Below are 279,911 nucleotides of genomic sequence, written 5' to 3'. Positions count from 1 at the left end.
GATTCAATGCCTGGGTCCAGAAGATTCCCTGGAGGAGGGCATGGCAACCCAGTCCAGTGTTCTTGCCTGGAGAATCTTATGGAAAGAGACACCTGGCGGGATACAGTCCATAGGGTGGCAAAGAGCTGGACTCGACTAAAGCCACTTAGCACACACGCACGAGTGTGTGCTCAGTCATGTCCAACTCTGTCATAACTCGACCCCATGGACTGTAGCCTGCCAGGCTCCTGTATCCATGGGATTCTCCAGGCAAGAATACTGGGATGGGTTGCCATTTCCTTCTCCAGGGGATCTTCCTGACCCAGGCATTGAATCCTCATCTCTTGCATTGGCAGGTGGATTCCTTACTGGGGTAGAGCTGATGTACTGTGTTGGTAATTCTGTGTTAGTTGCAGGTGTACAGCCAAGGGAATCAATTATACATATACATACATCCGCTCTTGCATAGATTCTTTTCCCATCTAGGCCATTAGAGTATTGAGTAGAGTTCCCTGTGCTCCACAGTGGGAAGGAACTTATTGGTTCTTATTAGTTATACAAACTTACATCTTCACCCTCCAAGTCTCTGAGTAAAGAGAAGTTTCAGTAAAAGTCTCAGTGTCGGGCTCTCCTGTACAAAGTCACGAACCTCCATCCATAGTTCATCAGTCACTCTGTCTATCAGATCTAGTCCCTTAAATCTATTTCTCACTTCCACTGTGTAATCATAAGGGATTTGATTTAGGTCATACCTGAATGGTCTAGTGGTTTTCCCTACTTTCTTCAATTTAAATCTGAATTTGGCAATAAGGAGTTCATGATCTGAGCCACAGTCAGCTCCCAGTCTTGTTTTTGCTGACTGTATAGAGCTTCTCCACCTTTAGCTGCAAAGACTATAATCAAAGAATATAAGAAGTGAAGCGAAAAGCAAAGGAGAAAAGGAAAGATATACCCATCTGAATGCAAAGTTCCAAAGAATAGCAAGGAGAGATAAGAAAGCCTTCCTCAGTGATCAGTGAAAAGAAAGAGGAAAACAATAGAATGGGAAAGACTACAGATCTCTTCAAGCAATTAAGAGATACCAAGGGAACATTTCATGCAAAGATGGGCTCGATAAAGGACAGAAATGGTATGGACCTGACAGAAGCAGAAGATATTAAGGACAGGTGGCAAGAATACACAGAAGAACCGTACAAAAAAAATCTTCACGACCCAGACAATCGCGATAGTGTGATCATACACCTAGAGCCAGACATCCTGGAATGTGAAGTCAAGTGGGCCTTAAGAAGCATCACTATGAACAAAGCCAGTGGAGGTGATGGAATTCCAGTTGAGCTATTTCAAATCCTAAAAGATGATGCTGTGAAAGAGCTTTACTCAATAGGCCAGCAACTTTGGAAAAGTCAGCAGTGGCCACAGAACTGGAAGTGGTCAATTTTCATTCCAATCCCAAAGAAAGGCAATGCCAAAGAATGCTCAAACTACTGCACAATTGCACTCATCTCACATGCTAGTAAAGTAATGCTCAAAATTCTCCAAGCCAGGCTTCAGCAATACATGAACCGTGAACTTCCAGATGTTCAGGCTGCTTTTAGAAAAGGCAGAGGAACCAGAGATCAAATTGCCAACATCCACTGGATCTTTGAAAAAGCAAGAGTTCCAGAAAAACATCGAATTCTGCTTTATTGACTATGCCAAAGACTGACTGTGTGGATCACCATAAACTGTGGAAAATTCTTCAAGAGATGGGAATACCAGACCATCTGACCTGCCTCTTGAGAAATCTGTATGCAGGTCAGGAAGCAACAGTTAGAACTGGACATGGAACAACAGACTGGTTCCAAATCAGGAAAGGAGTACGTCAAGGCTGTATATTGTCACCCTGCTTATTTAACTTACATGCAGAGTACATCATGCAAAATGCTGGGCTGGATGAAGCACAAGCTGGAATCAAGATTGCCGGGTGAAATATCAATAACCTCAGATAATCTCAGATATCTGAGGTATCTCAGATAACCTCAATAACCTCAGAAATATCAATAACCTCAGCCAAAGGTGGAGAAGCTCTTTACAGATGACAGATGACACCACCCTTATGGCAGAAAGTGAAGAGGAACTAAAAACCCTCGTGATGAAAGTGAAAGAGGAGAGTGAAAAAGTTGGCTTAAAGCTCAACATTCATAAAACTAAGATCATGGCATCCAGTCCCATCACTTCATGGTAAATAGATGGGGAAACAGTGGAAACAGTGACAGACTTTATTTTTGGGGCTCCAAAATTACTGCAGATGGTGACTGCAGCCATGAAATTAAAAGATGCTTACTCCTTGGAAGAAAAGTTATGACCAACCTAGACAGCATACTAAAAAGCAGAGACATTACTTTGCCAACAAAAGTCCATCTAGTTAAGGCTATGGTTTTTCCTGTGGTCATGTATGGATGTGAGAGTTGAACTGTGAAGAAGGCTGAGTGCTGAAGAATTGATGCTTTTGAACTGTGGTGTTGGAGAAGACTCTTGAGAGTCCCTTGGACTGCAAGGAGATTCAACCAGTCCATCCTAAAGGAGATCAGCCCTGGGTGTTCATTGGAAGCACTGATGCTGAAGGTGAAACTCCAATACTTTGGCCACCTGATGTGAAGAACTGACTCATTTGAAAAAATCGTTATTCTGAGAAAGATTGAGGGCAGGAGGAGAAGGGGACTACAGAGGATGAGATGGCTGGATGGCATCACCGACTCAATGGGCATGAGTTTGAGTGAACTCCAGGAGTTGGTGATGGACAGGGAGGCCTGGCGTGCTACAGTCCATGGGGCTGCAAAGAGTCGGACTTGACTGAACGACTGAACTGAACTGTAGGGCTCTCTGAAGTAGATTCTAATGCTCCCAGTTCCTCACTCGTCCCCATTTCGAGGTTATTTGTCAAGTAACTTCACTGTTCCTCCCCCAGATAGTATGTACTTCCTTTCCCCATGAATCTGACTTTGGCCATGGGACCTGCAAGGAGATCACACAAGTCAATTCTAAAGGAAATCAACCCTGACTATTCATTAGAAGGAGTGATGCTGAAGCTGAAGCTCCAATACTTTGGCCACCTGATGCAAAGAACTGACTCACTGGAGAAGACCCTGATGCTGGGAAATACTGAAGGCAGGGGGAGAAGAGGCTGACAGAGGACGAGATGATTGGATGGCATCATCAACTCGCTGGACACGAATCTGAGCAAATCCTGGGAGACAGTGGAGGACAGAGGAGCCTGGCATGCTACGGTCCATGACATCACAAAGAGTAGGACACAACTTAGCAACTGCACAACAATGTGACCTTACCAAAGCTTTGAAATTCCATCCCCCAGTTGGGACCTTCTCACTCAGCTACTGAAATGAGCAAGCTCGTGCTTGAGCTAGTCCTCTGGTCCGAGAATATGGATGGAAAGTGTAAAGCAGAGTGTCTCTAACAAGCCACACCATGTCAATCAGCACTCATTCGTTCGCACAAGCAAGCCTAACCAAGACCAGAAGAACCATTCAAATGACCCCACAAGACATTAGCTAACCCCCCAGCTGACTGAAGACACTTGAGGACAAATGACTGGTTTAAGACACTACATTTTTAGGGTGGTTTGTTACACAGCAGTTTTGTGCCAGTCACTGACTGATACACTCTAGTTGACCCAAGTTAGTTTCATTTGCCCACCACTACCAAATATCGTGAGCACTCGGTCATGTTCCTTTTCTTGGACTGAAAGGTGAAATCAGCACCGTTATGACTTTGAGGAAAAGTCACACTCCCCCCCACCAAAAAAAAATTAGTGTGCATCACATATCTGTACACAGATCGTCAGCAAAGTCAGAAATCGACAATTCCTGACTCTGAAATGTGGTCCTGAAAAGGTCATTCCTGGAATCCAGACCCCTGGTAAGGACAGCACACTCGCCCCAGGGCAGCCTTCACCTCCTTGTTCCGAAGGCTGTAGATGAGGAAATGAGGTCACCAGGGTGGAGGAACGGGACACCACTTGCTTGCTCTCTGGGGAGCAGCTGGCCCTGGGTCGTGGGTGGATGACCCCTGTTGTGCCATAAAACAGAACTACTGCAACGAGGTGGGAGGCACATGTGGACAGGGCCGCTGGCCTCGGAGCACAGTGGCCAGAATCTTGGTGTAGGACGTGTCAGAAAGAGGGGAACTGTGATGACCAGAACTGTGGCCACCAGTGCATCATCCTGGAAGACTCTGGTGTCTGCACACACGGGGCTCAGCAGACGGGCAGCGTGGCAGCAGTAGTGCACATGGGGCCACTGAAGGGGAAGCGACAGCCAGATGGGGAGGACCAGCGATGTGGGGACTCCGGCCAGCCAGCAGGCAGAGCCATGGGCTGGCGATGGCCCAGAGTGCAAGTGCCTGCAGACAGCCGCGCAGCACCCACAGGCCACGGTCAGGGGTCAGGAGGTCCTCGCCAAGACAGGACAGCACTGGAGCGGCTGCAGGGCACCGCCATAGGGGACACTCCGCCCCGGGCTGCAGCAGGGCCGGCAGCAGCTGGGGAGTCACGTCCAGCAGAGGCAGGTCTCCAGCAGGGCCAGCTGGTGCAGCAAGAAGGACCAGGGTGCCCGCAGGGCGGGGAGCACAGGTGCCCAGCGGTGTGAGCAGGGATGCAGGTGGGGAGAGCGCAGTGAGCAGCAGGGCCAGTGTGGGCACACAAACAGAGCCCGGCAGGGTGATGTCGCTGGCACAGCCCTGGTTGGCACGGTGTTCGTGGGGTGGGGGTGGGGAGGGGGAGCCCAGGCCGCCGGCACGGACCCAGGGTAATGAAGGGGCCTGGGGAGAGCAGAAGAGGTGAGGAAAACTGTAGTCCCTTCAGTTGTGTCCAACTCTCTGCGACCCAGTGGACTGGAGCCCGCCAGACTCCTCTGTCTATGGGATTCTCCAGGCAAGAATACTGCAGTGGGTTGCCATTTCCACCTCCAGGGGATCTTCCCCACCCAGGGATCAAACCTGCATCTCTTAGAGAGGGTCTTACTAAAGGGGAAATCTAATTAGACAGGTTAGTAGACAAAACAGGGTTGGTTTTTTGTTGTTATTGTTTGAGATTTAATCCTTTTGTTTTAATAACAAGATTCCTACCTCTTTTATATTAGCTTTTTAAAGATAATATAATGGATCAAACTTCTAAACTTTTGGTACATTTGAACCAAATTGAAATTTTTATTTAAGGTGACAGTAAATTTTATTATTCTCTATGAGCTGACATTTTGGTTGTTGTTAGAATTTCAAAGCATTCTGCGACTTCAAAGAGGTCAGATTGGTAAATTGAATGCTTGCACTCCCACAGGCAGGACCCACCTTGCGGGCTCAGGAATGTGGGGTGAGACCTAAGGGCCTTACCGAGGCCGGGCGGCCCTGGCTGGCCTGGGTCCACACCTCTCGGACTCTGCAGCCATGAGCTCCGCCCTCAGTGCCTGGCCGGGCTTCAGGGCCTTTGCACTGCTGTCCTGACAATGAGACACCTTCTCTTGGTGTGTGCACTGTGCGTGCATGCTAAGTCCTTTCAGTCGTGTCCAACTCTGCGACCCCATGGGCTGTAGCCCGCAGGCTCCTCTGTCCATGGGCGTCTCCAGGCAAGAATACTAGAGTGGGTTGCCATGCCCTCTCCCACCCAGGGACAGAACCCGCCGCCTCTCTCCTCTCCTGCATTGGCAGAGGGGTTCTTTACCGCGAGCACCCCCTGGTGTTTGCACCACTGCCTCCCTTTTACAGGGTCCTTGTGGACCGGTTCATGGCCACCTCTCCAGCACCACCTCCCTCTGGTCTTGCTCTCTAAGGCCAGCTTCAGCGTCTTCATGACCCAGGAACTTGCCTTTCCTGCTCACCTCAGGGCCTTTGCACTTGCTCTTCCCTCCGTTTGAGGCAGTGCTCCCCTTTTTTGTTATTTGTTTTTACTTTGTTTTGTTTTCCGTGCTGCACAGCCAGGCAAGATCTTAGTTCCCCAACCAGGGATCGAACCTGTGCAGAAGCTGGGAGTCCTAACCACTGGATGGCCGTGGAAGTCCCTGGGTCAGTCTTTTATCCTGTGGATCAGTGAACTGTGGCCCTTTGCCCATTGTCTACAGTCCTCAAGCCAAAAAAAAAGATCTTCACATTATTAAGTGATTGGAAACAAAATTAGAAGAGTAATAGTTTGTGAACGGTGAGCATTTATATAAAATTTATATAAAATTCAAATTTCAACATCGGCAATGGCACCCCACTCCAGTACTCTTGCCTGGAAAATCCAATGGACAGAGGGGCCTGGTAGGCTGCAGTCCATGGGGTTGCAAAGAGTCGGACACGACTGAGCAACTTCACTTTGACTTTTCACTTTCATGCATTGGAGGAGGAAATGGCAACCCACTCCAGTGTTCTTGCCTGGAGAATCCCATGGACAGAGAAGCCTGGTGGGCTGCCGTCTATGGGGTCGCACAGAGTCGGACACGACTGAAGCGACTTAGCAGCAGCAGCAGCGAAGAGCTTTTAAGGGGGCAACAGAAGATGAGATGGTTGGATGGCATCACTGACTCGATGGACATGAGTTTGAGCGAACTCTGGGAGATGGTGAGGAACACGGAAGCCTGGTGCTGCAGTCCATGGGGTCGCAAAGAGTCGGACGACCTAGCGACTGAATAACAGCAGAAAGTTTTTGGCGAACACAGTCCTACTCATCCGTGGATCGTCTGTGGCTTCCAGGCAGTGATGGCAGAGTTGAGCAGTAGCAACAGAGAACAGATAGCTGGCAAGGCTGAAAATATTTCCTCTCTGGCCCTCTATAGAAATGTTGGTCGGCCTCTGACCTGTGCCCAGCGGGGTCCCTCGAGGCTGAACGCACCAAAATGCGCAGAGATTAGGAGGGACGGAGTGGGGGCGCGCAAGATCACAGAGCCTCGCGTCGGAGCCAGCAGGGGCTCCCGGCTCAGTGTCCGCGTGTCCCCGGGGTCAGCCCCGCGCAGTGCTTGACCCCCGGAGCCCGGCCAGGGCAGAGCGGGCCGCCGCGTGGACCTCGCGGCTCCGAAGGCTGTCGATGAGCTGGTTCAGGACGGGCGTCACGACGAGACAGAGAACAGCCACCCGCTCGGGGCGCTCGGCGGGGCGCGCGGGAGCCCTGGGGCGCGAGGCCAGGGCGGTCCCCGCGCGCGACCAGGTGGGAACCGCAGGGGGACAACGCCTCGAGGCGGCTCTGGACGGAGGGCAGGCGGCCCACGGCCGCCGGGATCGAGGCGTAGGAGGCGAGGACGGAGGCCCAAGGGCCCGCGAGGACGGGCGCGCGCAGGCCGGAGACCAGCGTGCGGTCGTCCGCGGTGTCGGCGCCTGCGGTCCTCGGCGCGGCGGGCAGCTGGCAGAAGAAGCGGCCAACCGGGGGCCGCCCGGGGCAGAAGCGCCATCCCGGCCGAGGAGGGCCTCGCAGCGGCCCGGGGAGAGGCCCACGCGGAGCTGCGGCCCGCGGCGCGCGGGGACAGGGCGGCCCGGCCGGCCCGCACGTGCGCCGGAGCCGGCGGGAGCGGGGCGCTCACCCAGGCCGCCGCCGGCGGCGCCAGGTGGGCGGGCGGGCGGTACACGGGCCGGTGCGGCCGCTGGTCCGGGGCGATGAGCCCCAGCAGGGCGCCGTCGCTCAGCGCCGCGGCCAAACAGGCCGCCAGGAGTGCCGTCCGCAGCAAGCGCCGCGGCGGGAAGTCCGAGCCCCCGCCTGGTTCCCAGCAGCCGGGCGCGTCCCGGGGGAGACCCGGACCGTGAGGCTCCCCCGCGGCCCCCGGAGGGGCTGAGGGGCTGGGCGCCGGGCCTTTCCCTGGGCCTCTCTGCTCCGCACTCCTCTCCCGCCCCGTCCGCTCCCCTGCTCTTTCTGGTGCCGTCTCCCCACCGCATCTCCCGCTGCGGATCCTCTCCCGAATCGCTGACTTCCCCTCTGGCTCTCTCCTCTTCCTTCCCGCCTTGATTTCTCTCGTTTCTCTCCCCTCCCTTGTCTTCCGGTTCCCTGGCTTTAGTCATCTCTCTGCCTCTCTCCTTCTGCGCAAGCCGTGTAAGAACGAGGGTTGATGCGCACGTTTAAGAAGGCGATACACGCGTGTCGCCCCTCCTGCCCCCCTCTCTCTCCCGCACTCACAGTCGCCGCACTTCTCGACTTCCTTCTCTCCTTGTGGGCCTCTCCTCTCCTGGGCTCTTCCTGCACCCTGTCATCCCTTCCCCTCCGTCTTCCTGGGTTTCTCTCCTCTTCCTCGCTCTTCATCCTTCCAGACTTTTCCTCTGGCTCCGCCCTCCTCTGTAGGAGCAGCTGAGGTGCCGCCATGGTGGGGACAACCAAGCCCGGGACTCTGTTCCTCCTCCCCCAGCACCAGGGTAGGGAATGGTCGAGCAGATAGTGAGCAGAGGAGACACCTGGCCCGTCTCTCCTGCAGGACGTCTGCAACTCTCACGCCCTGCAGAGGAGGCGGATCCTTGTCCTAACTATCTGGGGACTGAGCGTTGGAGGCAGAGAACACAGCAAGTGCCAAGCTCCCGAGGCAGGAATGCACTTGGTGGGCTGCTTGGTGGGCGGAACAGACAGGATACCAGTGGCTGAGTGTTGTCAGTAGAGGGAAGGGCGCCGTGAACCCAGATGGAAGGTGGACCCGGTAAGGATGAGCAGACCATGCACAGAGGCGACCAGAGCGCACAAGACCAATCTGCAAGACCTAAGGCAGCTGGAGAAGAGTTGTGGGTTCTAGTCTTGTAGTGAGTAGGGGTCTTATGCATGCACTACATACGTGCTCAGCTGTGCTTACAGCTGGGCCACTGTAATGAACCTGAAATTAAGAATGCTTGTCCTCCAGATGTTTGGACACAGTGGGGGAAGGAGAGGGTGGCACAAACTGAAAGAGTAGCATTGACATATGTGCAGTGTGTGTGTGTGTGTGTGTGTGTGTGTGTGTGCGTGCGCGTGCTCAGTCATGTGTGGTCTTTGCAACCCCGTGGACTGCAGCCCGCCAGGCTCCTCTGTCTGTGGGATTCTCCAGGCAAGAATACTGGAGTGGGTTGCCATTCCCTTCTCCAGGGGATCTTCCCCGCCCAGGGACAGAACCTGGGTCTCCTGCATTGCAGGCAGATTACCAACTGAGCCACCAGGGAGGTCCGATATATGCACTGTTGCTGCTGCTGCTGCTGCTGCTAAGTCACTTCAGTCGTGTCCGACTCTGTGCGACCCCATAGACGGCAGTCCACCAGGCTCTGCCATCTCTGGGATTCTCCAGGCAAGAACGCCGGAGTGGGTTGTCATTCCCTTCTCCAATGCGTGCAAGTGAAAAGTGAAAGTGAAGTTGCTCAGTCGTGTCCGACTCTTGGCGACCCCATGGACTGCAGCCTACCAGGCTCCTCTGTCCATGGGATTTCCCAGGCAAGAGTACGGAGTGGGCTGCCATCGACTACCATGTGTCAAATAGACAGCTAGTGGGATGTTGCTGTACAGCACAGGGGGCTCAGCTCGGTGCTCTGTGATGACTTAGAGGCGTGGGAGGAGGTTCAAGGGGGAGGGGACATATGTATACCTATGGCTGCTTTGAAACTAATGCAGCATTGTAAAGCAATTATGTGTGCTTAGTTGCTCAGTCCTGTCTGACTCTGCAACCTCATGGACTGCAGCCCGCCAGGCTCCTCTGTCTGTGGGATTCTCCAGGCAAGAAGACTGAGTGGGTTGCCATTTCCTCCTCCAGGGGATCTTTACCATCTGAGCCACCAGGGAAGCCCAAAGCCATTATGCTCCAATTCAAAAAAAAGAAAAACGAACCCTGTTCTCCAAGCAGTCCCAAATTTTGGAAGGGAACTTGATATTTTAGACTTACTGTGTTTTTAGGGGTCTTGGAGTCAAAAAAAAAAAAAGAGTGTCTCAAACAGACAGTTGTATACCTGATTCTGGAGTTTGGGAAAGTTATTAGTGGAGACGGAGGTTCGAGATGATCAGACGCCCTCACATCTGAAGACCTGCTGAAGCCGTGGGTGCGGTGAGTCCTGGCAGGAGAGGTGCGAGCCGGCACGTGTGCCTTCGGTGTCATGAAAGTCTTCAAAGAGGGGACACTGTGCCCACCAACGCTGCCCTCCTGCACACACTCACACAGATTTGTGTATCGGGGTCTCTGGAGCACAAAACCCCATGCTGCCTACCTGTGAGTCCCCCCAAATTCCACAGCCTCCCACACACCACCTCCTTCCTCCTGAGGCAGCATCGAAGCTGCAAGTCCCCACCGCAGGGCAGGCCTCTGGTTCCCAGGACCAAGGATGGCCCGTGTGTCTGGGTTCCTGGTGCCCGAGCTCAGACGCTGAGGAAGGTGGCCAGACATCCAGACCGGACTCCTCGTGGGAAGAATTAAAGCGTGCTGTCTGGCTCCTCGGGAAACCTGGTCGCCTGGGATGGGGGAAGCACAGACTCGCCTCGCCCAGCCGCCAGTCAGGGCTCGCCCTTGACCCCCACAGGCCCCCTCGGTTCTGGGCCCTCGCTCCCAACGCTTCCGGGGGAGACCTTGGCACAGGAGCACCGGCTCCCCTGTGCCCTGCGGGGACCCTGCCTGCCCTCCCTGGAGGTGAGAACGGAAGGCAAACGGGGGTGCGGAGGAGCTGTGCTGATTTCTTTGTCTTTTGTAATCCTGCCCCCTCGCTCAGCTCTCTAAGTATCTCTCAGGCCATTTCTGCGGACGTCCCCTCCCCCCTACCCCTGGAACCGGTCAGTTCAGTTTCTCACCCTCCTCTGTGTCTGTATCTGTGCCTTTTTCACTGCATCTTTCTTGCCGTCTCTGCAAAGTCTCTACCGGTCTCCCCGCCACTTCCTTCCTGTCTTTAGCTCCCTTTCATCTCTTGTCGTCTCTCTGACGCAGGTGGTCAATACCTGCATCCCAGTGGGTGTCTTCTACCCCCCGGCTCTCTCCAGCATCCTCCGTGTGCCTGTCCCTTTCTCTCCTAGAATCTCCTTCCTTCTGGACGTGCTGGCCTTCCGTTCTTTGACCTCCTCTCCCACCGTATCTTCTCTTTCTCCCGTGTCATCCTCTTTTTTCCTTTTCCCAGCCTTCAAAATAATATGATATTTTCTCAGGGTTGCCAAAGCCAACTTTGTAGGCATGCTTTGCATCCAGGAGCTGTTCTAAATTGGGGAGACAAGCACGTGAATGCTGTAAAAAGTCACCGACGTACCCACAGACACACCCTAAACACACCATAACACATTGTGAATTCAGGAATCATAGATGTTGGGTTTGGAGAGGAAACGAGGAATTGTAGCTGCATTATCTCTGCTCTGTTGCTCCAGAACCAGCTCGGGTCCTGTCACGTGGCCTGTGCTTAGTGACTGTTGAGGCTGGAATAAGGCCATAAGTGGACTTCACGAGTGGCTAAAGTCACAGCATGTCCCCAGTTGGGCCGTTTTCTCTTCTTTATAAAAACAATGGGTCCTGACTTCACTTTATTCCATAAATATGTTTCAAGGTCACTTTGGCACAAGTTGGTTCACATTGCCCGCCTCCCTTAGCTGTCATAGAATCCACAATCTCAATGTCGTTTCCGCACCAGGGATGGATTTTACTCAATGGCGCGGCTGGGCAGATAACGGGAAGAGATTTGACCAGAGAAATATTTGCCTGTGTTACGGGTGTGATGTATTAATGTTTACTACAGAGTTTATAACTTACAGATAAAGAAACAAACCAGAGTAACTTGGAGACTTAGAGACACAACAGTAGTTAACTATGCCAGCTATGATTATGAACTTCACAGTCCTTTACAAAATGGGGGAAATGATGCCTCCGGCCTAGGAGACGAGTCAGCCAGGTCAGGATGGAAGGAGACCACAGCCAGTGGACGACTGGCCGCCCCGCCTTTTCCTTGCATTGCGCAGCCGTGCTGTGGCTGCAGGGGGTCACATCAGGGGTGCTGCTCTCCATCTTGCTGGTACCCAGTACTTGGTGCTGGTCTCAGGTCTTGGGTCTCGGGGCTAGTCGCTGTCAAATTTCCACTTTTACTAAATGGGGCCATAAGAGCGAGGACGAGAGAGGAAGGGGGCCATTCAGTAGACTAGTTTGTAAGTAGGTAAAATCCAAATCTTTCACACTTCCTTTTTTAAAAAAAAAATTTATTGGCATATAGTTGATTTAAAATGTGATAGTTTCAGGTGTACAGCAAAGTGACTCAGTCTTTCATACACATATTTCCATTCGTTTTCAGGCTCTTTTCTCATATAGGTTATCACAGAATGTTGGCAGAGGGCCCTGTGCTCTGTGGTGGGTCCTTGCTGGCCATCTGTCTCATATATAGTGGTGTGTGTATGTGAACCCCACGTTCCTGATTGATCCCTGCCCTTCCCACACTGTTCTTGACAGAGACAGTGTCCAGGCTGTACAAGCGGGCAGGGACCACGAGGGTGGCAACCCCAGTGCCTCTGAAATACACACGTCACTTTCAGCTTCTGGAGGGAGGCGCTGAGGCGGCTGATGGGGCTGGGGTCAGTCTTGATGGAGGCGGGCTGCTGGGCCCTGAAACCAGCCGTGGGGGTAGGTCAGCACCAGACGAGACCACCCGTTCACCCCTCCTCCCTCCAGCCGCTCAGAATTTCTGGGACAGTCCCTTTCTCATCCACACCACACACACACACACACACACACACACACTCGCACACACGGAACCTAGGCTCTAGCCTTTGTACTGCTTAACTGGGTCTTGAGTTCCCTGGTAACTCAGTGGGAAACAATCTGCCTGCCAGTGCAGGAGGCTTGGGTTCTACCCATGGGTGGGTGGGTCGGGAAGATCCCCTGGAGAAGGGCTTGGCAACCCACTCCAGTGTTCCTGCCTGGAGAATCCCACAGACAGAGGAGCCTGGCGGGCTGCAGTCCATGGGGTCGCAGAGTCGGGCATGACTTAAGGATTAAACAGTTGCCTCCTGCTTCACTTCCTCAGAGGAGATAGTATGTGATTGCTTTTTAAAAATAAGTTTGGTGTGTTTGAGTTTGTGTGTATGTCTGTGTGTGTAACACATCATCCATAGAATTATTGCAAGACAGAGTGCACAGCCTAGATTAAGCAATCCACAGCCAGAGAGGCGACCCAGCCTTGTGAACAAACACGGTCCAGTTGTGCAGTAGTTACCCCCAGACCCTCAGTTTTGTACAAAAGCAGAGCAGTGGCGCCCCACTCCAGTGCTCTTGCCTGGAAAATCCCATGGACGGAGGACCCTGGAAGGCTGCAGTCCATGGGGTCTCGAAGAGTTGGACATGACCGAGCGACCTCACTTTCACTTTTCACTTTTATGCATTGGAGAAGGCAATGGCACCCCACTCCAGTGCTCTTGCCTGGAAAATCCCATGGACGGAGGACCCTGGAAGGCTGCAGTCCATGGGGTCGCGAAGAGTTGGACACGACTGAGCGACTTCACTTTCACTTTTCATTTTTATGCATTGGAGAAGGAAATGGCAACCCACTCCAGTGTTCTTGCCTGGAGAATCCCAGGGACGGGGGAGCCTGGTGGGCTGCTGTCTATGGGGTCGCACACAGTTGGACATGACTGAAGCGACTTAGCAGCAGTATTAATTTATTTCTTCTCCCTTCGACGCTGCATCTCAGAGGTCAGGCCTTTCCCCCAGACTGTCCTGAAGGCCCCTTCACGTCCTTGTTTCACAGGCTGCAGATGACAGGCCTCACCGTGGGGATGAGGATGCCATGGGCCACGGAGATGACCTGGTCTCAGTCGTGGATTGTCTTGGCTTGGGGCATCACGTCCATGGAGATGGCCATGCCAGGGAGCAGAGCCACCACCGTGAGGTGTGATCCACCCGTGGGGAACACCTTGCCTCGGGCCTCCGTGGACCGCGTCTGCAGCACAGCCATGGGGATCGTCCCAGAGGAGGCCATGACAGGCAGAAGGAGCCCGCAGGGTCAGGCACTGGCGCCCGGCACAGGGGACTCGTTGGTCAGAGCAGGCAGGCTTGGGCAGGGCCAGAAGCTCACATGAGAAGCCACGCGATGACTCCAAGGGCGGGGTCATCATGGGGACCACAGTCCACAGGAAGGCTGCGGTCCACAAGGTCCCGGCCAACAGGGTGACACCTACGGCCACAGCGCAGTCACCGACCATGGCAGCCAGCAGGAGACACGCCACAAGCCCCAGGCACAACCCCGCAGCCACCTGGCCAAGCGCTGTCCTGGAGAGGTGATGGGGATGGCCACCCAGCGCCTGGCCAGACCCGGGGCACTCTGGACGTGGAGGCACACGTGTCCAGGAAGGACAGGTTGCTGAGGAAGAAGCACACGGGCGTGTGGATAAGAATGGTAGCCAACCAGCATAGGACGAGGCTGTCCCCGAGGAGGGTGACCACGCAGGTCCAGAGGAGCGGGTGGTGGGAGACGGTCTGCATCCGTGGGCACCGGGACAGCCCAAGCAGGCCGAAGAGGACCTCGTCCGTGCTGTTCTGGATGTCCGTGCTCCTTCTGAAACCCCGGGTGGGTGGGAAAGTGTGGGTCATCTTGGTGAGTCATTCAGACACTGACAGCTTCCTGTGAATATGCTTTGACTCTTTCAAGGCACCAGCTCTAGGGCTTCCTTGGCACCGCTGCTCAGATGACTATTCCTATACCCCTGCGTTGCTAAATGTTGCTTAATATAATAGATGAGGGGAAATGGAAACAGAGACGACTTTATTTTTTGGGCTCCAAAATCACTGCAGGTGGTGATTGCAGCCACAAAATTAAAAGACATTTACTCCTTGAAAGGAAAGCTATGACCACCCTAGACAGCATGTTAAAAAGTAGAGACGTCACTAGACAAAGACCTGTCTAGTCAAAGCTATGATTTTTCCAGTAGTCATGTTTGGATGTGGGAGTTGGACCATAAAGAAGGCTGAGTGCTGAAAAATTGATTCTTATGAATTGTGGTCTTGAAGACTCTTGAGAGTCCCCGGGACTGCAAGGAGATCCAACCAGTCCATCCTAAAGGAAATCAGTCCTGAATAGTCATTGGAAGGGCAGATGCTGAAACTGAAACTTCAATACTTTGGCCACCTGATGCAAAGAGCTGACTCATTTGAAAAGACCCCAGTGCTGGGAAAGATTGAAGGTGGGAGGAAAAGGGGACGACAGAGGATGAGATGGTTGGATGGCATCCTTTACCCAATGGACATGAGTTTGAGCAAGGTCCAGGAGTTGGTGATGGACAGGGAGGCCTGGCGTGCTGCAGTCCATGGGGTCCCAAAGAGTCGGACACGACCGAACGACTGGAAAACAACAAGGTTTGTCATAGCTTTTCTTCCAAGGAGCAAGCGTCTGTTAATTTCACGGCTGCAGTCATATTCGTCTATACTTTGTGCCATCCCAGTGAAAATCCCAAGAGGGTGTGCGTGTGTGTGCAACTAGACAAGCCAAATCTAAAAGTTATGTCGGAAGATAAAGGACCTGCTTATCTCGAAGCTATAGAAATTAAATTAAAATTAAAGTGTCAATTAAACATTTTTAATTTCAATTAAATTAAAACTTAAAATTAAACTGTTAATTAAATGAAAACTTCAATTAAAATTAAAATGTCAATTAAACTAAAATTAAGGAAATCTGGCCGACGAGCTAGCAGAGATAGCAAAGAACTGAGCCAACACACAAATGTTTATTTAATTTATAGGAAAAAACAGCATCGCAGGGAAGTGAAGAAAGTACAGGCATTTCAATAAATGGCCTTAGGCTGATTCTCCACTATTAGGAGAGAAAGTGAAATTTTCTCAAGCCCAAATACTTCTTAAAATTATGTTCCCTCTGTATATAAACAAAATCTAAACTAACACAACATAGTAAATCAACTATACGCCAAGAAAATTTAAAAGGTAAAAGACAAAAAGAAGGAAAAGTAAATTCAAAATCAATAAAACTCATAGAAGATAGTAGGAGACACACTGCTTTGAGATCTGTTTAGACTGTTAAACCAGAGCAATTGTTTTGACTACATTAAAACTAAGCACTCTGTTAATCAAGCACACACACAGTGAGAGGAATGAAAAATCAAGCTATAATGTGGGAAATTACCTACAACACCTATCTTTGAACACATGTTCGTGTCTTAAACATGGAAATAACTTCTACAAAGCTGAAAGAAGAGGAAAAAACTTCAGAAGAAAACATTGGGGAAGAAACTTAAACTAGCCTATCAGAAAGAAGAATATTGATGAAAAAGAGTCCACCAACTGGTTAGCAATCAGGAAAATGCAAAAGAGAAACATAGTGAGCTAGGACTGCGAACCCTCATACACGGCCGGCAGCAGACAGAGCTCACTGCCAAGCTTTACCATGGAAGACACACGGGAACACTCATCCACTGTTGCCGAGGCCCTCACAATAAACCGGGCAAAATCTACTGAAGTTGCACACACACAAATTTATGACAAAGCAGCCCCACTCTTGCATGCGTATTTGATGGTGACGCATTGAGCACCCAGACATGTATAAGACTCTGGCAGTGTCAGACCAGAAACCACACGAATGCCCATTAACATCAAAATATAGGGAAAACTGAAGCCCCGCAAAAAAAAAAGTGAAAAAAGAAAAATATAACATTCTGGAGATAAAATTTCACTGTAAACAAAACGGACCTAAATTACAAAAAAAAAAAAAACTATTAAAATGACCAAATGAGAACTTCCCTGGTGATCCAGTGGCTAAGACTGAGCTCCCAATGCAGGGGGGCGCCGGTTCGATCCCCAGTCAGGGACCTAGATCCCACATGCCACAACTTAAGGTCCTGCGTGTCACCACAACACTCCTGTGCAGCCAAATAAGTAAATAAATACTTTGTAAAATGACACCTACATGCAACAACATAGTTCAGGCTCACAAATGTGTTCATCAAGATGCATGCGTGTGTGCTAAATCCCTTCAGTCGCATCTGCCTCTTTGGGACCCCATGGACTGTAGCCCACCAGGCTCGTCCGTCCATGGGATTCTCCAGGCAAGAGCACTGGAGCGGGTTACTGTGGCCTCCTCCAGGGGATCTTCCTGACCCGGGGGTGGAACCCATGTCTCTTACGTCTCCGTATTGGCAGGTGGGTTCTTTACCACTGGGAAGCACCACACGGGAAGTCCCTTTGAACGTGATTTCCAGGACCATTATAGCACATGAATTAACGTATGTAAAATCCAACCACAGCCAAAAGAAAATGATACTGTCAGACACCAGTACTGTATCAACACGCCTGTCTGGAGGCAGGCCAGAGGGTAGTGAGGAAAGGAAACAAGAAAAAAAATCATCGGGAATAAGAAAAGTTACGGTTTTACTAAGAAAGGGGTATGGTTATCTGTGATTACTGTTGAATTTTACGGCATTGTAAAATCTTGGCCTATGTACTGTTCTACATGCATTATGTTTCACAATAGGGGGAAAAAATTGTTTTTCCTGAAAAAAGACCTAACTTTTTCACGATACAAGGGCACCATCTAGTGGTCACAGAGGTACTTTATGAACTCAGTGAGTGGGTTGCTCAGTCATGTCCGCCTCTTTGGGACCCCACGGACTGCAGCCAGGCTCCTCTGTCCATGGAATTCTCCAGGCCAGGATACTGGAGTGGGCTGCCATTTCCTCCTCCAGGGGATCTTCCCAACCCAGGGGTTTCACCCGGGTCTCCTGCATGCAGGCAGATTCTTTACTGTCTGAGCCACCGTCCCAGCCTTCATGAACTCAGAGGCATTCCCTTAAGTCGAAACAGAAAATAAGTGAGATACTTTTGTTCCTGAGTATTGTCCAGTTAAAAAAAAATGCACAACATGAAAGTCTCAAATTAATTTTTATTTGGGTTAAAATGAGGACTGCAACCCAGGAGACAGCACCTCAGGTAGCCCTGAGAAACTGCTCAGAGGTGGGGGTAAGGTCAGTATAGATGTGGTTTTGGTGAAAGGGGAATACATGCAATCAAGCAGACATTTTCCCAGAAGGCTTCTGCTAGTCTGATGAGGCTTTCTGCTAGTTACGAGAAGCAGGCATCACCATGAAGGAGTTTAGTGCTTCTCTAGATATGAGGAGATACAAGAATTGGACTCATAAACTCAGCCCCTGAGTGTATCTAACTATCTGAAGGCCTGTCCGGCCAGTTTTTCCCAGGGCGCAGAGTGCCTCGTTTCTGCTCCTCACCCTGCACTCCTTTCAGGAGGTGCTGAAGGTCGGCAGCTCAGCAGCACCCGATTCAATCCTTGCGGAGGTGGGTGGCAAGCGCCCATGGCAAGTGCTGATCTGTATTGACAGCTGACAGTGGAAAACCACAAGACGCCTGTGCGTGGAGATTACGTCTAACATAAATAAAGAGAGCTTGTTCTGTGCAGGCTCGGGCAGCAGTGGCCACCCCAGGAATCAGTGTGGAGGGGGCCCTGGGGAGATGCCTGTAGGGAATTTCACCTCGAAACTCACCCCAGCTACAGAGGAGGGTTAGGAATCCCTGACCTGAGGGCTTCCCAGGTGGTGCTCATGGTAAAGAACCTGCCTGGCAATGCAGGAGACGCAAGAGATGCAGGTTCGATCCCTTGGTCGGGAAGATCCCCTGGAGAAGGACATGGAAACCCTCTCCAGTATTCTTGTCTGGAGAATCCCATGGACAGAGGAGCCTGGTGGGCTACAGTCCGTAAGGTCGCAGAGAGTTGGACACGCCTGAAGCGACATAGCATGACGTGAGCTCCAGGAGAGGGGACTGATCTAACTACGCCCCCCCGCCCCCGCCATGACCACCACCAAAAAATAAATCACTGTGTACATCCTTTCTCTTGATTTCTGAATTCTTTTCTCTGATTGAGTGGCACTTCCTGCTGCAGGTTACTATGGCAACCAGGACATTCCATCCTCTTAAACATGTCTCTGATCCACTTGTCTGATAGCCTGGGCAAGGCAAAATTATAGAGACGGCAACCAGATTGGTTGTTGACAGGGGCTGGGGGACGAGGCAGGAGGTGATTATAAAAGCGGGAAACAGAGGAGGGTTTGAGGGTAGTGGAAACATTCTGCATCTTGATTGTGGTGGTGATGGTGGTATTGAATGAACCTATGTGGGTGTTAAATACAGTAACAGCAAACAAAGTCAACATTTTTAGAACGTGCTGGCCCCAAAACTGGCAGCCATTTAAATACATTGCAGGAAAAAAAAAAGTCTTAATGACAAGAAAAAATAGTTCTTGCTATGTGTTGTTAAAGGATAAAAAGCACGATTACCAAGTCTTATACACCATATAATAATCTCTTTGCATGCGTGCTAAGTCACTTCATTTGTGTCCGACTCTTCACAACACCACGGACTGTACCCGCCAGGCTGCTCTGTCCATGGGATTTCCCAGGCAAGAATACTGGAGTGGGTTGCCATTCCCTTCTCCATATAATCTCTTTACCTGCCAAGAACACACGTTTGGAGGGGAATATACCAACGGTTCCCAAACTGTGCACCGAGGCACCTGGCTTTTTCATTTTATTTTGTAATTAATTTTTATTGGAATATAGTTGCTTTATGGTGTTGTGGTCATTTCTGCGATACAACAAAGTGAACCAGCCATACACAGACACAGAGGCACCTCCTCTCCCTTTAGGACTTCCTTCCCATTTAGATCACCACAGCGCATTAAGCCGAGGGCTGGACAGTAGGTCCTCATTAGTTACTGGTTTTATACACATGGTGCATGTACGTCAATTCCAATCTCCCAGTTCATCCCACCCCGCCTTCCCCCCTTGGTATCCATTCTCTATGCCTGTGTCTCTACTTCTGCTTTGCCAAAAGGATTATCTTTATCATTTTTCATCTGGATATTTTAAATCCGAGAGACATACAGCAATATTCAACATCTGTCTGACACCCCAGGAGCTACCAGTTCCAGCGGATCACATTTTCAACATTAGCTCTCTCTACATTCCCTTCTCTGACAGAAGATCTTTGTGAAGCTGTGTTGTCAGTAATTGCTGTAAAGAAGCAAGTGGCCTGTAAAAATCACCTTGGAGTAGGAAATTCGGGAGGTGGGGAGACGGTTCAGTCTGACTCCCAGGTCTGAGAACTTGTGCAGTGCCCAACATGCACACACAGCCCATTACTAAGTAACTGTCATGGTTGCAGGATGAAGGAAATCTCCTTGACCTTTGCAGGGTCTGATCTCCCCACAGCGATCTCGTCCTGCAAAGGACCTCAGCTGCTTGTGCTCAGGTCACCTCCTAGACCTTGACGAGCCCCTGTCGCCACAACTTGAGCCCCCAGACCTTTGCCCCCACCTGCGCCCCAGCTGCATTGGTCCTTCCACTGTTTAAAAGAGTTTTATTGAAGTACAGTTGCTTTACAATGCTGGGTTAATTTCTGCAGTACAACAGCATGTTCACCTGAAACGATCACAGCACAGTTTGTTAAGCAACTATACCCTGATACAAAACAAAAAGTTTTAAAATAAAAAGCCTAGGAAAGGTTTGGGATGAAGAAAAACCCCAGTTTCTGTTCTGTATTTTTTTATAATTAGTGTTTATAATGTGATATGAATATATATGGGCTTCCCAAGGGGCACAGTGGTAGAGAATATGCCTGCCAATGTGTGAGATGCAAGAGCGGCAGGTTCGACCCCTGGGTCGGGAAGATCCCCCGGAGGAGGAAGTGGCACCCCACCCCAGCGTTCTTGCCTAGAGAATCCCATGGACAGAGGAACCTGGCGGGCTACAGCTCACGTATGGGTCACAAAGAGTCAGACTTCGGGACTAAACAACAATAACCTGGTAAATTAAGATTGTCACTTCTCTGTTACACTAATATCTTAGGAGGAGTAAGTACTTAAGACATCCAGCCTTTTCTCCCCAAGTCAGAAATTTAATTCATTTGCTCCTTTCCACAAGCTAATTTGCCCATTCCACACACGAGGCACAGTTCAGCTCAGTTCAGTGGCTCAGTCGTGCCCGACTCCTTGCGACCCCAGGGACTGCAGCACGCCAGGCCTCCTTGTCCATCACCAACTCCCAGAGCTTGCTCAAACTCACGTCCTTCGAGTCGCTGATGCCATCCAGCCATCTCATCCTCTGTCGTCCCCTTCTCCTGCCTTCAGTCTCTCACAGCATCAGGTCCAATGAGCCAGTTCTTAGTTTCAGGTGGCCAAAGTATTGAAGTTTCAGCTTCAGCATCAGCCCTTCCAATGAATAGTCAGGACTGATTTCTTTTAGGATGGACTAGTTGATCTCCTTGCAGTCCAAGGGATGCTCAAGAGTCTTCTCTAACACCACAGTTCAAAAGCATCCATTCTTCAGCACTCAGCTTTCTTTATAGTCCAACTCTCACATCCATACATGACCACTGGAAAAACCATAACTTTGACTAGACGGACCTTTGTTGGCAAAGTAATGTCTATACTTTTTAATATGCTGTCTAGGTTGGTCATAGCTTTCCTTCCAAGGAGCAAGCGTCTTTTAATTTCATGGCTGCAGTCACCCTGTGTGATCCTAGGCACAAGGAGGTTAAATAACCTGCCCCAGGACGTTCAGCTAGGAGACAGTGGAATCAGGATTTGAACCCGGGTCCCACCCAAGGCAAGTGCGTGGATTCCTAACCACCAGGCGCCGCGGCAGCTTCACCATCACCTAGTCAGCCCTGCGCTGCGAGGGTTAGAGACAACATCGCGTCAGTACCCGTCCCACCGTCGTCATGACAACCTTTATCTCCTCTCCCACCCCATGCGCTTGGACCCAGGCCCTGGGGAGGAGGGGGGACAGCAACGTGGTGATTTTTGAAGATCGTATCCCTTTTCTTACAAGTTTGAGTTCGGGAAAACGTGCCCATTTCCAGTGTATTCCTTGCTCTTCCAGGAGCCCCCTTTGCAAGGATTATTCCTTTGCAAAGGGAATGTGCCTAGTATTCCCGGGGAGAGGGGGTTGCTAACATCGCATTTCTTGGCCTAAAGGGGCAGAGGACACCAATCCAGCTTAAAGTGACTTCTTTGCCTCTCCTCCCCTAGCCCTTGACCTCAGAGCCTTCCACGGAAATCTCTTTTTATCCTTCGTAATTCTGGGGAAAAAAGAAAACAGTTTAGCTTGAGCGGATTTAGTTTTCTTTCTGTGGAGCCACAGCGCCCTCAAGTGTTCACTAAGGCTCGGCGCCACCTCGTTTGAGAAACGCATGTGGGTGTGTCTCAGTAGTGTCTGCAGGGCCTGGAGAACAAACTGTATTTACCCTGGCTTCAGTTCAGTTCAGTCGCTCAGTTGTGTCCTACTCTTTGCGACCCCATGAATCGCAGCATGCCAGGCCTCCCTGTCCATCACCAACTCCCGGAGTTCACTGAGACTCACGTCCATCGAGTCAGTGATGCCATCCAGCCATCTCATCCTCTGTCGTCCCCTTCTCCTCCTGCCCCCAATCCCTCCCAGCATCAGAGTCTTTTCCAATGAGTCAACTCTTCGCATGAGGTGGCCAAAGTACTGGAGTTTCAGCTTCAGCATCATTCCCTCCAAAGAAATCCCAGGGCTGATCTCCTTCAGAATGGACTGGTTGGATCTCCTTGCAGTCCAAGGGACTCTCAAGAGTCTTCTCCAACACCACAGTTCAAAAGCATCAATTCTTTGGCACTCAGCCTTCTTCACAGTCCAACTCTCACATCCATACATGACCACAGGAAAAACCATAGCCTTGACTAGACGGACCTTTGTTGGTAAAGTAATGTCTCTGCTTTTGAATATGCTATCTAGGTTGGTCATAACTTTCCTTCCAAGGAGTAAGCGTCTTTTAATTTCATGGCTGCAGTCACCATCTACAGTGATTTTGGAGCCCAGAAAAATAAAGTCTGACACTGTTTCCACTGTTTCCCCATCTATTTCCCATGAAGTGATGGGACTGGATGCCATGATCTTCGTTTTCTGAATGTTGAGCTTTAAGCCAACTTTTTCACTCTCCTCTTTCACTTTCATCAAGAGGCTTTTTAGTTCCTCTTCACTTTCTGCCATAAGGGTGGTGTCATCTGCATATCTGAGGTTATTGATATTTCTCCCTAGCTTACGTTTGGCTAATTTCTTTCTTTCTTTTTTTTAAGGCTTATTGGTGACTTTTCTAACTATCCTGAGGGCTGACTTTGATCTCATCTCTCTTTCTCCGTCAGTTCTCTGCACACTCTCTCCCTACCCGCTTTCCCCAGGAGGATTCCTGTGATGGTTAGTTTCACGTGTCACCTTGGCCAGGCTCTGGTACCCAGCGACTGGATCAGACTCAGATGTTTCTGTGAAGTTATTCTGTAGATGTGGTCAACAGCTAACGTCAGTTTTTTCCCCCGCCATCCTACACAACTTGTGGGATCTTAGTTCCACCACCAGGGCTCGAATCTGTGCCCCCTTGCAGTGGAAGTGCTGAGCCTTAACCACTGGCCCTCCAGGGAAGCCCCTCAGGGAAAGCTCTTCAGGCCAGCAGCACCCTGAATTACCTGGCCTACCCCTTCGGCCTCGTCTCTGGGCCCTGCCTCTGTCTCGGTCAGCTTATTGCCAATAAACTGCTGTGTATAATAACGAGTCACTCCTCCACTGAGGGACTTTGTTGTTGTTCAATCACTCAGTCATGTCTGCCCCTTTGTGACCCCATGAACTGCAGCACGCCAGGTTTCTCTGCCCTTCACCATCTCCCAGATTTGCTCAGACTCATGTCCATCGAGTCAGTGATGCCATCCAACCATCTCATCCTCTGTCGTCCCCCTCTCCTCCTGCCTTCAGTCTTTCCCAGCATCAGGGTCTTTTCCAGTGAGTCAGTTCTTCACATCAGTGGCTTGCTCCTGGTTTATTCAATTCCTATTGAAGCCCTAAAGCACACCATATAAGAAACGCTACTGTTCTGGGTCCAGCATGCTGTGAGGAGGCCCAAGCGGGCCACATGGAGGTGTCAGACCAGTCCCAACAGTCACTACGTGGAGAAGAGCCAGGCTCCAGACGTCTGGGCCAACCGAGTCAGCCCCAGCCGCCCAGCCCTTCACACGTGCCCCCTCCATGCATCCACGGGGTCGGAGAGGCTGCCCTCCCTTCGTGGCCTGCCCCACTCTCTACTCGTAGGCTGATTTCTCTGACAAGCACGGAATAATGAGCATAAGAAAATGTTTTTTTCATGATACTTCCACACCATAGAATAGAAAGGTCTTTTCTTGTATTGGATTAATTCCCACTTTTTTTTTTTTAACAGGGAGTGGGGGGGAAGCTTTTTGGCAATTAGAAAAAAAAATGCTTGTCTTCTGAGCTCCCTCCCATAAATCTGTATGGTTTATGGAATGTATAAGAGGTGTTTTTTAAATCTTCAAATGTAAAATTAAACCAGAAAAAAAAAAAAGACTTGGTGGCTTAAGAGAACAATCCTTTAATCTCATGCTCCTGGGTCTGTAGGCTGGAGGGAGGTTCTGCTCCTTGAGGCCCAGGCTGGGAGGGGCACTGGGCATATTCTTACCATACAGAGCTAGAAGCTTCCAGAAGGACAGGGGAAACCCACAATGCCTGTGGAGGTCTACATACGAAATAAAAAATTGAAGGGTAAAGAGAGCATGTCCAGCAGAGACAGGGACGGTGGAAGGCATAAAATAGGAGTATGGGCTTAAGAAACACAAATTACTGTGTATAAAACAAGCTACAAGCACATATTGTGCGAAATACAAAATATAGCTAATTTTTATATTAACTACAAATGGAGTGTAGCCTTTAACAATCGTAAACCGCTATGCTGTACACCTGAAACATATAATATTGTACAGCGACTATGCTGCTGCTGCTGCTGCTAAGTCGCTTCAGTCGTGTCCAACTCTGTGAGACCCCATAGACGGCAGCCCAACAGGCTCCCCCGTCCCTGGGATTCTCCAGGCAAGAACACTGGAGTGGGTTGCCATTTCCTTCTCCAATGCATGAAAGTGAAAAGTGAAAGGGAAGTCGCTCAGTCGTGTCCGACTCCCTGCGACCCCATGGACTGCAGCCTACGAGGCTCCTCCGTCCATGGGATTTTCCAGGCAAGAGTACTGGAGTGGGGTGCCATTGCCTTCTCCGACATACTTCACCTTAATAATAAAAGCAGGTGTTACGGTTTAATGGGCAGCCTTGGGAGAACATAAAGTAATATGGTGTCTCACAGGGCTTTGTGATTCTGGTGACATACATTTATCACGTCATACATGATTGTACATTCACACTGCCTTCCCAACTATCTAAAAATGAGCTTGTGCTCATTTCTCTAATAGCCAAGTGAATAACTTACGAAGGCTCACCCTATGAAGAGAATAATTTAGGAAGTCTAACTCTATGGAGAAGCACTTTACAGTAATGGCAGGCCAATAATTACTCCTATTTCAAGTTCTCTGCTATAATCATTTGCCAACGTCAATGAGTTTTTCACTTTCTCTGCTCTCAGGTGGAACTACAGCAATCGTCTGAGACAAATGACTTCCATTGCTTAATGGTGAACTGTGGCATGCAAACCTCAGTGCTGTGTGACCTGGGGTGACTAACTTAGCCTCTCTGATCCTCAGTCTTTTGAGGCTCTGCGGACTCCGCCCCCTCCTTGAGGACGCGGAGTCCCGCCCCCATTTGCCCGCCCCGCCCTCCTAGGGCTCTTGGAAAGGCTGAGAGTCTTCTTTCCACAGCGTGCCGACGCAGGGCCTTCTGGGAGTTGTAGTTTCGGTGACGCCGGCACGGCGGCGGGGGGGGGGCCTCAGTCGCTGTATGGGCGCAGCGCGGCGCCTTCTGGGAGTTGTAGTTCTTGGGAGCCCCAAACGGGCCGCAGCTCTCCCGGCGCGCGTGCACACAGCGGGTCGGCCCGGCGCTTGGACCCGACTGTGGAGGCTGCTGCCTTGCTTCGTGAGGCCTGCATGTCCGCGCCACCGCGGGACGAGGGGCCTCAGGGGGTCCGCGTGGACCAGGTAGGGCCAGAAACTGTGGAGAAACTGACTCGAACCCGCCACGCTTGGCGGGAGCCGCCCGAGGCCTTCGAAACTGGTCCCGAGGCGAGGGCGCCGGGTTGTGGTGTGCGCATGCGCGGGTGGTGTGCGCGGGTCCCTGTGTGTGTCCGTGTGTCCCCGGTACGCCCTCACCCGCCCCGCGTGCCACTCCAGAAGTTTTTCCTGGTGCAGACGTGTATCTGCATGTGTCACCGTGCGTGTGAGCCCGCCTGTCACACCAGAACTTTGTGCCCGTGCACCTGTGCGTGTGACTTCGTGAGTCTGTCCCCAAGGGTCACCATCGGTTGGCACGTGCCTGACCGTCGCGGCCTTTGCCCGAAAATTCGAGCACTTGGGGACGTCTGTCTTTGTGTGACTTGGAGCATGTGTGGAATGTGCTCTCCTGGCTAGGTGTGAGGTATATAATTCCACAGTTCCTGGGTGTGCACCTGCGTGGGGAGGCTCCGCAGGTGTGTCTGCCAGCCTGGAGCCCGATGGTCTGTGTGTGCCTGAGCGTGGCGGGCCGTGCCTGCGGTGTTTATGAGAGACCTCAGGAGCGTGGAGTTGTGTGTGTGTGTGTGTGCGCGCGCGTGGGGGAGACGCTGCACACCTGTGACTCTGGGCCTGTGTGGAGCTCTGCCCACCGCGTAACTGCATGTGACGGGTGTGCCACTGCGGGTGGTGTGCCTGTTGGGTGGCCACCACGTGTGACTTACCGTGTGTGTAGCCGCGTGTGTGCGTGGGCAAGCGTGACCGCAGGTGCACTTGGAGTTGTGCACATGTGTGAGATGGCTGGCCTCCTCGTCACCCACAGCACATGGGAGTGTAAGGGCATCCGAGTGCCAAGGGAGGGATGCTGTTAACCGCCTCCCTCCCCCAGTTAGGTCGCGTGCCACCCCAGTGTGTGTCTGGGTGATGTGACTGCCTCTGGGCATGTCTGTGTCTCCCCTTTGGTTGCCTGTTTGTGTACCTGTCCGGCCCAGGTCCACCCCGCCCTGACTCCACCTACCGTCCCCACACGCACACGGAGGGGACACCCGGTGTGCGGCGTCTGCCCAGGCATCTGCCTTCACATCCCTGCTGCTTTCTTGCACAGACGTCAGCTGGACCCACGCAGGAGGCACGTGCAGCCGGGACAGGCGCCACAGCCCGAGAGAGGTGGATGGGACCCGGTGCTCCCAAACCTACGAGGTGGGTACCACTGCCTGCTCTGGGGACCCAGCCAGGCCCTGCTCAAGCCTGGGGGCTGCCGGAGGGGTGACCCCACACTGGGACCGGCCCAGCCTGGGTCCTGCCGGCAGAGCGCTCGCCCTGCACAAAGACCCCGCACCACCTGCCCTCACCGCATGGTCCGGGTCTCCCTGCGCTCTGCCGGGTCACACTTCTCCAGCCCTCGCCCCGCGCCCAGCCCCTTTACTTGTCCTCTGACACCCTGGTTGTGGTCCCACCTTAGGCCCTTTGCACTTGGCGGTGCTCACAGGCCAGAATGCTGTCGCCATCACTTCCTCAGTGAGGCCTGCACTGGGGGACGAGCCTTCCAGGCAGCTGGAACGGCCGATGCAAAGGCCCTATGGCAGGAGCATGCCCGGAGTCATTTGTGGAACAGGGAGGAGGCCTTTGGCTGGAGAAGAGCAAGCTCAGAGCAGGCTGAAGTTGGGCGGCTGCTGTGCGGGCCATGGAGAGGAGTGAGGCTTTCATGGAGCCATTGGTGACTTTCAGTGGAGGGGAGAGAGGAAGGAGGAAAAGCTCCGGAGCCCTGGCATCGCAGCTTCCAGGAGCCTCACTGTGGAATAAAGAGCTAATACGTGGCAACGGCTTAAAGCAGCAGGCCCCAGCCGTTTTGGCACCAGGGACCAGTTTCATGGAAGACAGTTTCCAGGGAGGCTCAGGCCCAGGGGGCAGACACACGACCGTCTGGATCCACGGTCTTTCAGGGAAGGGTGTGCTCAGGGGGTTATGCCATCACCCCCAGGATGGCCCCCGACTCGTCCGCCCACCCCAGGGGTCTGCCCCCAGTGGCGGATACTGACCGCGGTACACACCAGGAGTGAGGGCTTCAGTATACATTTTGCGTGGACACAGTTGAATCCCTAGCAGCAGGGTTGAGAGACACTTGGTTGCTGCACCTGGCGGGTATTGGGGTGCTCTGAGTCCCAGGATCCTGTTCAACGTCCTGTTGAACACAACGCACAGGGTGGCCCCAGGACACCAGTCTGACCCAGGCAGCCGGTAGACAGGCCCCTCGCTGACCCTTTCCCAGCCTGAGACCGGTGACAGACCAGTTTGGTTCTCCATTGTTTTCTTTCTTTCCTTCCTTCTTTCTCTCTCCCGCTTCTCCTCCCCTACTTTTCCCATAACAAAGATGTGAAATCGAGGCAGCAGCTCGGAAAGCCGGGATGGAAGCACTCCTGGAGGGCGCCGCTCCCCAGAGCTCCAAGTTGGGAGAAACCCCCAAACCCGAGGGTGGGTTCAAGGACGGGCCAGAGAAGGCGGAAACCTGTTTGAAGCAGGAGGCCCGCAAGGAAAACCCCACCAGGGACGGGGTGCCCAAGCAGGATGAGCTCGCCGCCGGAACCCCCGAGACCAACTGCAGCCCCCTGACTCCCCAGGCCGACCACCGGCCCCAGAAGCGCGGCGCTCCAAGAAAGCGCAGGACCCTGAAGAAGGCAGCCGCCAGCGCGGAGCCGGAGCCAGAGGAGGTGGCGGAGCGAGGGGGCGGTGGCCCCAGCAAGCCGTGGAAGTGTGGGGACTGCGGCAAGGCCTTCAGCTACTGCTCGGCCTTCACGCTGCACCAGAGGACGCACACCGGGGAGAAGCCGTTCCCCTGCGCGGACTGTGGCCGCGCCTTCAGCCAGAGCGCACACCTGGCGCAGCACCGGCGCGTGCACACGGGCGAGCGGCCCTACGCCTGCGCCGAGTGCGGCAAGGCCTTCAGCCAGGGCTCCTATCTGGCGGCGCATGGGCGCGTGCACACGGGCGAGCGGCCCCACCACTGCACCGACTGCGGCAAGGCCTTCGCGCGCCCCACGCACCTGGCGCAGCACCGGCGCGTGCACACGGGCGAGCGGCCCTTCGCCTGCGGCCAGTGCGCCAAAGCCTTCCGCAGCCGCTCGTCGCTGCGGGAGCACCAGCGCATCCACACGGGCGAGAAGCCCTTCGCCTGTGCGCGCTGCGACAAGGCCTTCCGCTTCTCCTCGGCGCTGCTCCGCCACCAGCGCACGCACACGGCCCAACGGCCCTACACGTGCGGCCAGTGCGCCAAGGCCTTCACGCAGGCCGCGCACCTGGCGCAACACCGCGGCGTGCACACGGGTGAGAAGCCCTTCGCCTGCACTGAGTGCGGCGCACGCTTCAGCCAGAGCGCCTCGCTCACCGAGCACCGGCGCATCCACACGGGCGAGAAGCCCTTCGCCTGCGCGCAGTGCGGCAAGGCCTTCACGCAGGTGTCGCACCTGAGCCGCCACCGGCGCACGCACACCGGCGAGCGGCCCTACGCGTGCGGGGCCTGCGGCCGCGCCTTCAGCAACCGCTCGCACCTGGTGCAGCACCACCTGGCTCACACGGGCGCGCGGCCCTACAAGTGCCCGGAGTGCGGCGCCGCCTTCGGCCACGTGTCCTCCCTGCTCGAACACCAGAAGGTGCACACGGGCGAGAAGCCCTTCCGCTGCGGCGACTGCGGCCGCGCCTTCAGCCACGGCTCGTCGCTGACGCTGCACCGGCGGACGCACACGGGCGAGCGGCCCTACGCCTGCCCCGAGTGCGGCAAGGCCTTCAGCAACCGCGCCTACCTGGTCCAGCACCACATCGTGCACACCGGCGAGAAGCCCTACGAGTGCGGCGGCTGCGGCAAGGCCTTCAGCTTCTCCTCCGCGCTCATCCGGCACCGGAAGACCCACGCCGCGGGCAAGAAGGCGGGGGCTCCGCTCGGCCCCGCAGCCGCCTCCGCCGCACCCACACCCGCGCTCCCGGCGGGAGGAGGAGCCTGCTGACGTGACAGCGGGGAGCCTGCAGAAACCTCGGTGCTGGTGGTGGCTGCTGTTCAGCCTTTCAGTCGCGTCCAACTCTTGGCGACCCCATGGACTGCAGCACGCCAGGCTTCCCTGTCCTTCAGTATCTCCCGGAGGTCGCAGACTCATGTCCATTGAGTCGGTGATGCTGTCTAACCATGTGATCCTCATCCTCTGTACATGGTACAACACATAACCTTGGTGGACCAGCCCAAGCATGAAGCCTGAGATCTACGGGGACCTCCTATAGGTGGGGGCTCACTGAACCTTCGCTACCTCGTGCTCAGGCTCTCGGTGCTGGCCAGGAGATACACCACCATCCCAGTGATGCCCCTGGGGAAACCGAGGCTCTGAGAGGCTCCGTGAGGTTCCCTCCTCACTCGAGGCTGATGTCACAGTGCCAGGATCAAGCCCACATCTGCCAGTCTCCCTGGTTCAAAATCATAAAGAGAGAAGTGTGTGTGTGTTGTGTGGTCACTCAGTTGTGTCCGACTCTTTGCGACCCCACGGACAGTGGCGCCTGCGAGGCTCCAGCGTCCATGGGAGTCTTCAGGCAGGAATACTGGAGTGGGTTGCCATTTCCTCCTCCAGGGGATCTTCCCGACGACCCAGGGATCAAACTCCCGACTCCTGCAGTGCGGGCGGATGCTTTACAACTGAGCCACCAGGGAAGCCCATAAAAAGGTCAGCTAACTCAGATAACGATGAATGTTATGGACAGGATTTTAAAATATATGGGGAAGTGATTCTGCCTTATACGTGAGTTAATTTTAATTTTATGCTAACTAAAATCCTCCAATACTTTGGCCACCTGATGTGAAGAACTGATTCATTGGAAAAGACCCTGATGCTGGGAAAGATTGAAGGCTGGAGGAGAAGGGGATGACAGAGGATGAGATGGATGGCATCATGACTCAATGGACATGAGTTTGAGCAAGCTCTGGGAGTTGGTGTTGGACAGGGAAGTCTGGCCTGGTGAATGGGTTCGCAAAGAGTGACACGACTGAGCGACTGAACTGAACTAAAATAGCTTGTTTGTGGCCTATCAAACACAAGTCTGCTGTAATTAGAAAAGAAAAGGGCATCTGGGCCAGAAGTAGAGCACGTGCTGCCTCCCTTCCTGGGACGCCAGTGCTGACACTCCATCAGTAATACTTCATTCCCAGGTGCCAAGGCCAACTGCCGAGGCATTGTGAATGCATGGCGGTCCGTTTGTTTTGAAAACTTGAAGAAACATATCTCTGACGTGTTTAACGTTTTGTTCTGACAACACGTAAAACTGTTGAAAACCATGCTTCTCTGGAGCAATTTTTCAGAATGATTTGGGAGGCTGTCTTCTGGGCTGTAGTCCTCAGTTTGACTCAAATAAAACTCTTTTCTATTTTTATTGTACAGTATTCATCGATTATTTTCATTGACAGGGAATTGGTGGTATTTATGAGGCTGGGCAGATCACTCCCAGGGGATGACAAGCGAATGAAAGAAAGGAGCCAACCCAGAGACAAGTTTGGGGAAAGACTGCTTGGACCCGCCGGTCGCTGAGGTCTGGCATCTGGAGCGTAGGGCTGACAGATGAGGGAGGCTCCTTGTATCAGGAGAGGGGACCCGCCTGAGGTCAAGGGGGAATGCAGACCGGACACCGAAGGCACGCTGCTCCTCAGACACCCCATCACAATCACGTCTCGACCCTGCCCAGGCCCAGTATTGCCCGTCTGTTTGCGCGTCCCCCAATTCTGATGGGTGACACCCTGCGAGAACCACGCTACCTGCCCCCCCATCATATCATTTTCCGATCCCCACGGCCCCGCCCCTCGCCGCAGGCTCCGCCCCCTCTGCAACTGCGCCTGCGCGCTCCAAGGCCGGCACGACTCCCAGAAGCCCTCGGGGTATGCTTCTGTCTCGTGAGGCAGCCTGTACGCCCAGCCAGACCCGCTGCTTGTGGGGGCAGCCGCGGGCCGGAAGGGCCGGGAGCGGCTGACCTGGGGCGGGGCTGACGGGCCCTGGCCTCGCCGCTGCCTGAGCTACCCTTGGCGCCTCCGCGACGCCGGCCGGGACTCCGTTTCCCAGAGGGCGCCGCGGCGGTGGACACGCCCCCTTCCGGCGGCGGCGCGCGGCCCGGCTCCCTGCGGGCCCGGCGGGGTGGTGGGCTCGGCTGCCGGGCGCGCGCGGGCCGGGGTGGGGCGGGCCGGCGGCGGGGCGCGCTCGGCGCAGACATGCGGGGGGCGGTGAGCGCGGGCCCCCGCGGGCTGGGGTCGCAGCCGCGGCGAGGCGCCCCCCGCGCCAAGCCCAGGGCGGGCCGAGGTCGGAGCGCGGGGACCCCGGTCGCCTTCGCCCGTCCGGCCCGGGGAAGGCCGCGCTCAAGGAGTGGCCCCACGTCTAAGGGCCGGCGAGGAGCGGCGACCACGGGACCGGAGGACAGAGGTGGGGGTGGCGAGCGGACGGGACGAACCCATCCTGTCAGGGTGAGGGGAGCGTGGTGTCTGGGGCAGAAGGCTTCCCGGGGCCCAGGTGCTGGTGAATGGCGTCCCTGGGCTGTGGGGGGTGGGGGGGCGGGAATCCAAAGCTTGGAAACTCAGCCTGAGAGTGTCGGTCAGGGTCACCCTCACCGGACACCCCTCTGTTTCAGTGCTCCCAGAAACCCGCCTCCGCACCGTGGTTGCCCCTCGTAGGCTAGTGACCTTATTCCGGCTGCCCCTTCAAAATTGGTCCCCGGCCGCTCATGCTGGAGCATTTGATTCTCCACCTGTTGAATCCGTTTCGTATTTGTAGCCGTCTTTTAAGACGCAGCAGGAAGGGACAGGTGGAGACCTGGCCTCTAGCTGCTTCTTTCTCTTCCCCCAGCTCTGCCTTCCAGGGACACGGCCGCCCTCCGGGAGAGGGGGCCCAAGCAGGAGGCGGCCGGGACAGGAGTTGAACGGCAAGCCACGTCCCAGGTGAGGGGGCGTTCCCTCTTCTCCTCTCTGAAAGGCAAGCTTGCTTTTCAGGGCTTAATGACGTTTATTTTCTTTTAGAAGTTTTCAGTGTAAGAGACCTGTCGGGGGAGCTGGTTCCCATTTGCCCACATTCTGGTGAGTGGTGGGCTACAGGGGCAGCCCAGGGCCTCCCTCCCTGCTTCCTCTCCATGTCTTTCTCTGTTTGTCGGTCACTGAAGGACTGAGTCAGCCCCTCCCTAGAGTAAGGTGCTCCTCAGCACAGACAGGACAGCCCCTTTGTTGAACCTGGTTTGTCTGATGTTCTCTTTGAGCTAGGCCCTGGAGAGACAGATGGCTGAGCCCTGGCCCCTGCTCCCTGGGAGCTGTTAGTGGAAAGTCGTGGAAGCATACAGGGTTCTGAATGTGAGTTCTAGCATGGTGATAGTGGGCTGGAGGAACTCTCGGCGTCTCGGCACCTGTCGGGGAAGGGGAGGGAGGTGATCTCTGAGCCCCATGTTTCCTTTTTCAGTATTTTTCTTTGGCTGTGCTTGGGTCTTCATTGCAGCGTACGGACTTCGTGTAGTTACACTGCCAGGGCTTCTCGTGGTGGCACGCGGGCTCTCTAGTTGCTTAGCTGCCCTGCGGCATGTGGGATCTTTGTTCCCCGACCAGGGATCGAACCTGCGTCTGCTGCATTGCTAGGCGGATTCTTAAGCACTGGATCACCAGGGAAGTCCCAGGCCTCATGTTTTGCAGGAAGAGAAAAGGTTTGGCAGACAGAAGAGGGAAGGGCAGCCCTGGTGTGGTGTGTAAGGCTATCTTTTCCCGCTTGGTTGTGTTGCTTCTTAGAATGTTGATAAACTGTCTCCGTCCGCTGTGTCTCCTACGTGTCATCGCCAGCTCCTCCATGTATGAGCCAGGTTCAGTCGCCCAGTGAGCTCCATCCACATTACCAAAGGCAGCGCTCAGGTCTTGGTCTTTCTTGACTGTTGCTGGCATCTGAGGTCGTTCAGGGTTGCCAGGCTGACACTGTGAAGGGCCAGGTAGTAAATATTTGGGGCTGCAAGGCTGTGAGGTCTCTGTTGCAGCTGCTCCCCTCTGCCTTCTAGAAGCAACCACAGAGCATACATAAGTGATTGGGCGGGGCTGTGTTCCAGTGAAACTTGATTGACAGAAACGGGTAACGGTCACCCCTGAAAGAGCTCACCGGGCGGCCACCCTTCCTGACTTCTCCGCTGCCGCAGCTCTTCATCATCCTGAGCTGCAGGTGTCGCTGGGCCTCCGGGCCCTGTACTTCTCTCTGTTCTTGTCTGCCCGCCTTCCCCTGTTCTCGCCTGTACAGACTAGCCACGCGCCGGCTTCTCCCGGTCCACCTTTCCAGCCCAGTCCTCTCTCTGAGCTCCAGGCCTCCGTGTCCAGCCGTGTGTCCAGTAGGGAGCTCACAGCGGACACATCCAGCCCCAGGCTCCTGGGTTCCTCCCATAAACCAGCCCCTGCCGCAGCTTGCCTCTGCCGGTCTGCGGCAGCTTCATACCCCAGTTCGTCAGGCCAGAGCTGGCGTCACTCCTGTCTCCTCTGCTGGCCTCACCTCCCGTGTTCGGTCCGTCGGCAGATCCCGTCAGCGCTGTTTTCGCTTTGTGCCCACACTCTGACAGCCGTCACCGCCCCTGCACCCCCGCCGCGGTCCTCCTTATCTTACCGTCCGCCGCTTCAGCTCATGCCCCCCGTGATCCCCGCCCAGCGCCGCAGCCAGAGAAGTTTGTGCTGTCGAGGTCTGCTCAGACCATCCTGTGGCTTCCCCTGCTCGGGGCTGAGGGGCCCCCTGCCACCTGGTGCCGCCTCTGACCCGGACTGCACGCCCCCATCACTCACTTTGCCTTCTAGAAGTTGCCTTCTCCTTTTCCTGATTGCGCTGTCTAAAGCTTCAGAGCCTCCCACCCAGATTCCTCACATCCCTCTTCCCTGCTTTACTTGTGAAAGACTCTTAGCACTTTCCAGCATTCCATATGCTTAATTTACGTGCTTTTCTGTTGTCTGATTCTCTTACCACAAAGTACGTTTGACACAGGCAGGAGTTTTCAGTAGTTTTGCCCCAGTGCCGGATGCAGCAAATACGCGGTGGATGAATGTGTGAACATAGTCTTTTAAAGTGCTCTTGGAAACCAATGTTTCACTATTTAGTATAGTGTCACAATAATAACTTTTATGCTTAGAATGTGCATTGTCTCTGATTATTTCATGTGAGTATATTCCCAGAAGTTTTTCTTACCTTGTGGATTAAAGTTCACCAAACTTATAATGAAAGCAAAATTCTTTAAAAATTATATGTGGGTGGAATAGCAGTATGGCCTCAAAAACTAGAATTCTAGTTTTTACTTTTTTACTAAAAAAAGTAAATGTCACCAAAATAATTTATTACAAACTTTTCATTTGTGCACTTGAAAAATTACCTGAATTGAATTGAACAACAACAAAAACCCTCTTTAATATATTTTTTTCTATAAGATATTAATTTCTATTCATCTTTTCCTGTAAAAGCACAGTATTTTTCTGTGAGGATAAGCTTGCTCTGTAGTTTTTATTTCTTTGTTTTTGAAGTCCGTCTCATCTTTATTATGACAGTACTAAGGCACCGGATCACATTCTTGTATGAGGTACAGATTCTATAGCTGTGGCTTTTCTCAGGGTGTAGTGTGACTCTGTGAAACCCATTTGAAAATCTCCGCACCTATATGATGGCAAGAGGAATGAGAACAGGACCTGCACATTCTCGCTGTGTGCTCACGTGGAGGAGGGGGCTGGGGAGCCTCTTCTCTAAGGACACTCATCCCATTCATGGGCAGCGGGTGGGCGGTTTCCCACAGTCCCTGTCTCCAAATAATACCTTCACACGGGGTGTTGGGATCTCAGCATGTGACGGGTAGGGGGACAGAAACATTCAGACAGAACTAACCAAAGTCATTAGTTCTGTGCACGAGGAGCCATCTGTAGAAACTGGGAAAACAGCTTCAGAGGATGTGTACTCACTCTGACATGGGGCCCCTCTGGAATATGGGGTTAGAGAGGTGGGGAAGGGACGTTTCTTATCAAGGAAAAAAACGCAGCCAGAAAACCCAGTTGCCGAGTACAAGAAAATATTTGAACTTGCATTCTTCTCCTTACGGGCCGCACAAGTTCCAGTTTTACCAAAGACAAAGTAGTGACAGATGCTAGAAAAACAGGCAACATTTCCTCTGGCTCCAGCTTAAAAAGCTACTGTAAAGATGCTGTAGTATATGCATCTGTAGTGTATACGGCATATGCTATATACAGATACAGTAATTTGTATACAATTGATATGCTACGTACACTGTATATGTTTTGCTTCATTTAGTAAGGAATATCTGAAAGCTGTTTGAATATTGGGGAAAAAAAAAAGCATAAGGGTTGCCAGCCAAGGAGCAGGAAGACTTAGAATGGAAGATTGGAATCTGCAAAAACCCGTCTTTTAGAACTGGGTCAGAAAAAGTAGCCCCATCTGAGCACCTGTGCCTTTGAACGCAGTTGAAAATATCTGCCAAAAAATATCTGCAGTGAAATGTTTTATTTGTTTCTAAACCACTTTATTGAGGCAAGATTGACACATAGCTGCACATTTTTAATATGTACAACTCAATGAATATGAGGATAAACATACACCCACAGAACCCTTGTGACCCGTCTTTACAGTTCGGTTAAAGATGTCTTCAAAGTTTGTGTGAGTTAAGGAACATGTGATTGTACATTGTTCAACAGATACCGAACCTCCAAGGGGTTTTTTGTTTCCAGTACAACGATATCAGTCTTTAAGTGGAAAGGTGGGGCCTTGGTCAGCATCGACACATTGTTTATGAAACACCACATTCTGAGTGCCACGCTCTTGACGTGGGTCACATGGGTTTATTTCCCCATTCCTTTTTCTCTCTTTTTTTTTTTTTCCTCGGAGAGGAAGAAGGACTCGTTATTACCTGCAGGAAGTCAGGAACACTGGGGATTTTTCCCAGAGCGTGTCTCTCTGTCCCCATTCTTGTGCTGATCCAGACCACTTGCCTGTCCTCGCGGCAGAAAAGGCTCTGGTACGGGTTGTGCATGGGACAGCTCAGCCTCCCTTGTTTGTTGTTTGAATCGACGTGCTCCTGTATTTTACTTGTGTGCCCCCGCCACCTGCACAGAATTGCCACTTCTCCAGGGGTAGGGGCACTCTCTCTCTCTCTGAAGTTTATGACTGAATGAGGCCCAATCATTGACTGGATTTCCACATTATCAGACAGTACTCTGTACACATAAAATCTCCTACCTAAAATGGAGAGGAAGTAATTCTTAGCCCCTGTGTTAGTCTGTGAGGGCTGCCATGACAGAACTCCACAGGGTGGGCAGCTTCAGCGACACAGTGATTTTTCACAGTTCTCGGGGCCAGAAGTCCGAGACCGAGGGGTCAGCAGAGGTGCTTTTCCGCAAGGTCTCCCTCCGCTCCCACCACCTGTGGTTTCTTCCTCTTACGAGACACGGGTCCGTGCGACTCCACGCAGCTCTCGATCACCTCTCTGAAGTCCAGCCACATTCGGGGTACAGGGGCTGGGGGGGCGTGTTCTGCGTGTGCACCGGGGGTGTGAGCTCTGGTCCAGCGCGCACGCGGTCGTGTCGCCCCAGAGCCCGCTGACGTTCGGTGACGTGGCAGTGGAGTTCTCCGGGGAGGAGTGGGCCTGGCTGGACTCGGCCCAGAGGAGCCTGCACCGGAGCGTGATGCTGGAGAACTACAGGAACCTGGCCTCGCTGGGTAAGGGCCGGCTGCTGCCCCCGCCCCGCCCGCCGCAAGGACCGACCTGTGCGTGACCGCCTGCCCTGTCTTCTTACGCATTTAGGGCTTTGCCTGTCTAAGCCCGAGATGATCTCGTCGTTGGAGCAGAGGAAGGAACCCTGGGCTGTGAAGAGGAAGTCGACCAGAGGCATGCACCCAGGTGAGCATGGTGGGGGCGGGGACCCAGGGCACTGCGCCCTCGGCCGCCTGGGACCACCACCAGACTGCTGAACCGCCCCGCCCCCGAGGGAAAATCGAGGAATCGAGGCCTGGGCTTTGCACGTTTCCTCTTCCCTGCCTCTCCACCTGCATTCCCCCCGCCCCGCCCCCCCCGCCCCCCCCCGCCACACCAGCCTGGTCCGCTCTCTGCACCTCCTCTGTCTGCAGCTCCTCTGACCTTCCATCACTCAGACTTACGCAGTCACCTCTGCTCCTCACAAGGCTGATGCTGCTGTGGTTCTGTCTCATTTCCCTTTGATGAAATGACTTGCACTCAGGGTCTTCCTCTGACTGATTTCCACTGTGTCAGCTTTGAGTGAGGCCGCAGGTGCTGGCTGGGAGGTCGAGGGCGAGCCCTTGGAGAAGTCCCAGGGGCGAGACGACATGTCTCTGTGCACAGAAGTGCAACAGAAAGGGCTGTCTCACGTGTGACAAGTGTAAATAGGGACTCGAGGAAGAAAAGGTTTCATCCTCAGTTTCACGCCAGGGGAACAAGGCAGGAGCATAGAGCCTCGAGGAGAAAGGCGAGATGGAGGGGACAGGTCAGTAGGTCTGCAGGCGATCTGGGCTGGGCCATGATCGGTCTAGGATCCGGGGGAATGTGTGTGCAGACCGGCTGCACAGGCAGGCGACTGGCTCTCAGGAGAGGGCTCTGATCCTGATCCAACGGGACGTTCTTGCAGATGTTATGCTGGTGTTTAAACCACGGGGAGTATAGAGATTTCAGTCACAGCATTATTTCTGGGACATCAGGTTAATCACAAGGACTCAGAAGTACAGATTCCTCATGGTGGGTCCTGTAATAGGAAATGACTACCGTCCCTAAAGAGTGGAGAATCTCGTAAGACCCCTTTGTTCAAACCATACTTCGGAGGAAAGTTTATATCCATAGAACAGTTATCAACTGCATCAACTCCCATGGGTCATCATACTCCCAGGGTCATTGTACACCCAGGAGAACTGGAACGGTGTTTCAGGGGAAAGTTTTCCTCTTATCGTCAAACTCGGTGGCTTTCTCTGAGCTGGTTTCCTGAGACAGAACTGGTTTTTTCCCCTTCTGTTGATGCTTTCTTTCTCTCTTTCTCAGTTAGAATCTCTAGCTCAGATTCTACTTGATGTTGAAGACTTGGCACATACAGCCAGGATCTGAACATTGGTTAGTTAGCATCGTAATAATTTTTTTTAAAGTTTACATTATAAATGTAATGTAAACAAGAGGAGCAAGCGAAGAAACCTTTGCTAAATAAAACGGAGAAAGATTCAGAGAGACTTAGTAAGCGTTTCCTCCTGTGGCCTCTGCCCGCTCTTTGTTCCGGCCGTGTTTCATCTTAGATTTAAATCTCTGAATTCTCTCATCTCCTGCACTTGGATCTCTTTCTCTGCTGCTAAGTCGCTTCAGTCATCTCCGACTCTGTGCAACCCCATGGATGGCAGCCCACCAGGCTCCCCCGTCCCTGGGATTCTCCAGGCAAGAACACTGGAGTGGGTTGCCATTTCCTTCTCCAGTGCATGAAAGTGAAAAGTGAAAGTGAAGTCGCTCAGTCGTGTCCGACTCTAGGGACCCCATGGACTGCAGCCTACCAGGCTCCTCCGTCCATGGGATTTTCCAGGCAAAAGTACTGGAGTGGGGTGCCATTGCCTTCTCCTCTCTTTCTCTAGTCTCCTGCCAAAAGTATAACATGCATCACCCGCTCAACATCTAGGTGTGAAAACTCACATTGTGTGTGGTAGTATTAAAGCCACACACGTTTGGGATCAGAAGGCCAGCGGATTGTGTAGAAAGCTTTCAAACGATATGTATTTTCTGAGAATCTTTTTCCATCTGGTTCCATTTGGGAAAATGTCTTCATACTAACATGTAGTAAAAGAGATACCTTCTTAAAACTATCCTTCAGACTCGCAGACTCTGCTGAAGACCCAGGAGTTGCCTTCAGAGAACAACTTCAGTGAAGAGGCGTTGTCCCAGGAGGTGCGCACGGAGAGACCCCCGGAGCACTCCGTCCTCGGGGAAGGCTGGGCTTACGCCGCTGTGTGTGAGGGGCAGCCGGTGAGTCGGGCACAAGCAGAAAACTGGCAGGAGGCAGAGTTTGCGGGGTTCCAGAGGCTTCCCTGCTTCAGCAGGACAGGGCAGGTGGGAGACACAGTCTCCTTCACAAAGAAAGGCAGCTTTGGAGAGCGATCTCGTCTACAGCAAGTGTGGGCGGATTTCCATTTGAATCCAGGACTTCTTACACAGTGTTCCCCCGCGAGAGAGAGCAGCTGCAGTCAGACACACACGAGGGGGACACTGGGTCCCAGTGAGTCGTAGAGAAGTGTGTAAATCAGGATCGTTCCACATGTCGTGGGTGTGAGGGAGCTTTGAGCAGGATCTCAACCCTTCCTTGTCATCAGAGATGTCATACCAGAGGAAAACCCTCTACAGGATTAAGTGAACCCCGTGTGTCAGGTGTGAGGAAGCCTCCGGTGAGCTCTAGAAAGTCCACACGCTGTGGACATTCACTCTCCTCCACCATGTTGCAAGTTCTCCATGGAAGAAACAGTTTCCCCGATTTTTCAATCCTCCCCCCGCCACCTCCCTGCAAACTTAAACGACATAACCAGCTCCGTCGTTACATGACGGGGATCACTCAGAACTAGTGAGAATTCCTGGTACCCAGTGCCTCTCATGGCGTGTGGACATGGACACCCCAGAGCCAGGTCACGAACACGGCTCGATGGAAACGCATGTCTGCCATTGCAGGGCTTGGTGGCCGTCACGGACGTGGCCACAGACGTCTCGCAGCGGCCAGACCCTGCTGGGCAGAGTTTCTGTAGGAGCGTGGTGTGGGCGGACCGCCATCCGGGGACAGGAGGTAAGGCCCTTCCTCTCCCAGACCTGACTCTTCAGGAGCCCCCGTGCTTGTTCCTCGGTTGTGAATTGTGTGTGTTGGGGGGGCCGAGCAGGGGGAGCTGCCTTCTAAAGTGTGGGCTGAATTCTTACTCCTGCTTCGTAAGAGTGTGACGTTTGCAGAGTTGAAAGTTAAAAGTTTGTAGACAAGAAAGTAGGACAACTTTCTTTGTCATAGATACTCTTCACTTTTCTTCCTGGACCTTGCTGTAGTAAAACACTCTTCCATCCAAGCCAGGGAGCTGGTTGTCCGTCCGAGAACGCCCAGGGTGTGACAGACCTCGTGTCTTTTCCTGTGTGCAGGACGCTGTGCGTCTGAGCCAGACCTGGTCTCTTTGCTGGAGCGCAGGAAGGCACCCTGGACGGTGGATGGAGAGCTGGTCAGAGCCCCTTTCTCAGGTGAGCCAGGCGGCCGGGCGGAGACGCCCCTGCAGGGCAGGCGGCCCGTGCTTCTGTGGCTTGTTTGATAGCCCTTGTTTTCCATCCATGAACGCTGTTAAGTCTTCTATCCAAGAACACAGGATGTTTTTCCATTTATCTAGGTCTTCTTCATCTTACTCATCAACGTTGGTAGTTTTCACTTTACAGTCTAGCAGCTTTTTAGGTAATTTTATTCCTAAATAATTTATTCTTTCAGTGCTATATTTCATGGAATTATTTTCATAGTTCCTTTTCAGACTGTTCATTCCTAGTGTATGGAAATAGCTGATTTTTGTGTGTTGATCCTGTATTCTGCAGTTTTGGTGACTTGATACATTAGCCCTCATGCTCTTCTTATGGATCGTGTAGGGTTTTCTATACATGAGATCATATCGTCTGCGAATACAGTTTGCAGTCTTCCTTTCTAACTTGGATGCCTTTTATTTCTGTGTCTTCTCGCTCTGGCTGGAACTTCCCAGGCATCCTTGTCTTGTCACTGACCTAAGAAGGAAAGTCCTCAGTGTTTATGTGGCATTTTTTTTTTTTTTATATGTGGCATTTTTAAGAAGAGCTTTTATTTTCCCTTTTTTAAGATCATCTTTTCCCAGAAAGCTGACTCTCCGCATCATCTCTCTCCCCAACGCAACTTTTATCTCCGTGTATTTATTGCAATATAACTGCTTGCACAATTTTTGGTTTTTGCTAAGTGGTTTAGCAAAAGGATTTCAGGTATATTCACTCCTTCCTGCAAGTTTATAGTCTGAGATAAGATCTGTACTTGTTCTGAGGTATGTTAGAGGTAATTAGATATAGTGTCAGCACTCACTGTTTTTATAAAAGCAGTATCTCCAGAATGACAAATTACATCGCAAGGCCCTCTCTGTTAGTAAAGGGCCAGAGAGGAATGGAGGGTTCTGTCTGGCTGGTGGCAGCAGACAGGTCGATGTAAAGTGGTTTCTACCTGAGTGCCGGGCTCCCGCCATCAGCAGACTCCGCTGCAGTTAATCAAATGAGACACAGTTGACGGAAACACCATTTCTGGTTGTGCAGGGGCTGCCAGGGTTTCAGGCCTCTAATGAATACTCAGTGGTAAAGAATCCGCCTGCAGTGCAGGAGACAGGCTTTGATTCCTGGGTTGGGAAGATCCCCTGGAGTAGGGAATGGCAGCCCACTCCAGTAATCGTGCCTGGAGAATCCCATGGAGAGAGGAGCCTGGCGAGCCCCAGTCCATGGGGTCGCAAAGAGTCTGACACAACTGGGTGACTGTAGCACAGCAACGAATGTTACAGAAAAGGCTGACCGTCTGTGCTTGGCCTGCTCCTGGACCAGCGTCTGTGACGCGATGACTGCCCTGGCGTAGATGCTGCATGGCCAGGGGTGAGGGAACGAGCGTCACAGCCTGCGTTTTAGGTGGTGTGACTGCAGAACAGTTTTCCAGCTCCTCATGCTTCTGACATGTAACTGGTTCCACAGATGCTGAATTTATTTAAACTTTTTCTCTTCACTTCTCCTGGGTTCCTGTATGAATCTGGTCTGGAGTCATCTTGCATATTCGAGACTGCACTTCCCGTGTGTCAGAGGTGCATGGCTTAATGGTTCCTTTACAGTTTTTTTCACCTGTGGGTGTCCTTTCCGTGTTCCAGAGGTACACCGTTTAGTACTTTCCTTAGGGTTTCATTCAGCAGTGAGTTCACTTTCCCATGTTTCAGAGGTGCATGGTTTACTGGTTTCTTTAGGGTTTCATCATCAGGGAATTCACTTTTCCATGTTTCAGAGGTGCGTGGTTTTGCGGCCTCATCATGGTTTCATTCACCAGTGAGTATACTTTCCTGTCTTTCAGAGGTGCACCGTTTTCTGGTTTCCTCATGGTTTCATCTCCAGTGAGTACGCTTTCCCATGTGTCAGAGGTGCATGGTTTAGTGGTTTCATCAGGGTTTCCTTCAGCAGTGAGTTCACTTCCCCGTGTTTCAGAGGTGCATGGTTCACTGGTTTCGTTAGGGTCTCATTCACCAGGGAATTCGCTATTCTGTGTGTCAGAGATGCGTGCTTTGGCGGCTTCACTTCATCATGGTTTCATTCACCTGTGAGTGTACTTTCCCGTGTTCCAGACGTACACAGTTTAGTGATTGCATCAGGGTTTCATTCAGCAGTGAGTTCACTTTCCCGTGTGTCACAGGTACATGGCTTAATGGTTTCTTTAGTTTCTGTCACCAGTAAGATCACTTGGACGTGTTTCAGAGGTGCAGATTTTAGTGGTTTCATGAGGGTTTCATTCAGCAGTGAGTTTACTTTCCCGTGTTTCAGAGGTGCATGGTTTACTCGTTTCTTTAGGGTGTCCTTCATCTGTGAGTTCACTTTCCTATCTGTCAGAGGTGGATGGTTTACTGGTTTCTTTAGGGTTTTATTCACCACTAAGGTCACTTTTCCCTGTATCAGAGGTGCACGGTTTAGTGGTTTCCTCAGGGTTCATCTCCAGTGAGTACACTTTTCCATGTGTGGGAGGTACACATGTTAGTAATTTCTTTAGGGTTTCATTCACCAGTGAGTTCGCTTTCCCGTCTGTCACAGGTGTGTGGTTTACTGGTGTCTTCAGGGTTTCATTCACCAGTGAGTGTACCTTCCCGTGTTTCAGAGGTGCATCGTTCACTGCTTTCTTTAGAGTTTCATTTACCAGTGAGTTCACTTTCCTGTGTGGAAGATGTGCACGGTTTAGTGGTTTTTCATGGTTTCATTCACCAGTGGTTTCTCTAGGGTTTCATTCATCAGTGAGTTCCCGTATCGTGTGACAGAGGGGTACGGTTTAGTGGTTTCTTTAGGGTTTCCTTCACCAGTGAGTTCACTTTCCCATGTTCCAGATGTCCTTGGTTTACTGATTTCTCTAGGGTTTCATTCACCAGGGATTTCACTTTGTGTGTGTCAGAGGTGCATGGTTTAGTGGTTTCATTCAGCAGTGAGTTCACTCTCCTGTGAGTTAGAGGTGCATTATTTAGTGGATTCATTAGGGTTTCATTCAGCAGTGAGTTCACTTTCCTGTGTGTCAGAGTTGCATGGCTTAATGGTTCCTTTATAGTTTTTTTCACCAGTGGGTGTCCTTTCCGTGTTCCAGAGGTACACTGTTTAGTACTTTCCTTAGGGTTTCATTCAGCAGTGAGTTCACTTTCCCGTGTTTCAGAGGCGCATGGTTTACTGGTTTCTTTAGGGTTTCATTCTCCAGGGAATTCACTTTTCCATGTTTCAGAGGTGCGTGGTTTTGCGGCCTCATCATGGTTTCATTCACCAGTGAGTATACTTTCCTGTCTTTCAGAGGTGCACCGTTTTCTGGTTTCCTCATGGTTTCATCTCCAGTGAGTAGGCTTTCCCATGTGTCAGAGGTGCATGGTTTAGTGGTTTCATCAGGGTTTCATTCACCACTGAGTTCACTTTCTCATGTTTCAGAAGTGCACAGTTTACTGGTTTCATCAGGGTTTCATTCACCAGTGAGTTTACTTCCCCGTGTTTCAGAGGTACATGGTTCACTGGTTTCTTTAGGGTCTCATTCACCAGGGAATTCGCTATTCTGTGTGTCAGAGATGCGTGCTTTGGCGGCTTCACTTCATCATGGTTTCATTCACCTGTGAGTGTACTTTCCCGTGTTCCAGACATACACAGTTTAGTGATTTCATCAGGGTTTCATTCACCAGTGAGTTCACTTTCCCGTGTGTCAGAGTTGCATGGCTTAATGGTTCCTTTACAGTTTTTTTCACCAGTGAGTGTCTTTTCCATGTTCCAGAGGTGCACCGTTTAGTGCTTTCCTTAGGGTTTCATACAGCAGTGAGTTCACTTTACCATGTTTCAGAGGTACACGGTTTACTGTTTCCATCAGGGTTTCATTCACCAGGGAATTCACTCTTCCCGTGTTTCAGAGGTGCGTGGTTTTGCGGCCCTTCATGGTTTCATTCACCAGTGAGTGTACTTTCCCGTCTTTCAGAAGTGCGTGGTTTACAGCTTTCTTAGGGTTTCATGCACCCGAGAGTTCACTTTCCCGTCTGTCAGAGGTTCATGGTTTACTGGTTTCTTTAGGGTTTACTTCACCCGTGAAGTCACTTTCCCGTGTTCCACATGTACACAGTTTAGTGGTTTCATCAGGGTTTCATTCACCAGTGAGTGTACTTCCCCGTCTTTCAGAGGTCCACCATTTACTGCTTTCCTCTGGGTTTCATCTCCAGTGAGTACACTTTCCCACGTGTCAGAGGTACACGTTTTAGTAATTTCTTTAGGGTTTCATTCACCTGTGAGTTCACTTTCATGATTCAGAGGTGCACGGTGTATACTTTTCATCAGGGTTTCCTTCAGCAGTGAGTTCACTTCCCGTGTGTCAGAGGTGCATGGCTTAATGGTTCCTTTACAGTTTTTTTCACCTGTAGGTGTCCTTTCCGTGTTCCAGAGGTACACCGTTTAGTGCTTTCTTTAGGGTTTCATTCAGCAGTGAGTTCACTTTCCCGTGTTTCAGAGGTGCACGGTTTAGTGGTTTTATCAGGGTTTCATTCAGCAGTGAGTGCACTTTCCCGTATGCCAGAGGTGCATGGTTTAATGGTTTCTTTAGGGTTTCATTCACGAGGGAATTCACTTTTCCACGTGTCAGAGATGCTTGGTTTTTGCGGCCTCATCGTGGTCTCATTCACCAGTGAGTGTCCTTTCCCGTCTTTCAGAGGTGCATGGTTTACAGCTTTCTTTAAGATTTCCTTCACCCGTGAGTTCACTTTCCCGTGTTCCAGACGTACACAATTTAGTGGTTTCATCAGGGTTTCATTGACCAGTGAGTGTGCTTTCCTGTCTTTCAGAGGTGCACCATTCACTGCTTTCCTCAGGGTTTCATCTCCAGTGAGTACACTTTCCCATGTGTCAGAGGTACACAATTTAGTAATTTCTTTAGGGTTTCATTCACCTGTGAGTGTACTTTCCCGTGTTCCAGACATACACAGTTCAGTGATTTCATCAGGGTTTCATTCACCAGTGAGTTTACTTCCCCGTGTTTCAGAGGTGCATGGTTCACTGGTTTCTTTAGGGTCTCATTCACCAGGGAATTCGCTATTCTGTGTGTCAGAGATGCGTGCTTTTGCAGCTTCATCATGGTTTCATTCACCTGTGAGTGTACTTTCCCGTGTTCCAGACGTACACAGTTCAGTGATTTCATCAGGGTTTCATTCAGCAGTGAGTTCACTTTCCCGTGTGTCAGAGTTGCATGGCTTAATGGTTCCCTTACAGTTTTTTTCACCAGTGAGTGTCTTTTCCATGTTCCAGAGGTGCACCGTTTAGTGCTTTCCTTAGGGTTTCATACAGCAGTGAGTTCACTTTACCATGTTTCAGAGGTACACGGTTTACTGTTTCCATCAGGGTTTCATTCACCAGGGAATTCACTCTTCCCGTGTTTCAGAGGTGCGTGGTTTTGCGGCCCTTCATGGTTTCATTCACCAGTGAGTGTACTTTCCCGTCTTTCAGAAGTGCATGGTTTATGGTTTTCTTTAGGGTTTCATGCACCCGAGAGTTCACTTTCCCGTCTGTCAGAGGTTCATGGTTTACTGGTTTCTTTAGGGTTTACTTCACCCGTGAAGTCACTTTCCCGTGTTCCACATGTACACAGTTTAGTGGTTTCATCAGGGTTTCATTCACCAGTGAGTGTACTTCCCCGTCTTTCAGAGGTCCACCATTTACTGCTTTCCTCTGGGTTTCATCTCCAGTGAGTACACTTTCCCACGTGTCAGAGGTACACGTTTTAGTAATTTCTTTAGGGTTTCATTCACCTGTGAGTTCATTTTCATGATTCAGAGGTGCACGGTGTATACTTTTCATCAGGGTTTCCTTCAGCAGTGAGTTCACTTTCCCCTATGTCAGAGGTGCGTGGTTTAGTAGTTTCCTCAGGGTTTCATTCACCAGTGAGTGTGCTTTCCTGTCTTTCAGAGGTGCACCATTCACTGCTTTCCTCAGGGTTTCATCTACAGTGAGTGCACTTTCCCATGTGTCAGAGGTACACGATTTAGTAATGTCTTTAGCGTTTCATTCACCAGTGAGTTCACTTCCCGTGTGTCAGAGGTGCATGGCTTAATGGTTCCTTTACAGTTTTTTTCACCTGTGGGTGTCCTTTCCGTGTTCCAGAGGTACACCGTTTAGTACTTTCCTTAGGGTTTCATTCAGCAGTGAGTTCACTTTCCCGTGTTTCAGAGGCGCATGGTTTACTGGTTTCTTTAGGGTTTCATCATCAGGGAATTCACTTTTCCATGTTTCAGAGGTGCGTGGTTTTGCGGCCTCATCATGGTTTCATTCACCAGTGAGTATACTTTCCTGTCTTTCAGAGGTGCACCGTTTTCTGGTTTCCTCATGGTTTCATCTCCAGTGAGTACGCTTTCCCATGTGTCAGAGGTGCATGGTTCACTGGTTTCGTTAGGGTCTCATTCACCAGGGAATTCGCTATTCTGTGTGTCAGAGATGCGTGCTTTGGCGGCTTCACTTCATCATGGTTTCATTCACCTGTGAGTGTACTTTCCCGTGTTCCAGACGTACACAGTTTAGTGATTTCATCAGGGTTTCATTCAGCAGTGAGTTCACTTTCCCGTGTGTCACAGGTACATGGCTTAATGGTTTCTTTAGTTTCTGTCACCAGTAAGATCACTTGGACGTGTTTCAGAGGTGCAGATTTTAGTGGTTTCATGAGGGTTTCATTCAGCAGTGAGTTTACTTTCCCGTGTTTCAGAGGTGCATGGTTTACTCGTTTCTTTAGGGTGTCCTTCATCTGTGAGTTCACTTTCCTATCTGTCAGAGGTGGATGGTTTACTGGTTTCTTTAGGGTTTCATTCACCACTAAGGTCACTTTTCCCTGTGTCAGAGGTGCACGGCTTAGTGGTTTCCTCAGGGTTCATCTCCAGTGAGTACACTTTTCCATGTGTGGGAGGTACACGTGTTAGTAATTTCTTTAGGGTTTCATTCACCAGTGATTTCACTTTCCCGTCTGTCACAGGTGTGTGGTTTACTGGTGTCTTCAGGGTTTCATTCACCCGTGAGTTCACTTTCCCGTGTTCCAGACGTACATAATTTAGTGGTTTCATCAGGGTTTCATTCACCAGTGAGTGTGCTTTCCTGTCTTTCAGAGGTTCACCATTTACTGCTTTCCTCAGGGTTTCATCTCCAGTGAGTACACTTTTCCAAGTGTGGGAGGTACACATGTTAGTAATTTCTTTAGGGTTTCATTCACCAGTGAGTTCACTTTCCCGTCTGTCACAGGTATGTGGTTTACTGGTGTCTTCAGGGTTTCATTCACCAGTGAGTGTACCTTCCCGTGTTTCAGAGGTGCATTGTTCACTGCTTTCTTTAGAGTTTCATTTACCAGTGAGTTCACTTTCCTGTGTGGAAGATGTGCACGGTTTAGTGGTTTTTCATGGTTTCATTCACCAGTGGTTTCTCTAGGGTTTCATTCATCAGTGAGTTCCCGTATCGTGTGACAGAGGGGTATGGTTTAGTGGTTTCTTTAGGGTTTCCTTCACCAGTGAGTTCACTTTCCCGTGTTCCAGAGGTGCTTGGTTTACTGATTTTCTAGGGTTTCATTCACCAGAGATTTCACTTTGTGTGTGTCAGAGGTGCATGGTTTAGTGGTTTCATTACGGTTTCATTCAGCAGTGAGTTCACTCTCCCGTGAGTTAGAGGTGCATTATTTAGTGGTTTCATTAGGGTTTCATTCAGCAGTGAGTTCACTTTCCCATGTGTCAGAGTTGCATGGCTTAATGGTTCCTTTACAGTTTTTTTCACCAGTGAGTTCACTTTCACGTGTTTCAGACGTGCAGAGTTTACTGGTTTCATGAGGGTTTCCTTCACCAGTGAGTTCCCTTTCCCGTGTGTCAGAGGTGCATGGCTTAATGGTCTCTTTACACTTTCTTTCACCAGGGAGTTCACTTTCCTGTGTTTCAGAGGAGCACAATATACTGGTTTCAGGAGGATTTCATTCACCAGTCATTTCACTTCCCCGTGTTTCAGAAGTGCATGGTTTACTGATTTCATCAGAGTTTCATTCAGCAGTGAGTTCACGTTCCCATCTGTCAGAGGTGGATGGTTTACTGGTTTCTTTAGGGTTTCATTCACCAGTGAGTTCACTTTCGTGTGTTTCAGAGGTGCACCGTTTACTGGTTTCCTCAGGGTTTCATCTCCAGTGAGTACACTTTCCCATGTGTTGGAGGTACACGTTTTAGTAATTTCTTTAGGGTTTCATTCACCGGTGAGTGTACTTTCCCGTCTTTCAGAGGTGCATGGTTTACAGCTTTCTTTAGGTTTTCATTCACCCGTGAGTGCAGTTTCCCATCTGTCAGAGGTGCACGGTGTAGTGGTTTCTTCAGGGTTTCCTTCACCCGTGAGTTCACTCACGTGTTCCAGACGTACACAATTTAGTGGTTTCATCAGGGTTTCATTCACCAGTGAGTGTGCTTTCCTGTCTTTCAGAGGTGCATCATTCACTGCTTTCCTCAGGGTTTCATCTCCAGTGAGTACACTTTCCCACGTGTCAGAGGTACACGATTTAGTAATTTCTTTAGGGTTTCATTCACCTGTGAGTGTACTTTCCCGTGTTCTTGACGTACACAGTTCAGTGATTTCATCAGGGTTTCATTCACCAGTGAGTTCACTTTCCCGTGTGTCAGAGGTGCATGGTTCACTGATTTCTTTAGGGTTTCATTCACGAGGGAATTCACTTTTCCACGTGTCAGAGATGCTTGATTTTGCGGCCTCATCGTGGTTTCATTCACCTGTGAGTGTACTTTCCTGTCTTTCAGAGGTGCATGGTTTACTGGTTTCCTAAGTGTTTCATCTCCAGTGAGTACACTTTCATATGTGTAAGAGGTACACATATTCGTAATTTCTTTAGGGTTTCATTCACCTGTGAGTTCAGTTTCCCCTGTGTCAGAGGTGCACGGTTTAGTGGTTTCTTTAGGGTCTCATTCACCATTCAGTTCACTTTTCGTGTGTTTCTGGGGTGCTCCATACTGGTGTCCTCACGGTTCATCTCTAGTGAGTACACTTGCCCATGTGTCAGAGGTACACATTTTCGTGATTTTTTTAAGGGTTTCATTCACCAGTGAGTTCATTTCCCCGTGTTTCAGAGGCGCATGTCTTTCTGGTTTCATCAGGGTTTCATTCACCAGGGAATTCACTTTTCCGTGTGTCAGAGGTGTGTGGTTCACTGATTTAATCAGGTTAGTGGTTTCATCAGGGTTTCATTCACCAGTGAGTGTACTTTCTCGTCTGTCAGAGGTGCGTGGTTTACTGGTTTCTTTAGGGTTTCATTCACCAGGGAATCACTTTTCCATGTTTCAGAGGTGCGTGGTTTTGTGGCCTCCTCATGGTTTCATTCACCATTGAGTGTCCTTTTTCCTCTTTCAGAGGTGCATGGTTTACAGCTTTCTTTAAGGTTTCATTCACCAGTGAGTTCAGTTTCCTGTCTGTCAGAGGTGCATGGTTTACTGGTTTCTTTAGAGTTTCCTTCACCCGTGAGTTCACTTTCCCGTGTTCCAGACGTACACAATTTAGTGGTTTCATCACGGTTTCATTCACCAGTGAGCGTACTTTCCCGTGTTTCAGAAGTGCATCGTTTACTGGTTTCTACGGGTTTCATTCACCAGGAATTAACTTTTTCGTGTGTCAGACGTGCGTGGTTCACTGATGTAATCAGGTTAGTGGTTTCATTGGGGTTTCATTCAGCAGTGACTGTACTTTCCCGTGTTTCACAGGTGTGTGGTTCACTGGTTTCTTTCGGGTTTCATTCACCAGGGAATTCAGTTTTCCGTGTGTCAGAGGTGCGTAGTTTTGCGGCTTCACCGTGGTTTCATTCTCCTGTGAGTGTACTTTCCTGTCTTTCAGAGGTGCACTGTTTACTGGTTTCCTTGGGGTTTGATCTCCAGTGAGTACATTTTCCCATGTGTCACAGGTACACGTTTTAGTAATTTCTTTAGGGTTTCATTCAGCAGTGAGTTCACTTTGGTGTGTCATAGGTGCATGGCTTAATGGTTACTTTACAGTTTTTTTCAACCGTGAGTGCACTTTCACGTTTCAGAGGTGCACAATTTACTGGTTTCATCAGGGTTTCATTCACCAGGGAATTCCTTTTCCGTGTGTCAGATGTGTATAGTTCACTGATTTAATCAGGTTAGTGGTTTCCTCAGGGTTTCATTCACCAGTGAGTGTACGTTCACATGTTTCACAGGTGCATGGTTCACTGGTTTCTTTAGGGTTTCATTCACCAGGGAATTTGCTATTCCGTGTGTCAGAGGTACATGCTTTTGCGGCTTCATCATGGTTTCTTTCACCTGTGAGTGTACTTTCCTGTCTTTTAGAGGTGCCTGGTTTACTAGTTTCCTCAGGGTTTCATGTCCATTGAGTACACTTTCCTATGTGTCAGAGGTACACGTTTTAGTAATTTCTTCAGCGTTTCATTCAGCAGTGAGTTCACTTTCATGTTTCAGAGGTGCACGGTTTATACTTTTCATCAGGTTTCCTTCACCAGTGAGTTTACTTTCCCGTGTGTCAGAGGTGCATGGTTTAGTAGTTTCATCAGGGTTTCATTCACCAGTGAGTGTACTTTCCCTTCTGTCAGAGGTGCATAGTTTGCTGCTTTCTTTAGGGTTTCATTCACCAGGGAATTCACTTTTCCGTGTTTCAGAGATGCACATTTTAGTGGTTTCATAAGGGTTTCATTCACCAGTGAGTTCAGTTTCCCGTGTGTCAGAGGTACATGGCTTTGGTTTCATCAGGGTTTGATTCACCAGGAATTCACTCTTCCATGTGTCAGATGTGACTGGTTCAATGATTTAATCACGTTAGTGGTTTCATCAGGGTTTCATTCACCAGTGAGTGTACTTTCCCATGTTTCACAGGTGCATGGATCACTCATTTCTTTAGAATTTCATTTACCAGGGAATTCGCTATTCCGTGTGTCAGAGGTGCGTGCTTTTGCAGCTTCATCACGGTTTCATTCTCCTGTGAGTGTACTTTCCTGTCTTTCAGAGGTGCATGGTTTACTGGTTCCTCAGGGTTTCATCTCCAGTGAGTACAGTTTCCCATGTGTCAGAGGTACACGTTTTAGTAATTTCTTTAGGGTTTCATTCAGCAGTGAGTTCACTTTCCTGTGTTTCAGAGGTGCACGGTTTACTGGTTTCTTTAGGGTTTCCTTCACCGATGAGTTCACTTTCTTATCTGTTAGAGGTGAATGGTTTACTGGTTTCTTTATGGTTTCATTCACCACTCAGGTCACTTTTCCTGTGTCAGAGGTGCACGGTTTAGTGGTTTCCTCAGGGTTTATCTCCAGTGAGTACACGTTCCCATGTGTCGGAAGTACACGTGTTGGTAATTTCTTTAGGTTTTCATTCACCAGTGAGTTCAGTTTCCCGTCTGTCAGAGGTGCATGGTTTACTGGTTTCTTTAGGGTTTCCTTCACCCGTGAGTTCACTTCCCCGTGTTCCAGACGTACACAATTTAGTGGTTTAATCAGGGTTTCATTCACCAGTGAGTGTGCTTTCCTGTCTTTCAGAGGTGCACTATTTACTACTTTCCTCAGGGTTTCATCTCCAGTGAGTGCACTTTCCCATGTGTCAGAGATAAACGATTTAGTAATTTCTTTAGGGTTTCCTTCAGCAGTGAGTTCACTTTCCCATGTGTCAGAGGTGCATGGCTTAATGGTCTCTTTACACTTTCTTTCACCAGTGAGTTCACTTTCCTGTGTGGAAGATGTGCACGGTTTAGTGGTTTTTCATGGTTTCATTCACCAGCGGTTTCTCTAGGGTTTCATTCATCAGTGAGTTCCCATATCGTGTGACAGAGGGGTACAGTTTAGTGGTTTCTTTAGGGTTTTCTTCACCAGTGAGTTCACTTTCCCGTGTTCCAGATGTCCTTGGTTTACTGATTTTCTAGGGTTTCATTCGCCAGGGATTTCACTTTGCGTGTGTCAGAGGTGCATGGTTTAGTGGTTTCATTAGGGTTTCATTCAGCAGTGAGTTCACTCTCCCGTGAGTTAGAGGTGCATTATTTAGCGGTTTCATTAGGGTTTCATTCAGCAGTGAGTTCACTTTCCTGTGTGTCAGAGTTGCATGGCTTAATGGTTCCTTTACAGTTTTTTTCACCAGTGAGTTCACTTTCACTTGTTTCAGACGTGCACAGTTTACTGGTTTCATGAGGGTTTTCTTCACCAGTGAGTTCCCTTTCCCGTGTGTCAGAGGTGCATGGCTTAATGGTCTCTTTACACTTTCTTTCACCAGGGAGTTCACTTTCCTGTGTTTCAGAGGAGCACAATATACTGGTTTCAGGAGGATTTCATTCACCAGTCATTTCACTTCCCCGTGTTTCAGAAGTGCATGGTTTACTGATTTCATCAGAGTTTCATTCAGCAGTGAGTTCACTTTCCCATCTGTCAGAGGTGGATGGTTTACTGGTTTCTTTAGGGTTTCATTCACCAGTGAGTTCACTTTCGTGTGTTTCAGAGGTGCACCGTTTACTGGTTTCCTCAGGGTTTCATCTCCAGTGAGTACACTTTCCCATGTGCTGGAGGTACACGTTTTAGTAATTTCTTTAGGGTTTTATTCACCGGTGAGTGTACTTTCCCGTCTTTCAGAGGTGCATGGTTTACAGGTTTCTTTAGGGTTTCATTCACCAGGGAATTCCTTTTCTGTGTTTCAGAGATTCACATTTTAGTGGTTTCCTCAGGGTTTCATCCACCAGTGAGTGTACCTTCACATGTTTCACAGGTGCATGGTTCACTGGTCTATTTAGGGTTTCATTAACCAGGGAATTCGCTATTCCGTGTGTCAGAGGTGCGTGCTTTTGCGGCTTCATCACGGTTTCATTCACCTGTGAGTTTACTTTCCTGTCTTTCAGAGGACATGCATGGTTTACTGGTTCCTCAGGGTTTCATCTCCAGTGAATGTACTTTCCCATGTGTCAGAGGTACACGATTTAGTCATTTCTTTAGGGTTCATTAACAGTGAGTTCACTTTACTGTATTTTAGAGATGCATGGTTTACTGGTTTCTTTAGGGTTTCATTCACCAGGGAATGCACTTTTACACGTGTCAGAGGTGCGTGGTTTTGCGGCCTCATCGTGGTTTCATTCACCAGTGAGTGTCCTTTCCTGTCTTTCAGAGCTGCATGGTTTACAGCTTTCTTTAGGGTTTCATACACCAGAGAGTTCACTTTCTTGTATTTCAGAGGTTCATGGTTTACTGGTTTCATTAGGGTTTCATTCACCGTTGAGTTCACATTCCCATGTTTCAGAGGTACATGGTTTAGTGGGTTTCATCAGGGTTTCACTCATCAGTGAGTTCACTTTCCCGTGTGTCAGAGGTGCACTGTTTAGTGGTTTCTTTAGGGTTTCAATCACCAGTGAGTTCACTTTCCCGTGTTTTAAAGTTGCACAGTTTACTGGTTTCGTCAGGGTTTCATCTCCAGTGAGTTCACTTTTCCCTTTGTCTGAGGTGCGGCGTTTAGTAATTTCATTCAGGTTCATTCCCCAGTGAGTTTCTCCACAGTCTCGGTTTTGGCAGATCCCTCTTTCTCCAGTGTAGGGTAACGGGATCAGGTTCATTCCCCAGTGCGTTTCTCCACAGTCTCGGTTTTGGCAGATTCCTCTTTCTCCAGTGTAGGGTAACGGGATCAGGGTTCATTCCCCAGTGAGTTTCCCCACAGTCTCGGTTTTGGCAGATCCTCTTTCTCCAGTGTAGGATAACGGGATCAGGGTTCATTCCCCAGTGCGTTTCTCCACAGTCTCGGTTTTGGCAGATCCTCTTTCTCCAGTGTAGGGTAACGGGATCAGGGTTCCTTCCCCAGTGCGTTTCTCCACAGTCTCGGTTTTGGCAGATCCTCTTTCTCCAGTGTAGGGTAACGGGATCAGGGTTCCTTCCCCAGTGCGTTTCTCCACAGTCTCGGTTTTGGCAGATCCTCTTTCTCCAGTGTAGGGTAAAGGAGTGTTTGTTTCTTGTTTTCTCCCTTGTATCTCTCAGGCCAGCAGTGTACAGAGGAAACCCAGGAGTTCCTTTCAAAGCAGAGTTCCTTTGCTGAAGTGGTGACAGACAGAACTTCAGAGACTAATGTAGGTCGTTCCTCGCTCAGAGAAAGCTGGGACGCTGAACGTCTGTTTGAAAGGGAGCTGGCAAGTCAGGAGACACGACTGGGGCAGGAGGCAGTCGCTCACCACAACACCCTCTCTGAAGAGAGAGTGTGTCCATATAACAGACCAGGTAGGTGGTTCCACCTGGACGTCTCAGAAGAGGGAGTCCACCGCCCTGACTCGGTTAAGAAAGCTTTGCCCCCAAACTCAGTGCTGATAAAACATGCGGGAATCTACACAGGGAAAAAACTCTTCAGATGTCACGAATGCAAGAAAACCTTCACCCAGAGCTCGTCCCTCACCGTCCACCAGAGGATCCACACGGGCGAGAAGCCCTACAAGTGTAAGGAGTGCGGCAAGGCCTTCAGCGACGGCTCTTCCTTCGCCCGCCACCAGCGGTGCCACACGGGCAAGAAGCCGTACGAGTGCCTGGACTGCGGGAAGGCCTTCATCCAGAATACATCGCTCGTCCGCCACTGGAGGTACTACCACACAGGGGAGAAGCCCTTCGACTGCCTGGACTGCGGGAAAGCCTTCAGCGACCACATCGGGCTGAACCAGCACCGGCGGATCCACACCGGGGAGAAGCCCTACAAGTGCGAGGCGTGCGGCAAGTCCTTCCGCTACGGCTCGTCGCTGACCGTGCACCAGCGCATCCACACCGGGGAGAAGCCCTACGCGTGCGAGGTGTGTCGCAAGGCCTTCAGCCACCACGCCTCCCTCACCCAGCACCAGCGCGTGCACTCGGGGGAGAAGCCCTTCCAGTGCAAGGAGTGCGGGAAGGCCTTCCGGCAGAACATCCACCTGGCCAGCCACCTGCGGATCCACACCGGGGAGAAGCCCTTCGAGTGCGCGGACTGCGGCAAGGCCTTCAGCATCAGCTCGCAGCTGGCCACGCACCAGCGGATCCACACCGGGGAGAAGCCCTACGCCTGCAAGGTGTGCAGCAAGGCCTTCACGCAGAAGGCCCACCTGGCCCAGCATCAGAAGACGCACACTGGGGAGAAGCCCTACGAGTGCAAGGAGTGCGGGAAGGCCTTCAGCCAGACCACGCACCTGGTGCAGCACCAGCGCGTGCACACAGGGGAGAAGCCCTACAAGTGCCTGCAGTGTGGGAAGGCCTTCGGCGACAACTCGTCCTGCACCCAGCACCAGAGGCTGCACACGGGCCAGCGGCCCTACGGCTGCGCAGAGTGCGGGAAGGCCTTCAAGACCAAGTCGTCCCTCATCTGCCACCGCAGGAGCCACACCGGCGAGAAGCCGTACGAGTGCGGCGCCTGCGGCAAGGCCTTCAGCCACCGGCAGTCCCTGAGCGTCCACCAGAGGATCCACTCCGGGAAGAAGCCCTACGAGTGCAAGGAGTGCCGGAAGGCCTTCATCCAGATCGGCCACCTCAACCAGCACAAGAGGGTGCACTCGGGGGAGCGGCCGCACGGCCCCGGGAGGAGCCGCAGAGCCTTCCGGCAGGGCTCGCACTTCGCACACGCGCGGACGCACGCGGGAGACGCGCCCGCGCACGCGGCGCCCGTGGCGCGCCCCGCGGACCTCTTGCCCGCGTTCCTCTGGAGCCCGCCCTCGCTGCCATCCCTGCCGTCCTGAGACGCCGTTCTGCAGGCCGCCGATGGCCGCGCTTCAAACCCCGTCTCCCTCTTCCTTGAGGACTGTCCCGTTCTTGTCCTGTTTCCTCTTCAGATTGCCAGTTAAACCGAACGCGGAATTTCTTTTACTGCTCACGTAAAAATCGGTGATGCGATCCTTCAGATAGGTGAATGTGTAAGATGTATGTAGCAGGACCAGTGGTCCATACTAAGGGATGAGTGGTGTTAGCTCTTTATAGAACATTCGTTTTGGACACGGAAAAGTTACCATTGGCAACTGACCAAAAATGATGCACAGAAAGAAGCTAAGGATTTTAGATCAGGGATGGGCCATTCAAGATAGTCAGTGAGGCTTTTCCGGTTTTGGTTTAAAACTCAATTCCATAATACTGAGTTAGTATTGGGGCTTTTCATTTATCTGCCTGTGTGAGGTGCTGTCACCTTGTTGGTAAATTACTTAACATTCAGCAAGACTTGATCATTTAAAGTCACCAGGGCTTATGAGTAAATTCCATTAAACTTAAGGAACCACTAACCTTCAGACAAATTGATCTGGACTGTGTGACTCACGGCCCAAGTTTCACTGACTGTGTTCAAACAGCCCATGGCCTAATTTTTAAAAATGATTTTAATGGAGAAACAAGTGAGAAGAATAATAGTTTATGACAACATGACAATTACATGAAATTTAAATTTCAGAGTCCATAAGTAAAGCCTGATTGGCTCACAGACATGGCTCACAGTATGGTTACATGCTGCCTGGGGCAGCTGTCAGGCCACGACAGCAGAGCTGAGAAGCTGCAGCAGAGATACCGTCATCCGCAAAACCTCAAGCATTTACTTACTAGCTTGCCAACTTGCAGTCCCCTGCAGAGAGAAACAAAATATACAAAAGGTTCTAATTATTTGTCTGAGAATAATACAACTCTCCCATCAAAAATAAGAAAAACTAAAGCAATTTTTGAATAGAGGTGAAAGGATATTACTAAAGCATCAAACAATAGGAAATACGAGGAAATAATGTCCACAAAAGGAGAAATAACGGTATTTTTCTAGATGAAGTACTACCGTTAAAATGTTTATAAATTGCCGTTCACAACAGGGTCCCAGTAGGATATGTTTGCTCTGACAGTTTTAGTGGAAAACACGGAAGGATGATTTGTCAAACATAGCAGGACATTTAAAAAATGTTTTGGTTTATAATCAGATTGGCTTCCTTGGGTGTAAAGAATCCACCTGCCAGTGCAGGAGATTCAGGTTCAAACCCTGAGTGGGAAAGATCCCCAGGAGAAGGAAATGGCAACCCACTCCAGTATTCTTGCCTGGAGAATCCCACTGACAGAGGAGCTTGGCTGCTACAGTCCACGGGGTCACAAAGAGTCGGACACAACTTAGCGACTAAACCACCACCACCAAACACAGAAAGGAGAAAGGCTTTACTGAGTAGGGGGCATTGAGCCCTGGAAGACATGAAGACAGTAAGCCAGCCCATACAAAGATTTAAATCAACTTTGGCATGGCAGAAGGTGCCAAAAAGATGTAATAGAAAACTGGCAGAAGATAACAGTCCATATGAATCAATGTGTCATTTACGAACAGAGTGCTGTGACACATACAAAGCAGGGAAGTAGGTGGTGCACGCCAACAGATGCGTCGTGCTCGAAGAACTCAAAGAAAGAACACGTGTTAGGTTCTTAAGCCCATTGGTCAGAAAGTTACAAACTTAGTACAAATCTTGACTCTCAGATGGGTTAAAATCTAACCTGGTTAATATGCTGTACCTGTATCAGTGTGGGAGACAGGAGGCTGGTCATCGTTACCCTTGTCAATGTGCCTGCTCTGGTTTGGGGTGGCAACATGGCGTGACCTGTCCGCTTTATAAACATGCATTCCTTTTGAAACAGTAACTCTAGATCTAGGAGTTTCATCCCACTGGAATAAATATATAAGTGTAAATAATGTTGATTGCAAAGTTTTAATCACAACACAAATTGATGACATTGTGATTATTCAATACAGTATTGTCCAGTTAGTATAAAGATGAAATTCTATGTTTGCTCCTATGGAGTATTGTTGTACACAATATATTAAATATGTGATTTGCAGAACCTTATGTGTAAAATGATCTTGTGGTCTTATAGAGTCAAAATATTTAATATATGTGTGTGTGTGCATGTGTGTCTGTATATGAGTTGGCTAAAAAGTTGATTCAGGTTTTCTGTGTTAAAACCCAAATTAAGTTTTTGACCAACCCAATATGTGTGTTTTTTCAATATATATATATTGAAGTCTGTTTTTGTCTTTAGCACACATTCGCTCTTTGTTGGCTCTCTGTCTTTCTTCATTTTTTATTGTTCTGTTGGACAGTACAACAAGCCAGTAAGATTTTTCATTCTTTGTTTTTTGATTGGAAACTCAGGGCCAACATTAGGCTTCATATATGGGTTTCCTTATGGCTCAACTGGTAAAGAATCCGCCTGCAATGCAGGAGACTTGGGTTCAATCCCTGGGTTGGGAAGATCCCCTGGAGAAGGGAACAGCTGGCCACTCCAGTATTCTGGCCTGGAGAATTCCACGGACTGTATAGTCCATGGGGTCGCCAAGAGTCTGGACATGACTGAGCGACTTTCACAGGCCATAAGGGATGTTTGCTTTTAGTTCACTCTTCATTCTGGTTGGCTCTGCCCCCCCTTGTACTAGCTGTTAAGGATGTGGAATGTCACTCCTGGACTGCAAATAGGTGGAACTGAGTCAGCCTTTGGAAGCAACCTAAATACTTCTGCATCTCTACCTATCTGATGCATTAAAATGATTCCTGCTTCCCCACATCCTAGTTTTGTTAAGTTCTCTAAATCTTCAGGGCCCCTGGTATCCTTCCAATACTGTAACTTCGAAGTTAAAGTCATCTTTTATTCTCATGTAGAAATTGGTCATTCTACAGGGTGATTCTCAGAACTACAGAGAAGCTGCGTATTAAGGACTCATTGAAAGAGATCAAAAGAGAAACGAAATCCCATGTTTTATTAGTAAGGAATTCTCATGATACAGCAGGATCACAAGCCCACTGCGCACAGGGGCTGGAGTTCAGTTCAGTTCAGTTCAGTCGCTCAGTCATGTCTGACTCTGCGACCGCAAAAACTAACGGCGATGAGAAATGCTGGCTTCGAGGGTAAATGTGATGCTCTTTTACAAGTGAATTAGATAATTAAAGTGAAACGTCAGTTCTTTGACCTGTGCGGGCTAAGTCGCTTCCATCGTGTCCGAATCTATGCGACCCTATGGACTGTGGCCTGCCAGGCTCCGTTCTTTGAATTCTCCAGGCAAGAATACTGGAGTGGGTTGCCCCAGGGTATCTTCCCATTCCAAGGATCCAACCGGTGTCTCTTAAGTCTCCTGCATTGGTAGGCGGGTTCTTTACCACTAGCGCCCCTTGGGAAGCCCTCTTCAATCTGCAGACTTTTGGAAATTACCTGCCTCCCCTTGCCCCCGATCCCAGCCACCACATACGTACACACAGTCATAAAGCATCAGGAGAAATCTGAAATCTCCAACCTCCGTCTATCCTGGAGGCTCCGCCCACTTCCTAGACCATCCTCGGGCTCCATGCGCCTGCGCGCTCCACGCACCCTGTGACCCCGCCCACTATCGGCCACAGCTACCCAGGGCTCAGCTCGCTGAGCCTGACAGCTGCGCCCGCGCACTGCGAGCCCGGAGACGGCTCCCAGAAGCCCCCGGGAGGTAGCCAGTACTTCTAGGACCCGGAGTCGGAGCTGTAAGGCTTCTAGACCGCCCCGTTCCCGGAAGACGAGGCACCAAGACGTTACAGAGGGCAGCGGTCACCAGGCAGGGGGGAGGACCCCGGCCTTAGCAGCCTAGTCGCCGGACTTCAAAAAGCCGGCGTCCCTGTTGGGACTAAGTTGCCCAGGGGCCCTTGCGCTGTGAGGACTCGCCCACTTCTGACAAGGACTTGAAGCCCGGACCGAGGTCTGGCCGGTTCTGAGGGGAGAGTCCGGTCCGGGTGGCGACCGCTGCTGAGCCGGGCCCAGGGGGGCGCCATAGGGTCGGCGATTCGGTCTGCGCGCGGGAGGGCGGGAGTCGTGGTCGTGCGCGCGTGACTTGGCGACCGTGACCGACAGTGCGTGCAGGGTGTGACCGGGAAGAGGAGGCGGGTACGTGTGTGAATGGAGGGTGTGTATGTGCAGGTGTGACATGTGACTAGCGGGCCGCGGAGGGAGGCTGGTGTGTGACTGGGGCTCGTGTTTCTGCGCGTGTCTCTTGTGCACTTTGCCCGTCCCAGCTGCGTGTATTGGAACGAATGAAGGATTTTACGTGGCTGAGAGCTGGGAACACCCCCGGAGGAGACCACCTCACTCCAGTCGAGCACCCCGACTTCCCCACCGAAAGTTCGATGTGGCCCAAAGCCTTGGAATCTTGGGAAGGTGCCCGGTCGGGGTGGGGCGGCTGAAGCCTTTCTTGCCTGCCCGCCTGGAGGATGTGGAAGTCGGGACACCATACATGTCCACGGGCCTGAGTATGGCGGTAAGAGTGGAAATTGGGGTTGAGGGTACTGCTCGTGGGCCCAGGGACTGGAGGATGATGGCCCTGGCCTCAGACTCTGGTGGACACAGAAGTTCAAAGATTTAAACGGTCACCTAGGACCAGAGTATGGAGCTGAATTCAGGGACGGGACTTGACTTGCCGTCCCCTTACAGGTCTGTATGGGTGTCTCCAAGGACCCAGGGGAGAGAGCATTCAGGATTAGAACATTACCTCTGAGTGCTCTGCTGCTCTTCAAGGAAGACCTCAGTATTTAATTTTTTTTTAAATCTGTTAGTGTTAGAATATTCAGTTCAGTGGCTCAGTCGTGTCAGACTCTCTGCGACCCCATGAACTGCAGCATGCCAGAATTTACCCAAACTAATGTCCGTCTCGTCAGTGATGCCATCCAACCATCTCATCCTCTGTGGTCCCCCTCTCCTCCCACCTTCCATCTTTCCCAGCATCAGGGTCTTTTCCAATGAGTCAGTTCTTTGCATCAGGTGGCCAAAGTATTAGAGGTTCAGCTTCAGCATCAGTCCTTCCAATGAATATTCAGGGTTGATTTCCTTTAGGTTGATTTCCTTTCCTAGGATCCAACCTAGGACTGGTTGGATCTCCTTGCAGTCCAAGGGACTCTCAAGAGTCTTCTCCAACACCACAGTTCAAAAGCATCAATTCTTTCTCAATCAGCTTTCTTCATAGTCCAACTCTCACATCCATATGTGACTACTGGAAAAACCATAGCTTTGACTAGATGGACCTTTGTTGGTAAAGTAATGTCTCTGCTTTTTAATATGCTCTCTAGGTTGGTCATAGGTTTTCTTCCAAGGAGTAAGTGTCTTTTAATTTCATGGCTGCAATCACCATCTGCAGTGATTTTGGAGCCCCCCAAATTTCATTGTTTCCATTTTTTTCCCCATATATTTGCCATGAAGTGATGAGACCGGATGCCATGATCTTAGTTTTCTGAATGTTGAGTTTTAAGCCAGCTTTTTCACTCTCCTCTTTCACTTTCATCAAGAGGCTCATTAGTTCTTCTTCACTTTCTGCCATAAGGGTGGTGTCATCTGCATATCTGAGGTTATTGATATTTCTCCCAGCAATCTTGATTCCAGCTTGTGCTTTATCCAGTCCAGCATTTCTCATGATGTACTCTGCATATAAGTTAAATAAGCAGGGTGACAATATGCAGCCTTGACGTACTCCTTTGCCGATTTGAAACCAGTCTGTTGTTCCATGTCCAGTTCTAACTGTTGCTTCTTGACCTGCATACAGATTTCTCAGGAGGCAGGGCAGGTGGTCTGATATTCCCATCTCTTGAAGAATTATCCACAGTTTGTTGTGATCCACACGTCAAAGACTTTGGCACAGTCAATAAAGCAGAATTCGATGTTTTTCTGGAACTCTCTTGCTTTTTCGATGATCCAACAGATGTTGGCAATTTGATCTCTGGTTCCTCTACCTTTTCTAAATCCAGCTTCAACATCTGAAAGTTCACGGTTCACGTATTGTTGAAGCTTGGCTTGGAGAATTTTGAGCATTACTTTGCTAGTGTGAGATGAGCCCAGTTGTACAGAAGTTTGAGCATTCTTTGGCATTGCCTTTCTTTGAAATTGGGATGAAAACTGACCTTTTCCAGTCCTGTGGCCACTGCTGAGTTTTCCAGATTTGCTGGTATATTGAGTGCAGCACTTTGACAGCATCATCTTTTAGGATTTGAAATAGCTCAACTGGAATTCCATCCCCTCCACTAGCTTTGTTCATAGTGATGCTTCCTATGGCCCACTTGACTTCGCGTTTCAGGATGTCTGGCTCTAGGCAAGTGATCACATCATTGTGGTTATCTGGGTCATGAAGATCTTTTTTGTATAGTTCTGTGTATTCTTGCCACCTCTTCTTAATATCTTTTGTTTCTGTTAGGTCCATACCATTTCTGTCCTTTATTGTGCTCATCTTTGCATGAAATATTTCCTTGGTATCTCTAGTTTTCTTGAAGAGATCTCTAGTCTTTCCCATTTTATTGTTTTCCTCTATTTCTTTGCATTGATCGCTGAGGAAGGCTTTCCTGTCTCTCCTTGCTTTTCTTTGGAACTCTGCATTCAGATGGGAATATCTTTCCATTTCTCCTTTGCTTTTCGCTTCTCTTCTTTTCACAGCTATTTGTAAGGCCTTCTCAGACAGCCATTTTGCTTTTTTGCATTTCTTTTTCTTGGGGATGGTCTTGATCATTGCCTCCTGTACAAAGTCACAAACCTCCATCCATAGTTCTTCAGGCCCTCTGTCCATCAGATCCAATCCCCTGAATCTGCGTGTCACTTTCACTGCGTAATCGTAAGGGATTTGGTACTCAGCCATAAAAAAGAACAGAGAGGGAATGGCAACCCACTCCAATGTTCTTGCCTGCAGAATCCCAGGGACAGAGGAGCCTGGTGGGCTGCCGTCTATGGAGTCACACAGATTCGGACACAACTGAAGCTACTTAGCAGCAGCAGCATAAAAAGGAACTCATTTGAGTCAGTTCTAATGAGGTGGATGAACCTGGGCCCTGTTATACAGAGTGAAGTGAGTCAGAAAGAAAAACAAATCTCGTATATTAACACATACATATGGAATCTAGAAAAGTGATACTGATGATCCTGTTTGCCTGGTAGCAGTAGAGATGCAGACCTAGAGGATAGATTTGTGGACACGGCTGGGGAAGGAGAGGCTGGGGAATTGAGAGAGTACCATGGAAACATATATATTGCCATGTGTAAAACAGATATCCAGTGGGAATTTGCTGTATGATGCAGGGTGCTCAAACCTGGCGCTCTAATGACCTATAGAGGGGTAGAAGGGAGGTTCAAGATAGAGGGGACTTGTGTATACCTATGGCTGATTCATGTTGATATGTTAGAAATCAAGATAGAGGGGACATGTGTATACCTATGGCCGATTCATGTTGATATGTTAGAAATCAATACAACATTGTAAAGCAATAATCCTCCAATTAAAAATTAACGAATTTAAAAATCTGTTAGAGTCCTGTCCCATTTATCACTGGGATGAGATGTGTGAGGAAGGTGAGATTCACAGCTTCATTTGGAAGTGCTGAGGGATTCCAGCCTTTCCATGGCTTAGTCACCTTTTAGTAGGTGAACAGAAATACTCCCCCATTCCTACCTCACACTTCTCTGTCTCCAGCCACACCCCTCCACAACCAGAGTGAGTAAAGAGAGGGGGGAGAAACACTGCTCATAGCTTTATTCTTCACTTGTTTTTCTGCATGCAGTAATGGTAGCTAATATTTACTGAGTGCTTTCTCTAGGCCAGACACGGTTCTAAGACCTTTGGGGGATATTAACACCAAACAGTATGAACTGGAAGCTATCTTATCTCCTTTTTACAGATGAGGATACTGAGGTATAGAACGGAGAAGGCAATGGCACCCACTCCAGTACTCTTGCCTGGAAATCCATGGATGGAGGAGACTGGTAGGCTATAGTCCATGGGGTCACTAAGAGTTGGACATGACTGAGCGAGTTCACTTTCACTTTTTACTTTCATGCATTGGAGAAGGAAATGGCAAGCCACTCCAGTATTCTTGCCTGGAGAATCCCAGGGATGGGGAAGCCTGGTGGGCTGCCGTCTGTGGGGTTGCACAGAGTCGGACACGACTGAAGCAACTTAGCAGCAGCAGCAGAGCCATAGAAAGGACAAGTAATCACTAGTAAGTAAAGGAGCCAGGATTCACATCCAAGACAGGCTGAGTCTAGAGTGCCCCTCATACTGGGTCTCATGTAAGCCCTTCAACATCTGCTTGGGGTGATGTTCTTACCCACCTTTGACAGTTGAGAAACTGACCCTGAGAGGGTTAAGTAACTTCAAGAGTTCAGATCCCAAGACCTCCACTGCAGGAGTTTTTTTCTTTAAACTTTCAGACCCAGCTTTTGTTATGTAAAATGAGGATGATATTATATACATCATAAGACTGTTATAAGCATTAAGTGAGCTCATACCTGTGAAGTACATGGTGTAGTGCCTACTGCATAATAACCAGTGCTTAATAAGTGTTCATTCTTTTAATCATCATTATAATGCTTTGAAAAAGCACTGGAGTTTAGAAGAAAGAAACCAGAATCAAGTCAGTTTATCCTCTTCCTGATTGAAGAACCTTGGCTCAAGGGACAGGGGACTTCTTCAGAACTACATAGTTTGTCACAAAGCATAATGGGAACCTGAGTCTCCTGACAGGTTTTTGGTCCAGCTATCTGCAAGCCACGTGGACTCTGTTGTGACCAAGGTGATAATGCTTCTTTCTTGGGAAGATGGCTTTTTTCAAGTCTCATAGACTCTTTGCAAATCCTTAGTAGTTAGTTGCACATGGGGGATTTTTTCCTGTTACCTTCTGGTGTCTGCTTGAGTAAATAACTTGAGTGGAAGAGTCAGGCAAATCTACGTTGGTGACTAGGCTCCACTGTTTACAAGCTTGTGACTTGTGCAAAAGACTTTACTTCCCAGAGCTTTCATATGTGAAACTGTGACAAGATTCCCCATTTTTGTTGAAGATTCTGAAGGTCAAATCAGAGTTTTAATATATGCAGCATGCCTCATACATCTCTATTGTTAATGAAAGGCTGGATTTGGGCGAGAGAGAGATTGTGCTCAGCCTGAAAATCCAGAGCAGAGCAGAACCCCCGCTGTAAACTAAAGGTTTCCCAGCGACTTCCTGGACTGTGAGAGGAGGGTGCAGTAGGAATAGGAGCGTGGCGTAGACGAGACGGAGCTGAAGGGATGTGTTTCTGGGCTGTGACTATCAGAGCTACTCAGTTTCGCATTGTTCCTTTCTCCTCCTCCCAGCTCTGCCCTCTCGGGGTAAAGCCCTTCTCCACATGAGGAGCCAGGAAGAAGAGGTGATGGGAATTGAACTTCTTAAAGCCATGTCCCTGGTTAGTATTCCCTTTTTTCTCCTAAAGTACTAGCTTGCTTTCAGGATTTTGGCAAGTTTGTTTCCTTCTGAAAATTGGAACGTTGGGATTTAAGGAAGTGCAGCGGAAATGGTAGATCAGTTCAGTTCAGTTGCTCAGTCATGTCCGACTCTTTGCAACCCCATGGACTGCAGCACGCCAGGCTTCCTTGTCCATCACCAACTCCCCGAGCTTGCTCAGACTCAACGTCCATCTAGTCAGTGATATTTCTATGTAATTCAATCGACTATTCTTTTGAATTTAAAATATCTTAAGTGGTTGAAAACAAAACTAATAGCTTAGGTTTGCTGAGCAGAACAGGACTTGAACATAGGTGTTCCGGCTTCAGAGACCATGTGTGGGAGAATGTACTTTCTAGTCTTCATATAAGCTCTGCTATCTTGTAGCTGTGCTCTTTCTCGTGTAAGCTTTCTCATGCCCATAAGACAGATATTTTGGCTAACGTATCAGCCCACAGCAGATATTGTTCTGTACACAGAACAACTCCTTAGGAATCCCATGTGATCCTTCGCTGACCTCAAAGAAGTAGTGTACACGCTCATTCCATTTCCCTCGTATGTTTGCCTTTGTGCTTGATTTCTGGTTTTTGTCATACTCCTCTGAGCTCTGTCAGATAAGCTTCTAATAAATATGCTCTCAGCAGTGTCCTCAGGGAGTTGCTCTTCCACGAGCTCTCCCTGTGCTGTCTCTCATAATCCTGTGTGTTTATGAGAATTATTTCTGTGTCACACCACCACAGCCATGTTCTTAACTACCATAACATACTGAAATTAGTAAAATATAAGTAAAGCTTTTATTGAAATATTAAACCAAATGTTTCCCCTCTTTCTGGGCTGCTCTTCTTTTATTCCCATCTTTCCTTCATCATTATCATAGATAACAATTCTTGAGCACTCAGCCTGTTCTGCGCCTGTTACTTCATTTAATTCTCACAGTGCTGCTCTAAGGCAGGTACTGAAATTATTCTCATTTTTTTTAGGAGGGAAATCCTGAAGCACAAAGGAGTTATTCCACTTGGCAAAGACCACCCAGCTAGCCAGTGCTAGAGTCTGAACTCTTTGGAATACTCTGACCTTTGTCTCTGGTCTTACTCAAGACTGCTGTGTATTCAAAACTCATTCTTAGATATTTATGGAAATGATTCTTAGATATTCATATAAATGAAATCACAGAAAGAGGAACGGAAAATCTCCCATCACCCGTACAACCAGCCTCACTTCATGGTTGGTTATAAATTCAGTTCATGTAGCAAGACACAGGTTGCTTGTCATGCACTTATCTCGTATGATCTCTCCTGATGCTTCTCAGCAGATTATCAAAAACCAGTTTGCCAAGTGAGTTCTCTCCTGATCCAAATATATTTGTATTTCAAAAGAGAATAGTACTGCTAGGCAGTTTTTCTTTCATTTTTTAGGCATACCTCAGTATCTCAAGAACACTAAGATTTCTTAGAATATATTGTGGAGCTTGAAGTCATACTCATCAGGTCAGCCTCATTCCTTGAAACTTGCTATTGCAGTCCCAGAGCTCTTTAGTTCCCCATGTAGAAAAGTGAGCTAACTCCTAACATATAAAATAACTTACTGCTTCGTAATATCCTAGGGGTTTTGTTTGTTTGTTTTGTTGTGTTGTGCTTTTGGCTGCACTGCAAGGCATGCAGGATCTTAGGGATTGAACCCATGTCCTCTGCAGTGGGAGGGAGCATGGAGTCTTAACAACTGGACTGCCAGGGAAATTCCCATGATTGTTGTTGTTGTTTTTCACTCACTAAGTGGTGCCCTGCTCTTTGTGACCCCATGGACGGCAGCATACCAGGCTTCCTTGTCCTTCACTATCTCCCGGAGTTTGCTCAAATTCATGTGAATTGAGTCGGTGATGCTTTCTAACCATCTCATCCTCTGCCGCCCCCTTCTCCTTCTGCCGTCAATCTTTCCCAGCATTAAAGTCTTTTCCAATGAATTGGCTTTTTGCATCAGGTAGCCAAAATTCTGATGACACTCTGTTTTGAATGCAGTCAACATTTTTTCATGTGAGAATATCTCCTCACACCATAAAATGCTTTAAGAGCAGAGAGCATCTCTGTATTTTTCTTTTTCCTAATATGTAAAGTGTAGCTAGACAGAAAAGTTGTTCAGTTCAACTAACTACTTAATCTCTATCATTTAGACACCCCACTGCAATTACTCACCCAATTTTTTTTTTCCTAACTTATAACCCTAGAGCCAGCTAAGTCGGGATGAACACTAATTGTGCAAGAGGACATTTGTGTCATTTCAGGATGCAGTGACTTTCACGGATGTAGCCGTCAACTTCTCCCAAGATGAGTGGGAATGGCTGACTCTTGCTCAGAGGACTTTGTACAAGAAAGTGATGTTAGAGAACTACAGCAGCCTGGCTTCACTGGGTGAGAGCATGTGCCGCCTTCTGTCTCCCCTTAGGGGTCTTTCCCCTCCGGAGTCTGTCCTGTCTTTATCAACACTTTCCTACAGTGTTTCTCTTTCTCAGTACCATTTGGCTCTGGAATATCCACAGCATAGGTAATTTTCTTGTTTTCTTTTACATACAGGTCTTTGCATTTCTAAACCAGATGTGATCTCTTTACTGGAGCAAGATAAAGAGCCCTGGATGATGAAAGGAGAGTTGACAAGAGGCCTGTGCCCAGGTAAATGCAGGACGGCTACAGCTAGGAAAACAGTTCTAAAGGTGTTTCTTCCCTCTGATACTTGTTGGAAAATACCTCTCAAAGTCCTTCCCAAATTGAAACCTTTTGTTCTACAACTATTTTTTTTTTGTACCATTTTAGATTTTATGGACAGAGGAGCCTGTTGGGCTACAGCTGAGCAACTAAGCACACACATATACACACCCTTTTCTTCCTTTATTTTGGCTGTCCTGGTTCTTCGTTGCTGCGCCACAGACTTTCTCTAGTTGCGGTGAGCAGGGGCTCCCCTTCACTGCGGTGCGTGGGCCTCTCCCTGGGGTGGCTTCTCCTGTTGCAGAGCACGGGCTCTAGGTGAGCAGGCTTCAGTGGTCACGGGCGTAGTAGTTGTGGTGTACAGGCTCAGTTGCCCTGCGGCATGTGGGACTTCCCAGACCAGGGACCAACCCACGTCCCCTGCATTGGCAGGCCAGCTGTAAGCCACTGGACTACCAGGGGAACCCTCTACCAGTATTTTTCAAGCGGGTCTCTTCTTCTCTTCCTCACTGGTACAACATACCGCCTTTACTGACTTTCTACCAATACCAGTCTATTTCTGAACTCTGTTGTGTTGCATTGATGTTTACCTATGTTACTATATTGTTATAATTATTCCTGATTTTGAGCCATTTTTTAATTCTTTAGGCAGGTTTGTGTCTCATTTTTCAAACTTGTTGAAATGTTTCCTTTCTTTAAAATGTGACTTATCAAGTTAACCAGTATATAGCTATGTTTTTCTCTCTGCTTTTAATCATTTTTCTCTTTGTTGTTTCTTTTTTATTGTTGTTATTTCTTTTTGTTTTGTTGTCTATGCTGTTTATTTAATCCCCCTTCACACCATCCCACACCTTGAATTGAAAAAGTTTACTTCTAAAAGTTGTTAACTTTATGACTTCATGTATTTTTTAATTTGCATTTTAAAACTCATCCACTTGAGATTCAAAATAACATCTTTTGATACTCATATGAAAGATGAAGAAATTAACTCACTAATGTTACCTATTTCCTTCTTCTTTGTCTGTCTTCTCCCTTTTATTGTAATTACTTTGATTTTTTGGCTTAGGTTACTTTCTTCAGTTTATTAGTTTTTTTACCCTGTCCTGCTTAAAAGCTTTTTTTCTGGTTTAGAGCAATAGATGAGAGCCTGTGGACATATACTGCAGGGAAATCAGCTTCAGGTGAGGAGGTTAGTTTATTCTGAGGCTTGTTGTGTGGCCTTTTCTTGCTTTCAGTTCTCAAAAGTTTCAAGAAGTGGATGTTGGTAGGTCACTAAAACTGTATGTTAATAAACAATAAATAATTTTTAAGTGAATTAAGCATTCAATTCAAGATTTTAGAAAAACCAATGAATCTCAGGAAAACTGAAATAAGTTACACACCAGATCAGATCAGATCAGTCACTCAGTCGTGTCCGACTCTTTGCGACCCCGTGAATCGCAGCACGCCAGGCCTCCCTGTCCATCACCAACTCCTGGAGTTCACTGAGACTCACGTCCATCGAGTCAGTGATGCTATCCAGCCATCTCATCCTCTATCGTCCCCTTCTCCTCCTGCCCCCAATCCCTCCCAGCCTCAGAGTCTTTTCCAATGAGTCAGCTCTTCGCATGAGGTGGCCAAAGTACTGGAGTTTCAGCTTTAGCATCATTCCTTCCAAAGAAATCCCAGGGCTGATCTCCTTCAGAATGGACTGGTTGGATCTCCTTGCAGTCCAAGGGACTCGCAAGAGTCTTCTCCAACACCACAGTTCAAAAGCATCAATTCTTCGGCGCTCAGCCTTCTTCACAGTCCAACTCTCACATCCATACATGACCAAAGGAAAAACCATAGCCTTGACTAGACGGACCTTTGTTGGCAAAGTAATGTCTCTGCTTTTGAATATGCTATCTAGGTTAGTCATAACTTTCCATCCAAGGAGTAAGCATCTTTTAATTTCATGGCTGCAGTCACCATCTGCAGTGATTTTGGAGCCCCCAAAAATAAAGTCTGACACTGTTTCCACTGTTTCCCCATCTATTTCCCATGAAGTGATGGGACCTGATGCCATGATCTTCGTTTTCTGAATGTTGAGCTTTAAGCCAACTTTTTCACTCTCCACTTTCACTTTCATCAAGAGGCTTTTTAGTTCCTCTTCACTTTCTGCCATAAGGATGGTGTCATCTGCATATCTGAGGTTATTGATATTTCACCCAGCAATCTTGATTCCAGCTTGTGCTTCTTCCAGTCCAGCATTTCTCATGATGTACTCTGCATATAAGTTAAATAAGCAGGGTGACAATACACAGCCTTGACGAACTCCTTTTCCTATTTGGAACCAGTCTGTTGTTCCATGTCCAGTTCTAACTGTTGCTTCCTGACCTGCATACAGATTTCTCAAGAGGCAGATCAGGTGGTCTGATATTCCCATCTCTTTCAGAATTTTCCAGTTTATTGTGATCCACACTGTCAAAGGCTTTGGCATAGTCAATAAAGCAGAAATAGATGTTTTTCTGGAACTCTCTTGCTTTTTCCATGATCCAGCAGATGTTGGCAATTTGATCTCTGGTTCCTCTGCCTTTTCTAAAACCAGCTTGAACATCAGGAAGTTCACGGTTCACATATTGCTGAAGCTTGGCTTGGAGAATTTTGAGCATTACTTTACTAGCGTGTGAGATGAGTGCGATTGTGCGGTAGTTTGAGCATTCTTTGGCATTGCCTTTCTTTGGGATTGGAATGAAAACTGACCTTTTCCAGTCCTGTGGCCACTGCTGAGTTTTCCAGATTTGCTGGCATATTGAGTGCAGCACTTTTACAGCATCATCTTTCAGGATTTGGAATAGCTCAACTGGAGTTCTATCACCTCCACTAGCTTTGTTCGTAGTTATGCTTTCTAAGGCCCACTTGACTTCACACTCCAGGATGTCTGGCTCTAGGTCAGTGATCACACCATCGTGATTATCTTGGTCGTGAAGATCTTTTTTGTACAGTTCTTCTGTGTATTCTTGCCATCTCTTCTTAATATCTTCTGCTTCTGTTAGGTGCATACCATTTCTGTCCTTTATTGAGCCCATCTTTGCATGAAATGTTCCCTTGGTATCTCTAATTTTCTTGAAGAGATCTCTAGTCTTTCCCATTCTGTTGTTTTCCTCTATTTCTTTGCATTGATCAGAGAAGAAGGCTTTCTTATCTCTTCTTGCTATTCTTTGGAACTCTGCATTCAGATGTTTATATCTTTCCTTTTCTCCTTTGCTTTTTGGTTCTCTTCTTTTCACAGCTATTTGTAAGGCATCCCCAGACATTTTGCTTTTTTGCATTTTTTTTCCCATGGGGATGGTCTTGATCCCTGTCTCCTATACAATGTCACGAACCTTATTCCATAGTTCATCAGGCACAGTGATTTATATTGCTAGAGATAAAAGTATATAAACTGTCGGGACAAATGAGAGAAGACACAAGGAAAGAAATAATGGTAAATGATGCCTAAGTACTTAAAAAAAATTATATGAATCCATTTTTGAAAGTCAACTATTTGTAAACAATTTGAAAATCTTAATGAAATGGATGATACTTTATGAGACTATAATTACCAGAACTGACACCAGAGAGAGAAAATTTGAACAGACCAGGTACCACTGAAAATATGTAGGAAGTCATTTAAGAACTACTTCCTCCCAAAAAAGAAGCAATTAACCCCAAATAGTTTCACACAGTAATTATATAAAGCTTGTAAAGAAAAAAATCATTGTTTGAAGTTTTCCTTGACAGAGAATAAAAAGAACTATTTTAAAATGTTATTGTGAAGATAGTATAACATTTGATACCAAAATAGCATCCCAAAAAAGGGAATTATTAATGCAATAATAAATATTGGTACAATATCTTAAATAAAAAGTCATGTTGAAATAATATACCATAGCCAAGGAGAGTTTATTCTAGAAATGCAAAGATGGTCACATCACCTAACTTGAAGAACTATCAAAAACATGTCCCTTTATAGGCTTCAGCAACTGTTGTGATTCACATGGTTTTATTTTGTAAGTGTCTGTTCTTCTAGCATTAAATAAAGGAGACATTTGCTTTCTTAATATCTTTCAGACTTGGAGTATGTGTGGATGAAAAAGGAATTATCTCTAAACCAGGACATCTATGAGGAAAAATTATCTCAGGCAATGAAAATGGAAAGACTTACAAGCTATGGCCTTGAATGTTCCACATTAGGGGAAAACTGGAAGTCTGAAGACCTGTTTGAGAGGGAGCTGGTAAGTCCAAAGACACATTTTAGGCAAGAGACAGTCAGTCACATAGATACCCTTATTGAGAAAGGCGACCACTTTAACAAATCTGGGACAATTTTTCATCTGAATACATTATGGTATATAAAACAGGTATTTCCCATCAAAGAGAGAATATATAATTTTGACACAGATAAGAAAAGCTTAAAGACACATTCCTTTGTGAAAAAAGACAAGCAGGCCTATGGAGAAAAGAATCTTTTGAAATGTAATGACTGTGAGAAAACTTTCAGCAAAATCTCAACTCTTACTCTTCATCAGAGAATTCATACTGGAGAGAAACCCTATGAATGTCTCGAATGCAGAAAAGCCTTTAGCCAGAGTGCACACCTTGCTCAACATCAGAGAATCCACACAGGAGAAAAACCCTTCAAATGTACTGAGTGTGGAAAAGCATTCAGCCAGAATGCTCATCTCATTCAACATCAGAGAGTTCATACTGGAGAAAAACCTTATCAGTGTAAGCAGTGTAACAAAGCCTTCAGCCAGCTTGCATATCTTGTCCAACACCAGAGAGTTCACACTGGAGAGAAACCCTATGAATGTATCGAATGTGGGAAGGCCTTTAGTTATTGTTCATCCCTGGCTCATCATCGAAGGATTCACACTGGAAAGAGACCCTACAAATGTATTGACTGTAGGAAAGCCTTCCAGCAGAACGCTTCTCTTATACGTCATCGAAGGTATTGTCACACTGGAGAAAAGCCCTTTGATTGTATTGACTGTGGGAAAGCCTTCACCGATCACATAGGACTTATTCAGCATAAGAGAATTCATACTGGAGAGAGACCCTATAAATGTAATGTGTGTGGAAAGGCTTTTAGCCATGGCTCCTCCCTGACCGTCCATCAGAGAATTCATACAGGAGAGAAACCCTATGAATGTAGTATCTGTGAGAAAGCCTTTAGCCATCGTGGCTCACTCACTCTTCATCAGAGAGTCCATACTGGAGAGAAACCCTATGAATGTAAGGAATGTGGGAAAGCTTTTCGGCAGAGCACGCACCTCGCCCATCATCAGAGAATTCATACTGGGGAGAAACCTTACTAATGTAAGGAATGCAGCAAAACCTTCAGCCAGAATGCTCATCTTGCACTACATCAGAAGATACACACTGGAGAGAAACCATATGAATGTAAGGAATGTGGTAAGGCCTTCAGTCAGATTGCTCACCTTATTCAGCACCAGAGAGTTCACACTGGTGAGAAGCCTTATGAATGTTTTCAATGTGGGAAGGCCTTCAGTGATGGCTCCTATCTTGCTCAACATCAGAGACTTCACACTGGCAAAAGACCGTACGCGTGTCTCGAATGTGGGAAGGCGTTCAGACAGAGGGCATCCCTGATCTGTCACCAAAGGTGTCACACGGGTGAGAAAACTTACAAATGCAACATCTGTGGAAAAGCCTTTAGTCATTGTAAATCCCTTACTCTGCATCAGAGAATCCACACAGGAGAGAAACCTTACCAGTGTAAGGAATGCAACAAGGCCTTCAGCCAGATTGCCCATCTGACACCGCACAGGAGAATTCATACTGGCGAAAGGCCGTATGAGTGTAAAGCACGTGGAAAAACGTTTAGGCAGACTGTACATCTTGCTCACCATCAGCGAACTCATACTGGAGAGTCATCCTCGGTGATACCCTCCTCCTCCTACCACCACGTCCTCTAGTTTCAATCTTCGAAGCATTTCTAGAATCTGTCACTTTTTTCTAGCTCAGTGTGTCATTATCCCAGTCCAAGATGCAGCCATCTCATTTGGATTTCTGCATAGGGTTACAACCATATTTCCTCTTGCTCCCCTCAAGTGTATTTTTAACACTGTAGCCAACTGAGTTTTTTAAAAATAAAGAGTTTATTCATGTTACTTTTCCATTTAAAACACTTATTTTGAAAAATGTTAGGTAATCCATTTAAAGCATTTAGCATACTGTCATAGACTTATAATTAGTGCCATTAAGGTAGAATTTTCCTTAGAGTGATGTTAAGCTACAAGTATAATGAGCCAGTAGGTCAAGACTAAGAAGCCTAAAATTTTAGAGTAGACAGAGAACTCTTTACTCTCCTTGTAGGTCGGAAAGATGAACACATTCAGAATTGAAAGATTCTATGATATCCAGGGTAACATGGTGGCTTGCTCTTCCCTCTGTATGAATAAAAAGACATCTACTGGAGGAGGAAATGGCAACCCAATCCATATTCTTGCCTGGGAAATTCCATGGACAGAGGAGCCTGGTGGGATATAGTCCATGCGGTCGCAAAAGAGTCAGACACTACATAGTGACTGAACAACAGCAATGTTTAGCAGAATAAGGCTTTAAAAAAAGGAGAATGTAGCATCACTGATGAGGAAACCTCACCTCACCTGGCACTTAGAAATGAGACTAGGCCACTTAGAACAAAAGCATTTGGTAGAATGTGGGACTTGCCAGGGGAGAGTATTAAAAATAAACTAAAATGAACCAGCTAGAAAACTTGAGTAGGTTAATAGCCATGGAGTAAACTACAAAAGACAGTTCAACACTTTCAACTGTGGAAAAGTACCACAGACAATTCCTGTGATACTGAATTGTTCTAGCATATAAAATAAATACAGTAAAGCTTCCCATCTTGTTCTGTGAGACGGACAAGACAAATACCAAAACAGGAAAACATACATATTGCAGTTGGCTTTTGAATGTAGATGTTAAAACAAGTTTGTTTTTTTTTTTAAAGCAGAGGAAATGAAAAGCTAGACATGTCTCTGTATAGACATACTCAGTCTGGCAAAGACATTTCTTCCCAAGTTAAATACGTGAATCCACTGGTACTCCAGTAGAAGTCCCGATATGTAAGTTGACAAGCTCATTTTGAGCATCTATATGGTATTATGATATAACAAGGAGTATAGTACTGTAACACTCATTAAATTAAGATTAGTGGAGCATTTACTAATGTTCCAGGCACTGTTTTAGGTACTGGGGATGCAGCAAGGTGTGAAATGTACCAAAAAAAGTTTGATCTTGCAGATCTAGTGGGAAAAGACAAACTAAAATTTGAAATGCAACACTACATAGTAAGTATGTGACATGTACCATGATGTGAAACGATCTAAAGAGGGATCCAGGGGGATCCAGGGTGCTGGCAGGGGATGCCTTACACCCCCAGAACATATGGGCATTAGAGCCAAGGGGTGAGGGAAGAACTAGAAAAAACTGTCAGCCAAAAAGGACATAATGAGAATAATTGTGATAGTCTCAAAGTGGATAGTTACGATGCTTTGAGTGTTTCGGGGAGAACTGATGGTTTAACAAGGTTCATGAGAGTTCTTTTCACCCTTTGTGAATCGTGATTTAGAGGCTGTTAGAGATTTTTGTTTTTATTTTTTTCCTTTATATATATTTGGCTGTGCTGGGTCTTAGTTACAGCATGCAGAATCCTTAGTTGCAGCATAAGGGATCTAGTTCCCTGACCAGGGATCAAATGTTTTCGTTTTGTTTTGGCAGCAGTCTTACTGAGCTATAACTCGCCCATTTAAAGTATATGATTCAAGGAGTTCCCTGGCAGTCCAGTGGTTAGGACTCAGCACTTTCACTGCTGAGAGGTGTGTTTGTGTGTGTGTGTGTGTGTGTGTGTGTGCTCAGTGGTGTCTGACTCTGTGATGCCCCAGACTGTAGCCTGTCAGGCTCCTCTTTCCATGCAATATTCCAGGCAAGAATACTGGAGTGGGTTCCCATTTCCTCCTTCAGTGTTCCTTCCTGACCCAGGTATGGAAACCGAGTCTCTTGTTTCTCCTATGTTAGCAGGCGGATTCTTTACTACTGAACCACTTAGGAAGCCATACATATATATATAAAATTCAGTGACTTTTCGTATGTTCAGGGTTGTGTAACCATCACCACAGTTAATTTTAGAATATTTTCATCACCTAAAAAGAGACCCCCTGCCCTTCAGTAGATACTCTTACTCCTGGTGGAGAACACTTATACCTGGAGCACTTCAGCACCTGGAGGTACCTGGAGCATCCAGAGCTCTCCGGTTTGCTCTTGGCTGCTGCCTAAGGCCGTGTGAGGGGAGTCCGTATCCGGAGGACACAAACACTGGCCAATGGCGTTTGGGGCTTCCTCTTTACTTTGGCACAGAGGCTCGGAGATAGGTGGTCTTGTCAAGAGCACGTGGAGAGTTTTGATTGCCCTTATATATGATAAAAGGGATTTTTCATTTCAGTGGGGCGAAGGCAGCTTGATCAGATGGCCTTGGGACAGTTGGCTGTCTGGAAAGGCGTAGATGTATGCTTTGCCCCTGATGAAGTTCTGACAGATTAGAGCGCTAAATGTACAATACTAAAGTACAAGAAAAACAGAACATTTCTGTAACTTTGGCTTGAGGCACACTTTCTTAAGCAGTACACATAACGCAGGAGGTGACATTAAACTGAGTAACACTTCTGTGTGAAACCATCAGTTACGAGATAAATGAAAGACTGAAGAAAAACGTTTGCAACAAATATGACAAAGGGCAATACTCGCTAATACTAAAAGTACCGTTACAAATCAGTAATAGTAATGCCTGCAACTCAGGAAAATGGACAGTGCTAACAGCAACCCACACCAGTATTCTTGCCTGGGAAATCCCATGGACAAGAGCCTGGCAGGCTACAGACCATGGGGTAGCAGAGTCAGACGTGACTTAGTAACTAAACAACGACAATGGCTACTTAAAAGAAAATGAAATAAAAACAGCAAAAGAAGATTACCCACTATCATTAGTAATCAAGGCAATGCAAAATAAAGTGATAATATAATCTGCTTTTTTCCCCCAATAGATTGATTTAAACCATAGAAGAGTGATCATAATCGAGTTTTGGTGAATGTGTGAAAAACAAGGCAAATCCATTTCCCATTATATAAATTGCTATATAGATATAGACCATTTGAATCAATATTCCTCAGAACCAAAGTGTACAAAGGTAGGTAAATGTATAATGGGAAACATTTTTAATGATAAACTCTTAGCAATTTATGGTCATGGGCAAAGGGGTAAGTTAATTACGCTGAATTCATTCAATAGAATTATATGCAACTGTTGAAAAAAATGTGTATATAGCCATAAAAGATAAATGTGCTATATTAAATGAAAAGCATTTTTCCAGACCTGTAATCTAGTGTGAACTCAATATAAAAAATAAACCCCTAAATACATGTTTTTCTGTTTTTCTCTGCCCAGTTTTCCTTGCCTTCTTTTGACTGTAATCTCCTTTTCCTTTGAGTAGCTGGCCATACCCTGTGTTACAGGTGAGTACATGAGGAAGCATGTAACTCAGACAGGCCTGCACAGAACACAGATTGTCTCACTTTCCCCCACCTCCAGCACCTTTCCCCATGCCTAAGACCATTCTGCTTCTTTAACCCAAAATATCTCCAGCCCCTCCCCTCGGGGAGGCAGATAAGATGTTCTACCACCTCCTTGCTTGGCTGCCTAGGAATAAACCTTTTCCTTGTTGCAAACCTTGTCTTTCTTGCTGTGCCTTGGGCAAATGAACCTGGTTAGGTAACAACAGATGTCATCCTTACAGGAACCAGATAAACGGTACACTGGATCTCTATGATATCTGTTATTTTTTTTTTTACAGCTGCCATGTGTATATCTACATTTGTCAAAATATTTAATGGAAGTCATTAATGACTACCTAAGACTAGCTGACTCTTCACATTTCTGTGGCCACCCAGACATTTCAGCAAATGCTTTTGTGCTTGGCTTTGTGATTTGTGGTGTAAGAGGCCCAGCCGGGAGGTCTGGTTCCCACCCCGGCCCCGCCACGGTCCTCCTGTGCCGCCTCTCTTGTCTGTACCACTGTCTCACCTGGAAGCTTGGTTGTGAGGATTAAACACGTTCTTAAGTCATAAAAACGCCAACAGGAGCTGGCATTTAAGTTAAGTTGCTCAGTCATATCTGACTCTCTGCAACTCCATGGAGTATACATATACAGTTCATGGACTTCTCCAGGCCAGAATACTCGAGTGGGTAGCCTTTCCCTTCTCCAGGGGATCTTCCCAACCAGGGATCGAACCCAGGTGTCCCGCATTGCAGATTCCTTTCCAGCTGAGCCATAAGGGAAGACCAAGAATACTGGAGTGGGTAGTCTATCCCCTTCTCCAGCAGATCTTCCTGACCCAGGAATCGAACCTGGGGGGTCTCCTGCATTTCAGGTGGATTCTTTACCAACTGAACTCTAAGGGAAGCCATAATAAAAAGGGTGAATACTGTATTTTTCTTATGATCATGTTACTTTGCATCTCTGTATGTTTCCCAAATTTCCTATAATTCAGCTATTTTGTATAACATCACGCTGAAGTAAGCTGCCCAGAACCATCCCTCAGTCCAGCCCAGGAGATGGGTGGACCTGGCACCCTCCTTTTCTGGAATTTTCTCTCCTTCCCCCTTCTTCCTCTCTAAGCAAACCCTCTCCTCTCCACTCCTCTGCCCTCCCCTCCCCCATCTCTCTTCCTCCAGTCTCCGTTTTCCTTCTCTCTTCCCAGCCCTCGATTCCTCCCCTCTTCCTATCCAACTTCCTTTGGCCGCGGCTCCAGTGCCGCGCGGGCCTCTGGGAGTGGAGAGGCGCGGTCGGGTCTCGGGTGGGTTCCGCTCCGCGCGCGGGCTTCTGGGAAGTGTGGTCGGGCCGACCGCGCAGGCGCAGCGCGGCCTGGCGCGCCTAGCGCGGTGATCCTTGTCCAGACCGAGCGGCGCGGGTGAGTCCGGCGGCGGCCGGGGCAGGGGCGGGAGAAGGGGAGTGGGCGGGGTCGGTCCCGAGAAGAGCTGTGCGGACTGAAGGGAGGGGCGTGAGGGGAGGGGCGCCAGGGTCCCAGTGGGAACTGAGGGCTGAGGGGAGGGTGTACCGGCGGAGAGGGCCGAGGGGAGGGCGTGAGGGTGCAGGTGGGAATTGAAGGCTGAAGGGGAGCGCTGAGCGGAGGGCGTGAGGGTCCAGGGGAGGGCGTGAGGGCCCAGTTGGGAACTGAGGGCCGAGGGAGAGCGGGCGGGCTGGGCGAGGGCCGGTGGACTGAGGGGAAGGTGTGCGGGCTCAGGGGAGGGGCGTGCCGGCTCAGCGAGAGGCGGGGAAGAAGCCTGGAGTCAGGAAGCCGTTACCAACCTAATCTGATGGGATGCGGAAGGAGGCGAATCCCTGTCTGCGTGTGTGTGTGGCTGTATGCACATCGGTGTGTGTGTGTGCCTGTCTTGGTCTGTGTGGGTGTCCCCTTTGTCTAGTCTTTGCCTGTCCCTGTTGGGGGACATCCCTGGGTGACCACCCGTGTCCACATCCTTAGTTGTGTGTCTGCCTTTATTTCTGTCCATGGTGTCTTTGTGAGAGTGTCATCCAGGTGTCCACCTGTCTCATCTGTCATTTTTCCAAGGGGTTCCAAAGAGTCAGACGTGACTTAGCGACTAAACAACAACAAGCTGGATGCCAGAATCACAATCCACATATGATCATTTCTGCATCCCTGGGGCTTTCATTCTTGGGGAGGGAAGACAGATGACAAGCTTGAAAATAACTTTTTAAAGAGACAGTTGTCAGCAATGATGCGGGCTATAAGAAGATGGCAGAGGGTGAGGGGTGGTTGCTATTAATGCTTGAGCTTGGGGCCCTGGGAATGGGAAACTTCTCCACGAGGTGACATTTGAATTAACGGTGAGAAGGAGCCAGCCAAGGGAAGAGCATTTCTGACAGAGGGAACAGCAGCTGCGAAGGCCAGTGCACCTGAGGCCAAGTGTTTGCAGGGGAGTAGAGTGGGAGAGGGAAGGTCCTCAGGGCAGACCATAAGGGCCACGTGGGCAGTGGTGAAGACTCCTGATTTCTAATGCCTGTGGGAAGCCATGGAAGAATTTTAAGCTAGAGGACGTTTTTGCTGAGGGCTTGCTCAGGCATTTGTGTGTGCAAGGCATGGTGCGCTGAGGTTTGTGAAAGACACCAACCAGCCTGTGTGTTTATGATCCTTTGTGATATACAGTGGGGCTTCTTTTTAAAAAATAATTATATTGCTTTTTTATTTGAAATTTCACTGTTTAAAATGTATGGGGACCAACATTTAAATTGATAACGTTCTCTTTTTTATTGAAGTACAGTGGATTTACAATGTTGTGTTAATTTCTGCTGTACAGCAAAGCGATTTAGTTATGCATTTATGTGCTTTTTCCTATCCTTTTCCATTATGGTTTGTCACAGGATATTGAATGTAATTCCCTGTGCTGTACAGTGGGACCTTGCTGTTTCTCCATTCTATATAATAGTTTGCATCTGCTAACCCCAGACTCCCAGTCCATCCTTCCCTGAAGCCCCTGCTCCCCCTTGCAACTGCAAGTCTGCTCCGTGAGTCTGTTTCGTTGATATGTGCATTTCTGTCGTATTTTAGATTCCACATGTAGATATCATATGGTGAAATGGGGTGGGTGGAAATAGTGCCCACCTTTCAGGGGTATTAGGAGGATTAAGTGAGAGATGTTGGTCCAGTGCTTGGTGGGTGGCAAGCACCTGAGTATTTGCTATTAACGTGTGTGTGCGTGTCCCTCCAAGTGTTTGCTGTTAACGTGTGTGTGTGTGTGTGTGTGTCCCTCCCTCCTGCCTCTCTGGGGGCACGTGTGTGTTTGTCCTGTCTGCACCGTGAGACGGACCTAGGCCTGGCCTCTCACCGTGCCTCCCTTTCTCTCCCCAGACCACAGCCTGCCGTTCGGTCACTGTGGGCAGTGGAGGGGTGGCCACCCAGCTGCTGACTGATGAGGCCCTGGTGAGTCCTGCCACCTGCCTCTCCTTTCCAGAGGCTCAGCCCACAGGTTGGGGCTTCTGCCCAGGGACGACCCTCTGACCCCCAGACCTGCCCAGGGCCTATGTCCCCACCTCCTGGGGGCTCTGCCCACCTGGTGCTCAGGGGTGATGTTTCTGTCCACTCTGCCCCCTTCAAACCCCGAAGCCTCTTGCCTGCCCCTGACACTGGCTTTGGTCAACCAAGGAGGTCAGGACAGCTGGGGAGTGACCAGTTCTGCCCTGTGGGCCCTCAGGAGATGCAGGAGGGCACCTGGAAAGGGAAGGTTTAAATGTGTACAAGGCTCGCTGGAACAAGACCCACACCTTTCAGCCAGCAGTCACCCCCCGGGAAGGGAGGACACTCTAGGTGCCGCACACAGGCAGGCGTCCCCACTCTCAGTATAAAGTTTCCTGATATTTTAAAGGTGGTACATATATGGCTGTATATTGAACTTTTCACTAAACTTGCTTTTATCCCAGAAATATCTCAATATAAAAATATGCAAATACTCTTTATAGAAAATAGGGAAAATCCAGTAACCTGTAGGTGAGACAGTATATTCACCATGGTGCCTATACCCAGAGATAACTATGTGGATTATTTGTGTATCATTTATTGTCTTCTCTGATGATTAGTTTTTAAAATTGACCCAGAATTGGCTCTGCTATTTTTATCTTGGAGCTTTGTTTTTTACATCCCACTTTAATCAGTAATGATTTCCCCAGCCTTTGAAAACTTTACAAATATCACTTGTTTGGGTGCATAAGCAGTGCATCTCAGGTCCATCTGGTATTGGTGGATTTGACTTCTTAAAAATCATTTCTCAATGCTGTAAATAATGTATCATAAAAGAAAATTCCCCAAAGGTTAGGAAATAGATGATCATCATAAAAAGCTTAGAGAATCCAGGACTTCCCTGGTGGTCCAGTGGTTAAAATTCTGTGCTCCCAGTGCAGGGCACATGAGTTCGATCCCTGGTTGGGGAAGATCCTGCATGCCATGTGGTGGAGCCAAAAAAAAAAAAAAACTTAGAAAATCCAGAAGAGTAGAGCAGACAGGATCAGAATTACCCTGGATTTCATCCCAGGAGGTAACCACCCCTGAATGTCGTGTCTTTCTCTTTCTGGAAACATATTGTTTCGCAAAAATATGAATCACCCGAGCTGAGCAGTTTTTTTTTTTCCTGCTTTTTCATCTAAGATTTCTTCCTTAACGTTTCTCTACATTGTTAAAAACTCTTTGGGAAACTCTGTTTTAATGACTCCATAGAAATTTTATCTTGGGGCTGTACCTGGCTTACTTAATCATTCCCCCACTGCTGGGTACTTATTTGTCTCCAGTTTTCAATGGCTGTTGGGTATTTATTGTGCATGTGTGTGCGTGCTCAGCCATGTCTGATTCTGCAACCCCATGGACTGCAGCCCACCGGGCTCATCTGTTCATGGAATTTTCCAGGCAAGAATACTGGAGTGTGTTGCCATTGCTTTCTCCAGGGGATCTGCCCAACCCAGGGATTGAACCCTCATTTTCTGCATTGGCAGGCACAGAGCCACTGCAAGTTGGATATAAGTGATAAATGGATGTATGGATAAATGGATTTAAGTGACAAATGATATAAGCTTTGAGCATGATAGATGAGAAATGGTGTCACAAGATCTTTTCTGAGTAACATTATCTGTATCTTAGTGAGGTTTGATTTTTTAAAAATGTTTATTAGCCATTTCTCTTGGGGGTTAAATGATCTATCCTGTGCTTTCCCAGTCTCCAGGAATCCTAGTATCCTTGAAGATTTTAAAGAAGTGTGTGTGAAAATATTTGTGGCAAATATACTTCCCAGCTTTGCTTTTCATTTCTTATTTTCTATTTTTTGTGCCCAAAAGCATTTCTTATTTTCAGAATTGAGTCTCTGTCCTCCTCTGGTGCCTTCCATTGTTTTTAAGCTGTGAAAGGGTTTCTCCATCCAATACAGGTCACACACCACTTGTATTTTGTTTCTTTTTTTCCCGTTTATCATTTCGATGTTAACAGTGAACTTCTGAATCCACCTGGAATTTATTTTAATGTCTAAATGTGTCAGTTCACTTACCTAAGTTCTGATGTGTTGTGCCTTAATACACTTGTATCAATATACACCCCACGTACCACAAAAAGTACAACTTGTTGGTTTATTGTATATTCACAGAGCTGTGCAACCATCACCACAGTCAATTTGAGAACATTTTCATCATCCCAAATGCAAATGTGTCCGCATTGGCACCCTCTCCCATTCCCTCCATTGACCAGCCCCTGGCAACCCGTCATTTACTTTCTGTCTCTGGATTTGCTCTGAAGTTCATCCACATTTTAATATATGTCAGTGCTTCATTCCTTTTAATGGCTGGATAATATTCCACTGTGTGGTTAGACCACGTGTTATTTATCCATTCATTGGTTGATAGGCATTTGGGTTGTTTCCACTTTCTGGTTACTAGGAATTCTGCAGTTTACACATTAGTTTGAACACATGTTCTCAGTTCTCTTGGGTGTATATTTAGGAGTGGAATTGCTGGGTTGTAACGTAACTCTGTTTAACCGTCTAAGGAATTATCAGATTATTTTCCAAAACAACTGCACCATGATGTCTTCACTTTCACTTGTCTGTGATTATTGTCTTGACTTCTTCTTTTACCTACATAATTTAGAAGGACTTGTCAACTGTTTTTGTTTCAGTATAGCGGGGCTTTTTTCTTAAAGTGTTTTTTTTTTCCTTAATCACATCTAGTGTAATTCTGATTTTTTTCAAAATAGAGCCTATCTTCACCTCTGGAACTTGGGGAGGTTTTCCTTGTGGTGAATTGGTTTGTGCTGTTAGACAGGAAACCAAGACAGATGAAGCACTAGAATGAGTGGCCTTGGACGTGCACATGCAAAAAACTCAGGTTTGATGCTTTGGGGCTACACTTTACTTCCAGGGAAGTCTCCTCAGCCGTCCAGAGGAAAGTGGCCCCTGCTGTCTGCCCCGCAGCGTCCTGTGCTGTACGGTGTTGGCTCTGAGACTTCCAGGACTGTCCATCGTGTATTCAGTGGACACCTCCACCCCCGCACCACAGCCCAAACACAAAGCGTGGAGGCTGCTCAGTAAATACATTATGTAGTGAGCAAGTGCACTGAGATGGGGCATACTAAGAGAAGACTCTTTGAAGACATTCAAAAACAAAGGGGGCAGGAGGAAACTTTTGGAGGTGATGGATAAGCTTATGGCCTCAATTGTGGTGATGTTCCATGGGTGTACACTTTCCAAACTTATCAAGTTGTATTAACTAAATAAGTACAGATTTTCTATGTCATTCATACCTCATAAAGTGTTTTTTTAAAAAGAATTATTACCAGGACTGGCCAAAGGACATATGGGCAAAAGAACCAAATAATAATATCATATAATAATAATGACTACTAATACATACATAAAATATACAAATCAAATGTCAAAATTAATAAAATCTAATAGTTGACATTCACTGAGAACTTACTCCAGCCACACCAGATACTATGCTGGAACCATGTATGCATTCCTCCTTTCCACTCCATGACAACTACAGAGGCAGATATGGTTATTATGAAGCCCATTGAGCAAATGAAGCTCGGAGATGTTAAGGCAGTTGCCCAAGGAAACACCGCCGTTGAGGCATAGAGCCAGGATTTCATTGCAGGCTTTCAGGCTCCTGAGCCCACACTCTCAGCCACTGCCTGGTACCGCTTCTTTATCCAGTAGGAGTGACCCACGAGGCAGAGGGGGCCCTTTATGAGCCCAGAGCCCCTGGGCGGGCACATGGATCCATGACAGGACTGGCCAGGAGGTGAGGCCTCCTCTCAGGAGGTTAAGTCAGCTCAGGGTCCACAGGGTGGGGGACTTAGAGCACTCGGGAGAGCCAAGGACCTGTGGAGTGGGTGGCAGTAACAGTAACTGATGGTAATTCAGCACCTCCTATATGCTGGGCATCAAACATGGATTAACTCATTTAATCCTTACGGCCTCCTTACCTATAGATCCATTCAAGAACTATTCATCGAGGGACTTCCCTCGTGGCCCACTGGCTAAGACTCTGCATTCCCAAGGCAGGGGGCCTGGGTCCATTTCCTGGTCAGGGAACTAGCACCTACATGCCTCAGCCAAGAGTCTGCATGCCACAACTAAAGATCTCACACACCGCAATGAAGACTGAAGATCCAGCGTGCCTCAGCTAAGACCCCACGCAGCCAAGTAAATAAAGAAATAGATTCTTTTTTTAAAAAAGAACTATTAACTGAGTGCCTACTATATGCCAGGCATTGTACCAACCACTGGGGAATTAGTAATGAGCAGGGCAGATGTCTTAGTTTGCTACGGCTGCCATAGCAAAGTACCACGGAGAGTGAGGCTTAAACAACAAATGTTTTCTCACAGTTCTGGAGGCTGGAAGTCCAAAATCAAGGTGTTGGGGGACCAGTGGTTAAGAGTCCTGGTAGTCCAGTGGTTAAGAGTCCACCTGCCAGTGCAGGGGATGCGGGTGTGATCCCTGGCTGGGGAACTAAGATCCCACACGCCTCGGGTCTACTAAGCCCAGGCGCCACAACTAGAGACACTCGTGCAGCACGACGAAGAGCCCACGTGCTGCAGCGAAGACCCGGTGCAGCCAAATGGACAGACGAGAATAGAATAAAGTTAAGGTGGTGGGGCCACGCGCCTGCAGAAGGCTCCAGAGGAGGGTCGGTTTCAGGCCTTTCTCCCACCTTCCAGTAGTTCCCGGGCTGTGGCACCACAATTCCAGTTTTCACACCGTGTTCTCCAAGTGGGTATGTCCCTGTGTCCACATTTCCCCTTTTGGTAAGGGCACTAGTCAGATTAGGGCCCACCTACTCCAGTAGGACCTCATCTTAACCAATGGCTTTGTTTGCAAAGAGGGTCCCATTCTCAGGTGCTGGGGGGTAGACTTCAATACATGGATTTGGAGTGGAGGGAGCATAATTCGCCCTGTAACAAACACTTAGAACAAGCACCTGGTGAGTACAGGGAGCGGGGTGGCACATAGCAACTGCCTGTGAAGTGATTCGTGTGATGTGGTGACCTGCAACTGGCGTCACATCGTCATCACTACCATTGTTGTTACCACAGCCGTCATCGTCATCACCACCATTACCATTCTCACCACCGTCACCACCGTCACCAGCATCGTCGTCGTCATCTGCTCTGCTCAGCCACGGTCATTTCAGCCCCAGGGCTGTCAGCTCAGTCATAAAGGTGCTTAGGTTTCCAGCTCATGAACTTCTCACCATTCCTCAATGGTCTAATCTGCCTTTTAAGCCTCAGGTCCCGGCCCAAGCTCTTCCTCCCTCCAGAATCTCCCCCAAGGCCCCGACCACTGAACCTCCCCCACAGACTACACTCAGTGCCACCTTTCCAAAGTCTTCCCAGATGCCCCCTAAAGCTGCCATTGCTCAGAAATCTGGAGAATTTTGTTTGTACCTTCATGACAGTATCGACCAGATTGCAGGTCACTTACCGGTGTTCTCACCTGCCGCTCCTGTGAGGAACTAGTTCTTAAACCTCCCATGTCTCTCTCCCAGCACCTCGCTCAGTGCCTACAGCTTGGTAGAGGCTCAGGCCTCCTCAGTGAATGACTGGATTCCATCTAGCTTTCTGCCTTTGCTGGGGCTTCCCTGGTGACTCAGATGGTAAAGACTCTGCCTTTAATGCTGGAGACCTGGGTTCGATCCATGGGTTGGGAAGATCTCCGGGAGAAGGGAATGGCTACCCACTCCAGTATTCTTGCCTGGAGAATTCCATGGACAGAGGAGCCTGGCGGGCTATAGCCCTTGGGGTCACAAAGAGTCAGACACGACTGAGTGACTAACACACACAGAGCAATGAATATGTTGATTCACTGGGTTATGATCATTTTACCTTTGATTCCTTCTCTGTCACTCAAGTCTGTGACTTCCTGCTCTAAACAGCCTCACATTTGTTTTATTTCTCTGTCAGAGGGCCATCCCCAAATAATGAGGCATGGAGAAAACCGAGGGGCAGGTCCTTGTTGAAATGACTTCAGATACATCCCGTGTGCCTTTCCTAAACCCTCCCGGCTTTTCCATCCATTCCTCCAGACCTCTGTAAGGAGGGCCCTGTGGCTAGTGGTTGTGGGTTTCCTCTTGCATGAGTCAGTGACATTCAGGGATGTGACTGTGGACTTCACCCAGGAAGAGTGGCACCAGCTGGAGCCTGCCCAGAAGGGACATGATGCTGGGGAACCTCCAGAACCTGGTCTCGCTGGGTGAGGGGCCGCTTTGCTGAGTTACTTGCCATCAGCCTGTCACATGAGGACTACAAAGAGATAAAAGATGGGCAGATGTAGTGACGTAGAAATCACTCTACTCAAAGCTAAAACTAAAGTTGACAGATGATGAAATGGGGAATAATATTTACCACATGGATAGCAGTCAAAGGATTGAAAGTGAAAGTGTTAGTCACTCAGTTGTGTCTGACTCTTTGTGACCCCATGGACTGTAGCCCACCAGGCTCCTCTGTCCATGGGATTCTCCAGGCAAGGATACTGGAGTAGGTTGCCTATCCCTTCTCCAGGGGATATTCCCAACCCAGGATTGAACCCAGGTCTTCCCACATTGCAGGTGGATTCTTTATCATCTGAGCCACCAGGGAAGCTCAAAGTGAAGGTGATAGTAGCTCAATCATGTCTGACTTTGGAGCCCGCCAGGCTCCTCTGTCCATGTAATTCTCCAGGCAAGAATACTGGAGTGGGTTTCCATCCCCTTCTCCAGGGGTTCTTCTCGACCCAGGGACCAAACCCGGGTCTCACATATTGCTAGGAGATTCTTTACTGTCTGAGTCACCAGAGAAACCCTAACCTTCAGAGGGGATTATAATTATATAAAGAGCTCCTAAGAATAAATAAGAAAAAGGCTGAATGCAATTCATAGATGTGGAAATACACGGGATCACACTTTGTAATAGATTTTTAAACCTTGTGCTTAGTTGCTCAGTCATGTCTGACTCTGTGATTCCATGGACTGTAGCCCACCAGGCTCCTCTGTCCATGGAATTTTTCAGACAAGAATACTGGAGTGGGTTGCCATTTCCTTCTCCAGGGGATCTTCCCAACCCAGTTATCAAACCCATGTCTCCTGTGTCTTCTGCATTGCAGGTGGATTATTTACCTGCTGGGCCATCAGATAAGCCCCTTTAAACCTTACTAGTAGTCAAAGAATGGCACCCCACTCCAGTACTCTTGCCTGGAAAATCCCATGGACAGAGGAGCCTGGTAGGCTGCAGTCCATGGGGTCGAGAAGAGTTGGACACGGCTGAGCAACTTCACTTTCACTTTTCACTTTCATGCATTGGAGGAGGAAATGGCAACCCACTCCAGTGTTCTTGCCTGGAGAATCCCAGGGACGGGGCAGCCTGGTGGGCTGCCATCTATGGGGTCGCATAGAGTCAGACACAACTGAAGCGACTTAGCAGCAGCAGCAGTAGTCAAAGAACTATTAATAAAACTGAGCCAAAGAAATAGTTTTTGCTCATGAGGTACACAGAGATGGTAAAGAACAATAGCCTGAATTATGAAGTTATCAGAAAGGGACTCTGTCCTTTTAGGGGTATAATGTTGGGACAACTCTTTGGGAGGACAGCTTGGCATTATCAGCCAAATTTTCAACTATTCCATTTTTAGAGATCTATCCTTTAAGAAATCTTTCTCTAAGTGTGCAGAGTTTTCCATGGGGGTGGGGGGGAAGAAACGACCTAAATGCCCACCTATACAAGACTGACTAACATATCAAGGTGTAGCCATATGATAGAAACCATGTTCTTCAAAGATGAGCACTCTTTGTAGGCACTGACATGGAACAGTGTCCCTTGCTGTTGTTTAGTTGCTATGTTGTATTTGACTCTTTGCAGCCCCATGGACCACAGGACACCAGGCTTCCCTGTCCTTCACTGTCTCTCGGAGTTTGCTCAAACTCATGTCCATCGAGTTGGTGATGCCATCCAACCATCTCATCCTCTGTCATCCCCTTCTCCTCCTGCCCCCAATCTTTACCAGCATCAGGGTCTTTTCCATTGATTTGGCTTCAGGGTCTTTTCCATTGATTTGGCTTTTCGCATCAGGTGGCCAAAGTATTAGAGCTTCAGTTTCACCATCAGTCCTTCCAATGAATATTCACGGTTGATTCCCATTAGGATTGACTGGTTTGATCTTGAAGTCCAAGGGACTCTAAAGAGTTTGGGGGGGAAGGGTGGCACATAGGCTTGAGAGGCATCAGCATACAGAAGATACTGAACCAACACAATATTGTAAAGCAGTTATCCTCCAATTAAAAATAAGTACATTTTTTAAAAAGAAGAAGCTACTTAAGTCCAGACCGTGAAGGTCTGGCATCACTTAGCCGAAGGGTTCTCAGATTCCAGTGCTGGTGAGGCCAGGTGGGGATTTATATGCTTTTTATTGCCTCATAGAAATAAAGGCTTTTAGTGACTGTATCCTCACACTTTTCATGACGTTGTGTAAGATCTCAGTTTTTAAATGTCAGGAATGGAGCCATTAGGTCTAGGATACAGAGCTCCCATTAACGGAACTCAGACTGGAAATAGAAATGAACAGGATTCCTGTAGGAGGGGGTTGGCCGTGATTCGCAAGGAGGGATGGATGTGTGAAAAGAAGAGGTCTGGAGCCAGCCCACGGGGGTACCTGCGCCCCAGAACTGGGCATCTGAGGATGGGAGTGAGGCTCCCCCCCCCCCCCGCCGGGCGGGGTGGGGAGGGATGGAGCTGGAAGACGGGGTAACCTTCACACGCCACCAACCGCAGCTGTACTGGTATCCTTTCTAATAAAAGCTGATACTCCCAGAAGCCTAACCAGTAGGGGATGTCCAGGATGGACCCTGCAGTAACCCCTTACACGGGTTTGCGAGCCTCCTGGCCCGCCCCCTGCCCTCCTCCGAGCTCCCAAAGGGACACCACTTGTTGTCAGCTCCCCTCCTAGGTCGGTTCTGCCCACTCGAGCCGCGTGTGCCGCCAGCGCATTGCTCGGCTTTTAGAATCTCCGTCTGTGCCCGCGGTTTATCTATCCCCGGGCTTGGGAAATCCCTTCCTTCCAGCACTAACCCCGCGCGTTTCCTCCTCTCTTCCTCCTCCCCCTCCAGACGTGGACACTCGGCCCGCAGTGAAAGAAGCGGGCCCGAAGGAGGAGATTTCGGAAGACGGACCATCCGCAGAAGGGCCCGCCAGGCACGGGGCCGGGGGTACCGCCCTGGGCGGAGCGCGCATGCAGGGCGACCTCGTGGACACGCCGCGGGGGAGCGCTCGGACCCGTCAGGGACGACGGGGAACCTCCCGGGAGTCGGCCCCCGAGTGCCCCCCGGCGCCCCCCAGGTCGGCCATGCGGGGAAAGGGCCTCGCAGGTCACTCGGACCTCGGGAACCCCTCCAGGCCGGACGCGGAGAAGAGCGCCTACGGCTGCAGCGAGTGCGGCAAGGCTTTCGGCCGCAGCTCGTCGCTGACGAAGCACCGGCGCATCCACACCGGCGAGAAGCCCTTCCGGTGCGACGCGTGCGGGAAGCAGTTCCTGGAGCGCTCGTCGCTGACCATCCACCGGCGTGTGCACACGGGCGAGAAGCCGTACGCCTGCGGGGACTGCGGCAAGGCCTTCAGCCAGCGCATGAACCTGACGGTGCACCAGCGCACGCACACCGGCGAGAAGCCCTACGCGTGCGGTGACTGCGGCAAGGCCTTCCGGAAGACCTCGTCCCTCGCCCAGCACGAGCGGGTCCACACGGGCGAGAAGCCGTTCGCGTGCGGGGACTGCGGCAAGGCCTTCAGCCAGAGCATGCACTTGGTGGTGCACCGGCGCACGCACACCGGCGAGAAGCCGTACGCGTGCGGGGAGTGCGGGCCGCGCCTTTCAGCCAGCGCATGCACCTGACGGAGCACCGGCGCACGCACACGGGCGAGAAGCCCTACGCCTGCGGGGACTGCGGCCGCGCCTTCAACAAGAGCTCGTCGCTGACGCTGCACCGGCGCAACCACACGGGCGAGAAGCCGTACGCGTGCGGCGAGTGCGGCAAGGCCTTCAGCCAGAGCTCCTACCTGATCCAGCACCAGCGGCTGCACATCGGCGTGAAGCCCTTCGAGTGCGGCCGCTGCGGCAAGGCCTTCAGCAAGAACTCGGCCCTGACGCAGCACCAGCGCCTGCACACCGGCGAGAAGCCCTACGCCTGCCCCGTCTGCAAGAAGCACTTCACGGGCCGCTCGTCGCTGGTGGTGCACCAGGTGGGCCACACCGGAGAGAAGCCCTACGCCTGCGGCGAGTGCGGGAAGGCTTTCGGCCAGAGCGCCTACCTCATCGAGCACCAGCGCATCCACACGGGCGAGAAGCCCTACCGATGCGCGCAGTGCGGCAAGGCCTTCATCAAGAACTCCTCGCTCACCGTGCACCAGAGGATCCACACCGGGGAGAAGCCCTACGCGTGCGGCGAGTGCGGGAAGACCTTCAGTCGGAACACCAACCTCACGCGGCACCTGAGGGTCCACGTCTAGGGAGGCTGGCCGCCCCCCAGTCTGCACCAGGTGAACGGGGTCCTAGGCTCGGAGTCTCCCCCCAGATGGGCGGGGTCCTCTGCGCGGAGCCTCCACCAGGTGGGCGTGGACCTAACCTCGGAGTCTCCGCCAGGTGGGTGGGGTCCTTAGCTTGAACCTCCACCAGGTGGGCGGGTCCTTACTTCGGCTGTAAGAGGGGGCGCTATGACTTGGGGGCCCAGGGTGGCGCAGCTCCACACAGTCTTGGAATGCGGGGATCCAGGACCGGCTTCAGGTTTACGCGCGCTCCTTCTTGGCCCGGCGTCCTCACCCACGGACCAGAAGGCAAGCTCCTCCGTGCCCAGTGTACTGCGAACGCTGCGAAGTTGAATGTGGCTGGAAACCTAGGGGAGCACCAGGAACCCAGGGCGCCAGAGTTCCGATCCAAGCTCTCAGTAAATAAGCGCCGGGCTGGAGCGTTTCCAGCCTCCGGTCTCCGTTCCGATAGTACGGTGGGGAAGGGCGTGGAGGAGGTGTCTGGATAAGAGCGTGGGGACATTTCTCCTCTTGGCACACACACCCGCGGTCTAGTCCTAACAAGGTGGCCACTGTGAGCTCCCTAAGATCTAGAGGGGGACTCTTCATCCTTCCACATCCCAGCCCCGCTGCAGTCTCGCTAAACCGTTCTGGAAGACCGGACCCCACCCCAGGCTAATAAGCGGTAGAAGTTGGCAAGTTATTCATGGGGCGGGGGGGGGGGGATTTTTTTTTCGAGGTAGCAATAACAGTAACTGCTTCATATGCCAAAGTTTCTCATGGTGGTCTGTTCAATTTTTTTTAATAAAACTTTTCACGAAGGAAGTTCAACGTCATTTTAAACAGTCATCAGACGAGAAAGAAACGGGGACCGTGTGTTCAGTCAAAGTCGGTTTCAGTGCTGGTGGGAGAAGGTGGGGGAGCGAGTAGCAGCAGCCTAATATTCAGGGTTAAATGCTTACTGGAGTCAATAAGCTTGCGCGCTGGAGTCTCTTTTCATAGTTGTTTTTGCAGTTAAACTTGAAGGAATGTCCTCAGCTTGACCTGAAGCTTTGTGTACACATAGAGTTCCCCGAGTCTCCTCTTTCTGGGGCCTTTTTTGTTTGGTTGGTTGGTTTGGGGTTGTTTATTTGTTTGTTTGGTTGGTTTTGCTTCAGGCTTGCAGGATCTCAGTTCCCCAAGCAAAGACCGAACCCAGGTTAGGGCAGTGAAAACCCAGAGCCCTAACCACTAGCCCTCCAGGGAATACCATGGCCTTTTCCACCACTTTGTTATTTTAATGTTCAGTGCTACTGGTCACAAATGTTCTGGTGTGTCTGAATGTCACACACTTCCTGACGCCAGTGTTCATGAAGAATAAATAATTCATTATAAGCAACCACTTAGATCTGCTGGAGAAGGGATAGGCTACCCACTCCAGTATTCTTGGGCTTCCCTTGTGGCTCAGCTTTTAAAGAATCCGCCTGCAATGTGGGAGACCTGGGTTCGATCCCTGGGTTGGAAAGATCCCCTGGAGAGGGGAAAGTACCCACTCCGGTATTCTAGCTTAGAGAATTCCATGGACTGTATGTCCATGGGGTCACAAAGAGTTGGACACGACTGAGGAACTTTCACTTTCACTTTTTACATATCAGTAAGTGCACTTCGTGTTGCAGGTCAAAAGAGCAGCCGCTCAGCCATGTATAAACATGAATAGTTTTTGAATGTCTGGCAGGGTGTGGGCATCAGGGTGGGCTTGATCCAGGCACCATGCATCAGAGCCATGGCTCTGACTCCCTTCACCCACTGGCCTCGTCCTCAGACTGGCTTCCCTCATGGCTTCATGTGGTTTCCAACAGCTCCTCTTGACACATTTCCTCAGAAACATCCAGTTGGAGACAGGTCTCTTCCAGTCATTGGCAAAACAACAACAACACTTAAGTTTCTTCCAGTTGTACTCACCAGGAACTGATTATTCTGAGGAGAGGAATGCCATGTGCTGCTTGGTTTAGATCTGGGTCTCGCCCTCATCCCTGAAATAGTAGCTGGGGAAGGGGAATGAGTAGGAGTGACTGCCCAGATCAGCCTGAAACCACCGGGGTCGGTTCACCCAGGTCCCAGTCAGGGAGAAGCGGGTGACTTGCGGAAGCCAGCCCCAAGGTCATCATGCTGCTGGAGGCTAACATTTAAAGTCGGATGGCCCCTCTGACTTTTATCATGACCATGGGGTTCTGCTGCACAACAAATGTCTGTTCTGATATTTTCTTTGTGAAGCCCTCTCACTGCTGCGATCACCGGGAGGGCCCTCAGTCCTGTCTGTCCTCTGGGCTCTCTTGACCCCGGGAAGGGGGTGGAGCCCAAGAGGCTCCAAGTCACATGTCTTTGCTCTGACTTTGGTCTCCATCAGCAAGACCAGATGTCACATGACCAGGTTTCCTGCTCAGGGCTGGGGGGTGGTGTGTGGCCAGGAGAGTGACCTGACCCCCAGGGCAAGTGTGAGCCCTTGGTGGACACAGGTGGGTGAGCACCAGCCGTGACTCAGCAGGCTCCTTGTAGCCCTCTGTGCCATGGTTCACTGTACTTTAAAATGCGGGTAATGGGTGTCTCTGGGCTTCCCACCTGGCTCAGCGGTAAAGAACCCTCCTGCCAATTTAGGAGACACAGGTTCGATCCCTGGGTCGGGAAGATTCCCTGGAGGAAGTAAAGGCAACCCACTCCAGTATTCTTGCCTGGAGAACCCCATGGACAGAGGAGCCTGGCGGGCTACAGTCTGTGGGGTCGCAGAGGAATAGGACATAACTGAGCAACTCAATGAGTGGGTATCTCCAGAGTCGATAATAGAGCAGTCAGGCGCAGCTAAGCAGCAGGTCCCAGCAACACAGAGCTGCAGACAGCAGAGCCCCTCCCCTCGCACTCTGTCTCTCTTCTGCTCCCTCACCTCTGTTTCAGACCAAAACACCCATGCAGTCCCACTTCTTGTGGTCATTTGGGACCTCCATCCTTGGGGACGCAGGTCTGGTCAGAGCCGGCTGCCAGCCCACAAGCATTCCAGCCTGGAGGAGGTGAGTCTGATCCACATCTCAGCACCTGGAGGAGAAGCGGCCCAGTGTGTCCCCTTACGTGCCTCGTGGTTCACAGCTGGCTCCCCTCAGACCTACGTGGCGGCTGGGAGATGTTGTTCAGGGGCACGTCCAGGACAAAGTGGAGATGACCATCCCTCGAGCTGCATTTGATGGCCTGTCCAGGCAGATCGTGTAGTCAGTCCCCCCCCCCACTCACCTCCAGCCCCCGGCTTCTGTAGACGCCCTGGGGGTCGGCATACAGGCAGTGGCTGAGTGAAGGGCAGCTGGCCTAGGCTCAGGCTTTCCTGGATACAGCAGTCTCAGCACCTCCCACTGGAGGGGTTCACGCCCCCTCCTGGTTGCAAGTGGGAAATGCGATCTCTGGCAGGACCGACTCAGCAGGAGGAAGGAAGGAAAGTGAAGTGGGGATGGGGGGAGGAGGGGTCGCTGTCTCCCCTGCACCCCAAAATGCAAAGCGAGTGCTCATGCTCGCCAGTACCAGGGAGAGAGCAGCCACAGTTATAAAAGGCTCAGTTTCTAGCCGTTTGGGGATGTTGTAGATTGCACATGTTCCCCTGAAATTCGAATGCTGAGACCTTAACACCCAGTGACTTCAGAACGTGACTGCATTAAAGATAAATAGGACTCTATGAGGTCATATGGCTGGGTGCTAAAACAAGGACTTGTGTCCTTCTGAAAGAGAAACATGAGGCCACACGTAGGCAGAGCGACAGTCACGTGAAGAGGCCACAAGAGGACCGCCATCTGCAAGCCAAGGAGAGAGACCTCTGGAGAAACTAGCCCTGCCCAGACCCTGCCACGGTATGCCATAGTCAGCAAGAAAAGTTAGTTTGCACCCTTGCCCCTGATCCCCAAATAAGAAAACGCTTCCTGTAAACCTGGAATTCAAGCAAAACCAACTTTATCTCTGAGTTTTGCCATGCTGAGATTTGAGGGTCTTGGGACTTCGGTGGTGGTCCAGTGGTTAAGATTCCATGCTTCCACTGCAGTTGGCAAAGATTCAGTCCCTGGTTGGGGAACTAAGATATCACAGTCAAAAAAGAAGAGAGAGAGATTTGATGATCTGTCATGAACTTTTTGACTTTGTTAATCGTTTTAACAAAATTAGTAGGTTTTCGGGTCTTCCCTAATGGTCCAGTGGTTACGACTCCATGCTTCCAATGCAGGGGGCATGGTCAGGGAACTAAGATCCCACATGCCCTGTGGCATGGGCAAAAAAATTTTTTTTAATTTTACCCAATTCAGATCCCACATAATTTGAGTCTAATCCTAAAGAAAGATGGTTGGCACATTTATTCACCAACTAAAATGATACAAGAATAACACAGTTTACACAATCATTTGCAAGTATGGATTTTTGAGTTTTTTTTTAATTGCAAAAGGCTTCTTGTCATTTCAAAAAGTGCCACTAAAAAGGTCCTGATTTCAAATGTTTATAATTCAAGGTAGCATAAAATATAGCCCTGATGTATTTATATAAATTACAATAATATCCTTCTTGCAGTTCCCACCTCACAAGATCAAAACGAAGCCTCATCAGTAAGTTACATATATAGGGACTTTCCTGATGGCTCAGTAGTAAAGAATCCACCTGCAGTGCAGAAGATATGGTTTCGATTCCTGGGTCTGGAAGATCCCCTGGAGAAGGAAATGGTAACCTACTCCAGTATTCTTGCCTGGGAAATCCCATGAACAGAGGAGCTTAACGGGCTACGGTCCATGGTATCACAAAGAATCAGACACGACTTAGCAACTGAGTGCACGCGCATGCTCGTGCACACACACACACACGCACACACACATATACTCATCGAGTATTCCCCATCTCATATCCCTGCTGCCCCCAATCCAACATAACCAACAACCTGAGTCCTGGCACATCTTTCCCTTGTTTTCCTTTTTATACATTTGTACATTTCTCTCTCACAGATGCCTTGGAAACTTTGTGTTAGTAATTCCAGTAAGTAGTAGACAGGTCCTGCCGTCCTAAGAACCAAAATGACTCTGCAGTTTCTTCGTTTGTTTTTCGCTCTTTTGCATTCATCCCACACTCCCCAGAGCCCAGAGAGCTTTGTTTCCAGGCACCAGCAGGGTCACGAGGATGGGTACTTTGAAAAGTGACAGAGAAGGAGGGAGGGAGGGAGGAGGAGGAGAAAATCTCCAGCTCGTTTGCCTAGAGGTTCAGTAGTACGGACAGCGCAGCGGGTTCAGCACCACGGACAGATCCACCTGAAAGTTTTCAGCACCACGGACAGAGCAGGAAACCTACTTTCCCCATTGGCCTCTGCGATGCAGAACTTCCTGGTGGTTTAGCCGTAAAGAATCCTCCTGCATTGCAAGAGACCAGGGTTCGATCCCTGGGTCGGGAAGATCCCCTGGAGAAGGAAATGGCAACCTACTCCAGTGTTCTTGCCCGGAGAATTCCATGGACAGAAGAGCCTGGTGGGCTGCAGTCTATGGGGTTCTAGAATCAGAGATGACTTAGCGACTGAATCAGCACCACCCTAACCCTGCTGGATCCTTTTTGAGCAGAGTTTTGAGCCCGCGCCCAACCCTCACCCGCAGGGTCCTTGAATGCTGATATCTGAGTAATCCAGTCTCTCCTGGTGCTGATCTCAGAAACTCAGGCATTGAACACTTAACATGCACCAAACGGAATTTTGGATTTTCTCCACACACACACAAAAACATGAGCCTACTTAGTGCACCACAGGGCACTCAACTGGCCAGGTTCAAAGCTCAAAAGTCCTTCCTCTTCTCTCATCCCACCCATGCTCAAGGACTCTCAGCTTTAACTCTAAACTATTCATTGAATCTGTCCACTGTTTTCCACATACACTGTCACCACCTCACTCCATCGTTTCTCACCTGGTTTACCAGTGAGTGCTCAGTCTTGTCCAACTCTTCGTGCCCCCATGGACTGTAGCCTGCCAGGCTCCTCTGTCTATGGAATTCTCCAGGCAAGAATACTGGAGTGGGTTGTCATTTCCTCCTCCAGGGGATCTTCCCTACCCAGGGATGGAACCCACGTCTCTTACTGGCAGCTGGGTTCTTTACCACTGCGCCACCTTGGGAAGTCACCAAACCTATAGCCCCTTCTATATCATTTCTTGTATAATAGTTTTAGTGATCTTTGACATTTTAAATTATATTATATCACACCCTTCCATGGATTCTCAGCACACCTACAATAACATTCAAAGATGTTACTGTGGCTTTCAAAACCCTGGATGCCTCTCTGACATTATCCCCCATCACTCTCTTCCTTGCCTGACCACTCTGGTCCCACTGGCCTCCCTGTTGTCCCTCTGGACCTTTGTGCATGCTATCCTCCCTGCCACAAATTCTTGCATAACTGGCTCCTTTCCACCTTTCAGGATTAAGCTCAAAATGCCGCCTCTGCTTAAAAAAGATCACCTCGGGGGCTTCTCTAGTGATCCAGTGGTTACGATTCCACACATCCACTGCAGGGGGCGCAGGTTTGATCCCTGGTCAGAAAGCTAAGATCCCCGTGCCTTGAAGTGTGGCCAAAAAAGCAACTCCCATCTAAAATGACCTCACCATTACTATCACATTGATTACATCGCATACTTAATAGAATTAGCACGAACTATATTTTGTATTTTTTTATTGCCTTTTGTCTAACATCATTACTAGCCTGTAAACTTTATTAAGCCATATATCTTGACTGGCCTGGTCACCCAAAACAAGCATGTAGCACATAGCAGCTGTTTATAATTATTTGTCGAATGAAGGAATGAATGAATTTTCAGCTAGTCATGGAGCCCTGAAGAGATGCCAACAGCACTCGACTTCTGCCAGAACGGTGGTCATATGTGCTGGCCTAAGTTTTTTTTGGCTTTGTTTTTAATTGGTTTGGCTGTGCTGGGTCTTCACTCCTGCACGGGTTTTCTCTCGTTGTGGCAAGCAGGGGCTATTCCAAGAGTTTGTACGCCACAACTCAGACCTGGTGCAGCCAAATAAGCAAACAATTTTTAAAAAAAGAAAATAAGACTGTAAAGGAAGACTATTTCCACCCTTCCCCAACTATGACTTTGTCGAAAATTTTAAGTTTTGATATAGCCTCCAGGAGAGCAATTTGGCAGAGTTCATTGTATTGTATTATTGATAATAATAGCAGCTAACAGCTAATAGGGGCTTCCCTGGTGGCTCAGTGGTAAAGAATCCGCTTGCCAATGCAGGAGACTAGGGTTCGATCCCTGAGTTGGGAAGATCCCCTGATGAAAGAAACGGTAACTCACTCCAGTATTCCTCCCTGGGAAACCCCATGGACAGAGAAGCCTGGTGGGCCACAGTCCATGGGGTCGCAAGGAGTCAGACATGACGGAGCAACTTAGCAACCACAGCTAATAGCTGTTAAGTGGAGTATATACATTCTTTACTTTTTACCTTCAGAGCAGTGCTGGCAGGTGGTAAGCGAAATTCTTCCCACTTAACAGAATGGGAAACTGAGGCACAAAAGTGACAAGTGACACCCCGAGGACAAGCTAGTGGCAAAGCAGGCTCTGACGGGAGGCGGTCTGGCCTCAGGGTCCCCGCACCGTCACACCCCTGCCCCGTCTCCTCCCGCCTCCCCCTACCCCGGGTGCTGGTTGTAGACTAGGAACCACCAAGAGGCCTGGGAAGTTGCTGGTCTCCGTGGGCGTCCGCAGCCAGGGACGTGCCCATCCGGCCGGGGCTGGAAGGCTCGTTCCACTCTGGCCCCGGCTCACCGCATGCGCAGCCCCACAGCCACACTGCTGACACGTGGTCACCGTCGCCCCTCTGCTCTCCTCCCCTGTCCCTGCAGGCGCTGGCTCCCCGGGAGGTGGGGGCCGGAGGGGAGAAGGCCGCTTGCTCTCCAACTTCCCCATCTCCCTCCCGCAGCCTCCGCGTCTGCGCAGCCGCGGTCCCTGCGGCGCCAGTTCTGCGGCCCTGGACAGGGTGTGTTTGGGGAGGGTGAGTCCTCCGAGGGACCCCGCGGGCAGGAGCGGGGCAGGGAAAAGGGGCTGGGGGCTCGGACGGCGGGCCGGGGACGCGCGCGTGTGAGCGTGGATGCGTGCACGTGGGAATGCGCACTGGGGGAGGAAGAAAAGGCGCCCCAGGGGGGTGTGGGTCTCGGGTGGGAGGAGTGTCCCCGTCCCTCGAGTGGCAATGGGCTGGGCTGGGGCTGCAGTTCGCCCGGTTTCTCCGTCCCGCCCTGTCTGCCCGCCTCCTGCGGGTCGCACGAGGTTTTTAGCCTCTGTGCGAGGAACCGGGAACCGCCCTGCCTGCCTGGCGCGTCAGCTGCGTGCGCGGGTGCTCCGGTCTGGCGGGGGTCAGGTGTCTGAGCTCGCGGGACCCGCGTGTTAACCGCGTCGCACCTGTGTGCCCGCGCGTGCGCCCTCGAGCATGTGTGTGGCGTGTGTCTGCCTGGGCACGTGTGTACCACCTGCACCGGCGAGGAGCACGCGCGCTGGAGTCGGTCGGGTTTAGGGTCCCTGCCTGGCTCCCGTTAGCTGCGTGCCTTTGTTCAAGGGCCTTCCCAGTCTGTAACACAACAGACTTGTGACAGTAGCTGCCGCGGAGAGTGGCCGGCGGCGAGGATTAGGAAGACGCGGAGTTCTCCGCAGTGCCTGACCCCGGCGTGCGCCGGGAAGCGGCGGTTGCAGTGTTACTTTACTGTGGTGGAGGTGGTGGTTACTGCGTCTTCGTCCTCCTCCTCCTTCTTTCAGACACCCATAGTTTATTGTTTAGTCCAAACACCTTCAAAATGGAAACCCAATACTTTCCACCTGAAACAAACTAGATACTACCTAGTATATAATGCTTAACACATTACAGCAATAAAGATGACACTATTGTCTTATACACCGACTACAGCCAATGGCAGAGCCAGTTTGGTTGCAATAGCGTCATGGTCCGTCCTTCTCAGAGGATGACCCGTTACTATGATAAGATAATAGTTGAGGCTCTTAGGTGTGAACTCACACACACACACCCCTGTCACACCCGCACATTTCTCTCTGTCCTGTGCCCCTCCTCCCTCCTCCGTGAATCGGGTTCTGCATCTTCTGACTTGGGTCGGGGGACTCTTGTCTCCTCCATCCCCCGCCCCCTCACCTGCATTCTCTCCACTTCCCACGCCTTCTTACCCCTCAGCTAAAACACACGGTTAACTACTTGATGGGTGATCATTTACCTCGAGAGGCTAAAGCCGGTTTTATGTTCTTGTTCTAGGACGTTGCATGTATTAACCACCTTGCATAATGTAACCCACTGAGTATACTCCTGGATAAGCATTTAGAAAAAGAGTACAGGGCCTTCCTGGTGGTTCAGTGGTTAAGACTGTTCTCAATACAGAGGGCACAGGTGCGACCCCTGATGGAGGAACTAAGATCCCGCATGCAGTTCAGCAGATAATACAAACAGGCTGAGTGTAAAAAAATAAATCGAGAGCCCCCTTCCTCCTTCTGTCTTTTACTTTGACTCTTCTGAAAGTGAAAATGAAATACAGGTCCAAGAAATTCTCTGTTGTAAGGAAAACATGAAGAGGTCTCAACGGAGGCGTGCGCAGCGAAAGGAAATGGAGTGGAGTTGCGGCAAAGGCGCACTGCAGGGCTCTGTGTGGACAAGCCGCCCCTTCCTCCCAGCCACTGTTTACCCGTGAAGACGCGGGCCCAGTGGCCCCCATCTTTTGATTTCTTGAGGAAACACTGGAAATCTGTATTTTCAGTTGACATCGTCCGCATTTTAAAATGCCAATAATTATTTCAAACCCTTGAAAGGAAGACATCGTGTAAGCCAACCGCACGGGTGGTGGGGCTAGGTTAGACCCTGGGGCTGCCCGTTTGCAACTGTGTTGTGGGCTGGGGAGTGTGGAGGGGGTGCGGAGAGGAGGCTGTGAGCACAGACAACGTTTCCCAAGACAGCAAAAGCAAAAACTGGCCTTGGCGGAAAAGTAGTGAGACAGCCCCAGTAGGGAGTAGCGTTTATTGCCTTGGGCCATTTAATTTTTATTTCACAATGGGGTGCGGCTGGTTCGCAGTATCGCGTTCCTTTCAGGTCTTCAGGGAAGTGAGTCGTCACACTTGCACTTGCAGCTACTCTTTTCCCACTGAGGTTGTTGCAGAGCACTGAGTTGAGTCCCCTGTGCTGTTCAGTAGGTCCTGGCTGACATTGTATTTTGGCTTTAATATGAGCTGTAATTAACCTGTGTTTTAGCTGAAGGGTGAGAAGGCATGGGAAGTCGAGAGAATGCAGGTGAGGGGGCGGGGGATGGAGGAGACAAGAAAAAAAATCTGGTTTAAAATGAAATAGTCTTTCACACTCTCATTTTATATCTTGCCAACTTGAAATTCAGGAGGCTGTCACTTGTCAAGTTGACAAGATATAAAATGAGAGTGTGAAAGAACATATCATTTTAAAGTATTTATTTATTTATTTTTGGCTATGCCGGGCCTTAGTTACAGCACTCAGGGTTTGCGGCATGCGGGATCTTTAGTTGTGGCGTGTGGGTCAGTTCCCTGACCAGGGATGGAACCCAGGTCCCCTGTGTTGGGTCCTTGGAATCTTAGCCACTGGACCACCACGGAAGTCTCTAAATTAGATTTTTTTAATCCTTGTCTGTCAGATACTCCTCCTCCTTCTTAATGATCACAGAGGAGAAAGTCAATGCTGCAGGGGGCTCGAGGGAAGACTGGGGTCCTTCTTTTTGCAGCCAGAGGGGTTACAGGGGGTGGGGTACTCTCTTTTCCTAAAAGCTTCTGGGTCTGTGCTTTGGTTGTGGAGTGTGTGTGTGGAGTGTTTGTGTGCACACTTGCCTGAACCACCCTCTGGCCATCCTCTCTAAACTCCTTATTTCCCTTCTTGTTTTATTCGTCTCTAGAGCATTTGTCATCATTTGACATATTGTCTGTCTGCCCCACTTCCCGCCACTAGAGAGCGAGTCCCAAGAGGGGAACTCTGTTCCGCTCAGCGCTGTGTCTCTGTGGTTGCTGTTTGGTCGCTCAGTCGTGTCTGACTCTTTGCGACCCCATGGACTGCAGCCCACCAGCCTCCCCTGTCCTTCACTATCTTCCGGAGTTTGCTGAGATTCATGTCCACTAGCTGCTGATGCTATCTAATCTTCTCAGCCTGTTTCTCTGGTGCCCAGGAGTTGTCCTGGCACAGGGCTGGCACTCTGTGAATATCTGATCTTCTCATCCTGTTTCTCTGGCGCCCAGGAGTTGTCCTGGCACAGGGCTGGCACTCTGTGAATATCTGATCTTCTCATCCTGTTTCTCTGGCGCCCAGGAGTTGTCCTGGCACAGGGCTGGCACTCTGTGAATATTTGTTGAGTGACTGAATGTCTCTCAGTCCTCAGGTCCCAACTCCTGTTCCCTGGGGAGCTCAGCAGGACCCTGGAACTGGGGGAGGACAAGTAGCCTGTCTTTCAAGTTCCACGTTCTGAAGAGATGCAGAGTCTCAGACCTGAGCAGGTCCGGGGGCTGCTGGAGCCTGAGAGGGCAAAGACCCTGCTGCCTCGGGAGAACAAGGCCTGGGAGAAGCGTGCCGCCTTCGCCAAGGACTGGGTGGCTGTGGAGGTTGGGGCCTCCGGCTGCGGCAGCGATGAGAAAGGTGAGGGCCGGGGTCCCGTGGGAGGTGGGGGTGGCAGAGGCCATGGCAGAGCCTGGGGAAAGGGGACTTCATCCTGCTGCTCCATTCGGCACATTTCTAAATGAAACCTTGTGTCAGTCGGCTTTCTGCTGTGTAACAAGTCAGCCCAAAACCGAGTGGCTTAAAGCCGGTCATTATCTGTCGACGATTCTGCGGGTTGGCAACGCATGCGGCCTCAGGGGATAGTCCTGCTGCCCTTGCCTGTGTTTGCTCCCACTGTGCAGCCGCAGTGGATCGAGAGGCAGCTGGTTCATGTGAGATGGCCTTACTGGGGTGTCTGGATGGTTGGATGGTTCTGACTTACGGCTATGTGTCTCCAGCAGGCTTGTTCAGGCTATTTCTCATCGGGGGTTGAAGGGTTCTTACGACAAACAAGATATGGAAGACCCCAGGTCACAGGCACTTTTTCAGCCTCTCCTGGCAACCTAGTAGCTCTTGGGTGTGCAGAGAGTGGTGTCATTTGCTGAGATGGGGACAACCCGTACAGCACCCCCATAGCAGAATGACGGCTGAACCTTCTACCAGGAAAGGGTTCTTCCTTCTTCCCTGGGAGATAAGCAGGCCCTCGACCAAGGTGTGGGGAACAAACATCACTTCCAGCAGCGAGGAGGAGGTTTGGGGTTCCTGGCAGGACCTGGGTGCAAAAGAGTGGGAAATACCCATCTTTGGTTCCACCCCTGGTTCTCTCCAGTTTAGCGTTGACAAGAATGCTGAGATTCGAATATGGGGAGATTCCTTCACTGGTGGCTGGAAGCTGGGGAAGCCTCCATCCTCCTGGCTTAACTCTGTGGCTTTTTCTTCTGCTCCCCCACTCAGTTTTTGCCAGAGGGCTGTAGAAAAGGAACTGTTGTACCCATTTACCAGGCAGTAGAATAGAGGCTCAGGTGGTGAGTCGTATCAGGTGACTCTGTTTAAGTCTCCTGGGTAGTTAGTGGCAGAAATGGGATCAGAGCTCAGGTCTCTTCTTCTCTCCACCCCATCTGAACCACGTACATGCACTGTGTATGTGTGTGTGTGTGTGTCTGTGTGTGTGTCTGTGTGTATGTGGTATGTGTCTGTGTGTCTGTGTGACTGTGTCTGTGTCTGTGTGACTGTGTGTGTCTTTGTGTGTGTTAGGATATCAGCAGGACAGTGTGTGTCTGTGTGTCTGTGGGTGTCTGTGTGTGACTGTGTGTGTCTGTGTAACTGTGGGTGTCTGTGTGACTGTGGGTGTCTGTGTGACTGTGTCTGTGTCTGTGTGTCTGTGTGTGTCTTTGTGTGTGTTAGGACATCAGCAGGACAGTGTGTGTCTGTGTGACTGTGGGTGTCTGTGTGTGTCTTTGTGTGTGCTGGGACATCAGCAGGACAGTGTGTGTCTGTGTGACTGTGTCTGTGTGTGTCTTTGTGTGTGTTAGGATATCAGCAGGACAGTGTGTGTCTGTGTGTCTGTGGGTGTCTGTGTGTGACTGTGTGTGTCTGTGTAACTGTGGGTGTCTGTGTGACTGTGTGTGTCTGTGTGACTGTGTCTGTGTCTGTGTGTCTGTGTGTGTCTTTGTGTGTGTTAGGACATCAGCAGGACAGTGTGTGTCTGTGTGACTGTGGGTGTCTGTGTGTGTCTTTGTGTGTGCTGGGACATCAGCAGGACAGGTGCGGTGGGTGGGAAGAAAGCAGCACCCATCCAGCTGGCCTGCTCGCTCACTCATGACTCCTTTCTCCTCCATTCCTGCCCTCGCCCAGATCTACCTTCTCCCAAGACTCTGGTTCCCCAGGAGTGGAGCTCGGTGGAGGAAGACGATGAGTCCGAGGACTCCCAGGTGAGCTGGGGATTCCTTCCTCTTTTGATGAGACCCCTCTCTGCAGTTCTTAGTGGACTGTCACACTCCCTTCCTCAGCCTGGAATTTCCAGGCCCCACGAAAGTCTGTCTGGGGATGTGAGCCCCACGAGGTCTCTGGTGGGAAACAGGACGTGTTCCATAGTCATCAGATGTGGAGTGGAGGGTATCAGGTGGTGGGTGTAACTCCATCCATGTATACCCTCCAACCCTTCACTCATAAATGCTTCATGACTTAACCATTCATTCCTCTGTCCTCTCATTTATTCACCCAAGCTTTCATCTGCCTACTCATCCATATACCCATTCCACCCATCCATCCATCACCCATTCATCCATCCGTCCATCATCCACCCATCCATCACCCATTCATCCATCCAGCCATCCATTATCCATCCAGCCATCATCATCCATCCAGCCATCACCCGTTCATCCAGCCATCCATTATCCACCCATCCATCACCCATTCATCCATCCATCCATCCATTATCCATCCAGCCATCATCATCATCCACCCATCCATCACCCATTCATCCATCCAGCCATCCATTATCCATCCAGCCATCATCATCCATCCAGCCATCACCCGTTCATCCAGCCATCCATTATCCACCCATCCATCACCCATTCATCCATCCATCCATCCATTATCCATCCAGCCATCATCATCATCCACCCATCCATCACCCATTCATCCATCCAGCCATCCATTATCCATCCAGCCATCATCATCCATCCAGCCATCACCCGTTCATCCAGCCATCCATTATCCACCCATCCATCACCCATTCATCCATCCAGCCATCCATTATCCATCGAGCCATCATCATCTATCCATCCATCACCTGTTCATCCAGCCATCCATCATCCATTCGTCCCTCCAGCCATCCATCCATTATCCATCTAGCCATCATCATCCATCCATCCATCCATCCCCCGTTCATCCATCCATCCATTATCCACCCATTCATCACCCATTTATCCATCATCCATCCATCCATCACCCATTCATCCAGCCATCCATTATCCATCCAGCTATCATCATCTATCCATCCATCACCCGTTCATCCAGCCATCCATTATTCAGCCATCCAACATCCATTCATCCCTCCAGCCATCCATCCATTATCCATCTAGCCATCATCATCCATCCATCCATCCCCTGTACATCCATCCATCCATCCATCCCCTGTACATCCATCCATCCATTATCCACCCATTCATCACCCATTTGTCCATCATCCATCCATCCATCACCCATTCATCCATCCATCCATTCATCATCCACCCATGCATCCATCTGAGGTCATCCATCCACTTCTGTACCCATCCATCAACTCTCCCATCCACTCACCCTTCTACCAATCCATTCATCCATCTACCCATTGAACACTCCATTCATTTGTCCTCTGATTCATCCACCCATCCTGCTCATTCACACACACGTCCCATCAGTCCATATATGCAGTTATCTCTGTGCCCACTCATCCTCATCATCCATATGCAATCACTCCATCCATTCAACACACCGACTCACCCATCCTTCTATCCACACATCTATCTACTCACCCATTCATCCATCCACTACTTGTTGACTGTTGGAAGGATGTGCCTTTTTTCATCGACCCCTTTGCCTACTCGTCCATCCCTCCCTCCATCCACTAATTACTTACTGCGTTTTAATCCAAGTACTCTGAGTAAAACCAAAAAGAATGATTGAGCACGTTCCTTTCATTGGAAGACCTAATGTTTTCTTTGTGGGGGCATAAGACATCAATATGTGAAATAGTAACAGTGGTTCTTTTATTTACATATTTATTTTATGTATTAGAAAGAAAGCGTATAATCACTCTTGGCAACATGTCAGGGTCCCATCTGCCAATCAGATGTCAGAAATCCAGCCTGGACTGGCTCAAGCCAGAAAAAGGCTTTGTCGACGACGCAAGGTGGGAGAAGGCAAGCTGGACAACCAACCTTGGTAGTGTAGAAATAAGAGCCGCTCCCAGTGGGATGGCTCAGGGGAAGAAGGAAGCAATTCTGTGGGCCAGGAGGGCTATCCTTGCTTAAAAATATTTATTTATTTAGTCATGCCAGGTCTTAGTTGCGGCATGTGCGATCTAGTTCCTTGAGCAGGGATTGAACCGGGGCCCCCAGCACTGGGAGCTCAGAATCTTAGCCACTGACACCAGTGCAGTCCTAGAAGGTTTATTCTTCAATATCTGAGAGAGGAAGAGACACCACACCTATGATTTTATTTTATTTCTGTTTAGTTTTTTTTTTCTCAAGCTTTAAGCTTTTTATTTTGTACTAAAGTATAGCTGGTCAACAGCATTGTGGTGGTTTCAGGTGAACAGCAGAGGGACTCAACCGTACATGGACACGCATCCATTCTCCCCCCAGTGCCCCTCCCATCCAGGTGTGTGCAGAGTTTTTAATTAAAACAGCTCTACAGCGGACAGGCTATTTCTTTTTCTTTTCTAAATTTTTGTGTATTTATTTGGCTGCACTGGGTCTAAGTTGAGGCGTGTGGGATCTTTAGTTGCCTGTGTGAATTTTTGGTCGCTTCTTAGTCATGGCGTGTGGGATCCAGTTCCCTGAGCAGGGGTCAAACCTCAGCTGCCTTCATCAGGAGCACCACCAGGGAAATCCCTGATACACGTCTCATTCCCAGTTCCGTAATCCCGCTTTCTTACAGGTGACAATGGTGGCCCCCTCCCCCGCTGATATTTGTGCTTCTTCTTCGTTTCTGTTTCAGGGCTTCGTGGAGTGGTCGAAAGCTCCACAGCAAATGACCGTAGTCTTGGCGGTGTGTGTGATCTTTCTGTTCCTGGTTTTAACTGGGATGCCCATGATGTTTCACATTTAACTATAAAGGCGGCTCTTGTTTGTGTCATGCTCAGGAAGAGTCCTGGTTTAAAAAATCCGGAATAGGTCTTGAATATCATCAAAGGCCTTTTACACATCCATTGAGATGACTTCTGTGTTTCACCTTTTCATGTGCCGTTTCTGCATTACTATATTTCATTGAACTTAAGACATCTTCGATTGTAAGTGCGTGTTATTTTGTGTACTCCTGAGAAACAGAATGCTACTTAAATGTAAGATGTCACCAAGTGGAAGATGCAGCATGACTTCAGAGAAGGTGAACACGTGTGCAACATACGAGCAATGAAATGGAGTCGATTTCTCAATTACAAATCACCTTTGCATTCTTCGGATGGTGGCACACCTGGCTTTTCAATACTGAATTCCGTTCCTGGATATCTTATGTAGGATCCTTGCCTCTATCTTCTTACATAAGATTGGTGCTATCTTTGTTTCGTTTCGGTGTTGTGCTAAGCTCGCATCATAGAAGGACTTGAGTAACGTTTGACCTTTTGCCGTGCTTTCGAGTACGTTCTGTAGTTTAGGCTGTGCTCAGTCGTGTCTGACTCTTTGTGACCCTCGTGGACTGTAGCCCACCAGGCTCCTCTGTCCATGGGATTTCCCAGGCAAGATTACTGGAGTGGGTTGCCATTTCCTTCTCCAGGGGATCTTCCCAACTCAGGGATCGAATCTGGGTCTCCTGTGTTGGCAGGCAGATTCTTTACCGTTGAGCCACCAGGGAAGCCCTTTCTCGTAGTGTAAGAAGTATCAATTCTTTGACGTGTGGAAACAACTCAGGAAAGGGATCAGGTTCTAGAGCTACGGAAAGGAGGTTTCCATGTGTTCTTAGATGGCTTTTCCATTTCTTCTCTTGTTTTCAGCTCGTTAATACTTTTTAACTCCATTAATTTTGATGATTTATAGTATTCTTTTGTCCCTTAGACTATTCTTCATTCCACTGAATATTTTCCTCCAGATGATTAGCTTAATTATGAACACTATTTTTTGGCTTGGCCAAAAAGTTCGTTTGGGTTCTTCTGTAAGATGGTAGAGAGAAACTTGAATGAAATTTCTGGTCAGCCCCAATATAATTAAACAAAATCTTCTCTTTATTCTGTCCCCATTCTGCCTTTGATTTGTCAAAGTTTTGTCTAGTTTATTATTTTTCTAAAGAACCAGCATTAGGATTTGTTTATGTCCATTATTTCTCTAGTTTATAATTTTTTTTCCTTTAACATGTATTGGGTTTATTTTTTTTGTTGTTTCTATTCCTTGTCTCGATTTTTAAGTTGACCTCTTAATTTATTTATATTCTTTTTATAAAGCTATTTGCTGTAATAGTGCACTTAATAATATAAATGTACTTCTGGTTATAGTCTTGGCCACATCTCAAAGTTGGATAATTCGTGTTCTTGTTTATCTTGTTGTTGCCTAAGTATTTTATTGCAGGGTTTCTAAAGAGTGATTTGAAACTCAGTGACAAGGTCTATTTAAAAAGAGGTTTCTTCCCGATTCACTGCACTGTGAGCGGAGAATGTGGGCCATCACATGTCTGCTTTCAGAACCTTTTAAGAAGCTTTTATCCTGGCCTAGAACATATCCAGTGTCTGTGTATGTTTCCTGGACATTTAAGATGAATATATATTTTCTGTCTGTAGAATTCAAAACTACATGTCGGTTAATTAACTTCATCTTATCAATTACGTTGTTCAGAATCACATGCTATTTAGTTTTGTCCAAACCTACATGTCAAAAACCAATAAGGCTATGTAAAAATCTGTTAGTATTGATTACACTTGTCAATCTGTTTTTATTAATATATACTTTGTGCATTTAGCAGCCGTGTAACTTGCTGCATATAATATACACAGCACTGTTACGTCTTTGTCAACTAAGTAATGCGTGTAAAACACCCAGCACAGGGCCAAGTATAGAGTAGGCACGCAGTAAATGTTGGTTAAAATCGGATTCTTAATCCTTTGCCCCATAGGAAATGATTGTCTTTAACTAATGTAATCCCTTGCCTTAAATTTTACCTTGTCTAATAGTGGTCAATATTACCATCCTGCTGTTTAAGCTTCCTGTGTATGTGTATTTAGACTCTTTGAGTCATTTTGTTTTAAAAGGACTTTGAGTGGTCTCATTTGAGTTTGTTAGAGACATTAGGGCAGATAAAGTGTTGGCTTCTCTCTCTCTCCATTCCTGTCTCTGGCTGATTGTGTCCAACAAGCCACAACTAGCCCGTAAAAGAAACACATGCCTCAGCTGTTCCATTCTTTAGGATTTTATTGGTTGCAGATGGGAGAGTCTCATTTCATATGAACTCAAGCCAAGAAGGGCTTCCCTCGTAGATCATTGGGTAAAGAATCTGCCTGCAATGCAGGGGACCCGGGTTTGATTCTTGGGTTGGGAAGATCCCTTGGAGAAGGAAATGGTCAACCCACTCCAGAATTGTAGCCTGGAGAATTCCATGGACAGAGGAGCCTGGCGGGCTAGAGTCTACAGGTTACAAAGAGTCGGACACGACTGAAGCACGTTAGCACATGTAGCAAGCTAAGAGATTCATTATAGATTCACTTTCACCAACGTTCAGGATGAAACTGGCTTCATTTAGAGTTGGAATGAACTGTCGTGACTGAAAATGTAAATGAGCATATACAAGCTGTATTAAACATGTTATTTGTAAAAGGTGTTGACCCATGCAGAAAATAAAATGAAATATCTCTTTTTCAACAATTATATCCTTGGAGATGTTGGGAAAAGATTCCTGGGTCTTGAAAGATAATTACGAGAAGTATGCAGGGAGGAAGTATGTATCACTATTTTTTATGTGTTAAAAATGTTTCCAGTATTCCTGGAAAAACAGGTCAAGTGTACAGTGGTAAGGAATCCACCTGCCAATACAGGAGACGCAGGTGTCATCCTTAGGTCAGGAAGACCCCCCGGAGAGGGAAATGGCAGCCCGATATAGTATCCTTGCCTGGAGAATCCCGTGGACAGAGGCGCCTGGCGGGCTACAGTCCCTGGGGTGGTCAAGAGTCAGATATGACTTAGCATGCACAAGCAAGTATTCCTGGAACAGAAGCAATGAGTTGAAAGGGGAGACTTGTCCAGGTAAAAAATGGATTTATAAAGAAAAAAATGTAGAGCTGGTTTGTCGTTGTTGTTTTAGTCACTAAGTCGTGTCCAACTCTTTGCAACCCCATGGACTGTAGCCCACCAGGCTTCTCTGTCCATATTTCCCAGGTAAGAATACTGGAGTGGGTTGCCATTTCCTCCTCTAGGGGATCTTCCCGACCCAGGGATGGAACCGGCATCTCCTGCATTGCGGGCGGATTCTTTACCACGGAGCCATCTGGGATAAACCATAGAGCAGTGGTTACTTATTTCAGCTCTGTCACGTGCCAGAACACTCATTTCATGGATGATGGAGGTCCCCACCGGCACCCCGATGATCTGTTCTTCACCCAAGAGCCAGGCGGATCCCATTAAATGTAATTAAGACCGTTCGTAATCCACCCACTTCAGGAAGTCAAAGGCAAAGTCCTCCCCCTGGCCATCCAGCCCCACGAGGACTCGCCTGTGCCCTCCCCCACCGCGCCATGCCTCCCTTTTGTTCCCGTCCCTGCTCCAGCCACACTGGGCCGCGGCTCTTCCGACAAGCCCGTCATGCCCGTCTCAGGACACTGGCACTGGCTCTGGAGCAGACCTCTGCCTGCAGTGTTCTTCCCCACGGACGCCCCCATGGCTCCCTTGGGCCTTCAGGTAAGCCCTTCATCAGGACCTACTGTGCTGTGGCCTGGGTGATGCCTTGAGTACAGGCAAGACTCTGCAGTTCCTGACCCTGCAGGACACCAGCCGGCAGAGGGCTGTTCTCTCTGTGTGTTTATTTTCCGTTTTGGCTGTGCTGGGTCTTTATCACTGTGTGGCTTTTTCTACCTGCAGTGAGTAGGGGCTCCTCTCCAGTTATGCTCACGCTTCTCATTGCAGGGGCTTCTTTCGTGGAGCACACCTCTAGGGGACTCGGCTTAAGTAGTCGCAGCTCGTGGGCTGAGTGGTCGCGGCTCATGGGCTCCAGCGCACGGGCTCAGTTGTGGCCCACGGGCTTAGTTGCTCTGTGGGCTCTTCCCAGACTAGGATCGAACCCGTGCCTCCTGCATTAGAAAGGCAGATCCTTACCACTGGACCAGCAGGGAAGGTTTTTCTCTTATTCATTCATTCACCTGGCATTTCTTCACGACCTCTTGTGTGCCAAGGCCTGTGCAGAAAATGACGGGACAAAAAAAAAAAAAAAAATGCAGACAGATTCTCTCCTCCCAGGCCCTCCCTGGTTTCCTCTAAAGGGCTGAGAACTGAGAGGGCAGGTGGGCAGGGAGGTAGATGTGTCTCCATGTGTTGATCATTTGCTCCTCTGCACAAGCTCAGACAAGGCACAGTTCAGTTCAGTTCAGTCGCTCAGTCGTGTCTGACTCTTTGCAACCCCGTGGACTGCAGCACGCCAGGCTTCCCTGTCCCTCACCAAGTTCCGGAGCTTGCTCAAACTCATGCCCATTGCATTGATGATGCCATCCAACCATCTCATACTCTGTCGTTCCCTTCTCCCCCTGCCTGCAATCTTTCCCAGCATCAGGGTCTTTTCAAATGAGTCAGTTCTTTGCATCAGGTGGCCAAAGTGTTGGAGTTTCAGCTTCAACATCAGTCTTTCCAATGGAATATTCAGGACTGATCTTTAGGATGGACTGGTTGGATCTCCTTGCAGTCCAAGGGACTCTCCAGAGTCTTCTCCAACACCACAGGTCAAAAGCATCAATACTTTGGCTCTCAGCTTTCTCTATAGTCCAACTTTCACATCCATATGTGACTACTGGAAAAACCATAGCCTTGACTAGACAGACCTTTGTTGGCAAAGTAATGTCTCTGCTTTTTAATGTGCTGTCTAGGTTGGTCAATAGCTTTTCTTCCAAGGAGCAAGCATCTTTTAATTTCATGGCTGTAGTCACCATCTGCAGTGATTTTGGCTTGACGCATTAGTTTCTGATAAAATTAAATAACTTTTTCAACCTATCTTGGTGGGAGAAGCAAGGAAATCTGAATATGGACTGGTCAGTGATATTAAGAAATTATTCATTTCATTGTGTGAAAATGATATTGTGGTTGTATAGAAGACACTTTATTTTTCCTTATGTTTAGTATATGTTCTGCTGAAGTGAGTACAAATTGTTTTTTCCTTAGAGGTGCAAGCTGAGGAAGTGAGAGCATGTCTGTAATTTACTTTAAAATTGACCTGGAAAATAGTCATATACACAGATTTTCACAACCTATTTTTATTTTTTCACAACCTACTTTTAAAGCAAATATATATTATAAAATATGGTGCATTTCCTTATTTTAAAAGGACAGGTATTATATTTTCTTGTTACCAAAGTTATTTTTAAAAAATATTGAATACTTTATACCTTTCTCTATGATTGAAAATGTCATAGCAATTTTTGTTTAATGTGGACGTTCTCTTTTATGTAGAGAGGTCCTAGTTGCCCTATAACACAGGTCAAGTTTGGAAGAAAGGCTTCAGTCACAACTGAGATGGATGGGGCAATGGCACCCCACTCCAGTACTCTCGCCTGGACAATCCCATGGACGGAGGAGCCTGGTAGGCTGTGGTCCATGGGGTCGCTGGGAGTTGGACACGACTGAGCAGCTTCGCTTTCACTTTTCACTTTCATGCATTGGAGAAGGAAATGGCAACCCACTCCAGTGTTCTTGCCTGGAGAATCCCAGGGACAGGAGAGCCTGGTGGGCTGCCGGCTATGAGGTTGCACAGAGTCAGACACGACTGAAGCGACTTAGCAGCAGCAGCAGCAGCACAACTGAGAAATAGTTTTCAGCAATTTTTTTTTCTGGAGCTAAACAAATCACAATGAGGTTTAAATAAGCATAAGAGATTCTTTATAATAAATCTTATGACCCCTAAATAAATATTTTAAAAAACCAAAACGATTTAGAGAAAAAGAAGATAAAAAATAGCTTATGCCCAATCTGTGTGAAATGGAAACATCCACCTGCCTTGTCTAAGCACACAGAGGGTCTCAGATGACAAGGAATAAAGGCAAGCTGGAAAACCATTCCATGCGGTACCATGTGGGTAGAAAGGAGCATTATATAAGTTTTTAGAATATTTATGCATATAAACAAATATCCACATAAAAATTTGCTTATACATGCATAGAATATTCTGGGAAGATAAAAGGCAACTGCTCTGAGTGGTTGCCTCGGGGGAGAGGAGCTTGCTGACTGGTGGGAAGGAGAATATAGAGGTAAGATGATTACTTTTCTTCTTTATAAATTATGTGTGTGCTTGTGTGCTCAGTTGCATCTGACTGTAACCCCATGGACTGTAGCCCTCCAGGCCCGTGTCCATGGGATTCTCCAAGCAAGGACATTGGACTGGGTTGCCATTTCATTCTCCAGGGGATCTTCCTGTCCGAGGAATGGAATCCGAGTCTCTTGCATCTCCTGCAGTGGCAGGTGGATTCTTTACCAGCTGAGCCACCAGGGAAGCCCTTATAAATTACAGACTGTATGAATTACTTAGAATAATCTTGCGGAGATCTTGCTGTCTGATTAGACCTTGTGTGTGTGTTCATTTCAGTTGTGTCTGACTCTTTGCGACCCCATAGGCTGTAGCCTGCCAGGATCCTCTGTCCATGGAATTCTCCAGGCAAGAATACTGGAGCGGTTTGCCATTCTCTTCTCCAGGGGATCTTCCCAACCCAGGAATCGAACCCTGGTCTCCTAAACTAGACCTTGTAGCCCTCCGTAATTCCTGGTAATGCAGGTGGTCTGCACTAGTGATTGGCGTGTTTCATCCTTCCCTGTAGCCACACCATCGAGTCAGCCCTTCCCACACCACCCCGGGCTTGGCTGTGGAGCCTGCTTTGACCAGTGGAACCAGAAGCAAGCTTGGTGCTATGCCCATGTCTCCCTACTCTAAGTACCAGCTCCCGCCTTGAGGGCTCACCGAGCAAGACGTGAGTCAGCTGAGCCATTCTGGAGCACCAGCCCACAGCTGACCATGGGAGCAGAGCTGAGCCCTTCGCGTTACAGTGGGGTTTGAGTGGCACTGCCCCCGCCGAGTATGCCAAGAGTAAGTGTGCTGTGCCTCACCCCCCTTCTCCCTTCACGGGCCCTGAATGGCCCTCTGTCCCCACGGTGCTCGGGCTTCTCCCCACACAGCCATGGTGGGCTCTGGGGCTGGGAAGTGCAGTGGCAGTGCTGACCTGTGCGGGCCTCGCCTCTCGGTTCTGCCTTCGGCTGTGCCCACCTCCCAGCTGCTGAAGCCCCCTCGCTCTCCCCCTGATCAGTGCCGGCGCTCCCCGAGGTGTGAGCACCTTCCTCTTCACACCTCCCTCCCAGGGGCACGCACATCCTGTCCTGCTTCCTGCTTTTTTTTTTTTCCTGGGCTGTTGCAGTCCATGGGGTCACAGAGTCAGACCCAACTTAGCGACTGAACAATAAAAGCTACACGAAGTCTTTCAATTATGTTACACGAATGATCTGTTCTACTCCATGCCTTAAAGCAAAAAAGTTTATTAAGAAATAAGTCCTTTCACCCTCTTGCTTTCTGTTACCCAGTTCCGCTCTGAACAGGCATCATACATACTCCATGGACTGGCACCTTCTGTCCTCTTAATGCGTCCAAGGAAAGAGCCATCCAGACCTCAGCTGATGAGCTGTCTTTCTGTTGCTGTGAAGGCCTGTTACTTTTATGGCACAAAATGGGATTAGGTGCCTTATACTGCTTTGCTCCATTTCACCCAATAACCACACTTTAATTATAATTCCATACTTTCTAAGAATCTTTGGCCTGAAACCCACTCAGTGCTAACCAATTTCTATACTGGTTAGTTTTCCCTGATAGACAGCAAAAGAACTTAATCTTATCTTAAAATGAGAACAAAATGCTGGTGGGGGAACAACCTGGAAAGAACACGAAACATTTTAGCTCTAGGAAGCAGAGCAGTGGGAACTCGGGAAGCATCTTAAAAGTTGTGGCCAAGAGATGATTCATATTCAGCTCCCGCCTGAATCCTGAGGAGAGAGTGTCTGATTGGACTAACGTGAACTGTGTACAAGCTGGTGATGCAAAAACCTCAGGGAATGACATCAGAGCAGCCCAACCAACAGGGAAGGAGTCTGTGCATGCATAGTTTCTATTTGCATTGCAGACAAAAACAATATAGTTCATGTTAAATTTAAAGAGTTTATGTACTTTTAACTATGCCATATTACAGTTATGAAAATTACATTCTCAATAAACTACAAGGCATAGTTTTGTGAGTATAGAGATCCTCCTCATTCTTTTCAGTTACTGCCTAATAACCTACTGAACTGATTTTCCAAAATTAACTAATCAATTTACTACTGCTGGATACTTAAGCTGTTCCAAGTGTTTAAAACTTCTGTGGTAAATGTACATCTATATTTTTGTGCCTGTGCTTTTTGAGAAGATCAATCCCTAGAACTGCAGCAGTGATTAGTTCATTACACTTTATGTTTTACATACAATACCGTGTTCGTGTGCTGGTCGTCCAGTCATGTCTGCTTCCTGGTGACCCCACAGACTGTAGCCCACCAGGCTCCTCTGTCCACGGGATTCTCCAGGCAAGAATACCAGAGTGGGCAGCCATTCCCATATTGCCTTCTAAAATGGCTTTCTACCTATTTACCCTCCCAATGTATGAAAATATGTCACATCTGTAGCAGTACTGGATACTATCCATAATGGGTGTGCTGGTTTGTGCTGGTGGTAAGAACTTTTAAAATTTCCATTTATCTGATCATTAGTGCAATTAAGATTGTCCTTGACTGTTTTCTTCATTTAGAGTTGCTGTCATACTGTGTATTTTATCTGACTTTGTCAGACTGTGTCTCTTACTTGCTGCTTTACAACAGCATTTCTTTTTTAACTTCTTGTTTTGTATTGGGGTGTAGCCAATGAACAATCTGATAGTTTCAGGTGGACAGCAAAGGGACTCAGCCATACATTTACATGTATCCATTCTCCCCTGAACTCCCCTCCCATCCAGGCTGCCACATAAAGCAACAGCACTTTTTATAAGGACTATATCCTTTGTAATGTATGTATAAAATACCTGTCATGTGTCTTTTCACTTTGCATACAGTGTCTTATACCATGGAAAAGTTTAAATTTTTTACATGGTCCTACCTAACACTGTCCCTCTTCATAACTTCTGGACTCTGTGTCCTGCTTACTAAAGCCTACCTCAAGGTAGATAGAACTCAAGGGGATAGAAATATTCTACATTCTCTTCTAAGAAATTTAATATTGTGTTTCCTATCATATCTTTAATCTATATGGAATGAACTTCTCTGTAAGGGGTGAAATGTGGATCTGACTTTATTTCCAGCTGGATAATTGTCAAGCACCATTTAAGTAATCTATCTCCCCCACTGACACATGAAAAATAATTACTTTTGCAAGTAACTAAATTCATGGGGATACATTTTTCAAAAATTTCCTTGTGATGCTTTCCTATTTACCATTCTACATTGATTTTCAAAACAAAATTGTCAGTGGAAAATTATCCTAAAAGAATTGTGACTGGAATTGACTGAATGTACAGACATGTTTATAGTACTAAAAGTTCCTTCTAGAAACATGGATCTCCATTTATTCATAACTTCTGTTCTCCTTAACAGAGGTTAGAAGTACTCCAAAATAATCCATTTCAATTATTTTTTTCTGTACTCTAGAACAGCTTAATTATGACTCCTTGAAGGTTCAGCATTAATCTGTGAAACCAGGTGTCTTAAAAAAGGGCTAGACTATTCAAGTTCTTCCATTTTAAATATTAGGAATTTTTGCTTTTTGCCTTTACTAAATACAGACTTGCATTATTCCCAGTTATTTTCTAATTCTTTTGTTCCAGTCTTATCCAGAGTTCTAGATACTTCCTAAAACATACTCTATGTATTAGGTCATGTTGACTTTTCTCACCAACAAAGGAATACAGTCATATATGTGGTGGTATAAAGCTTTAAACGTGTTAATGTTTAAGCTTTAACACATGCTAATCCTCATCATTCACATTAAGTTTCAGTTTTAAAAACCGTTATGATCTCCAAGTACATATACTGTCTTCCAGAGTTCACTGCTTAAAAACAGCTTTCAAGCAGACTCTGAAGGACACTGAACTATCATTATAGAGCATTTAGTCTGGGTCAGGCACTGTGCTAAGCACTTGGTATGCATCAAGTAGTTTAAATTTTCACACCAAGGGTTTTAAGAGAGTCATATAATTACATTTACATTTGAACAGACCACTGGGAGTAGTGTAAAGAATGAACTTGGAGGAGACAAAAGAGGATGCAGAGAGACCAGTGGTTAGACAATTGGAATAGTCCAGATGAGATGACTACGTTTTGGATTAGGGCAATGAGGATGGAAAGATGTGGATGAATTCCAGAAATACTCAGCAGACATATCCCTAGGACTTGATGATGCAGGGGGTGGGGAAGAGCTGAGGGCTTGAGATGACTCTGTAGCATGAATTTTATGATGATGAGCAAGGTGTGCGCTTTGTCTGAAGACTTCTCCGCATTCTTTACATTCGTAAGATCTCTCTCCAGTGTGGATTCTTCTATGTAGATTAAGGTGTCCAATCTGGCTGAAGGTTTTCCTACATTCCTTACACTGATATGGTTTTTCTCCAGAATGAATTCTCTGATGAACAGTAAGCGACTGTCGATGGCTAAAGGCTTTACCGCATGCACTACATTTGTAAGGTTTCTCCCCTGTATGACATCTTTGATGGCAAGTAAGTGATGATTTTGTTCTGAATGCCTTCTCACATTCAACACATGCATAGGGCTTCTGGCCTGTGTGAAGTCTCAGATGCTGAGCACGGGATGAGCTGTCACTAAAAGCCTTCCCACATTCAGTGCATTCATAGGGCTTCTCTCCTGTGTGAACTCTCTGATGTTGGATAAGGCGGGTAGCCTGGCTGAAGGCTTTACCACATTCAGTACAATCGTAAGGTTTCTCTCCAGTATGAATTTTATGGTGCTGTGCGAGATGTGCCCTCTGGTTGAAGGCTTTCCCGCATTCCTTACATTCATAAGGTTTCTCTCCAGTATGAATTCTCTGATGAGTAGCCAGCTGTGAACTGATGCTAAAAGCTTTTCCACATTCCTTACATTCATAGGGTTTTTCTCCAGTATGGATCCTCAGATGGCTAGCAAGGTGTATGCTCTGCCTGAAAGCTTTTCCACATTCCCCGCATTGGTAAGGCTTCTCTCCAGAATGCACTCTTTGGTGCTGGGTGAGTGAGGCATGATGGCTGAAGGCTTTCCCACAGATGTCACATTCATATGGTTTCTCTCCTGTGTGAATTCTCTGATGGACGGTCAGGGATGAGCCGTAGCTGAAGGTTTTCCCACACACATTACATTTGTAGGGTTTCTCTCCAGTATGAATCCTCCTGTGCTGAATAAGTCCTATGTGATCGCTGAAGGCCTTGCCACAGTCGATGCAGTCAAAGGGTTTCTCCCCAGTGTGATAATATCTCCAGTGACGGATAAGCGATGTGTTCTGCCTGAAAGCTTTCCCACATTCAATACATTCGTACGGTCTTTTGCCAGTGTGACACCTCTGATGTCGGGCAAAGGACGAGCCATCACTGAAGGCCTTGCCACATTCCTTACATTTATAAGGCTTCTCCCCAGTATGAATTCTCTGATGCTGAGCAAGGTGTGCAGGCTGGCTGAAGGCTTTTCTACACTCCTTACATTTATATGGTTTTTCTCCAGTATGAATTCTTTGATGTTGAATAAGATGTACATTTTGGCTGAAGGCTTTCCTACATTCCTTACATTCAAATAGTTTTTCTCCGGTGTGTATTCTGTGGTGCTGGACAAGGTGTTGACTCTGGTTGAAGGCCTTCCCACAGTCCTTACACTCATATGGTTTCTCTCCAGTATGAATTCTCTGATGAACAGTAAGAGATGAGCTCTGGGTGAAGGTTTTCTCACATTCATTACATTTAAAAAGTTTCTTTCCTGCATAGACTTTCTTGTGTTTTAATACCATGGAATTTCTGGAAAAGTTTTTTTCATCTGACTTGTGATTATCATAAATATTCTCTTCCAAACTGTGTAGAGGAACAAATTTCTCAGGTTTGTTATATCTGTGGTCTATTTCCACAGTGAGGTTTTCTTTAAGAGCGCTTCTTTCTTGCCTGATAAATGTCTCTTGGCTTAACAACTGCCTCTCAAAGAGATCTTCACATTTCCAATTTTCTCCAAAAATAGGACACTCCTGTTCATAGCTTGCAATTCTCTCCATTAACGTATCATCACATACACACTGCTTCAGAGCTAATTCTTGTGTCTCATGTATAGATTCCCAATCTGAAAGATTCAAAAAACCAAATGTTTCCTTTATCATGGGCTATAACAAAGGAAACATTTAACACAGAAGAGGTGATTTGAAAATAATACACTCCACAAAATATATTATGCACAGGCATTTCAACTGAAAAAAATATGTAAGCAGACCCCAGAGAATGAGAGCTCATAGAAGAACACAGAAATGGCAATTTAGAAAGTTAAATGTCGGATAACAGCGTCCTGAAGGTGTGGGTGGCAGTGGCAGTAATATTTTACGCCTGTATTAACCTAACAGGCTATACATGAAACCCTGTTCCTCTGTCCTCTCCCTCTTCATGCCTTATTAACCTAACAGGCTATACATGAAACCCTCTTCCTCTGTTCTCTCCCTCTTCATGCCTTATTAACCTAACAGGCTATACATGAAACCCTCTTCCTCTGTTCTCTCCCTCTTCTAGGAGACTTGCGTACACAGCCAGGCTAGCTTTCTTAAAAGACCAATACTACCACATAACTCTGCCACTCAAAAATCTCTGTAGATTCCCTGAAACCACAAATACCTTCTGTTTTGTGATTTCTCTTGGAGTTTAGGCAAAATCCTAGAGTCATCTCTTCATGATGAGAAAATAGCATTCCCATAAGCCATTTCCATGTATTTTAATAAAGTAAATGCTCTTCATTTCTCATAGATCCCTGAACTTCAGAGTGCATATTAAGGGATTTTCCCACTCATCATCTTTCTTTCACCAGCCTAGGAAAACTATCACATCTTAATAGGGTTCTGCCACGTGTCTTTTTGTAGGAACTAGTCTACAGAGATATGTGGGTTGGTATCACTGTTATTAATTAAATGCTTATTTCCTACCACATCACTAACTTTCTTACCTTGTGAGATAGAATATAAGCTTTCAGGAAGAAATAAATGAGCCTTATATACTACCACTAAGTCACTTAACGTATATCACAGGAACTCAGGCATAAGTAAGAAATTCCTGATAAATCTATAAAGAAGAAATGTGTATAGAAGAGGTGACAGTAAGAGAAAACTTTAGGGAAGAGGTGATATCAAGAAATATGATAACAAATTATTGACTAATCCAATGCTCCCTAGTTTTCTACTACATGTCAAGCATGGGGAATACTAAAGTAATTAAAGACAGTGGTTCTAGAGAAGTACAGAAAGTTAAGAGCAAGACAAGACCAATAAAGCAAGCAATTTGAGAAGAAAATATATCAAAAATGAATCCATGTGGTAAAAAAGTAAAACCAGTATAAAAGTTCAGAGATGGGAGGGATCACATCTACCAAAGCAATTAAGAAACACGGAGATATTAACAAGCTTCCTGCCCAGGTCATTCATGGTATCAGGAACACCCAAACTTCAATAATTCTAGAACTGGGTCCATGAGAACTCAAGGAACCACTTCCCCATGGTTTTTCTTACGTAGATGGACTGAGGGGAGCAATCCTAGAAAGAGAAAAGCAGAAAGATGACAGCGTCATCTGCTCCTCCCTCAAATTTACTTTTTGTTGTGTGAAGGTTGTCTTCATTTCCAGCCTCCCACGGAGAGCCGTGGTTGTCCCTTATCTTTTTGGCTTTTCTCAACATGGATGCTGAGCTATCTTAATCACTGAATAATACTTAAAGCCAGACTGTCACTCAATGTCCCATCAGACTTACAACAGGCTTCTTTATCCCCTTTCCCTCTTCCTGCATCTGTTCTAACATGGACAGTTATTACCTCTTATCAGGAAAGTTCCTCTTTCTGTTTTCCTCTTTAAGGCTGATAGTAGCTTCCTACATAACCAAACTATAAAGCGTGTCTAAACCGAGCTTATATCCCTCCTAATATTTGGAGGATCCTAGAAGTATAGGGTCCACATCATCCCCAAATGTAAAGATCAAACACTGTTACAGAAGTGAGAGGAGAATGTCATAAAGGCGTAATTATCATGTATGTTCCCAACATTGCCTTGTCTTTGTGAAATTTAGGTTCAGCGGGGGAGGCAAAAAATAAGACACACCATTACGGGCTCTCCCGAGTGTTACAAAGGAACAGTGGCTTCATAGATCGTACTCGGGTTGGAATAGGGAAATGTTCATTATACGAGGTGGTTAGGAAGGTCTCCAATGAGATGATTTTTAAGCTCTGGCCTGAGAGCCAGACATAGACAGAAAGCCAAGAGAAGCGCATTCTAGGCAGAGAAAACAGGAAAAACAAAAGCCTGAGTGGGAAAGAGCTTGCGAGTTCAGAAAAGGTGCCCTGTGGGCTAGAGCAGTGCTGTTCAACTGCACATCAAGCACTTGCTGAAAATGACAATCCTAAGACGCTGCCTGTGATCCAGAGGGGATCAGACCTGTAAGACACTGCCTATGATCCAGAGGGGATCAGACTCGGAACTCGGACTGCCTCCAATCTCATCTGGTCGCTCACGGCTTAGAGACTCAGGATGCGGGAATACCTGTAACACACATGGAACATACCTTGATACCTTGCATCGTGAAGAAAACTCTGGCCTAAAGTACAGTGAAAAAGCTAAAACATAATGGAAGATAAGGCTGGAAAATTAAGAAGGAGCTTGTAGGATTTGGATTTTTCCTATTTGCAACAGGAAAGCAAAAAATGATTTAAAGTAGCAGGGTATGTTATGATTTGCATGCAGCATCTAATTTTGGAGTTAAGATTTAAAAAACAGAGAAGTTTATGTTAAGTCAGTATATCAAAAGGAAAGAGGGGATGGGAAGGAGCTGGATAAAGATGTTTGCAAAATGAGTTTTTAGAAGAGTCAAGATTGCCGGGAGAAATAACAATCTCAGATATGCCAGTGATACCACTGTAATGGCAGGAAGTGAAAAGAAACTAAAGAGCCTCTTGATGACGGTGAAAGAGGAGAGTGAAAAAGCTGGCTTGAAACTCGACTTTCAAAAAACTTAAGATCATGCCATCCGGTCCCATCATTTCATGGCAAATAGAAGGGGAAAAAGTGCAAACAGTGACAGACTTCATTTTCCTGGACTCCAAAATCACTGCCGACTGTGACTGCAGCCATGAAATTAAAAGACACTTGCTACTGGGAAGGAAAGCTATGCTAAACCTAGACAGCATATTAAAACGCGAGACATCACTTTGCTGATAAAGGTCTGTATAGTCCAAGCTATTGTTTTTCCAGTAGTCATGTTTGGATGTGAGAGCTGGACCATAAAGAAAGCTGAGCGCCAAAGAATTGATGCTTTTGAACTGTTCTAGAGAAGACCTGAGAGTCCCTTGGACTGCAAGGAGATCAAATCAGTCAATCCTAAATGAAATCAATCCTGAATATTCAATGGAAGGATTGATGCTGAAGCTGAAGCTCCAATCCTTTGGCCACCTGATGCAAAGAGCCAACTCATTGGAAAAGACCCTGATGCTGGGAAAGATTGAAGGCAAAAGGAGAAGGGGGCAGCAGAGGATGAGATGGTTAGATAATATCACCAACTCAATGGACATGAATGGAGCCAACTCTAGGAGACACTGAAGGACAGGGGAACCTGGCATGCGATAGTCCAGGGGTCAGAGTCAGAAAAGACCGAGCAACTGAAAAACAAGTAGAAGAGAAGATATTTGGGGAGATCACGCTAAGAAGTCAACTTTCAGTTTTCTTCCAGGTTTGGAAAGCTTGAGAAGAGTTTCTTTTTTTTTTCCTTTTAATTAATTTAATTGGAGGATAATTACTTTACAATATTGTGATGGTTTTTTGCCATACATCAACATGAACTGGCCATAGGTATACATGTGTCCCCCTCATCCTGTACCCCCCTCCCACCTCCCTCCCCACCCTAGCCCTCTGGGTTGTCCCAGAGCACCAGCTTTGAGTGCCCTTTTTTGAGAAGAGTTTCTAAGAAGCATAAGAAAGGAGGAAAGATCACCTGTGCAAATGGCTGAGCCATTGCCTAGAAAGGATTCCCCTCTCTGGTTACCCCACACTCACCTGGAAATGGGCTTCTCATCTCATTCTCCAGCACCATCCAGGGCTCTTTCCCTTGCTCCAATAAGGAGATGACATATGGCTTAGAGATACAAAGTCCTGCATACAGAAAAAGATATGAAAGTTGGTCATGTTTTGGACATTTCAGCTGGTCCCTTAATTCTGATGGAATGACATGCTAGAAATGAATAGTTCAAGGGGTGACAGACTGTATAAGGCTTCTGGCGTAGTTTAGCGGGGCTGCCACAGTCATCCTATCAAAGTGGAATCATTTTCTAAGAGACTGGAGGCAGAAGTTCAGCCCAGCATTTTTAGAAGATCATTGGACAGCAGTAAGTGAGGTGATATAAAGGACCCCTAGAGACAGTTTGGAGCTGGCTGGATGGCATCACCGACTTGATGGACATGGGTTTGGGTAGACTCCAGGAGTTGGTGATGGACAGCGAGGCCTGGTGTGCTGTGATTCATGGGGTCGCAAAGAGTCAGACACGACTGAGCGACTGAACTGAACTGAGAGACAGTTTGGAGTTTGAGTTAACTGTCTGATTAAAAAACAAAATCAGTATTCTTCAGAGGAACGTAACAGAATCCTGAATTATTTATAATAATCCTGTATTATTTACAGTGTCCAGGAAAAAATCTAATTACTCCCTAAAAAGTGGAAAAAGTGAATCATACTCAGAAAAAAAGGCATTAATGGAGACCCAACCTGTGACAAGACAGATGCTGGAATCAGTAGACTAGGATTTTAAAACAGCTATTATATCTATATTCAAGAATATAAAGGAAAATATGCTTGTAATACTCTTGGCACCAAAACAGAAATTATAAAAAAGAACCAAGTAAAAAGTCTAGAATTGAAAAATACAGTATCTGAAATTTAAAAATTCACTAGATGGTTTAACAAGACGTTGAAGAGGACAAAGCAAGTGGCAGTGAGCTTGAAAATGAATCAACAGAGATTATCTAAGCTGACGGAGAAAGAAGATTTTTAAAAGGGAACACATCCTTAGTTACCTAAGGCACAATATCCAAGGTTCTAACGTGTGCAACTGGACTCCCAGAAGGAGAAGAAAGTAGAAAAAAGTTAAATAATGATCAAAAATTTCTCAAATTTGGTGAAAGACATACATTCAGTTTCACAACATTTAGTGAACCACAAGCAAGCAGGATAAAAGGGGCCTCTAGACCAGGGAAAGCTAAACTAGCCAATGAGGCGGCCCTAGGGCTGAAAAGGGCGTTAGTTTCCCTAAGAACATCTAAAGCAATTTTCAGCTTGTGCCTCACGAGTTCACTTTCTGCAAGTTAATAAAAATACACAGGTTTTAAAGCAACATTCCAAATTCGTAACGATCTGGCTATATTCTTGGTGAACTCTGTTAGCTGGTAACACTACTATAGGACAGAGGAGAGAAGCCAGCACAGACCAGTGCGAGTCACAGCGTGCCCTGTGCTCCCACTGACTAAAGGGCACACTCACCAAGTAGCTGACACACACCAAAACCACTGACTCAACCTGAAACGGTCACCAATTCCTGAACATCCTCTTCATTTTCCAGATTCAATTCTGATCGACACACAATAAATTAAAAAAAAAAAAAAAGTAAGGAGTCCCTAAGGGTCATTCTGAATTATACAGAGGGGATAAAAATCCTCACCCAGTGATACCAGGCTCTGATAGTTCTCCAACATCATACTCCTGTACAAACTTCTCTGAGCAGGGCTCAACCATTCCCATTCCTCCTGGGAGAAGTCTATTGCCACATCCTTGAACGTCACCAGGTCCTGAAATAACACAAAGACCTTCTGGATCAAGCAAAGCTCATGTCCACACGTGACTTCAAGCTTAAGCATTAAGTTGGCCCTACGTTATGTGAGAAATAGCCCTTTGAGGAAAAAAACCTTAAACATATAATATTAAATAGTTCTTATTGAAGTTGCTAAATTGTATTGGATACAATGGTGCTAATCCATTTCTCTTGTGTGTGTGAGTGTGTGTGCTCAGCTGTGTCTGACTCTTTGCCACTCCATGGACTACAGCCCACCAGGCTCCTCTGTCCATGGGAGTTTTCAAGCCTGGGGAAATATGGACAGATAGCCACAGGGCAGTAAACAAGGGCTTCAAGGAAGGATGTGTATCTATGGTCGAACCTTCAAAAGCAACAAAAAAGAATATTTAAGTTGATATTATGGAAATGGTACCCTATGGGATCCTAGTGCCTTAAGGAGAAGAGGCATTGCACTGACATGGCTGGGTTTTTTTTGGTTGACACAATAAAAAATATATGTAGAGTGCAGTTATTTTTTTGGTGGGGGGGGGGGGGGGCTTGCCGAGCTTCATGGCTTGTGGGATCTTAGTTTCCTAACCAGGGATTGAACCCAGTCCCAGTAGTGAAAGCACAGAGTCCTAACCACTGGAATGCCAGGCAACTGCCGTAGAATGCAACTGTTTTTTAATGCTGTACCATCAAGAATTAGCATGTCACGCCACACCTCAGTGACCTCAACAGCAACACGAGAAAGCACCCAGTGCGGGACTGCAACTCATCCAGCTTGTGTACTAAACTTGAGTACAACAAGCCAGTATCTATTTAGACAATACCAAAATGAAACCAAAAATAGTTATTTTCAGTTTCTTAAAGACAATGCCAGTTATAATCACCAGCAGATTAAAGACAATTTTCTTTTCTTTTTTTTGGTCAATTGTGAGAGGTTCGCAGGTTTTTTTTTTTGAATTGAGATATAGTTGACAAACAATATTATATAAGTTTCAGATATACAATGTAGTGTTTACAATTTTTAAAGGTTATACTCCATTTACAGTTATTATAAAATATTGGCTATATTTACCTGTGTTCTACAATATATCCTTATAGCTTATTTTACACATAATAGTTTATAGCTCTAATTCCCTACCCCTATCTTGTCTCCTCCTTCCCCCTAGTAACCACTACTTTGATTTCTATATCTGTGAGAGTCGTGAGAAAAGTTTTAAAGTGTTATGGGCATTTTCATCTTCACATTTATTTCCAATGAAAATACTAAAAATCTTTGTAATGCTCAGTGTTGTCATTTACCACTACATGGATAGAACTAGAGGGCATTATTTAAGTGAAATAAGTCATACAAAGACAGACAAACACAGTATGATCTCACTTAACTGCAGAATCTAAAAAAACAAAACAGAAACTGCCTTTGGATAGATACAGAGCTAGAACTGGTAGGTGCCGATGGAGAGGGGAGTACAGCATGGCAAAGTGGGGCAGAAAGGAGTGACTCACGGTGCAGAAACCTGGTGACACTACCCCAACTAGGCACTCAGAGTATAGTAATAAGTCACGTTGACAGTATGAACCCTTGATGTATGATACATGATGAAAACGGAACTCTGTGATCTTCCTTCTAAAAATACATTAGTCTAGTTGAATCAGAGGAAGAAACATCAGATTTCAGAGATGTTCTGCAAAATAATCTGAGAGCCTCTCAAAACTGACAAGGTTTTCAAAAAGAAGGAAAGTATGGGAAACTGTTACGTACAAGGAGACAGAACTACTGAATGTAATATGGTGCCCTGGATAGGACCCTGGGACAGAAAAAGGACATTAAGTAAAACCAAGGAATGTGAACAAAGCATGGACTTAGTAATAGTCTATCAATGTTGGCTCATTAAGGGCTTCCCTGGTAGCTCTGCTGGTAAAGAATCCGCCTGTGATGCAGGAGATCCTGGTTCAATTCCTGGGTCAGGAAGTTCCCCTGGAGAAGGGATAGGCTACCCACTCCAGTATTCTTGGGCTTCCCTGGTGGCTCAGCTGGTAAAGAATCTACCTGCAATGCGGGAGACCTGGGTTTGATCCCTGGGATGGGAAGATCCTCTGGAGGAGGGCTTGGCAACCCACTCCAGTATCCTTGCCTGGAGAATCCCCATGGACAGAGGAGCCTGGTGGGCTACAGTCCATGGGGTCAAAGAGAGTCAGACATGACTGAATGACTAAGCATAGCACACACCAAACTAATGTAAGATATTAGAAGCTGGCGAAGCGGAGTGTGATGCATATGCATAGTCCCTGCTATCTGCAAATTTTCTATTATAAAAAGGAAGATTATTTATAAAAAATAAGGGGTGTGCTCTCTGGCAGAGGTGGGAACCAGGCCCTTAGATAAGACTGTTGTTGTTCTTGTTCAGTCGCTGTCATGTCCAGCTCTTTGCCACTCCATGGACTGCAGCACACCAGGCTTCCCTGTCTTCACTGTCTCCTGGAGTTTTGCTCAAACTCATGTCCATTGAGTAGATGATGCTATTAACCATCTCATCCTCTGCTGCCCCCTTCTCCTTTTGCCTTCAATCTTTCCCAGCCTCAGGGTCTTTTCCAAAGACTGTTAATCAAGGGATTTTCATAAAGAAAACAGCTTTACCAAGTCCTAAGCAGTAAGACTGCCTTTGGAGGAAGAGATACGGAATAACTAACCTGGGGTATGGCTTTCACTAGTTGCACTGTCATTTTCACCTTCTTTTCCTGGCTTCTCTCTTGGAGAACAGCACTGTCCTGGGAGGGTAAGGCTGGAGGAAAAAGAGTGAGAAGATGAGAACCTCTGCACTCCCAGGATCACCAGCGTAAAACTTCTGTCTTCCCCTTCCTCCTCCCAGCCTTCTTTGGTTTCACTGCCCACGTAACCAAGAGATTACAGGCAACCAATGGTGATTGAGGGGTCTAATTTATAAGTCTTTCTCTTAAGCTCGAGGTCCTAAATTTGATCTTTTCTAAAAGTTGCATTCCCATTCTTTGGTCTTATTATGAATAAAACCAATGAGACGTGCTACATACTCTGCATACATTATGTTCTCTCACTTTATTTTAAAAAATAATCCCATGAAATTGTTGCTTTCTCTATTTTATAGATAAACGTGGACTCTTTCCTTCCCACATCTCCACTTCATGCTTTGATCCAGTCTACAGTTTGAAAATCTGACTCCTGAATGCCATCAGAGGACAGGGTTATCCTCCTCCTCTTGCCAAACCTTTGCTTTCCTCCATGACAGTGGATCCTTTAGCACCCAACTCTACCACCTTCCCTCTCATCTCTGTCCTCAACCCCTTGGTTTCCCCTCCTTTCTGTCACCCAGAACTGAGGGTGTCCCCTGCTCCAATCAGGAGATCCAGGTGCCCCACCTCTTGCTTCTCAGTGGAACTCTTGGGACTGGGAGCAGGGAATTCTACCCCAGGATTCTTACCCTGGCAATACACAATTCCATAAATCAACATGCACAAGGCGGCCAAAGTTATCGACCTTCGAAGCATTCTCCCCCAAAACACCACAGTCACACAGGCGCTGTTACAGCCACACCGGGTGATACACAGACACTGATATAAGGTCTCACACCCCTGATCACAGGAAGGACACAGTCACAAGCATCCAGTGGAAGGCACATCACTGCAGTCACACCACCGCCTCAGAGAGGTCATGTACAAGCACACATGGTGATCACAAACGTCACACACACAACCCCAATCTCAGTCTCTCACACACCCACGGCCCCTCACCTCTGCCTCACTCACACACGCACACTCCACGACCTCACAGAGGCTGCATTTGCAAACCTCGGAGTGGCGAACCATGGTTCAGTCTCTCTCCTACTCACTTTGGTCTCAACACATTAGTTTTCCTCTCTCTCACACACACAGTCTCAAAGGTCTCTGTTTCTGAGACACATGGATTTCTCGCGCACATAGATACACAAACACTGCAATTGCTACCTCTAACACACGCACACACAATACACACTGGTCTCCCTCACACGAGGACAAACAGGCACTGTCACACAATCTCACACGCCGGACACACCAATATGCTCGCGGTCTCTCACACACACATCAGCCCCTCTCTCCACGATCTCTCAGCCTCTCCCGGGGCCCCCCGCGCTGGCTAACCTCTCACACACCCGTTTCGAACACTCACACCAGCACACCCCGGTCGCACGCTCTGGACGTTCACAGCCCAGTCCTGCCTCTCGCACTCACACACCCCGATTCAGCCGCCCCAGACACCGATCCCGGTCCGAGCCGCAGCCTCGGCGCACCCGCGCGGGCCTCTGGGAAATGTAGTCCGCCCGGCAGCGACCGAGCAGCGGCGTCCAGGCCGGGGCTCCACGGCCGGGCTCAGAGCCGCCCGCCTCGGCGGCCCTGCCTGGCTCTTGGGCTCAGACACTGGACCACCCTGACCAACCCACGAGCCTCCCCCCGGAAGCCAGCCGCCCTCACCCGAAGGACTTCGGCAGCCGACGCCCGGGAGACCAGCGCACAGGGGCCGGACCTCCCCAGGTGGGCGAGCAGTCAGGCGCGAGGGGCGGAGACAGGGCGTGGCTTAGCCGAGGGGGCGTGTTCTTAGGCTGTTGAGACGGAGAGGTGGAACCTTAGCGTCAGAGCGGGAGTGCCTGCGCACGTACGCGATTACGCCTGAGGGGCGGGGCCCAGGATATCGGAGCCGTGACTACGCCGGAGAGGCGGGGCCCGAGGGTTCAGGGGCGTGGCGTGGCTGGGCGCGAGTGTACGCAGGCGCGGAGAATGAGAACTCCCCCCTCCCCTCTCCTGGAAACCAGAAGCGTCCGTAGTTACGGGAACGGACAGTCCTCTGTGAGCTCTGGTGTGCACCTGTGATGTCCCGCTGTCTGTGTCTGTATGACCGCGGTGTCGCTCGAGTGCGGTCCTCTGAGCCTGCCCGTGGGAGCGTGATTTTCTTTCTGTGTTAAGTTTTGGGACCGTAAGATCAGTACGGGATGACTTATTACACCAAATTAGATTTCTCACTTGCAGAATGGGAATGTCGTTATTATCACTCTTCAGAAAGTATTTTCCTTGGAACCTGCACTGGTGTTGAACCCCATTCTGCTCCTGATCACAGTGGAAATGGCCCGTGGTATGAGATACTCAGAAAATAGTAAAATTAGTAGCTGACTTGGAAATTGAAGCAAATAAGGAAAAGCTGCTGCTGCTGCTGCTGCTGCTGCTAAGTCGCTTCAGTCGTGTCCGACTGTGTGTGACCCCATAAGCGGCAGCCCATCAGGCTCCGCCGTCCCTGGGATTCTCCAGGCAAGAACACTGGAGTGGGTTGCCATTGCCTTCTCTGAGAGGAAAAGCCTAAAGGAAATCAATTCTCAATATTCATTAGAAGGACTGATGCTAAAGCTCCAATATTGTGGCCACTTGATGCAAAGAGCCAACTCATTAGAAAGGGCCCTGATGCTGGGAAAGATTGACAGCAGGAGGAGAGGGGATGACAGAGGACGAGATGCTTGGATGTCATCACTGACTCAATGGATATGAGTTTGAGCAAGCTCCTGGAGATGGTGAAGGACAGGGAAGCCTGGTGTGGTGCAGTCCATTGGGTCAAAAGAGTTGGACACGACTAAGTGACTGAACAACAAATGAAAAGCCATTCAGGGGGATACAGCAGAGAAAAAACCCACAAAACTCCCCACCCTCTAAGATCTTACTTTCAAGTGAATGGAAACAAACCACGAGAGAATGAGTAAAATAGTGTACTGAATGGTGAGAAAGGCTGTGAAGAAATAGAAAACAGGGAAGAGGAATAGATAGTAGAGAAAATGAGAATATTTACTGTTGAAAAATGAAGTCAGGGCACTGAAGTCTTTAATCTTCATGCAGCTTTTCATCCTGAATTTCAAGGTCGGCTCATTTAGGAGTAACTCCTTACATGGAATCTACTGTTATATTCTCAGTGGTAAAGAATCTGCCTGCCTGAGACGTGGGTTTGATCCCTGGGTTAGGAAGATCCCCTGGAGGAGGAAATGGCAACCCACTCCAGTATTCTTGCCTGGGAAGTCCCAGCGAAGGAGGAAGCTGGCGGGCTACAGTCCATGGGGTTGAAAAAGAATCGGACATAACTTAAGAGACTAAACAACAATGGGTATGTATTTTTCTTCTCTACACTGGTGCATGCATTTTATAAATGCTTTTATATATGCACTGAAAAGAAAAAAGAAGAAAAATCCTGTGTGCTCAGTTTAGGAATATCCCCTAACACCTATTAATATGATACCCTTTATATCTGTCCTAGTGCTGTTGCTTTGTGTCAGCCTCTGGATTCTTGTTCAAAGGTGACAGGTGCAGTGATGAGATCATTAAAATACAGCAGCTGTAGGAGGAAGTGTGGGAGAAAATTCAGGAAAGCCCACTGGTTGGGTAATTCGAAGCTAGATCTGTGACCAGATCTGGGCACCATTTTTCAGATGTAAAGTATTAAGTCATGGCTGTTTGTTTTTTCACACTTTGCAACATTCAAGCCCCACCCCGCCCCTTGCTAAAGATGTGAACGTGGTGGCATATGTGTCTCTCCCATCAGGACAGAAGCAAAAGCCAAGAGGTGATCTCTTGGCCTCATCTTTGGCTGTCAGGACACCTGCATTGTAAACCTGGTTTCAGGGCATTAAATGTGAGGGTACACAGGCTCAGGGCCAGTAAAGTCATTTGTGCAGTGCTGCTGTTCATTAGTGATGGCAGCAGAGTAGGATTCAGGTAGGAGTAGGAGGCTAGAGTTCTCCAGATTGCAGGACAATGGTTTCATGTTCTGCTTTTAACTTGTTTTGCTTCCTCCCTGTCTTTAGTTATTCCATCCAAAGAGCTCTTTAAAAAATTGTTTTAATTATAGTTGATTTACAATATTGTGTTGGTTTCAGGTGTACAGCAAGGTGATTCAGTTATACATACGCAAATATCCACGCTTTCAGATTCATTTCCCATTGTTGTTGTTCAGTCACTAAGTTGTGTTCCACTTTTTGAGACTCCGTGGACTACAGCACACCAGGCTCCTCTATCCTTCACTATTTCCGGGAATTTGCTCAAATTCATGTCCATTGAGTCAGTGATAGTATTCAACCATCTCATCCTCTGCTGCCCCCTTCTCCTCCTGCCCTCAATCTTTCCAGGTATCAGGGTCTTTTCCAATGTATCAGCTTTTTGCATCAGGTGGCCAAAGTACTGGAGCTTCAGCATCAGTCCTTCCAGTGAATATTTGAGGTTGATTTCCTGTATGATTGACTGGTTTGATTTCTTTGCAGTCCAAGGGACACTCAAGAGTCTTCTCCAACACCAGAATCAGAAAGCATCAATTTGTCAATGCTCAGGCTTCCCCAGTGGTTCAGACAATAAAGAATCTGTGTGCAATGCAGGAAACCCAGGTTTGATCCCTGGGTTGGGAAGATCCCCTGGAGAAGGGAATAGCTACCCAATCCAGTATTCTTGCCTGGGGAAGACTATAGACCGAGGACAGAATTCCACGGGCAGCCTTCTTTATGGTCCAAGTCTGACATCCGTACACGACTACTGGAAAACCCGTAGCTGCATTTCCTTTGTAGCTTATTAAAGAACACTGAATATAGTTCCCTGTGCTATACAGTAGGTCCTGGTTCATTATCTGTTTTTCAGTGAGCTCCTGAGACCTTGAGAATAAGCTGCTTTTCCAAGAGTCAGAGTCAACTGAGGCTGCTTGTTTTCAAGATCTTGACTGATGGTTAGGTAACTGGAAGAGTAACATTTTCAAGTCTGGTTGGCTTTGGTCAGTATTGTCCCGTATGTGTTTGCTGATGTCGACTAAGGTGTGACCGGCACCTGAAGGACTTGCCACATTTGTGGCAACCGTAGGGCTTTTCCCCAGTATGAATCCTCTTATGTTGACAGAGCGAGGAGGAAGTGCTGAAGGCCTTCCCACACGCATCGCATCTGAAGGGCTTCGCTCCACTGTGCGTCCTGTCATGCGTCACCAGGGAGGAGTGATTGTTGAAGGTTTTCCGGCACACCTGACATTCATAGGGTCTCTCTCCCGTATGACTCCGCCTGTGGACAATGAAATGGGACCTGCAGGTGAAGGCCCGGCCGCATTCCTGACACGTGTAGGGCTTCTCACCCGTGTGGGTCCTCTGGTGCTGAGTGAGCTGCACGAGGCGGCAGAAGGCCTTTGGGCAGTCCCCACACTGGTAGGGCTTCTCTCCGGTGTGAGTCCGCTGGTGCTCCGTCAGGGAGGAGAAGCGGATGAAGGACTTGGCGCACCTGCCGCACCTGTAGGGCTTGTCTTCAGAGTGGATCTTCTGGTGTCTCAGGAGCTGGGCGCTCTGTGTGAAGGCCCTGCCACAGGCCTTGCACTTGAAGGGCTTTTCTCCGCTGTGGATTCTCTGGTGGTCCGCGAGGGCGGAGGGGCGGCTAAAGGCCTTCCCACACTCGCTGCAGCCATGGAACCTCTCTCCGGTGTGGACGATCTGGTGCTGGGTGAGGTGCGTCACCTGGCTGAAGGCCCGTGTGCACTGCCCGCAGGTGTAGGGCTTCTCGCCCGTGTGGGTGCGCTGGTGTTGGGCGAGGTGGGCCTTCTGGTTGAAGGCTTTGCTGCACTTGCTGCACTGATAGGGTCTCTCTCCTGTGTGGATCCTCTGATGCTGGATGAGAGTTGATCGACGACGGAAGGATTTCCCACACTCGAAGCACTGGTAGCGTTTCTCTTCCTTCTTCATCTTCTGATGGATGATGAGGTGTGCCCTGCTGCTGGAGGCTTTTCCATATTCTCTACCCGTGCTGCTCGTTTTTTTCATCACTCGTTCATGATGGTATGTTTCTCCGTTTATCCTCTTCCTTAAAGACAATTCCTTGCTCTTCTGTGTTGACTCACTCTCTGAAAACGAACATATAAACACATTAATATAAATAAATGTACGTATCCCCACAGCTAAGAATCTATCCTTAGAAAAAGGTTCTAGTATTTAAGGATATATGTACAAGGACATTTATTGTCATACTCTACTAACAGAAAAAGCTAGAAACAAATACCTGTTTATTCTTATTTTTAAACATTTTTTTTTATTGTGGAAAAATACACAAAACATAAAATTTACCATTGTAACCAATTTTAAGGGTGCAATTCAGTGGCATTAAATACATGCCAATGTTGTGCAACCATCAGCACCATATATTATCCTTATTTTTTATTTGAAATGCATTTTAAGTCTTAAAAAAATTGAAGTATAGTTGATTAATAAATATCCATTTAAATATTAAATTATTTAATCTCTCATGAATGGAATTAGTGCCCTTCTAAAAGGGACCCCTTCCACCACATAAGGGCACAGTGAGAAGATGGTCATCTGTGAACCAGGAAATGGCCCTGCCGGACACTGAACTGCAGGCACCTTCATCTCCAGAACTGTGAGACATAAAGATCTGTGGTTTAAGCCACCGGGTCTGTGGTGTTTCTGTTACAGCAGCTCAGACAGACGAAGACAGACATCAAGGGCTGACATGGCCCAGACCGCCCACAAGAGCTGAGTACTGTCCACCCACCAGTTCTCAGCTGGGGCATTCCCAGCGGCAGTCTCCCACGAGAGCAAGAGGCGCACCCAGGACTTGGCTTGAAAAGGTCTAGACGCTACAGGTGAGCCGCACACACAAGTGGCCAGACCCCTGCACCAACCCCACAGACGCGTTTATCTCTGGCCACTCTGGTGTGTGTGCAGTAACCACTGTGTTTGAAATGATCCAATCTTGGTTCCTACTTTGCCAAGGTATCTAAGAACATCTCTTTTTTAAAACTGGAGCATAGTTGATTTACAATATTGTGTTAGTTTCAGGGGCACAGCCAAGTGACTGGGTAGTACATGCATATTATACATCTGGGTTTTTTAAGTTTCGTTTTATATCCGTGATAGGCTATTATAAGATATTGAATACATATAGTTCCCTGTGCTATGCAGTAAATCCTTGCGTATCTATTTTACACATAGTCGTTTGTGTCCGTGATTTCCGTACTCCTCATTTATCCCTGCCCCCACCTTCCCCTTTGGTAACCATATGTTTGTTGATTTCTGCTAGTCCATTTCTGTTTTGTAAATAAGTTCTTTGTATCATTTTTTTTTTTAGATTCCACATATAAGTGATATCATACAATACCTGTCTTTCTTTGTCTGATTTACTTCACTTAGCATGATCATCATCTTAGTGTGATACTCTCAGCCATCCATGCTGCTGCAAATGGCATTGTTTCATTCTTTTTATGCATGAGTAACATTCTACTGTATATGTGTACCACATCTTTATCCATCTGTCCATGGACATTAAGGTTGTTTCTACGTCTTCAATATTCTAAACAGTGCTGCAGTGATTCAAATTAGAAATCTCTCCAGCTATATGCCCAAGAACAGGATCACTGGATGATACAGGAACTTTATTTTTAGTTTTTTAAGGACTCTCCACACTGTTCTCCATAGTGGCTGTATCAGTCTGCATTCCCACCAACAGTGTAGGCGGGTTCCCTTTTCTCCACACCCTCTCCAGCATTTGTTTTGAGACTTTTTGATGATGGTCATTCTAACCAGTGTGAAGTAATACGTCATTGTAGTTTTGACGTATATTTCTCTAATAATTAGCAATGTTGAGCAGCTTTTCATGTGCCTGTTCTAAGAACATCTCTTGTTAAATAGTAAATTCCTTGATGGGTTCTAGTCTCTTACAAAATGCCCTTTCTTGGCCAGAACTAGCGATTGAATATGTTTGTTAATGGAACAGTTCTTGGATGGATGTATTTATTCAATTTATGTTAAATAGTAAATTCCTCGATGGGTTCTAGTCTCTTACAAAATGCCCTTTCTTGGCCAGAACTAGCGATTGAATATGTTTGTTAATGGAACAGTTCTTGGATGGATATATTTATTCAACTTATCAGAGGTGAGAGAGAGAATTTTTTGGATACTTAAAGAAAACACAAGCTTGGAGATATCTTTCTGAGGAAACAGTCTTATGAAATGAATGAAGGCTAAAGTGGTGAAAAACAATCCAGAGAATAAAGGTGGAGAGCTGATCACAAACTCACATTTGGAGTCAATTATTTAAGAAGGCGGGTGAGTAGAATAGTGGATGAGGATGCGAGGTGGATCCACTGGGGCCTCAGACCAGAGACCCTCTGGAGGAAGATGCCCAACCCCTTAAACTGTGGTCATCTCAGAAGGCAGCTGGCCTTTTGCACGTACATCTTCCCCTCAGCTTGGTCCCAGACTCACCTGCTCCTGGAGCTCCTGCATCCTCCTCCCTCATCACCCAGGGCTGTGGGCCTCGCTCCAGAAGGAAGGCTATGTTGGGCTCTGCAACAGATATGCCTTTGGAAAGAGAAAGAAATGGCAGTTGGTCATGCCGTTATTACCCAAGAATTCATCTCCTACCACAGAATCAGGATCAAAGCCCTTATAAGAATGGCCAGAAAAAAAAAAGAATGGCCAGATGAAATTTGAAGGTTTTTGGAAGGACAGTAAAGAGGAACTTGTCCATTTCTAACTATGCTCTTTATGGGACACGGAACAAAAAGTAAAGGCCACTGTAGGTCCCCAGAGATTTCCAATAGGAGGAGGAAGATGTAGCGGCAGGCAGATGTGAACTAAGGGCTGGGTGCACTTACCCAGCCAGACCAGGTTCTGGTAAGTCTCCAACATCACAGCTGTGTACAGTTCTCTCTGAGCGGGGTCCAGGAATCCCCACTCTTCTTGGGAGAAGTCGATGGCCACATCTTGGAATGTCAGTGATTGCTGAAAGGGCAAACACTTTCTTACCCACAAGGCCCGAGGGAGAGGGAAGTCTTGGCTGAAACATAGCAGGTGGTGCACAGGCATTGTGGTGTGTACTGGAGGATCCAGGGTTTGTTGTTTGGTTTTGTTTTTGCCAAATACAGATGCATATTATAGATAGTGAAAAACAACTCTTTGGGTAAGAAAAATTATCCTGTATTATCAACCAAAATGTTAAAACTGGTCGTGGACCCTGTTTGAGGAAAGCATTCCAGTAACTTATTTGGAAAACAAGGATTTTTGAGGAAAGCATGAACCACTGTGCCTCTACACTGAGTTTGTAGCCTGTGGTTCTAATCAACAGATCCTGGCCTCCAGCTGTAACATCCAACAGGATCTCCAGTCTCTAGCCAGCAGTGCTCATGTCAGACTGGCCCCCACATCCTTACTGGTAGGAAACAATTCTTGAATCTACTGTTTCTCCTGCCAAATAGGGATTTTGTACAAGTTGGTGGTGTTTGTGGACTGACAAACACTCCTGAGTCTGTCTAAAGTCTGAAGACAAGGGAGGACTGTCAGCAACCCAGGACCTCAGTTCAGTCCTGAATGGGTTTTTCCTCCAACTGTAGCCCCAAGCTTTACATGTCTTCCTGTCTGTATAGAGTTCACTAAATGTGTAAATGTATGTAGACGGAACTTTACCACCTTCTAGATTCTCTAATTATTTAATACATTCTATAATGTCTAATACATCACCTCCTTAAAGTCATTTGTCCATTTTTTTCCATTTGTCCATTTATCTTAGCATTTAAAAAAAAATCTGAATATAAGGTCAGCATATACTTATGCTCAGTATTTAATGGTGAAATTTACATGTAAGTACAATGAAATGTGAAAACTGTACACTTAAAAAAATGGATTATAGATTTCTCTTTTGATAAGTACATTTGAACTGAAGTACATTTCATAATTTACTAGAATCCTGGAAAACATATTTGTTTAAATTATGTGTTTGTGTGAAATGGAAACTGTTCTCCAACTAGCAAGGAAAAGAAAATCTCACTTCTTTTAAAATTTGTCCTCGGATGTGGGATTAAAGTTCAGGGCACTTGATACAGCAGTATTTATGAGGACTTCTGTTTTCCTAGATGACTTTGTTCTCTAGGGTTAGGGTTAATCTTTATTCTTTAGGGTCTCATTGTAAGAAAAAACAAACCATAACTCACCTGTGATGTGCCTTCCAGAGGCCCAGTGGCCGTGCTCCCCTTCATGAGGCCTCTCTTGAAGAACAGAGTCCTGTGAATGTGGAGCTGAGGAGATGGAAGGAACTATCAAAAAAAAAAAAAAAAAGCATCAAATTTGTGTCATTCTCTCCCCTCTCCCCCCCGTTAAATATCAAAGCAGAGCGGTGCCCAGTCACAACACCTTTTCGGAGATTTACTGGTTCTCCAAGTTGTGAGAGATTCTAGTGCGATGTCTCCACATCTGTTCCTCAAAATGGTCACTGATGAAAATGACTAACCACAGTTAGTGTGCTGAGGGCTTTACGTGTATCTCCTTCACTCTCCGTCATGGCTGAGGCAGCCATTCCCGTCTAAATGTCTCTCCCTGAAAGTGCGCGAGTGGGAAAACTGGTCAAATTAGAAAAAGGCCAATAGATGGGTTCCCAGTATCTTGATTTCTTAAAATGAAAGTATACTTGACTTACAACATTGTGTTAATTTCAAGCGTACAACACTGACTCAGTTTTAGTTTCATATATTCGTTTTCTTCATGTTTCCCCCCTTATTGTTGTTTAGTTGGTATAAAAATTTAAAGGAATAGTCACACAGCCTTTCTAGAGCTCAGAAGAGTCCTCAACAAACAGCCACAGAAACCGTGAGCCAAATCCCATAACCACACGGAGAACAGCCGTGCAGGGGCCCAGGACGCCGGACAAACCGACGCGGACACGCAGGTACACACAGCCCCGCGACCACTCCCGCCCCCTCCGAGGACGCCCCACCGACTCACCCACGGCGCTTCCGCCCTCCAGAAGTCGGCCGCGACTCTGCGCGCCTGCGCAGCCTTCCGCCTTCCGGCCCCCTTGGGCTCGAAACCACGACCCCACGGGCGACCGCGCACCAGCGTGTCCGTTCCTCTCGGGTACCCGGCCCCGCCTCCATGGGCGTCAGTACGCATGCGCGCTCCGTTTCCAAAGCGCCTCCCCGTCCCATCCCCGAGCCCAGCCTTGAGAAGGGGAGGGCACCCCCTGCCGGATAAAAGCAGTCCAGCGCGTTGACGCACCCAGACACGCCCGGTCCTGCACGCGGCCGTCGCTACCAAAATCCCACTCGGTAGCGGGCCAGGAGCCCACTGCGTTCTCGTCGCCCGGACCGCGTTGGTGAGACCGCGCACGCGCACACTGGGCTGCGCGAACTCCCGGGAGCCCCGCAGCGCGCGGGCGTTGTTTGGAGGCGGGCACTTCCGATCGCGCAGGCATCTGGGGGGTCTGGTTCGCGTCGCGGATGTTTCTGAGTTCCCGGGACGTTTTCCTCTTGCCGCGCGGGCTAGTGGTGCGTTCTCAGGTTAGGGTTCCATGTTGGCAGGGGGGGCGGCGGCCGCTGTTCGCAACCGCTCGGGGGAGGGTGGCCCGGGCACTCGGCGCTGTGCGGGCCGGGCGTCTGGGTCTGGCTTGGGCTGCCGCCCGGATGGGCGAGTACGGTGTAGTGCGGCCGTTATCAATATATTGGTGTTTATGAAAGAAACTCGCGTGTGTGTGTGTACACACATGCGTACGGGCTTGTATTATTAAAGTTATATTACTTGTATTTTTGCTGTTCCGTCGCTAAGTCTTGTCCGACTCTTTGCGACCCCGTGGACTGCAAGCACTCCAGGCTCCCCTGTCCTAAACAATCTCCCAGAGTTTGCTCAGATTTATGTCCATTGAGTCGGCGATGCCATCCGACCATTTCATCCCCTGTTGCCCCCTTCTCCTCCTGCCTTCAATCTTTCCCAGCATCAGGATCTTGTTCAGTGAGTCAGCTGTAACTAATTCCATCCCTGAATAGGCGATTGAGGCATTGGAAAAAGCCCCGTTATATGCACTGCTAAATAAAGTTTAGCACTAAACTTTGTATTAAACAAAGTTGTATTTATTCATTTTGCCCACCCGGCACTGCTGCTTTGGGGATGGGATATTAGTTCTCCAACCAGGGATTGAACCCGTGCCTCCATAGTGAAAGCCAGGAGTCCTAACCACTGGACCGCCAGGAAATTCCCACAAAGTTGTGTTTTGACAGTGAGATCTTTCCTGGCGTTTCTTCTGGCACATAGATTCAAGATTATGGTCTCTTTAAGTATACTTTCTCCTTAGCTCTGCATTCATGGTGTTATGGGACAGGGAAGTTTCCCATTCTCGGACCGTCAGGAATTCTTAGGCTTGAGTGCCAAGTGAGGGTCCTTGGCTTCCTGCAGGAAAGAATTCAGAGCGAGCCAAAGACAAGCGAAAGCTTATAAGGATAAGGACGTTTACTAGGGCACTAGCAGAAGATGAAGTGTAGGATTGTGGGATGCAGTTTTGAGTTTTAATAGCTTAAGCAAGAGACAGGCTTCATCTGTGGAAATACCTCATCAGTTTTCTTTAAATGAGGAGCAAAACACTAATCTCCAAAGAAGATTGGTGAGCAGGCTCTTTCCTGGAGGAGAGCCGTATGCAAGGTGGTTTCACGGGTCCAAATTTCTATGTGGTGCAAACAGATTTGATTCTTTCACCTCTGAATATTGATAGCAAGTCATTTTTATTTTGCATAACAGACTTTTTTCTTCTCAAAGAGAAAACTGTTTTCTTTTTTTTAAGGAAAGCAGCAGTATTTTCTCTACATGTGCTATTAAGATGACTCATATTATTCATGAAGTTGCTAAAGTATATATAAAAAGTATAAAATATTTCAAGTCTTATACAGATATATATACATACATGCATTCATACACACATACACCGTACATAAACATTTTTTTAACCATTTTATTGTTTCTTCTCTATGTTTTATTTTAACCACATGAAATATTTATGCCTAAGGCTCTTTTGACCACAGCACTTTATTCCATTCATTCTATGCTACTCTTACTCTCTTGATATTCTTGTATGTTATCATTGTAATTGAAATACAACTTACAAATAATAAAATACAGATTATTAACTATGCAGTTTTGCTGTTGATTACAGCCCAATCAGTTCAGTCGCTCAGGCGTGTCTGACTCTTTGCGACCCCATGAATCGCAGCACGCCAGGCCTCCCTGTCCATCACCAACTCCCGGAGTTCACCCAAACTCACGTCCATCGAGTTAGTGATGCCATCCAGCCATCTCATCCTCTGTCATCCCCTTCTCCTCCTGCCCCCAATCCCTCCCAGCACCAGAGTCTTTTCCAATGAGTCAGCTCTTCGCATGAGGTGCCCAAAGTACTGGAGTTTCAGCTTCAGCATCAGTCCAATAAGCACTGCTGAAATCACGATGGACTCCTGCCCCTCCTGAAAGCCCCTTCAGCCGGGTTTCCTGCCCTCACTCTCAGAGGAAACCACCTTGTCTTTGCAACAGGAGATCTGTTTTGCCTGCTTTTTAAGTTTTTCTTTCATCTGACTTCATATAAATGCAACCAAGCAGTGCATAACTTTTTGTGTGTCCAGCTTCAGTCATTCAGCATGTTTTTTGAGACTCACCGATGATGTCTATTAGTAATTTATTTTCTACTGAGTAGTGTTCTGTTGTGTGAATATAGTACAGTCAGTTTATCCATGTTCTTCTTGATAACATTTGGGATATTTCTGGATTTGGGGGCTATTATGAATAAAACTATGAATACTTTTAAACATGTGTATTTGTAATACTTTAGAAGAGATAATCAGAGAAGGCAGTGGCACCCCACTCCAGTACTCTTGCCTGGAGAATCCCATGGATGGAGGAGCCTGGTGGGCTGCAGTCCGTGGGGTCGCTAGGAGTCGGACACGACTGAGCGACTTCACTTTCACTTTGCACTTTCATGCATTGGAGAAGGAAATGGCAACCCACTCCAGTATTCTTGCCTGGAGAATCCCAGGGGTGGAGGAGCCTAGTAGGCTGCCGTCTATGGGGTTGCACAGAGTCGGACAGGACTGAAGCAACTTAGCAGTAGCAGCAGCAAAAGAGATAATAGTTATGAAAAAAATACTGGGGTTTAAAGAGTATCATGAAAAGTCATTCATTGAAACAGTACAGTTTATCTAATCTATGGTGAGATGTTTTCTGCTAGACAACATTAAGACTCAGTGCCTCTGGATTTTATTGGAGGCTAGTTGCAAGATTCCTTCTGCCTAGTATATGTGGTGGTGGTGGTGGCGGCTTCGTCGCGAAGTCATGTCCGACTCTTATGACCCCAGGGACTGTAGCCTGCCAGGCTCCTTTGTCTCTGAGATTTCCCAGACAGGAACACTGGAGTTGCCATGTCCTTCTCCAGCGGATCTTCCCGACCCAGGGATGGAACCCATGTCTCTTCCATCTCCCGCATTGTAGGGCAGATTCTTTACCACTGAGCCACCAGGGAAGCCCCAACGTAGTATATGCCATATACTATATGCTTTTTAAATTTAAACTCACAATTAGCATGTAGAAACATGCCTGGCTTTCATAGGAACTTCAGTGGTTAGGACTCTGAGCTGTCACTGCTGAGGGCCTTGGTTTAATCACTCATCAGGGAACTAAGATCCCAGAGGTGTGGTAAAACAAAATAAAAAAACTTAGGCGAATACCCTGTAAAATCTGTCCTCTGCTAGCATTTGGTCAACTCTGGAAACTTTAGTTTTTCCTTTTTAGGGAGTGAAGTTCATCTAAAATTTGAAATTTTTATCAAAAATGTGAAGTGTTGAACCTTATTTTGAATGCCTTTTATGTGTGTTAATACATCCTCATTTTTAGTACTGTAGAATGCTTTTACAGAATTTTTAAGTGCTTATATTCTCTTTGAAAGAAAAGGCTTCAAGGTTAATAAAATCTCTGTTTAAATTTCAGTGAACTGTTTCTTCTGTGTATTGGTAAGTTATGTTCATTTTCTAGCTTCTCAATAGGCCTCTGGTTCACTTGTAGTTTTCTTGTCTATGCTGCTGCTAAGTCACTTCAGTCGTGTCCGACTCTGTGCCACTCTGTAGACGGAAGCCCATCAGGCTCCCCCGTCCCTGAGATTCTCCAGGCAAGAACACTGGAGTGGGTTGCCATTTCCTCCTCCAATGCATGAAAGTGAAAAGTCAAAGTGAAGTCGCTCAGTCGTGTCTGACTCCTAGCGACCCCATGGACTGCAGCCCACCAGGCTCCTCTGCCCATGGGATTTTCCAGGCAAGAGTACTGGAGTGGGGTGCCATTGCCTTCTCCGTTTCTTGTCTATAAATGCATTTAAAGTAGTAACTTTTTGAGTATGTTTATGGCCACACTCCACGGGTTTTGTTTTATACTGCTCTCATTCACTTCATTGTGCTCTGTTGTTTCACTGAAGGAGAAAATACTAGGTAGTAAGTAACATAAATATTATTTTGTGAATGTCTAATTTATTATATTCTTATCTGAGCCACAGCCCTGTATGATTTGTTTGAAACTTCTCCATACTTTCAACTTGATAAATGTTTAACTGTTGTTTAAAATGCCTGGTGTTTTATTTAATGTGCATTTTCTGATGCATAATAAATGACTAATGGGGATTTTAAATGTACAATATGTTCTTCAAATATGAATTTTCTGATTAAAAGAGACTTATGACTGAAGAACTTCCCACACACCTAACATTCACAGGATTATTTTCTCTTATGCTTTCTTTTATTTAAGTTAGGATTAGCTTAGACTGACTTCCCTGGTGGCTCAGACAGTAAAGCGTCTGCCTACAATGTGGGAGACCTGGTTTCAATCCCTGGGTGGGGAAGATCCCCTGGAGAAGGAAATGGCAACCCACTCCAGTATTCTTGCCTGGAGAATCCCATAGACAGAGGAGCCTGGTAGTCCATGGGGTTGCAAAGAGTCGGACACAACTGAGCGACTTCACTTTCACTTTCAAAGGGTTTCCAAGATTTCTCCACTTCTTTGGTTGGTTGCTGCTGCTGCTGCTAAGTCACTTCAGTCATGTCCGACTCTGTGTGACCCCATAGACGGCAGCCCACCAGGCTCCCTCATCCCTGGGATTCTCCAGGCAAGAACACTGGAGTGGGTTGCCATTTCCTTCTCCAGTGCCTGAAAGTGAAAAGTGAAAGTGAAGTCACTCAGTCCTGTCTGACCCTTAGCGACCCCATGGACTGCAGCCTACCAGGCTCCTCGATCCATGGGATTTTCCAGGCAAGAGTACTGGAGTGGGGCGCCAGTGCCTTCTCCGTCTTTGGTTGCTAACCAGCGTGAATTTTCCAGTTGCTAATGATTGATAGGTAGTGTCCAGAAGCTCTTCTACACCATCATATTAATAGGGTCTTTAATGATGAATGTGATGGTGATGAATCTGCTGATAAATCTAACATGAGTTGAACCAAAAAGCATTTCCACATTTGACAAGATTAAGAATGAGACAGAAGTCTTTTCTTCTCTTATTTATAGGGATTTTCTATGGCATAAGTTCTTTAAAGTTGGGAAGATGAGTGCCCGAAGTCCTTCCCACATTTCTTTCATTTACTGGGAATGAATTTTGTGTTGAGTAAGCTGTGAGCACTAATGGCTTTCCCACATCCCTTGCATTCTATGGATGTGGCTTCTCACCAGTGTGAATTATCTGACGTAGTTTAAGCTGTGAGCCCTGCCTAAAGGCCTTCCCACATTCATTACATTTTTAGGGTTTCTCACCAGTTTGGATCCTCTGATGTTGAGGAAGATGTGAACGATGGCCAAAGGCCTTTCCATATTCATTACATTTATATGACTTCCCACCACTGTGGATTCTTTGGTGTTCATTAAGTTGTGTGGTACCGCTAAAGGCCTTTCCACATGCCTTACAGACGTGGGGCTTTTTTCCAGTATGAATTCTGTGATGTTTAATAATCAACGATAAGTAACTATTAAAGCTTTTCCATATTCAGTACATTGATAGTGTTTTTCACCAATGAGTTCTATGACGGACACTGAGTTGTGAGAGCCGAACAGAGGTTTTCCCACATCCTCAGATTCATAGTGTTTCTCACCAGTATGAATTCTCTGATGTCTTGTAAAGAGTGAAACAGAACCAAAGGCCTCTCCACATTTTTCACATTCATAGGATCTTTCCCCACTGAGTTCTCTGATGAGGAGTATTGGGTCTGTGATGGAAAGCCTTCCCACACTGCTGACATTGATAAGATTTCTCACCAGTATGAATTTTCTGATGACTAAGAAGAGATTTCTTCTGCCCTGACCTGTTCTACATTCATTACACACGTAGGGTCTACTTCCAGGTGGAACTTTATGAAGCAGGTTACGGGATGTTTGCTGTCTCAGTGTGTGTTTCTTCATGGGTGGTTATGACTTGACTGGAACTTTCTTTCTGATTTCTGTGATATATCTCAAATGTGCCTTTACATTCCCAGTCATCTTGGAAACTGGAATTCTCAGGATCTTTGTAAAATTTTCTGTTTTCTCCCACTTGGACACCTGATCTGAAAGATAATGAAAAAGCAGAGATGCTTTAGTCCAAGGTCAGTTAGAGCTTCTTTAGTAGAAATAGTTTGAAACTGAAAATAATGCTTATGAAGACAGCACGCTCCCAAACAGGAATCCAGGAATTCCTGTTCTCCAAAACCCCCAGAGTACCTGCTTCAGCAGGAAGGGTCCAGCCAATCAGCGATTCATATCTAATATGAATATGAATTTCATCAATATGAAATATTGATGGGGTAGCAGGTGGGCTACTCTCAAAAGGCGGTGGTGGTGACGGTGCGCCGGCCTCGTCTCTGGAATTCGGTATCCAAGCACTTCTGGCAGCAGCGGTGGTGGTTTCCTCGTCTTAGTGTCTGAGCCCGGATCACGGCCGAGGCAGTGTGTGCTTGGAGGCGCGTCTCTGCCTTAATGTGGCTGAGGAGGCACCACTTCTGGTGACTTGCTGTTGCCACATTAGAGGAGGCATTTCTGGAGACCTGCCTTAGAGCCAGCTCCCGTAACCCTTCTAACAGTTTTATAAGCACCCATTTCCCATATTTTGAATCTTTAAATATAATCTTAACACTGACCTTAAGATATTGGCAGGGGGGGGGGGCAGGATTTCAGGAGAAGATAAACCAGGTTATTAGGAGCAACCCTTCCACTAAAAATGTGTTTTAAAAATAAAACTTACACCAAAAAAATCTTTGGCAAAGGTTTGGGGAAAAAAAAATAACTCAGAATTAACAGGCAAAAGTCTACAGAAACTTGAGCTCCAAGGCTCAAAGAGTACTGAAGCTGGTTTGCCCTGAGTTCCAGCCCTAATTTTGTTCAGATGATCTCCTGTGTACATGTTGTGTGTCTCTTTTGCCCAAACACATCACCTGGTGTCTTGGTGCATTTGGGCTGCTAGAACAAAATATTAATGCCACAGACTGGGTTGCTTATAAACAACAAATTTCTCACAGTTCTAGAAGCTGGGAAGAATTCTGAGATCAAGGTGCTGACACTCAGCGACCAGGAAATAAATTCTTACATTGAGCCACCATATTTTGGAGTCTGATAAGAGCAGCTTAGCTTAAGCCCTGAGACAAAGTCAGTCTAAAATCATATGTGAAAGGAGCCTCATTTTGTCTGTAAACCTTTTGAGAAAAAAGTTTAGAAGGAAAAACTGGAAGCCAACCAGGTGAGCTTCCCCCGTCCCCCACAATGGCTCACCTCTTAGGCCGCTGTCTCTTCACCACCAACAGTTACTCCCTTTTTTGCAACAATTGATCACACTTGACTTAGAATTGCTAAACTTTCCATGTGAAAAATAAATGGAACCTAGTCGCGCAATTGCTATCCAAATGCCTAGGCCCTTGAGGGGACATTGACAGAGGAGGGTAACGAGCGTGGCTAGACAAATCGGGAAGGTGATGTTTCAGAAGTAACTCAGACCTGTTTCCAGCTTTACCAGGCTCAAACTGTTGCTTCCGAAATCCAGTCAAACTCTTTAGCGGTTCCCTGCAAAGTCAAGTTGGTGGAATCATGATGCTTAGATGATAGGTAATGAATTCTGAGAGTAAGGTCTTAACCAACAGCTGTCCTCCAATTTGTGCACATCCCTCCCGGTGGATACGTGTGGGAGGAGAAGGAGGGAATTAGCCACCGATACATACTCGGCTCCAGTGGACTTGACGGCTGCATCTTTGGGGCTGTCCTGGTATGGAAAAACTACCGTGTTTAGACTTTGAGAGCTGAGTGACCACATGACCATGAGGGGAAGGGTAAATCTGCTTCATAAAGGGAAAGGGCACTATAAAAAGTTGCTCAGGGTTAACTGAGTTACAAAGCGCTTATCATGTTACAGTACCATATATATCAAACATACGCTATTACGGTACAGCACTACACACACCCTCAACTTACTACGGGGTACAGCCTGATAAGCCCACTGTAAGTTAAAAATACTTAGTCGAGAAGCATTTAATAATACACTTAACCTACTGAACGTCACAGCTTAACTTCAGCTACCTTAAATGTGCGCAGACCACTTGCATTAGCCTACAGTTGAGCACAGCCATCTAACACAAAGCCTACTTTATACTAAAGAATATCTCGTGTAATTTACTGACTCCTGTATTGAAAGTGAAAATCAGAATGGTTCTAAGTGTATCTGTTGCTTACCTTTCTGATATCCTGGCTGTCTGAGATAACTTGCTGGAGCTGGAGCTTCTTGCTGTTGCCCAGCATCATGAGAGCCTCATACAGCATATTGCTAGCTCAGAAAAGGGTCAAAATTAAAAACTCAAAGTACAGTTACTACTGAATGAATATCACATTCAGTTCAGTTGCTCAGTCAAGTCTGACTCTTTACAACACCATGGACTGCAGCACACCAGGCCTCCCTGTCCATCACCAGCTCCCAGAGCTTGCTCAAACTCATGTCCATCGAGTTGGTGATGCCATCCAACCATCTCATCCTCCATTGTCCCCTTTTCTTCCTGCCTTCAACCTTTCCCAGCATCAGAGTCTTTGGGTTTGCATCAGGTGGCCAAAGTACTGGAGTTTCAGCTTCAGCATCAGTCCTGCCAATGAATATTCAGGACTCATTTCCTTTAGGATGGACTGGTTGGATCTCCTTGCAGTCCAAGGGACTCTCAAGAGTCTTCTCCAACACCACAGTTCAAAAGCGTCAATACTAAGGCGCTCAGCTTTCTTTATAGTCAAGCTCTCACATCTATACATAACTACTGGAAAAACCATAGCTTTGACTCGATGGACCTTTGTTGGCAAAGTAATGTCTGCTTTTTAATATGCTGTCTAGGTTGGAAAAAGTTGGCTTAAAGCTCAACATTCAGAAAACTAAGATCATGGCATCTGGTCCCATCACTTCATGGGAAATAGATGGGGAAACAGTGTCAGACTTTATTTTTTTGGGCTCCAGAATCACTGCAGATGGTGATTGCAGCCATGAAATTAAAAGACACTTGCTCCTTGGAAGGAAAGTTATGACCAACCTAGATAGCATATTGAAAAGCAGAGATATTACTTTGCCAACAAAGGTCCACCTAGTCAAGGCTATGGTTTTTCCTGTGGTCATGTATGGATGTGAGAGTTGGACGGTGAAGAAAGCTAAGTGCTGAAGAATTGATGCTTTTGAACTGTGCTGTTGGAGAAGACTCTGGAGAGTCCCTTGGACTGCAAGGAGATCCAACCAGTCCATCCTAAAGGAGATCAGCCCTGGGTGTTCATTGGAAGGACTGATGTTGAAGCTGAAACTCCAATACTTTGGCCACCTCATGTGAAGAGTTGACTCACTGGAAAAGATCTTAATGCTGGGAAGGATTGGGGGCAGGAGGAGAAGGGGACGACAGATGAGATGGCTGGATGGCATCACCGATTCGATGGACATGGGTTTGGGTAGACTCCAGGAGTTGGTGATGGACGGGGAGGCCTGGCGTGCTGCAATTCATGGGGTCGCAAAGTGTCGGACACGACTGAGCGACTGAACTGAAGTTGGGGGCTATCTATACATACAGAGATAGAGATATCTTTATCTGCATATAGCTCTATCAGGCTATTTATCTCCATGTCAATCAGTAACAGTCTTTCTCTAAACACACAGAGACTTTCTCCTTGAACTAACTAGATAGGCTTCTCCAAGCCCTCAAGGCTCCAATCTTGGGTTCTGTTCCTAACCCATTGAGTCCAGTTTTACAAGAATTCTGCTGGGTCAGTTTATCAAGACTCCCCACTCCTACCCCAATCCTTAACATCTTTTCACTCTCGACAGCCTTCAGCAAGAATCCTATTAAGTCCATTTAGCCACATTCTCCCTTTTGTCTTCGATGATTTGTCTTTGTTAACTGCACATCTAGTGAGTCCCCACCTTGCTCCTTGACTATAAATCCCCACTTGTTATATTTGGAATGGAGCCCAGTTTGGGACAAAGGCCTCTGGCCCTGTGGCAATAATTCCTGGGTAAAATTTGCCTTGAGAAACTTTAGATTCTATCCAGTTCTGGTTTTCTTTGACAATATTTTGGGGAAGACTCAGAAATCGTGGATAATCCACACAATTACAGTCTTCCTAGGGAAAACGCAAATTAAAAAAAAAAAAAAGACAAAATTGCCCACAGCCATAAGTGGTTTCTGGGGTCTATGGATCCTACGTCAAGAATCTTCAAGAAGGCTGGGATCCTTTTGGGGCTGGACACAGGCCCCGCTGCCATGGTTGCTGAGAAAGGTAGTCCCGAGGAGAAGAGCTAAGACTTGCTCATCCCTCACCTCCCCCGAATGACCAAATACCCTCCCCACCACCCACAAAGAGCTCTGATCCAACCCTGGGCTGAGCAGAACGTCAACTCACACACGCATAAGTAATCACTTGAGACAAAACCAAGCGAGGGTTCCTAGTAAGTTATTCAAAAAAGTAAATACTTGCAGGCCACCTTTACCAATGATAATAAAGTAAAATTTGAAGTTGATCATTTAGAATGCTTTCAGCTGCAAGTTTACAAAATATTCAACTAAAAGTTAAGCAATAAAGATTTATTTTTCTTATATAACAAAAGCATCAAACAGTTTCAAATTGGCCCTGTAACTCCGTGTTGTTAGGGTTCTGGGTCAGCCTCTTTGAGGTCCTCTCTTTTCTGCTCTTGGTTCCAAGATGACTGCAGCAGCTCCAGGCATCAGGTTCTCAGAGAAAAATGTTTAAAAGCAAGAAATGAAAGAAGAGGAGTCTTCCTAATATATCTGTCTCTTCTGAAAGAGGACAATCTTTCCCTGAAGACCTTGTAAGATCCCTAGAATATACTGGGCCATACACTGGAATGGATGGGCCATCTTGAGCTGCAAAGGAGGCTGAAAATTGGCATCTGACATCTTCAGAGTCTAAGACAAGACACAGATGCTGCCAATAGAATGGGAATTGGGTACGGCTGCTAGGTAGGCAACCAACCTGTTCTGTAACAAGTTATAAAAGATAATCCAAACAACCTGAAAATTAAGAAACAGTCTCCTAATTTCCCTTGGATCAGAGAGAAACAAAAAATGAGATTATTGTAGGATGTGTGTGTAGTCAGCTCACATGACCGACTCTTTGTGACCCTATGGACTGTTAGCACATCAGGCTCCTCCATCTATTGGATTATCCTGACAAGAACACTGGAGCCAGTTGCTATTTCTTCTTCCAGGAGATCTTCCTGACTCGGGGATGGAACCTGAGTCTCCTGCGGCTTCTGCATTGGCAGGTGGATTCTTTTACCACTGAGCCACCTAGGAAGCCTTACGAGAGAATGTAGGATAGCAAATTCCTGTTTCATCATTTTTCTGCCTTTGTTTCCTATTGTCTATCATCAGGGTGTTTGGTATTCTCTTTTCTGGCTTTTTAAGTAGTACATTTAATATATTTGAGTACTATCTTTCAGGTTTTCATGTTTACATGCACTTAAAGGCATAAAAAGTTCCCAAGTAGCTTCAGCCACATCCCACATTTCTTGGCATGTAAAACTCTCCTCATTGTTTTCATTACCATCAATGGTAACTGCATGATTTAGTTTCTTGTTAACCCAGGAGTAATTTGGCATAAAGTTTTGTTTTCAAATTTCCAAGAAAACTCACTTTTGGCTATTGTTAAAATTATGACACTGTGGTGAGAAAATGTAACTTTGGAACGTGTTAGAGACAAAATTTTCTCCAACCTTTCTGTCTTTTGACAATCATGGTATAAAAAAGTTGCACCCATATAATTTTTCTTCAATATGAATTTTATTACTCAGGATAAAAGAAAGCTCTGAATAAAGGAATTCTCACTTGCATGACATCCTTCAAGTCTTTCTCCAAGATCTAAAGAGTAAGTTGTGATTAGCCTAAGCTAATGGACTCTTCCCGTTACTTCCGTTCATATGATTGCTTGCTAACATAAATTCTCTGATGATTAATAAGGGGTAAGTGCTGATGGAAGGCTTCTCTACATTTATTAAGTTCACTTGTGTTTCTACATTATGCATTCTCTGATGCTGAACAGCAGCTGGATCATGACTTAAAGTCCTCCCATGTTTCTTATATTCATAGGGCTTTTCCTCAGTATGAATTACCTGATGTTGAATCAGCTGTGAGCAGTGGCTGAAGGCTTTCCCACATTCCCTGCATTCATATGGCTTCTCACCTGTATGAATTCTGTAATGTACAGTAAGATGGGAGACCCGTTTGAAAGCCCTACCACATACCTTACATTGGTAGGGTTTCTCTCCTGTGTGAATTCTCTGATGTTGCTTAAGTTGTGAGCTCACCCTAAAGGCCTTCCCACATGCCTTACATTCATAGGGTTTCTCACCGGTGTGAATTCTCTGATGTCGAGTAAGAGTCGAGCCTTGATTAAAGGCCTTCCCACATTCTTTACATTCGTAGAGTTTCTTGCCGGTGTGAACAGTCTGATGTTGAATCAGCTGAGAACGATGACTAAAGGTTTTCCCACACTCCTTGCATGCATAGGGTTTTTCACCAGTATGAATTCTATAATGCACTTTAAGATGTGAGATCCGATTGAAGGCCTTGCTACACTCCTTACACTGATAGGGTTTCTCACCAGTGTGAATTCGTTGATGTTCAATCAACTGTGAGCTTCGACTAAAGGCCTTTGCACAATCCTTACATTCATAAGGTTTCTCACCAGTATGAACTTGCTGATGTTGTATGAAATTTGAACCAGAATTGAAGGCCTTTCCACATTCCTTACATTCATATGGTTTCTTGCCAGAATGAATATTCTCATGTTGAATTAGTCGTGAACCATATTTAAAGGCCTTCCCACACTCCTTGCATTTATAGGGCTTCTCATTAGTCTGAATCCCTTGATGATTAATAAGGAAGTCCTCTTGCCAGAAGTCTTTTGTACATTGATTATATCCATAGGGTTTTTCTCCCGTATGAATTTTCTGATAAAAAGTAAGGGGTGCTGGCTGGTCGAAAGTGGGTATTTCTTCATTCTCGATCATCATTTGACTCAGATGTCCATCTGGATTTCCCTCTTCCCTGTCAGCATGACTTCTGCATTCCCAGTCATCTTGGAAACTTGAGCACTCAAGACCGTAAGTGGTAAGGCTTTCCATTATCTCCCACGGGGGTGACTGTACTTCATAACTCTGCTGCTTTGGAGAGAATACCTTAGTATCATACCTGGACTTCAGCACTGAAAAAGAACAAAACAAGCATGTGTTTGTTTTTTCCTTTTCCAGAAAAAGGAACTTCTGTAGTAAACACTGGGAAGCTGAGACTCAAGATAATATCTGTATGCTCTTGAATGTGATTAAGAAATTAGAAAATGGACAAATAGAACAGAGAAAGAGGAAAACCATAAATTGACGTGAATGAGGTGATCAGAGAAATCATTAAGAATAGTTCTAAAATGTTAACGTGGAGCACAATCACTGCTGAACCATGGTTTTAAAAAATGAACGTTTCTGTGAAACCCTAGAAAAGACAAACAGAAGAGTAACAGAAAACGAATCATTTGTTGCTTGTGGCTAGGGGGTTTGTGTGGGAAGGAGCACACAGGAACTTTTCAGGGTGATGAAAATTTATCTTGTCTGTGGTAGTGGTCATAGAAGTGTATACCTTTGTCTGTAGTCATTAAAATATGCTTAAAATGCAGGCATTTATTTTCCTATAAATTGTACCTCAATAAAGTGGATTTTTAAAAACGATAAAGAGGGTTGACTAGATATTTCTCTGGCCAGAGGAATGAGATGGTACATCTGCTTGACAGGGGTGTGGTGGCACAGCAGGGCTGTTCTCACATGTCCAGTGGAAGACACAGCTGTGGGCTTCTGCTGTGGTGCTTTCTGTCTCTGACATTTAGCTGAACACCCCAGCTACAGCTAATGTCAGCTGGACCAGGCTCTCCTGGACTCTCCTGTTGCCTAAAAGTGACCTGGGAAAAAGGAGAGCCTTGTTCCTTGTTTGGAAGATTAGGCCCAAATTGAATGGAGGTGGCATCTTCAAGAGCATGTTCTTTGCTGGTTATTCAAACTGCAAGGAGGGGCTGAATGGTGTTGCTGAACTTGATTCATGTACCTGGTACATGATTTCTACTGCAGTGGTCTGTTTTACTGCAATCATGGAAATCAGTCCCATTCAGATACTAAAGAATTGGTTGCTACTTCATGCACGGAACTATGGGGAACGTAAATGGGTGCTTTTGAATGTGTTCATAAGAGGACTTTATAGGGGGCATGTCTACTTCTTATGGTAGCATATGTTTTTTTGTGTGACATTATTAAGCAAAAACTACTGGAATAAAAAATTATTTTGACAATACAGATGAAAAGTCTGGAAAAGAAGTATCAATTTTGTGGGAATGATGCTGCTGTTGCCTCAGAAATTTGTACCACAACCATAATGTATGCATACACACGAAATTGTGATTATAAGACTATGTGAAAAGATCAGACACCATGTTTCACTGTTCAAGAGGGAAACTCTCTTTATGGGTCTCTGTACTGTGGTCTAAGAACTGTGGGAAGGCAGATTCTAAACAGTGCCATTGCAATGGCCACCTGTGCATCCGTGGTCCATCTACTCAGTGGTCAGCAGCATCTGGCTGCCATTGCATGAAGGCGGGCAACCAAAAGATTGCAGTGGGCCATGGAATATTAAAGCCAGCCTGGTGGACAGAAGAAAATGAGTTTGGGATCATGTAACTCTGCCCAAGTGGAAGTCTGGTTTTAGGAATTAAAGTGATCACACATTATTGGTGTCTTGGGCAATGTGGGAAAAAAACCAGAAGAGCTGTCTCTAAGGACGTGCCATTAAAAGCACGCCTCTCTCCAAACTGCTGCATATTCTGTCAAGACGGCTGACACAGTTTAGTTCTGTTGAGTGATGGCAGTCAGAGTACAGTGTTTATTCCATGAGCACTTTTGCACTCATGTAAATTAAGCCATCTCGAATCATATATTTGAAATAACTTTACAAAGATAGTACTGATTTTCTAACTTTTAGCTTCTCTTCTCCTTGTAAAGTTGCAGAATAGCAAAAATAATAGTGAGGTCCTCTGTATTATTTTTACATTTTCCTGACAAGATCTGGCAGTTTTTTAATTTAGCATTAGTAGATGCTGTTTTTGACAACCAATGAGGTAATGTCTAAAAATCTTATGGATAGTCTTAGCAGGTTTTGTTTTGGTTGGTTTCCTCATATGGAACCTTCAAGGATCCCTAATGGCCAAAACAATCTTGAAAAGGAAGAACAAAGTTGGAAGAACAAAGAGGCCCAAGTTGGCCTCTTTCACTTCCAATTTCAAAACATGTTAAAAAAGCTACAGTATCAAAAGTGTGGAACTGCTAAAGGAAGATATTTATCCAGTGGAACACAACAGGGACAGCAGAAATAAACTCTTACACATGTGGTCAAATGATCTTTAACAAGGGTGCCGAGACCACACACTGAGGAAAAGACAAGCTCTTCAACAAATAGGGCTGAGGAAACTGGATATCCACGTGCAAAAGAAAGGAGGAGGACCCCAACCTTACATTAAATAAAACAGCTCAAAATGGATTAAAGACCTAAACCTAAGATATGAAGCTCCTAGGAGAAAACAAGGGAAAAGCTTCATGACACGGCATCTGACTGTGAGTTTTCAGATATGGTACCAAAAGTGCAGCCACCAGAAGTAAGACTGGACAGATGGGACTACATCAAACCAAAAACTTCTGTGCGTCAGAGGAAAGAATCAACAGGGTGAACAGGCAACCTACAGAATGGGACAAGACATCTACAGATCATGTATCTGGCAAAGGGTTAATATACAGACAATATAAAGAACTAAAACTCAACAAAAAAATAACCTGATTTTAAAATGGGCAAAGGATTTGAATAGACATTTCTCCAAAGAACACATACAGATGGCCAACAGGCATGAGATTCAGTATTCAGAGTTTGGTATTAGGAAATCTATTCATGTAATCCATATTTTATGGATTGAAAGAAAAAAACACTTAATAAAATATGAAAAAGTAGTTGCTTCTTTAAGCGAAGAAAAATCCCTATGTCATTCCTATGGCTGATATTATGCTTAATAAAAGTTACTAAAAATATTCCTGTTAAGGTCAAGAACAAGATTAGTATGTAAAACCCCTCTTAATACTGTTCTGGAGGTACTACATAATCAGCATCCTAGTCAGACAAGAGAAAAAAACCTGTAAAATAAAAAAATGTAAAAATATCACCATTTACATATATATATATACACATATTATATATATATATAAAATCAAATGCTTGGAAAGCTCAAGAGAGTTACATTAAAAAACTGTCATAAACAATGAGAAAATTCAATAAATTGGGTCAGCTACAAAATTCATCTGAAGATGTGAATAGCTTTTGTCATATTAGAAAATAACCAGTTGGAGTATAATATGGATGAATGCTGTATTAATTCATATTATAGATTATGCCATTTTCAACGGCAATAAATATAAACTACCTAGGAATAAATGTAATAAGACACACAAAATCTTTATAAAAAAAAAGTGAAAATCTTCATCAGGTATAGTCATAAAGGAAGGGAAAAGCCTGTCATGTTCTTCAATAGGAGACTCCACATGATAAAATCAGTTTTCTCTTAAATTAATCTATATATTTACAGTGATTACAGTAGGGAAAAAATGCATGATTTTTTTTGAAAGCAAGTATTCTGATTCTAAGATTTAGATAGAAACGTAAATGAGAACAGCCAGGAAAATTCTGAAAAACAAGAATGAAGAGGGACTAATACCAGATACATAAAACATTTAAACCCTTAATAACCTAAAACAGTAATGGTATAGACACATGGTTAGAGATTGATGGGCTACAACAGAAAGTCCAAAAACAGATTCAGGCGCGCAGATGATACAGCAGATGACAAAGGTGGCTTTATACATGAGTGATGAAGAGACGAACTGATAAATAACGTCTGAATAACTGGATAATCTGTAAAGTAATATGAAATCACATCTTACACTAGGAAAAATTCAATATGAATCATAAATTTCATCGTAAATAAGCTAGGAAAAAATCATAGGAGACGCCTAACCATATGACACAACCCACAGGACAAAGGAGTCAACAAACTGAGCGCCTCAAACACACACTGTCAAAACTCAGAGGACAAAAGCCAAAAATCTGTGCTCTGACATCCTTGGTGTGGTAGGAACAACAGCCTCCCTGAGACGTCCGTGTCCTGATTCCCGGAACCTGAACGTGTTGGGTTACAGGGCAGCACACGGCCCCCTCTCCCCATGCTCATCCCATACCTGACCTCCCTCAGGCCCAGGGGTCCTGCTTGCTTCTTAACTTCCCACTTAAAATTCTCTTCTAGTACACTGCATGTTGCAGAAACTCCTTATGGACGTGAATTTGCTCCCGTGTCACACGGTGGCTTTGAGTCTCATCAGGGAAGGTTTTGCGCACACACACATGCGTACACACACACCCACACCCACACACACACCCCCTCGGGAACATCTGGTAATGTCTGGAGACTTTTTTGGCTTTACAACTGAGGGGAGGCCAGGGAGGCTGCTAAACATCCTGCCATGCATAGAATGACATCCCCTCTTCCCGCCTCAGCTAGCTCCCCGACAAAGAACTATCCCACCGCTGAGGGTGAGAAACCCCCCATCCAGAGCAGGAGCACCCCAGGCAAAAAAGGACAGCTGGGGACAAAGCCTCAAAACAGGAATGCACTTGATGCGTCGAAGCCGACGCGTGTGGACTCGCACTGTCCGCTCTCGTGCCCCTACAGCAGAGCTGAGTAGCTGTGACACAGACCAGATAGCTGGCAAAACCTGAAATATGTCCTGTCTGGACCTTGAAAGAAGACATCTGCCAAACTCTATGTGAACGGAACAGCAAGAGAAGCTGGTGTGGCTGTAACCCAGCAAGCAACATGGGGTGGTGCGAGATGGACTCAGGGTGGAGGCAGGCGACAGATTAGAGAGCACCGCGGGCCGACAGAAGCTGCGGGGACACTGAAAGCGCCTGTTCTGCACTGTCCACTGGGGCGGCCCCTAGCTGCTCACGGCTACTCAGCAGCTGAAGTGTGGCGTGGGCAGCTGTGACATGGAACTTTACTCTTCATTTTAGTTAAAAGTTTCAGTTAAAAGCCACACCACGTGTGGCTGATGGCTACAGTACAGACAGAGCCTTCTAGGCCATGGGATAGATTCAGGCTGGTCTCTTGAGTGAGACAGGAAGCCGTGGGCAAGCTGTGAGCAGAGATGTAATACACCCTCGCTGAAGATTGAGAAGGGCTTCCCAGGTGGCAAAGGGGTAAAGGATCCGCCTGCCAGTGCAGGAGACACAGGAGACGTGGGCCCGATCCTCGGGGCAGGAAATGGCAGCCCACTCCAGTATGCTTGCCTGGAGAATCTCAGAACAGAGGAGCCTGGCGGGCTCTAGTCCATGGGGCTGCAGAGTCGGACACGACTGAGCACGTACGAATACACACACACACACGCACACACACACACGCACACGCACACACACACACACGCACAGAGGAGCCCCCCCGCCACACACGTATAACACAGTACTGTTTGACATCAGGAAATGTGCACACAGCACGCACTCACACTCTGGCTGCCGTGCGGAGACTGCCCTGCGGTGGACAAGAGTGGATGCAGCGTGGGGGAGGAGGCCACTGCACTTCCACGTGGTGGGGGAATGTGGGAGGTAGCAGTGTTGCTTGTTGGTGAGAAGTGGTTAAATTCTGGATATATTCTGAGGCAGAGCTAACAGGATCTGCTGACAGACTGAATATGTGTGTGAGATGGAAAGGCCAGGGATGCTTCAGCAGTTTTGACTTAAGCAAGTCGGGCAGAGTGCCCTAGTACTGATGTGCAGAAGAAACGGGGAGGGGTATACCTGTCGGGAACGACCACCAAGGACTCCCTTTGGGACGTCAGTTCAAGGTGTCTGCTGGACATCCCAGTGGGGCTGACAGGGTACAGGTACTGCGTTCAGGGAGAAGCTGAAGCTGAAGGTAGAGCTTTATCCGGTGATGGAAACATTCTGTATGTGCACTGTCCAGTAGAGTAGCCACAGGCCACAAAACAGCTACTGAACGCCTGGAATGCGTCAAGTGCAACTGAGGTACTGAATTTTGAAATGGATATAATTGTAGGAAATCCCCTGGATTCCTGGACGCCCATAATCTCCTGGATTAGGACGCCCATGCTTTTACTGCCTAGGGCCTGGGTGCAGTATCTAGTCAGGGCACGAAGATTCCACAAACCTGGACGCATAGCCAAAAAAAAAAAAATGCGAAAGCTGTGGTACATATACACAATGGAGTATTACTCAGCCATTAAAAAGAATACATTTGAATCAGTTCTAATGAGGTGGATGAAACTGGAGCCTATTATACAGAGTGAAGTAAGCCAGAAGGAAAAACACCAATACAGTATACTAAAGCATATATATGGAATTTAGAAAGATGGTAACAATAACCCTGTATATGAGACAGCAAAAGAGACACTGATGTATAGAGAAGTCTTTTGGACTCTGTGTGAGAGGGAGAGGGTGGGATGATTTGGGAGAATGGCATTGAAATACGTATAATATCATATATGAAACAAGCTGCCAGTCCAGGTTCGAGGCACGATGCTGGATGCTTGGGGCTAGTGCACTGGGACGACCCAGGGGATGGTGGGGGAAGGGAGAGGGAGGAGGGTTCAGGATGGGGAACATGTGTATACCTGTGGCGGATTCATTTCGATATTTGGCAAAACCAATACAATATCGTAAAGTTTAAAAATAAAATAAAATTAAAAAAAATGTATCTGCTTATAGTGAATTTAAATTTCCATGGCCACGTGTGGCCAGTGGCTCCTCCTTAGCCAGCACAGGTGTGAACGGTGTGTATCGCACGGTCCTGGAGAAGGTCTTGGGGAACAGACATACGCAGCAGAGGCCCAGGTCTGAGCCCGGGGTGCTCCAGCTTGTACTGAAGGTGAGCTCCAGCTCAAAGTGCCTGTCTCCTCACCAGCCTGCTGGGCAGTCAACCACAGTGCGTTCTCTCTTCCCACACATGCCCCACTCACCTGGGCACAGGCCTTCTGTCACCACTTCCTCCACCGTCCAGGGCTCTTTGCCTTGCTCCAGGAAGGAGATCACATCAGGTTTGGAAATGGCAAGACCTGGATGTCAGAGAAAAACATGCCACCCGGTTATGCTGTGGGGCCTCGGAATTCAGACCAGGGCCTGGTTAACAAGCAAGACAGGCAAGAAGGGCTAAGGGAATAGGAGAGTCACATGACGGTTGGGGCAGATGCAGCTTCAGGACAAGGAGCTGCCCTTTAACCTCTCAAAAGACCCTCAACGTTGACAAGGAACCCATGTGGCCTGGGGTAACCTCCAAAGTAACAGACCTTACCCAGGGAGACCAGGTTGCTATAGGTCTCCAACATCACGTCTCTGTACAAGTCCCTCTGAGTGGGTGCCAGCTGTTCCCATTCTTCTTGGGAGAAGACTACGGCCACATCCCTGAATAAGTCTGACCCCTGGAACAACAGGCAGGTATGTATAAGCATATTTCAAGGCAACATCTTTCCATGGGATGAGAGGCGATGGAGGAGGTCTCTGCAGGAATGGTGTGTCCTGGTGAAAAAGAAGGCTGGGGCTGGGGGCACGTGACGTGACAGGTGACAGGGAAAGATGAGCACAGGTGAGACAGCTTCAAGTACTCTTGAACTTTCCTTTCTACTACAAACCAAAGCTCGTGTACTCGGGCCTAGGAGGAAAATTAAATCCAGCCAAATCGAGTCTTCCCGGTTAGGACGGCGTAGTCGAGCATATTGCCCACCCTGTGCTTGGCACACGATAAACTCTCGTGTGAGGCCTGCCATCTGTACTTCTACGGAGTAACAGCAACAAAACCCAACAATTTTGGGGTAGTCTTTCCTCAAAATATTTTATTAAAAGAAATACTTAATATCTTGTGCATGCTGAGTCATGTCTGACTCTTTGTGACCCCATGGACTGTAGCCCCCCAGGCTCCTCTGTCCATGGACTTTTTCAGGCAAGGAAAAAACTGTCCACGACTTTTTCAGGGTGGTTTGCCATTTCCTCCTCCAGGGGAATCTTCCTGGCCCAGGGATGGAACCTGCGTCTCCTGCATTGGCGGGTGGATTCTTTACCGCTGAGCCACCTGGGAAGCCCGGTGTTTTATCTTAGAAAACAGAATTTTCGTTTGTCAGGAACTGCTTGAAGACACAGGCTCATCATTATATGAAAACGTCACACAAATTTTTCCTTATGGGAAAAATCTTGAGTGATGACTACTTTTATTAGCTGCGTAATTTACTATCAAGTGAAATAACTGATTCAACCATTCTTTTACTTTGGATGCAGAAGTCTCTAAGGTCTTTCTGTTCTTTCAAAACTATGACTATCCAGATTCGGAGCAATGCATCCATCTAACTGTCTTACAGTCCCAGCTCTGCACTGCTCCTGCTCTTAAGCTGAAGAAGCTGGTGGAGAATGACCGAGATTCACATGCTCTGTTCAGCCTCAAACTGGACCTTAATGCGGGCATTTACTCTCATAGATGCCCAGATAAACTTCAGTTACACACCCAGCTGTCAGTATAGGAGATGGTGACCCCACAGTGAAACTGAGCCCAACCAATACCAACTCCCCTGATTTTGTGTGTGTGATCTCTCATCAGTATTCATCTCCATTTCATCAAATCTCAGTTCTTGTAAGGCATGTTCTCATTTTATATAAGGAAATAGATTTCTTCTCCCTTTGGCCTCCCAGCAGAATACCAAGCCATCAGAAGACATAAAATGCTATATAGGATGAATCCACGTGGGCACTGGTCAGCGTGGATGGGGCCAAGGGGGAGGGAACCTCTGAGAAGCAGATTCTTGGGTGGAACCCAGGTGGGAAACTTCAGGATAAGGAAAACAAATATTTACATGATTTGAAAACTCACGAGGGACATGACTGTCAGGATTTCATGGGCTGCTGCGGCCTCCTCTTGGTTTGTCTCTTGGGGAAGGGCAGAGTCCTGAGATGACAGACCTGGGGGGGAAAGAGCAATCATATGAGAGGCCAGGCTTGCCTCACGGCTCCCAGAAAGTGCACAGTGACACTGCCCACCTCTCCTCCCCACTCCCCAATTACAGGGAGCCTTTCCCAGCTCCACCTCGGTACTGATGCGATCTGAGGTGGGGATGCACAGACCTGGTCCAGCGACAGGACCGGGTCCCTGGGACCAGGAAGGCTGTCCTCGGGCTGGGGAGCACAGCCTGCCTGATCTGCTCAGTGAGACCTTCCCAGAACCACACCGTTTAATACTCTCGTGCCCACACTGTAACACCTTTGGAGGTCTCCCTGGCTCTTAACCTAACGTTCTAATTAATAAAGAACCCTACAGCCCTACCTAAGGTCTGGCAGGCACCATTGTGCAGACCCTGCCTTGAGGCAACAGATGTTTGCAGTGGGCAAATAGATGGGGCAGGCCCAGTTCTCCACCATAAATAAGCCTCTGCACAGAGATGTAAGTGAGCAAAGCTTTGGGCATAGCATTTGCTGAAAAACAGAATCAAGATTAGTACATAACAGTTCACAAGTAGGTGAGTGGTTGAATCATATGATGGATGTCAAGCAACTATCAAAAGTCATGTGGGACAACATCAACCGACAAATATATTTGCAACTGGATCCCTTCTACAACAAGGTAACATTCAGCAACAGAAGTCAAACCCGCCCACCTACTGACAGGCAGGCTAACATCGCTCCCCTCCCCCCCCCAAACTAAACTGGAATGGAAAACATCCAAGTATTAAGAATGATGCCATTTAACCACTTTCTGAGTTCATCAGTAAAACAGTAGTATTTTTAAAAAGAGCTTAGGACATTGCCCAACATGTAACCAATACTTAATGTGTAAACGGAATAATGATTTTGTTTAGTCGCTAAGTAGTGTAGGACTCTTGCGACCCATGGACTGTAGCCCACCAGGCCCCTCTGTCCATGGGATTCTCCAGGCAAGAATACTGGAGTGGGTTGTCATTTCCTTCTCCAGGGGAATCTTTCCCAACCAGGATCGAACCCGTGTCTCCCGCATTGCAGGTAGATTCTTTACCACTGAAGCTATTGGGGAAGCCCACTGTTCCTTAATGTCATGTAGAAGGACGTTTTCCTTATGACAACTTTCTTTAAAGCATAATTTACATTCGCTGTAACTATTTCATTACAGGGGTGGCCAGTGATTTACTCAGCCATCTTCCCATGAATGTACCATGGAAGTGAAAGTCGCTCAGTTGTGTCCAACTCTTTGGGACCCCATGGACTATAGGGTCCATGGAATTCTCCAGGCCAGAATACTGGAGGGGGTTGCCTTTCCCTCCTCCGGGGATCTTCTCAACCCAGGGATCGAACCCAGGTCTCCCGCATTGCAGGCGGATTCTTTACCAGCTGAGCCACAAGGTAAGCCCCAATGGTTGGACAAATTTTGAACAAGATCCTCTAAAATGTTTCCAAGTCGCTGCTTGTAAACTAGAGGTTCCAAATTTTCAGGGGTCTTCCAGCTCTGAAAGTCTCATGAGACAAGACTTCACACCAAATTTTTAAAAGGATGCATAAGAAAAATGCAAAACATCCATAAGCAAGCACTTTCTGGTGGCCGGAACCCCAACAGGCACACCCACCTAAGGGGTCCCGGGCTATGAGCCCTGACGGCAACAGGGGGCGACAGCAGGGCGCGCCGCGGGGGCCGATGGGGAGTGTAGTCCGGAGCCCGGAAAGCCGCAGACCGACGGCGAAACGAGACGTTCCCGTTCTTTCCAGGCCCGTGACCCGCCCGGCCGCAGCGCCCACTTGGGCGCAGACCCCGGGGCTCCTGGTAAGCTCCGGAGCCCCTCACCTGCCAGCTCCTCTGGTCCAGGTGCCCCCTCGGCCGCGCCCCCCGCAGCCCCGGGTGCGCTTCCCCGTCCGTACCAGTGGCCTCAGGAGCCGGAAGATGGCGCAGACGCACAAAGCACTGCCGAGGCTGCGTCGCGGTTGGACAGGCGCCGCAGTGTGTTCTGGGAAACGTAGTCTCTGTCCTCAAGGCTGGACCCAAGGAGCGCGTCTCGCGATGCTTCGAGTGGGCGGGGCTCGTGCGTAGGTCGGTGCGTGGGAAATCGTCTGGGAAACGAAGGAGCCTTGTGGGTTTCGTGGGTCGCCGGGTGAGTACCTGGGCATCGGGCGCGCTCTCCTCGCGTGGGTGTCTCCCTGATGCAGGTGAGTGTGGGCGTGGCCGTACCCGCGTGAGCTGTGTTCGGTTCTGACCCGGTCGTTGAGTGTGTGACTGGGACCGTTAAACGCCGGGTACATGTTTGTGTGTGTAAAATTAGTATATGAAACAAATCCCACTATTAAATCACCGTCGCCGTGGAACAGCCATGTTACTGGAAGGCTTGGAGGGAGGAAAAAGCCCGAGAGTTCATTTGGTAACTAATTTTAAAACGTTGTTGTCGCTCAGTCGTGTCCGACTCTTTGCGACCCCAAACACTCCAGGTTCCCTGCCCTTCACTATCTCCCGGACTTATCTCAAATCCTGTCCATCGAGTCACTGATGCCATCCAACCATCCTGTCCTCTGTCGTCGCCTGTCCTGTCCTCCATCTTTCCCAGCATACGGGTCTTTTCCAGTGAATGGGCTCTTCACATCAGGTGGCCAAAGTATTGGCCAGGTGGCTCAGTGGTAAAGAATGGGCCTGCCGGACAGGAGACGCGGATTCGATCCGTGTGTCAAAGAGATCCCCTGGAGAAGGAAATGGCAACCCGCCCAAGTATTCTTGCCTGGAGAATCCCATGGATGGAGAAACTTGGTGGGCCATATACTCCATGTGGTCGCAGAGAGTCCGACACGACTTAGGGACTAAACAGTTTTAAAACATTGTAAAAAAAATGCTGAAATACTTGCAGATTATGAAGGAAAATACAGAATCAGCAAAAAGGTTTTGAAGGAGATGTCAAAGAGTTTTCTGTTATGAGATGATATTTCTCGGCTTAGATCTCTAGCTACAGGTAGTTCAACTTTGGTTTGTGAAAGCGTGAGAAGCCCTGAACTTTGCCCATCCCGGAACATAATGTTCTGATATGGTGGGAAGTCCAGTGGATCTGCTCAGTTCAGTTCGGTTCAGTCGCTCAGTCATTTCCGACTCATTGCGACCCCATGAATTGCAGCACGCCAGGCCTCCCTGTCCATCACCAACTCCCGGAGTTCACTGAGACTCACGTCCATAGAGTCGGTGATGCCATCCAGCCATCTCATCCGCTGTCGTCCCCTTCTCCTCCTGCCCCCGGCTGAGACCCTGTTAAACCTGGCCTGTGAATGAGGAAAGCATTTCTGTGCAGGGTGATACACTCCTGAGCCAGACCCAGCCCAGCGCCCTGGCCTCTGAGTTGTCCTAGAATACGCCCTCTTGCATCTGCCTTCTTGAAACGTTTTTCTGAAATCTGTGCATATTCACGTTGTTGCACGTCTGAAGAATGCTTTTCTCTAAGTTAGTTTCAAAATGTAATTTAAACCCAATAAAAATACCAGTACTGTTTCTCCATTGGAAATAGGTTGATACTAAAGCTCAAAGTAAAAAGTAAACTTGCAAAAATGGCTAAGAACATTCTGAGAAAGGAAAGCTATAAAGTATGCTAACATGACCAGATATTAAACATATTAAAGACGGTCTATAATTGTAACTACTGTGTGGTATCGGTTCATGAATTGTTAGGTGGGAGAGACTAGACTGTCCAGAAATATCAAGTGCAGAGGGAAATCTACTGTATATAAATGTAGCATATCATTGGGATAAAAATGGATTTTTTAATAAAAAAGCTTGTGGAATAACTGGATAGTCAGTTGGAAAAAAATAAAATTATATTAATACCTCACATAATGCAAAAGAATAAACTCCAAATTGGCTTGAGTTCTAATTTAAACAGCAGACATGTACAGAGGTGAATTCCCTTATGACTTGGATGTGTGGAAAGACTTTCTGACTTAAAAATCCAGATGTAATAAAAGACTGCTGCACTTGAGAACTTGAGAGTGGCATTGAAACATGTATAATATCGTGTGTGAGGCGAGTCGCCAGTCCAGGTTCGATGCACGAAACTGGATGCTTGGAGCTGGTGCGCTGGGATGACCCAGAGGGATGGTAGGGAAGGGAGGAGGGTTCAGGATGGGGAACATGTGTATACCCGTGGCGGATTCATGTTGATATATGGCAAAACCAATACAATATTGTAAAGTTAAAAAATAAAATTAAAAACAAAAAAAAAAACTAAAGCACCTACGTAAGGCAAGATACACCGTAAGCAAAGGCGAAACACAAATGACAAAATTTTTACAAGTTTATGAATCTCAGATGAGGAGCTAACATTCCTAATAAGTAAAAACCAAAAGCCAAAAAATGCAGCCTCTGAACTCAATTTAGCAGATTGTTTTTCATAATCGCTTTGGAATCGTGATTTGGAAACTATTTTATGTGCATTATTGTTATTGCTTAGTTGCCAAGTCATGCCTGACTCTGCGACCCCATGGACTGCAGCACGCCAGGCTTCCCTGTCCTTCACTGTCTCCCAGAGCTTGCTCAAACTCATGTTCATTGAGTCGGTGATGCCATCCAACCATCTCATCCTCTGTTGTCCCCTTCTCCTCCTGCCCTCAATTGTTCCCAGCATTGGCTTCTTTAGAATTGAGCAACTGAATAAATGCGTTGATTTGTTGGTGGCCAATGTTTTACTGTGGGAAAAGAGAGATATAAATAAAGGATAACAGAAGATAAAGAACCACCCCATGATGTTGAGTTGGTGCGCACTCATGATTAAAAATAGGTTTGTGCAGCTCACTGAGATCAGTGTTAACACCCATAGTGATGGCATGCTAAGATCAGGTACTCATGATAGATGCGGTGGAAGTGGCACTTGGCCTTTATGATCTTCCTCCCAAAACACAGAGCCTCCTTTTGATGACAGCATGGCAGACAAATGGCAGTCCGTGGACACCGGACAAAACACCTGCCCTGAACGCCACGAAAGTGGAGGGCGGTCATTGTAAACAAGGAGAGTCTGAGAAACCATCACAACTAGAAGGGGCCTACTGAGACACAACTAAAAATAAGTATCCTGAGTGAGATCCTGGAAAAACCGGAGGACATCAGATAAAGTGGGAGAGAGAAAGTGTGGACTTTAATAATAATGCATCCGTGTTGGTTCATTAATTGTTAAAAAAAATTAACCAAAACTGGGTGCAGAGTATGTGGGAACCTTCTGTACTATCTTTGCAGTTTTTCTGTAAATCAAAAACTTCTAAAATAAAAGTTCATTTGAATTAATTAGTCTTACTCTTTTTTTTTAAGTGTGTGTTTGTATAATTTTCTACTTCTCTATTTGGTGAAGGAGCGTGGAAGCAATGATGCCTCAGTGCAATAAGCAGACCTTGGTCTCTAAATACCATTCTCTAATAAAAAGGAACCAAAGCTTATTGGGGTGATGTCTGATTCCAGGATGATGGCAGGGAAAGTACAAAATGAGAATGGAATATCTTCTTATGCCCAAAAGTGGGGAGATGCTAAAAACATATCACAGAGGATCCCCTGCCCACAAGTGCAGTGGTCTTATATAGTACAAAACTTGCCATACCACTTTATATACAAATAGAAAACTAGATAATATGTAGGAAACAAGTCTTTTCAGGTACTGGACACCTGGTAATGCGAGACTTTGGTCCCTGAGAGAGGGGAGAATAAATGACTTCTACAGCAGCAACGGCTTTCTCTCTGGAGGCATATTGCAGACAATACAGGAAGGAGGAACGCAAGCAGAGCACACCAGATTTCCTAAAGTGAGACAAACAGCAGAGCTGGGGAAACTCAGGTAACTGAAATTTGCCAAGCGGAGTGTGGAAGAGGAAGGAAGGATGGGAGGGAGGTACTCGGAGAAAGAGCTCCAGAAATATGCACAGGAGTCTCCCTGAGTTCTTAAGCTGTGCATGTATCTATTTAAAGGGAAATTCTAGAATGTGCAAAACTGTAGGGACAGAAAGATCAGTGGTTGCTGTGGTCCACAGGTTCAGGGAAAGTTGGAAAAGGAATGGAAGGGGAATTTGGGGGATGATGGAAATCTTGCATACCTTGATTGAGTTGGTGATCACATGGATGTAGATATTTGTTGAAGCTCTTTGAAGCATATTCTCCAGGATTCCATTTGAGGAGGGCTTTTGTGGGCATAACTATGACAATCTGAGCGTCAGTATAATTAGAGTAACAGTGCGCTGCTGCTGCTAAGTCGCTTCAGTCGTGTCCGACTCTGTGTGACCCCATAGACGGCAGCCCACCAGGCTCCCCCGTCCCTGGGATTCTCCAGGCAAGAACACTGGAGTGGGTTGCCATTTCCTCCTCTGATGCATGAAAGTGAAAAGTCAAAGTGAAGTCGCTCAGTCGTGTCCGACTCTTAGTGACCCCATGGACTGCAGCCTACCAGGCTCCTCTGTCCATAGGATTTTCCAGGCAAGAGTACTGGAGTGGGGGTGCCATGGCCTCCTCCAGAGTAACAGTATAAGTGAACATATTTCATATATTCATACTAAAATAAATGATGACTGAATGAGAAGAGAAAGAACTTACAGAATTTCAACCAGTGAATGTAGAAGGAATGATAGATCTATAAGATATCTTCAGCCATCCTGATTCTAAAGCTGTTGCTGAAGATTGATAACAGGATATCTTTGTAGTCTCAAATTTAGCTCCTCACAGATAACTGGCTACAAAAACAAAAGTAGTCACTTTAGAGCACTCGCCGATAATCAGATGCTTCGAATCTGCAACTGTCTTCTGGACTGTAGGTTCTCAAGGTTGTGAAGTTCAGTCTTGCTGTGCTCAGTCACTTCTTGGTTTAATAAAGTAGCCAGATCTTGTCTCTAAGATTTTGATGTTTTTTGTTCATAATGAACTTTTTACACTGATCTTTATTTTTAAAAACATTTCATCGATGTATCGTGTGTTCTGGTTTCTGGTTCTGTTTGGGTTTTTGGTGCCCCCTTAAATGTTGTATGTGAAGGAGCGCTCCACTCCCTGAGCTGTAGTTCTGGGCGTTTAAATGAGGGGGAGGAACAAAGGAGGAGTTCGAGAACAGAGGCGCTGCGGGAGCTGAGGACATTCTGCCCTACTCTCAGGGTCCCCTCCCTTTTGTTCTTCAGTGGCTAACGTGTTAGTCTCGTCCGACCCTTGTGACCCCATGGACTGTAGCCCACCAGGCTCCTCTGTCCATGGAATTTACCAGGCAGGAATACTGGAGTGGGTCATCATTTCCTTTTCCAGGGGATCTTCCTGACCCAGGGATCGAACCCAAGTCTCCCACATTGCAGACAGGTTCGTTAGCGTCTGAGCCACCAGGGAAGCTCTTCTTTGGAGGTATTTCAGCATATTCACAGGGTTGTGTAACTATCAGCACGACCTAAACTTGAAACATTTTCATCACCAAAGAAGAAAGCCTGATGTTCCTGCTCATTCTTCATTTCCTCCCCTCAGCCCAAACAACCACGGATTTACTTTCTCTGACATTTTTGCCTATTCTGGATATTTCATATCAAATGGGCTCATACAATACGTAGTCTTTTGTGACTGGCTTTTCACATAGTGTAATGTTTTCAAGGTTCATCCTTGTAGCTTGGTGTCAGTACATCATTGCTTTTATTACAGTTGATGACTGAATAATAAGGGCATTTGGGTTGTTTGCACTCTGGCCATCATGAATAATGTTCCAACCATCATTATTATTAATGAGCTGTTATTAATGGCTGTTATGAACCATTTGTGTACTAGTTTCTGCATAGATGTGTGTTTTCATTTTTCTTAGGTATATATACATCTATGACTGCAATTGCTGGGTCATGTAGTAACTCTAGCTTTTTAAGGAATGTCTGGAATGTTTCCGCAAGGCAGCTACTTCGTTTTAAATTCCCACTGGCAATGTATGAGGTTCAGCGTCTCCACATCCTCACCAACAGTTTGTCTGACTTTTTGATTCCAGCCATTTTTGTGGGTGTGAAATGGCAAGTCATCATGGTTTTGATTTAAATTTCCCTAAGGACTGATGTGGAGAAGGCAATGGCACTCCACTCCAGTACTCTTGCCTGGAAACTCCCATGGACGGAGGAGCCTGGTGGGCTGCAGTCCTTGGGATCGCTGAGAGTCAGACACGACTGAGCGACTTCCCTTTCACTTTTCACTTTCATGCGCTGGAGAAGGAAATGGCAACCCACTCCAGTGTTCTTGCCTGGAGAATCCCAGGGACGGGGGAGCCTGGTGGGCTGCTGTCTATGGGGTCGCACAGAGTCGGACACAACTGAAGTGACTTAGCGGCAGCAGCAAGGACTGATGATTTGAGCATCTTTTCAAGTGCTTTGGACTTCGTTTATATTCTTTGGAGAGATGTCTGTCCATATCCTTTGCCCATTTTAAAATTGTGTTCGGGTGCTAAAGCAATTTATTGGAGGAAGAATAGCATTTTCAACAAATAATGCTGGCGCCATTGGACATCCACAGCAACAAAAGAACTTCGACCTCCGCCTGTTATAAAATTTAACTCAAAATAGAGTACAGACTTAAATTTGCTCCAGTATTAATCCATGAAAAAACAAATATATCTTCATTGTGACAATGAGAGCAAAGTAAATGGGTCCTTCTGTCTCGGATTCTATACTCTAGTACTCAAGATCATGTACTTAGACTACTCCATTAAATTTAATGTGCTAGGCAGACATCTGATTATTGATTTGAAAATGATAAATTTGTTTTTTATGCAAGTCACAGTAAATTTTGATGCAAGCTTTGTAGAGGGTTCTGCCAACAGAAGCTTAAAAGGTAATAGTTGAAAACAAAAAAAAAATGTTATCACCTATCTTCTTCAAGGTAAAGATGCCCATACATCTTTATGGGCATTCAAGATTCTTCATACATCTGTGAAATGTGGGAAAGGCTGCAAAACCTGCATGTTTACTGATACGTCTTAACTTGCATGTTTGCACTGTTTCAGAAAGCCAGAGGTTAGGTACAGTCGGAATTTCAACGTTAAAACACAAAACCAACTAGTTTTTGTGGATTGTGTTCCTTTTACTTTATATATAGGAACAGCTTTCCAATAGTGCAATGTAGTTGTAACAGATTAATTCCCCCTTTAAGAAAAACAAAGCCCCAGAAATACAGGTTGCTTCAGTATCACACAATTAGTTTTATAATTTCAAACAAATGTATTTCTCTACTTTTAACCATGTTGTTTATATTCAACATGTTATTACTATATACAGTGTTTCAATATCTTTGTAAATATAACATTTGCATTTTGTACATTTCTTCCATATAAACATTTCCAGGTTTTTGTCATTGGTTCCTTTGATGAGAAGTTACTCTGAAGCTCCATATCCTATAACGCGATTTCAGAAAAGGTGAGGCATGACTGGACGAGAGCTAGTTTATTAAACATTTTCAGACACACGCTGAATAGGAACAAGAGGGTGTAAAAGAACCAAGTACTGAAAGAATGGCCTTGTGCTCTGCTTTTCTTTATAACGTGTATCAATTCCCAGTATTTATCAGTATCTGTTTTCCTATTAAATTTCTCCCACACTGGAACCTCAGCTCCGCGGATGGCGATTTTGGCACGTTCCTAGTTGTCCCCAGCGCCTGCAACAGTGCTCGGCGAACTGTGCTGTCGTTGGTGGCTCAGTCCTGTCAGACTCTAGCCCGCCAGGCTCCTCTGTCCATGGGATTCTCCAGGGAACAACACTGGAGTGGGTTGCCACGTCCTCCTCCAGGAGATCTTCCGGACCCAGGGAAGGAACCCAGGTCTTCCGCATTGGCAGGCGGATTCTTTACCACTGAGCCATGTGGGAAGCCCTGCTTGGCACACAGTAGCCCCTCAGTAAGTGGCAAATGAAAGGCTCGGGAGGACAGAGGGGCTACAGGAAGAGCCCCGAGCCCCGGCGCTCTCCGTGGCCCGCACACCCACCCCGCCGTCTGCGGTACCCCAGCGCCGGCTCGGAGCCCCACCTGCGGCGCCCGCACGGACGCGGCCACTGCGCGTGCGCCCCACAGCCCCGCCGCCACGCGCGCCCAGCGTTTCTGGACGCCTCGGCGATGCGAGCGAGGTGCGCCTGCGCAGTTCACGCCGGCCATCCAGGTCTAGGTGGACTCGGCGGCCGGGCCATGGGTCCGCCGGCCTGAGGGCTGGGCCGGGTCGGCTCTGGGTCGGAAGGCCGGGGCTGCGGGAGCGCGGCAGAGACGACCCGAGGGGACGAAGCCGGAAGCTGCCGGCGCCTGGGGCCGGCAGTCCCGGCATGCTCCGCGCCGCCCCGGGACCGGTACAGGACTCCAGCTCCCGGCGGCCCCCGCGGCCGGCGCCGGCTGCCCGCCCGGGCGCCGCGGCCCCTTTGTGAGCCCGCCGCTGGCGGCGAGATCGAGTCCCCGCCCCGGCCGCGGGCCGCTCGGCGCCGGGCGAGGAGAGGTGAGGCGTCCTGCGCGGCGCGTGGGCAGGCCGGCCGGCGGGCGGGTGGGCGGCTGAGGGCGTCGGGGCCGGTGGGAGCCGGGGGCAGGGTGTGCGTGACCGTGTGTGGGCAGAGCGAGCGTGTCACTGCGTGTGAACCGAGTCTGGCCGTGTGTGACAGCCCGTGACAGCGCCCCTGTGTGCGTGACCTTGCGCGTGGGAGTGCGCGCGGCCGTGTGTGAAGAGTTTAAGGACGCGAGAGACAGCATCGTGCCCGTGCGTCCCCGCAGGCTGCGCCCGGGGAGCCGCCAGCACGAGGGGCGGTGGGGCGTGTGTGTGAGTGTGTGTGCGCCGGGGCCCCGGGACTGGGGGCTCTGTGTAGTGGGGCAGACGCGAGATGGAGGAAGACAGATGGAGTTCACGGAAGAGAGAGAGCTGGGGAGGACACGGCCTCGGGCCCGGCGGGCAGAGCCCTGAGCGCCGGCCTTGACCTCCTCCGGCACCGAAGGTCCTTCCACTGCCGCTGTACTCGCCAAGGCGGGGGAGTTCGTGGACAGTAACTCGTAACTTAGGGAGTTGCGGTGACAGTTTCTGCATGTCCCTGCACCTGCACACCCTCCCCACCCCCCGAGGAAATTTCTTAGAAAAGTTGAGCGAATGGTTTTCCGGTGTGTTTTATAAGCCAGGACCAGAAGCAGGAAGTCCTCTTTGGTCCAGGGTCCTCCAGACCACACGACCCCTGTGCGGGCTACCCTGTGTAAAGATGCTTTCTCTGAGGCATTCACTTTGTAGCTTTTTAATCTCATCTTTGTAGAAAGGGTGGGGACACATTTCCCTTCAATGTCATCCTCTAGTGAAGAGACTAGGGAGGCAGATCTGGATCCCGGTTGGGCTCAGCTGCTTGAGCATGAAGCCTTGGATAATTTCACTGATGAATACCCTTACTTGTGAAGGGGGACATACCCCTTACTTGGCAGTGCCACTCTGAAGGGTGCTGTTATTCTTATAAACGAGGAGCTATCTTATGCACAGAGAGTTTATGTTGCATATTGAGATCTAAAGCACGTGGGAGATTTAAATGGAGTATGAGCGTGTTAAATTGCTTAAGTCATGTAGGACTCTTTGGGAGCCCATGGACTGTAGCCCACCAGGCTCCTCTGTCCTTGGGATTCTCCAGGCAAGAATACTGAAGTGGGTTGCCATTTCCTTCTCCAGGGATCTTCCTGACCCAGGGATCAAAGTGTCTCCTATGTCTCCTGCATTGTTAGGCGGGTTCTTTACCACTCGAACCACCTGGGAAGCCCTTAAGTGGAGTATGATCTCTAAAGATACTGAGTCACTATGTTGAACACTTGAAACTAATGTAACACTATAGATCAACTGTACTTAAAGCAGGTAGGTGGAAGGATTTAGATAGCAAAGACCAATTGAGTGACACCTCTTCTTTACTTCTGTGGTGGGGAGAAGGGCAGCCAGAAGGAAAGGAGACTTTCTCGGCTGACAATGCTGAGAGCTTTGGGCAGGCCTGGCATTTTATGTTTTCTTCCTCCCTCTCCAGCTGTGTTTTCTCTGAACACTGCTCAGAGAGGAGCCAGAAGGAGGAGGGCAGAAGAGCTGTCATAATTTCTTAAAGCCATGTCCGAGGTAAGGAAATATTTCTTCTCTTAATGCCTTGTTTTTTCAGATTTTACATGGACATTTTGCTTTTCTTCTGAAATTCCCCACTCTACTGAAGTTCCATTCATTCAGTGACCTGGTCCTCATGTTTTCCGATCTGGTGAAAGGAGATTTCCCCCCCACCACCACCTGCAAAGCGCAGCGAGCTTTTTTCCCCCTCAGACACAATTTTCATCTTCTGTTCAAGAAACAGTTTAGCACTTGCTGTGGGTGAGGTGTTCAGTTGGGAGGTCTTAAGAGGCCAAAATACACTCCTTGGTGGAATATGAAAATCTTCGCTGGAGGGACTTGATTCATTGAGGTCAAAGTGGGTGTTAAGATGTGATCAACAGTTTTGAGCTTTTCCACGGACCTGAGTTTGAGAGTAGACAGGGACTGCTGGGGAAGTCTTAGCTGTGGTACAGGACAGGGTCTCTTGCTCAGGGTGGTTTTGAGGAGTGGGATTTGTTGTGTCTTGAGTATTAAAGAGTGGGTCAGCTAGGCAGGAGTTTTCTTCAGGCACTGGGTGAGCATTAATGAGTAGGACTCCATGGGAGTAATGAGATATCCTGAGTTAGCATCAGGCCACAGACCGAATATTCTGCATCATTCTGTGAAGGTTAGTAGAGTTAATATGGAAAACTGCAGGACATTTTTTGAAAAAGGAGACTGATAGGAGGGAATATTGGATATACATTAAAAACTGGCTGCTTACATCTGTAATAACAAAATCAGTAAATAATATAGAATGGGGGCCAGAGAAGCAAAAAGATGAGCACATAACGTCCAGAAACAACTACAAAGGGAAAATACTTACTCACCCACTGAGCATATCGCTATTAAAGACGTACTGTACATGAAGCGCTGGCAACACTGTGCTTAACAAAATAGATACTGTCTTCAGGGAATTTACCACTAGTTTATTATATGACAGTGTAATGGTATTTTAAATCAGAGGAGAAGGGCTGGATGTTCACTTGAAATTTTTTTCTTCCTCATACTTTGAGGCTAAAAACATTCTCTAGATTAAATACAAAAAATAAAACCACAAACTGCTACATCTTTGTCTTGTTTTATATCACACAGAGCAGCACTGTGACGATTGGTGGCAGAGATGCTTTGTTTGCACGGCCCAGCACCGTGGCAGCTAGCCACGTGTACGGACTCATGTGACTGAAGGACTGAATTTTAAAACGTTAATTGATTTAAATAACCACATGTGGCTACGAGCTAGTCTATTTAGACACCAGAGTTCTAGGTTCATAAAATGATAAAGCCAGAAAGAAAATTATGAGTAACCTGGTTTTCTGAGACACAGTTTTCCAAATGAGGAAAGAGAGGCCAAGGAAGGAGTGAAGTGCAGATGTCACTGTTGGTGACTGTCAGAGGCAGCAGGCTGTACTCCTGAGGGTCAGCACCGGATGCCGTGAGAAGGGTGGCAGGACAGTGAAGGGCTCCTGGGGGCAGAGTGCTCGGGGTCCTGGAGCACGTCACTTCTCCACGGAATGAGGTCCTGTGTCCTTCCCTTGCCTCTCACGTCCCACACAGCCCAGCTCCCGGCGCTCAGACCTCATTTCCTCCCGTCTTCACTGCTGTCTGCTCCAGTCATGCTGGTCGGCTTGCTGTCCCTCAAACGTTCCAAGCTCCTCTCTATTTCTGAACGTTTGCATTTGCTCCTTCCTCATCTGTAACTCTCTTCCCCTAGAGGATGGCCTGGCTAGCTCTCCCACTTTATGTAGACTGTTGTTCAAATCTCAGCTCATTTTTAAGATTTTATCTTTATGTTACATGAAAGTGAAAGTTAGTCACTCAGTCGTGTCTGGCTCTTTGTGACCCCATGGACTGTAGCCCGGGAGAAGGGAATGGCAACCCACTCCAGTGTTCTTGCCTGGAGAATCCCGTGGACAGAGGAGCTGGTGGGCTGCCGTCTATGGGGTCACACAGAGTTGGACACGACTGAAGCGACTTAGCAGGAGTAGGAGCAGGACTGTAGCCTGCCAGGCTCCTCTGTCCACGGGATTCTCCAGGCAAGAACACTGGAGTGGGTTGCCTTTTCCTTCTCCAGGGGATCTTCCCGACCCAGGGACTGAACTCGTGTCTCCTATATTGGCCACCTGGGAAGCCTCTTATAAAACAGTATGTGTTTTATTTTTTCTCTATTCTCACAGACAGGCTCTTTATTACTCTTTTAGTGGCCACTTTAGGATAATATGTATCCGTTACTTCTTACTGTAATGATCATCTTTCTTCCCTCTGTAATCTTCCCTCTGTAGTTGGTACTTTTGCTACTTTCTCAACAAGGTAACTCCCCTATATCATCAGTAGCAGATGTTATATTTAGTTATTGTTTCGGGGCTCTGAGTTTCTTCCTGTGCTACAGTGCTTCCATTTTCCTTTTATTTTTCATTTCGTTCCATTTTCCTTCTACCTGAAAAACTTTTATTAGTATTTCTTTGACTACAGGTCAAAACTTCAGTCCCAACCTGATTTTTTTTTTTTTTTTCATTACGTCCTTTTCTGACTAGGCCAGAATAGTGTAATTTAAACTTTTTTCTGATGTTAAGTTGGGAAATCCTAGTCTTAATGGAGAGAAGAACTTTTAGGAATATATTTTAAGACAATAACTAGAGACCTTTGTAACATCATAGTGAAAAATTAAGACTGACATAATTGAAAATAATCAAGGGGTTAGTAAATCAGATATGGCTGATTTACATTATGTATTGATAATAATATGCATCTAACAAGAGTGATGTTATCAGTAAATGAATACGTAATCATAGATATGTCTGTGTAAGGGAACGTGAACACATACATACTGTGCATTTTGACTGCTTATAGGAGATAGGTAGATGTTGGGGGTTAGGACTTCCGAGTTTTTAACTTAGAAAGGGGAAAAAAACACTGGGTAGAAATACCAGGCACTATTTTCTTTCTTTCAAAAAAATTTTTTTATTCTAAATAATCTTGCCATAAGAGTAGCCTAGGCTGCAAGTTTTTCCCTTTCAAGTCTTTGAACATATCTTTCCAGTCCCTTCTGTCCTGCAGTGTTTCTGTAGAGAAGTCACCTGAGAGCCACATGGGGGTGTCCTTGTAACTAACTCTCTGTTCTTCTCTTGCTGCTGTGAGAATCCTGTCTTTCACTTTTGTATTTGTGGGAGAAGGTGGGCTTCATGTCTTGCTACTCTGCCATCTTGATGGCTCTCTCCAGACATTATTTCCTGGGCTTCTTTAATAAGGTGACAAAAGGGTATAAGATTCCTGTTTTATAAAATCAAAATAAAGACATTTGAAAAGTATTCAGATCTCATTGGGTAAGAGGAAAACGATCGTCGGGTCATCAAAACCCAGAATCCATTTGTGTGTGTGTGCAAGTAAAAAAAACATAAGAACTTTACCTGGCAAAACCTGCCTGGCCTCTACTACAGAAAACATGGTGTGTGGAACACTTTTTTTTGCACACAGTTTTAAAGAGTGTATTGAAGTGGTTGAATTTTAATAGAATTTATGATTGATGGTGCCCAGTCCTATCTAGCACAAGTTTCATCTTTTGAACCCAACCCGTGTTGCCTTCCTTGAAGCCTTCACCCACTTCCCAGATTTCCCTTTGTTAAGAAGTGGTTTTTGAGGTTGAAGCACGTAAGATGGAAGCTGAGAACGTAACTGATGTCTCGTGGTGTCCTTTCACTTCACTTGTAGCTTCCTTAACGTTTTTGTCCATTACTCAGACAGTTAACTCATATACTGACTCATTTTTTTCCTTCCCATTAAAAATGTTTCCGTGTAGCATCCCTGATAGGCTTAAATGCATCTTCAATAAGGGCATTACTACTCTGTCAGGAGGCACGTTAATAGGAGTGACATTCATATTTGACGACCCCTCCAGCCAGGACACATCCAGAACTTACCCCGATGGGGTCCTGGACGCTGATGCAGGGCGGGTGTCCCCTCCCTCCTGGACTGTGGGGAGGATGGCCACCCGCGGGGCTCCCTGCAGCCGCTGTTCACCAGCCAGCGTGGAAGGATTCCAGTATCTGACAGGTTGGCTCAGCTGTTTGGGCGTGTGCCATTGAGGGCAGCTGCATGTCAGTTCAGCTTAAGGGTAGGTTTTGCTCTGAATGTGCCAAACCTGTAAAGCACGTGCCAGATCATACAGCCAAAAAAAATTAAGTCTGGAGCAGACTTACATTAGGAAGAATCTGTATTTTCTTAATTCTGGGGAAGCAGACTAGGTCTCATTTCATGTTACAAAGATCCTTAATTTAACCATGGTATTTGAGAGCTATGTGGGAACATTTCAGCAACTCTTGTTCACACAACCCAGGTGTGCACAACTGGGTGTGTTTCTCTAGTGAGAGCTGTAGGTGTTTTGTGATGCACTGCATTATCACATTTGAAATGCTCCCTATTTAACTTAATAGTGGTTAAAATTACTATTACTTTGTCTTTTAGGGGGTATGGTAAGTTAACAACTGTCTTTAAAACTTAGTGATGTTATCAAGAGCTGTTATGTAATCTTTTGTTGTTCCTGATTGTTCTCTGTAATGGCATACATTTAAGTTGTACTTTTGCAAAATCACCATAAAACTTCTTTACTGCTTTTATTACATTTCTGTGTAATTTTAGAGTACCAATACAGTGAGCATCAAATATATTTTTATATATACCTAATTGATACAGCTGGAACACTGATCATTCAGTTGCATAATTTGGGAAAAAGCACATAAAAATTGAGCCTAACCCATGTTTCTGCCTCCTCCTCGAGGCCTTTTTTCACTGCTCCAGTCTGTCCTGATTTTCCACACTGAGAAATGCTCTAGCATGTAGTTTGAGTACTGAATTATTTCACATTTGATTGTTTACAGTGTTCTCTTCTTGCCAATTTTCACTTTATCTTTTCTCCATCAGTTCAGTCTCTGAAATTGTGTACTTTCCATGACAGAGTATCAAGACTAAGCACAGAGAAGTCATGTTGCACAGACCCCAAGATCCTGACAGGAAATTTCACTATATGCAGTATTTCTAAGAACACAGGCCATTTAACTTTTTAAACTATACTCATGTGAGGGTAAGAACACCAGTCGAGCAGGAACGTGTCTGTGTCATTTCAGGATCTGGTGACATTTAGGGACGTGGCTGTCAATTTCTCGCAAGAGGAGTGGGAATGGCTGAACCCTGCTCAGAGGAGTCTGTACAGGACGGTGATGCTGGACAACTACAGGAGCCTGGTATCGCTGGGTGAGGAAGTCTCCCTGTAAGGCGGAATCCGCACGGAGGCTGCTTTCCAGTGCCACGTTTGGGGAGCCTCTGCTGCACCTCACTACTGCTCCCCCAGATGAGTGTAGCTCTGTGGAGTTGGCAGCTTGGTTGGATGTTCATGCAGCTCCGTCTCCCCACCCCCAGAACTCGTCACCTTGCCCTCAGCTCCCTCCCCTTCCCAGTGACCAAGCAGCTTGATCTGACTGATGGGCCTGGCTAATGCCCCTTTTTATTTCTTGTGAGCAGGCATTTCGGTTTCTAAGCCGGATGTGATCTCATTACTGGAGCAAGGAAAGGAGCCCTGGATGGTGAAGGAGGAGGGGCCGAGGGGAGCATGCCCTGGTGAGTGAGCAAGACCCAGGGCTGGAGAGACCCCTGCCAGGAAAAGCTCAGCTAGTCTGAAAAGTCCAGCTCCTAACTGATGCTTCCTGGGTAGCGTCAAAGGGCTCCAGGCCTGGGAAGAGACAGAGGTGTCTCTGGCCTGAGCTCCCCAACTAAACTCTCCTCGGATTCACTCTCTCACACAGTACTGTCCTCTCAAATAACCTCTTCCTGTTCTCTGGATCCAAATGTCACAGCGTCTCCTTGTCTTTGCTTTTCAGTTTTACACAAGTTGCTCCAATCCTGTGTTTAAACATCTAGATGCAGTAATGCATTTTTTTTTCCTTTTCACTCATTCATTCCTTTTAGACTGAAGGACTGATTCATTTATTTATTCACTTAATCTCTTACCAAGATTCAGGTTTCTACTTTGAGAAAATCATTCTATTAAATTTTTAGGATTATTCTGACGTTTATAAACCATAAAAGGAAAAATACTTCTGGTAGTATTTTCTTCAAGTCTGGGTAACTGGAAGGTGATAGCATTTAACAGAAACAAGTCAAAAGGAAGAACAGGTTTGTAGAAGAAAAGATGAATTTGACTTAGGACAGTAAGAGAATTATCTGATGGGAAGATTTCCTAGTGAAGAAGTGCAGCATACCACTGGAGGGAAGTGGAGGCTAGGAAAACAGTCTGATTAGATGTTAGTGTGAAGGAATGAGGTCAGCAGTCTTAAAGTTTGGAAGAAAAACTCTTTACCAGGGCCTCTGTAGGGAAGTAGACCTTTGGTAGCTTTCTCAGTGTCCTCTGGTAAGTGGCCTCCTGATATCTTCCTCCTTGGGTTAAATTATATAAATTTAATTTTTCTAGATAGTTATCAGGTTTATTTCCATGAACCTGAGCATAATAATTGCTTACAATTCTGTTTGTTTTGTATTGTAGTATGAAATATCCTATTTTAATTTCTTATTTTATATAGCTAATTTTTTTAGTTGTTAGGTTGCTACTCATGAATCAGTTTTGCTTATTTTTAAATTCCAGCTTTTGGCTATATCTGTTAATATAAAATATAGCTTCATCATTCTCCCTTTTTCTAATTCTCTATTTTCTGTTTTTCTTTTTACTAATTCCTTAGACTTACTTTGTTTCCATTTGTTGGAAAATGCGAAAAAACTGAAAAAAGCTTAAACTGTTATTTCATTGTCTCTTAATTCACTAATGAAATTATTAGAGGTTTTAATTTCTTAATATAGTTTCAGCTGTATTTGATATTTAGTGGTTTTATTTCCATTTCCTAGACAACTTTTCTTTTAATTCCCATTTACATAAGTTTGTTTAACAGAAAGTTTTCTGATTTTACTGTATTTTGATCAAATTGTTCTATCATATTTGATCAGGATAGCAGTTACTACTAATTCTATTTTCTAACGAGTTGAGGATTTTATATGACCTAATATATAGCTTTTTTTTTTTTTAACTATTCTATAGGTTCCAAGTTAGAGTATTTTCAGTGTAAATGCTTGTTACATGACTTTTACTTTATGTCACTAAAGTCTGTCTTTACTTAGTCTTTGTTTCCATCCATAATTTTTCTTAACTTTATAAGACAGTAAATTGCATTTATGTAAATTACAGTGATGAGTTCTGGCAGCTGTCTACATCCATGAAACCATCACTGTAATGAAGACACAAAATGTTTCCATCACCCCAGAAGCTAGCTTGTGCCTTTTTGCAGTCCATTCTTCTCCACTCTGGCTCCAAACGAACCTTTGTTGTTTTAGATTAGTTTGCATTTAAACTAAATGGAATCATACTATTCGGTTTACTTCACCATCAAAATTTATTTTGAAAATCACACTGTTGCACGTGTGAGTGACTTACCCTTTTTGTTGCTGAGTGTCAGTCTAGCGTGCAGACGGTCCACACCTCTGTTTTGCCACTCACCTACTGATGCACCTTTGGGTTGTTTGCAGTGTGGGCAATATGAAGTGGTCACGTACAGGACTTTGTGGGGACATACATTTTCATTTCTCTTAGGTAAATATCTAAAAGTGGAGAAACGGGTGGGGGTTGTGGGAGGAAGGCTCAAGAGGGAGGGGATACATGCACACATGTAGTCACACTTTGCTGTACAGCAGAAGCTAACACAACACAGGAAAGGGATTAAAAAATTTTTTTAATACCAGCTTAAAAAAAAAGTAGAAAAACTGAGTCATATGACAGGAATATGTATCACTTTAGTTCTCCAAGGAGATGGTATTTTCATTCCCTTCAGCATTTGTAGTAGAGTTCGTGTGCTCCATATCCTCACCATATCTTCTCAAGTTATTTTTTATTTAAAATGATTTTATTGAAGTACAGCTGATTACAGTGCTGTGTTGATCTCTGCTGTACAGCAGAGCGGCTCAGGGGTCCGCAAGTGTCGCTCCCTGTGCTCCACAGGGGGCCCGGTTTGCCATCCTGTATGACAGTCTGCAGCCCTAGTCCCAAACTCCAGATCCTCCCCTCCCCAGCCCTCCTCCCCCTCGGCAACCACAGTGTGTTCTCTGTAGGAGTCTGTGGCTGTTTTTCAGATACACAGTTGCTCCAGTACCCTTTTTTAAAAGACTTTCCCTTCCCCATTATATTGTCTTTTTGGTATCTTTGTTGAAAATCAGTTGACCATGTATGTGTGGGTTAAGTTCTGAACTCTGTTCTTTTCCATTGATCTATGTATGTCTGTCCTTTCACCAGTACCAGACTGTCCTGGTTACTAGAGCTTTATAGTAAATTCTGACACCAGTTGAATTTGTAAAATCACTTTGACTATTTTAATAGATCATCTGCATTTCCATATAAATTCTAGAATGAAGTTGAGCATTTCTACCTAAAAATCCTGCTGGGGTTTTGTTTGGGATTGTGTTGAATCTATGTATCAATTTAGAGGGAACTAATATCATTGTTTTATCATTGACATCCTAATATCATTGTTTTCCAATTCCTGAAATTTAGCCATTTTTTACAGTCTTAGTTCTATTAGCAGTATTTTGTCATATCCAGTGTAGTGGCTTCTTATAATTATTATATTTATATATCTATATAGAAAGAGATACAGTTTTATGGATATAAGATACGTAATTTTTTAGATATAAGTTTTTTCCAGTAATGTGTGCATGTGTGATCAGTCGTCTCTGACTCTTTGCGACCCTATGGACTATACAGTCCATGGAATTCTCCAGGCCAGAATACTGGAGTGGAGAGCTGTTCACTTCTCCAGGGGATCTTCCCAACCCAGGGATTGAATCCAGGTCTCCTGCATTGCAGGCAGATTCTTTACCAGCTGAGCAACCAGGGAAACCATGAAAAGTAATGTTATCTGCAGATACAACTTTATTTCTTATTGAAATAAATAGCTAGGATTTCTTGTACTGTTGAATAGCATTGGTTAAGAGCAAATTTACTTGCACTGTTCTCAATCTTAAGGGGAAATGTATTCACTCTTTCACCATTAAGTTGTTACAGATATTTCTTAGATGCCCTTTATCAGCTTGAGGAAGTTCCTTTCTATTCCTACTTTGCTGAGAATTTTTATAATAAACATGTTAAATTTAGTGAAATACTTCTATACTGATTGGAACAACCATATGATTTCTATCTTTAATCTGTTAATGTGGTGAATTATACTGATTTTCATATATGAAACCAACCTTGCATTTGTGGGATGAACTCCACTTGGTCAGGATTATGCTTTCATATTTTCCTGGATTTTATTTGCTATAATTTTATATCATTTTACATTTATGTTTCTGTGCTACATTGCTTTTGTAAATCATAATAGGAAGTCTGGTTTTACTACAGATAAGGTGAGAAACCACTGGAAAGTCTTGAACAGAGTAATAGGTGATTTGATTTAGGAGTGGAAAAGATAAGGCAAATAAAGGCCTATGGCAGATTAATAAAACCAACAATTTGAAACAAACTTATTTCAATATGAAGGCATCTTGGCTTGAGTATCAGCTGAAAATTTACACTTGGGTGGAACATATCACACAGAAAATGATAACTCAGGAAGACTATTTTCAGACTGCTAAAGTTTAACCATAGAGTTTTATATATAGCCTGTGGCAATTAATAGGGTTCCCTGGTGGCTCAAGACAGTAAAGAACCCGCCTGCAACGTAGGAGACGCAGGTTCAGTCCCGGGGTCGGGAAGATCACCTGGAAAAGGAAATGGCAACCCACTCCAGTATTCTTGCCTGGAGAATCTCATGGACAGAGGAGCCTAGCGGCCTACAGTCCATGGGGTAGCAAAGAGTTAGACACAACTGAGTGACTAACACTTTCATGGCAATTAATGACACCTGGTGTGTTTTGGGATGTGGGGATCTAATAGATTTTTTTTTTAGCCACATTGACATGAAGTTTTCTTTTTTAAAGCTAACAAACTTACCTTGAATGCAGGCTAACCTGAGGCAAGAGAGGAAGGGTGTTTGCAGACTTATATTAATATATATATATAATGATTGTGATTTTCTGATGGGTTACCTTAATAGTTATGCATGAGGTATGTTCTTAATAAATTTTCCTACATTTTCATTCTTTATAATCTCATTGTTAGACTGCATTTAACAGCTATTACATTCTTGAACTTATGTATGTAGTTCATTTACCAGTTTGTGTTTTAGAAGTTCTTTTCTAATGCATAAATACAAAAGATGTTTGTTTTCTTGATATCTTGTAGGTTGGGAGTATACATTTAAAAATAAGGAATTTCCATCAAAGCAAGTTATTTATGAAGAATCATCCAAAGTAATGATGATGGGAAGAAGCCATCTTAGTTATAACCTCAACTGCTCCAGTTGGAGAGGAGACTCTAAAAGTAAGGACTGGTTTAAGAACCAGTTGGGAACTCAGGAGGTACATGCTAGTCAGCTGATCGTCACTCATAGAGAAATCCTAAATGAGGATCACAGTAATGAATATACTAAGTCCTGGCAAACTTTCCATCAGGATACAATCTTTGATATAAAGCAGAAACGTAATAAGCATGAGCCACAAAAGAGAAGTTACCGGAAGAAACCTATCGAAATGAAACATAAGAAAGTCTATGTAGAAAAGAAACTCTTGAAGTGTAATGAATGTGAGAAGGTGTTCAACCAGAGCTCATCTCTCACTCTTCATCAGAGAATTCATACTGGAGAGAAGCCCTATGCATGTGTCGAATGTGGGAAAACTTTCAGTCAGAGTGCAAACCTAGCTCAACATAAAAGAATCCACACTGGAGAGAAACCCTATGAGTGTAAGGAATGCAGGAAAGCCTTCAGCCAGAATGCCCACCTTGCTCAACACCAGAGAGTTCACACTGGAGAGAAACCTTATCAGTGTAAAGAGTGTAAAAAGGCCTTCAGCCAGATTGCACACCTGACTCAACACCAGAGAGTTCATACTGGAGAGAGACCTTTTGAATGTATCGAGTGTGGAAAGGCCTTTAGTAATGGTTCATTTCTTGCTCAGCATCAGAGAATTCACACCGGAGAGAAACCTTATGTATGTCACGTGTGTGCGAAAGCCTTTAGCCATCGTGGATACCTAATTGTACATCAGAGGATTCATACAGGAGAGAGACCCTATGAATGTAAGGAATGTAGGAAAACCTTCAGCCAGTATGCACACCTTGCTCAACACCAGAGGGTTCATACTGGAGAGAAACCTTATGAATGTAAAGTATGTAGGAAAGCCTTCAGCCAGATCGCATACCTTGATCAACATCAGAGGGTTCACACTGGAGAGAAACCCTATGAATGTATTGAATGTGGGAAGGCCTTTAGCAACAGTTCGTCACTTGCACAACATCAGAGAAGTCATACTGGAGAGAAACCTTACATGTGTAAGGAATGTAGGAAAACGTTTAGCCAGAATGCAGGCCTTGCTCAGCATCAGCGAATTCATACTGGAGAGAAACCTTATGAATGTAACATTTGTGGGAAAGCCTTTAGCTACAGTGGGTCTCTAACTCTACATCAGAGAATTCATACTGGAGAGAGACCCTATGAGTGTAAGGACTGCAGGAAATCTTTCAGGCAGCGAGCACACCTCGCTCATCATGAGAGAATCCACACTATGGAGTCATTCTTGACTCTTTCCTCCCCCTCAGCCTCTATGTCCAGTCAGCTGCCAAGACCTGTAGGTTTTATCTCCTAAATATGCCTTGAATCTGACTCCATTAATCCATTTCCATTCTATTAATGTTTGTCCAATACACAATAATCTATTTGACACAGACGATGGGAAGGGCTTTCTAACCCACCCCCCTGTATTTACCATTTCCTGTTAGTAATCCATATTGCAGTCAAACTTGTATTTCAAGAGTCTGACCATATCACTTCTTCATTAAAACCCTTCACTGGCATCCCATAGGGCTTAGGGCAAGGTGCACATTGCTCAAAATAGTCTAAAAGACCCCTGCCCCCAGTACCTTGTCCCACTTTACCTTTCAGAGTCCCATTTCATGTGACCATCTCATTCCTGGGCTACTTATCAAAATTCAGAATTCATATTGCAGCAACAACTAGATCAGGGTTCCAGTTCTTACTGTTCCATTTTCTAGCCCTCTAGTTGTGGAGAAACATTTTGTCCCTTGTAAGCATCTTGTCTTTTTATTTCTATTACAGAAATAATAATGGTACTACCTCAAAAGTTAATGGGAGGATTAAATGAGATAATGCATGTAAATTGCTCAGCACAGTGCCTAGCATAATCAATAAACATTAATGTAAAATAAAAAGATAACTGTATACAAAGAAGACCTGATCATCTTAGCAGTGATTATCGATGAAATAACAAAACAGCTCAAGACCCAGGAGACTAAAGACTTTTGAGTAGAAAGAGCAGCCCTTGTTCTGAAGCTGAGTGGAAAGGGCATCCAACACAGTAGAGTTAATGCTGGAGTTCATGATGATAGAGTTAAGATGGTTGCTTCTGTTTCAGTACAAACATGGAAATATGATTTTGTTGATTAAAATTAAAAATTAACTTCATTATATATTCAACACTTTTAAGAAACCAGGTGTTAAACATCAATAAGTAAAATTTACTGAGATGTATTCGTCATTTACATTTAGACAAAGGCAATATAGTCCTCAAAAGACAGAAAACTTTAGAAGATCAATAACCAAAGAAGATTAGAAAACAAAATTTTACTCACCGTTCCTAATTCCAGGTAGATGAATCATGTTAAATCCATGTCATTTAAATAGAAAAGGTGTTAGTTTCTAAGCTGTAATTCCAAGACCAGAGGGAAAAGAAATCAAAACTATAAGTCAAAACTCATAAACATGTTTGATTTGTGTGAAATTTAAAATAAGTACCTTTAGATGGGCATTTGTTTTCCACTTTTCCACAGTTCAAACTACTGCCTGTTGTCTTACATCTGACTTGTTTTACACTTTATTACTTCCTGACTCCTGAAGGCTTCATGCAATCAGTGCTGGAACCAATTCTCATGTGACTATAAGTACAAAGAAAATGAGTGAAGTTTAATGGAGGATGAGAAGAACAGACATTTTATCCTTCTGTAGGGGAAGATTCAGTATTATACAGATGTTAGTAAGCCCCAAATTAATCTATTGATTCTTTGTACCTAACAGAATCCTAAGAATTCAAGGCCTGAAACATCGTGTTTATCAACACAAACACACAACAGACATACACATAAAGGAAACATGTAATAAAGGTGATAGCTCACTGTAGTAGCTTAACAGTATTGGTACATGAGATTCTGCTCAAAGTTATTTCTGTACAAAACAACTGTCTCATTCTTTTATCCAAATGCAAAACAGAGTCATTAGAGGATACCATACATCATCATGGAAAACAATCTCCCTAAATACAACATGAGATCCAGAAACCACACACATGGATTCTTGACTATATAAAAACATTAATGAGCTTTTATATAGTCAAAGATAGTACAAAAGGTTTTTAAACATTAGAATTTGAAAACATTAGTAAAATATGTTTAACCTATGAGATTCATATCCTTAACATGTAAGTACTCCTCCAAATCATTTAGAAAATGACACCTCTTCCCTTATGGGTAAGGGGTATAAAGAGATAACTGATGAAAATGATAAGTACCGACTCTCAAAAGGATCAGAATACAAGCTAAACAAGTGAACTACCATCTTTCAATACCGGATTGATAAAATTTGCACTGCAGAAGCACAGGAGAGGAGGTACTTCTGTGTACTGATGTAAAGGTGACTTGTCAGTATCAGAATTTTCAAGGCTTTCTTTTGCAATTAAACACGAGTTTACCCTACCATATCCTGTAACAGATAAAAGGTATCAGAAAAGAATCAAATTTTGTTAAAAGGGAAAAAAGTGCTTATTCATGAAATGTAGCAGAAACAGCTGTGACTTGAAATGTCTGCCTGATGGATTTCACTAATGGCACGTCAAGTCTGTCCAAAGGTCCCTAGAGAAGCTCATGCTCTAAGTTAGCTTGTGTAGAGGCTGGAGGTAACAATGACAAGACAGTTTATATGATTTTTTATGTGAAAGTTATGTTAGTATCCCTACCAAAGCTTTCCCATTGCACTCGTCTGTAAGTAAAGTAAATTGGATCCGTCTTTCACACCATTCAGAAAGATTAGTTCTAGGTGAATAAAATCCTAAATGTTAAAGTATTGGGAGAAAACAGAATAGGATATGCCTATGACTTTGCTGTTGGATACATCTTCCTAAACTAAACAAAAACGAAAGCCACAAAGTAAAGATTAATGAACAACTTGATTGTATCAAAAGTTGTTCGGTCACTAAGTCTTGTCCAACTCTTTGCAATCCCATGGACTGCAGCATGCTTTTAAAAAGACAAAAGAAACAGAATGGGGAAAAGCTGTAATAAAATACTAAAGGAAGGATGTAAGAATACCTATAAGTAGGTAAAGGACAACCAAGGGAGAATAAAAATGAACAAAGGATAATAATGGGTAAGTCAGAAGAAATGCAGACCGCTGACACTGAGTCCCCGCTTAGCCTTGCTAGTAGTAAGAGATGCAAATTTAAATAATCTAATCTTAAAAACCTGGCAGTTGTATAGAGAAATAACTACTCTTATCAGTACCACTTTGGAAGCAATGAAGTTGTTAAAACATTAACTAATCCCTTCAGAGGGCAGTATGGTTAGTACATGAAACTGAGAGCTATTTAAATTTCCAACAATACAGAAATACTGGCACTAGTTTAAAAGGATGGACTGGTAATATAAGGATTTGACTAAAAGGCACTGATTAAAAATTTGCAGATTAATAAGAGACTATATATTTAAAATACATTTCTAATACATTTCTATAACTGCAAATACACAGAAATAAGTCCTGAACAGACATATCCAATTTGTGTTTTGCGGAGGGACCTGGAATTGGACATTCTGGTCAAGAGGGTAGATTTATCATTATCTGTAATGTTTTAAATAAGAATGTTGTCATTAAAACTATGAAAAAATTCAGTGAACTTGCGGAGAACTACAGCAACTAGAATGAGAGTTGGTATCTTAAGTTGAAACCTTTCCTGGAATTTGGAGACTCTCATCATCTCTCCAGCCCTTCCCAGGCACACTGAAATCCCAGTAAATCACTTCATTCAGCGGAACAGATCTATAGTGAGAATAACCAAAGTCCTACTGTCTACCTAGATAGTGAGAATAACCAAAGTCCTACTGTCTACCTAGGAGAATCAAACAGTATCATTCTCAAATGTGAACCGACAGCTGAGGATCATCACAGATGATGGAAGAGTATCAGCATGATGAAGACTAAGAGACAGACTAAACCTGGAGCAGGTGAAGTTACAGAATGAGAATAAAAATGTACATTTGAGACTGGAATAGATGTTACACTTTTAAAGCAAATATGAGAAGCTACCAAAAAGAAGACAACTCCTAAAAAAAAAAAATTACTGTTAGAAAGTTTCAAAGAAAGTTGGGGAAATTCTTCCATTTCATAAATTTGGAAGAAAAAGGGACTTCGAAGTCTAGTAGAAGGCCCATCTAGTTAATATGAGTTCCACCACACATACACACACACACAAATAATTATAATAGAGAAAATAAGAATGTGTCAAATGATTAAGAATCTAAACTGAAGAAAGTTATGAATTCTCAGCTAGGAATAGCTCACTTGAATGTTGGGCAGGCTGAACTGGCAAAAACCATATTATAATAGAAAAAAATTTTAAAAAACACCCAGAAATATGCTTGTGGAATTCTGTAACACTAAAGAGGACACTATCCTAAAAGCTTTAAAAAAATGTGAATTTCTCCTAATAAAGAATAATGATCGAGATAGCATTAGCCTTCCCTCAGGTGAGCAATATTAGATTGTAGAATACAGAACAGCAGCTTCCAACTTAGGACTTGAAACTGCTTTGAATCTAGAGGTTTATACTGGAACAGTAGCGAAACATGAGGCCCAATACTGATATTCTGTATATACAGTTTGCTTCAGTTTACTTCCACTTGTCTTTCAATAGGGCAGTGAATGATTAGCTTTAGCAAAATCTGGATGGAAAAGGGAAAAAACAGAATCTAACCTAGTAAAGTGGTGTTGAGGGTGACTAGGATGATCACTGTAAAAATCAGACCAAATTTCTGGTAGGCTAGATATCCAGGGAGTCAGTGAAGAGAAACTTCAGGGAGAAAGGAAGGGATGGGTTACATTAAATAGAAAACACAGAGTTTGAGGATTTCTGTAATATGGTGAAAACAAACATTCATCAGAAGGACAGACAGACAATTATTGGCTTGGGGAAAAAACAAAGGAGAAGCCATACCAGATACCATGGTCCTAATATAAAGCAAGCCCCATAAAATGTGACATGACTTTGGAAACAGAATATGGGAAAAAAAAATTTAAGTGAGTACTGGGATCGTAACACTGGACTTGTAGAGGAGGAAATGTAATCTTCAACAATGCTTGGCTCTGACTCTTACGAGAATATTTATACAGTGATAATGATCTAATGCTATTTTATTTCCAGCTTTAAAATAGACAAATCCCTTAAGTCTCTGTATATGTGTGCATGTATGTGTATAACAGACCCCATGGACTGGACTGTATCATCCATGGAATTCTCCAGGCCAGAATACTGGGGTGGGTAGCCTTTCCATTCTCCAGGGTATCTTCCCAACCCAGGGATCAAACCCAGGTCTCCTGCATTGCGGTGGATTCTTTACCAGCTGAGCCACAGGGAAGCCCCTTATTTCCAGCTTTAAAATAGACAAATCGCTGAAGTCTATGTGTGTGTATGTATGTGTATATATTATATATATATATACACACACAGTGTAATATCTATTTAATAACATAAAGGCAAAATACAGCTGATAGACTGGATGGTGGGAGGCTGACAGGGAAGTAAGTGCTTGAAGCAAGGATAAGGGGCAGTATGCTCATGGTATATGGAGAGGATTCAGGAGATCTGTCTAAAGTCGATAGAAGAAATGTAGGTTAGTTGTATTTGAAGTTAAAACACATCAGAGGAGCTATTATAAGCCACTTGGTGGGATGAATTAAATCCTTACCTTTCATGAAGACTTGGGGAGTATATAAAGTTAGCAAATTTACAAATAAAAGCAACTGTAATCAGGACTCTGATAGAAACCCAATTCAAATCAGGAAAAAGCTGATTTATTAGCTCCTATAAATGAAAGATGCAGAGCAGGTATGTCGCAGCCTCAGGTACGCCGGACTTGGTGCTCAGGCTCATCAGATTCGTAGCTCACAGCTGTGCTTTCACTCGTTTCATCTCTGGCAGGCGAAATCAGTAAGATAGTTGGAAAACTCCTAAATATTTGAATATAACTAGCTGCTGTCTATGGGGTTGCACAGAGTCGGACACAACTGACACGACTTAGCAGCAGCAGCACAAGTTTTAGTAACCCACAGGTTAAAAGAAAAGGCAAAATAGAAAGCATTTTGGATTGAAACTTGTAACAGCATATCAAAATACATGGAAAGCAGCTGACACATTACTTAGAAGGAAACATCACTAAATTGTGAAATAAAGCTCTCAATGGCTTCAATCTCACCTTTATCAGATTAGAAGATGAAGAGCAATGAAATCCAAAGGTAGCATAATAATGGAAATAAAGAATAGAAATCAATAGGAAACAAATATAAAAGGTCAATAAACCCAATATATCTTCACTCAGACAACATGAAAGAAAATATTCCAGTTACAAATACCTGGAATGACAGAGATGACATCACTACAGTTATTAAGCAGATGATAAGGGAATACTGTGAACCTTACGCTAAAAAATCTGACCACTTAGATAAAATGGAAAAACTTTCCCGAAAGATTCAAACTGCCAATCTTACTCAACCTCTTTAAACTTATTGTTTCATCCTTTGTCAGGTGCTTTTTATAAAGGAATAAATGTTTGATTTCTTGATATATCTGCCACAGCAATAGATCCAGTTTCCTATAGCAAATTTTATAACTTTCATGAAATAAATCCAAGGTTAACCTCACCTTTTAGGATCTTATTATAAATAATGAAGCATGCAAGGTAGATGAGCTTTTGTCTATTAGCAAAGATCATTAAAATCACAGTCAAAAAGTGTCAACAGAAGAATTAACTATCTTGCAAAATTAACTTGTATTCCTGCTATCTTGCAAACACATTTGAAGAAATATAGGACTGGGGGCTTCCCTGGTGGCTCAGTAGTAAAGAATCCACCTGCAAATGCAGGAGACACAGGTTTGGTCCCTGATCCAGGAAGATCCCACATGAAGTCTAACAACTAAACCCGTGCGCCACAACTCCTGAGCCTGTGCTCTAAAGCCCGGGAGTCTCAACTCTGAACTCATGCCCTAGAGCCCTTGCTCCACAGCAAGAGAAGCCGCCCCAGTGAGAAACCCCACGCACCACAACTAGACTAGGCCCCGCTCGCCACAGTCAGAGGAAAGTCCTGCAGCAACAAAGACTCAGCACAATCATAAATAAAATTATATAAAAATATATTTATTTTTAAAGTATAGGACTCATCTTATTTGAGAATCCCTTAGATTGAAAGGAGATCAAACTAGTCAATTCTAAAGGAAATCAGTCCTGAAATTCATTGAAAGGACTGATGCTGAAGCTGAAGCTCCACTACTTTGGTCACCTGATGGGAAGAGCTGACTCACTGGAAAAGACCCTGATGCTGGGAAAGACTGAAGGCAGGAGGAGAAGGGGACGACAGAGGATGAGATGGTTGGATGGCATCACCGACTCGATGGACAGGAGTTTGAGCAAGCTCTGGGAATTGGTGATGGACAGCGAGGCCTGGCGTGCTGCAGTCCATGGGGTGACAGAGAGTCAGACACGATTCAGTGACTGAACTGAACTGATAGGAAACAATTAAAAATAAGTGCACAATCTGCCTTGACTTTTCGCAAAGAGCTCCTCATTCTCTTCTAAATGATTTAAAATTCATTCCATTTTTTGGCAATGTGGCAGAAGTACTGGGAATCAAACATAATGGGGCAGCAAGAGGTCAACTTGGCACAAGATCGTCAAGCCAATGTCAAAGGAAGTAGGTTCTGCTTCGTGTGGAGTCGGCGGCTGAGGGGCAGGTGGGCTTGGTCCTCGAGGTGGGGTGGCCTGAGGTTGGGGGAGACTGAGATGCAGGAGCAGTGGAGGCGTCTGCACTTTAAGAAGTTAAATAACACAAGTTCTTGAATTTAAAATCAGTTGGTAAATTCGGGGACTTTCTCATTTCTGATCTGTTACCTCTTGCCCAGATTGCCTGAATTTTTTTACATATGAGTCTGAGGAAAAACTGCCTGTTCTTTGTTCTTTTTCTGCCTTCTATTGGGTTAACTAAGGATTTATTATTCCATTTTATTTGATTAATTGCTTACATCTCTTTAAAAAATGTTTTAGTGGCTACTCTTAAGGTTATAATCTACATCTCTAATTAACCAGAATGTATCTTCAAGTAGCATTAACAAGGTATTACACGATGTTTCCTAATCTCTCCCATCCTTTGTTTCTGTATCTACACTTACACTGCTATAGCATACTGCTGTTGATGGCTGTCTTCCAGATGTTTAGATAAGCCTAAAGTTAAGAAAAATTATCTTACCTTCATTTATTCCACTTCTAGATCTTTGTGCATATCCGAGTATATGCTATGTTTCACATCCCTTCTGCTTAAAGAACCTCATTTAACATTTCTTTTAGAGTAGGGTCTTCTGGCAATGTATTTTCTGTTTTTCTTTCTTTGAGAGTCATTTCTCTATCAATTCTGAAAAATATTTTTATGAAAAATTTCAGAGAGACAGTCCCCCCCTCCCCATTTTGTTCCTGTGTAATGTCTTAACAAAATCTTTCCTGGTATTAAGCTTTATAGATTTATGTTCTGTTGTCATTATCCATTATTTATTCAGATATTTCTTATCAGTCATTTTCTCTGCTTCTTCTGGGATTCCACTATGTTATGTGTGGGGACAACAGATCTTTCCCCACAGCTCTTGGGCGATCTATTCTTTGCTGTCACTCCTACCCTCCTTAGTGTTCCAGTTTGGCTACTTTTTATTGACTTACCTTCAAGTTCAGTTATTCTTTCCTTGGCTGTGTCAAGTATACCTATGAGCCTGTTGAAGGTTTTGTTCATCTCTGTTCATTTTTTATTATTTCCATTTGATTCTCACAGTTCCATCTCTCTGACCAAATGACTCATCTAATTTGCCTGTTAAACACATTTTTCATTAGAGCCTTTAATGTATTACTCACAGTTATTTAAAATTCTGTGTCAGGGAGTCTGGTTCCATTTCTTGATTGCTTTTGTCTCTTGGTGGTGGGTGTTGATTTTTCTTGTAGCTTTGTAAAAATTACTTTTGACTAAACTCCATGTATCTTGCATTGGACAGTAGAAACAGAAGTAAATAGATTTTAATCCTTAGAAATGGCCATGCCATTTTTTCTGTGAAGCCTTTCATGTTGTCATTAATATAAAAACTGGAGGTTTAAGGTTGCTTGTTGCTATGACCACCCTAAGTTCATCACAGCCTTCAAAATTCACTAGCGATTCCTTAAAGTGAGGGCTTGTTTTTCACAGATTTATCTCAATGTCTGGGTGACCTTCGAATTTAGGTGTTCCCTTTTGACTATGCCTTAAAAAAAATCCAGCTAAACTAAGGTTATTTTCATTCATTCAGTATTACTGTTTACTACTTACTTTGCGCCACTGTACTAAATGCTAGAACTTGTAACTCCCCTAATACCTCACAACCCTCTGCCATTAGTTTGTACATCTGTACTTTCTCTGTTGCCTTCAACAGCCTCCCAACATTTGTGTGCCTAGTAAAAACCTATTCTGCCGTTAATATGATCAGTCACCAAAAGTGATCGATCACCATGGAGTTCACCATCCTTGACATTACTTGCGTACCTTATATGCTTCCATATTTAAATAGTCTGAATTCCCTAAACTGCAAGTGCCTGCAGGCAAGAACAGTGTCTTATTAGTACACATAACATGTTTTAGGTTTGTGACCATTGATTTGGAACCAACATCTAGGGCAGATTGGCAGAGGACTTAACAAAGTAGAGGGGTGTGTGTACAGAACGGTAGGGAGAAAAGACATGGCCCTCCATGAGCCTTCTCTGTGTCGTCTGCTCATCCGTTTGCTTGAAGTGCTGGTTTTTATGCTGAGTTTGCACACTGATATGACAAGTTTAAATGGAAAATTAATTGTTCTATTATACTGCATGCATGCTCCCTTCATAAATCCAGTTGTTATTTTCTCAGCTGTGTTCAAAGTTAGAGTGACCTCATGTGATCAAACAATCCACATAGTTGTCTTAACAACATATGGGTATTTTCAAAAATAGCTTTTGCAATAGGAAAACACACAGAAGAGTCCAACTGTATATAAGCCAGTTCCAAAAAAGAACTCTGATTTTATTTCTTATATATTTTGCACAAACTGGAAAGAAGGACTGAACACTATTGTATATATGGTGAACAGCTGACAAGAATTAAGAGCCTGGCACATAAATGCAGGGTTTTTCTCATGTATTAGTTTAGTTTGCCATAACAAAACACCATAAACTGAGTAATGTAGAATTCATCTCTCACAGTTTTGGAGGCTGCAGGTCCGAGGTCAGGATGACACACAGCTGGATGCTGGTGAGGGCTAGTTTGACTTCTTGTGTCCTCGCACAGCAGAGATCTCTGGTGTCTCTTCTTGTAAAAACACCATTCCTATTATGAGGACCACATCCTCAAGACCTCATCTAACCCTTACTATATCCCCAAAGGCCTCAATTCAAATACAGTCACATTGGGGGTTACGTTTTTAACATGAATTCAGTCCACGACATCCCATTCTCCACCAATCACTTGTGGCACACCAGTGTTCTTACATAAAAATACCAATGTTTATTCATATAAATATAAATTCATATACAAACAAAACAATAATTTCTCCCCATTCTGAAGTTCCTCATTCTTCAGTACATCCTGTTTTTTCCCCATTAGCTTGTCCCAGGCTTGTTAGATTTTTCACACCATGAAGATCATATATCTTCATATCGACAGAGACAGTATGGTAATGATTCTATCGCTCCACACAATTGTGAGTGCTATTATCTCTTTACTCAGTCTTCTTTATTCTCACCCACAAGTTACTGTTAGCTAAAAATGGCACCCTGGTTTGTGAGAAAATTCCTTCTGTGATACTTCTAAAGGACAAACTCAAACTCTTTCTTCACATGACCTTAAGTCAGGCTCACAGATCCATCCAGAAAAATGGATTTACAATTTACTTTGTTGTACATGACCAATGAAATGGCTTTAAAGTTACGATGGAAATAAAGTATCAGTTATTTTTATCAAATGAAGAATGCTCTTCATTAAAAATGACTGACCCAATCATCTGAGCTTGTTATTTTGAAACTAACATACATGATAAAGTCACTGCTTCAGTTGATTTCAGATCCTCCAGTCAAATCACCAATGACTTTTGTTCTTTGGCTTTCAAAGTGGGACACAAAATCAAACTGCCCCATTTTTACAGTTTGTGTTACAGACATGCATTTTCCCACGCCTCTGTCTCTGCTACTTGGCTGGCCTCCCTCTCTGCTTTTACATATTTAAAACGATCTTAAGCCTTTTCCTCAGAATGTGTATTCTGATGTCGAATCAAGGATGAGCTCCGACTGTATGCCTTCCCACATTTACTACATTCATAGGGTTTCTCCGAGGAATGACTTCTCTGATGCCGAATAAGATCAGAGCCGCTGCTAAATGCCTTCCCACATTCATTACATTCATAGGGTTTCTCTCCAGTATGACTTCTTTCATGGAGGATGAGGGATGTCCGCTGGCTAAAGGCCTTCCCACATGTTTTGCATGTGTATGGTTTCTCTCCAGTGTGAATTCTTTCATGTTGGGCGAGGTGTGCACTCTGACTGAAGGCCTTCCCACACTGATCGCATTCATAGGGTCTGTCTTCACTATGAATTCTCTTATGTCTCGTAAGAGAGATGCGGTGACTGAAGGCTTTTCCACACTCCTCACACTGATAGGGTTTTTCTCCAGTATGAATTCTCTGATGTTCAATAAGAAATGACTGGCGGCCAAAAACTTTACTACACTTATTGCATTTGAAGGGTTTCTCTTCAGAATGAATGTTCTGATGTATTTTAAGGTTGGCAGTTCCAGAAAACATCTTCCCACACTCTTTACATTCAAACAGTTTCTTTTTCTTCGTATGGACTTTCTGGTGTTGGATAAGGGATGAATGCCGATTGCAGACCTTCGCACATTTATTACACTGGTATAGTTTCTCTTTATTATGAATTCTTAGATGTAGAATAAGGGTTGAAAGCCGCCTGAATATCTTCTCACATTTATTGCATTTGTGGGGTTTCTCTGAATTATGAATTCTCTGATGAAGCATAATGGATGAAATTCTACTAAAGAATTTCCCACATTTTCTGCATTTATAAGGATTCTCTAAATGGTGACTTCTCTGCTGTAGACTGTGACTTAAGGCCTTCTCACTTTCACAAGTTTTCTCTCCAGTATGAATTCTTTTATGTATAACAAGGACTGATTTCTTACTGAAGACTCTCCTACATTTATTGCATTTGTGTATTTTCTTTCCACTGTGAATTTTCTTATGAAGTAAAAAAGATGACATGCGAATGAAGGCTTTCTTACATTTTCTGCACTGGTAGACATTTTCAACAAAGTGGATTTTCTGATGTATACTGAGAGATGAGCACTGACTCAAGGCCTTCCCACAGTCAAAGACTTCCTTTTCACCATGAATCTTCCCATGTAGGAGCAGGGATGTTCTCTGAATGAAGCTTTCCCCACATTTATTACATTCAAAGCTTTTCCTTCCATTGTGGATTTTCTGATGAAGAATGAGGGATGAGATCTGTCTGAAAGCTTTTCTACAACTACTGCATTCATAAGGCTTCTCCCCAGCATGAGAGTTCTGATGGAATTTAAGAGATAAACTTTGACTAAAGAACTTCCCACAGTCGTTACATTTTAAAGATTTCTTCTCTGAGTGTACTTTCTTGCGTTTTATTAGGACTGAATTTTTCCTGCAGCCTCTCTTTCCTGTGGGAACTTTTTGTGGCGTGGAAACTGGTTTCTGATAGATGCTTTGCCCAGATTTGTTGCACTGATTTGGAGGTAACTTCTTGGTCTCACATTTAGACCCTAAGTCTGAAAGACATCAAGAAATTCAGTTTGTTTTCCTGTGCTAAAAAAATGAAGCTGTTTGCAATAATTATCAGTCAAAATAATAACAATGATGATAATTAGAGTAACAACTCTTTGAGTGTTTTATTATAGTTTTAACATAGTAAGGACTTCATAGAAATACTTAATAACAAATTCACGGAAGTGCAATTTGAAATGAATAAAGGTTTTATTATTGAATAAATATATACCATATACTTTGGAAGAAAAGCTATGACAATCCTAAACAGTCTATTAAAAAGCAGAGACATCACTTTGCTGACAAAGGTTCATATAGTCAAAGCTATGGTTTTTCCAGTAGTCATGTATGGATATGAGAGTTGGACCATGAATAAGGCTGAATGCTGAAGAATTGATGTTTTTGGACTGTGGTGTTGGAGAAGACTCTTGAGAGTCCCTTGGACCGCAAGATCAAACTAGTCAACCCCTAAAGAAAATGCTGAAGCTGAAGCTCCAGTACTTTGGCTATCTGGTGCGAAGAGCTGACTCATTGGAAAATACCCTGATGCTGGAAAAGACTGAAGGCAGGAGGAGAAGGGGGTGACAGAGGATAAGACAGTTGGACGGCATCACTGACTCAATACAATGGACATGAGCCTGAGCAAACTCCAGCAAACAGTGAAGGACAGAGAAGCCTGGCATGCTGCAGTCCACGGGGTCACAGAGTTGGGCAAGACTTAGCAACTGAACAACAACAACATATACCACATTAAACTCCACAAACTGTTCAATAGATACATGTGGTTTTATTGTAGGAAATGTCCGGGAAAGGCAGAAGGTAAACTATAGACAGACACAATTTGCCAAAACTCAAAACATAAGAAAAAGATGATCTGAATAGGCACACATCTGTTTAAACACTGACTCAGTAATTAATAACCTTCCCAAACAGAAAGTACCAGGCCCATGTGTGTTTGCTAGTGAAATATACAAAACATTTAAGGAAGACATCATTCCAATTCTCCATGATCTCTTTCAGAGGACAAAAGCAGAGGGAATACTTACTACCTCATTGTATGAGGTCATCATTACCTTAACACCGAAACAAGACACACCATAAGAAAATCAAAGTACAGACCAATATCCCTGTTAAATACTTATGCAAAAATCCTAAACAAAATACTAGCGAGCCAAATTCAACAGTACGTTAAAAGGATCATACACATGAGCAAGTTGGATTTATACCTGGAATACAAGGATAGTTCAACGTAGGAAAATAAATGTAATATATCACAATCACCAAATTAAAGGACAAAACCACATGATCATCTCAACTGATGCAGAAAAAGCTTTTGACAAAATTCATCACTCTTTCATGATAAAAAACACTCAGTGAGCCAGGAACAGAAGGAACTACCTCAATTTCACACCAAAAACAGTTTGAACATTTATTAATTAATTTGAATTAATAAGTGAATTAATTCAGTAAAGTGGCAGGATATAAAATCAACACTCAAAAATCAGTTTTGTTTCTATATACTACCAATGACCACTCCATAAAGGAGATTGAGAAAACAATCCCATTTACTATAACATCAAAAAGGATAAAATATTTAGGAGTAAGTTTAACCAAAGAGATGAAAGACACTGAAAACTACAAACATTGCTAAAAGAAGTCAAAGCTATAAATAAATGGAAAGACATCCTATGCTTGTGGATTGAAAGACTTAATATTGTAAAACTGCCCATACCACTCAAAGTTATCTACACATTCATTGCAATCCCTATCAAAATCCCAGTAAAATTTTTTGAAGTAGAAAAAAGTCCTAAAATTCATATAGAATCTCAAGGGACCCTGAATAACCAACACACTCTTGAAAGAGAGAAATGAAGAAGGATGCTTAGACTTCCTAATAATTAAGATGGTGTGGCAGTGACATATACAGACCAATGGAAGAGAACAGACAGCCCAGAAATAAAGTCTCATATATCTGGTCAAATGATTTTCAACAAGGGTGCCAAGACTGTCACAAAGGGGAAAGAACAGTTTCTTCCACAAATGGTGTTGGGAAAACTGGGTACCTACTTGCAAAAGAATGCACATGGACCCCTTAGTTACACTATGTACAAAAACTAAGTCAAAAATAGACTAAAGACCTAAAACGTAAGACCAAAAATTATTACGCTCCTCGGCAGAAAACACAGGGGAAAGCTTCAGGACACTGGCTTTGGCACCAAAAGCACAGGCAACAAAGGAAAGAAGAGGATGAGGCCACATCAAACGTACAGGGAAACGCAACCTACAGATACTGCAGATCACACATACGATAAAGGGCTAACGTGCAGAATACATACAGAACTTCCACAACTTAAAGACAAATTACCCTATTAAAAAAATGGGCAAAGGACTTGAATAGGTATTTCTCCAAGGAAGACAGACAAGTAGCCAATAAACATATTAAAAGATGTTCAACATCATTAATCATTAGAGAAATGTAAATTAAATCCACAATATCATCTTACAACATAAAAACAGCCTATATATATATTAAAAAACAGAAAACATGTGCTGTAAGGATTAGCAGAACCCGGAACCCTTGTGTGCTACTGGTGGAAATGAAAAATGGTGTAGCCACTGTGGAAAATGGTATGGTGGTTCCTTAGAAACTTAAAAACAGAACTACCATATGATTCAACAATACTAACACTGGGTATATATCCAAAGGAATTGAAATCAGGATCGTGAAGAGATTTATCTGTACACCCGTATTCACTGCAGCATGAATCACAGTAGCTAAGATGTGGAAGCAACCCGTATGTCCACTAACAGATGAATAAAGAAAGAAAACGTGGTATATACACACAGTGGAATATGATGTAACCTTAAAAAAGAAAATCCTGTCATGTACTACAACACGGATGAACCGTGATGACATTATGCTAAGTGGAAAAAAGCTAGTAACAGAAGGTCAAATACTGCATGATTCCATTCATATGAAGTATCCATAGTAGTCAAAATCATACCAAGGGCTGAGTGGTGAGGTGGAAAGAATTAGTATTTAGTGGGTATGGAGTTTCAGTATTGCAATACTTAAAAAGTTCTGGATACCTCTTGTTCAACAATGCAAATATACTTAATTGTACATTTAAAAACGGTTAAGATGGGAATTCCCTGGCAATCCAGTGGTTAGGACTCTATGCTCTCACTCCCAAGGGCACAGGTTCAATTCCTGCTCAGAAAACTAAGATCCCACAAGCCAAGCAGCACAGTCAAAAAATAAATAAAAACTAAATTTAAATGGTTAAGATGGTAAATTTAATGTTATGTGCTTTTTACAATTAAAAAATTAAACTCATAGCTGTAAAAATGAACTAAAAACAAAACAAAATTTAAAAACCCATAATTTAACCAATCAAAGAAGAATCTATTAATACTAGAGAAGGAAATGAGTTCTTGAAAAGCAGTCAAAATAAACGCTTATGGGAAAGATTTTTAATTTTTTTTTAATGAATGAAGACAATGATGCAAGTCAGGTCATTATAAATACAATCACTAGAGAAGTCAGAATACACACACTTTCTCTGAAGGGAAATATGAAAACCAAAGCAGGATGGGGATGAGGCTATTAAAACCTGAGCTTCTGAGACCAGAAGCTGGGGTTCAAATCCCAACTCTGGTGCTACTTCCCAGCTAGGTGAACTTGGGCAAGTCACTAAACTTCTTTGGCCCTCAGTTTCTTCATCTATAAAATCGGAATAAGAAGAGGATCGACCTTATAGAGCTGTTGGGAGGAACCTGAGTATCAAGGACTTCCCTGGTGGTCCAGTGGTTATGAATTCACTTTGTTATGCAGGATACGCAGGTTCAACCCACAGTCAGGGAACTAAGATTCCACATGCCACGGGGCAACAAAGCCTGTGAGCTCTGGAGCCCGTGTGTCATAACTAGGGAGTCTGTTTGGCAATCCAGCATGATACAACCAAGACCAGACACAGCCAAACAGGGAGAAGGCAATGGCACCCCACTCCAGTGCTCTTGCCTGGAAAATCCCATGGACAGAGGAGCCTGGTAGGCTGCAGTCCATGAGGTCGCTAATAGTCGGACACGACTGAGCGACTTCACTTTGACTTTTCCCTTTCATGCATTGGAGAAGGAAATGGCAACCCACTCCAGTGTTCTTGCCTGGAGAATCCCAGGGACAAGGGAGCCTGCTGGGCTGCCGTCTATGGGGTCACACAGAGTTGGACACGACTGAAGCGACTTAGCAGCAGCAGCCAAATAAATAATTTATTTTTTTAAAGAATATCAGATACCTAGTGAGAGGCTTGTTGAATATTAATTATTCTCCCTCTGGGGACACATACTGAAGAGACTTGAGTTTTCTGCACAACCTTGGGGTCTTTGAGGTGGAGAAAGTGGCTCTCAACTATTATCTTAAAGATGTTGCCCTTTTATGATGGAAGGCACTCACCCAAGCCCCGGCGTCTTTTCACTGGGTCCACCATCCAGGGCGCTTTCCCTTTCTCCAATAAGGTGATCACGTTTGGTCTCCGAAAGGAAAGTCCTACAACACAGGAAAAACACTGGAACTGAGCATGATGTGGGCACCACAGCTATTAGAATCAGGCTTTGTCTCAAGAGAAATGGGGTTTATTCATGCAAAAGGAGCACAGAGGATGTGAAGGGTAGGTGGAGAAAAGGATGAAAGGTCAGTCATAGACAGCATAGCTATTCACCTCTAACTCTACAAAACCAACTACTCTGGGGAGGAGCTGGAGCAGAACTCCCGAGGCTGGTCATTTGGTGACAGTCTTCCCACAGGCGAGCCCGCATCCTCTGGTCTGCTGTAACCCACACTCCCATGCCAGCTGCTCCCTGTCAGCATCCGCCAATAGCAGTACTGGCGGTTTCCATTTCTGCTTTGCTTTTTTCCGCTGTGACTCCCAGAACGAGCCTCATGTTGCCCCCTCAGCAGGATAAACAAAACAGGCAGTGCTCCCCTCTCCTTTTGAAGTCTGAGTCCTATTCCCAAAGTCCTTAAAACTCCAAACTCTTCCCTCTGTCCTCCCAGCCCTAGGATGATGTGTCCTGCAGTTACCATCTGTTACCTCAGCGTCCAATATTCACCTTTTAATAGTACCTGTTAAAAGTCAATTCTTTAAATTATTTCTCTCAAAAACAAGTCCTCAAAAGGTTATATATATAGTTACTATTGATATATGACCAGTACCTACCACTCCTAGACATACACCCAAGAGAGATGAAAATATGCACCCACACAAAAATTTGTCCATGAACATTCACAGCAGCAGATTCATAACAGCCATACAGTGGAAACAACCCAGATGCCTATCAACTGGGGAATGGAAAAAGAAAAGGTGGAATATTATTTGGCCATGAAGAGGAAATGAGGTACTGATACATGCTACAATGCAGATGAACCTCAAAAATATTACCTTAAATGAAAGAAGTCAGACACAAAGGACAACATATTTAATTTCATTTTTATGGAACACCAAGAATAGGGAAATTCATAGACAGAAAGTAGATAATGGTTTAGTGTTTGCCTAATCTGGGGGCGTTAGTTGGCACAGGTAAATAAAAAAGTGATTGATGATAGTTACAGGCTTTCTTTGGGGGGTAATGAAGATGCTGGAGAAGACTCTTGAGAGTCTTGGACTGCAAGGAGATCCAACCAGTCCATCCTAATGGAGATCAGTCCTGGGTGTTCATTGGTAGGATTGATGTTGAAGCTGAAACTCCAATACTTTGGCCACCTGATGCAAAGAGCTGACTCATTCGAAAAGACCCTGATGCTGGGAAAGATTGAGAGCAGGAGGAGAAGGGGACGACAGAGGATGAGATGGTTGGATGGCATCACCGACTCAATGGACATAGGTTTGGGTGAACTCCGGGAATTGGTGATGGACAGGGAGGCCTGGCGTGTTGTGGTTCATGCAGTCACAAAGAGTTGGACACGACTAACTGACTGAACTGAAGATGTTCTAAAATTGACTATGGTGACGGGTGCTCAAGTCTGTAAATACACTTAAAAAACCAACTGAACTGTATACTTCACATGGGTGAATTATACCTCAATAAAACTGTTAAAAAAAAGCCAAACTGGAGTGGCTTCTATTTCCCTGACTAATTGATTCATCTCCCTCAACAGTCCAGTTGTGTATCATGGGAGCAGGAGAGCCTTACCGAGAGAAACCAGGTTCTGGTAGTTTTCCAACATGACATCTTCATACAGATCCTTCTGAATGGGGCTCAGCCATTCCCACTCCTCCTGGGAGAAGTAGATGGCCAAATCCCCAAATGTCACTGGTGCCTGAAATGGAAAAGCAGATGTCCTTTCACTGCGGGCTTGTGCTGCCACACGGCTGGAGAAAACAGGGGACTTCCAAACATGGAAGACACATGATGCCAGGGTTCTATTAAGGAAACACTGAGGTTCTGAGATCAAAAGGGGCAGTTGTAATAAATAAAACACAATGCAATATGATACAGCTGGTGTTAAAGGTTTTGTTCCATCAACTTGCACATCAACTTGGATTTACACGGCACTGACAAAGACAAGGCATTCTTCTAGGTACCCTGCATGCACTAGCCCATGTTAGGCAGTGACTGGGGCACTGCCCAGAGGACCACAGCAATGGTACAGATACGGGAACTGAGGCCGAGAGAGGTGAGGTAACTTACTAGAGGTCTAACAGCTTGTAAATGGAGAAGCTGGGGTTCAGTCTGGGCAGTCCTGCTTGTGATTCATGTCCCTAACCAGATGTGAGTGCATTATACGTGGCAAAATTTTTGCAGATGTTATCAAGGTTAAATCAGTTGACCTTGAAATAGAAGGAAGTAGCCTGGATTATCTAGGTCGGCTCAGTGTCATCACAGGAGCCCCCAGGAGCAAAGGATTTTCTCCAGCTGGCGGAAGAGGAAAGCGGAAAGGGAAGTCGGGGAGATCTGCAGCATGAGTGGCACTGGACCTGTTGATGCTGGTTTGAAGATGGGACAAAGGGAGCCACTCGGGAAGCAGAGGAGAAGGAATGAAATTTTGCCAGTAACCACTGAGTTCAGAAGAGGACCCTGAGCATCAGATGGGACCACAGCTGGCGGACAGCTTGATTTCACTCTTGTGAGACCCAAAACAGAGGACCCAGCTAACCCAAGCTGGGTCTGAACCCCAACCCACAAACTTGTGAAAATAACTGTATGCTGTCTTGAATGGCCAAGTTTGCAGCAATGGGGAACGAATACACACAACTTAAAGGGCAAAAGTGTCCATTATGAGAAACTGCATTCAGGAGGCTTACTGTAGAAAATTGCTTGACTGCTAAAATCTTGAAACATGCCTATCATAGGCGGCTGCCTCACTGGCCTGGGTCCAACTAACTCTACCTGAATACCAACAGGGTCAGAAGTCTCGCAAAGTTAGAGAAGTTTCCTCCTCGTAAATACGGGCTGTATAAGTAGAAACAACGGCAACATTAGAGATTAACTCTGGAGGACAACATCTAGCCCTCTGCCCCAGCAGGTCCCACCTGGGCACTCATGTCCACCTTGAGAAATCACGGTGTCTCTGGCCTTCTCTCTGGGGAGGGAAGACAGGCAGAGCCCCTGGAGATGCTGAATGCATAGGTGAAAGGTCATGCACACACTGAGAAAAAAGGAGAGGGGGCCCCTACTCACGCTCCCACCCTCTGAGGTGATGGAAGGAAACCAGGGACCACGTCTTCATGGGGCTGGAAGGAAAGAAATGGTTTCCTACAAGGCAGAAGAACTTTCCCGAAGGAAGAGCAGTGCTCACCTTGGACTTGGACTTCCCCCGAGCCGCAGGCATCCTCTCCTCTGTCTTAGGGCTCACAGCTGGAGGAGGGAAGAGCACTGAGAAGGTGAACCTGGGGGAGAAGAGAAGCCGTGAGACTGCCTGCGCCATCGGGAGGGCCCACAGCCTCCAGGCCCACACCTTGGTCACACACACACACCGGGTAAGTCAGAGCATTGTCTGAAACATTGCTGCCCTTTCTCAGCACCAGGGAGAAGCTGCAGCCAACACCGTCTACTCCTGAGATCACAGGAGGCGCCAGGTCAGGAGACAGTGAAAGGGGCAGACACCTGCTCTTCAGCTGACAAGTAGCTGTGGCGTGCCTGCCACGTGCCAGGAGCTGTCCCAGGGCCTGGCGGGGGAGCAGAGTCAGAGCAGAGACGCACCTGCTCTCGGTCCCTTACGTTTCAGCAGGGAGGACAGGCCCACACAGAGTCCAGCGTGAGCCGCGATCCCTGCTGTGAAGGAAACTGGACCTGAGCAGGGAAGGAGGGGCAGGCGGGGGGGAGGCCTCTCAGAAGAGGCCACCCGGAGCCGAGGTGTGACTGCAGCACACGCATGAGTCACCTGGGCACGGGGAGAAAGACATTCTGGGTAGAGGTACAGCAGGTGCAAGAGCCCTGCAGCAGGCACACGCTGGGCGTGTGGAGGACAGAGAGAATGCAGGTGAGCAGAAGCACCGTGGGAGAGCGGGGAGATGGTGGGCCTGCGGCGGGCACATGCCAGCGTATGGAGGGCAGAGGATGGTAAGTGGAAGCAGCATGAGAGAGCGGGGAAATGGTGAGCCTGAGGTGACTGGGGTCAGGAGGGGCCGGGTCATGAAGGGGGTGACAAGCAGTATGGAACTGATCTAAGTGTGATAAGGTGTGAGGAGGGATGGTAGTTGAGTAAAGGAATGATGTGACTGACTTAACATTTAACAAAAATTTTTCTTGGTGGCTATGTGGCCAATACTATGAACGTGTGTTGGTGGGGTATGAAGGAGGAAGCAAGAGCTGCAGAAGGGGCTCATTAGACAGGTGCGCAGAAATCTGGAAGAGAAACCTCAATGGTGTGCACCAGGGTGAGAGAGTAAGAGCTGAGATGTCAAGAATCACCTCCAAGGGAGGCCCTCTATCACCCCGTCACTCTGTACCTGTCTCGTCCAACATGAATACCAGCGGACACTGAGTTCTGGAAATAAGAAACTGTTTCATTTTATTTTATTTCAATTCATTTATTATTAAAACTATAAAAATGATAACTACTAGAATCATCAAATTACAATTTATCACTAATCTAAGATTAAAAACTGATCCTTAGTTCAGTTACTGTAAAGCTTTTAAGTATGTCTGGAACAGTTTGGGTTTGTTTCTTTGGGCCATGCCATGTGGCTTGTGGAGTATCTCAGCCCCCCAACCAGGAATGGAACCCAGGCCACAGCAGTGAAAGCCCAGAATCCTAACCACTAGGCCAACAGGGACCACCCTCCAATAATAAATTTTACAAAATTTAAATATAGATCAAATATCTCCAATAAAAATTAAGTGTCTGGATTGAGGTGCACTCTAACCATAAAATACATAACCATAAAATACATGATTTTAAAGACCTAGTATGAAAAAAAATAGAATGTAAAAAATCCCATGGGTAATTGTTTATATTGATTATAAGTTGAAAAGGTAATATGTCAGATGTACTGTGTTGAGTTTTAAAATGTATTATTAATAAGACTACACAATGTTGGAAAGACAGTCTCTTCAACAAATGGTGCTTGGAAAACTAGACAGTCATATGTAAAAAAAAAAAAAAAAAAAGAAACTAGATCATTCTTTAACTCCATACACAAAAATAAGCTCAAAAAAGACCTAAACGTGAGACTGAATACTATAAACCTCCTATAGGAAAACATAGGCAGAACACACTCACATAACCACAGCAATATCTTTTCAATTCATCTCACAAAAAAATGGAAATAAAAACAAACAAAAACAAATGGAATGGGACCTGCTGCTGCTAAGTCGTTTCAGTCGTGTCCGACTCTGTGCGACCCCATAGACGGCAGCCCACCAGGCTCCCCCGTCCCTGGGATTCTCCAGGCAAGAACACTGGAGTGGCTGCCATTTCCTTCTCCAACGCATGAAAGTGAAAAGTCAAAGTGAAGTTACTCAGTTGTGTCCAACTCTTAGCAACCCCATGGACTGCAGCCTACCAGGCTCCTCTGTCCATGGGATTTTCCAGGCAAGAATACTGCAGTGGGTTGCCATTGCCTTCTCCAGGAATGGGACCTACTCAAACTCAAAAGCTTTTGCACAGCAAAGGAAACAAAAAACAAAAAGACAGCCCACAGATTGGGAGAAAATATCTGTATCAATGTGACTGGTAAGGGATTAGTCTCCAAAATTTACAAACAGCTATGATACTTAACATTCAGAAAACTAAGATCATGGCATCTGGTCCCATCACTTCATGTCAAATAGATGGGGAAACAGTGGAAACAGTGACAGACTTTATTTTGGGGTCTCAAAAATCACTGCAGATGGTGACTGCAGCCATGAAATTAAAAGACACTTGCTCCTTGGAAGCAAAATTATGACCAACCTAGACACCATAATAAAAAGCAGAGACATTACTTTGTCAACAAAGTTCTGTCTAGTGAAAGCTATGGTTTTTCCAGTGGTCATGTATGGATGTGAGAGTTGGACTATAAAGAAAGCTAAGTGCCGAAGAATTGATGCTTTTGAACTGTGGTGTTGGACAAGTCTCTTGAGAGTCCCTTGGACTGCAAGGAGATCCAACCAGTCCATCCTAAAGGAGATCAGTCCTGAGTGTTCATTGGAAGGACTGATGTTGAAGCTGAAACTCCAATCCTTTGGCCACCTGACACGAAGAGCTGACTCACTGGAAAAGACCCTAATGCTGGGAAAGATTGAGGGCAGGAGGAGAAGGGGATGACAGAGGATGAGATGGTTGGATGGCATCACCGACTCAATGGACATGGCTTTGGGTGGACTCTGGGAGTTGGTGATGGACAAGGAGGCCTGGCGTGCTGCGATTCATGGGGTTGCAAAGAGTCAAGACACGACTGAGGGAGTGAACTGAACGGAACTATGATACTTAACAGCATCAAAACAAACAACCCACTCAAAAAGTGGGCAGAAGACCTAAGCAGACATTTCTCCAAAGACGACACACAGATGGCCAATTGGCACATGAAAGATGTTCAACATAGCTAATTATTAGAGAAATGCAAATCATAACTACAGTGAGGTATCACTTCACACCACTCAGAATGGCCATCATCAAAAATCCACAAACAATAAATGCTAAAGAGAGGGTGGAGAGAAGAGAACCCTCCTACATTATGGGTGGGAATGTAAACTGGTGCAGCCGCTATGGAGAACAGTATGGAGGTTCCTTAAAAAACTAAAAGTACAGCTACCATGTGGCCCTGCAACCCCAGGCCTGGGCATGGATCTGGAGAAGAACATGACCTGAAAGGAGGCATGCACCCAACGTTCACTGCAGCAGTGCTCACAACAGCCAAGACATGGAGGCAACCTACATGTGCACCGACAGAGCAACGGACAAAGATGTGGACACACATACAGTAGAGTACACTCGGCCATTAGAAAAACGAGACAATGCCATCCGCAGCAACACGGACGGACCTAGAGAGTGTTCTACTCAGTGAAGTCAGACAGAGAAGGAGGAATACCGTTTGACATCCCTTACACGTGGAATCTAAAAAGAAATGACACAAAAGAAGTTACTTACAAAACAGAAAGAGACTCACAGAGAACGAACTTATGGTTGCTGCAGGAAGGTCATGTACACGCTGCTGTAGTCTGCAATGTCTGCCGATTTCTATGGTGTAGAGACTGCCATCAGAGTGTGCTATAAGATATCGAACTGATGCCACTGAACCTGAGGCTGGGGAGACGTGTGCCCCACGGGCTTGCGTGAGCCGGGGTGGGCCAGCTCCAGCACTCCACTGCCATGCGGCCTCTAAGCGCTTCTGACTAACATCCCTGCACAGCAAAGGAGGGCTAATGTCTAACTCACCAGCCTGAGAACACCCCAAAGCAGCTGCCCAACACATAAAACTCCTGAAGTCTTCTGTTTTTTTGTTTTTTTTTTCCTGCAACAACCATATGACTTTTGCATTCCACATCATGATAAATCTGTGTTAATATAAAAACTGTATTTAAAAGTCACTTACCAGATTCTTCCTTTCTGGTTCCTCAAGTCAAGTGGACTGCTCCAGGAAGTGGCATGGCGTCCATCCTGTGGTTTCTCATAGCTGCTTGTGCTCGTCACACACTGTGAATTGAAGGTGTGTGATTCTTGTCCACGAAGTAATTTCCTCCAAGGAACTCGGCACAGCTGGGAGGAAAGAACAGCAGTTTGTCGTTAGATAATTCTGGATTCGAAGTTTGCCTCTGCCGATTACTGGCTGTGGGAGAGCTACATAGAGCCTCAGTCTGCTCATCTGTACAATGGGGTAAACACAAATCTGCCTCGCCCTAAGCTGGCAGAAGTTGACCTGAGTTACCCTCAACTACAGGCACACAGCTATCTCTCGCCTTCCTTTTCCTTTTTAATTTGGTATACACCAAGCATCACCAAGGACGCCTGACACCCACCAAGAGGGCTGCGGCAAGAATTCTCACACAGGGCTGCTTAGAGAGACCGGTGACTTGGCAATACCGCCTAAGACTGAGGGTGCACATACTGTTTGACCCAGGTATTTCTGATACGTCTTTGGACATTCCTGCGTGTGTGTAAAATGACAGGGTTTGCAGGAGGAGCCAGGGCAGTGCTTCGGTGGAGGGCATGCATCTGGAGCCAGGTGGTCTGGGTTTAGCTTCCAACTTCGCCACCCACTTCCTGAGTGACTCAAATGCCCTCCCTGACCTCTCTGGGCCTTAGCTTCCTCAACAGCCAAACGAGGAAAATAACCAGGACAACTCCACAGGGCTGCTGTGAAAATTAAATGAATGAAAACACTCAATGAATTCAGGGGAGCACCAATGCTAAACAAGTGTTAGTGTTTACATTATCATTACCTTACTAAGTCCGAGCTCCAGTGCTCAGCATATGACAGACCAAAGAACCAAGAGACGAGCTGCTGGAACAAGGAACAGTGACTTTATCTGGAAAGCCAGGAGATGAGAAGGTGGCGCACTCATGTCCCAAAGAACCACCTTGCCTGAGTTAGAATTCAGGCTTCTTTTATGCGAAAAGGGGAGGGAGTAGAGGCAAACATTTCCTGGTTCCAGTCAGCCTCTGAAAGGGATGCGTTAATTTCTTCCTGACTGCAGTCATTCACAGGTGGCCCTGGTCAGGATGATTCCAGAGACCTAAACAAAGGTATTTTACCTCCATGCTCATTACCTGGCAGACAGAGTTCCCGGAGATGGGCCACTGGGTGTAACTTAAGCTTACAAGCAATGGCCCTTTAGTGATTAACCTGTAATAGAATACTAAGGTTCTCCCCATTATGATTAACTACCTGTCAAGAGCCTGGAAACAACTGCGTATCAGTAAGAAAAGGAGTGAACGCTACATGCACATATGGGGCACCAAGCAGCCTGACAAGGAATAAGGCAGCACTACACCAGTGGGTCTTTACTGTGGGTAATTTTGCTCCCAGGAGATGCAATGTCTGGGACATTTGTAGTTGTCCCAGCTTGAGGGGTGAGGTGCTCTAGGCATCTAATGGGCAGAGACAAAAGACGCTGCTAAACATCCTATAAGTTTCAGGACAGTGCCCGGAGCACAGAATGAACAATCAGGCCCACGATGTCAGCTCTAAGGAGGCCAAGAGATCTGCTGTGCCTGTCGTGTGTGAAATGATTTCCAAGACATGGTATAATGATGGAGAATAGGTGTAGAGGAAAATGCTTAGGAGAAAAAAAAACAGGATATGAATACTTGAGTGAAAAGGCACAGACAAGTTCTGGAAATGGAATAAAGAAGTTGGTAGCAATGACTGTCCCTGAAGAATGGAATTGGGTCACTAGGTTTCAAAATTCCCTTTTCCCTATCTACAATTTGCCAAGTGCATAGACAATCACCTCTTCGAAACAATAACACAAAATAAAGTGCTGGATCCCACTATACATCAGGGGAGAGGTCTAAACTGGGCCTGTATTCTGAGTCCCAGACCACAGGGTGGGAAAGGGCTGTGCAATTTAATTTAGCACCACACTAAAGCCTTGCTCCTAAGATGAGGATGGCTAGAACCTGGATGAGTACAAGCTTCAAAACTTACTGGTAAGCTCTACCCCACACTGCTGCCAGTGTTGCTGGCTCCTGGCTCTGGATACCGTGGGGCCGGAGCCTCAGCCCTGACTGCCACCCCCGGCCCAGGCAGGAAGGAGCCAAAGGTCGTGGCGGTGGGCGACAGGGGCCATGGCGAGACGTCGCTGCTGGTGGTGCACGGCCAGGGCTCCTTCCCTGAGCACTACGCCCCGTCCATTCAGCAAGGACATGGCCAGCATGACTATGGGCAGCAGGGAGGCGGCCAGGAACCCCCATGACACTGCTGGGCACGAAGACTACGACGGCTGCGGCCCCTGTCCCACCAGAACACCCGCCTTGTGCCCACCTGCCAGGATGTCACGAACCCCACCAGCTATGGCAACGTTCTCACGGAGGGCTTCCCTGAGGTCACACGTCTCTGCGTGGGGTCCCCATGCTGCTCACTGGAGCTGGGGAAGGACTCGGAGTGGCTGCACAAGCTTCAGCAGGCCCTGCACTCCCAGGCTCCCTGGAGTCCAGCACCTGCACGCAGGGCCAGCGTGCCCTCTACCTGGAACGTTCTGCCGTTTCGGGAGAACGAGGAGGACATCTAAGAGGCCGCCGAGGCTGCCCTGAGCACTCTGCATAAGGCACAGTGGCACAAACAAAGCGGCTGCACCTGTGGCTTGGACACCTCCCGGCGGGCACATGGCCCCCATGGCAGGACGGACAGTGCCCAGGTCCGCACGCACAGACTGCCCTCCGGATCCGGCCCCTCCTCGGCTCTCAAAAGGTGCTTGGAGCCGGGCGTCTCCAGGACCTCGTGTCTGGGGCCTGTGGTCAGGCTCTTGGCACATTCTGGAACTCTCTCCTTTCCCAGCTGGGGCTCTGACCACAAGCTCCCCTCCAGCCTGGTGACAATGGTGGGGAGGGCGGATTCTGTCCCTCTGGACCCCGAAGCTGGCATCTGTCCTCAGGACTCAAGAGTGCCCTCATCACAGCCAGCCCCCAGCTGTGTCAGGCCCCGCACAACAGGTCCTCAAGGCCTATGCCTGAAACACGAAACGACGTCCGGCATGTGGACAAAGGTGGACCTGGTGGCCTTCGACAGCTCCCAGGCCTACTCTCCCAGGCCACCCCTCCCTGGGCTCCTGAGAAGGCACGGCTGCATCCTCCAGCTTCCAGCTTTCTCCCCTCAGGAACTCGGGCAGCACAGTGGGGCCGGGGCCCATGAGGGGACATGGGCCCCAGCCCTGGGCGTGTGGGCTGCACCAGCCCCCTCCCACCTCCTCATGCAGAGGACTTCAGTCTCAGCCCTCAGCCCAGCCACCATCTTTCCAGGGCTGGACGCACAGGAGGCAGAGAAGAACTTCTCTCAAAAAGCATTCCCTGGACCATCTATCTGACTCCTGCTCAGCGACCTGCAACCCTCCCCCCACTAGTACTTGCCAGAAACCCGAGATGAAAAGTGACATCAGCTCCAAGTGCCCTTGGGCAAGTCGGGTCTCTCTACAGACTGTTGCCCCACCTGCAGAAGGACAGCACTGGCCTATTAAACTGTCATCACGCTCCCCTCTGTCCCTCACCAGCCCCACTTCTGCTGAGAGGTGGAACCACATGTGGAAGCCAGGCCATCCTGGCCACCCGAGAGAACAGACTCGATGAACCCCCAGCACAGACTCACCGAACCTCCTGAAAGGTCTGAGGTCAGGGGCCCCAAGTTTTTAAACAAGTGCCCTGGGTGACTCTGATGTCCCACAGACTGGGAGCTCGTGGCTCCTGAGTAAACCTGGGAATCAGCATTACCTAAGATGAGCTCATGGTAGCCCGTGGTTCCTGCCCGCCCTGGTTCTCTCCCACCTCCCTGGCCCAGTGCTTCGGCCTCCAGCAGGCCTAAGAAAGAGAATTCTGAAGTCCTCCCTACCCCACCTAGGTTCCCCAAGGCCCAGCCATGGCCTGGGGAATCAACAGAGCATTGTGTCCAAGACCTCGTGGAAAAATCATAGTCTAAGGCAGAGGTCCATAAAATACAGTGTGTGGGCCAAATCTGGCCACTATTTTTGTAAAGTTTTGCTGAAACACACACACACACACAAGTTACTGGACAGTGGGACTTCCCTGATGGCGCAGGGGATAAGAATCTGCCCACCAGTGCAGGGGACACAGGTTCGATCCCTGGTACAGGAGGATTCCACATGACATGAAGCAACTAAGCCTGTGCACCACAATTAATGAGCCCTTGAGCCACAACCACTGGGCCCACATGCTGCAACTACCAAAGCCCGCATGCTTAGAGCCTTGCTTCGCAACAAGAGCAGCCACGGCAATGAGAAGCCGGCTGCTCACCGCAGCTAGAGACAGCCTGCGCAAAGCAACGAAAACCGAGCACAGCCAAAAATAAGAAATAATTTTTTTTTTAAGTTACTGGACAGTGGCATGCCTCCCTTCTGGGCACAGCACCCCCGTGATCCGGGGGGCTCTGCTGGGTGTCGAGTTGGGGACGGGTCCTGACACACCTGAAAGGCACAGTCTCACTGCCTCTGTTTAGCCAGCCCGTTCCTGCTGTACCACCTGTCTAGTATTTTAAGCTCACTCTCACCCTGAACCTGAAAGCCCCAGATACCAGGTGTGATACAGGAAGGTACTTTTTCCAAAGACGCAAACACAGCTGAACAGAAAACACAGGCTTTGCACCTGAATGCCAGCCCCGCCATTTTCTCTGCTGGGCGTGGGAATAGATTTGACTTCCTCACTTAAAATGGGATGGGGCTAGGAATGTCCCTACTGCAGCCAAGTGCAGCGGTCAGGACTGCCTTTGACAAGATACTGGAAGCACCGGTCACTGGTATCTCCTCTTCCCTCCCCGCCATCAATTAATTTCTCTTATACTGAGAAGCCCCAGAAGAGCCCACAAACTCTCACAGCCGTAGCTCTCAACCCTGTTTGTACACAGTCATCTCTCGGGAGTCTTTTTAATTAAAAACTGATGGCGGGGCCCGATGCCAGAATAATCAAGTCAATCTCTGGGACCTGAGTCCAAGCATGTCTTATTCGTATCTTCTAAGATTTCTACTCTATGCAAAGCCACAGGTTAGAACTACTGCCCCAGTCTTGGAGCCCCAGAGATCTCCCTGTTGAAGCCCAGACCTGAGCACTGGAGAGAAGAAAGTCTTTGATAAGCTCAAACTCTTATATTCCCTGATCAAAGAATTTCAAGGACGGACTTCTCTGGTGGTCCAGTGGTTAAGAATGTGCCTGCCAATGCACAAGACATGGGTTCAATCCCTGGTCCGGGAAGATCCCACATGCCTCAAGGCAACTAAGCCCACGTGTGCCACAACTACTGAGCCCGTGCTCTAGAGCCTGGGATGCTCTGCCACAAGAGAAGCCACCACAGTGAGAAGCCGGCGCACTGCAACTAGAGGAGCCCCTGCTCCCCACCACCAGAGAAAGCCCGAGAGCAGCAATGGAAACCAGTGCAGCCAAAGATAAGTAAATAAATCAATAATCTTTAAAAAAAAGAATTCCAAGGAGTCATTCCTGGCTTTGGAGTTAACTGAGACGTCCACAGGAAGCCTTGGTGTGAAAACTGAAAATGCACCTGCTGTCACCGTATTATCCCTTCACCCTGCTTTACTTTTTAAGACACTTATTGCCACCTGCTATAAATTTAACTTCCTCTCTCTACTAAATGCAAACACCAGATGAGTAGAAACCGAGTCTGTCTTGTCAGCCTGGCCCACAGCAGGCATCTGAATGCTGAGTGAGGGATGCCTCTCAGAGCCTCCCCAGGCTGCAGGCCACAGATACCCTTTCCTTCTTTCTCATCTCCACAACAATATCCCTCTACCCCCTCTCTCTTCGAGCCCCCTCCCTCTCCCGCCCACCCTCAGGCCCTGAGAACGTTCATGGTGTGCCCTCATCATGCTCCTGTACACTAGTAGTTCTTGACTAGGAGGACTGTATCCGCCACAGGACGCCAGGCTGTGTCCAGAGACATGTCTGCTTGTCAAAATTGGTGAAGCAGGGCGTGCTACTGGCTTCTAGCGGGTAGAAGGCAGAGATAATGCTAAATATCCTACAATATATAGGATAGCCCTCCCCGGTACCCCATTCCAACAAAAAACTATCTGCCCTAACCATCCAAAGTGCCAAAGCTGAGAAGCTCTGGACAGGCTGACAGATGTCTCCAGATCTCTGTGTTACTTCTCCCCAGTTCCTGCCACTTCCCATCTTGGATGGCAACCGCAAGTGCTCCCTCGGGACAGCTCCATCTGGGAAGACCCTCTGCTCCTGCCCTCCCAGGACCCTCACCAAAAAATTTTCAATGTAAGCTTGACCTAGACTTTAAGGTTATTTTACCTCCCGACCTGAAACCCTTTCCCTGGGGCTCCACTTTTTGCTTTTCTTCCTGTGTGGATTTTATTCTCTGTGAAATCTCTGCAATTATTGCACTAATAATAAAGCAATTATCATTTATATATTGCTTACTTGTGTCAGGCACTTTTCGATTGGGTTGATCAAAAGGTTCACTCGAGTTTTTCCATAACATTTTACAGAAAAACCCAAACAAACTTTTTGGCCAACCCAGTACTTAACATTCACCACAAGCATAAGATCAGTCCTACTATCTCCATTTGCCAGGGGCAATATACGTGACCTCTCCGCAAATCACACAACAACTGAGGGATGGAACCAGAAGTCCCAGAGTCCCCCAAGCTACACTGTTAGGAAGCAAACACACAACCATATGCAGTCACAGGTCCCAGAGACCAAGGAAGACCGCATGCGTGTGTGTCGCGCGCACACATGCTCAGTGTTGTCCAACTCTTTTCTGACTCTACGAACTGCAGCCCACCAGGCTCCTCTGTCCATGGGATTTTCCAGGCAAGAACACTGGAGTGGGTTGACGTTTCCTCCTCCAGGGGATCCTCCTGACCCAGGGATGGAACCTGCATCTACAGCATGTGCCACCTGGGAAACCACGGCTGACTCCGCCCTCCCTTCAGATGCGTTACTGCAGTAACAGACCCAAAGGAGCAACTGGGCCAGAAGGGTTCAGCTCCTCAGCTTCCAGGATGGCCGCCCAATCTCAAGTTCAGAGACGAAGATTCCGCTAGCATTCCCCACTGTGCCCCCACCTCAGGGCGGGGACAAGGGCACACGGCCACCAGCACCACAGCAAACACCCAGCGCCCGCGCCGGGCTGAGCCGCGCTCCGTCCTGGGTATTCGGGTTTCACGGCGTTACCCCAGGTAACCGTCCCAGCGCCGACGCGGGTGCTGTCACCACCCGATTTTACCCAGAAGCCTGCACGCCTGCGAAGCCGCGCAGCGTCCTCCCCACGGGGACCCTCCTCCCGCGGCCGCAGGGACATAGCACGACGGCGCCGTGACACCGCCACCCATGCACAACCGCAGGGCCGCTGACGCCGGACAGCCACCGGGTCAAACCACGCAGCCACGCCAGAAAGCGCCACACGGCCACTTACATGGTCACGCACGCGAACGCGCTCCAGCGGCACAGCCACACTCACACGCCGCCCCCGGCGCCCTCCCACAGGCGCAGTCGCTTCTTCCTCGCACGACCACCACAGACCTCGCGGGGACACACGAACGCGGGCCCGACGCACGTCCCCGTCCCCACACGGCCGGCTCCGTCACAGACCCGCAGAGACGCCACCATACGCCCTCCTCCCCTCACAGCACGGCGCCGCCACCACACGCTTCACACAGAGTCCTTCATCTCACACTCCGTCACCACACGACCAGACAAGGCCCCGCGGGCGGTCGCGGGCGCCCAGACACACAGGCTCAGTCAGACACACACCCACACTCACCCCGTCCTCCCGGGTCGCGTCCGGGCGGCGACCACAGCAGCTGCGCCGGCACCTCGCGCGCCCCTGGCTCCCCGTTCGCTCCCCACGCCTGCGCAGTCCCCTGCGAGACCCCCGGGCCCTCGCTGCCGGGCCCCGCCCCGTCACGCGCGGGACACGTCGACGGGCCGCGGCCCCGCCCCCAGGGCGTCCCCGAGCGCGCGAGGCCCCGCCCCTAAACAAAGCCACGCGGCGCGCAGGCGTTCATTCAGCGCTCCCACCGGCTCCGGCCTGAGGCCCCGCCCCTCACACGCCGGCCGCGGCAGGCACGCTCGCGCAATCCGAGCCGCTCTTGGGGGCGTGGCCCCGCCCGAGGCCCCGCCCCTGCACCAAAGCGCGCAGGTGCAGGGTGCGCTTTGCGCTCCCAGGGGCCCCACCTGTAGCAGTCCTTAGGCGATCACGCAGACGGATTCAGGTGCTGAGGTCCTGCCTTGGTCCCTTCAGCCAGACCCAGTCTCCCCAGTTCGCTGCCCTCCTGGGCATCCATACCTACACGCTCCTGTCCGGGGGCTTTCCGTCCTAACACCCTTCCCTCTGCCCCCAGGGCTTAAAGAGCCGTAGAGCCGGGCTCACCCGGGGCCTGGAACGCGCTCGCTGGCGCCTGCGCACCGCGAGCTCAGGCTGCTCCTCCCAGAAGCCTCGTGACTTGAGGTTGCGGGATCCCGGCTCACGGTGGCTCCGATCTGTCTGACCCAGAGTCGAGTGGACCCGGGAGAGGGGCGAAGGGATGGGTCTCCAGGACAAGGGTGGAATCTCGTTTGCGACTTGGCAGAACGAACTGCCCCAGAGTCCTTTGCGCGGCGCCTTTCGAGACTCGGACCACACTTCCCAGGAGCCTCTGCGGCCTGTTTCCACGATTTGTGATGACGCGGTTGCGTGTGGGCCCCGTGGGGACGCGGGCGCCCTCTTGTGGCGGCGCGTAAGGGGACCGCGAGACTGAGACGATGGGAGGTGTGAGCTCGGCCCTGTGATGTGGGCGTGCGGGTGCCGGGTTGCGATTGTGCGTTGTGTGTACGTAACCCACTATTTGTGGTTGTGTACTGCTTCCCTGGTGGCTCAGTGGTGAAGAATCCGCCTGCCGATGCAGGGTACTGTGGTTGGATCCCTGGGTCGGGAAGATCCCCTGGAGGCGGGTATGGCAATCCACTCCAGTATTCTTGCTGGAGAATCCCATGGACAGAGGAGCCTGCAGGCTACAGTCCATGGAGTCGCAGAAGTCGAACACGACTGAGCGACTAAACAACAACCTGTGTGGAAACTTTTTTATGTACTTATTTTTGAAAACTAATTTTGAGTGTGTGTGCCTGTGCACCTCCACCCGTCATGTGTGGCTGCTTTTGGACGATGCAGAGCTGAGTAGCGGCCACAGACATTGGTCCACAGAGGTTAAAATACTGACTCTGTACATCCCAGTTTTTGTGGTTGTGAGTTTGTGTGTCAGGGAGAACCCACAGATAGTGTGTGCCGTTTCTGGAAGTGTAACCAAGCAGGACCCCATGATGGAGGGGCAGGCCTTCCCCCACGGCCTCTGCTGCAGCTCCCGTCGGGAGTCCCCACGTAGTAGTTGATGCACATTTGCTGAGTTGTTTTGCAGCTGTGAACCCCCTTCCCCACCAAATGGACAGACTATTAATACTTGATGAGGATGAACGTGTAGCCCCAGGGCTCCTGCAACCTAAGACCAAGACCAAGTGACCAAGTGAAGTCACTCAGTCGTGTCCGACTCTTTTCGACCCCATGGACTGTAGCCTACCACGCTCCTTCATCCCTGGGATTTTCCAGGCAAGAGTACTGGAGTGGATTGCCATTTCCTTCTCCAGAGGACCTTCCTGATCCAGGGATCGAACCCGGGTCTCCTGCATTGTAGGCGGACACTTTACCATCTGAGCCACAAGGGAAGTCTGCAACCTAAGGCCTGATAATGTTAACCCATGTGACATGACCCTGCTGTGTCACCATCAGCCAGAGAACTGTGCACAAGCTGATCATCAGGATCCCCCCACACTAGTGCTTTAGAAGTGTTTCAATGAGCTCCAGAGTGTGGGCTCAGTACTTCTGTGTGGCTCACCGGCTTTGTTGCCCCAGGGCATGTGGAATCTTCCCCCATCAAGGATCCAGCCTGTGTTCCAGGCCCATTCTTATCCACTAGACCACCTGGAAGCCTTTTACTTTTATTTCTTAACAAATCAGAATTCACATGGATTTTTAAATACTGGGTTTTTTCCCCCTTATTCTGTGTGTTTGAAATTTCATGTAACTTTTTGAAGCAGCAGTAGCTTACAGTTAATAAGGAACATGGTTTTCTTTTTTGTGTATGCATGTGTGGTGGGTGTGTGTATGTATTACATTAAAACTTCATTTCTGGCACTGAACTTTTAATTTTATATGACTTCCACCTAGTATGAAATAGTATTCTTGGAACAGTGTTATTTTCAATGAAGTGTGTAACTGAACCGTAGGATAAAAGTTTGCTTCCTATGAGCATGCTTGAACACAAGAACATCAGGATATTCAGCATTTACATCCAATCCAGGAATATGAGGCCATCATTCCCATGGGAATAGGGCTTGAGGAAGCCCAGCCACCATCTCTTGGTAAATTTTATTAAAGGCTTCACTCTGGGCCACTGTGAACAGACTTTTCCAGTCCCCAGTGATTGCTGACAAATACAAAACAGTAAGTCCAGATCTACCGCATGATTGCACTCATCTCACACGCTAGTAAAGTCACGCTCAAAATTCTCCAAGCCAGGCTTCAGCAATACATGAACTGTGAACTTCCAGATGTTCAAGCTGGTTTTAGAAAAGGCAGAGGAACCAGAGATCAAATTGCCAACATCCATCGGATCATAGAAAAAGCAGGAGAGTTCCAGAAAAACATCTATTTCTGCTTTACTGACTATGCCAAAGCCTTTGACTGTGTGGATCACAACAAACTGTGGAAAATTCTTTAAGAGATGGGAATACCAGACCACGTGACCTGCTTCTTGAGAAATCTGTATGCAGGTCAAAAAGCAACAGTTAGAACTCGACGTGGAACAACAGACTGGTTCCAAACAGGAAAAGGAGTACGTCAAAGCTGTATATTGTCATCCTACTTATTTAACTTATATGCAGAGTACATTATGAGAAACGCCAGACTGGATGAAGCACAAGCTGAAATCAAGATTGCCGGGAGAAATATCAATAACCTCAGATATGCAGATGACACCACCCTTTATGGCAGAAAGTGAAGAGGAACTAAAAAGCCTCTTGATGAAAGTGAGAGTGGAGAGTGAAAAAGTTGGCTTAAAGCTCAACATTCAGAAAACTAACATCATGGCATCCGGTCCCATCACTTCATGGCAAATAGATGGGGAAACAGTAGAAACGGTGGCAGACTTTATTTTGCTGGCCTCTAAAATCACTGCAGATGGTGACTGCAGCCATGAAATTAAAAGATGCTTACTCTTTGGAAGGAAAGTTATGACCAATCTAGACAGCATATTAAAAAGCAGAGATGTTACTTTACCAACAAAGGTCCGACTAGTCAAGGCTATGGTTTTTCCAGTCGTCATGTGAGACTTGGACTACAAAGAAAGCTGAGCGCTGAAGAATTGATGCTTTTGAACTGTGGTGTTGGAGAAGACTCTAGAGAGTCCTTTGGACTGCAAGGGGATCCAGCCACTTAAATGCCCATTGTTAAGTGCCCTTTGCCATGGAGACAGCAGGGATTGAACAGGGGGAATGGATGTTTTGAGCAAGGGGTCTCAGAAAGGACCCGTGTTTCTCAGCCTCAACGTCCTCGGCGTTTGTGTCTGGAGGCCGTCCTGTACGGTGTAGTGGGTAGAGCATCTTCCCTTGCCTCCACCTCCCTCAAATTGCTGTGTAAGAGTGTTTGCTCCCCGTTTAAAGAACAGACTGGAAAATATAGGTCCTTGACCCAAACTAAAGGAAAAAAGTGTTAGTTTCTCAGTCGAGTCTGCCTCTGCAACCCCGTGGACTGTAGCCCACCAGGCTCCTCTGCCCATGGGATTCTCCAGGCCAGAATACTGGAGTGTGTAGCCATTCCCTTCTCCACAGGCTCAAACTAAAAACAAAACAAAACCTCTGGTGCTATAGGACAACGTTGGCAAATGTGTGTACAATTACAGGTTTTAAAGTATTTTTCATTGCCCTTTTTATTTTTTTAAATAAAAAGTTTTCTGGTTGCGCCGGGTCTTCTTTGCTTCATGAGGGCTTTCTCTAGTTGTGATACGCAGGGGCTCTTCTTCGCAGTCCACGGGCTTCTCATTGCGATGGCTTTTCTTGTTCAAGGCGAGCGGGCCTTAGTAGTTGCAGGACGCTGGCTCTAGAGCTTGGGCTCAGTAGCTGTGGCGCACCAGCTTAGTTACGCCACAGAGTGTGGGATTTCCCCGGACCAGGGATGGAACCCATGTCCCTAGCATTGGCAGGCAGATTCTCATCCACTGCGCCACCAGGGAAGCCCTTCATTGCCCGTTTTAACCAACTTCTTGATGAACGAAACAACTGGTCCTCATCCAGGTGGTTAGATGTCTTACGCACTGTTAATATCCCAATTGTATAGAGAGTAAAAGGCGGCAGTGAAAACCAATCACCTCCGCAGAGCTTCAGTCCAGTAAAAGGTGGAGCTGGGATATGGAAAGGAGCCGACTTCTGTATCCTCCACTTAGAAAGCAAGCAGCACGGTAGAACCTCCTTCAAGGGTTGCCGCTAGAATTACGTGATAGATAGGGTTCTTAGCTTCTCTGGTGGCTCAGATGGTAAAGAATCAGCCTGCAATGCAGAAACCTGGGTTCGATCCCTGGGTCAGGAAGATCTCCTGGAGCAAGGAAATGGCAACCCACTCCAGTATCCTTGCCTGGAAATCCCATGGACAAAGGAGCCTGGGGGGCTACAATCCACGGGGTCACAAAGACTCAGACACGACTGAACGACTTCCACTGCCACCCCACACAGCTAAGTCTCGATGGAAGAACCAGGCATTCAGTCATTCAGCACATGTACCTTTTATTACAGAAACATTGCGGAAGGGTTGAAAAAGGCTAAAGAGGCGTTGTGGAGGAAACCACTGCAGATGCTCACTCAGCTTCTCTCAGTGCTTCTGCTCAGAGACCTTCTGGCCATGCCTCTGGGCAGACAGGTGCTATCCCTCAAAGGACTCGACTCATTACCCTCCAAATCGGCAGTCTAGGAACACGGAGGTTTCCCCAGAGGCCAGACTGACTAGCTGGGAGATGGAGGAGGGTTGAGCTGAGATGGAGAAGGGCGGTTAGAAGGCACAGCAGGGATTGTTTCTAAGGAAGGGAAGAAAGAAGAGGGAAATGTATTTAAGCATCAGTTTACATCCTGGACAGCTCTCTGCTCTGTGGACTCTGCTCACCTTGCGCCTCCAACCCACCAGACACGCTTCCCTAAACCTCGGCCGGCTGCTCCTCACCATCTCACTGTGCAAATATCTTCTCTTCAAAGAGAGGTTCTTCTGAACACTCAGTGGAAAAAGCTACGCCCTCCAGTTCCTGTCTGTCACAGCACCTTCAAGGAAGCTCAGGTGATTTATTCCCTGCCCTCCCACTAGGGGGCGTGCCTCACGAGCACAAGGACCTCCCCTGCTGCACCCCCAGCCTGGCACACTGGGGTGGCCTAGGGTTGCTGCAGGGGGTGAATATAAAAGGCTTGCTCTGGGCTCTGGGGGACAGGTCGAGCATCTCATTGCTCCCAGAGGGGCTCACGGTCTGCTGCAGAGGGTCTGAAAACTACCGCCCCAGGGGGTGACTCCAGCTCCCACCTGTTTTTACTTTTTATAGTTTTTAAAAATCGAGGGAAAACTCACATGACGTAAAATTCACCATTTAACCGTTTTTTAGCGAATCCAGAATTCATCATAGTGCAGTTACTCGATAAAAATGTACTGACTGCATTTCTCAATAAGTGAATCATAGAATTATCACATGACCCAGACTTTCTACGCCTAGGTGTGTACCCCCAAGGAACGGGAAACAGGTGTTCAAGGAAAAATTTTGTGTGTCAGTGTTCTTAGCAGCATATCAATAGCCAAAAGGTGGAGACAGCTCAAATGTCCTTCAACTGAAGAGTGAATAAATAGGCACATATCCGTGCAAAGGAATACTATTTGGTCATGAAAAATAAGTCCTGATACATGCTATAGCCTGGATAGCCTTAGAAAACATTATGCTAAGTGAATGAAGCCAGACACAAAAAGCCGCATAGTATGAGTCCATGTATATGAAATGTCCAGAGTAGTAAACCCAGAGAAGGAGAGAGAGAGATATGCTTAGTGGTTGCCAGGGCCTGGGAGGAGACACTGCTTATGGTTGCAGAGGTTCCTTTAGGGATGATGAAAAGTTTTCATCATCCCTAAAGCTAAATTGCCATGAGGATTGCACAGCATTGTGAGTGTACGAAACATCACTCACGGTAAATTTTATATTATCTGTATTCTGCCACAACTTAGAAAAAAAATCCCACATAACCTTTGAGGGAATTCATAAATGAATTCTTTCTGCTCTCCACATCCTTATCATTGGTAAGCTGTGGCTTGAGATTAGGGAGATGAACTTGAAACTTTCCATTCAACTCTGTGACTCTTCAGTTGACATTTCCAAACCCACCTGGGGAATTCGAACCAAGCCCCCACCCCCGCCCAGCAGTGGACAAGCCCTCTTCCCCGTGGGACATACCTGTTGTCCACCTGCGGGTCACAGTAATGGCAGTAACACTTGGGAGGTCGAAGAAGGGGGGGAGCGGAAGCAGAAAGAGATGGCGTTGGTGAGACGACTCTAACTCTCCCTCTATCCCGCCCCACGCCTCCTTTCTTTTTTCCTGCCTGCCTCCCTTTCCGCCCCCCACTCGGGGCAGGGGGTGACATCCGTGATCTGGTTGATCTCTTCAGCCTCCCCTCTTACTGCCCGATCCTCCAGCCAGTTCACTCCATCCCAGTAAACGACACGATGCTCTAACCTGGGGGTTTCTCAACCTCAGTACTCCTGGCACTTTGACCCAGGTCAGCCTTAGTTGTGGGTGTCGTCCTGTGGAAGCCACGCACCTCGTCTCTACCCACCGGATGCCAGTGGCACCTCCTCCCCGAGACGTGACAACCAGAAATGTCTCCAGGCGCTGCTGAGTGTCCCCTGGGTGGCAAAGTCACCCCCATTAAAGAATCACTGATCTAAGCAAGGGTGCAAGGCTGGGGCTCATCTCCTTGCCCCTTCCAGATTCCTCGTCTCTCACCCCAAATCCTGTAGCACTGCTCCTACAAGTGCGGCAGGGCGCTCCCCATCTTCACTGCCGTCCCCGACATCCTGCCCACACCTTGGATACCCGGCTCCTCCTCCCCTTCCTCTGCGCTCCCCCCACCCCCTCCTCCCTCCATCTGTTCACCCCCCTCCTCCCCCACGAGGTACGCAGCTCCTCCCTCCCTTCCTCTGTGCTCCCACTCTCTCCTCCTCCCTCTCCACCTTTAGGAACCCGGCTCTTCCTACCCAGTCTCCTTTATTGTAGGACACAAACAAGAAGGTGACCATCATATAGGCGCATCTCAGCCCATTCCATCCGGTTTTCTTCTTCAGCGGCTTCTTGGGGGTGGTGGCCGTTGGGAGGAACTTCACTGGGGAGATCCAAGTAGACATGACCAACGTGAAAGCCTGCCACCCCTCTGTGCGGACATCCTGCCTTTCCCACAACTCTGTCCACACAGATCTCCCTCTGAACCCCACACCCTCAATCTACCTGCTCCTCGGATTGAAATGTGGTCTATTGCTACCGGGTGCCCCCATCTCCCCTGTCCATCAGCAAGGCACCAGTCTCACATCTCCTCCTGATTGCCATTGCACCAGCCTTCTACTCCACAGTCCTCTCTCCCAGAGCAGCTCCCACTGGGGCCCACAGGGATCTAACACCAGATCTGACCCTGTCACCTCCTCATTCCAGACCCCATCTGGGGCACAAGCCCAGTTTTACTTGCTCAATATTCTTTCCCTCTTCTTTTCACAGTTTAAATTTTAAAGAAAGTGTTACATTACATTTTAATATTACATACAAAAAACCCTAATACTAATAAGATTTTTTTTAAAAAGGAGATGGCCCTTGAAAATTCCCGGAGTGGAGGAACCCAGGTGAGTCCTGGATGTTAAATTAAATCTAGCTTCTTTCAGGAACATAAGCAAAATTTAAGTCGTTTCTTTTAAATGTCTCTGATAATCATGAGAGGAACTTAAATCATCTCCCCCAAAATGGTTGAAGATAGTCCCCTTTTAACCAACCATTGTGCCCTCAGGAGACCCCATTGCAATAACCATCATTTTAAAACATAAACAATTTCCTCAATTTCACGTTATAAGCCACCCTGGGAAGAACACCCTGCCCCTGCATCTCATATCAGTTTTGAATTTGAAAGCTCCCAGTTTAAGAACTATTCTTCCTTGCACAATAAACTCTCCCTCAGTACTATTTTACTGATCTTGTGGTTTTAGCTCTGCTATTTCTGCATTTTTGACATGTATAACTCACCTCATTGAACAGGCCCTCTGGTCAAAAACCAGAACATTACCAGTGTAAAGGGAAAAATGAAATAAAAAAAAAAAAAGCTCTTAATTGAACTTTCAGGAAGGCACACCCCCTCCCCTTTTCTTGGAGAATTTGCTTCGTAGTTGTAATTCCTTTCTCTGTCCCTTCATCGTTGTTGTTCCGTTGCTAAGTCGTGTCCGACTCTTTGTGACCCCATGGTCTGCAGCACGCCAGGCTTCCTTGTTCTTCACCATCTCCCAGAGTTTGCGCAGACTCTTGTCCATTGAGTCAGTGATGCCATCCAACCACCTCATCCTCTGCCGCCCCCTCCTCCTGCCCTCAATCTTTCCCAGCATCAAGGTCTTTTCCAATGAGTCTTCACACCAGGTGGCCAAAGTATTGGAGCTTCAGCTTCAGCATCAGTCCTTCCGATGAATATTCAGGGTTGATCTCCTGAATAGAGATGGACTCGTTTGATCTCCCTGCTGTCCGAGGGACTCTCAAGAATCTTCTCCAGCATGATTTGAAAGCATCAACTATTCAGCGTCTTTAGCTGAATGTATGGAAATCTTTTTTTTTTTTTTTAATTTACTTATTTATTTGGCAGTGCTGGGATCAATTTCAACGTCCTTCTTCACCTCTAGGAACCGTTTTAGACCTCAGCGATCAACAGAAGAAGCGACTGAGAAAAACCAAGACGTTTCCCAGTCACGGCTCAGTGTGCTCGGTCTCCTTGGTACCAGGGGGCAGTACGAGGGGGCCGGGTGGTCTGAAGGCTTTTGCTGCCCCTCAGAAAGGCATCCTCTCTGGTTCTGAAGCCCAGACCTTGGCCACCTGAAACTGTGTCTCCTTAAGGCTTTGTCTTCACGCAGACCGAGGGAACTCACAGGCGTGTCGATGGAACAGGCGTGATGCCGTGCACCTACCTTCTTCCTTGCAGCCGCTTGATTCTTCTGAAAAGAGGAAGAGAAAGAGGCAAAGAAGGAAGGGAAGGAAGGAAGAGGAGGGGGGAAAAGGAAGAAAAGAAATCATCAACAAATTCTGAAATGAATGGAGACCGAACCATAAAGAGCAGTTCTGGGCACCCAGGTAAGGAGAGGCGAGAATGCGCCCGGCCCCTGGCAGTCACTGGTCTCAGGCACTACATGGCCTCGTGGCCTGTCCACCTGCTATTCCCTCTACCACCAACACCCTTCACCCACATGTGCTGGTGACTGCCTCCCTCACCTCCTCCAAGTCTTTGCTCAAAGTCACTTTCCCTGATCACCTTTTGAAAACGTATCCCTCTGTCCTGCCCTGCCTTCCCATCTCCCTTCCTCTGCGATCTTCACAGGGCTTAGCGTCCAACAGACTTCTAACCCACTATTTCTCTATTTATTCGTGTTCTTTCTCTTCTCATCAGTTCTATCTGGACGCAGATTTCTGACCTGTTCCTTACTGTGTCTCTAACACCAAGAACAGGCTGAGCACAGAGTGGCTAATATTAATTAGCATTTGTTGTTGGATGAATGAAAAAAAAAAGACACTTATCATGTTCAGATGATGATGATAAAGAGTGTAAGATTTCAACTAAAAATTGAGAAAGAAATTTAAAAAAACCCCAAGAGTGTAAGGTTTGATGCTATTTAAAGACTCTTCCAACATTAAAAAAAGAAAAGCTGAGAAGTCTATATTTTTGTGTCCAGGAGCAAAACCAAATGGTGGGGCCAATTAGCATGGTCACTACTTACCATTCAGCACCTGGAGGCTCAGCAAACCTGCGGAGACAATGTAGACATGGAATTGCCAAAGGCAGTGTGCTAAATGCCCTTAGACCAACAAGTGCAGCTGACGCACCCCGAGCTTCCTCTCACGTCTTCTCATCGGTTCCCCCTCAGGACGTTCATACTGCCTTAAAACTATCTGCCTGTCCCCTCATCAGTCTGTGTGGGGTTTATCTAGAGGTACAAGCATGTGAGGTTCATCTTTGGCTTTCCACCGCCCTGCGTGGTCCTATCCCATACGGAGAGTTAAAAAGAATATTCTTCCCAGGCTTCTTTGGTGGCTCAGTGGTAAAGAATCCGCCTACCAATGCGGGAGAGACACAGGCTTGATCCTCGGTCCAGGAAGATCCCACATGCCTAGGAGTATCTAAGCACCACCACTGTTGAGCCTGTGTTCTGGAGCCCAGGAACCATAGCTACTGAGCCATGCCCTGGAGTTCCTGCTCCACAACACAGGAAGACCACCGCAAGGAGAAGCCCGAGACCACCTCTAGAGAGTAGCCTGCACTCCCCTCGACTAGAGAAAACCACACACAGCCACGAAGACCCAGCACAGCTAAAAATAAATCTTTTTAAAGAAAAGAATTTTCTTTTCCCAAACAAACTTTCCATGCCAAAATCTCGGGGCATGCATGGAGTGAGATTATTTACCTAGGATCTCTGATGTCATCCATCCAGAAGAAAATGTGGTCCGGGAGGCAGGGTGGTGTTCAGGGTTGCAGACAAAGTCCAGAGTGTAGAGTCCAAGGGGCCGCGAGAGATGAGACCATAGAAGGAAAAAAAAAGTCATAAGATCAGAAGGTGGGGAGACTGGGAGCAGACGAGAACAGAGCCCAGGGAGGCGGTGCTGAGCCGTGAAGGGGAGAGTGTTGGAAGCCCCACCATGTGGGTTAGAGCGGAAATCTAGTGGCTGAAGGGGCTTCCCTGGTGGCTCAGTCGTCAGGAGTCCGCCTGCCGATGCAGGAGACGAGGGTTCTGTCCCTGGGTCAGGAAGATCCCCTGGGGAAGTGAATGGCAACCCACTCCAGTGTTCTTGCCTGGAGGATCCCATGGACAGAGGGGCCTGGCGGACTACAGTCCATGGGCTCGCAAAGAGTCGGACACGACTGAGCGACTGAACAACAGCACGTAGTGGCTTGAAGAATTGGTGCTGGATCAGAGTCAGGCTGGAAGGGCAGCTGCCACGCCTGCTCCACATATTTGCCATCACCATGTTGTAGGCCCCTGACACACATCAGGTGAATAATGCCTACCTGGTGCGGAAATGCAACAAAATGTATTAAACGTGCCCAGCGCCCAGGAAATCCTGAACTAATTTTCCTTACTGTCATCACTATAGTCATAAGAACCTTGCCCATGTCCCTGATTTGACCAGGGGCTTGGTTCTCATAAGACACCCCGCCTTTGAGAAAGTGAAAGTCATACAGCCATTTTTTTCCAGTTCCCGGATTAATAAAAAAACAGAAAGATTCTCTGATCAGTGAGGCCATGGCTGGGAAGGGATCCCATTGCAGAGACAAGAAAGGGAACAAGACAGAGGTGAGGACAATATGAAAAAAGAAACTCACGTTTCAGGACTGTCGAGGTGCGCGCGGTGGGGAGGAGAAGTTCCAGCGGGAGCCATTGGGCATCAACAGAAAAGGAAGAGGCTGAGAAGGCGTGACTGGCTTTCCCGGCTCATCCCACCCTGCTGGCCCTCCGGAGAGACCCTCCCATCACGGTGGGATGAGGGTGCCCCCAGATCTCATGGGCGGCCAGGGGCCAGGGTGGGGACTCTGCCTGCTTCTGCTACACTTGCGTCCTTTGGAGTCCTGATTATCCAGGTGGACAGACTCCCCAGACACCCATATTCCTTGAGCGTTGGTCCCCCAGAGATGAGGAAGGTCCTCAGAAGATGCCCTGCCCCACTCTTATCTCCTTTCTCTCCTGAGAGGTCAGGAGGGAGGAAGCTTGGGCAAAGAGGAAGCCGTGGCTTTGAGCTCCTCCTCATTCAACTGTCCTCTCCACAAATACGCACAGCTCAGAACGTTCTTGCATTCTGGGGCTGTGGTCCTCGGCTTCTGCTAAAATCTGGAGGCCTTGATGGCCGTGCTCTCACACACCCAGTCACACATACAGCCTCAGACCCACCCCTGCCTCCCACAAACTCTGGGGATTATCCGTGCTGTCTCAGGGGGCCTGTGGACCCCGGTGAGTCAGTCTGAGCCCCCTTCAGAGTCAAGAGTGATAGATGGACACCCTGTTAGCAGAGGGCCTCTCTCAACCCAGGTCCCCAGGTGAGAACAGTCCCAAAGATTCCCTTCTCTTTTTTGTTTACTTTTTTTGTCTCAGTGGCTGAAAACACCCGAATTACCACAGAAAAGGAAGAATAACTCACTTTTTACTGGAAGGTGCAGCAGGACCAGAAATCAGGGGGTCAACATGGAAAAAAGTGAGCAAGAGAGTAGAATCAAATACACACACACCCCCAGCACATTCCTTTATTCACTCATTAAACACTCTTCAAGTTATTTGTAAGCTTTTATTGTGCACTAATTATAGACTTGCAAAAACACTGCAAAAATAGTACCAGAGAGGGTTGCCCTTTCCTCCTCCAGGGGATCTTCCCAAACCAGGGATTGAACCCACATCTCCTGCATTGGCAGGCAGGTTCTTTACCACTGAGCCACCAGGGAAGCCCCAGTCGGGGGAGCCATGCCTTAAAACTAGGGTTCCGTCTGGCACAGAGTGCCATGGTGAGGATTCAGTAGTATCATAGAGGTAGATGCTCCAATGTTGGTTCTCCTCCACCCCTTCCCATTAGCAAAAATAACATCCATCAGCCATAGAAGGGAGCTCTCTTTTGCTTCAAGAATAGTAGTAGAGCCCGTGTGTGTTAGACAGGTTTCTAGGTCATGGGTGTGAGCGGTGGACAAGACCCTGCCCTGGAGGCACAATAGAGATCGGAGAGAGGGGTGCTTCGCCAGCTCACCTGACCTGGGGGGCATACGTCTGTCTTCCTTAGAATGTGGCCCCCACTCTCTAACGAGCATGGCCCCTTTCTCTCCCAAGAACCACCAAACTTTTCCTTCTGGAAGGTAGGCCCTTTTTCATGGGAGCAATTTACACACCAAAGGAGAGCAACATCGCTGAGACCCAGGGCTGTGCCAGAGCTGGCTTGCAAGAGATGGTTGTTAAATTTGCAAAATGTTCGCAAGCCACTGCCAAGCCTAATTAGTGGCTTCAGATCAGCCCAGAGCTAAAGCATTTACACCACAGAAATTGGCAATGGTTGCAAACCAGGGCTCCCCTCCCCACCCTCTCCCCACAGAAATGGTTGTTAAATGTTACAAGCACAGCCTGACTGCAGCCCATTTGCAACAGTTTTGCTTTTGACCCCAAAACAGTATCTAAATGCCAGCCCGGCACCAACACTTCCCCCCACTGTTTTTTTCCACTTCAGCTTGTTTTGTTTTGTTTTTGGCTGCACTGTGGGACATGCAGGATCTTAGTTCTCCAATTAAGGCTGAAACCCAATAGAGTCCTAAGCCCTGGACCACCAGGGAATTTCCCCTCCCCTGAATTTTTAATGAGGAAATCCCACAGACAGAGGAGCCTGGTGGGCGGCAGTCCACAGGGGGTCACAAAAGAGTCAGATAACTGAGCGACTGAACAACAACAAGTTGTAATCCCAGAGAGGGTTACAGGAATGTCATCTCAAGGACACAGACTCGGGATTGAAAAAGCACTTACTTTCTTCCTCTGTTCTGTCTGGAGGCGAGGGTGCAGGCAGCCAGGTTCCAACAGAGGTGCAGAGGGAAGACAGAGATCAGCGTTAAGACACCATGAAATAAGGACACTGCAAAATGAGACTCCCTGACCGGTCAGAGGAGACAGAGGCAGAGGCGCTACTGGACACGAGGCGGGTGGGGGCTCGGGCATTGCCTCTCTCTCTCTAAGTATCGGTGGGGCCTCTAGTGTGTGCAGGGTGCGTGGGCTGCACGGAAAGCGAGAGGAGAAGGGTCTTACTCTCGGGGAGCGCGAGCGAGCGGAGGCCAGAGAGGTGGCCTCGAGAGTCAGAAACCCATCCGGGGCAGGGCTAGGGTTTCGGGGTGCGGCCGGAACCTGCTGACCTTGTGGGGGTGCCAGGGAAGGCGTCTTGGAGGAACTGTCACGGAGTCTGACACCTGAAAGATGAGGAGGGGTTAGCCGGGTGAAGACCTGTGGAGGGGAGAGACAGAGATGCGTTCCCGGCGGTGGGACAGTCCTGGGTGGGAAGGAGTCTGGAGCTTCGGAAGGATGGAGAGAGACCTGCTGAGGGGACACGGCAGGCAAAGATGACCGGCAGACAAGAACGTCCAGAGTTAGATGACGCCCGGCCCTGTGGGTCACTTTAAAGACCTCGGGCTTCATCCTAAGAATGATGGGCGATCAGGGAAAGACGTGGACCCAGCACTTGGGCAACTTACCCCATCTCTCTAGGGCTTGCTTTTCTCATAAAAGTGCAATTATAACGGGACAACAGATTGTCCTGCTTGGAGGACTTGAAAGGGGTTCACTGGGTGAGAGTGTTTTAATGCTGAAACTGGGCATGTCCTGGGCGCACAGAGTCACTCTGGATTACAATGGGATCCACCCGTCTCACAGGGGTGATGAGGCTTAAAATAACTGATCCAAGCAGAGCCCTGAAATGTACTGGCTTTTCCAAGATGCTCCATGAAAGGTTTTTAAAGAATTTTGTTTTGATGTGGATCATTTTTTAAATCTATGGAATGTGTTACAATATTGTTTTCTGTTTTGGCTTTTGGGCCTCGAGGCATTTGAGACCTTGGGTCCCTGACCAGGGATGGAACCCACGGCCCTGGCATTGGAAGGCAAAGTCTTGCTAACCACTGGACCACAAGGGAAGTCCCACATGACATTTTTGTTAGTTACCACTTAGCCTCGGAAGCTCTGCCTCTTTCTGGCTGTCAGTTTTCATGTCTCTACAGATGGTTTCCGGTCTGTGAGCCATGACTATGGCCTCTGTAGTTGCTGTTTAGTTGCTCAGTCGTGTCTGACTCTTTGCGACCCCATGGACTGCAACCTGCTAGGCTCCTCTGTCTGTGGGATTCTCCAGGCAAGAATACTGGAGCAGGTTGCCTTGCCCTCCTCCAGGGGATCTTCCTGACCCAGGGATTGAAGCTGGGTCTCCTGCATTGGCAGATGGATTCTTTACCACTGAGCCACCAGGGAAGTCCTGACTATATGGCTTTATCCACACTCAACTCTGGATCTGAGGTTATTTTAGGTTATTTTACCTAATAATGTCTATCTGACATTGATCTTTGCCTTATAGCCATGTCGTATGTTGACTAAGAAGTGTGTTTCGCTATTTGTGAAGTCTGGCTGTCTTCCAAGGAGGGAGGTCTTGGCCCATAAAGCTCTGATATTTCTTAATGGAGAGGATTCTTCGAGGGTAGGAGTTAGGGAGTCCTGTGTTATTCAGCTTGTGAGAAGGAAAAGGTCTTGGAATTCCACAGGCAGTGTGGGAAGAAGGAAAATGGGAGATGAGAAGAGAGAGAGAGTGAGCAGAGATGGGAGAAGACCATCTATCTGCTCAGGGCTCTGGCTCTTCTGCACGCTCTCGTTTCATCGAGGCTCGTTACTCATAGGTCTCAGCCGATTTCTCATGGGAACCGGTGAAGGAGGGTTCTGTTTCCACGTTGATGGGAACGCAGAGAAAGCACAGAGCTCTTCAGCAGCCCAAGGGGAGAGAAGTGAGAAACTGTTATCTTTGAAAGAGCAGAAGCAGTGAGGAGGGCTGTGGACTCCAGGAGCCCTGGACAAACGGGATGCAGGGAGCTGAGCCCACTTCAACCAGCTCCCTAGTACCTGAGTTTTTCCTAGATTTAATTATAACATCATATATTTTTTATAACATATAAAATGTTATAGTTTATTATAACATTAGGAAGCATCCCTTATAGTGTGGATTACTAGCCCTACTCTATGGGAGAACAGAACACACTTGCCCCAGGGTCCCATATGCTGGTAAAGAACAGAGCTGGCTTGAAACGCCAGGCATATCTACCCCTGGAAGTCCAGTTCCCATCTCCGTCTCCCTGGAGCTCCAGATCCAAGCGTGCCCTGTGCACTGGGACAGGAGCCCCTGGGGATGGCGGGAAAGGTCTCAGGTGGACACAGATTCACTATCACTCCTTTGGAGTCACATGGTGAGAATATGGAATCTAATATCGAATTCACTTTACAATTCTCTTTCTTCTCAAAAGTCTCAAAATGATGCTAACTTGTCCAGAAGCTCTCTCTAATGTTCTCTGGTCTTCCTTTCCACTGAAGAGAGAACCATCTTCAGACTAAGACCCTCAGCAGTCATCAGTATCGCTATAATTAATACTTTATTTCCATTGTTTCATTATGTCTACTTTTGCAGTTATCTTCTTAGAATATTCTTTGACATTGCCCTTCTTTGGGATTGGAATGAAAACTGACCTTTTCCAGTCCTATGGCCACTGCTGAATTTTTCAAATTTTCTGGCACATTGAGTGCAACACTTTAACAGCATCATCTTTTATTAGTTTAAATAGCTAAGCTGGAATTCCAGCACCTCCACTAGCTTTTTTCATAGCAATGCTTCCTAAGGCCCACTTGACTTCACAATCCAGGGTGTCTGGCTCTAGGTGAGTGACCACACCATTGTGGTTACCGGGTCATTAAGACTTTTTTTTGTATGGTTCTGTGTATTCTTCCCACCTCTTCTTAATCTCATCTCCTTCTGTTAGGTCCTTGACACTTCTGTCCTTTATTGTGCCCATCCTTGCATGAAATGTTCCCTTGGTATCTTCAATTTTCTTGAAGAGATCTCTGTGGCTTAGTCACTAAGTCCTTTTAAAGTGCAGTCCTTTACTGGAAAACATGAATGATGGCATTGGACTGGATAGTAGTAGATACAGCAGGAACTTCTGCTGGGGTTCAGCCTCTCTACCTGTGAACACGGGGGCCAGTTTTTTCATCCATCCCATTGTGAAAAATCAGAAAGCTAGATGCTATCCCATGTTGCTGAAGGTGTGGGAAAATTAGCATGCTTGTAGGCGGCTTATGGAACTGTAAATTTGTTAAACCTCTGTCCAGATTTAAAAGACCTCTGTTCTTTGGCCCAGTCATTTGAGTCATGACCTCAGAACGTTGAAGATATACGTATCTAAGCGTATTTCCTGTAAGAACACACAGGAGACGAGTAGTGGCGGCTGTTTCAAGACAGTAGAACTGGGAATAGGACAGACAGGAAGATTTTGGCTCTCATTTTATGTCCCTACAACTTTTCTCATGAGCATATATCTTTTACAACTTAAAACAATCTACCGCATGATATTTCTCATGCAAAATTCTAGTGCTCTCATTCTACACTAATAAAAATTTCCATTACCTTAAAACTCTAAGAGACAAAACGTGATCATATACAGTCTGAATGGTTCTTCCGAAATAAATAAAACATGAATAAACGAAACACTGAATTTAAATAAATAACTAAAAACACAAAAGACTCCATAAATCTGCATTACCTTTTAGACAAGAGAAGAGAAACGCCAGAGAAGACAAAATTCTCACTTACCATCCACTGACAGCCTGCTCATCATACCTGGGGAAGAAGACATAACGAAAGATGTGCAAATGCAACAGAAGGAAATACACCTAATTAGTGAATTTCCCCCATGCAATGGATTTAAGAAGCTCTCTCCTTTGGAAAGTATGGCTATGAGAGCTCGGGCATGACTTAGGGCCTCCTCATTATTCCCATCATCCCTTTTTCCAGCTCCATCACTGCTAGCAGACATCAATGTCTCTAATCTAATTTCTGGGTTTTGTGTGTGTCTGTTTTCCATCAGTCTCTGAGTTCCTAAAGAGTGAGCATATGTGATCCATCTTTGGGTTTCCATCACCCAAGCATGGCTCCAGACACATGTCAAATGCCCAGAAAATCTTGCTCAGAGTTTCCCCCCAAAGTTCACAGTCTGAGGGCATCTTGAATGTGGTGAGGTACTTACCTACGATTCCTGAGAGCAGTCGATCCAGAGTTGGCACGGTGGTGGAGGATACAGACGTGATACAGAATGGTGGGACCAGGGACCACGGAGAGGAAGCCATGAGTAGAAAACCAAAAGTAAGATCAGATGCCGGGAGCTGGGACAGACGTGGAAATAGAGTCCACTGTGGGCGCGGGGAGCGGTTAGGTGAGATTATTGAGAGTGGCTTTGTGTTTGATTTCAGGGAGGTTTAAGTGAGCGGGGGGTGGGGGTGGTGGACACAGTCATGGGCCATTCTTCAGCCAGGTAGGAGAGAGAGAAAGACACTATTCTTCACTGACTCTAGAAAAAAGCCCAACACTCCTTCCTTATACTGATTTTACACCAACCCTCCCAGGTTAGCGAATTGTCCTCATGTTGTCAATGAGAATAGCTGAAGCTCTGAGATATTGTATTAATTTTTGAAGCCCCACACAGTGGATGAGTGAAAGCGAAAAAATTCAAACGTAGATCTCTCCAGCTTCCTCTATAAACTTCTATTTCCTCACCCACAAGATGAGTATGTTAATATCCATCTCAGGGTTGGGGTTAAGTTGTCTATATACTGATAACAATAACAAGCTTACATGGAGATGATTGCATGTATGTCCATGGTGAGGGGCATGGAGACAGAAGAAGGACGAATTATGTGTGCTAAGTCACTTCAGTCGTGTCCAACTCTTTGTGACTCCATGGACTGTAGCCCACCAGGCTCCTCTGTCCATGGGATTCTCCAGGCAAGAATACTGGAGTGGGTTGCCATTTCCTCCTCCACAGATCTCAGATAGACCTGAATTGAGCTCTACAACCAAATGGCTTTCCTTTAGTCACAAGTGGACCACAGAAATGTGCTCAATTTCTGATCAACTAGTTTTTACAGGGGAAGGAGAGAGGGATGCAGTATTTTCTTTTCATCAAGATATCCAGTCTCAACCTTTTATGTCTCTAGATTAGAAGCTGGGCTGTGGACAGTCACAAGAAGAAAGGTCCTTGAAAGGCAGGCAAAAATTACCCCGTCAGCTAAGGGCAATCAGAGCCCAAAGGGAGAGAGAGTGAACAAAAATGTCACCTTTCAGCACTGTTGACTCGGTGCAAACAGCAGGAAGGAGAGGTTCAAAGGTGGCCGGTGGGGATCAGAGAGAAGGTGAAATGCATTAATTCATCCTTTATACCCCGTTGCATCCCCCAGGTTCCAGGACAGGATGGGGACCCAGAATGAGAAGCTGTGCCTTGTTCTAAGAGCCATAGACCTCTTTGTGCGTCGTGCTCAGTCACTCAGTCATGTCTGCGACCCCATGGACTCTGCGACCCCATGGACTGTAGCCTGCCAGGCCCCTCTGTCCACGAGATTCCCCAGGCAAGAAGGCTGGAGTGGGTTGCCATTTCCTTCTCCAGGGGATCTTCCCGACCCAGGGATGGAACCAAAGTGTTTCTTTACCCCTGAGCCCTCAGGGAAGCCCATAGGCCTCTTTAGAGACACATTTACCCCAGAGGTCAAGAAACCCTGAGCTACCATGGTCTGGGGCATCCAACCACCCACCCCCCTTACACCTGAGTCTCCGGAGGGTGGCAGACAAGGGTCTCCATGACAACCGATAGTCAGAGACCAGGATGGTTAATACTTGGCAAGGAGGGAGCCTTGGCCAGCCTGCACCCTATTTCTCTCATCTACAACCCACCAATGAATCTGCACAATGCAGTCCAGGCGGGTTGTACGTGTTAGAGCACAGAGTCTTACTGAAAATCTGACTGAAGCTATGAAGTCCACATTCCCAGAAAACCACCGAGATTCTGTCTCTCACACCCAGTTTTGCACAAGATTACAGAGGCTGGTCGACCTCCCCGAAGTCCATCTGGTTGGCCCCAGGGATCTGCAGGCTCTGGGTTTGGAGCCACGCTGAGATTGAGAGCATCCTGTGAGCTGCCCAGGTCGAAAAGCCATCCCCCTGTCCCCTGTCCCCCTTCCTCCTCCGGTTGAAGGGCTCCCTAGTTACATAGGGAGAAGGAGATAAGACTTACATTTGACTGGAAAAGGGCAACAAGACCAGGAGTCAGGGGATCAACATGGAAGAAAAAAGCAAGAGAGAAGTTTGAATTAACAGTCATTTATCCACCTCAGATGATTTCTGCATGCGTTCCTTTCTTCCTTCATCTGAAAGTGAAAGTCACTCAGTCGTGTCGGACTCTTTGTGGCCCCATGGACTATACAGTTCATGGGATTTTCCAGGCCAGAATACTGGAGTGGGTATTTCCCTTCTCCAGGGGATCTTGCCAACCCAGGGATCCAACCCAGGTCTCCCGCATTGCAGGCGGATTCTCTACCAGCTGAGCCACCAGGGAAGCCCGAGATAGGATGGGGCCCCAGAATGAGAAGCTGTGTCTTGTTCTAAGAGCCACTCTGTGTGTGCACTCAGTCTTCCTTCATTTAGCCTAGCCTATCCTTAAGAGGTGGAGGGATTTCATGAGAGACTGTTTTTTTGTAGTTTGTCATGTACAGTTAGACAAAGATCAAACAGCTCGGTTACACTATTGGCAAGGATGTTGAGAACTCTACTTCTTTTTTAAAAACTTTTAATTTTGTATTGGGGTATAGCCAACCCACAATGTTGTGATAGCTTCAGGTAAACAGCGAAGGGACTCAGGCATACATATACATGTGTCCATTCTCCCCCAAACCCCGCTCCCATCCAGGCTTCCACGAGACACTGAGCAGAGTTCTCTGTGCTGTACAGTAGGTCCTTGTTGGTTCTCCATTTTAAATACATCAGTGTGTCCATGTCCATCCAAACCCCCTAACTATCCCTTCCCCTCATTCTTCTTCCAGCAACCGTAAATTCGGAGAACACTTCTTTAGCATTACAGTTTTGTAAATGAATCTTAGAGATAGATTTTATTTATATATGTGTGTGTGTCAGAATATAACTCTAGTAAAAATATTCCAACTATTCTTTCTTTCTGATAAGAGCTCTCCATTCACCCACTGGGCCTGTCTTCTCCAGACAAAAGGATGAATGAACAGCCCTTTGGGCAGCAGGCATCACCAGAAGACAGAGATGTCAATGGCTTGCTTCCCCCAAGATGAAGCCCACTTTTCCCCAGAATCCCCAGAGGGGTCCTAAAATCTACATGAGTCTGAGAGGAACTGGCTATGGGAATACAGACTTGGGATGTCCACAGTTCTTACTTTTTTCTTCAGTTGCAACTGGAGGTGAAAGTGTTAGGCCATCCGGATCCCAGCAGGAACAGGAAGAAGGGAGCAGGGAGAGAATTCAGCATTAGACTCAGATCACTGCAGTGCCCAATGAGCCCAGAGCTGAAAGTGTCACTGGAGATGCACTAACCCATCCAGTCTATCAGTAAAGCTACTTAAGTCCACACATCCTTCTTGCCACCCATTATCCATCTATCCATCCATTTACTTGTTCACCATCCATTGATTTATCCATCTAACCATCATCCATTCATCATCTGTCCATCCTGCCATCCATTCATTATCCATCCATCCTTCCATCCACCCATTCACCATCCATCCTTCCTTCCATCCACCTGTTCACCATCCATCCATCCTTCTATCCACCCATTCACCATCCATCCTTCCATCCTTCCACCCATCATCCATCTATCCTTCCATCCATCCATCCACCCATTCACCATCCATCCATCCTTCCATCCACACATCCACCCATTTACCATCCTTCAATTTACCATTTAACCGTCATCCATTTGTCATCCATCCATCCTTCCATCCACCCATTCACCATCCATCCATCCTTCCATCCACCCGTTCACCATCCTTCAATTTACCATTTAACCATAATCCATTTGTCATCCATCCATCCTTCCATTCATTCATCATCCATCTATCCTTCCATCCATCCATCCAACCATTCACCATCCATCAATTTATCCATCTAGCCATCATCCACCCGTCATCCATCCATTCTCCTGCATCATCCATCCATCCAACATTCACTAGCCACATATACTGGCCACTGGTCTGTGCTCGATGATGGGGGTGCAGGTGAATTAGACTCAATTCCTGCTATGTAGGCATTTGTGACACTGGTGGGGAGCGAGATGCTGGTACAAGAGAAAATAAGACATCACAAACCCTGCTCTCATGGGACCTGTGACCCATGGAGGTCTTGCACAACTTACAGGCTCTTCACACTTAGCATGTCCAAAAGAGAACTTGTGGCCATCCCCCTTCCACCCATCAAAAGATAAGCTGTTACTTTTTGTTGTTAAAATAAATATCTGTGCATTTGTATTGATATAATTACTTGAATAAATAAAAAGAACAGACGCATTGAGTCTTCCTCACAGAAGCATTCCAACGGATACATGTAGCAGAAATAAGAGAAATAGAAAATCACCATTGTGCAAATACTACAGCAATCATTTTGGCAGACAAGATCCACAGATGGATGCTGCAATTCGTGGGGGGAAAGTTTGAGGAGGAATAGAATATCTGCGAAGTTCCCAGTGATATCAGCCAGATTATCTACCAATTATAAAGGCGAAAATAGTAGCTGGTTGGTGATCAAACTTAACATCACGGGTAGTAAGACACCTCGCCAACACGCCATCTCTGATAAAGCGTGTTGAGGACAGGTTAGCACCACTTCTGCGGGGCAGTCACTCCCACCCCCGGTGCCACAGACTGTTGGGAGTGCTCAGTTATGTCCCATTCGTTGCGACCCCATGAACTGTAGCCCGCCAGGCTCCTCTGTCCACGTGATTTCCCAGGCAAGAATACTGGAGTGGGTTGCCATTTCCTCCTCCAGGGGAGTCTTCTCGACCCAGGGTTTGAACCTGAGTTTCTGGCATCTCCAGCCTTGGCAGGTGGATTCTTTTTACTACCACACCACCTAAGAAGTCAGTGATTTAACCAGGGTTCAGACACAAGTCTGTGTGTCTCCAAGGGCAGGAGCCATGATACCTTGCCCACCCCTCCATCTTCACCAAGGAAAGGGGAATTGAGAATTTCTAAACAGGGAGTGGGAAGGAGCCTGGACTTGGACCCGAGGAGGCTCTCTGAGGCCAGCCACCAGGCCCCCGCCCGTGGTAAGAAGAAACAGAGGAGGGGGAGAGGGCAGGAGGAGCTGGGCTTACCTTCTCGGGGGATGCAGGCATCTGCCAGTCCCAGGAAAAGCAGAATCAGCAAGAACATCTTCAGAGAGGGCCCTGACTTGTGGACAGTGGGCTTGTGGGTTGGGGTGGATGAGCTCCTTTCAGGACCAATGAGACTCTGGTCACTCACTGTTCTCTCAGATTCCAAGGGTGAAGCTAACTGCCCACACATGCCCTCCAGCTGCCTGGAGGCTGACAGGTGTCTGCTCTGTGCCCCCGACACCAGGGGCTGGCACACAGACTGCTTCTTCCCACTGGTGTCTGCTTATTTATCTTTTTTTTTAAATAGGTGCCTAGATAAGAGTTAAGTGCATCGGGTACTTTTCAAAAATTTTTATTTATTTAGCAAGCTCCGGGAGTTGGTGATGGACAGGGAAGCCTGGCGTTCTGCAGTCCATGGGGGTCGCAAAGAGTCGGACACGACTGAGCGACTGAACTGAACTGTCAGTCTGGGGGTCTTACTTGTGGTGTGTGGGATCTAGTTCCCCAAGCAAGGATCGAACTTGAGTCCCCGACAGTGGGAGCTCGGAGTCTTAGCCACTGGACCACCAACGAAGTCCCTGCTTATCTATCCTAAAACCACATTTTAGAATAATGTTATGCTGAGCCTGATATTTGTCATCCTATGACTCCCATCTCCTGTTTGTGTAGGACCCGTGACCTATAAGTGGGTTTTAAAAATATTCTGAGGGCTTCCCTGGTGGCTCAGTGGTGAAGAATATGCCTGCCAATGCAGGAGATGCAGGTTTGATCCCTGGGTCAGGAAGATCCCCTGGAGAAGGAAATGGCGACCCCCTCCAGTATTCTTGCCTGGAGAATCCCATGGACAGAGGAGCCTGGCGGGCTACAGTCCATGGGGTCGCAAAGAGTCAGATACAACTTAGTGACTAAACAGCAACAACAATGATATGTTACCCGTACATCTCTTAAGAAGTGATTTTTGGAGTTTTATAGTTTCTGGTCTTACGTTGAGATCTTTAATCCATTTTGAGTTTATTTTTGTGTATGGTGTTAGAAAGTGTTCTAGTTTCATTCTTTTACAAGTGGTTGACCAGATTTCCCAGCACCGCTTGTTAAAGAGATTGTCTTTAATCCATTGTATATTCTTGCCTCCTTTGTCAAAGATAAGGTGTCCATATGTGCGTGGATTTATCTCTGGGCTTTCTATTTTGTTCCATTGGTCAATATTTCTGTCTTTGTGCCAGTACCATACTGTCTTGATAACTGTGGCTTTGTAATAGAGCCTGAAGTCATGTAGGTTGATTCCTCCAGTTCCATTCTTCTTTCTCAAGATAGCTTTGGCTATTCGAGGTTTTTTGTATTTCCATACAAATTGTGACATTATTTGTTCTAGCTCTGTGAAGAATACCATTGGTAGCTTGATAGGGATTGCATTGAATCTATAAATTGCTTTGGGTTAGTATACTCATTTTCACTATATTGATTCTTCCAATCCATGAACATGGTATATTTCTCCATCTATTAGTGTCCTCTTTGATATCGTTCACCAGTGTTTTATAGTTTTCTATATATAGGTCTTTAGTTTCTTTAGGTAGATATATTCCTAAGTATTTTATTCTTTCCATTGCAATGGTGAATGGAATTGTTTCCTTAATTTCTCTTTCAGTTTTCTCATTATTAGTGTATAGGAATGCAAGGGATTTCTGTGTGTTGATTTTATATCCTGCAACTTTACTATAATCATTGATTAGTTCTAGTAATTTTCTGGTGGAGTCTTTAGGGTTTTCTATGTCTCCGACATACATCACAGCAAGATCCTCTATGACCTACCTCCCAGAATATTGGAAATAAAAGCAAAAATAAACAAATGGGACCTAATTAAACTTAAAAGCTTCTGCACAACAAAGGAAACTATTAGCAAGGTGAAAAGGCAGCCTTCAGAATGGGAGAAAATAATAGCAAATGAAGCAACTGACAAACAACTAATCTCAAAAATATACAAGCAACTCCTACAGCTCAACTCCAGAAAAATAAATGACCCAATCAAAAAATGGACCAAAGAACTAAATAGACATTTCTCCAAAGAAGACATACAGATGGCTAACAAACACATGAAAAGATGCTCAATGTCACTCATTATCAGAGAAATGCAAATCAAAACCACTATGAGGTACCATTTCACGCCAGTCAGAATGGCTGCCATCCAAAAGTCTACAAGCAATAAATGCTGGAGAGGGTGTGGAGAAAAGGGAACCCTCTTACACTGTTGGTGGGAATGCAAACTAGTACAGCCACTATGGAGAACAGTGTGGAGATTCCTTAAAAAACTGGAAATAGAACTGCCTTATGATCCAGCAATCCCACTGCTGGTCATACACACTGAGGAAACCAGAAGGGAAAGAGACACGTGTACCCCAATGTTCATCGCAGCACTGTTTATAATAGCCAGGACATGGAAGCAACCTAGATGTCCATCAGCAGATGAATGGATAAGAAAGCTGTGGTACATATACACAATGGACTATTACTCAGCCATTAAAAAGAATACATTTGAATCTGTTCTAATGAGGTGGATGAAACTGGAACCTATTATACAGAGTGAAGTAAGCCAGAAAGAAAAACACCAATACAGTATACTAATGCATATATATGGAATTTAGAAAGATGGTAACAATAACCCTGTGTACGAGACAGCAAAAGAGACACTGATGTATAGATCAGTCTTATGGACTCTGTGGGAGAGGGAGAGGGTGGGGAGATTTGGGAGAATGGCATTGAAGCATGTATAATATCATGTATGAAACAAGTCGCCAGTCCGGGTTCGATGCACGATACTGGATGCTTGGGGCTGGTGCAATGGGACGATCCAGAGGGAGGGTATGGGGAGGGAGGAGGGAGGAGGGTTCAGGATGGGGAACACAGGTATACCTGTGGCGGATTCATTTCGATATTTGGCAAAACTAATACAATATTGTAAAGTTTAAAAATAAAATAAAATAACAATAGTAAAAAAAAAAAAATGAGTTTTGGGAATTCCCTGGCGGTCCAGTGGTTAGGACTCCACACTTTCACTGCTGAGACCAGGGGTTGGATCCCTGGTCAGGAACTAAGATCTCACAGGCCGCACGGCAGGAAAAAAAGTCAAAAAAAGAAAAAAAATATTATTTCATGCATGAAGTATTCAAAGTCCTTTACTTTCACGCACAGTATACTGATCATTTCTCCAAGCCTTCAACTATTTAACAACCACTGATTTGTAAGCATAAGTTTTAAAAAAATTGTGTTTTGGCCACAGGGCTTTCAAGATGGAGCTGGAGATTGTCATCGTGAGTGAAGTAATTCAGACAGAGAAAGACAAATATCATACAATATCACTTACATATGGAATCTTAAAAAAATGATACAAATGAATTTATCTACAAAATAGAAATGGAATCACAGTTGTAAAAAACAAACTTGTGGTTACCAGACAGTAAGGGAGGAAGAATAAATTCAGAGGTTGGGACTGGCATATACACACTGAAGTGTCAGTCACTAAGTTGTGTCCAGCTCTGTGACCCCATGGACTTTAGCCCACCAGGCTCCTCTGTCCATGGGATTCTCTAGGCACGAATACTGGAGTGGGTTGCCTTGCCCTTCTCCAGGGGATCTTCCCGACCCAGGGATCGAACCTGCATCTCTTGCATTGGCAGGCATATTCTTTACCACTGAGCCACCAGGGAAACCCTGTCTTCTGCATTGCAGGCAGATTCTTTACCATCGGCACCACCAGGGAAGACCCAAGGTTCCTTATGAAAGTGAAAGTTGCTCAGTTGTGTCCAGCTCTTTTCAACCCCATGGACTGTAGCCTGCCAGGCTCCTGTGTCCATAGGATTCTCCAGGCAAGAATACTGGAGTGGGTAGCTGTTCCCTTCTCCAGGGGGTCTTCCCAACCCAGGTCTCCCACATTGCAGGCGAATTCTTTACCCTCTGAGCCACCAGGGAAGAGTCCTCATAGTATTTCTTATTTCTGCAAAACACAAATCAAGTACAAAAAAACTAGGAAAAGGTATTCTGAATATTTATTTTTGTCTACTTATATTTGCTTACTTAACTTCTAGTAGAAATGACTTTTAATACAAAAGGAGGGGTTGACTGCCCCAAACTCCACCCCCGTGACTCCCTAAGGGTGGCAGAGTTCTCCAAATGTGCCAGAGGCTCACGGAGTCCCCCACACTTAGGAAGATGTGGCCATGGTGGGCGGGAAGATCCAGGGTGGAAGACGGCCAGGTCTCCAGGTGTCTGAGGCCAGTGGGCGTCTGGTTTCTGCACATCTTTGATCAGGAGGCACTGGAGGGACTCTGAAGCTCACGTCCCAGGAGCAAGTGTTCCGTAACCTCCCCATAAATTTTCTTGAGGACGTGGGGGTCAGCCCTGGCGGTCATTCCCAGCTGACCCACTGGCCCTGATGAATCACCCCTTGCTAGAAGTCTACCATCTCACTGCCCCTGAATGTCTCCATTGCTTCCCCCTTCCTTCACCCCTGTCCTGATTGCCGTGGCTTCTGACAGTATCCTGAGTCCCCTCCCCTGCTTAGTCCTTCCTGTGGACCTCACTCAGATACGGGGCTCTCTCCCCACCTACCCTCTCCACTACCTGGGGCTCGTGAACCCCCGACAGTGGTCAAGCCCGCTGTCTACTCCAGACCCCAAAACCAAGCTACCCATGGGGTCCACGGGTATCTCCCTGGACGTCCGTCCCACCGACCTGCTCACTGATCACTGAAAATGGGCAGTCTTCACTTTTCTTTTTTCAGTTATGAAAATAAGATAACATGTTTACAGGAGACTTGGGAAATACAAAACAAAGTCACATATCGCCCCATTATATAAATTTTTTTTTGCTTTTTGTCTTTATTTTTTCTTTTTAAAATTATGAAAATATGATAATACATTTACACAAGATTTGGAAAATACAGAACAAAATTACATATAGTTCCACTATTTGTTACAATTGTTTAGATAAATTAAGTTTTTTTTTTAAGTCAGAGTTTCAATATCAAACTCTCAGAAATTAATAGAATGAATGTACAGAGAGGTAGACTATGGTAGACTTGAAAAGCATTATGAACCAATTTGACATATTTAAGATTTATACAATTTTCACACAGCAGGAGGATAGAAATTCTATTCAAGTTCCCATAGACTGTAAACTAGGAGACACTGGGCCACACCCAGGGACATAAGGGCAGGTGCAGAAATTTCATGGTCTAAAGATATTGCAGTCACACATGGCGTTTTCTCTTATTACTGTGGAATTATGTTAGAAATCAATATCAAGATGTTTGAAAAAACCCACTTATTTCAAGCAAATTGTGACATTTACCAAGAGACATCTTTGACTTCTCCATCAAAAGCCTTGATAAAGTTAGGAGACTGGAAAACCACAGAGGGCAATTGCAGAGGAGAAAGCATTGAAATGAGAAATTAATATCGAAATGAGAAGTTAATATCAAAGATACTTTAAAAACCCCATATATTTGGAAATTAAATGCCCGGTTTTAAATGAGGGCTATGTCTAAGAAACCGTAACAAGGAAAATTAGAAAATAGAATAATAATAAATAGATAATAATAAATAAATAAATAATAGAATAAAAATAAAAAGAGAATAAAAATGGGCACTTATATTCCTCCTTCGGACCTGCCCTTCAACTCCAGTTTGCCTTCAGGGGGAGCCCCTTGGGCCCCTGGCTTGCTTTTCTTTTTTAAAAATTATTCTAAAAATAAATAAATAAATAAAAATTATTCTTCTTTTCTTTTTCTTTTCTAGACTTGCTTTTCTTTATCACCATCTGCTGCAGAGGCCCTCGAGACACCTTTTTGAATGCTGCTCAGACTCTTGTCTCCACCCCTGCCTAACTCAGGGCATGCTCATCACAAGGAGGGGCAGCCTCGGCCGTGGCAGGGGGCTCCCCACGGGTCCAGGCCTCCAGGGCCATCTGTCCCCAGAAACTGCTATGTGGATTTTTTAAAGGAAATCATGATCACGTCACTCTTGTGTTTCAGTCTCTTTGCTGCTCCTCCTAATTGTCCTGCATTTAAAAAAGACATGTGTGTAATGTGTGTGTCTGTGTATATACGTATTTGTGGAGAGATATATATATATAACGTATATGTTATGCATATAAGCATGTTTATGTTATATATATATGCATACATAGGAAACACAAAGACACACTAAGTATTAAGACTGCTTGTCTCAATGAATGGATAGAGAAGATGTGAGATACACACACACACACACACACACACACACACACAGTGGAATACTACTCAGCCATGCAAAGGACAAAACAATGCCATCTGCAGCAGCATGGATGGATCCAGAGGTGATCACACGAAGTGAAGCAAGCCAGACCAAGAAGGACAAATACCATACGCTATCACTCGATGTGTGGAACCTAAAATACGATATATTGTTGTTGTTGTTCGGGGACTAAGTTGTGTCTGACTCTTGGACTTTGACACTCATGTAACCCCATGGACTGCAGCATGTCAGGCTCTTCTGTCCTCCACTGTGTCCTGGAGTTTGCTGAAACTCACGTCCATTGAGTCAGTGTTGCGATTTTACAATCTCATCCTCTGTCGTCCCCTTCTCGTGTCGTCAGTCTTTCCCAGCACCAGGGTCTTTTCCAATGAGTCCGGTTCTTCCAATCAGGTGGCCAAAGTATTGGAGCTTCAGCATCAGTCCTTCCAATGAATACTCGGGGTTGATTTCCTTTAGGAGTGATGCTTCAAGATCAGAAACAGGCAATGATTGTAGTTGTTTTTTTTTTTTAAATAAGCATTGAACCAAGCAGCCCAGCCTGGCAGCTCACAATTGGCGAGTCATGTTTTCCAGATCTTCAGAGTGAACTTTTTGATGCCAGTTTAGCATCTCAACAGGCAGAAGTTGAGCATCACACTCTGGGACTCATTAAAATTGCCTTAACAACCCTCGGAGGGACCCTGGAAGTAGGTGAGGCTGTTTTCTTCATCTTTCCTGCCAGGCTGCGTAATTATGATCAATTATTCAACCCATCTCCAGGAGGGTTAAGAAAAACAGCTTCATTTTTGAGGCCACGGGGACAGAGAGAACACCGAAGGGAAAAAGAAACTTTACCCTCCGAGCAAGAGAGGGAGGGAAACAAACAAATTTGAACGTATTAGAGGGAATTAAAACTTTGAAATTGTGAGAGGAGAGTGATGTCTGGGCTGTAATTAGGCAGCACCCACCTGTGGGCGCTGACGCTGTTTCTTTCTTTTCCTTTTTTGTTTTGTTTAACACTCATTTGCCTTGCATCGGGAGTTCCTGGTTGAATGACTCTCTGTGGGCAGAGTTTTCCTCCGGCTGTCCAATCAGCCATTCCTCTTCCATGCTCACCACCCCAGGTCCTCAGCTGGCGTCTGACCCCACTTAGGCTCAACTTTGACACTCTTGGAATCATAGGTTAGATACGACTCTGTGCGGTGGTTGTCACTACTAAATAGTCAACAAAAGCTTTTTAACCTAAAGTGAAGAGTCTTTACTGCTGCTAACAATAGCAGCTTGAAGAATGCAGAGAAATGTGCACTTCATTTCTTTATTCTTTTCGTGGTAACCCTGTTTAGTGTGGTGTGGGTTTCACACGCACGCCCAGGTGCGCACACCTGCACACACACACCTGCCTGCACCCGTACCAAATATGCAAACAGAGCCCCGTCCTGCCTACGGCTAGGTAACCTGCTTTTTCTTCCGGCTATCAGTTTGTCGCAGTTTGCCAGCGCAGTAGATAAAGCTCTGTGTACCACACACTCTTCTATCCCGCGGATGCACCATAACTTTATACAGTCCCTCTTTCGGTGAATATGTATGAGGCTTATGACATGGGCTGTGTACTGGGCTGACAGTGTGGTTGTAAACAAAAAGTAAATAGAAGCAAAGGAAACTAGGCAAACTAAAGAAAGACATGTCCCAACGGGGTTTTTAAAAAATAGAATTTACTAAGTAGGTTCTGAAGTTCACCTTGAAAGAGAAAGTGCACATGCACACAAGAAACTACAGCGGGGACTTCCTTGGCAGCCCAGTGGTTAAGACTTCACCTTCCAGTGCAAGGGGTCCGGGTTCAACCCCTGGTCAGGGGGCGAAGACCCCACACGCATCGTGGGGTGGCCCCTCAAAAAAGATTGTCATTATAGTAATCAGAATTTTACCCCTATATAATACTTTGGGGTTAATAATGATTTATAGAATAATAAAATATTTCATGATAAAATTCAAACATAGCATTCTAGTAAAAGAAAAGAATGGCAGATCATGTGCCATATTATACGAAGGATCAAATTCCTGCCTGCACTAACAGCAGGAAGTTTTATGTATTTTAAACAGATACTCATTCCTTGGGGCATCGGTTAGCAAAACATTTCCCCACTTGAAGCACTGGTGATTTTTATTTTTTCATTTTATGTTTTACTGAAGGATAGTTGGCTTACAATATAATATTAGTTTCAGATGTACAAAGTAGTAATTTGATATTTGTCTCAAGGGCACTGCTCAGGATGTCCACACTCCGTGCTCACTTGTCCACTGGGTCACTGGTCCACTGGGTCACTTGTCCATTGGGTCAGGTCTTGGTACTGCATCCAGAGTCCTCAGTCTCTGGTCTCTCTCTGTCTTTACAATAATTATTTAATTAATTAACTTTTTGTTTATTTTTGGCTGTGGCTTCTCTTGTTGCGAGCATGGGCTCTAGGCACACAGGCTCAGTAGCTGTGGCACCCAGGCTTGTGGGATCTTCCTGGACCGGGGCTCGAACCATGTGCCCTGTGCTCGCAGGCGGATTCCTATCCACGGTACCACCAGGGAAGTCCAACACCTAGAGGTCGCCCATGTGCAGCAACGAAGACCCACCACAACCAAAATAAATAAATCCTTAAAAAAATGGCCTTACATTTGTGCCTCTGGAGGCAAAAAGTACAATATCCAGTTTGGCAAGAATGTACAGAAATGATACCCCTGCCCTCTGCTGGCTGGCTGATTTCAAGAGAAATGTTCCAAGCTTGCAAAGAAGAGTTAATTGTCACTTATTGATAGCTCAGTTGGTAAAGAATCCACTTGCAATGTAGGAGACCCTAGTTTGATTCCTGGGTTGGGAAGATCGTGCTGGAGAAGGGATAGGCTACCCACTCCAGGATTCTTGGGCTTCCCTGCTGGCTCAGCTGGTAAAGAATCTGCCTGCAATGTGGGAGACGTGGGTTTGATCTCTGAGTTGGGAAGATCCCCTGGAGAAGGAAAAGGCTACCCACTCCAGCATTCTGACCTAGAGAATTCCATGGACTATTCCCATGGGATTGCAAAGAGTCGGACACGACTGAGTGACTTTCACTTTCACTTTTCACCTCATTTACTGTTACATTAAATGAATGACAATGGCTAGATATTCGATATCTAATACATACGGGCTCTATTCCCCATGTTGTACACAACATCCTTGTATCCCGACACTCAGTAGTCTCTGCCTTCCACTCCCCCAGCTTTCCTCTCATCACCAGTCACCCACTAGTTAGTTCTCTGTATCTGTGAGCCTGCTTTCTGTTATATTCACTAGCTTTTGTATCTTTTAATTACTTAATTTAAAAAATATTTATTTATTCAGCTGCTCTGAGTCTTAGTTTTGGCAGGCAGGATCTAGTTCCCTGACCAGGAATCTAACCATGCGCCCCTGCATTGGGAGCTCTGAGTCTTAGCCACCGGGAAATCTCTGTTGTATTAGCCACTATTTTTTAAGATTACACATAGAAGTATCAATAATATTGCGCAACATTTGCTTTTCTCTGACTTACTTCACTAAGCATAATGCCCCCCAGGTACATCGATGTTGCTGCCAGTGGCAGAATTTCATCCTTTGTATGACTGAGTAATATTCCATTGTATACACATTCCACATCTTCATTCCTCTGCTGATGCACACTTGCATTGCATGCATGTCTTGGTTACTGTAAATACTGCTGCTATGAAGATTGGGGTGCATGTATATTTTACAATTAGTGTCTTGGGTTTTCAGGTTCAACTGGGTGACAAGTTCTTCTCATGTCATGGAACAGTTTGACAATCAACCACAGTTAATATGGGGATCTGGGGAGATCAGTTGTTTTCACAAGGTCTCGAACTAATGAACGTAGCATAGAAAACCAAACCCTTCTGAAACCCACGTCCATCTGTCCTGACCTCCAAGCAGTCTCTTCACATGTCCCCACTTGACATTTTCTCCATTGTGCCCTCTTGCCCTAAGTATTCCCAAGTCAGGGACTGACTCTCAAACTGTGCCAGGAGATGAAATATCTCTATTTATATGGTGCTGGGGGAAATTTCAGGGGTCCCTGCCTGTTACCCCACAAGTGGAGTGATTGGGTGAATATTGGAGAATGAACTGTTTTAGGTAAACCAGGGGGATTCATTTTCCATGGAAACTACACCAGAAGAACCAGGACTTATTAAAGAGGCCTCCATATTGGTTTTGTGGAGGACTTCATTTATTGTACTTTAGTCTTTTATGGATTGCATTTGGGGGGGGAAATGGATTGGTATTCCTGGTTTAGTGAATTTTTTTTTTTCATTTGCCTGAAGAGTTCACAGGAGTAAGAGAATAGAGATATGATAGTTGTTGGGTTACATAGCTATTTTTTCTTATGTAAATACAGCTCAAAAGAATTTTCTAAAATCAGCTTAAAAGCTACAGTATGAAAAGAACCTACTTTGGAGTAAGCATTTAGAAAATCAGAGGTTGTACTGCCATAGGGCCAAAGAATGACACCTATCAGTTTTGGAAGTCTTCCTTTTTCTATATAACTAGGGAAGAAATATCCAAACAAGTACAGAGTGAAGACGTGGGTGCTCAGTTGCTTCAGTCATGTCCGACTCTATGTGACCCCATGGACTGTAGCCCGCCAGGCTCCTCCGTGCATGGGATTCTCCAGGCAAGAGTACTGGAGTGGGTTGCCATTCCCTTCTCCAGGGGATCTTCCTGATGAAGGGATCGAACCTGGGTCTTCTGTGTTCCAGGTGGATTCTTTACCACTGAGCCACTGGGGAAGCCTTACAGAGGGAAGGTATCTCCACATAATTATGGCCATGTAACAAACTGCAGCTATCATCTACTCCATATAAAGAAATCTTGGAAGAGGAAATACACAGGACACTAACTTGACAAAAATGTCTTTGTTTATTTGAAATTTAAACTTCACTGGTGATCCTCTTTTTCATCTGGACACTCTGCTAGGAGCGTCCCCCCATTGTCCATAATGGGGGGACTATCAGCAGTGACATCAGTCATTTTCATGAAGAAGTACTGAAAACTAATGAGACCTGCATTCACTGAAAGAACAACACAAAGCCAAAACTTACCACAAAACACAGGCTACACTAAAGTAGAGAACAAATTCTGCAGGGAAAGATAAGTCATCACTCAAATATTCACCTAATTCATGTGAATGGAATCCCATCGGGTTCCAGTATGATCATAAGTTCTTCACATGTTACATTTTAATTGTATCAAATAAACGACAAATAATTCAGAATTTCCTTCTAGGAGCAGACAGCTCTTGGACCTGATGGTGGGGTCCTGGGGGAATCATTTGGAATGGATTTTCTGGTGGCGTTTCAAAGTCCCCAGCTGACAGAAGGCAATTGGGACTCGGGGCACACGTAGGGCTTGATCCTATAGTGGGTGCGTCGGTGAACTTTGAGGTTCCCTCGGTGGCCGAAAGCTCTGTCACAGTGCTCACAGCGGAAAGCCTTCTCCTGGGTGTGGGTCCTCTTGTGAGCGCGCAGCGTGAAGTCATGAGTGAACTTCTTGAGGCAGATGTCACAGCTGTAGGGCTTCTTGCCAGTGTGGATCCGCTGGTGAACCTGCAGATCTAAGAGCTGCATGAACCCTCTGGCACAGATGTCGCATTGAAAGGGCCTCTCTCCTGTGTGTGTCCTCTGGTGTAAGGTAAGCTGAGATTGATAAGGAAAGCTCTTTTTGCACACCTTGCATTCAGAGGGTGCCCGTCCTGGGGTTTCTGCTCCCTCAGGAAGACTGGTGGGTCCCACGCTGCCAGATGAACCAACGGAACGGGATCCAAGCTGTTCTGAGAACTCTCCTTGGTCCAAACACGTGGCTGCTTCTTGACCCATGTCTTGGCAAGAGGGACTGCTGTCCCGTTTCCTTTTGACATGTCTGCGATTCTTCAGAGGACCTCGTCTGGATCCACTCAGAGTGGAAACGTCTCCCTCTGGAACACAAGAGGAAAGGCTTCAGGAGCCACATTTGAAGTATCACTTCCTTCCTGGGGACTCTCCCCTCTCTCTGCCCTCCCAGAATCTGCTGAAAGAAGAGATTCAGCACCATATTTATCAAGGAGCATTTTCCATGGTGCCGACCTCATTGGAACCATCCCTAATTTGGCTACAGACTTCCCAGCATACAAACTACCTAAGAGTCTAGCTGATGCAACAGTCTGGAACGTTGACAATGCAGATGGTTGGCATTGGAGAAGCAACTCACACCCCCCAACACCAAGGGATGGAAATGCTGGGTACCCCTTCCTGGACATCAGTGGAGGCAGTCAGTACCTCCTGCGGTCTCCAAGTTTTTAATACTCACCACGATCCTGCAGAAGTTCAGGCTCTTGAGACGGAAGGGTTCTTGTCACTCCTGTGTCTTTCAGCAGGTCCTTCTCCAAGTTCTCCTTGGAGGGCGTCTGACCCTCCAGTTCACCTGTTTCAGGAATGGTCTCTGGCGGGAGAGCTTTCTGGCCCTGACAAGGGGCAACCAAGCAGAGTCAATCCCACTGCCTTAACCCACGGCAAGCTCTGTCTCCTCTTTCCCCATCCCCCTCGTACCCTGATCTCACACTCCAGCTTTCTGAATATCCGTTTGGGGGATATGCCCTGACTGCTTCCCATCACCCTGACTGGCAATCCTCTCCTGATTCCCATGTCTGTCCTTGATCTATACCGACCACCTCTGGCAAAAGTCCAGACTTCACAGCTGGCACTGTCAATTGTCTTTGCACAAATCACTCCACCTCATCTCAAATTCTCCCTGCCCCTGACTCTGAAAGCACAGGGCCCTGACTCTAGGGCTTCTGACTTCACCACTTGCTGATACCTTGCTGGATTTGTCTTCGTCATGGAGGGTGCCCTGGGGCATAATAAGATGATAAGCAGTATAGCTAGTCTCTATTCATGAGAAATCAGTAGCATCTCCTCCCCCGATTCACATTTCAAAAAAATCCACTCTCTCCAGGCATACTCCAATATCTTCTGGGGGAGAAAACGACTCCAATTGGGTATTTTTTATTCAATTCAATATTCAATTAAAAGTACAATATTCCCCAATATTAGTGCCTCTGACGAAATCCATCATGGGTGAAACAGCTGTGAGTGCATTTACCCCTGATGAACCGACCCAGCACCATCTCGTGGAAACAGGACTCCTCTGCCCTCATGCTTAGGGCCACAGGCTTTCATGGTGAAGGACTATGAAAGAGGGATTGTCTTCATTCTCACACTGGCTATAAAATGGCTGGAACGGAATGCATCCATGGGAATTCCTGGAGGTAATGGGTCCATTCCTGTCCTTTGCCAAGTTCTCCCAATTACTTCCGCAGCCACGCCCACCCGACCCTCTTCTACCTGCTCCCAGACTGGAGGTCAGGACATCACACTCACCTGCCCCCTCGACAGGTTCTTGGCTCCTGGCAGATGCTGCCTGTCTTGGCTTTCCTGCTGGCCCTCGTCTGGAGGGACCACACTGACTGTAGACTGGGGCTTCCTGGCTCGGTCTCCCTCACTGTGCCCCTCATTGATCTCAGATCCTAACATTTGAACACCCGAGACTGGCATCAAAAAATCCTCGCCTTGGACACGGACAACAGCCTGTGAGGAAAAATTCAAATAGGATCAGTCTCCCTTCCAAGATCCAAAAAGGTATTCATTGTGTATCCCACCCTAGGAGCCCACCTCCTGGGAATGACATTTGAAAGACCAACACCCTCAAAGTGAGGACCAAAGAAACATCTCCAGTGATGCCACAGGCCAAGTGCTCACCCCTGTGGGAATCACCGATTTAGAGCCAAGCCCTCTGGTCCTTCTGCTTCATTTCCTGGCTTGGAGCCACCATCCCACCGTTCCCTGTCTCACAGGGTCACTAGGGTCGTACTCACCCGTTTCTTCAGCTTCTGCTTCTTTCTCAGCACCTCTTCCAGATCCTTACAAGTCTCGGCACCACTACTTTTGACTAAGACCTGGATGTCCGGTGGCATGCACTTCACGAACTGCTCCGGCACCAGCCTGTCCACCATCTGCTCCTTGGTGTGAAGATCCGGCCTCAGCCACAGACCGCAGAGTTCACGGAGCCTCCTCAGAGCCTTGATCGGGTCGGATACGTCCGAGCTGCTAAACGTTCTGAAGCGGACGCGCAACACTTCAAGGTCGGAGTCGGGGTTTTCCCTTCGGGTGTCTTGGCGTGGCGCAGACGCTGACGACTCTGCTCCAGGACTGTCCGTGACGGGGCCACGACCCCTTGTCTGGTTCTCAGCCATACCGACTCTAGAGCTTTTCAGTAGGACTCTGGGCAAATGGTCTAGAAGTGGGTGCCCAACTGACCCCGATGGAAAGGAATTTCCTCTTGCTTTTCCTCAGTAATAGATTCAGTATTCAGAAATATGGCGGCAAAAAAAAAAAAAAAAAAATGCAGCCAATTAGTTTTATTTTCATCCACCTTACCATCCCTCGTCCCAATACTGGGCATTATTCTCCCCTCAGAATTTCACAGCAGGGACAAGAATCCATTCTCTTATTCCTCCGACATCCATCTTATAGTACAAGAATCTGTGTGGTCAAAAATCTCCACAGGGCAGTGCTTTACAGCCCTTGTTAAGAAAATGAAGCACACCACACGACACCATGGAGTGTGGAAACAATCTCATCTCACAGAAGATTCCACAAATGAACCACAGTTCCCGTGTGGCCGGAGGGAGATCGGTGGATTTCACACGGTCTCTGAGCGAATGCAAGGTGAACAGAAAGCCAGGACTTACTGAAACCCACTTCCACGTGCCCTGACTTCGAGCGTTCTCTTTAGACATTGCCCATCAATTACCTCCTTGAAGCCTTCTCGCCTCGGTCCTCCTCAGTTGGGGACTTGCTCTCAAACTCGGCCGGCGGAGAAGCGTCTCTCTATGGAGCTGGAAGAAATGCCCGACCTCTCGGCCTGTTACCCAGTCGGCGCATGGATTCGTTGAGGGCGGGGCAAGCCATTCTAGATAATCCCACTTTACTTAATCACAGGGATTCGATTGCCCATGGAAACTCGCTCAGGACAAACCACGATTTATTAAAGAGGCCTCCATAGTGATTTAGCCACAGATTCTGTGTTTTTTTTTTTTTTTGTTCTGTTTTTGGCCAAGCAGGGAGGCAGGTGCGGTCTCAGTTCCCAGACCGCGGAAGGAAACCACGCCACCTGCAGCGGGAGCGCTAAGTCTCACCCGCTGGACCGCTAGGGAAATCCCTCGGTTTCCTTTTGGATTTGATTGATTTTGGACTTTGGAGACTGCATTTTGGGGTGAACGGACTGGTTTTAATGATCTCGTGAATTTTTGGTCTCACTGCCTGGAGGGTTTGACGGAGTCAGAGACATGATGGTGGGAGCCAGATCGGTTTGACTCCTCTCATCTTTTCTGTTCTTGTGAGATAAGTCTTAAAAGGCTTTTCTAAAATCAGGTGATGAGCTAAGGTGTGAGAAGACCCGATTTCTAAGTAGCCTTTTTGAAGACTAGAAGTTGTACACCAATAGGAAAAAAGAACGACACCTATCACTTTCTAAAGCCTTCCTTTTTCGAAACACCTTGGAAACAAATCCCCGAACAAGTATGGAGTGAGTGAATCTATCTCAGCATAATAACAGCCATGTAGGCAAAACCACGGCTATCACCTATTCCCTGTAGATAAGTCTTAGAAACTACGCAGACACTCTTTGACAGAAATGTGTTTATTTGAAGTTTAAATTCCACGGCAGAGCCTGTCCTCTGTGCCAGGAACATGCAATTTTACAGTGAAGTCCCGCCTAACAGGAAGCCAGTCAACAGTAGGCTCAGTTTCAGGATGAAGTACTGATAACTAATGAGACATGCTTTCAGTAGAAGAATAACAAAGGAAGCAAAAACTTTTTGAAACAGGCTACACTAAAGTAGAAAACAAAATCCTAAGGGAACGATAAGCCATCACTCAAATGTCCTCCTCATTCATGTAAATGGAACCCCCTGGACCCAATATCCTCCGAAGCTCTTCCCATGTCACCCACCCTTTGTGTTACAGAAGTGACAAATCATTGTGAATTTCCTTCTTGGAGCAGAAGGACTTGGACCCGACAAGCAGGGTTAGGGCCACTGGTTTGGAATGGGTTTCCTGGTGGGATGTGAGAGACCCCAGGGAGCAGAAGGCAGGTGACACTGGGGGCACATGTAGAGCTCGAGCCCAGTGTGTGACCACTGAGGTTCCCACTGTGGTTGAAAGCTTTTTCACAGTGCTCACAGTAGAAAGGCTTCTCTTGGGTTGGGTCCTCTGGAGCATGCAGCGTGGATCGTGAGGAAACTTCTTGGTGCAGAGATGGAAGCTGTAGGGCTTCTCGCCCACCTGGGTCTCCTGGTGAACACACACGTCCGGAGACTGCATGAACCATTGGACGTGGATGTTGCTTTTTTCTTTTTTGAATTTAAAGGGCCGTCTCTCTTTAATGCGGTTCCAGAATAAGAGCCCATTACTTTGATAAGCACGGGCTCAGCAGAAGCCTCAACAGAATATGTGTAAAAGAATGTTTCCAAAGACTCCAGAAATGACCCCAACTCTGCTTCCTGCTTCCCCTGGACAATACTCCATCTCCTGGGTGGGGCGGCTACTTGGTCCAGCTGACTTTAGGAATGTCATAGTGCTCCGTGAGTGTGTCCAGGTGTCTGTTGAAGTCCTCCACTCTCTGCTTGTGGGTTTTGGATGCTTTCTTCAGGATCCTCTCCATTTGTCGCTTCTCCTGCACCTTCTCAAAGGCCACCTAGGCTGGGGTCAGCTTGTTGAGGTGGCGCCTCAGCTCCTCCTCCTGGTTCTTCTGGATTTTCCCCATCGTTTCCAGGAGTTTTGCCTTGTCTCTGTCCTTTTTCTTCTTCCGCTTGGTCTCACCAAGCTCTGTGACTCCTTTCAGCTTCAGGGGTCCCTTTTGGACCTGCTCGTAGGCGTCCATGCTGCCCATCTTTGCATTCAGATTTCTAAATGGACAAAAGTTGGGGGGGGGTCAGGTTTCTGAAATGGAAATTGGGACAATATCGTTCTCTACTGTAGATCCGAGAGGGTCTCTCTGTGTGGGTTAACACAAATGAACACAGACGAACATCTCTGCCTAGTCCAGGGGGCCAGGATTCAGAAAGCCTTGAGGAATAAATGCACCACACCACACCACAGCGTGGAGGGTGGCAACACCCTATAAATCAGGGTGATTTATAAACATATACATCGATGGAGGCAGGACGGGGGAACCTGAAAGACCTCTTATTTAAAATGTCTTTTCTGCAAGAGAAGGATCTGTGTTCCATTATATTTCCCAAGTTCCATTTACATGTTTCAAGTCAGTTCTTCCCCCCTCACAGAGAGCTCAGCAGTCAACCATAGTTTATATGGAGTTTAAGGGAGATCCACTGCTTTCACAAGGCCTTTGAGCTGATGCAAGGTGAGTAGAAAACCCAGCCTTCTGAAACCCACCACCTCCTTCTGTACTGATTCCCAAACCTTCTCCTTAGACGTTCTCACTCATCACTTACCTCCTTGGAGCCCTCTTGCCGTCAGCCTCCTCAAGTCGGTGACTGCCTATCAGAGTGTGTCTGGGGCTGAAACATCTCTATTTATAGAGAGCCGGGGGAAATGGCAAGGGTCCCTGCTTGTTACCCCATCAGCACAGCGATTGTGTAAGGGCGGGTGAAGCCATTTATATGACCTCATTTTAGATAATCCAATTTATCCATGGATCCAGTTTCACATGGACACTCCACCAGAAAAAAACACAGTTTATCAAAGAGGCCTCCATGTTGGTTTTGTGGTAGACTTCTCTGATAGCTCAGGTGGTAACGAATCCTCCTCAAATGCAGGAGACGCTAGAGAAATTCCTGGGTCAGGAAGATCTGCTGGAGAAGGGATAGGCTACCCACTCCAGCGTTCTTGGGCTTCCCTTGTGGCTCAGCCGGGAAAAAAGTAAAGTGAAAGTCTTTCAGTCATGTCCAACCCTTTGTGACCCCGTGGATATACTGTCCATGGAATTCTCCAGGCCAGAAGACTGGAGTGGGTAGCCGTTCCCTTCTCCAATGGATCTTCCCAACGCAGGGAGCGAAGCCAGGTCTCCCGCATTACAGGCAGATTCTTTACCACCAGGGAAGCCCGTGCACTTTTTGGCAGTAAGATTGATTTTTCTGGTCTAGCAAATACTTTTCTCATTTACCTGGAGAGTTGGAAGGAGTCAAAGCATAGGTATCCGAAAGTTTCAACCAGTTTGGTCGCCTATGCTTTTCTGGTGGCTCAGTGGTAAAGAATCTACCTGCCAATGCAGGAGACGTGGGTTCACTCCCTGGGTTGGGAAGATCTCTCACAGAAGGAAATGGCCAACCTGCTACAGTATTCTTGCCTGGAAAATTCGATGGACAGGAGAACCTGGTGGGCCATGGAATAGCAGAGTTGGACACAACTCAGCGACTAAACAACCCTTTTTAAAATTCCACATGCAAAGCTCTCGGACGAGGTCAGAGTCCTGTATGTTCTCAGGGAACGTGCCACCTTTGGGGTCGCAGTCTGGCTTTTCAGTAAGTACACTTTGGTGTGGCACAGACACTGGTGGTTTGAATTATGGACTGTCTGGTACTATTCCATGACCCCACAAAAAATGTACATTCTTTAGCCATAGTGACTGAGGAATTTACTAGCAAAATGTTGAGCACATGCTTCTAGAAGCCCATGACAATTTACCCCTACGTAAAGGGATTTCCTCTACCTTTCGTCAGCAACGTATTCACTGTTCAGAAGAATGGGGGTAAAAGAGAAATGAACAGAACTAGTTTCATTTTATTCCACCCTTCCATCTCCTCTACATTCCTCACCCCATACCCAATACCATTCCCTCACTGGTACAATCTTTCATATTGAATGGACATTAGTCCATCCATCATTCTTCTGACATCTACCTTTTCAGGAAAAAAAAGGTTGAAATGTCTGAATGGCTCCCTAGATTTTGACTTCTGTAGTCTGGAACTATGTTGATCTTTGCTGTACTTTCAAGAAATTTGCAGTGTGTGAGACTCCTCAAATGGATATGAACAGCAGTGCCAGGTTTTATATGATTCGGTCAAGACAAGCCACCAGGCGAGGCTCTCAGTCATGATTCTTCTGGGGAAAAAAAATAGGAGGAAGACTATTTAAACACTGAATTCCATGTAGTATAGTGCCGTTGGAAACGTTAAGCAAAGATTGTCCACCCAAAACATTTCCTTGTTCTCACCAGGGTATTTATTATCTCCAAGGAAGGGATGCACTAAAGGATCCAAAGAGAATCAAGTTCCTGATCACATACTTGTTATGGTTATGAAACACACAACATACAGTTTTGACTCTTTTATAAAGTGTACAATCTGGTTCCACCAAGTTCATTCACAATGTTGTGCACTGTCAGTGTTGTCTATTTCCAACCTTTCTCATCACCCCAAGAACAAAATGTGGTTCATGAAAAGTCCCTCCCCATTCTCTGCCCCCCTCCCCCCTTACCCTTGGCAATGCATTCATCTACTTCTTGCATCTATGGGTTCAGTTCAGGTCAGTTCAGTTCAGTCGCTCAGTCGTGTCCAACTCTTTGAGACCCCATGAAATGCAGCACGTCAGGCCATCCTGTCCATCAACAGCCCCCGTAGTTTACTGAAACTCATCCATTGAGTCGGAGATGCCATCCAACCATCTCATCCTCTGTCATCCCCTTCCCCTCCTGCCTTCAATCTTTCCCAGCATCAGGGTCTTTTCAAATGAGTCAGTTCTTTGAATCAGGTGGCCAAAGTATTGGAGTTTCAGCTTCAGCTCAAATATTTTCCAATGATATTCAGGACTGATTTCCTTTAAGATGGACTGGTTGGATCCCCTTGCAGTCCAAAGGACTCTCAAGAGTCTTCCCCAACACCAAGGTTCAAAAGCATCAGTTTCTTGCCTCTCAGCTTTCTTTAAGTCTAACTCTCACATCCATACATGACTACTGGAAAAACCATAGCTTTGACTACCTGGACCTTTGTTGGCCAAGTAATGTTTCTGTTGTTTACTATGCTGTCTAGGTTGGTCATAACTTTTCTTCCAGGGAGCAACAGTCTTTTAATTTCATGGCTGCCGTCACCATCTGCAGTGAGTTTGGAGCTCCCCCGCCCCGAAAATAAATTATCTCACTGTTTCTACTGTTTCCCCATCTATTTGCCATGAAAGGATGGGACTGGATGCTGTGATCTTAGTTTCTGAACGTTGAATTTTAAGCTAACTTTTTCAGTCTCGTCTTTCACTTTCATCAAGGGACTCCTTGGTTCTTCTTCGCTTTCTGCCATAAGGGTGGTGTCATCTGTGTACCTGAGGTTATTGATATTTCTCCTGCAAATCTTGATTCCAGCTTGTGTTTCATCCAGCCTAGCTTGTCTCATGATGTACTCTGCATATAAGTTACATAAGCAGGGTGACAGTATACAGCCTTGACGTACTCCTTTCCCGATTTGGAATCAGTCCGTTGTTCTAAGTCCAGTTCTAACTGTTGCTTCCTGACCTGCACACAGATTGCTCAGGAGGCAGCTCAGGAAGTCTGGTATTCCTGTCTAACAATTTTCCAGTTTCTTGTGATCCACACAGTCAAAGGCTTTGGCATAGTCAATAAAGCTGAAGTAGATGTTTCTCTGGAACGCTCTTGCTTTTTCAATGATCCAATTGACGTTGGCAATTTGATCTCTGGTTCCTCTGCCTTTTCTAAATCCAGCTTGAACATCTGAAAGGTCATGGTTCATGTACTATTTAAGACTGTATATGAAGGCTTGGAGAATTTGAGCGTTACTTTGCTAGCATGTGAGATGAGTGCAGTTATGCAGTAGTTTGAACATTCTTTGGCATTGCCTTTCTTTGGGATTGGAATGAAAACTGACCTTTTCCAGTCCTGTGGCCACTGCTGAGTTTTCCAAATTTGCTGACTTATTGACTGCAACACTTTCACAGCATCATGTCTGAGGATTTGAAATAGCTCAACGGGAATTCCATCACGTCCACTAGCTTTGTTCATAGTGACTCTTCCTAAGGCCCACTTGACTTCACATTCCAGGATGTCTGGCTCTAGGTGAGTGATCACACCTTCGGGATTATCTGGGTCATGAAGAACTTGTTTGTGTAGTTCTGTATATTCTTGCCACCTCTTCTTAATATCTTCTGCTTCTCTTGGGTCCATCCATTTCTGTCCTTTATTGTGCCTATCCTTGCATGAAATCTTCCCTTGGCAAATCCAAATCCTTTCTCACACCCTCAGAGGGCACTGCTCTTCACACTCTCTACCTTCTCCTCCACTCCCCAGCCACCTGGCACACCTGACCACACCAAGCCCAACTGGCTTTGCGGTCTGGTTTCTAGGGTTTTCCTCCGCTGTCTGGAAAGTCCTTCCCCTGACACCCTCAGGCTGTCTTCAGATCTCCACACAATCAGTGGTTCTTTGGAGACGGACAGGACTGGCTAAGGCTTTATCGCCCGGCATCTCACTCCATCACTACATTTCCTCAATAGCAGTTTCTCAGCCTCGGTATGTATTTTATTTTTAAATCCATTTATTTTCAGCTGTGCTGGGTCTTTGTTTCTGCCCGGGGCGCAGGGCTCCTCTCCAGTCGCGGGGCACAGGCTTCTCGCTGCACTGACCTCTCTTGTGCGGAGCCCGGGCTCTCGGGGCTCTGGGCTTCAGTAGTGGCGGCTCCCAGGCTCGGTGGTTGTGTCGCACGGCCTTAGTAGCTCCTGAGCCCTGGGATCTTCTCGGGTCAGGGATGGAACTCATGTGCTCTCATTGGCAGGCACAGCGTTTACCTCCGAGCCTCCGGGGAAGACCTATTATTCACTTTTCTTAACTAGTACTTAACTGCGTCTGTGTTTTGAAGTCTTATTCATATTTCATTGTATTAACTCCTTGTGTTGATTCTTCGATAATGATTCTAATACCCCTGTTTCTGAAGAGACCCAGTCTTTGTATTCTATATTGCTTCTTTGAATAAGTTGCTTCCATCTTGGGCCTGTAAGTTAACATCCTTTAACATAGAAGGAGGCGACAGAGGATGAGATGGTTGGATGGAATCACTGACTCAATGGACTCGAGTTTGAGGAAACTCCTGGGAGATAGTGAAGGACAGGGAAGCCTGGCATGCTACATTCCATGGAGTTGCAAAGTGAAGTGGCTCTTTGTGACCCCATGGACTGTAGCCAACCAGGTTCCTCCATCCATGGGTATCTCCAGGCAAGAATACTGCAGTGGGTTGCCATTCTCTTCTCTCGGGGATCTTCCCCACCGAGGGAGCAAATCACGTCTCCTGCATTGGCAGGCAGATTCTTTACCACTGAGCCTCCTGGGAAACCATGAGAGAAGCTGCCACAATTCTGAGTATTGACCCAAGAAATGAAAACAAATGGACCCTGGAACTGAAGGTTAACTGTATTTACAACAATCAAGATGACACTGATCAGACCAGTGATGACCAGTTTCAGGATGATTGTCAGAGCTGACTGCGCTGTTTCTGCCTGTAGCCGCCTCCCTCCATCTACAAAAGCTGTTGCTCATTAATTGTCCAGGGTAGGAGGTGGGGGGAGTCAGCCATTGGACAGACGTCTGCCGCACCTCCACAGTTGCTGGAAAAGGAAATGGCAACCCAGTCCAGTACTCTTGCCTGGAAAATACCATGGACGGAGGAGACTGGTAGGCTACAGTCCATGGGGTCACAAAGAGCTGGACATGACTGAGTGACTTCACTTTCACTTTCAACAGTTGCTGGCATCCAGAGTAAAGCTAACTTTCCTTTCCCCCAACCTGGCCTCTGTATTGGCTTTTAAGTGCGAGGAGCCAGACACCAATATCTATTACAATATCATCCTTGAGTTTGCTGCCCCCAACAAATTCCAAAGCTAATTAATAGAAGAAAATGCTGATTCTTTGAAAAGAAATACTTTATTATCTCCATTCTGCTCCAAATGACCTCTCTTCATTTCTGCTGGAGGAGAGCCAGGTGGGATGAAAGAGTGCTACCTTGAAGAATCTTTTCAAGCAGAGACACCCTAGAATCTCAGTGTTCAAAAGGGCATTAATATTACATTACCTAACAGTTCATAATTCCAAAAGAATACAGTTACTTTAAATGCTCGAGAGGGTGCTCGGTCGCTTCAGTCGTGTCCAACTTGCTGCAACCCAACAGATCATAGCCTGCCAAGGTTCTCTGTCCATGGCATTCTCCATGCAAAATACTGGAGTGGGTTCCATTCCCTTCTACAGGGGATCTTCCTGATGAAGGGATCAAACCTGGGTCTTCTGTGCTGCAGGCAGATTCTTTACGACTGAGTCACTGGGGAAGCCTTACAGAGGGATGATATCTCCACATAATAATGGCCATGTAACAAACCGCAGCTATCATCTACTCCATATAAAAAAATCTTGGGGATAGGGTGGGATGATTTGGGGGAATGGCATTGAAACATATATAATATATGGGAAACAAGTCGCCAGTCCAGGTTTGATGCACGATAGTGGATGCTTTGGGCTGGTGCACTGGGACGGCCCAGAGGGATGGTACAGGGAAGGAGGATGGAGGCGGGTTCAGGATGGGGCACATAAGTATACCTGTGGTGGATTCATGTTGATATATGGCAAAACCAATACAAGATTGTAAAGTTAAATAAAAAATAATAAAAAAAAATCTTGGAAGGGGAAATACACAGGACACTTATTTGACAGAAATGTCTTTGTTTATTTGAAATTTAAATTTCACTGGTGATGCTCTTTTTCATCTGGCCACTCTGCTAGGAGCATCCTATTGTACAATTAAATCTTGTCTAATGGGGGGACAATCAGCAGTGAGCTCAGTCAGTTTCACGAAGAAGTACTGAAAACTAATGAGACCTGCATTCACTGAAGAAGAACAACACGAAGCCAAAACTTATCACAAAAACACAGGCTACACTAAAGTAGAGAACAAAATCTGCAGGGAAAGATAAGTCACCACTCAATATTCACGAAATTCATGTGAATGGAATCCTATCCGGTTCCCGTATGATCGTAAGGTCTTCACATGTTACCCTTTCTTTGTATCACATTAGTGACAAATAATCCCAAATTTCCTTCTCGGAGTAGAAGGCACTTAGATCTGAGGGCAGTGTCCTGAGCCAGTCATCTGGAATGGATTTTCTGGTGGCGTTTGAAAGTCCCCAGCTGACGGAAGGCACTGTGACACTCGGGGCACACGTAGGGCTTGAGGCCAGAGTGGATGCGTCGGTGAACATTGAGGTTCCCTCGGTGGCTGAAAGCTCTGTCACAGTGCTCACAGCGGAAAGGCTTCTCCTGGGTGTGGGTCCTCTTGTGAGCGCGCAGTGTGGAGTCGTGGGTGAACTTCTTGAGGCAGAGATCACAGCTGTAGGGCTTTTCGCCAGTGTGGATCCGCTCATGAACCCGCAGATCTGAAGGCTGTATGAACCCTTTGGCACAGATGTCGCATTGAAAGGGCCTCTCTCCTGTGTGTGTCCTCTGGTGCAAGATAAGCTGAGATTGATAAGGAAAGCTCTTTTTGCACATCCTGCATTCAGAGGGTGCCCGTCCCGGGGTTTCTGCTCCCTCAGGAAGACTGGTGGGTCCCACGGTGCCAGATACATCAATGGAATGGGACCCAAGCTGTCCTGAGAACTCTCCTTGGTCCAAACATGTGGCTGCTTCTTGACACACGTCTTGGCAAGTCGGACTGCTGTCCCGTTTCCTTTTCATATGTCTGCGATTTTTTAGAGGACCTCGTCTGGATCCCCCCGTAGTGGAAACGTCTGCCTCTGGAACACAGGAAGAAAGGGTTCAGGAGCCACATTTTAAATACCACTTTCTTCTTGAGGATTCTTCTATCTCTCTATGTTTCCAGAATCCCCTGAAAGAGATGCAGCACCACATTTAACAAGGAGCATTTTCTGTGCTGCCGGCCTCACTGGAAACCTGATGTTAGCTGAGAAGTTCCCATCAAGCAACCAGGCTAAGAGCTTGGACTGTGGGACACTGGAACGTTGATGATAGAGAAGGTTGGCACTGGACAATGATCTCCACCCACCCATCCAAGGATGGTGATGCTGGCTACCCAGCCTCATGCCACCAAAGGAGGGAATCACTAACTCTGCTGGATTCCACGGTTTTGAGTACTCACCAGGACCCTTCAGAAGTTGAGGTGCTTCAGATTGAAGGGTTTTTGTCTCTCCCCTGTCTTCCAGCAGGTCCTTCTCCAAGTTCTCCCTGGGCGTCAGACCCTCCAGCTCACCTGTTTCAGGAACAGTCTCTGGCGGGAGAGCTCTCTCATCCTGACAAGGGACAAACAAGCAGAGTCAAAGCCATTTACCTTAGTCCATGGAAAACTCTTTCCTATTTCCCCATCTGCCTCGTATCTTGACCTTATACTCCAAGTTTCTTCATGAAATTTTAGGGGATATGCCCCCTTCTTCTGGTCCACCCCATCACCCTGATTGATAATCATCTCCTGATACTCAAGGCTGTCCTGGATCTATACAGACTGTATCTTGCAATCAAATCAGGACATCACAGTTGGCACTCTGACTTCTCTATGCATAGGTCTCTCCAAATCGTACCCACTCCTGCCTGCCCCTGACTCTGGAAGTAAAGAACTCTAGGTCCAGCTCTCTTGACTCCATCACTGTTGGAGACTGCCTGGATTCATCTTTGTGATAGTGGTTACCCAGTACATAGGAAGATGACGTCCAGTATTCTTGGTCTCTACTCCATGCAAGTCAATAGCATCCCCTGCCTATACCCAACCTTATTTGAACAAATCCACTGTCTTCCATTCATTCTTCAATGTCTGAAAGGGAAAGTGTTAGTCGCTCAGTCGTGTGTGACGCTTGCAAACCCATGGACTATAGCTGCCAGGTTCTTTTGTTGATGGGATTCTCCAGGCGAGAACATTAGAGTGTGAACATTAGAAGCCCTTCCCTTCTCCAGGGGATCTTCCTGACCCAGGGATCCAACCCAGGTCTCCTGCATTGTCAGTAGATTCTTCACCATCTGAGCCACCAGGGAAGCCCAATGTCTACTGGGGGGCAAAATGAGTCCACCCTGGAGTCACTCCTTCAGTTGCAAGGAATGATCATATTCTGAAATATGACGTTCCCTTGGGCAAAGTGGCCTTGGGTAAATCAGCTGTCAGTGCACTTACCTGCAGAAAATTGAACCTAGCATCATGTGAGGAAGACAGGATTCCCTTCTCCCCACTCCTAAGACTAGAAGCTTTCATAGCAGAGGGACAGAGATGGATTATCTTCATTCTCACACTGATTAGAAAAAATGCTTAGGAACTGAATGCATCCACGGGAATTCCTGGAAGCAATGGATCCATTCCTGTCCTTTGCCAAATCTCCCCATTACTCCAGCAGCCACACCCACCTCACTCTCTTCTATCTGCTTCCACGATCTCACCTGCTCCCTAGATAGGTTCGTGGCTCCAGGCAGATTCTGCAGCTCTTGGCTTCCCTCCTGGCCATCCTCTGGAGGTATGACCCTTGAGGAGGGTTGGGGCCCCCCGCACAGGTGTCTCTCATCGTCCATGTGACCGGCCTTGGCTTCAACCATCTCAATGTTGGGATCACGCACAAGATATTTCTGCCCTTGTATGCAGACTATGGTCTGTGAGGGGAGAAATCAATCAAGATCAGTCTGTATAAGACCTGGGATGTAGTTTTCAGGCATCCAATGGCATTGACAATAGAAGCTCCCGTTTGCTGTAAAACATCTACATCCTTCGAGTTGAGACAGCAAAAGTATCTCCCAAATTGCCCAACTGTGAACTTCTCTCACCTGTTTGGGAACCACTGATACAGAGCCAAACCCGCAGGTCCTATCTTGTGATCCCTGCACCTTGCACGTGTCTCCTTGTCCCACACCCATCATTAAGGTCCTACTCACCCAGGTCTTGTGTTTCTGCTTATTTCTCAGCACGTCCTCCAAGTCTTTGCAACTCTGCACCCCACTTTCTTTGAGCAGGACCTGGCACTCCAGGGGCATGCAGATCATGAACTGCTCCAGCACCAGCCTGTCCATCATCTGCTCCTTGGTGTGAAGATCTGGCCTCAGCCACAGATGGCAGAGTTCACGGAGTCTCTTCAGATCCTTGACGGGGTCTGACTCCTCCGAGCTGCTAAATGTTCTGAACCGGACGTGCCAGTTTTCCTGGTCACACTCTGAGTTTTCCATGAGTGTGTCTTGGGGTGGCACGGACGCCAGTGACTCTGCCCCAAGGCTGTCTGTGATGTTTTCACAACCCTGAAAAAATGTCTGGTCCTCAGCCATATTGATGGAGCAAATTTCCAGTAGGACTCTGAGCAAATGCTTCTAGAAGTGGGTGCCCAGTTGACGCCTATGGAAATGGATTTCCTCTGCTTTTCCTCAGCATTAAAGTCACTTCTTAGAAGTCTAGGGAGACAAAAAAAAGAAACAAATGGGTTTCATTTTTTTCTACCCTTCTGTCTCCCCTACATCCCAATATTGGACACCATTGCCCGACTCATTCAATATTTCATGAAACTGTCTGGTCAGAAATGACCATAGGGCTTCCTTGGTGGTCCAGTGGCTAAGAATCTGCTGCCAATGCAGTTTGCCAGGCAATCAAACCTGACATGGGTTTGATTCCTCATATGCGAAGACCCCGCCTGCCTCTAAGCCTGTGCACCAGAACTCTTGAGCCTGAGAGAGGCAACTACTGAACCCGAGCTGTAGACTCCCAGCTCTGCCATGGGAGAAGCCACCACAATGAGAAGCCCATACCCCTCAGCTAGACAGTAGTCCCCACTAGCTACGACTAGAGAAAGCCCTCACAGTAAAGAAGACTCAGCCCAGCCAAAATGAATGAATTAAAAAACTTAAAACTAATAATAATCATATATGTAGTTTTTAAATGGCCATAGGGTGCTGCTCAAAAACCCTTGAAGAAAACGAGCCACCTCACAGCAACATGTGTGGAAACATTCTTCTCCCCTTGCAGAAGAGCTCGATTAAACATGGGGTTAGAGTAAGATCTCCTGTCACAAGGTCTCCCAGCTAATGGAGGATGAACAGAAAGCAAGACCTTTCTGAAACCCACCAGTGTGTCCTGATTACTAGGCATCCTCCTTGGACGTGCCCACTCATCGCTTACCCCTTCCAGTTCTCTTGCCTTCAGCCTCCTCAGGTCAGGCACTGGTTCTCAAAGTGTGACTAGAGCTGAAATGTCTGTATTTATAGAGAGTTGGGTGAAACTCCAGGGGTTTCCAGCCATAACCTCATCATCCCAGTGATTGGATAAAGGGCATGGAAGGAACCACTTGGGATAATCTGGGTAGATTCCACTTCCTGTGGAGACTCCAACAGGAAGAACCATTAAAGAGGCCACCATATTGGTTTGGCAGTAAACTTTCTCTAATGTATTTTATTTACTTTAGACTTTGTGGATGGCATTTCTTGGGGAAACAGATTGATTTTCCTGATCTAATGAAGTTTTTTCTCTCTGCTTGGAGACTGTGAGGCAGTCCAATAATTGTAATCTGACGGTGGTAATCAAATTGGGTTACTTAATCTTGTTTCTTTTCTCATGAAATAAGTCATGAAAGACTCTTGTCTAAAATCACCTGATGAGATCTACTGTAAGAAACCATTTCAGAGAGGCATCACAGAAAGCAGAGGTTGTACACCAGTAGGGAAAAAGAGGAGAAGGCAATGGCACCCCAGTCCACTGCTCTTGCCTGGAAAATCCCATGGATGGAGGAGCCTGGTGGGCTACAGTCCATGGGGTCACTAAGAGTCGGACACGACTGAGCGCCTTCACTTTCACATTTCCCTTTCCTGCATTGGAGAAGGAAATGGCAACCCACTCCAGTGTTCTTGCCTGGAGAATCCCAGGGACAGGGGAGCCTGGTGGGCTGCCATCTATGGGGTCCCACAATGTCGGACATGACTGGAATGACTTAGCGGCAGTTAGCAGCAACAGGGGAAAAGAATGACACTTATCAATTTAACCAGCCTTCTTTTTCTAAATACCTAAGGAAGCAGTATCCAAACTAGTACAAAGGGAACATATCTCAACATAACAATGGCCACACAGACAAAACCAGGGCTATCACCCACCTGTAGCAAAGTCTTAGAAGAGAAAACACACAGCTCTTTCATAGAAATGTGTTTGTTTATTTGAAATTTAAATTACACTGGTGGTCCTGTATTTAAACTAGCCATACTGCTGCTGCTGCTGCTGCTGCTAAGTCGCTTCAGTCGTGTCCGACTCTGTGTAGCCCCATAGATGGCAGCCCACCAGGCTCCCCCATCCCTGGGATTCTCCAGGCAAAAACACTGGAGTGGGTTGTCATTTCCTTCTCTAATGCATGAAAGTGAAAAGTGAAAGTGAAGTCGCTCAGTCGTGTCCGACTCTTGGCGACGCCATGGACTGTAGCCCACCAGGCCCCTCCATCCATGGGATTTTCCAGGCAAGAGTACTGGAGTGGAGTGCCATTGCCTTCTCTAGCCGTCCTGCTAGGAGTATCCTATTTTACAAGGAAATCACACCTGACAAGAAGGCAATCAGCAGAAGCCTCACTCTGATGATGAGGTACTGATAAGCGGTGAGACACAGCTTCACTGGAAGAACAAGAACAACACAAAGCGAAAATATGTAAGAAAACCAGAGTCTAACATTGTAAGGCAATTCTTCTCCAATTGAAAATTCACAAATGAAAAAGAAAACTATAGTCTATAGCAAAGTAGAAAACAAAATCCAAAGGGAAAAGTAAGTCATCACTCAAGTATCCTAATTCACTTAAATATCCGAATTCACTTAAATATCCGAATTCACGTGAGATGCAACCCCACTGGGTTCCACGATCCTCCTAAGCCCCTCCCCTGTCATCCACACTTTGTATCACAGAGGTGACAAATCATTCTAAATTTTCTCATTAAAACAGAAAAGACCTGGACCTGAGGGCAGGGTCCTGAGCCAGTCATCTGGAATGGATTTTCCGGTGGCGTTTGAAAGTCCCCAGCTGACTGAAGGCACTGTGACACTCGGGGCACACGTAGGGCTTGAGGCCAGAGTGGGTGCACCGGTGAACACTGAGGTTCCCTCGGTGGCCGAAAGCTCTGTCACAGTGCTCACAGAGGAAAGGCTTCTCCTGGGTGTGGGTCCTCTTGTGAGCGCGCAGTGTGGAGTCGTGGGTGAACTTCTTGATGCAGATGTCACAGCTGTAGTGCTTCTCGCCAGTGTGGATCCGCTGGTGAACCCCCAGGTCTGAAGGCTGTATGAACCCTCTGGCACAGATGTCACATTGAAAGGGCCTCTCTCCTGTGTGTGTACTCTGGTGCAAGGTAAGCTGAGATTGATAAGGAAAGCTCTTTTTGCACACCTTGCATTCAGAGGGTGCCCGTCCTGGGGTTCCTGCTCCCTCAGGAAGACTGGTGGGTCCCCCAGTGCCAGATGAACCAAGGGAATGGAACCCAAGTCGTCCTGAGAACTCTCCTTGATCCAAACACGTGGCTGCCTCTTGAAGCACGTCTTGGCAAGAGGGACTGCTGTCCCGTTTCCTTTTGACGTGTCTGCGATTCTTCAGAGGACCTCATCTGGATAAATTCGGGGTGGAAACATCTCCCTCTGGAACTCAAGAGGAAAGGGTTCAGGAGCCACATTTGAAGTATCACTTCCTTCCTGGGGACTCTCCCCTCTCTCTGCCCTCCCAAAATCTGCTGAAAGAAGAGATTCAGCACCATATTTATCAAGGAGCATTTTCCATGGTGCCGACCTCATTGGAACCATCCCTAATTTGGCTACAGACTTCCCAGCATACAAACTACCTAAGAGTCTAGCTAATGAAACACTCTGAAACATTGACGATGGAGAAGGTTGGCATTGGAGAAGCAACTCCTACCCCAACACCAAGGGATGGAAATGCTGGGTACCCCTTACTGGACATCAGTGGAGGCAGTCATTACCTCCTGTGGTCTCCAAGTTTTTAATACTCACCATGATCCTGCAGAAGTTCAGGCTCTTGAGCCGAAAGGGTTCTTGTCACTCCTGTGTCTTTCACCAGGTCCTTCTCCAAGTTCTCCTTGGAGGGCGTCTGACCCTCCGGTTCAACTGTTTCAAGAATGGTCTCTAGCAGGAGAGCTTTCTGGCCCTGACAAGGGGCAACCAAGCAGAGTCAATCCCACTGCCTTAGCCCACGGCAAGCTCTGTCTCCTCTTTCCCCACCCGCCTCGTACCCTGATCTCACACTCCAGCTTTCTGGATATCAGTTTGGGGGATATGCCCTGACTGCTTCCCATCACCCTGATTGGCAATCCTCTTCTGATTCTCATGTCTGTCCTTGATCTACACCGACCACCTCTGGCAAACAGATCCAGACTTGAAAGCTGGCTCTGCCAATTATCTTTGCACATATCTCTCCACCTCATCTCACATTCTCCAGGCCCTGAATCTGAAAGCAGAGGATTCTGGCTCTAGGGCTCCTGACTTCACCACTTGTTGATACCTTGCCTGGATTTCTCTTCGACATGGAAGGTGGCCTGGGGCATAATAAGATGATAAGCAGTATAGGTGTTATACTATATAGCTCTATTCTATACTATATAGCTCGATTCATGAGAAATCAGTAGCATGTCCTCCCCTGATTCACATTTCAAAAAATCCACTCTCTCCAGACATACTCCAAAATCTGAGGGGGAAAATGACTCCAACGGGGAACTTGTTATTCAATTCAAGGTGTTTACAATATCCCCCAATATTAGTGCCTCTGATGAAATCCATCATGGGGGAAACAGCTGTGAGTGCATTTACCCCTGATAAAGTGACCGAGCACCATCCCGTGGAAACAGGACTCCTCTCTCTCATGCTTAGGGCCACAAGCTCTCATGGTGAAGGACTATGAAAGAGGGACTGTCTTCATTCTCACACTGGCTGGAAAACGACCGGGAACAGAATGCATCCATGGGAATTCCTGGAGGCAATGGGTCCATTCCTGTCCTTTGCCCAGTTCTCCAAATACTTGCGCAGTCACACTCACTCGACCCACTTCTACCTGCTCCCAGACTGGAGGTCAGGACATCATACTCACCTGCCCCCTCAACAGGTCCTTGGCTCCTGGCAGATGCTGCCCGTCTCGGCTTTCCTGCTGGCCCTCGTCTGGAGGGATGACACTGACTGTAGACTGGGGCTCCCTGGCTTGGTCTTCCTCACTGTGCCTCTCACTGACCTCAGATCCTAACATCTCAACACCCGAGACTGGCATCAAAAAATCCTCACCTTGGACACGGACTACAGCCTGTGACAAAAAATTCAAATAGGATTAGTCTCCCTTCACAAGACCCAAAAAGGTATTCATTGCATATACTACCTTAGAAGCCCACCTCCTGGGAATGACATTTGAAAGACCAACACCCTCAAAGTGAGGATCTACAGAAACATCTCCAGTGATGCCACAGGCCAAGTGCTCGCCCTTCTGGGAATCACTGATTCAGAGCCAAGCCCTCTGATCCTTCTCCTTCATCTCCCAGCTCCCAGCTGCTCATGCCACCGTTCCCTGTCTCACAGGGTCACTAGGGTCCTACTCACCCATTTCGTCAGTTTCTGCTTCTTTCTCAGCACCTCTTCCAGATCCTTACAAGTCTCGGCACCACTACTTTTGACTAAGATGTGGATGTCCTGCGGCATGCACATCACGAACTGCTCCAGCACCAGCCTGTCCACCATGTCCTCCTTGGTGTGAAGATCCGGCCTCAGCCACAGACTGCAGAGTTCACGGAGCCTCCTCAGAGCCTTGATCGGGTCGGATTCGTCCGAGCTGCTAAACGTTCTGAAGCGAACTCGCAAGTCTTCACGGTTGGAGTCGGGGTTTTCCCTTCGGGGCTGTCCACGACAGGGCCACGACCCCTTGTCTGGTTCTCAGCCATACCGACTTTGGAGCTTTTCAGTAGGACTCTGGGCAAATGGTCTAGAAGTGGGTGCCCAACTGACCCCGATGGAAGGAATTTCCTTTTGCTTTTCCTCAGTAATAGATTCAGTATTCAGAAATATGGGGGCAAAAAAGATAAACGAATGCAGCCAAATACTTTTATTTTCATCCACCCTACCATCCCTCATCCCAATACTGGGCATTATTCCCCCCTCAGAATTTCACACCAGGGACAAGAATCCATTCTCTTATTCCTCCGACATCCATCTTATAGTACAAGAAACTGTGTGGTCAAAACTGTCCACAGGGCACTGCTTAAAAGCCCTTGTTGAGAAAATGAACCACACCCCACGACACCATGGAGTGTGGAAACAATCTCATCTCACAGAAGATTCCACAAATGAACCACAGTTCACGTGTGGCCGGAGGGAGATCGGTGGATTTCACACGGTCTCTGAGCGAATGCAAGGTGAACAGAAAGCCAGGACTTACTGAAACCCACTTCCACGTGCCCTGACTTTCGAGCGTTCTCTTTAGACATTTCCCATCAATTACCTCTTTGAAGCCTTCTCGCCTCGGTCCTCCTCAGTTGGGGACTTGCTCTCAAACTCGGCCGGCGGAGAAGCGTCTCTCTATGGAGCTGGAAGAAATGCCGGACCTCTCGGCCTGTTACCCAGTCGGCGCATGGATTCGTTGAGGGCGCGGCAAACCATTCTAGATAATCCCTCTTTACTTAATCACAGGGATTTGATTGCCCATGGAAATTCGCTCAGGACAAACCACGATTTATTAAAGAGGCCTCCATAGTGATTTAGCCACAGATTCTGTGTATTTTTTTTTTGTTGTTGTTCTGTTTTTGGCCAAGCAGGGAGGCAGGTGCGGTCTCAGTTCCCAGACCGCGGAAGGAAACCACGCCACCTGCAGTGGGAGCGCTAAGTCTCACCCGCTGGACCGCTAGGGAAATCCCTCGGTTTCCTTTTGGATTTGATTGATTTTGGACTTTGGGGACTGCATTTTGGGGTGAACGGACTGGTTTTAATGTTCTCGAGAATTTTTGGTCTCACTGCCTGGAGGGTTTGACGGAGTCAGAGACATGACTGGAATCTGGCTGGGAGCCAGATCGGTTGGACTCCTCTCGTCTTTTCTGTTCTTGTGAGATAAGTCTTAAAAGGCTTTCCTAAAATCAGCTGATGAGCTAAGGTGTGAGAAGACCCGATTTCTAAGTAGCCTTTTTGAAGACTAGAAGTTGTACACCAATAGGAACAAGAATGACACCTATCACTTTCGGAAGCCTTCCTTTTTCAAAACACCTCGGGAAGAAATACCTGAACAAGTATGGAGTGACTGAATCTATCTCAGCATAATAACAGCCATGTAGGCAAAACCACGGCCATCACCTATTCCCTGTAGAAAAGTCTTAGAAACTACACAGACACATTTGACAGAAATGTGTTTATTTGAAATTTAAATTCCACTGGAGAGCTTGGCCTCTGTGCCAGGACCATGCAGGTTTACAGAGAAGTCCTGCGTAACAGGAAGGCAGTCAACGGTAGGCTCGGTTTCATGATGAAGTACTGATAACTAATGAGACATGCTTTGAGTAAAAGAATAACAAAAGAAAGCAAAAACTTTTTGAAACAGGCTACACTAAAGTAGAAAACAAAATCCAAAGGGAACGATAAGCCATCACTCAAATGTCCTCCTCATTCATGTAAATGGAAGCCCCTGGACCCAATATCCTCCGAAGCTCTTCCCATGTCATCCACCCTTTGTGTTACAGAAGTGACAAATCTTTGTGAATTTCCTTCTTGGAGCAGAAAGGACTTGGACCCGAGGGCAGGGTCCTGGGCCAGTGGTTTGGAATAGGTTTCCTGGTGGGATGTGAGAGACCCCAGGGAGCGGAAGGCACGTGACACTCGGGGCACATGTAGGGCTTGAGCCCAGAGTGTGAACATGAGGTTCCCTCTGTGGTTGAAAGCTTTTTCACAGTGCTCACAGCAGAAAGGCTTCTATGGGTGTGGGTCCTCTGGTGACCATGCAGCGTGGAGTCGTGAGGGAACCTCTTGGGGTAGAGATCACAGCCGTAGGGCTTCTCGCCCAGTGGGTCTCCTGGTGAACGCATAGGTCCGGAGGCTGCATGAACCACTGGACGTGGATGTCGCTTTTTTCTTTTTGTAATTTAAAGGGCCGTCTCTCTTTTATGCGGTTCCAGAATAAGGGCCCATTACTTTGATAAGCACGGGCTCAGCAGAAGCCTCAACAAAATATGTGTAAAAGAATGTTTCCAAAGCCTCCAGAGATGACCCCAACTCTGATTCCTGCTTCCCCTGGACAATACTCCATCTCCTGGGTGGGGCGGCTACTTGGTCCAGCTGACTTTAGGAATGTCATAGCGCTCCGTGAGCGTGCCCAGGTGTCTGTTGAAGTCCTCCACTCTCTGCTTGTGGGTTTTGGATGCTTTCTTCAGGATCCTCTCCATATGTCGCTTCTCCCGCACCTTCTCAAAGGCCACCTGGGCTGGGGTCAGCTTGTCGAGGTGGCGCCTCAGCTCCTCCTCCTGGTTCTTCTGGATTTCCCCCATCGTTTCCAGGAGTTTTGCCTTGTCTCTGTCCTTTTTCTTCTTCCGCTTGGTCACACCAAGCTCTGTGACTCCTTTGAGCTTCAGGGGTCCCTTTTGGACCTGCTCGTAGGCGTCCATGCTGCCCATTTTTGGATTCGGATTTCTAAATGGACAAAAGTCGGGGGTGGGTCAGGTTTCTGAAATGGAAATTGGGAAAATATCGTTCTCTACTGTAGATCCGAGAGGTTTTCTCTTTGTGGGAGCAGGAGTCTTTTAATTTCATGGCTACAGTCACCATCTGCAGTGAGTTTGGAGCTCCCCCGCCTTGTAAATAAATTATCTCACTTTTTCCACTGTTTCCCCATCTGTTTGCCATGAAGGGATGGGACCAGATGCCATGATCTTAGTTTTCTGAATATTGAGTTTTAAGACAAGATTTTCACTCTCCTCTTTGACTTTCATCAAGGGACTCTGGTTATTCTTCGCTTTCTGCCAGAAGGGTCGTGTCATCTGTGTATCTGAGGTTATTGATATTTCTCCTGCAAATCTTGATTCCAGCTTGTGTTTCATCCAGCCCAGCTTGTCTCATGATGTACTCTGCATATAAATTACATAAGCAGGGTAACAATATACATCCTTGATGTACTCCTTTCCTGATTTGGAATCAGTCCGTTGTTCCAAGTCCAGTTCTAACTGTTGCTTCCTGAACTGCATACAGATTTCTCAGGAGGCAGCTCATGAAGTCTGGCATTCCTGTCTAACAATTTT

General features: G+C 46.8%; 13 protein-coding genes, 1 long non-coding RNA gene and 2 pseudogenes across 37 annotated transcripts; 6 read left to right on the top strand and 10 right to left on the bottom strand.

Annotated features, from left to right (window-relative positions):
* Nucleotides 1-14,277: 14,277 nt before the first annotated feature.
* On the top strand, nucleotides 14,278-31,256 carry ZNF835 (zinc finger protein 835). Its single transcript, XM_059877340.1, has 6 exons — nucleotides 14,278-14,478; nucleotides 18,129-18,179; nucleotides 23,794-23,994; nucleotides 25,564-25,839; nucleotides 26,954-27,048; nucleotides 28,220-31,256. Exons 1-6 carry the CDS (start codon nucleotides 14,278-14,280, stop codon nucleotides 29,844-29,846), a joined length of 2,451 nt encoding a protein of 816 aa, XP_059733323.1. The 3' UTR covers nucleotides 29,847-31,256.
* Nucleotides 31,257-31,860: 604 nt separating this feature from the next.
* Nucleotides 31,861-58,935, top strand: ZFP28 (ZFP28 zinc finger protein). Of its 7 annotated transcripts, none has more exons than XM_059877259.1 (9): nucleotides 32,003-32,285; nucleotides 32,706-32,797; nucleotides 37,445-37,571; nucleotides 37,657-37,752; nucleotides 39,707-39,858; nucleotides 40,552-40,663; nucleotides 41,002-41,097; nucleotides 55,118-55,354; nucleotides 55,466-58,935. In XM_059877259.1, exons 1-9 carry the CDS (start codon nucleotides 32,078-32,080, stop codon nucleotides 56,821-56,823), a joined length of 2,478 nt encoding a protein of 825 aa, XP_059733242.1. In that variant the 5' UTR covers nucleotides 32,003-32,077; the 3' UTR covers nucleotides 56,824-58,935. The 7 variants fall into 7 exon arrangements, with proteins under 7 accessions (XP_059733243.1, XP_059733242.1, XP_059733241.1 ...); XM_024979409.2 differs by adding an exon at nucleotides 32,876-33,199 and having other exon boundaries at nucleotides 32,237-32,326; nucleotides 55,118-58,935; XM_024979410.2 differs by lacking the exon at nucleotides 32,003-32,285 and adding exons at nucleotides 32,876-32,932; nucleotides 33,113-33,199 and having other exon boundaries at nucleotides 32,398-32,797; nucleotides 55,118-58,935.
* Nucleotides 58,936-66,232: 7,297 nt separating this feature from the next.
* Nucleotides 66,233-75,159, top strand: ZNF470 (zinc finger protein 470). The gene is given in 4 exon segments (NM_001206754.1): nucleotides 66,233-66,289; nucleotides 68,606-68,732; nucleotides 68,895-68,990; nucleotides 73,098-75,159. Coding segments are annotated over 4 exon segments (1,527 nt in total). The 3' UTR covers nucleotides 74,345-75,159.
* Nucleotides 75,160-79,959: 4,800 nt separating this feature from the next.
* Nucleotides 79,960-91,220, top strand: LOC509356 (uncharacterized). The gene is made up of 3 exons (XR_813035.4): nucleotides 79,960-80,021; nucleotides 81,981-82,052; nucleotides 86,097-91,220. It is a non-coding gene; the product is annotated as an uncharacterized lncRNA (long non-coding RNA).
* Nucleotides 91,221-92,575: 1,355 nt separating this feature from the next.
* Nucleotides 92,576-116,560, top strand: SMIM17 (small integral membrane protein 17). Of its 3 annotated transcripts, none has more exons than XM_015458498.3 (4): nucleotides 92,576-92,664; nucleotides 104,049-104,309; nucleotides 106,065-106,141; nucleotides 115,903-116,560. In XM_015458498.3, the coding sequence occupies exons 2-4, from the start codon at nucleotides 104,147-104,149 to the stop codon at nucleotides 116,032-116,034; spliced, it is 372 nt and encodes a 123-aa protein (XP_015313984.1). In that variant the 5' UTR covers nucleotides 92,576-92,664; nucleotides 104,049-104,146; the 3' UTR covers nucleotides 116,035-116,560. The 3 variants fall into 3 exon arrangements, with proteins under 3 accessions (XP_015313984.1, XP_015313982.1, XP_003587395.1); XM_015458496.3 differs by having other exon boundaries at nucleotides 112,659-116,560; XM_003587347.6 differs by having other exon boundaries at nucleotides 108,915-116,560.
* Nucleotides 116,561-118,424: 1,864 nt separating this feature from the next.
* LOC787287 (zinc finger protein 471) lies at nucleotides 118,425-131,753 on the bottom strand. The gene is given in 6 exon segments (XM_059877261.1): nucleotides 118,425-119,761; nucleotides 119,763-121,453; nucleotides 125,402-125,497; nucleotides 127,057-127,183; nucleotides 129,865-129,956; nucleotides 131,656-131,753. Coding segments are annotated over 5 exon segments (2,358 nt in total). The 5' UTR covers nucleotides 129,898-129,956; nucleotides 131,656-131,753; the 3' UTR covers nucleotides 118,425-119,350.
* Nucleotides 131,754-134,036: 2,283 nt separating this feature from the next.
* On the bottom strand, nucleotides 134,037-142,532 carry LOC100140915 (zinc finger protein OZF). 4 transcript variants are annotated; one of them, XM_024979419.2, is made up of 6 exons: nucleotides 141,234-141,687; nucleotides 140,373-140,555; nucleotides 140,174-140,275; nucleotides 138,842-138,968; nucleotides 138,450-138,545; nucleotides 134,037-136,072 (listed from the first exon to the last, which is right to left on the bottom strand). In XM_024979419.2, the coding sequence occupies exons 3-6, from the start codon at nucleotides 140,216-140,218 to the stop codon at nucleotides 134,970-134,972; spliced, it is 1,371 nt and encodes a 456-aa protein (XP_024835187.1). In that variant the 5' UTR covers nucleotides 140,219-140,275; nucleotides 140,373-140,555; nucleotides 141,234-141,687; the 3' UTR covers nucleotides 134,037-134,969. The 4 variants fall into 4 exon arrangements, with proteins under 4 accessions (XP_024835187.1, XP_010813915.1, XP_059733245.1 ...); XM_010815613.4 differs by lacking the exon at nucleotides 141,234-141,687 and adding an exon at nucleotides 140,961-141,110; XM_059877262.1 differs by lacking the exon at nucleotides 141,234-141,687 and adding an exon at nucleotides 140,656-140,940.
* Nucleotides 142,533-151,370: 8,838 nt separating this feature from the next.
* ZNF582 (zinc finger protein 582) lies at nucleotides 151,371-165,548 on the bottom strand. Of its 5 annotated transcripts, none has more exons than XM_010815582.4 (5): nucleotides 165,223-165,535; nucleotides 163,486-163,591; nucleotides 161,940-162,066; nucleotides 161,608-161,703; nucleotides 151,371-154,712 (listed from the first exon to the last, which is right to left on the bottom strand). In XM_010815582.4, the coding sequence occupies exons 3-5, from the start codon at nucleotides 161,971-161,973 to the stop codon at nucleotides 153,391-153,393; spliced, it is 1,452 nt and encodes a 483-aa protein (XP_010813884.2). In that variant the 5' UTR covers nucleotides 161,974-162,066; nucleotides 163,486-163,591; nucleotides 165,223-165,535; the 3' UTR covers nucleotides 151,371-153,390.
* A 144-nt stretch (nucleotides 165,549-165,692) lies between these two features.
* Nucleotides 165,693-194,687, top strand: ZNF583 (zinc finger protein 583). 5 transcript variants are annotated; one of them, XM_005219799.5, is made up of 5 exons: nucleotides 173,947-174,060; nucleotides 175,598-175,683; nucleotides 180,807-180,933; nucleotides 181,201-181,296; nucleotides 185,996-194,687. In XM_005219799.5, exons 2-5 carry the CDS (start codon nucleotides 175,675-175,677, stop codon nucleotides 187,453-187,455), a joined length of 1,692 nt encoding a protein of 563 aa, XP_005219856.2. In that variant the 5' UTR covers nucleotides 173,947-174,060; nucleotides 175,598-175,674; the 3' UTR covers nucleotides 187,456-194,687.
* A 2,485-nt stretch (nucleotides 194,688-197,172) lies between these two features.
* On the bottom strand, nucleotides 197,173-220,711 carry ZNF667 (zinc finger protein 667). 3 transcript variants are annotated; one of them, XM_005219784.4, is made up of 6 exons: nucleotides 220,473-220,711; nucleotides 212,001-212,164; nucleotides 207,782-207,872; nucleotides 206,176-206,302; nucleotides 204,440-204,532; nucleotides 197,173-199,991 (listed from the first exon to the last, which is right to left on the bottom strand). In XM_005219784.4, the coding sequence occupies exons 3-6, from the start codon at nucleotides 207,812-207,814 to the stop codon at nucleotides 198,412-198,414; spliced, it is 1,833 nt and encodes a 610-aa protein (XP_005219841.1). In that variant the 5' UTR covers nucleotides 207,815-207,872; nucleotides 212,001-212,164; nucleotides 220,473-220,711; the 3' UTR covers nucleotides 197,173-198,411. The 3 variants fall into 3 exon arrangements, with proteins under 3 accessions (XP_005219841.1, XP_059732738.1, NP_001095548.1); NM_001102078.2 differs by lacking the exon at nucleotides 220,473-220,711 and adding an exon at nucleotides 219,864-219,953 and having other exon boundaries at nucleotides 197,665-199,991; XM_059876755.1 differs by lacking the exons at nucleotides 206,176-206,302; nucleotides 207,782-207,872; nucleotides 212,001-212,164; nucleotides 220,473-220,711 and adding an exon at nucleotides 205,593-205,688.
* A 4,177-nt stretch (nucleotides 220,712-224,888) lies between these two features.
* On the bottom strand, nucleotides 224,889-243,534 carry EDDM13 (epididymal protein 13). The gene is made up of 11 exons (XM_059877339.1): nucleotides 243,345-243,534; nucleotides 241,414-241,431; nucleotides 238,212-238,421; nucleotides 237,779-237,805; nucleotides 234,300-234,353; nucleotides 233,920-233,937; nucleotides 230,155-230,181; nucleotides 229,351-229,377; nucleotides 227,401-227,525; nucleotides 226,600-226,637; nucleotides 224,889-225,195 (listed from the first exon to the last, which is right to left on the bottom strand). Exons 1-11 carry the CDS (start codon nucleotides 243,532-243,534, stop codon nucleotides 225,171-225,173), a joined length of 759 nt encoding a protein of 252 aa, XP_059733322.1. The 3' UTR covers nucleotides 224,889-225,170.
* Nucleotides 243,535-254,543: 11,009 nt separating this feature from the next.
* Nucleotides 254,544-258,963, bottom strand: LOC532036 (zinc finger and SCAN domain-containing protein 5B-like). Of its 3 annotated transcripts, none has more exons than XM_059877267.1 (5): nucleotides 258,471-258,963; nucleotides 257,533-258,005; nucleotides 257,039-257,245; nucleotides 255,969-256,122; nucleotides 254,544-255,597 (listed from the first exon to the last, which is right to left on the bottom strand). In XM_059877267.1, exons 2-5 carry the CDS (start codon nucleotides 257,908-257,910, stop codon nucleotides 254,981-254,983), a joined length of 1,356 nt encoding a protein of 451 aa, XP_059733250.1. In that variant the 5' UTR covers nucleotides 257,911-258,005; nucleotides 258,471-258,963; the 3' UTR covers nucleotides 254,544-254,980. The 3 variants fall into 3 exon arrangements, with proteins under 3 accessions (XP_059733250.1, XP_059733251.1, XP_059733249.1); XM_059877268.1 differs by having other exon boundaries at nucleotides 257,533-257,999; XM_059877266.1 differs by having other exon boundaries at nucleotides 257,533-258,963.
* Nucleotides 258,964-260,110: 1,147 nt separating this feature from the next.
* Nucleotides 260,111-260,614, bottom strand: LOC789841 (family with sequence similarity 32 member A pseudogene; annotated as a pseudogene).
* Nucleotides 260,615-267,346: 6,732 nt separating this feature from the next.
* Nucleotides 267,347-271,560, bottom strand: LOC104968500 (zinc finger and SCAN domain-containing protein 5B-like). The gene is made up of 4 exons (XM_059877264.1): nucleotides 270,585-271,560; nucleotides 270,099-270,305; nucleotides 268,819-268,969; nucleotides 267,347-268,456 (listed from the first exon to the last, which is right to left on the bottom strand). Exons 1-4 carry the CDS (start codon nucleotides 270,966-270,968, stop codon nucleotides 267,810-267,812), a joined length of 1,389 nt encoding a protein of 462 aa, XP_059733247.1. The 5' UTR covers nucleotides 270,969-271,560; the 3' UTR covers nucleotides 267,347-267,809.
* Nucleotides 271,561-272,547: 987 nt separating this feature from the next.
* On the bottom strand, nucleotides 272,548-277,656 carry LOC783562 (zinc finger and SCAN domain-containing protein 5B). The gene is given in 4 exon segments (XM_015458493.3): nucleotides 272,548-274,287; nucleotides 274,657-274,810; nucleotides 275,747-275,953; nucleotides 276,244-277,656. Coding segments are annotated over 4 exon segments (1,146 nt in total). The 5' UTR covers nucleotides 276,382-277,656; the 3' UTR covers nucleotides 272,548-273,640.
* A 973-nt stretch (nucleotides 277,657-278,629) lies between these two features.
* Nucleotides 278,630-279,320, bottom strand: LOC530319 (family with sequence similarity 32 member A pseudogene; annotated as a pseudogene).
* Nucleotides 279,321-279,911: the final 591 nt, after the last annotated feature.

The sequence above is a fragment of the Bos taurus genome, chromosome 18 (genome assembly GCF_002263795.3).
Source record: "Bos taurus isolate L1 Dominette 01449 registration number 42190680 breed Hereford chromosome 18, ARS-UCD2.0, whole genome shotgun sequence".
In the NCBI taxonomy this organism is placed as follows: Eukaryota; Metazoa; Chordata; class Mammalia; order Artiodactyla; family Bovidae; genus Bos; species Bos taurus.
Note: the sequence above shows the minus strand (reverse complement) of the source record. Positions and strands in the feature narration are given on the sequence as shown.

Bases quoted from the DNA above. Each gene is read 5' to 3' on its own strand.
- ZNF583 (XM_005219799.5), top strand. The intron at 180,934-181,200 runs GTGAGGAAGTCT...TCTTGTGAGCAG, and splicing joins CAGGAGCCTGGTATCGCTGG to GCATTTCGGTTTCTAAGCCG. The intron at 181,297-185,995 runs GTGAGTGAGCAA...GATATCTTGTAG, and splicing joins GCCGAGGGGAGCATGCCCTG to GTTGGGAGTATACATTTAAA.
- LOC100140915 (XM_002695473.7), bottom strand. From the start codon at position 141,128: ATGCGTACTGACGCCCATGGAGGCGGGGCCGGGTACCCGAGAGGAACG. The intron at 138,969-140,173 runs GTGAGTTATGGT...TTGCCCTTTCAG, and splicing joins CTCTGGAAGGCACATCACAG to CAATCACTGACATTCCAAGA. The intron at 136,073-138,449 runs GTGAGTCTGGGA...GTTCGTTTTCAG, and splicing joins TGCAGGAGCTCCAGGAGCAG to AGAGTGAGTCAACACAGAAG.
- LOC104968500 (XM_059877264.1), bottom strand. From the start codon at position 270,968: ATGGCTGAGGACCAGACATTTTTTCAGGGTTGTGAAAACATCACAGAC. The intron at 268,970-270,098 runs GTGAGATCGTGG...GTCCCTTGTCAG, and splicing joins CGAACCTATCTAGGGAGCAG to GATGAGAGAGCTCTCCCGCC. The intron at 268,457-268,818 runs GTGAGTACTCAA...CCTGTGTTCCAG, and splicing joins TCAACTTCTGAAGGGTCCTG to AGGCAGACGTTTCCACTACG.
- ZNF835 (XM_059877340.1), top strand. From the start codon at position 14,278: ATGGTAGCCAACCAGCATAGGACGAGGCTGTCCCCGAGGAGGGTGACC. The intron at 25,840-26,953 runs GTAGGGCCAGAA...TTTCTTGCACAG, and splicing joins AGGGGGTCCGCGTGGACCAG to ACGTCAGCTGGACCCACGCA. The intron at 27,049-28,219 runs GTGGGTACCACT...CCCATAACAAAG, and splicing joins GGTGCTCCCAAACCTACGAG to ATGTGAAATCGAGGCAGCAG.
- EDDM13 (XM_059877339.1), bottom strand. From the start codon at position 243,534: ATGTGTGGGCAGTTAGCTTCACCCTTGGAATCTGAGAGAACAGTGAGT. The intron at 234,354-237,778 runs GTAAGTGAGAAT...CTCATCTTTCAG, and splicing joins GAGCAGGCTGTCAGTGGATG to GTGTCAGACTCCGTGACAGT. The intron at 226,638-227,400 runs GTAGGAAGAGCC...CGACCTCCCAAG, and splicing joins CCTACAATAAAGGAGACTGG to TGTTACTGCCATTACTGTGA.
- ZNF582 (XM_059877046.1), bottom strand. The intron at 161,704-161,939 runs GTAAGGTCTGTT...TCTGACATCCAG, and splicing joins TAGCAACCTGGTCTCCCTGG to GTCTTGCCATTTCCAAACCT. The intron at 154,713-161,607 runs GTGAGTGGGGCA...GTTCTTTTTCAG, and splicing joins GACAGAAGGCCTGTGCCCAG to TGCTGAAGTCCAGGTATGAT.
- LOC532036 (XM_059877266.1), bottom strand. From the start codon at position 257,910: ATGGCTGAGAACCAGACAAGGGGTCGTGGCCCCGTCACGGACAGTCCT. The intron at 257,246-257,532 runs GTGAGTACGACC...TTTTCCTCACAG, and splicing joins AGCAGAAGCTGAAGAAACGG to GCTGTTGTCCGTGTCCAAGG. The intron at 256,123-257,038 runs GTGAGTGTGATG...GCCCCTTGTCAG, and splicing joins AGAACCTGTCGAGGGGGCAG to GGCCAGAAAGCTCTCCCGCC.
- ZFP28 (XM_059877260.1), top strand. From the start codon at position 32,078: ATGCGGGGGGCGGTGAGCGCGGGCCCCCGCGGGCTGGGGTCGCAGCCG. The intron at 32,798-37,444 runs GTGAGGGGGCGT...GTGTCGCCCCAG, and splicing joins AACGGCAAGCCACGTCCCAG to AGCCCGCTGACGTTCGGTGA. The intron at 37,572-37,656 runs GTAAGGGCCGGC...TTACGCATTTAG, and splicing joins CAGGAACCTGGCCTCGCTGG to GGCTTTGCCTGTCTAAGCCC.
- ZNF667 (XM_005219784.4), bottom strand. From the start codon at position 207,814: ATGCCTGCGGCTCGGGGGAAGTCCAAGTCCAAG. The intron at 206,303-207,781 runs GTGAGCACTGCT...TTTCCATTTCAG, and splicing joins GGGGGAAGTCCAAGTCCAAG to GCACCAGTGACATTTGGGGA. The intron at 204,533-206,175 runs GTAAGGCTCTCC...CCTGTGTTGTAG, and splicing joins CCAGAACCTGGTTTCTCTCG to GACTTTCCTTTCGGAGACCA.
- SMIM17 (XM_015458496.3), top strand. From the start codon at position 104,147: ATGCAGAGTCTCAGACCTGAGCAGGTCCGGGGGCTGCTGGAGCCTGAG. The intron at 104,310-106,064 runs GTGAGGGCCGGG...GCCCTCGCCCAG, and splicing joins CTGCGGCAGCGATGAGAAAG to ATCTACCTTCTCCCAAGACT. The intron at 106,142-112,658 runs GTGAGCTGGGGA...TCCCTGCTCCAG, and splicing joins ATGAGTCCGAGGACTCCCAG to CCACACTGGGCCGCGGCTCT.